The sequence below is a fragment of the Chaetodon auriga genome, chromosome 21 (assembly GCF_051107435.1).
Source record: "Chaetodon auriga isolate fChaAug3 chromosome 21, fChaAug3.hap1, whole genome shotgun sequence".
NCBI classification, from domain to species: domain Eukaryota; kingdom Metazoa; phylum Chordata; class Actinopteri; order Chaetodontiformes; family Chaetodontidae; genus Chaetodon; species Chaetodon auriga.
The window spans coordinates 15,391,083-15,634,406 of NC_135094.1; the positions used below are offsets into that span (position 1 = coordinate 15,391,083).

Here is a 243,324-nt window from a genome sequence, read left to right on the forward strand (position 1 = left end):
AAAAACAACACAAATGAGAAAGCGTGCTTTGAACACTGACTTACGACTCACAAGTATCTCATTATACTTTTCGACTGGTGGTTTGCTCTCAGCCAAGTGTAGCGACTGTGCAATGAAGCAACGTTTCTACATAATGTGGAATGATTTTGATCGTCTTAAGTTGAAGCATTTAAATGGAGCAGATATAAGGCATGTAAGGCATGGTATTATGTCAATATCAGACCCTCAGAGCTCTGTGTCGGCCTATTAATGTCTGCGTAACAGGAATTCGATGTCCACTACAGCCTTCAGTGCTAATGTTGGTTTAATTTGCAGGTCTGTATCACCAGAAGTATTATGAGGACCATTATGTCTTCCAAAAAGACAGCATCTGTCTCCTCTGAATTTTCTGCATGGTGAGCACATGAATACAGCAAATCAATACAGAGAATAGCAATCATGAGAAACTGCTCGAGCGTTGGTGAAAAGTGCGACACGGCAAGCGGCACTCGCTGTTTAACGGAACATACACGGGCCTGCTTAGGCCTTGCTCAATTTATCGACTGCTGCAAGAAATCAACAGTGGCAAGCAGCTTAGCGGCTCTCTCTTCCCATAATAGACTCCATTCATACAGGCCTTTTATTCTGTGCATGGCGCGAGGTGACAAATGGACATAATGTCTGCCAGCCTGCCTCTGAATTTATTTGATTTTTTCCTTCCTCCTTCCCCTCCCGTCCTCCTTTCACTTGTGATCCTCACTGATATATCTTGACGCTCTGAAGTATCCAGAGTAAATTCACTCTGCCTCTATTGCTGTTTGTAACCTTCAGCCTGCCAGGAACGATCTGTGTATGCACACCACAAACGGTCATTGTCATCCCTGAATAACTTGAGAACACGGAAGGAGGCAGAAAAGGAATAGAAGCAGGATTGAAGTATGGTAAAACAATGAAAAAGCTTTTAGCACACACACAGGATGTTAAAAAAGTGACTTATTTTCTCTAAATGCCTTATAAATAATTAGAATTTCCTTAATAGTAATAAAGTAGAAGTGTGGGTGTGGGTGATGAAAAGCAGTCGATGCACTGCATCATAATTTCCACAACCACAGATGGTAAACTGAAAATTGTTAATATAAATCAGATGGCAAGTTGTTTATAGCGACAACAACAAGTAAATATATCTTCTCTGACTGACAATCTTATTATATATAAACAAATATGTTTGCTGCTTTTCAAAAGTTTAGCAAAAGCACCCAGTTCTTATGTACTCCTTATAAAAAAAGGGAATCAAGTTGGAATGATCGTAATTCCACATGAAGATGCAGAGCATTAATAATGAGAGCGTTTTACTACGGGTGTAAATAAATGTTTCAGCCTCAGAAGGCTCACGTCGGTAATCTATCACCCCACTCCCAAAGATGGGATGCTCCCTGCAGGATGATAATTCACCAGTTGTGGATCCTGAGCAGCAGATGATCTATACAGTCCTAGAAAAGGTTATTTATCGCTTTCATAATTAAATTTGGTATCTTGGTGGAGGGGCTGTCATGGTATGATTAATCAAGTCCCACTGGCCGAAGCTGGAAGGGGCCAAGTAGCAGGTGTTGTTCACTCCGGCCTGAAATGCTGCTGCTCTCCACGATGGGAACATGCAAACATGGCGCTCAGGCTTTTACAGGTTCAGCTTTGAAAAATACCAAACCAAAGGTCAGCTGCATAACAGTGTTTACGTTCACTATGGAAACTTTGAGTGTTTAGATGGAAAGATGCACATGCATTCTTTTTGCCAGATATACAAGGCCAAGTATAAGTCAATTAATCTAATTTCTGACATTTTGTAGACCAAACAATTAATCCTGAAAGTAGTACTTAATATAGATTAATTGATTATGAAAATTAGCGTTTGTTGCAGCCCTATTGTGGAAGCATTGTTGTTTTGTATGAGTTTCCTTTATTGTGAACAAGCCAGATTTCCACTCCCTGAGTTAGCCTTCAAACAATGTAGAATGTAGCTCTTTATCATGTGTTTTCATAGCATTACCTCTTTCTGTTCCACCAGTCTTTAGAGCTGCAAAAAAAAAAAAAAAAAAAAAACAGCAAACAGCACAATTTCTATTGTCGTATCAGGGTGGCAGCTGTCATGAAGCACTTGTGTTATCATCACATGCACCTGTAAACCATCATCTCAGTTATCATCTTCTTCAGAAGTGATTAAGCTTTTAAGACTTTTACTTCCACTTCTCTGTATCACGCTAGGCTTCCTCCACAAAATCCTGTGTATGTATCATCTAAGGTGGCTGAGCATTTTCTGTTTTATAAATAGTGCTTTATGTGTGGGAATGACATATGGTATACATAAAAAAAAATCTGCTTGAACAAAATCACATTATTAGAATATTCAAAATTATGTAGACACTGGCAGCACTGAGCTGTTTGGTTACACAAATGCCACTATTGGTTGAAAACCTGCATTTTAACTTCATTTTGTTTATGCTGAAGAGACAGCTTGAATCTTTGGCAAACATTCCTGCCACAACAGATCAACACAGAAATAATGCTGTAAGACATTATACAAAGTATTATAGGAAAGCATCTGGAAATCTTGCTCTGCTTGAAGTAACTAAAACATTAGATATCACATGTTATAAGCACTGAGCGTTTGGTTGTAACACAACAGAAAAAACATCTTGCAACAATACAGATATAGCTCAAGCCCCTCAGCATGCTGATCTACTGTTTACTGTTATGTGGGCAGCAACTTACTATTATTTTCATTATTGTTTAAAATCAGTTATTTCGTGATGTCCATTATAGGTTCCTAGTGGCTCAAATTGTGTGTTTTGTCCAATCGGCAGTCCAAAACCCAAAGACATTCAATTCACAATGATGTAAAACAGACAAAATCATGGAGACATTACTGACTAATTGTTTTAGTGTTAATGTACTGTGTATCAGATGCATCCCTCTGCAAGAGAAAAACCATATTGCCCTCTAAGAACTCTACAATACACAAATACCTGACAAACGTTTTTTCTTCGAAGATGGATGAGTGCTAGAATAATAGACATTTCCATTTATTGATTAAATGTTACCAACTCAACAATACAAGACACAAAGTGAAGGATGATGGCATTCTCGTTGTCATCAAAGAGCCTTTTAACCACAATAATGTGGCTAATGAATATGAATAGGAGTGAGTGGCGAATTAAGCAATTAGACTGGTCGCACATCGAAAGGTGGCAGAGATGCTACATTAGTGTCACTGTAATGCTTAAAGCCCCCGAGTTGCCATCTCAACAGAGGAGAGGGGATGAACTGGCTATAGGACAACAGAAAGTCAATATCTGTGTTGAGCACAAAATGAACATGGTGTCTAATCCTATGTCCACAACAATAGTCTGCTCCATCACATTGCTTCACTCGAGCCGCTGTTCAGTTTACCTTCCACTGCCAGCCTCGAGGCACAGGCAGAAGGTGTGTGGGGTTTATTACACTCAGCTTTGTGTGTGTTTCTGTGTGTGTGTGTGTGAGAGAGAGAGAGAGCACATGTGATCAGAAGCTATATGGATTACACTCTTCAAAAGCTGTTCCTAGACTTGTTTTGAAAGGGCTGAAATTGGCAGAAGTAGTGGAAAATGTGACAGCTCTTGTGATGAGTCGGTCTGATGATCATCGTCTCACTTCCCTGACAAATGCGATTAAAAAGGAGCCGTTATGTAAAGTTGGGATTAGCAAGGTTTTGACAATCTCTGGTAAAAACAGGACAAATTGAGTCCTAGAGCTATATCCTGAGTGTATGTTAATTGACGGCGGTACAGTATGGGACCTGAGCTAAGCAGGGTACTTTTAGATCTTTCATCTTTACATGGGTGCTGCAGTTTGAGCCTTGACCAGAATGTTCAAAGCGAACAGGCAGAGATGAGGAAAAGATTAGATTTTTCATTTCTCCAATAATGGCATGCAGGTTCGGTGCATGGTTCATCAGCATAGAGTACAGCAGGTTAATAACTGGCTGTCATCTGGATTTTGACAAGTTGTTCGCTTTTACTTTGTGGTTGTAGATGGAAAATTGATAGAAAAGCAGTTATATGATTTAGTTATATTGTAGACATGAATTTCAAATATTAACTGTTTGAGGTAATCCTCTGAGTATGGCAAAGTTTTGCAAACTTAAGCAATTTACAGTACATCAGAAAATATGCTGTTTCTGATAAAAACGCTGAAGGTAAAAAAAAAAAAAAGTGCTATTTTTTTAATTGATATGTCATACCGATTAATTTTTTTTGTGTACTGTAGTGCACGGTGAAAAAGTAAAAGTACAGAAGTGTTAGTGACAACATGTAGTTTATCAAAAGGTAGTCATAATGCTGAAATGGCAGAAATGTTTTTTAAGTTTATCGTATATATAGTGTGTAAAATCTGAATCTGGAATGTGGCTAGTAAATAAGGCTATGAAATAAATGAAGTACAGTCAAAAGTACAATGATACTAGATTTGAATGGTACAATAAGATTCTCAGTAAATGTTTATCTTTAAGAAAAGTTAAGAAAATAAGGACAAAATTAGTGATATAATTATGACTTTTGGTGTCATTAATTGATAAATTATTTTAGCTTTACCTCTTACATTGCAGTCCTCATTGCCTCTATATCTAAATTTTTTATAGCTCTTATATTTTGACTAAAAAATCCTCCAAAACAGCATGCATCACTGTAAAAGTTTCTGCTAGGACAACTGTTGTGTTTACACTTTCAGCATCATTACCTGTTCCTCGTCATGGTTTAATGTATTTCTCTGTTCTTTGTGCTCTGGTGTATGGGTTTGATAACTCTTATTTTCCTTTGCTGTATCCTGTTACTATTTGCAGTTAAAATTGTTACTGTGTATATTAGAGGACTATATTTATTTGCTGCTGCAACAGCTCAGTTTCCCCACAGGCCTCGTTACAGTTTCATCCTGTATTATCCTGTCTGATGCCTATATACAGTCAGTCTCTATTCCAGCCTGACGTCCACCAACTGCCTGCATGGTGTTAGTACACCAGAGGGTTGCTTTCCTCTCTGTGTTGTCCTGTGGTTTTATCCCTCTCACCTCCTCACCTGCCCGCTGGCCTGTGGGCTGCCAGCCTCAGATGGTTAATTATCTCTTGTCTGAGCCGTGATCACCTCCCCTTGGACCCAGCAGCATAGCGCTGTATCAGAGGCAGCCTATTGAACTTCCTCCCAGCCCACCGGGGTGTCCAACCACCTGGCTAATAACGATTCATGCAGCTGCCAATCCAGCTGAGCCGTGCCATCAATATTCCTGTCTGCAGAATAACATCAATTAAGAGACAGGGATCTGAACATTGATACGCAGGACAAATATCAGCTGCTGGGTTGATGTCTTAAATGGCAAGAATAGACAGCTGATTGTGGAGGGGCTTCCTGTTGGAGAGTTAGATAAGAAAATTGATAATACTACTCTCATACAGTCATTTTGTGTATGAACTGTCTTTTTCTAATATACATACAGACACACACACACTCACACTTACACATATACCAGAAAGCGAATAAGCGTATTTCCAAAAAACGATTGATTCCTTCCCTCAAGGGTACAAGTTGGTGCTTCTGTAGTTGATGGATTACTAGATTTGAAGTAATCTAGTAAACTACTCAGCAAGCAGAGAAATCCAAATGTTAGCTAAGCGTGATGGATAAGTTAAAATAGTTAACCTAAAGTTGTGGATAAATGGTTTAAATAAATAGCTCAAAGTAATGGTGAAATGGTTGAAGGACTTAGGTCAAATAAATGGCTGACATTCAGCTTTTACCACTCATGGTAGTAGTATGGTTAAAACTGGACCAAACCAACCTGAAGGCTGATGATATTGCATGAAATGAAACCATTATAGCAATAGCTACTTTAATATAATAAGTAGCATTATTGATATTACCATCCAGTTTAATATCAGCTCAAAGGGACACATTTGGAACACGACGGGCGTTAGATGAAGGGTAGCCTATTTAGGTTGACAGGACTCTGGGGGTACAACAGACAAAAGAGTTTGGGACCGTTGTGGCGTTCAGTAAAATATCTTAAAATCTTTAAAATATCTGCAAACAGTTAAAATCTTTTTTGTTACTTTTTGGAGAACTTGTGCTGTTAAAATTCATGGCACAGACTAACATGCCTCCCTGTGTGGCACGTTCAGAGTCAGAGGCTGTCTTAATCATGCTGAACAGTGGGGAATGCCTCAGAGCCCCTCTCTGTTAATGGCAACAGCAGTGAGAACAGGGGATGTGACGGGAGGGGCAGGCTGAACACCCTAGGCCTTACAGTGTAGGCCGGGGTTATTATCTGCAATTACCCTGATTACTGAGCCCTTCATTTGAATGACTAAGGTGAAATTCATTTTTCTCTGGTATTACCAGTATTAACAACTGAGTTGGAGATGTTCATTAAACAGTCAATGAACAAGGCCTAAATTTGATGTGTTTGGCAGGAGACACATGGATATGATCATAGATGCTCAAGTACTTGTGTTTGGCAGCAAAACTCATCCATTTTACTGTATTTAATGACTGAGTGTTACTTCCTCTGTGCTCCGCTTCTCCTTCCTCTTCTAAAACTATTTACTAAAACACAGCAAAGCCTCATTGCATTTAATAAAAGCACTTTCATCGCCCTAGTTATGCCATCTGTGAAAGTCAAATTCCCAAATACATAGTTATTGCTAATTCTCCTTGCGTCCTCAGACAAATATTGCTGCTAGGGAGCACCATATCTAGTGATCAATCATATCACCTCTCTGAACCTGCTATGCAATTTATTAAGTGCTGAACAAATGGGCCGGAGCAGGCGAGCGGCTGTTCCCAGGGCCAGGGAATGTAAATCTAAGCAGAGTAACAAATTAGTCAGACTTCGCTCTTTTTTCCTGCTTGCATACTAAAATTGCTGGTGGCAATGCAAAGCAACCCAAGGTAGACATTAAACTTGCAAAGGTTATAAGAGAAATTTGTATTTGTAGGCAGACAGCCAGAAGTTGTTGCTACCAATGCAGTGTGGCACTATGAGAAAAATGGAGCTCAACAATAATTGTTTTCTTCTAGTTTCCATTTTCTCATCTAATTATCATTAATTTATGACAAAGCTCATTTGTGCTCACTAACTCACTAATATTCTTATTTACTGGTATGCATATATGTCTATGTATAAGAAGAAGCAGTGTGTGGAATGACACCACTGTCCAACATATTAGAATTTTCTGAGACATGAGAGAACCAGGAAGAAGAAACAAATCTGGAGTGATCTTCTGGATAACAATCTATCACATAGTGCGACCCTGTTTCGGTCTGGTGATGTGTGTTCAAATGTTGTGGTCCTGTTCAGTTTCCGGTCACACCTGCTGAGAACATGTGTCGTAGAATCTATCGCAAATGATCGGATGACACTGAGCTTCTCATGTCCAGTGAGAATGCAAATAAATCAACCCTGTCAGCACAGAGATTGTTGTATGTCCAGTGACATCATTCCATGGCAACGCATTTTGTAGTCCTGCAGCATGGCTGTAGGGATGGCAATATCGCTGGGTCGATTGGACAGTTGGTTAGTTGATTGTACTGTTCCTCTCGCACCACCAGGAGGTTGACGTTTTTGGTCTTTAGTGAAATGTCTCAACAACTAGCTACCACTGGCCAGTGGATCAGCAAAGTCAGCAGGATTCAATGAAATATTTCAGTCAGGACCAAGGTGGTGGACAGGCTGACTGACAGACGGATATTGCCATCCCTACAGCCATGCTGCTAGAATGGCCAAAAGTGAACATTAACTCTTGGATTGTTTCCACGTACTTTTCGCTTTGCTACTTAAAGGACACACTTCTTCCTGCGCTGGCACTAAATGTTGGCACTTGATGTTAATTGTGTCCTGCAGAATCACCCAATCAGAATGTATTTCCTGAGGATGCTGAGCTGAAACAAACCTGGACTTCAATTCTGCTGTCTTCATACAACTGACAGTTTGACAACCATTCTCACTCAAACACTTACAGTAATTTAGTTGCACTGCTGTATGGTATATAGTTTCCAATCGTGCAGATGTTTCTTGCGGTCCAGTGTGGGCAGGTAATGCAAATATGTTCACACTACCACTCCCTGAGCACATCTGCCGGTGGTCTTTGCGATAATTTTTCTCAAGCTGTCTTGGAAATCTTCAAACCATGATTTTTCGCTGTCATAAATGGGATAGGCTGAATTCCGATGCAAAAAATGGCTTATGAGAAGCATAGCAAGTTAGCAACCTGAGCATACAAGTTCAAGTTTAGCTTTAGCTGTGGCTCAGGGAAAGTTTTGTGTGATACCTCCAAACAACAGCATTAAATAAACTAATATTTGGTATGCCTATAGATAAGCATGTCCATGTATTTACTTCCATGAATTACCAGCCTCAGTTACTTTCCTAACACGATGATACCTCACTTCAGTTTTAGATATGGTAGATGTGTTCCTTCCAGGAGAGCAACATACAGTACCGTGATTCAGTAAAATGAAATGGACTGCATTACTTCTGCTACAGGCCCAAATATTCCAGATATTATTAACTCACCATTTTGAGTTTAAAAATAATTTGAGTTGACTTTATCAATCCGGACACATTACACCAACTGCATCTGCCATTATTATTTTCAGTTTGAGACATAATTCAGGAACAAACACAGCAGTGTAAATTGCGGAAAGACTGAGGGTGGTGGGTGTTGCAAATCAGGAAAGCGGGCGGCTCATCAGTATTTTTTTTTTCCCCGTAGTCCTCGTCATGGATGGAAATGGCATCACAAGGCTCTTTTAAGATGAATACCAGCCTCATACCGACACTCCGACCCGGTCATGAACTTCCCGGTATCTTTTGCAAACAGACGTCCCCCTGAAAATGGCAAAATATTTGAAATCCCTCTGCTAGATTTTCTCTGTGCCATATGAGAAGAGCAGATTTTTTTTCTACTCCCCTCAGTGTTAACACTCCCCAAACCTCACCTTTTATCTGGTCACTTAAAATTCATAAAATGTGACTCGATGATTACTTTTACACATACTGCCTTTGACCTCCTGTCGCTTAATTATCATAAAGCTGCGCAGAGGAGAACGAGCCATTGCCTTCCCTTTTGTACCATTGTAATTGCATTCTTAATTTTGGGAGGTGAGGAATACTGATACGGCAGCTCAGACCTGATATCACAAGAGCTACATTGTTGTGGTGGGAGGAGGGAAGGGATGAGCACTGCTAAGAAACAATGACAGAGCAAGCAGTGAGAATTCACCCGAAACAGCCTTAAGTTGGCAAATACATCTTGAATAATTTGTCATAAGGAGGAAAAAGTGTAGCCATGGAAAATTGAATCTTTGGAAAAACCGGAATGATTGAATTCTAAATGTGAACCTGAAAATCTGCCAGTTTCCTTCTAAGTTCTGTCACTCTTAGTATACCTTGTCGCTGATTATATGTGTTCCAATAGACATTTCGATTTGATTTAACCAAACAGCTTCTCCTGCCCCCAAGTGGCCAAAAAAAAAAAAAAAAAAAAATCAGCTATTCCAGGTTAAGCAAAATTCTTACATTAGCATGCTAACTCACAATAACAATGCTAACATGCTGTCTCAAGGAGGTACAATGTTTGCCACATTTACTGTCTTAGTTTAGCACTTAGCAGCATTTGCTAAGTAGCACTTAACACAAAGTACAGCTGAGGCTGTTTGTATTTCCGTTTTGCAGGTATTTGGTCATGAGTGACCTCACCAGATGTCATGGCAAAACATACAATAACTGTTATTAACTTCATGGTGGTGTGAGAGGAAAATTCAGGGTATTGTGACTGTGACTGCCCGCACAAAATTTCATGGCAATCCATCCAAGAGTTGCTGAGATATTTCAGTTTCAACCAAAGTGAGAGACTGACCAACAGACTGATATTGACATCCCAAGAGCTGCTCCGCTACAATGGCTAAAAATATATCTAGACATTTCAAGACAGCCTGCCTGTTGAAATGAAGAAAATCATAACAGATTCTGTCTCACAGCCCAAACCGCGTAGCCACTCTTTAAAGCCTCTCATTGACCGTTGTGTCCAGAGCAGTTAGTAGGCCTGAGCAGAGTACATCATACTACTAAATCCAGAAGCTAAGCCACAGAACTCAGCATCACTGTTGGACCTTCTCTTCCCCCTAAAGAAACAACCTTTATCCACACCCGTTATTGTCTATTTTTGCAGGTACTCTTCCTTGACTGTACCCAAAACCAGTCAGATGTCAGGCTCATGGGAGAAAGGAGTAAAGGAGTTTCATTTTTTCCCATGTTGAAGTGTTTTCCATAGCCCTCTCTGGTTGGCTGCTGGTCAGGTTCCATGGAACACTAACAGCTGTAGTGCCTTGCCCAAGGACTCTTTACTTGTTTAATGTGTAGCCATTTTCATTTCACTTTCTACTCTCAGATTTCTCAGCATATCCTTGGTCTAAAACCTGGTGCCACTCAAACAGTACAGCTTGCAGCAACCATCAGTAAATCCCATATAACCTTCTCAAGGTCGAGCTTTTGAAGATAACAAGATTCTGGTGATAGTAACAACATAGATAAGAAATATACATTTTATAATCAAATATTGATTTTTTTTTTCTGGCTTGTTTTCAAGTGTGTGACATCAAATTGACTTTGCAGGATGGCAAAGACTCATATTTTTCTGACAGCTGGAGAACGAGGTATTGTGGGAAATACTAGAATAATTGACCGTATTTGATAGATAATAATGAATGCTGATAATTTTTACTCATCACATTTAAACTTTGCCGCACCCAGCAGGCAGCCAGTGTTTGTTCACTCACTGAATCAATGTGCTGTTCAATCTGTGATGTGCATATTAATCGACCAGGGCATTAGCTTAATGTCAAAATGTATTTAGTAAAGGTCTTTGGGGAGGAATTAACAAATGTATGCGATAGTATTCAACATAAATGAATTTATCATGATCACCAAGATACATTTCACAATTACTGGATGTCTCTTTGGGTCTTCTGGTCCTTTTTTAATCAAATTGACATTTTTGGCATTTTGAATGTTGTAAATTGCAGTTGGATGTTGGATCAATGAAACTGGTCTGTATTAATTTATTCACGGTTCAACCAGCCACTCTCACGAGGCGACGCCCATCTTTAACTCAACCTGCAGCCGTGCACCCTTTACTAATTCTTTTCATCCCAGTCTAACCTGTCGAACATACAACTTTCCCTCCTATCCACTTTTACAACCTCCAAAGTGCTGTTGCATAAGAAATTAGAGGTAATTTAGAAAAATACCTTTTTACACAAAGAAAGTTTTATAGAAAAGGAAAACTTTAGAAATAATGGATAAATTGCTGCTGTGTCACACTGATTTCTCTTTCCTTCAACAGAACATAAAAAAAGAATCTGAATATTAGGGCTGTCACAATCATGCAATTTTAGTTGGCAGTTAATTGTTGTGCATTGTCTTTTGTGTTGATTTTATGCTGCTCATCGAAATGATGTGCACGGCAAAGGAATGACAATCTTCAAATAGTTTGCACACGTGTGTGTTCTGGAACAGCTTCACAGCTCGCTCTGCTGCACATTGATGTACTTTAAATGGTTTGTTCAACAGTTGTTGTGTAGGCCGACCTCATGTGAGAAAAAAAGTAGTTCAGATCAGTTAATGAATGGAGAAAGGAGCTGGATTTTATTTTCAAAAGTTAATATGCAACAGGGAGACACCATCCAAGCAATTTCGTGCAGATTATCGAAGAAAAACTGGATTCACAAAAGTCAACTTCCACAACATTGTTAAAACATGATTTTACACTCATCTGAGGTAAAGAGTTCATGCAAAAAATAGACAAATCAATTCACATTGGACAACAATTCTAAACTGGTTTTAAGCACACTGAAGTTAAGTAACAAAGGACAGTTTGTAAATGATCTCCAACATAACTTTCATCAGAGCTGCCAAATGCACTGCTTGTACCCAAAAGGGAGACTTTCCAGGCCTGTTTTTGGCACCTCTTTGCCATCATCTTGCATCAGAAAGCAAGAAATGGGGTCTTATATGAGCTGAAACAAAAGAATCTGCCCAATATCAGTAAGGTCCAGAAAACCAACCTGTTTTTGTGTGCTTTTTTTCTGATATTGGAAGTTTGTGCTCAGGTAAGCAACCTGCCTACTTCAATCCAGCTGATGGAAATACACCTCAATCATTTTCCGTTTTTTTTTTTTTATGTTTACTTATATTTCTGTTTATTGATCTATTTCTTACATTAGCCATTTTTGCATCCACGTCGCGCAAATTTTTAGGAGAAGTTGAACGTATTGAGCTTGTTCAGCCTGGTGGTTGCTGCTTGCAAAAGTAAATAAGCTGGAGGGACACGGACAATGATACCATTTCGATGGTGGTGTTATAGTAGTAGTAAGTCATAACGCAAGGTCAGAACGAACTGTGCTATAAGATGAATTTACAGTGTGTAATACTGATCAACATCAACCTAAAACGTAAATTCTCTAATGCAAATAAAAGAGCAGGTAAACTGACTGTAGGTGATTTCACACTCTGTTTACCTCAATGTCCATGCTTAAACTTCTTCCCAAAACTTCCACTCTAAAATAAGTACTCAGATGAGAGCAGTTTTTCTAAGTACATGATGAGTGTGAACATGTGAAGATTGAATAGGTACACACATGTTGATATCTTTGGAGTGTTTTAACTGTCAGCAGAGTGAAGAGAGGGGGGAAAAAAGAACTTGTGCTCCAAGCGCTTTGCTAACATAACCAGGCAACACTGGGGAAATGGTAATGTAGCCTCCCTGGGTAGATGTGGTTTATGTAGAAACAAGACTGTAATCAAGCATGAGGACAGGGTCTAATTACTCATCTCCCCCCTGTCTCTCAGAGATCACATCACTGCTCATGAATTACAGGCTTCATGGTGACCCGTCTCTGTCAGGGGCAGTCCTCACTCTGACAGCACCTTGGCTACACACACACACACACACACACACACACACATACACACACATGCACACGGTAAATACAATTACACTCTTAAATTGTATGAACGATATATTCTGAAATAGAGCAGAAAAACAGGAGGCTGCAGTGCTTGATACTCGTGCAGTGGAGGGTAAACATGTCAAAATTCAGTGTTTTTCCCCAACATGTGAATTTGATCTGTAGTACAAGATACATGTCATCAAACTGATACAAATGATGTGAAAAGAAGGGTGGTTTAACGGGAAAACAGTTGAAATTTGGGTGGCTGTACCAGGCAGCCATATTTGTGGTCTGTCAGAGAATCTGGGAAACAAGTTCCAGTTTTACACCACTCAGCTTCTGAACCTTATTTTTCATTTACAAAGGATAAAGGGATAAAGTTTTCCAGAGTGAACCGCTCGCTTGGTTAAATTTAGGGAAAGATTGTGGTCTTGGTTTAATGTTGAATTATTAAGTCAATACAGGCTTAAAGAACGTGATGGGGCATGCCGCTTTTCTTTCTTTGTGTTGCCAAGCAAAACAGCAGTGAACCAGCAAAGGCAATGAAGAGATCAATTAGCAGGCAAACATAGAAGTAAACAGCACAAAATTAAAAGGGCACCTTTATCAACACATGAAATGCAAGATACAAGCCATTGTCTTCAGTGTCAAGGTCCTGTGCTTCGTACAACGCTAGTGAGACTTCATGTATTCAGTCTTTTTTTTTCTTTCAAAGCACATTGCAACAGCAGATGCAGCAATTCAGCATATTGGTGGTTATGGAACACCATAAAAATTCACATGCCAGATGTCACTTTGGAGACATTTGTTTTCCATTTTATCCAAATGAAATTTTACTTAAAGACCGTTTTAAACAATTGATTATAAGAGTGGAAATGTCATCCAGAATAGCTGCAGTGCGGCGACTTGAACGATCCACTTAGCAAAGCAGCCCTTTGCAAGAATACTTTATCTGGCCAGAAAAATCAAAGACGCTGGAGAGAAGTCCCCTGCACAGACACATCTTTCCCTGACTCAGAAATACAAGTGTGTGTGTTTTACCCATCACACCATACATACAGTATGTGCACAGCAATGTCAAACTATACAGTATACAGTACAGTCAGTACAGATGCCATCCTCTCTCTCACTCCCCTGCCTTTCCTGTCTCTCTCCAGCTGTCACCATCATAAGAATAGTCTTAAAAATTTCTCAACAATATAATACAGAACAGTATATTTTACATTCAGTCAGACATAAATACTACTGTGTTGTTATAGGGTTTAATATCTAGACAAATATCTCATGACATGTAAATGTTTGTGCAGACATGTCTGTTGCGAACATCTCTGCGTCAGCTGTTGACAAAAATAAATATACAGATGTGCACGCACACATGCATGCACACAGCGAGCCACCCCACCACTTTCCTTGCTGAGATTGATTTACCTTTGTGTCCCAGGCCTGTCGTTATCGTGGGCCTCTCAGACAGGCCTGCTATGATAGCTCAGGGAAAGTGGGACGGAGGTGGCAGCAGGCGCATGATGGAGAAGAGCTTCTTATCACCGATGGAGAGATCAATCATTCTCACACACAGAGAGAGGGAGAGAGAAACAGGGAGAGAGGAGAGTTGCTTTGGTCTCTTTCCTACTGTAGGCAAACAGTTCTATTCACTGTAAGATGGTTTATAGCTTCATGTATTTTAGCAAAAATTGACTAAGGGCTTGTGTTTAAAGGGATCTGTGGACATACTCTGTGAAAACTCTCTTTAACACTTTTACTGGATGTCAGATCTCTAATAATTTCCAGGAATGCTGTAGGAAGATAATCTATGTCATGTTGAACCGGACATATGAAGTAATACAAGAGGTCATCTTCACACATCTGGATGCACCCAGGTGCTGAGGGATTAGTGAAAGTGGCAAGAAGCAGCACCCATGCACTGCTAACACACAGCATGGTACATTTATTTTGGGGCATTTTTCACCTTTCTTGGACAGCTTGAGAGTGAAGAGGCGAGCATATCCTGGAGAGTCTTTTAGTCAGTGCACAGCAGGTGATTTCAACATTTTTCTTTCCTACAGGCAAGCATACAGTTCAACATTTAGCAAGTATATATAGTATGTATGAAGTTTCCAAAAACAAAAAAATAATTTGGTATCCCGAGTTGATCTAAGGATCGGTATCAGGGCAGTTGCAGGCATATTTTAATGCATTGCTTCTGGCGAAAACAGAGTTGATCAGTATCCTTGTACTCTGCTTTTCTGCCTACCTCAGTCTGCTAGTGTTGTTGATAGGCCAAAATTAAACCGATCTGTTGTCAAATTGCAGTGCTCTCTGCGGCCAGCCTCTGTACTCAGCCAAAGATCTTGTGACGGAAGACGCATCACTCTGTAACACCACTGTACAACACAGTCGCAGGTGTTTTTGTGATAAGTCTTCTCTCAGCTTGTTGTGTCACGTCAAATTTCAGGAGTCTCATTGTCCAACAATAATTTTGAATGAGGACCGTCAGTAGTTCGATCACGTAGCTCATGACAAATAACGTGTGTCAGATTAAGTAGGCTACAGCTGTTATTTCAATGTGTCAGATACATATTCAGGCCAGGAGTTCTACCACGGCCAGACGGCCAGTGCCGTGGGTACCCCAGAGTGTGGCCATAAAGCCCCTTCTACCACACGGCCAGTTTGGCATGCCCTGTTTTGAACTGGCCGTTGTGCCCTTAAAAGCAAGTCGTAGATTCCCTCATTTAAAACTACATGTGACACAGCGAATAAACAAACTCATGTTTCCCAGCGTCTCTGACATCACACTGGACATCAACAGTAGTGCAAGATTTCTGTCACACATTTCTCTTAATAGAAATATTTTGGGCTGTTGCAGCGTGTTTGCCGTTGCTGGTCACCATAGATTACAGTCTAATAATGTGCTTTAATGTGCTTCTTTTGGCCTTGGTGCCCTACATTTTTGTCCCAATTTCAATGAATTGGAATTTATCAAAGCCCTAATTGGCCTTTCACTAAAAATGACTTAATTCCAGACCTGCATATGAAAGGACTTGGATGAGCCTTGGAGTCTTGAAGGGGACATCCCTATTAATAATGATTTTTTTTTTTCCACTTGGTTTTAAAAAGAGCATTTCTGTCGATGATTTCTTTCAATAACTGCTTGTAAAAGCAACACAAGCAGCTAAATTTTAAAGTCCTGTAATTAGTTTGGTACTATTGCATCCTGTCTTGGAAATTAGTAGGGAATTAGCAAAATACAGCTTTACCAAGCTTTACCGCATACATTTAAGAACACATTAAGGGGAAAGAGTCTGGAAAGTGTGGAAAACACACTGCAGGTTTAACAGAGTCTCCTGCTTTGTTTGTGTAAAGGCTACAAGCACAAGGCAGCAAAGACAACTGCCAGCAGGATACAAAAAAATCTTACTTTACTTGTGCTTTCAGGAAATGATCTAAAGCACTCATACAGTACAGCAGATATAGTGAGGTAAATGTTAAGCAAATGATCACTACTTACCCACAGCCAGCAATTGGCCAGCAGACCTTACAGCAGCAGAATCGCAACCCATCAGCACTATAGAGTGCGGGACACTGATCAGCACCCTGGACAGTGCTCTTTACTTTACAGTATTCATCATTATTTGCAGCAGTCTGTACAGTGTAATAGGTCTAGGACAAGTCATATATGCATAGGGGAGTGATACTGCTGAAGATGAGGAGCTCCCAGTGGGATAACATGGAGCAGTGATAGAATGTGAATGTTCCTGCTAAGTGCTACCCTCTGAAACAGGTGTTGACTTTGTTTAGACAGATTTAAAGCTTTTATACAATGGACATATTTAAATCGGGAGTCCTCTCCAGCACATGTCTCCAGTTTACGCATTTTGCACAATTTACTGGACTCTTCTATCATGAATTGTAACATGTCAAGCACTAGCCTCATATAGTAATATCTTCTTTCTGTACTGTATGTTAGAATGTGATCAAAGTACCACTCCAGTCCGGTGGGTCTATGGACATGATTTGTGACATCACTGATAGTCTAGAAGCCCTTCCTGGTCCAGTATTTATCTTATACAAGTGGAATGTAGACACAAGAAGCCTCCAATGCAAAAAACACTGAGAATGGACTTTTCAGTAAGGTAGGAGACATCTGTGAAGCGGTAAAGTTTTCCAATGATACATATTTGTTTTAAGATAGCATTTCTCCCACTCCTAACCTGTCATGTGCAATGCTTTGCCCAACCAGAGATACAGCTGTCAGATAATTGAGTGTTTGACCATTACATCAGAAGATGACAAGCCATATTGGTTTCAAATAACTGATCTGAGAGCTCTTGGAGCTTAGAGCTACTGTGCTATGGTGAGACGAGCATCTTCATTCAGCCTAATGACCATTTAATCTACATTGAGGTGCCCGCACTTTAGCCAAATCAAACCTAACTTTGTCCTGCGGGGTCCCACTTTGGGAAGCACTGATCTATACCATATGTGGACTTTCACTGATTCACTGTGTCATATTATATAATGCCACATGAAATCCAAGCTTTGTTGTAATTATTCAAGGCTCAAGTGAAAGTGTTATTGATCCAACAATTTATGGACAGTGAATATAGCAGATTGCTCTGTATTTGACTGTAATTATGGGTCTGGATTGCAAGGAGGTTCGATGACTTTTGAGTGTTTTGAGTAGTGTTTTATTTCCTATCATATTTTCTACAGTGTATGAGAGCGATATGCAGTAACAGCCACAGCCTTTCACTGAAGTTTAAATTACTTTTTGTTAGTAGTAATGTGTTAGTACAGAGCGCTTTGTTATTTGTTGCCGACACACTTTGTTAGTTTGGTGCAGTTGACTCATTTCCACCTACCTAATGCTGGCAAACTGTGAAAGCCCACTAGTGACACATTTGGAAATACATAATGAAGAGGCAGATGGCCTCTGCTGATGACCATGATGTTTGTATGATATCTCATCTGCAGCCTTTCTCACAAGCTATTGCAAATTGTTATCAGAGGAAGGCTTTCGAGATTGAGAAGCTGGTAGTAAAGAGTCTCCCACTCTTTGACTACCATAAACAATAGTCAAGATCATTTGTTGCATGTATCTTACACCTGTCCCTATTTAAGGGATGATTCTGGATAATTCCAGTTTCCTTCTTATTTCCATTGTTAACTCCATAATAAAAAACAAGTTATCAGTGAAACGAGTTATTAATAAAACAAGTCATATTATCTATATATTGCTGAGATTTGGGAACGTGGTGACATTACTCCAACATAGTCCAATGGGCCAAGAAACACAAGGTGTCAGATGATTGTACAATTCAATTTTATTGATATTTATTGATACAATCAGGAATCACACACTTGCCTCAAAGGCTTTGATAATCTACACAGTATGCCATGCACCATCCTGAGACACTTCGTTTGGATAAGGAGCAATGTTGCCACGTTCCTGGATCTGAGCAAGTAACTTGGTGAGTGCAATGTTTGTATTGCAGATGAAAATGAAGCCAAAACCTGCCTGAATTTTATTTCAATCTGTAATATTAACCTTATAATAATCAAGTTTGTGACAGCCTTCATGAATAAGAAAGAACACATTTCAACTCATCAGTGTTGTTCACTATTGAGAATAGCTTGAGCGCTCTCTTGTTGCCTCTGCACATTTTCATACAGATGAATAAGACCAGCTTATTGTCCAATATTGTTTCTCACTTTCTGTGCCACCCAGCTGTTTATGCAGTCTACAAACATTACTGTGCTCCGAGAGTTGGAGCCAAATGTGGAAGGACACAACGCCCAAGGGTGATTTGTTTAACTTTGAAAGGTTCTTTGGTTTGTGTTAGATTTGCTGGGAGCTACGCAACAGCGGATCAACTAGCCCGTTCTCCCAAGTGGGTAGCAGCCAACAGAGCCTGGGCGATGCACGTGGGTAGAGAGGAAAAAGATAACCCCACCAGGGACTAAACGACAGTCTTCATTTAGACAGCGCTAGGCAGGCCAGCCATTTAACAACACAGAAACAAAAAAACTCCATTAGATAATCTTTTTTTCCTCCAAGTCTCTCTCTTCAACTCTCTCGGGAGTGAAATGTTGTTCTCTAACTGGCAGAGAATGAGTTAGATGTATCTCATGAATCACATTATAGCGCCTTTAATCCTCTAAAGTGAAGGTCTCGGGAGGGTGAGGGTGCAGATGAGGAAGCACAAACTAAAGAGGTAGATGACAGAGGAAACAGATTTGAGGGGGGTGGCCCCCACACTGAACCAGGTAGAAGACAAGATAAGTCTGCTACCGTGTGAGCTGTCAATCTACACAGCTGGATGTTGCCTTTCCCCAATGGGGTTATGAGTAAAGAGAGGGTAGATCGGGCTGCTTCCTTCCTTTCCTCATCCATCCCTCCTAATCCAGCCTAAGCACTTACCCAAAGAGGTGCGGTGGAGATCACCTTGGTCTATGGGGGATCAAAGCCGCTTCAGCGAAAATACGAGAAGACTTGAGGAGGGAAAAGCTGATGTAACAAGAAGAGTTAGATTAGCATTAAAGACTTGACAGATGCAAAAAAAAAAAAAAAAAAAAAACTTTCCCGCGCCTCAGCAGTAATCTTCGCCGTGAATCATAGCACTTCTGGTCTGCAGGTATACCAGTGTAAGTACCCATCAAAGAAGCACTGTTTCACCAAATGAAAAGTGCGGTTATTTCATTTACCTCTCTGAAAAGCAAGCTGGGCAAAGAGCGATCCAGTTGAAAGGATTCAGAGTAACCTTAAAAGAAAGAATGTGAGATGTGCTGTTTTTGTGTGTCACTTTGAAATATAGCCTCCTATCCATAACTAAGCAGACGGCTCCTGCCTGTTCTCCGCTCGCACCAGGCCAGAGCTCCCCTCAGTCATATTTCAAAGCACACATACTAATGTATTTTGACAAATAAATTGCTTGCCTCTTTGCTGATAGCTACTTACTTAAATAATGAATTCTTAGTAATAGCTGCAGAAATAATGCATACCACAGAGTGACATGGAGGAATGAGTTATTACCGATAGAGGACACACATTAGGGATCTTTCCTGAAACAGTGGTGGATCTGCTGCGGATCAATTGATGACCACACTGAAAGCATTATGACTGTAAAACAAGACTAGTTTACAGCCATGCACTCAAATTACAGCTTTGACCTGATGATAGATGAAAAGTTAGATGATTACCATTACAATTTGATCGCCGTTCATCCAGTAGCTGTTGAGATTTTTCACCGAAAACCGAAAATGTCAACCTCATGATAGTGTCAGAGGAAAAGACAGGGAATGTCTTGACAAATCTGTGTGGTAATCAATCCAGTAAATGTTAAGATATCCGACTGGATATGGGAGAAGTTTGAGCGGCTGGTGGCCGCAGGATCACCAAAGTCACTAGATTCATCCACTGGGAACCATGAATGTCTGTACAAGATTTCATGGCAGTCTTTTTAATAGTTGTTGAGGTAATTCAGTCTGCATCTAATTAGTTGATGGATTTACAGGCCAATCAACAGTGCCGTCCCTGGAGCCTCACAGCGCTAGAATGGCTAAAACAAATATTAATTGTATTCAATTAGATTTAAAGGTTAATGACTGCAGCAGATCTGCTGTTATAATGTCCACCCAATTAAATGTGCACAAAGAAGAGTGAAGTGAAAAAGAATGCCAAGAAACCAGACAGGAAAGGACCTTTATTCACAAGTGTCTGGCACATCATAGCAAGTCTGTTCGTCTACCATTGAGTTGTGCACCAGAGACACGTTTGACTGGACAGCCTGAGGTGTTGGCTGATCAGATAGGGAAGGGCATACTGATAATGCAGCTGATTAGACTTTGATCACTATCTACAGTACAGCTTATGGTGGTCAATGGCTGGAAAGCAAAGAGCTGGGCCTGCAAAAAAGATTAAATGCCTCACATTGTATGATAAAGTCTAACTCATCAGACGCTTTTTTTGAACTTTGAGAGATGCCTTTTGAAGGTATAATGTAGGAATTGTATTCACAAAATGCAGTCAGATACAACTTTTCTCTCTCCCAGCACCCCATCAGGTTGAAAATCGAGCCAGGCGCACATTGTTTTGAGAGCTGATGAAACATGCAACCTTGCATCAGCATCCTCCTCCATCAATGTCCTCTCTCTTTGGCAAGTTCGTAACAGGGCCCGCAGCGTATGGATGCAACCAATTTTGGTACCTTGGTTCCTTGAACACTTTGAAGAGGGAGACATTTGACACAGCATCAAAGAATCCTCAGGAAGAAAGAGAGGAGTGAGGTGGCAAATTGCTGGATATTAGCCGACATGAAACAAGAGGGCAGATCCTGGATCATATTATGTGGATGATGACGCTGTTTTGTTGTACCTCAGAACTCGTTAAATAGTCACCCCAAACGTGAAGGACACACTTGAACAACTTTTTGGTACTTTGATCTCCTCTTTGCGCTGGCATGTTGTCAGGAGAACACAGTGCTTTCAGAGTGTGAAAGGACTTCTAACTGTAGCAGGGTTCCTCTTTCAAGACAGTCCTTTCTGTGTTTAGGAAATGTATCAGAAGTGGTGGAGTTTAGGTCAGTGTTATCCACTCTGGGCCCACGTTTACATGATTTAACTCGAGGTGAGTAAAATGAAAGGAAAGAGCAATTAGTGAGTAGAACAGCCATCATTTGTGAGAGGCATGATTATGAAAACATTACCTCTAATCTTCAGTTGAATATTAATGATTTTCACAATGGCATAATTTGCACAATATCACCTTCTCTATATTGTGTTTTTACTTTTTTTATTAACTAAGTATGCACCCTATAGTTTGTTTGGTGTTCAATAGATGACAAATGCCGAAAGTCAGTGCAACACAACTCAACAGGACTGATGGAAGTGATATAAATCTTTGGTTTAAACAAAACAGCTTTCCGCTCCTTCCTAGAACAAGGGCACTGTGGTGGGTCACTTAAGTTTACAGCTTAAGAGAATGAAATTTCTGCTCTGAAGTATATAATATTGTTGGGTGGCACAGTCTGTACACTTGTTCAATTTCCCTGTGTAAGCATTACAGAAGAGGCTAAAAGGCTCAAAGATCTGGAGCATGCTGACGCCATAAATTCTGTCAGTAAGATTCTTAGTGGGAGAGCGGAAATGGGAATAAACCAGGGCACCGTCGGTGGCGGGCCAGATTTATCTATCTTCTTAAATTGACAACACAAACCATTTACTACGAGGAGCTGTTGAGTTACACATACAGGATACGGGTGAAAAAAGCAAAAACCTGAAGGATCCCGTAGAGGTCACACTGAAGTATGTGGAAGTTTATATTGAACAAGGGCATTTATGATTATCCCTGTACCTTAACTAAGAACACATTGTCGTCATACTCTTGTGGATATTCCAGGTTGGGTCTATGTAGTCATTTGTTAATGTCTTGTTATATATCTCTTTTTTTATTTGCAATTAGCCTAAATAATTCTGCAACAAATCTTTAATTCATGATTTTCTAACGACTGTAATTTAAATAGCTACGTTCCTCTGCTTTCACACTGGTGCATTTTGGTGGTGCAAGAGAATCAAAATCACTTATTATTCATTTTTTATTCCTTATGCACCTGTTCCATGATGAATGAGCGTACAATTACTTAGAAATCAGAGGATGACTCATGAGAGAGTTGCTGCAATGACCTGCAAAATGCTGTAGGTCATGCGCAGGTGTACAGTGAAGCTGTAAGTACATGTTGTACAATATTCAGTGATCTGCTGAGGGCTCCTGCTGCACCCAGTTATGAAAGAAAGTTGGAGTATTGTTAGTTGGAATGAACCTCAGCTGATGCTCCTCTTCCTCCCACTAGGCTGAACATCAGTCTTTATCCCAGTGGCCTGGAAGGAAGCCTTCAGACGGAGCTGCCTGGTCAGTGGGAACAGAGAAAGACTCATTAAAAGTGATCCTCTTGTCCAGTGCAGCCTGATCACTTTCAGCCCCGCTATCCACCAGAGTTCCCTTTGAAGAGGTGGGTCTAATCTCAGGCCTGTAACCTTGTCATGGTCAACCTGGGTTACCCTGCTAATGAGTGAGAGGCCGGAGGAAGTTCACACTTCTGAGCTGGGAAAAGTGGCAGCAGTCGGAGTAGTTGTAGTAGTAGACTTTTTTCATGTTGCCATGCTCATCAGTGACCTGGTGTTTATCAGTAATTAAATGAAACTTCCAGTCATGGGCGACAATGGAGGAGAATAGTACGAGAACGCAGCCTCCTGTTTCTTTTGGTTATCTGGCCTTCATATACGTTTATCTTTTAAACCAAGGCACCTGTTTTAATGTTTCACGCTGACTTGTTTTAAAATGAGAACCCAGCACCCTCAGTGATCCATGTAGAACATGTGGAAATACAGAAACAGCAGATAGTCAGTTTCATATTGATGAGGAAAAATGTAATGTCGACGTAAACCACCTCAGGTAACATTGGCTGGAGTGGCCGGACTGTAAAATTCCACAAATGCAATAAAGATCAGTAGTGAGCTGCCAGCTCCCAGATACTAGAGGGGGGGGATTAGATTTTAACACATCTGTCATGGGAGTTTAGTGACTGCTCAATTATGAGCAAAAGATTGAAAAATAGTGGCACTATTGCCATATTAAAAAAGAAACAAACACTTCCACCCTGATATTCAATGCTTATTTTACAGTTTAGAAATAGGGACAGATCCAGAAAGTGATTTGTAACTAAACCTTTCCACACCCATTAATTTTCACTTCAGGTTTCATGAGCGTTGTTCCTGCCCCGCTGCCTGCACGCACTCCTCTGTTCAGTAATCCATATTTACCTTTTTCTCGGCTGGTTTTTTGTACCTGTGAGACAGCTTCAGGGCTTCCCTTTGTCTTGCCACATTCCCTGAAGAACCAAGACAGACATTGCCTTCTGTCCTCAGCGTTACCTATGCTGTATGTACAAAGAGGCGGTGTAGCGTAAGTCACATCCCCAGAGGAAAACGTGGGTAAAAACAGGGGAACCAGAGAGGCAGGAAGGGATTAAAAGCACAGTGTAATGATGGGGGGTAAGGAGGAGTGGAGTATGATATGAAGTGAAAACACATGCACTCTCTGCTGTAGCGGGAACAGCCATATGCATAAATACACTGCGTTTCATTGTTTCATAGAGAACAAGCCTACACGCACACCCTTCTATATGGAGATCACACACACACACAGGCAGCTCTCCAGGATAACAAGGCAATGTCAGAAAGACTTTAAACAAATCCACGCAAAACATGAGCTTGGAAAACTGAGGGTGGAGATGATCAGATGAGAGTATTCTCGCCTGCCCTCATTTCAAATACAAAAGATGCACAAGGGAAGCGGATGGAAAGAGGGGAATATTTTGAGAAATGTGCAAGAAAACAAACAGCAAGTAGTGTGAGCTAAAATATATCTGAGGGAGATGTTTCCGTTGCTGAAGTAAAAAAGTAATTGCTCCCCATTCTGATTAACTCAGTGTTACAGCACTGCTTCCACCCAGCTCCTTCCTTGCTTAAATGTCTAACAAGGACGACACTAGCCTGCACAGCTTTGCACTTTGATTAAAGCTAAGTGAGCGCTCGCTGTAATCCTTGAATCCTTTTTAGTCTCGGTGGGATTTAGGTGAGAATGATTTCCTCTCAGCAGTGAGATTTGTGGCTTGCTCGCGCTTTGTTTGGGATGACATCTCAATGTTTATTCAATCATTCTTCACATGCGTCGCAGCTGGCATTTTGGGTATATCAAAGTGCCTGAAAATCTGCCCAGATGCCTGAAGTTAAATACCGAGCTAACACCGGCGGAGCTAGATTCTACGCAGCATGATACAGTTGTCTTAGCACTCGCAGCAAAATCAAAAAAAAAAAAAAAAAGCAAGTGAAACCTGCACAGTGTTGTAACCCTTGTTGACTCACTCTCCAGATATGAGCGTCACCATGGAAATACACTCACTAACACTCCAGTGATATGTGTATTAGTGGCTCCTTTTTTTTTTTTTTTTTCCCCTGCAGAAACATCCTGTTAATTACTCCGTAGCGCTAACATGACAGGAAGGCTAACAGTGCCTTTGGAAGGTTCAGAGATGGCCAGGCAGAGCTGTTTATTGGCTCAGAAGCGTAATTTATGATGCCTCATTGGGAGGACTAAATCATCTGCGTGTGTGTGCGCACGTCTCTCCATGGGAGACCAGCTGAGGGGACAGTTGATTGAAGTCTTAAAATCTTTGCCGGGCTTGACTCTTTTACATTATTCTAAACTCCAGCCATTTAGCCGTGCGCCGAGAGGGCCTTGATTAATTGGAATGTGCGCTGCTAACAAACGAGGGATTAATTTCCCAACAGATTTAACAGCGTGAGCGGTTACATAGCGCTGTCATGTCTGTCCCCCACACCCAAAACCCTGCGGTGTCTCGCTGCGCCTTCTCAAAGGAACAGGTCAACGATGAGAGATTTGCACCAGTGAAAACATCAGACGAGAAGAGTGGGACTCAGTTTGCTTCACTGTGAATTGAAGCCGGCTAAAATGAATCCCTTATGGTCACTTTCTTAACTCTTGCATGACAGGAGAGAAAAGTAAATGGAAATAATTGGCAGCACCTTACGTCTCCAGAGTGTGAAATTCACTTGTGTATGTGTAGAAATGCCTAAGTTTATTGACTCTTTACCTAAAATGAACGTTAAAACGTGTCATACTTAATCATTTTGAAACAAGCTGTGAATACAACACCTTTTATGTTGATATCGCAGTGTCCTGTTTACGCATCCAGCAGATCCGGAGCAACATAAGCATTCATTTGGAGTTGTATTTCTGATCACCCGATGCTATAAGTTTAATATCCTCCCTCCTTTTAACTCGGTACTTGGTCTCCACTAAGTCCAGTGGGAAAGACCTGGCTCTTTAGCTGCTAAATGCTCTGTTGCTGGCTGTGTCTATGCTTGGTGCTGGACAGCTACATTGTCAGTTTTTAGAGCTTTTTCACTGAAAGCTGCTGCCTGCTGCTGCCAGAACAAGGCTATGAGAGCAGTGAGAGTGAACCTAAACAGTGAAGTTGAGCTAAAAGAGGCTGCAAAGCTCTGTAGTCCAGAGGGGAGCTGCAGTCAGGTTGTAATTGTCAGTGGATTTGTCACTACAAGCGACTGCTTTCACATCCAGGTAGTCATGTGATCCATTGTTAATATAAAAGCATTGATTAAACTTTAATAATGCATTTAATTTGTTATTGACTAGTTTTATGCCTCTGGCCACAGCTGCATCACCACTGCAGAGGCATTATGTTTTCATGCGTACGTCCCTTTCTTGTGACCATGACATCTTCGGAACACCGTGAAGGAATTTCTTCAAATTTGGCACAAACGTTCACTTGGATTTGAGAATGAGCCGATCAGATTTTGGTGGTCAAAGGTCACCGTGACCACACATTTTTGGCCATCACTCAAGAATTAATGCTCTAATTATGACAAAATTGTACACAAATGTCTCATGAGACAAAATGATGCCATTTTATATCCAAAAAGGGTGGACAGACATGGATGTCAGCTGCAGCTGGACGGGCAGGCTGAGGCATACAAGCACATGGTAATAATTCTAGTTCTTATTTGTTTTTGTCCCTTCTGTAAAAACTGTGACAGGCTAGGCTAAAGTAGCTAGTTAGTCTAATCAACCTACCTGACCTTGGCACATTAACATGGTTCACTTTCAGTTTCTAGCAAAATAACTTGGTCGTCCCTTTTGTCACTGAAATTTAGTCTAATTACTCAGCCTGCTGTTTGAATCAGTCCTTTCGGTTTTAATTCCACCAATGGGATTATTTCTGCCTCAAGAGCACCTAAAAGGAAACATTAAACTGTATCTTGTGAACTGGGTTGGTGTTTGCGTGTATGTGAATTAAGTGCTTACAGTGTGGCTTGCATGTGTGAACCTTGTATTACCTTATTTTGGATAATTAAATAAACTTGCTAAATGCCCGGGAGGAGCTACTATACAGGGATGAGTTGAGCGAGTGGACACCCAAAGCAATGTTATAAGGGGCCATTTTTCTTGGCAAAATTATGGAATTACATTGAGCTGAGGACAGTTCTTCAAGATTGGATAAGGGATGAATAATTTAAGGTCTAATGATTAATCCAGTGGCATAACGCCCTGCTGAAATATAGCGTCTCTGAAGGTAACTTTAGCCCTCAAGAAAGACGGATGTGGAGGTTTGTCATACGATTTTATAAGGAAATTTCATCTCGGGCGCAACATAAATCTTACTGGCAGGGGAAAAGTACAATAAGTTCATCATGAATATGTCTACATCACGCACAATTCTAGCTCAATTGTCCAGGCTCCCAAGAAGCAACATGTAAACTGGGTGCAAATCACTTCCTGAAGTTCGGATTGGTCCAATGTTTAATCCTGTTGTTGATACAGACTTTCAAGCTACTTTGAGGATGAGCTTACAGGGTTTGCTGTGAGTTAAAGACTCTCATACTGTCAGTTATACGTATAGCTTACTGAGAAACTTCCAAAACATTTTGAACAGTTGCTGGATTACAGCATTAAACGGTCTAAACTGTCTGTGTGTTTGTGTGTGCTCGTGGATATGTGTGTGTCGCAGGAATTAGAAAAAGCAAGACAGGCAGAGAGTGCAAGCTGCTTTGCTTTCGCTGATAAATATAGATAGCACTAAGGGCAACAGCATATTGCTTTACACAGTGAAAAACACAACCTGAATCAATTTCACAATTAGCCAGTTCAGTGTTTTAATTAAAAAACAACAGTCGCCTTTGAAGAAATCAATTCCAACTAAAAAGGCAAAAAGAGAGAATTCCCCTGCCAGTTTACCATCCCTCAGCTCTGTCAATTCAAAGACATGCATGGAGATGCTTTTGGGCCTTTCTTTTGTGTACATACTGTACGCCATTAAACAGAAAATTTCAGTCTTAGAAGTGTCTTTTTTTTTTTTCCTCTTTCATATGCAAAACCGACAATGTAGAGAGATTGGGGAGGGAGAGGAACATGACATGCACCAGAGGTCCTGTCTGTGGATGTTGTATGTGTGTGCCCTAACCATTTGGCTGTCAGGGTGCCACAGGACTATTTAAGAGAATAAGAAAGCATCATGAAGATTTTCAGACAGGAAGTCATCTGATAGAGCAGGACTAAGGTTTTGTAATTCCTTTATTTAGTATAGAACACGTCAAAGGAGAATAACTGGTCTTTTATTATGGTTTCTATCAGTCATCCTGGTCAGTATGGGTTCATATGAGGTGGTTTTTGTCATATAATTGACCCATTTGTTTTTGTTCTAGCCGTGATGACCTCAGCCATAACAACCAAAAGATTTCTCTCTTAATGTGTTACATACTTGTCGTCTGTCTCTGAGTGAACTGGGATTCTGGATGCATGTGTTATCCAGCCACTTACTCATATGACTTAAAGTTTCCCTCCAAAAAGGGGGAATTCACTTTTGGATTTTTATCATTTTTCCTACACCACACACTTGTAGCAACTCAATGATGCACGTGTTTATGGCTGTGTTTTGGCAGTTTAAATACTTGTGTAAATGTGCATTAATATACACACAGAACAGTGTAAACAACCTGTAAACACAACATCGTTGTGTCAATAGTCAGCGTCTCTTAGCTCCGTTTTTGGTCTCTACCAACTCCTGAGGGAGATGTCTGGCTCCTTAGCTTCTAAATGCTCCACTATGTTCACCAGCTACTTGCTAACTTTGTCTTTGTGATGTTTGGTGGTGAGCAGGTTATGCACAGTGGGTTTTTGTAGATTTTTCAGCGACCATAGCTTCCTGCTGTGTCTGGAAACAATGATGAGAGCAGCCAGAGTGAACGACAACAGTAAAGTTACAGACTGGAAAAGCAAATAATGAGTTGAAAGACGCTATAAACCTGTGTAGAGCTGAGAGGAACTACAGAGTAAGGTGCTAACTTTCTGTGCTAAGTCACCAACTTGTACATACTCATAGTAATTTGATCGTTTGTGAATTAAAAAAAAGAATATAGCAGCCTTAACATTAGGAAAGATTGTGCTTTGTTGTCTAAATACTAAAAAAGTACAGAGGCAGGATGTGAACCCTGGTCTTTGGTGTTGGAGTCAGACACTTGGTTACAGGTGAACTTAATTCATAGGAGGTGGGGTTGTTGTTGTTGTTAAAGCAGCATCTTTTTTCAAGCAGAATGGATGTTATTCAATTTCATTACTAGTTGTAAATTTAACATGTTCCATTATCAGTCTGGATTACATCGACAGTCTGGTATTTGTACTGTATTGTCTCTGACAGGGCTTTGGTTCCCACAGTTATTGATCTGCCAGCTTTAATTTCCATCGACAGCGCTTTTCCCCCCTGCACTTGAGAAACAGCACACACTCTCTTCATCGCTGTCTGTCTGTGCATTTTGTCGGTCTGTTTTTTCCTGACAGAAAAACAAACCCCACCCATGTTCACGCACGTCTAGCATGTCAAATGACTGAAGGCTCACCGCGTTTCCTCCTGCGAGCGCCTTCACGAGCGCCTTCGTCCATTTTGGGGGGGGGGGATCTAGTCTCGGCTGCTCACCTCGATGTGTGGTTTAGTGAGGAGAAAAGCTCCAAACTTCAAACACTGCTGGTCTCTTACGCAGTGATAAACCCTGCCTGATGAAAGACCGGAGCTTCAGAGAAAAGGAGGTGATGAGCTTAACTTGGGGGATTTAGCAGCTCCGTCTCTCCCTTCCCGCGTTTTGTCGAACACTGTGTTGCCTTCATGCCTGATTGTTATTCTGAGTAACAGCAAAGTAATGACATGTCTTTGATCCCTGAAAAATGTTAACACACAGGTGAATAGAGGTAACAATATATGGAGCAATTGAAACAAAACATCATGCAGATATGTTCAAACTGCAGCAAAAGTAGCATATGGTTCATGAATCATTGCACATTTCACATAGTCTCATTATAATGATAAAATTAAGACTTTTCAAAATAACAAACAACAATCAAATGTGCAGTTTGAGAGAGGCATTGTGTCTGAGTGTGCTGTCCCTGTCCCAGCTACATGTAGAATGTTTACTACCACCATCTACTGTTCACTTGGAGGAGTTGACTTTTCAAAGCAGAAAACAGTTCATTCTGCATCAGAAATAAGGATGGAGGAAAACACCTTGATTTGAGGCAAAAGGCGAGGTACAATTGTGAATGCGCTGAATGAGAAAAATGTGGAGGTTGAGAGATTGATGACAAACAGCAGAGTTTGGGAAAGTAACTCTCCTAAGGTGTCAGCATTGGTATCATCTGTGCACATCTGAAGCACTTAGAGACACATTGCTTCCAAGGTTACGCGCCATCATTGATTTCAGTGTTTACACCATTAAGAAGGAATCATAGAAATGTGTTCAATCCCTTTGATCCAGAAGGCTGAGGTTACAATGTAATTCCTGGCATTGTGCTGTATGCCAGCAATACCAGTTACTGAGCTGCCTGCAAAGAATGAAAGCCATGCTGTTACGAGGGACCTCAAGGTTTTCAGGCTCGTGCTTTCAAAGCGGTTGAATGTGTCCGTCATTTGAACACCACGTTGTCCAAGTACACATTTACAGTAGTCCACTATGGCAGCGTATTCAGCTTTGCAAGCAAATACTTTTCAAACTTTAGATGAATGCAGACACATTTGAACTTATTTCATTCGGACATATAAAGATGCTATTTGTAGTATTTTTAATGCGTATAAATGACTTTGTGCTGCCTCATTGGTCTCTTTGCTGTATTTTTCATCGTGTGCCCTTTCTGTATGTTAAATTTAGAAAGCTGCTGGGTAGCACAAAAGATGGCAAGAGCTGTTCTTTAAGTGCAAACAGGAGTAGCAGCATCTTTGTAGCAGAAGGTAACAGGATTTGTGAGAAAAGTAATGAGAAAAGCTAGTAAATCTCACATTTGGTCTCATTTGTTTCTGTATTCTTGTGTATTTGTTATTAACTTTTAATGTGATACTTTGAGGTGACAACTGCTAATTTCATGCATTAAAATTCTAATTTTAAGTTTAACGTCATGTCGTAAAAACACCTTTTTTCGGCTTACTGAAATGGCCCCATTGACCTAAAGCAGTGACAGACATAAAAGAGGAGATGGACGCTCAGCACCGCTCACTAAATTCATTTCAGTGAGTCACCGCTGTTCAGAGCATCTCTTTGTCATGGCCTCTGGTCCCCTGGGAGCTCTTTAACTCTTGTCTCATAAGAGCCCCACAGAGACCTCTCTGTCAGTCATCCGGACACCGACCTCTGATTGGATCAAAGATTGATTACACCCTATTCATGCGGCACCATCATTGGAGGACAGAAACGCATGCACCGCCGGTCAATGGGGCCTTGTAATCAGTGCCAATGCAGCGGTGACATGGCGCCATGGTGGTAGGAAAATCACTCGGCTGATTTCAGTGCAGACGCATACCGAGTGTCGTAATTTCAGTCCAAATCAAAATCTGCCGTGTCCTCGGCGCATACAAAGTTAATTGCCAAGCGAGGATTCAGTTTGTAAAAGCTTTGAGTGCTTTCCAGTCAGCCTTTCATTCATCTCTGGCAAATGCAGAAAAAAACATCCTGTAACCCTAATCCTTATTAATCTTGAGACACATTATATTTTATGTGCAAACCACAAGCTTGATGCTCATTTGGTCAACATCTCAATAATATCATTTGACTACTTAGTCTTATTTCCATGAAAGTAGAAATTCAAAGTGGCAGCATGGTTAATGTCACCCATGACAAGACTGTGTCAATTTGCTAACTTTCATAATGTGAAAAAAGATTTAGCAGAAGGATATTTTAATGATAAAATCCCTGCAGCCATCTGTTGGTGTAATGAAATGGCTGGCGTTGGCAGAAGATCTGGATGACCTCTCGCTATCCACGGGCAGCATATGCTGCGCCGCAGAGTCGAAGGCACAACCTTTCCAGTGTTGACGACCATCAGCAACCTCATAATCATCAAAACCTCATCTGTTACATTCATAAATCCCACGCTGGTCTGGATTCTTGAGGATTTGCAAAACAGAGCGCACCATATGCTGCCATTCTGCACACGCTTGGTCTTGTGAACAAAGACAGGCAAATTAATTAAATCCACGGCTTGCTGGTTTGATTTTTAAGACCTGCAAATATCACAGGGAACCAACAAACGCAGCCTTTCTGCTCTCTGTTTTATTCTGTGAGGTATTAGAGTTGGAGATGGAGCAGGAATCCACAAGTGCTAAGACTCTCCATACCCAAGCTACCAATTCCCCCTGCATTGTGAGATTAACAAACTCAACTCCTTGCCGAACCAAGCAACATGAGCAGAGCATCATTGTTACTTTCCGTGACTCCGTAATACTTCAAACGCCTGCGAGACTTAAAGTAATTCTGTATGCTGGCTTTAAAGTGCTAATGGGCCGGATATTAGTGATGTAGTAAAGCGTGTTTGTGTGTGCGCCTGCCTGTTTGACTTTATGTGGTGGTATCCTTGGTGTGTGTGAGACGCGTGGAGGCAGGCTGAGATGCTGTTGCACCAAGCAGAGGCAGTTTCAAGGATTACTGTCTGGGCGGAAAAGAGGCAATTAATCTCTGTCTTCAAAATGGGATACAGCTGAGCTTCAAGGCCTTTAGGATCTTTTGGAAAATGATAAGCTTCTGTTTACTAATTTTCCCATGTGGTCATATTGATGGTAGTGTGTGTGAGTATGTGGCAGATATCCAAACATGCATGTGTGAGTGTGCAATTATGGGTTATTTAAAAGCAGGTTTAGTGATGAAACCCATTCATTTTTTTTTTAATCAGACATGCATGAGCGCACCAGAGTTTGTTTGATTTTGTTTTGCTCATTTTCAATTACAGCCAGCTCCCGAGCGGCTGGAGCGTCCGGGGTGCTATCAGTTGGAACAGGATGTTTGATCAGAACTAAGCTCTGCTGACATTTGATTTATTTTATTTTTATTTTTTTTCCTCTGTGTCCTTGTCCCCCGCTCTGTTGTCAGGTCAAAATCAGAACAGCTCATATTGTCTACATGAGGTGTACAACAAACATAGTGCCAGGAAAGATGTGATTTGTCCACAGCAGAGCTTTAGAGAGGCATTTTTAACCGGAAAATGAAATCCGCTATAGGGGAGGTCAGGTAGGTGGAGTTTCCAGCACTGTACCTGCCTGGCACCAATGAGCAAAACAAAAGCCGAACGCACCGCCTCGGCTGCAGGATTCAGCCTGATCAGACCTGGCATCTTTACCTTCAGGAGCTCCACGATGGTTTTCTCCATCTGTCTGCGGAGATATAACTCTCCATTCGCCTGAAAACACAAACTACAAGAGGGACAAACATGAAAATATGTAGAGTTCCATCTGAACTTGCTGGTCTCTTGAATCAAATAAGGCAAAAACAGAACATCAAACGCGTTATTTAATGTACTCATGTGATCCAAATTTCACTCAAATATCAACTGCATTTGATCATTTTTTGTCAGGCGGTATTTAATTGCTCACGTATCTCTTGTTATATGCCGAAAAAGTCTGTTAGTATTTTCTTAAGTGTGCCGGAAGTGTGCTGTGATTGGCTGGTACTCGTGCTGTGATTGGCTGGTTCTCCTGTGCTGTGATTGCTAGTACTCTGGTCATGATTAGGGTTCAGAAGAACCTTTCACGCTCGCATCAAGGCAACACATCCACGAGCCAATCACAGCACGAGTGGGGCAAGACTAGGTGAACTTGGTAGTTAAGAGTTTAGTACACAAGTTAAAGCAAACAGTCTGGATATATGCAGTGACGTCTTTCGCGGCGGTTTTTGATTTCAGTCGTACAAGGTGTCTGAATCCAGCGTCGTGAGGACAAACTATATAGAGAAATCTCTCTTTTGCTAAACAGAGATCGAATTTACTTTAATTCTATTCATTTTCTCCTTTCCTTTCTCCTTTCCTGTCTTTCACTGATAAGCTCCCCTCACCGCGGAGCACAATGGCTCCATTGTACTAAGCCACAGAGCTGATAATGTTACGTGACATTAAGGGCAATGATGTTAGTTCCCATTCAGAGAGACATTTTGATTGGAATGTAGACTCACAAAGAGCGCCATAATATTCTATGCTTTCAGAAATTAAAGAGTCCAGTATTCAACACAATCACCACTGATCTGCACAATCATGGACTCTCTGAGTATTTTATTAGCCTGTATGTCAGGAGATGCTTCCTTTCCAGATAGGCAAACGTGAAGACTCATTAATAAAGCAATAATATTTGGGAGATAGACTTTAATGATGATCTTATTCACTCATACATTTGCATTTGCACATCATGTCGCCGCATGAAGCCTTTTGCTACCAATACGTTAATTTGAAACCTACCCAGGCAATCTGTTCACAGCAGCAGAAGCACTGAGAATTCCCAATGTCATTCAGCTCTTCTGAAGTAAGAACTCAATTGTTTTTCCCATCTTTTTATGTATAATAATATTCATATTCCCCCGAATGCTGACCCGCGAAAAAAGGGGCTATTTCCGAGCTGTCAGTGCAACGTCTTTATCTTCACTCTCCAAATGTTGGGGTCAGCCAAGACTTGACGCACAGCAGACAATTCTCCCAAAGACCTAATGTGATTAATGGGTGTCACTTAAGAGGGGTGGGGTGAGGTTGAAAAAGAAAAGAAAAAGTCATCCAAAGGAGATTGTCGCTGAAGAAAAGGTACGTCGACGACACTTCATCAGCGGCGGCAAGAATTCTGCCCCCCTGGCCGTAGCTGCGTGCTGTAAAATGAAATGTTCAATGTGACTTTCAAAGTTTAGATATGGCTGGGGAATGCAACCTTGAAATTAGATGTGGGCAAGAATTTGCTACTAGCAATTAGTTTGCTTTGTGTTGGTAATGTTTGCAAGATACATGAAGGCATAGCTTGCTCACATTCCTGACATTAACTCGCAAAAAAATGCATTCTCTGCTGCAATTCCAACTTGGCAATATTGCCTCGATTTGCTCTTTGCCAATAGTGGGAAGGCCATGTAAGGTATTTTAAAAAGCTGTGCAGTCAGTTTCCTGTCACAGATGTCCTTGTTTGTCCTCCGCCTTCATTCTGCCGCGCCGTCTGTGCAAGAACAGCCTCTGGAAACTGAAAGTAGAAGATTTCGATACAAGGAGGAAGACAGTCAAAAGCTGGCTTAGCACCTGCTGCTAAACATCTTGTTTCTCAGTGTAGTAAGACTGTATTCACAGCTGGACCCAGAATTCTTATTCATTTGCAAAAACGGCTTATCACAAATGTCACTTCGTCTCCTCGTGTTGACACCACTTGAAACTTGTTTTGATTTTGCTCATTCCAGCACTATCCTGGCAGTCCAATTTTTCAAGCATGTTGCTTATTAAAATGCCTGCCACCTGTTTGATGCATCTGTTTCTCAGTACAATCTGCACACAAAGGCGTCGTTGTGTTGATGTAGATCTTATCTGTGGAGTGTGGAGATGTCGTGTTCAGATGTGTCGTCTTACAGCCGAGTCCACGCAGGCTGCGTGCGAACATCAGGGATGTTTTTATAGGTGAGTCAGGTGGTTTCGACCTGCTGGTGAAACACCAAAGAGGAGGAACTCCTTCACAGTTTTTTTAGAACGCCAGATCTACTTATAGAAGTCAAGCAGAAATACACTCTGCTCTTCCTGGACTTAACACCTGATGCTTTTTGGACAGACTGTGTCGGGGACTTTACTGGGAGCTGACTCTTGCTGTTATGTTATTGGGTGAAAGCACTGGTTCTTAGTTATTTTGTGACCACGTGCCATGTATATACCAGGTTACTTCTTCCTCACAAGCATCATGATATAGACTGTATCTGGTTATGTGCGGGTCCGCCCTCAAGTCATGTGGTAGTCAGTAACTCAAGTAAAAGATACAACAATGAAAGATGATCTACGTCCTAAAATTAGATTGAAAGCAGTGCATGTCCTGAGCAGAAATCATTTTCTCAGTCAGCTTCTTGCTATGAATAATGGGCTAATGTATGAACACACTTTGTTTCTGCCAAAGTTAGAGCAGCAGCAGGTGGGGCTCAGCTGGAAAAACATGATGTCACATACTCTGAAGCGCCAATGTGTTGTTAAACGCTCGATAAATCATGCCTAAGGATGGATGTTTTTTTTTTTTCTTTAAAAATGCTGCTTAGTTAGTCATGATTAGTCATCAGTGTTAAAGAGCAACTTCACATCCTGTTCTAGCTTGAACACGCCCCCGTCACCAATTCAAAACCTGACAAAGGATGTCCCTGTGCTTACTGTGTGTGTGTGTGTGTGTGTGTGTGTGTGTGTGTGTGTCATATAATATGCTTAATTGTGTTTTCATTATTGCAGTCACCTGAAAATTACAATGGTTGTGTTTTTCTTACATCGTAATGACCTCTTTATATGTACAGAGAGAGCGGGTCCTCTTCCACTCAGTCTGTAACGTTGAGCCATGTTCCTACAGTAACCCAGAACGGACCAAAAACACTGGCTCCAGAGAGGACCTTTGGCGTTTTTCACATTCTTAGCGGCCACCGTAGGGGAGGGTGAGCTGATGGGTATTCAGTTGATTGCAATCTGCAACCTTAGCGCTCGATGCCACTGAATCCTACACCCTGCACCGTTACTACTGGCCTACAGTGTGCAGATCACATCACATTTTTTGAGCGCTCCCAGCCAAATTTAACAATAATTCCTAATGATATGAATAATTGCAATAATGTGACTTGGACTCAGACAGACATTGGATGGGTGGACACTTGTCTGTTACTATCTACTATGAGCTAACAAGCTAGCAGCAGTGACAGACATCCTCCCGCAGCACAATCCATTGTCCCAAAAATCCCACTTTTAGTTTGAGTGTGTAACATTTCGCAGCATAAGGGGGAGAAACATATTACATTCCCACCTGACAGCATATTTATATCTGCTCATATGCTCATTACCTGCACAGCGTGCATGCAACATTTCTGTCAAGTACAGAGAACTTTGATTTGTCTGAGTCTACAGGAGAATATTTTGGGTAATTGAACCTTTTTGTTTTTTTTTTTTTTACATTAAAGCAGTTTGAAAGTGAGAGTCTTTGAAGCAAAATGAGACATCTTGTAGGTAAAGCACTGCAAAGCACAGAACAATAGCTTGAGTAGAGCTAATAAAATACAATAGGTGTCACTGACAAAACTACAAATATGTCTAATACAGCCTGACTCATGTTCTCAAGGGGCAGGGCAGCTTTCATTTCAGTCTCCTCAAAAGATGTCCCAAGGCTAAATCCCAGCTGAAGGGTGACACATGCTCTTTCTCAACCATTAGTAATAAAAATAACTGTTAATTACATTATTTTGATTAAAGAGCAACAGATGTATTACCATGGAGACAGTGAGAGCGTTACATTCATTTTTCTAACAATGAAAACAGCCCAAAAAAAACGATCAAAGTTGGCAAATGAAAAGCGCTGTGAGAGGCATGCAGACCAGCAATTTCTTAATTTCTAGAAAGCCACATTCCATCAAATGTAAGACACACACACACACACACACACAAAAAAAGAAAATCAAAAGTGTGCAGAAAATGAACGTGTCTGAACAGCGTGCTGATTGGCCTCCTTATCTTAGATTGCAGGTGTCTGATTTGATGATGGAAAAAAGAGGAGCCGTTGCCACGTGTTTGCCGTAATCTCAATTTAAATCGAACTCTTTAATCCATAGATATGACATCAAACTAACGCCAAGTGTTTGGCTAAATGATTCCAGTCTGTAAACACAGACACAGAGAACATGTGCCGCAGCTCATGGTGTGTTTATTTCACAGATCATTTTCAAGTCACATGACGTCAGCATTCTCTAAGACACAGACAGTATTAGTCCACGGCCAGCTCCTGGATTAACACATACACTCAGCGGCGACAGGAGCGATGCTCTCGGGATGTTTTCCGAAATGAAAGCTAGGGAAGTGCATCTTTGTAGGTGTGTTTATGGACACAAGAACAGCAAACAAACAAAGACAAAGTAAGTAGACAGTGACACGTCGCCCAGTTGTGAGCAAATGCAGTACAGTAAAGATGAAAATGAAAGTAAAAAAAAAACAGCTCAAATCATATAAAACTGGGACAAACCAATGTGCACCAATACCTGTTACAGTACAAGTCTTTGATCACATGCTCTTTGGAATAGACATGCTGTGACTACCTCTCCTATATTTAGACAGATGTGCAGAGGACTATGCAAGAAAGGAATCAGTCTTAAAGGGACACTGCTGGTTTTACACACGAGCAGGTGCTCAGCTTGTGAAAACAGCTTAATGTCTTCTGTGGCTCTGGAGCAGTTTGACAAAACGACCCTGATCCCAGACGACCCCGGTGATGTCATCAGGGTCATCTGGGATTGCGACTGAGACTTCGGGTTTTGAACAGTTGTGAGGGAGGAGCGTCCGAAAAAAAAAAAAGATGCTACTGAGTTATATTTACAAAAAGTGTTTTTTTATTTGATTCATATTATTGGAATCGGCTGTCCTCTGGATCGATATCAGTCGACTGACAGTGAACTAATCTGTGATCGCTGGTAATCTTTTGAGGCACTTTTCAACTGAAGAAATGTCAAACAACAGCAAACTCCTTCCACATGAGAGGATTTTCTGCTTTTCTCTGTTTTTTAATCATTGTAAATGAAACATGAGTTTTGGTCTGACAAAACAAGCTATTTGAAGACCTTTGAAAATCCAATCAACATTTTCCCTGTTTTAATGAAGCACATGTCTTTTTTTTTAGGAACCACTCTTTACACGAACCCCCAAATTGTTTTTTTTACACGTCTAACTCACATCTCCTCCACTGGTCATATACGATGCACGGCCCGAAAGTGAAGAGCCATGGCAGATGTAACATGGAGGTATATGAGTGGTCATAGTAGAGATATCTCCGGTTAGTTCTAAGCTCCACTGACACTTTGCATCCATCCGACAGCGACTGACCTTGCTCTGTGTGTCTGTGTGTGTGTGTGTGTGTTCGTGTATGTGTTGCAGGCCCACACCTCTGACCTGTACCGGCCCACCCAGCCTGTTTGCTGTTATCTATGTACGCTCCAGCCCCCCTGCCAGCACACCTTCATTACTGCCCCAGATAGTGGCATTGGCAACTTGTCACTTGTATTGATTTCTCTTAAACTGCAATTTACATGGATATTTGTGGGCTTCCTGAGGGCAGGCTGCAGCCTGGCGCTCAGCCCCTCACCCTCTCTCTCCCTCTCTCTGCCCCTCGGGCCGGGAGGAAATGTTTCCGCCCGACAACAGAGCCTCAAAGTGACTTTTCAATCTGACATCTGGTTTTTCTGCAAATGCATTGTTTTTTTTTTTTTCCCTTTAACATTAAAATGGCTGAAAGCTGGTGAGGGTGCAATAGATGTTTTTAGGGAGAATAACAGCATTTACACCAATAGACGACCAATTTATGTCATTTATTTTAGATGTCATTATTGCCTTTGTTCAGTAGCTGGTAATGCAAAAACACACATTTAAAGTTAAACAAACCGGTGTTTTTGCAGAGGCTCTAACCTGCATTTCTTTTTTTTTCCTGTTTTTTTTTTTTTTTTACTGCACTGGCCTTGAACGTATAGGCGCCTCCTCCCAACCCACACCTGACCTTCCGCAGTCGAGGCTGGGGGAATAAAACAATAACCTCCAGCTAGGAAAGCCACAAATGCTTTCTGAAAGCCTCGACACTGCACTTTCACACAAAAATGCCAAAATGTCACAATCTTCAAACTTTGTGGCTGCAACACACTGTCAGTAGGAATTGTGCCTACTGCGCTGAAGGTCACCTGCAACCTCCAAACAGGATTTTCAAAATAAAAGAGGACATATTATTTTGTCATTAGGACGCTGGTGAGATTAGAAAGCCGGGGAGCAGAATGTGTCTCAAACAGCACATGAAAGATGGATTTCTTTTAGCGAAGTTATTGAGCGTGTGCTTATTGAACATTATGCATCTTAGAGTAATCTCCCTTTGAGGACTTTATTTTGCTGCATTATTTCGAATCCATAATCCTGCAAGAAAATTAGAAATCCCAAATCTCAGCAGGCAAACAAGGAGAAAGAGGAGGATGGATGTAACAGAGGACTCTGCGCAGAGTGGAGAATTTATGTTTTAGTGTCCAAAACAACGTGCGACCCTGTTCTTTTAGCCTCAAGTTGGTGGTGAGTTTGCAGCAGGGATAACCACATTTGCATCGCAAAGCATTCGACCTCCTGAAGTGCTCTTGAGCAAGAGTATCTACCGGGCTGACCCTTGACCCCACCCTGCGTGGAGAGCGGTCGAGAACAGACTCCCCCTGCAGTGTGGGGGGAAAAAAAAGTGAAGGAAAAAGTGCGAGGAATGAGTCCAAACGTAAGAAACGTTTAAAAAAGCAGCGGGTGAATAAGGGGTGTGAGTTGGTGGGTGTCGCTGGTGATGTCACACCTCCCAGACAGCCACGATTGGACCCTAATTAGAAAGCTCGGCAGCAAATAGATAGGCGTCCTGCATGATTGAATTCAAAGTGGCTGATGCCCAAATTTCTGCAGAGGCGCGGAAAACTGGCGGAGAGGCGCGGAGGAGACAGCGCCGGTATCAGCGCCGCTGAGAGCTGCCACGCTGCGCTGCAAACAGGCTCTCCGTGAGCTGGAGGCGAGCTGGAGTTTCAGAGGTGATACAGGAACAGCAAGACGCGCTCCCCCCTGGTTTGGAGGGATAAAAAAAGAGGGCGAGCTGAAAATATAGTCCGAGACTACGTCAAACCCGAGGACGCTGCGTTATCAGAGAGCAACGGAGGCTGAAGCGAGACAAGTACAAAGGAGAGTCGAGCCGCCGAGTCCAAGTTATTCCTGCGCTCCGCTCCAAAGGCTGCGCCGATGGCATCCGTACTTGGAAACAACAGCCGCGCGTCGGGGGCTCAGAGCGGCCAGGTCAAATGCAAGCTGAAGAGGAGAAGGCGGAGGCGATCGAAGAGAAAAGGTACAACTTTACAGCACTTCTTTCCCTTTTGCGTGTGTTCTCTTCGTAGCGCGAGCAGAGGTCGTGCGCACCTTTGCGGGGCATCGGAGCGCGCGGCAGCCCGGTCGACCCGCGCCGCTCCAGCCTCGCGTGCGGTTACGCTCCGCGGCGGCTTCACTTCGCGGCTTGACACTGTGAAACAAGCAACACGAGCAAATGATTTCTCTTGAGATGCGCCGTCGGCCTGAAGTGACGCATTGTCTTTGCCTGGGAAACTTTAGTTGCTGCTGCGTCTTTTGTCCTTAAAACGCCTCCATCGCCTCTAACGTCGACGAGGACTGTGAGAAAAATCAAACGACCGATTTGCGTCAATAGAAGTTTGAGCGAAGGTTTATAAAGAAAAGCGGCTTGTTTTTCGTATTTTACATTAGATTTTTTTTTTTTTTTTATGCATCCGTAAAGGATTCGACGCTGCCTCCGAACCCCGTTTAACTTCCTCAGAAGACAACAGATTTCTTCCATCATCTAGAGCAGGCGCAGCTTCTTTTAGTGACTTCATATTTAAACTAATGGGCTACAGCCTAAGCCATGCGGCACTGTAATAAAACTGCAGTATTCTTTTTGTTTTTGTAAACAAAACACTTAAATGTCCCTGCTCTCAGCCTCCTGCAGCATACCAACAGCTTCCAATTCACCAGACTTATTCCTAAGAATTTCTTCTTTGTAGAAAACTATTTTTTGCCTCATTAGAGGCGTGAACTTCAGTGCTCTGCTGTGCATAATTCAACTGTACTCAACACTGAAAAGTCTAAAGTTTGAGAAACAGTTCTGAGCCCTCAACAGGGAGAGAAACAGAGAGGGGAAATGCCATTAGTTGTTTATTCCTTTAGAATAATATTTAATTTCATGCCGCTGTTTTTATTTGTGTGTGTTCCTTAATTAAAATCTGTGACACTACTGCATAGTGTGTCCCTAATGAATAAATGAGTGTCAAGTCGGTGTGTGAAACCTCTAAGACATGCTGTAGGACAGTTAATTACATCTGGAATGAACATGGAAATTGCAGATTTTGTGTGACTGAAACATAATAACAATGCAACATTTTCTGTGGCGCGGTACTGAAATGGATGCTGGCCGGAGCTCATGGTAAACAAATCCCCAGCGTGGTTTTATGCCCTGCAAACTGCAAGGAGATGTACACTTTCTCTGCCAACAACAGCTGCACATTAATGCCATTTATGCTTTTACTGGAAAAAAAAAAAACAAAAAAAAAAACGACAGCACTTTGACTGATCGCACATTTCCATCTCACCACCTCTCACTTTGGCATTCTGTGTTTTTTTTTTTTGTTTTTTTTTTTTGTCTGTTTCAAAATGGTCACAATTTACCACAGTGTTGTTCACCGTTAAAATTCATCAGTGGTTGCTGAGTAATTTTAACTTATTTCATATTGTGCCTCACAGTGACAAAATGGGAAAATGACATTTAACAAAAGCCTAAGAGAGGAGTTATTTCCATATGTCAGTGAAAGCGTCGATGCTCAAAAGCTTAACTGCCTCTTCAAAGATTCTCCCTGATTTAGTTTTCCTGATTATTTCCAGAGGTATTTTCACTAATTAGCAGTAAGTTACCCAAACTCGAGCATCAAACACTTACTTGCTCTGGCAGAGGCCACAAACACTCACAGAAATATGTTTGTTTTTTTTCCCCCCGCTTTCACATTTTGTGCCTCCTCCATAAGAAAGCAGAGAAGATCTAAATAAAATAGCAGTGACACATTTATTTTTATTTATTCATACATATAACAGATGATAACACTACTGTTAGTGTTGTTTATGCTTGGAGAAACTGACGTGCCACCCCATTGCATTGTGGAATATGGATGAACGCTCGGAGCGTGTTGACGTATCCGACTGCAATTGAATGCATAACGAGCTTTCATAAACACTTTGCACTTGTCATCAAACTACAAACAGACAACTGCACCTCATTTCCATAACCTCTTGATTTTTAATAGCCCAAGTAATTGAGACAAGAGAGACAATACATAAAATATAGTGCTGAGGCAAATGTATTTACATAATGGAAACGACAGAATTGGTTCCACAACATTAAGCATTGCATATGAGTAGCACACAAACGCGCGCACATTAGCTGACAGGCCTTCGCAGCGTGTTTCCGAACGGCTAATTTATCAGCGCTGCTGATTCATTCTGATAACACGGGACATTAGGGGCCAGTTCAGGGACCGGGTGTAAATGAACTGTGTCTTTGGGAAGTGCTGATGGCCGCTGACTCCTCCAGAGCTGCAGGAGGTGGGATCACTGTGCTCCAGCAGCTGAAACATTCAGTCAGAGCTCTACTTTCCTGCTTGAATGTTTCCCTCTCTTTTCTTTTTCTGTCTTTTTTCGGGGTGTGTGGCCGAGGAAAGACTCGAGGAGCTCCCAGGAATCCAGAATTTGTAAATGTTTCGCTGTTTATGACCAAAAGATTTTTTTTCCCTGATTCAAACTTGACCACGAATGACGCAAAAGCCGGATTGAGTGCTTTTTTTTTTTTTCCCATCATCATCCCTCAGCTCAAATGCCAGCTGATCATCATCTTGAGATTCCACACAATTAATTTCTAGACCTTAAGGCAAAAAGTCACAGAGGGATTATTGCATGGCATTTGGGTGTTAATCCTCAGAAAAGGCTACATATTATTTGTGCACGGACTGACTAAAAACTGTGTGTGTGTATTCAAAAGGTTGCAAGCAGATCCCCCCCCCACCCCCACCCCCTCGACTATTATTAATTTCTTTCCCACCAAAACTCATCTTTTGCAATTGTTCGTTTTTTTGGGCGGCTGCAGAGTGCAAAAACAAATAAGTGCAGAATGAAGATTAAAGATGAGAGATTTATTTTTACTCATGTTTCTCGTCACCCAGGCTCGTCTCTGCTCAGAGCATTCGCAGAAATCACACACTTTCCTAAATTTGTGGCCGGCGTTTTTCGCTCTCTGCTGCTCTTCCCTCGCACTTTGCCAGCCGCTGCCTCCCCGTATTGTTCAGGTTACGGTGGTCCTGTCAGCTCGGCGCTGTGCGGACGTACACCTCGCTCTGCATTTGCTTGCCCTCCCTCAGGCGCAGTGTTTGACCGCTGTCGCTGCTCCTGGAAGGATTCATGGACATGCTGTGTGTCCGTCTCTTAATTAATCCCCGTCTTGTGATTTAAAGTTATGTCCCTGTGGAATGTCAGTGTCACAAATAAAAGCCTTTTGGAGCTGTGGATATAGCTGCTGTCTGTAAAAGCAAACCTGACAATCATCAGCATAACATGCCCTTTTTTTTTTTTTTTCCTCTCTCCTGCCTTAAACTGTGGCATACGTGCAACATATTCCTTGTCTTTTATCCACATTGTGTTTTTTTTTTTGGGAATAAAAATAAGCACAGCAGAGATTTATAGGCCAACATTATTTTTTACAACCACACTTATCACCCTGTACTCTCAGCATACAGTATATCAGCGTATCATCAAGAGCGCCGAGGGGGAAATGTGAAAAACACAGAGTGTAGCATAATTTATGTAGCAATTACTGTTTACGCTGTCGTCCCTCGCGAGGTGGCGGCAGGCGGAGGGGTCGAGCGTGGATTGTCGGGATGGTGATGAAAGTTGAGGCAGAGGCAGGAGGAGCTGGGGGGCGGCGGTGCAGGGCAGGGGATGATGGTCATCGCCTGCTCGACGCTCTCTGAGGGCTGCTCCGGCTGTCTGACGCGCAGCTCAGCAGAGGAGGGAAGAGTGAGAGGAAACTGACTGCGCAGTGTCGCCGGCGTCCCTCTTAAGGCTGATGACAGCGATACAGGCTGTGTCAAGGCGAGGGCAGAGGTCAGGGTGGAGAGCGGAGGCCGGGGAACACAGAACCTCCATTAGGATTTCGATGTTTTTGACAAATCCAAAGTTTGTGCTGGCTCAACCAGACAGGTATGTTTCTGCATCCAGTTATTTTGAATTAACGGCTGCTGCGCCTGACACGAAACTCTCGCTGCTGGATGACAACCTTGCATCTCCAAAATGTCATATATTGTAATGAGCAACAGCAGCTTTGCTTCAGTTTCACGATATACAGTCATGATTGTGTCAGTTTTTCTTTTTTCGGCCTTTACAGGAGCATGAAATGTAAAGTTTGTCTTTGCCTTGCAAACGTCTTGATTTCCGTTTCATTTGTAACTCCTCATCGTAGGATAGTGTATTTTAGTATTCATATGTTAGTGGGTAAAGGGTGGGATTGGCATGCAAGGAAGGCTTTCATCCAGAATGGAACTGGGTACATTATGGTTGCATGGTATCAATCATAGGCTGCTAGACTACCAGGAAGGCCCCTCCCCGCCACCTCCCCAGAAAAAGGGTTTTTAAGTGATAATTTGGTCTCTTGCAGGTTTCTTTGTCGGCTGGTACAAATTTTAAACCTCTTACATTTTCCAAATGTTGCTGAATTTGTCATTCGCGATACACCTTTTAAGCTGACTTTGTAATTGTAATGAAGTTACTTTAAAGTCCCTTTTTATGCGGCTTTAATACCATTTTCTCATCTTCCTAAAAGTGAGAGCAAAATTGCAGTTGCAGGGTTTTTGAGCAACAACAGAATTACAAAGAAAAAAAAAATGAACACAATTTGTGAAAATAGGTCTCTTTTATATGTAGCACAATTTCCACATGGCGTCTGATAGAGGCTGACTGATAGCATCAATAAAAAGCTATCTGTGAATAATAAAAGGAAGTAAAAAGTAGTCGGGGATCTGCTCAGTGGCAGATAATACTGCACCCAGCTCTCTTTGAAAAACAGTTCGACTGGTTACACTCAAGCTGCAATGGTATAAACAGTCCAAATAGTGTATGTGGGCTCTGTGGTGGGGTGCAGTTGTTCTGCCGTGCAGTTCAGATGAAAATGTGTGAGCTGCAGAGAGGAAGAGGCTGATCCGTGTCAGGCGAGACTACTTTTAATCTGACCTGATCAGTTATGTTTTTGTGGGCTTGGTGCAACACCGGTGTAACAGTACCTGTACACATGCATTGCAACAGTACATTATATATTCTGCAATGGCCTAGATTTACATTCAGAATCCATTTGTAAATAAATCCTAGTGCAGCAAGACGCAGACAGGAAGAGGACTTAAATAAACGCACATCTTGCAAATTGTCAATGCCACCGGTATCCTAATGTGGGTTTATTCACACCACAGGAGGCTGCGTGTGTGTGTGTGTGTGTGTGTGTGCGTGTGTGTGTTACTGTAGTCACTGGTGCTGGTTTTCCATGTTGGGACAGCCCAATGTCACACAGCCTGTGAGTCGAGGGAGGGAGAAAGAGATGTATTTCACAGATGCAAAGCTCTAGTTTTAGCCCTGAAACACTTCTGTCACATTTGTTTGTGTTTGTGCTGATAACCGCATTAAGAGCTGCGACAAAAACACCGCTGGCATTTATGAGGTTAATGAAGGTCAGTGCCGATGGAAACGGCGCGGCGCTCCTCTGTGTGCGCATGCATGGCTTTGTGAATTTACAGCCACTTCCTGATTAAGAGTAGCGGCGGCGGAGTCGGCGGTTTAGGACACGGCGTCCTCTAACTGACTGAGTGTTTAGCTGAGAGAAAAAAAAGGTTATTACTACTGACTGTGGTCTCTTGAGGACAGCTGATAAAATGACCAAGGAAAAGGAATAGCACAACTTTAGCACATTAGCATAATTAGTAATTATCTCGTAATAGTCCCTCTTGGCTTTTTGGAGCTCGGCAGTGAGAAATTGTACTTAAAGTTCAGGCGCAGAAAACAAATTCCGTGCCAAATCGTCTCAATAACGCACGCATCCGACGCTGAGAGGTGCCTCAGTCAGGTTGTGGAGAAAATGAATCACAAGTATCAAAAGCACAGATGCAGACTTAAAAAATTCAGAAGGTGACACTTAAGTTAATTAGTCTGCTGTTTGATGACTCCCACAGTTGAAGAGATAAGCGTATTACTCACATCAGAAGCAACTTGTTGCACTTGTTGCCATGACAACAAAACATAGACATTTAACTTAGTTAGTCATGTGTTGCGCCCCATCAGTCTGTCCACAACAGCTTTAAAAACAATAACTACTCTTTGGGAGACGTTTGAGAACTGTTATGCGGCAGCATAGTTTAGCAGCGCTAATGTACGACTTGCTGTGATGGGAATTGTGCTGCAGAGCGAATCAGATGATGCGTCTCTCTCTCTGTTAATTTGCTTGCGTGCATGTGTGGTCTGTATTAGCGTAGATTTGTCTGCTGTGTGTGTGTGTGTGTTTTCCCTGTGTGTGTACAGTACGAGCTGGTGTGCTGCCGTTCGCAGCAAACTGTCAGTCCTCATAAACAGAGATGCAGCACAGCAAGTCAGCAGCATTATCGCTCCCTGTCAGTGTTTGTGTGTCTGCAGTCCACTAGACAACACAACATGAGAGAGTCGACGGCGTAAAAAGAGGGAGTGGAGCTGCCTAGTAGCGACTGTCAAGAGATTTTGAGGTGGCGTTGGATGTGGAGGAACAAAGTCACGTCAGAGCGCAGCCCTTTCGCTGCTGTTTGAACCTCAGCTCTCATAATGTAGAACTTTGTATTACATCTCATGTCAAGCGTTCAGTGAACGCATCGCGGCAGCTTTAGCAGGAAGGTAAACTGTTATGTGATCTTTCTATCCGAGTGTAACCTTTTTCATCATTGACAGTTACGAACTATTATTTTGATTTTGCCTTCTTGTTGCTTGTATGTCTGCATAGACAGCGACTCAGCCAAAACCCATTTTCCCCTGACATAATGAAGTGAGGAGTCCACTGACCCTATGGAAAACCATGTTCGGTTTCCTCATCCCTGATGATAGATAATGTATTTGAATCTTTACCGCCACCTTTCCTTTCATGTTCAATTCTTTTTTTAGAGAAAAATCAACTGTAAAATATGTATTGTGGATTGATTCCTTTATGGGAAACACATGCAAAGCTTTTCTCAGCCCTGAGCAGCGTCTGCAGTCTTCATCTCAGGCTGCAAAAGTCCCAACAACCAATCCACTGAGGAGGCAGGGCACCGCGCATGCAGCCTGGGAGTTGGAACGCGGGGCAGAAAAAGTCAGCCAAACAGTCCTCGAAGCTGCTGGTAAAGCTAAGTGCTCATAATGCATTTGGATTTTGACAGCTGGACTAGTTTCTTTTTTTTTTTTTTTATTGGAGTATGAAGATCAAACTGAAAGTGTAACAGTGAGAGGGACACGTCCTCCCATCCTCAGTTGAAATTACATCCTTGATTTGGTCCAAAAGTGAAAGAAGAATCTCCTTTTTCACGCCAGCTTCAAACAAAAAGGGAATTGTTCAGTGTGGGCTTTAACTTCATATTTCACAAAATCTGAGCTGTTGATGGAAGGCAGCTGATTCTTTCCCTTTTTTTTTTTTTTTTCATTTCACTGTTTGTACTGTTGTCCAGACAAGCTCTCACATCTAATCTGAAGTTCTGCCAATAGTGTGGAAGTGCCCCACACATCGTGGTGGCAAAACATTTCTCCAGTTTATGATCCTAATTAGCTCTAACTGTGCCATCATCCCTGAGTCATCATGCCTGGAGAGAGGCCAGATCATTCGACGGTCCGCAGTTTCACACTTTCTTCATCCTCTCTCTTTCGCTCTCTCCTCTTTCATTTTTCTCTCTTTCCACTTTCTCATTTCAGCAGCACGCTCTGTTATTGTTGTCTTCGGGCTTGCTTGTGCATATTCACAGCACGCTAGCTGCTACTGTGAAAAGGGACATATTTCGTGAGCAGAAAATAGCTGAAGAAGGTGTTAGAACTTGTGCACCAAAAAAAGCTTCTTTTTTTTTTTTGCTGTTTCATAAACTCGGGCCAAAATGCAGAGAGTCAGCCGTGAAATGTGTTTGGCTGTCATTTGACCGAGTTTCAAAATAAAAGTCACAAACGAGCGCTGTGAACGAATGCCCTTTGACAGCGTCAGATCCGCAGGCAGACTCTGCACTGTTGACTCTCGGTGACTGATGTCCCGCTTCAGCCACATGACAGCACAACTACCTCGTCCGCTGTGCTGACACAGCAAAGTTAACACTGATACCCCGCCTCATATGGAATAATGAAATTGGATGAAGCAGCTTAAGCGAGCGCCGTCCCTTCTCTCACCATCAGACTGGGTGCCTATTTGAGATAACGTTAATGAAGGGGACTTTAGCCAAGAATAGACACGTCTTATTGCTGGAGGGGGCGGTGGGCGGCGAGGAGGGGGTGGGGCGTTAACAGCATTTATTTCCATTAATAAGATGGAGCATTTTACAAGAGGGCCTCTCCTGAGGGCTCTCTCCAGAGGTCGGAGAAAATCCTACACCTGAACAACCTGCAAATGAGTTGATTTCACCAAACCTGCGCGTGGGGACACACTGCTGCGTGTCTTCTCCCAGCGAAACTTGTCTTTACCTTGCTGAGGCTGCACAGAACTTGGGCTGAAGTGGACACTCAATCACCATAATCACCTCTGTCCATCCTTGATAGGTCTTTTTGAGGTCATTAATTTGAATCTGAGCAGCTTGAGAGGTTGGTAGCTTTCTGTCGACACTGTGGCAAGTTTGTTCTTGGAAGGCATGGTATTAATATGAGTTAGCTTCGAGCTCTTTAGCGCAATTGACCGATCACTAAGCCCACTTACTGATGCTACGCCAGTAAAGGCTTATGTTCTTGTACGGCTCATGGTTACAATGTTAACAGTGGAAGATTTGCTACTCCAAATTCTTAATACTGTTTGAAACAGCGAGTCCTTGACTTCAGACAGAAATAGACAAAAGCAAACTTGCCATACCTCAACAGATCTAAAATCACAAACGTTGCCGGTGGATTTTATCCACTGCAGGGCGCCACCATTGGCTGAGAAAACTGTCTCCAGTGGACTTCCTAATGTTTCCCTTTTTTTGAACATGAGCACTGTAAAACATGTTCTCGACAGCTGCACAGATGATTCGGTGTTCAAAGACAGAGGCTGAAGGTACGTGGAGATGTCAGCATTCTCACCAGTTGTTGATCCATGTAGAAGACATCTCTTAATCAAATTAAGGCTGCGCTGCTAACGTTAGCTTGCACCCAGGACCAGCTCTAGGAGAAATACTAACATTTCACTGTAGATGTGCAAACCTGCAGACTGAGGGCAATTGTAAGAAGCGCAGATTGCAACATCTCAAATTGCATCAATCAGAGACGAGACAGAACCATTAAACTCGTTATACACATGGTCTGTGATGACTCCTCTCTGCCTGCAAGACGACAAACTCATCATCATCTCATACTCATCAAAGTTTTCCTGCAAGACATTTCCATTTTTGAGGTTTGAAAGCAGTTTGTTTGACCTACAATATTGTCCTCATCCGTCTTCACCTTCAGTTTCCATTCATTGAAATCTAATTTTGATGACCATTCTGTTGTCTAACATTTGATATCTTCATCTAATGTCAGCTTCATTGTTTCTAGCAAATATTTCTTTTAATTCTAGCATATATGCTGTTACAGTCGTGCCTACAAGTTACCTACATAACAATGTTTCCCCCAGTTCATCACTGTGCTCCCTGGCCTTGGTAGTCCAGAGCTTGGCAGGCGAGACGTGCCTTGTTACAGATACTAAGCTATGATTGGCCAATAACTGGGTGCGAGGCGTTGAGCAAATGGTTTCTTATGCCTTTATCTATTTGGTAATAAGCCTATGAAGATGCAATATATCTACTAAGGATTACAGCATTATATGATAAGTGGGAAGCATTATGGGCAGCAATGCATTATCTCTGTACAGTAAAGAGGCCTGTGTCATTAGCTAAGTTGCTCTGCCCGTATACAGAATGTGATATTTGATGATATTCTCACCTCACTCTGTACGAGGGGTCGAGAGCAGCCTCCCACTTCTTCAATATGTAAATATATCTGATGGCAGTTGACTCGTAGTAAGTGGTAAATAAATGTTTCATCCAGTGCACATTAGATCCATGTAGCTGATGGAACTGCTTAATGGCAGATTAGTGCATTGATAATGATGAGCGCACACATGTGAGCTTCCTGGCTGCTTCATTATTCTGTTCACACACGAGCATTAAATAACAGTTTTTCCCCTCTTCGCCCTACAGTAAATCCTCTCTCATCCATCGATTCTAGCATCCTTTAGGGGCTCCTTCTAGGAGAGACCGACAGGCTTATCTTGCAAATCCTTTAAAAGGTATTTAAAAAAAATCTTTGCCTGCATTAACTCCGTCTGATGTTGCGCGTATCACCGCAGAGTCGGCCGGTGATGGGCGAGTTGGAGTTTTATATACCTCTGGGCCGATCCGCGTGATATGTGAAGTCCTGTTTTCCAAGTTTCTTAACAGTCTCACAGCATGGTGTTTATTTTTCCTCCTTGCTGCCCTGATTTTGATTTGTACAGCTTGAGGTGGTGGAGCGTAATAGATGTGTTTGCATTGCCGAAAAACTGAGAGTTCCAATCGCTCATCCATTTCCTTTGATAGCTCAGGGTGTATTTGGCTTCGCCCAGATAAGGCCTGAGTATACATTGAAGCGGATTCAGTTGAATTGTTTGTACACACATGGTGCTTTGGCACGGGTCTGCTTGGATGGGCTTTGGCATGATGGAGAATTCCAAACTCACCTCCCCCTCCCTTACAATCCCACAGTGGTGCTTCATGGGGCCAGAGCTGTTGGTGAAGGGTGCGTAGGACTTGGGGCTACGAATGTTGCCTTGCGTAAAGGACAAAGAGAAAGGAGTCCCTGAAATGCTTGCACAGATGAACCCGCATGACCACCATTTCAAATTTAGACACGAGTTATATCGTTTAAGTCCTCATGAGCGGTACGCCTCCAGTAAAAACATCCTATATTTCAGTGTTTGGTGTAGAAAGCCCCTGCTTTACATCTGAAGAGATGTATCAGAGGATACCCACAGGGTTTGGATTTTGAACTGCTGAGTAGCATATAAGGTTCTGTATGTCTATAACGCCAAGTGAAACATATTAAGTTCAAATTAGGGTTAGTGCTCTCCAGAATGCACCTAATTTCCTAAATGTCCATTAGCGATTGAGATCAAATGACTTATCTGTTGCACTGTAGGCAGCACACCGGGCCTCGCTCTCGCTGGAACAACAGCTCGCCTCTGAGCTCAACTCAAACTTGTGCTGCGGTAAACTCGGTGTGGCCCGTCGGTTTGCAGCGGAAGGGGACGGTGGCGACTGGGCTTAATGATAATAACCCTGACGATAGCAATGAAAATCCTCCTGCTATTCCTGCTGACTGCAGAGAGCTCACGCTTTGTTCTCCGCTCCCTCTATTAGGGTGATGGAGGTTCATTTTAATTTGAAAGGACCATCAGTTGGATAAGGAGAAGTGCTCGGCCGTGTACGTGTGCAGACTTGTGTGGAAGAGAAATCGAGCATGGAGGGAAAAAATGTGCGCATGAAAGGGTGCAGGCACATGCATGTATACACACACACACATACACACACACACACACACACACACACACACACACACCGTCTGGTCTGTTCTCTCAAACAAAGACACCACAATAGAGAAGCGCTCGCAGGTCAGTGTATTGACCCCTCTGGGCTGCATGTGCTATTATCTTCTTGGCACCTGTTTCAGGAGAGTTTCCTCTAACTGTCAGCCGCAGATGAGGCTTAAGACACCAGGATGGCAGACAAAGAAGTCTTGGAGCAACACAGGCAGCCATTGCACACAGGGACAGGGAGCCTTGTTGCTCTTAAGGTGCTGTTTGTTGCAGGAAGAGAGGTGAGGTGGAAGAGAAACATCACATGTACGCAACTTGAAACAACTAGCCAGGATGTGACATTAATATGTGGGATTGTCTTTTGGAAGTGACAAGGGAAATTCAATACTTTTCTGCATCATTTTGTGGTTCATTTGACCTAAAAATAGAGTTTGGGCCAATGAGAGTCTTCCATGGACTCAGTTTTGACCTTTTCTGTTGTTGCTTGTGTCACTTTGCACCGTCATCGTTTTACCAAAGATCTGACACCATCAAACATACGATATGATCGATCATCTTGATGATCGATCTTGCCTCTTTATCAATTCAGTTAGCAGATGATCATTTGGATAATGTCAGGAATCAATACGTTTATGGCCTGCTTGTTTTCCTCAAAGTTGAAACTTATCAACATCAGTGAATGTAAGCCTCAGTATGGTGAAGTAGCCTCATTCTACATTCATGTACACATTGAATGTACTCTGTATACTGTATCCATGTATTATGAAACTCTGTAAGTTAGTGTGCTCACTGAGACAGATATCTGTTCTTAGTTTGTACTAGTTCCCTGTGGCACACTTAGAGTTTGCACAGTCCTGGGCTGGTATTGAATGGGCAGACAGTATAAACAAGGCTCAGCCCTGGCTCTGTCTGTGTGGGTAGTTTGTCATAGCTGTGACTTCAGGGCTATCTAAATAGCAGCAAGCGGGTGCGTTCATCATCACATTCATCCTTACCGGGGTGAGAGATGGATGCCCTACCAGTCCAGCAGGTCATGAGTTATCACCCACCAGGGGCTGCTGGTTCATACAAAGGTCAAAGGACTATTTGTCTTCAGGCAAGTATGCCTGTCTGTTTAAGCCCTCTGCTGCACATGCACGTACGCACAAACACACACACACACACACACACGCTCCCACTCATAGCCGCAATCACTAACGTGGGGACTGCAATTCCTGCATGCATTCATAGTTTTGCTTTATTTTTCATACTGCCATGTCTTATTTTCTATGTCCCATAATGCCACGTTCGCACATCCTGTAGCGTGATCATCTTTCAGTGATGCTCCACTTAATTTACTCCATGTCATCATAATATAATAGTTTTTTTTTAATATATACCATTATTTTTTGCTTTATGATACTCAATCTAGTGGATGTGTCTTAAAGGAATTCTTCAAACTTGTAGGAAATAGATTTTTCTAACGTGTTAGTGAGCTTTACAGGTGGGGGTAGGTGGATTTTTGGCACCTTTTGGACACTTTTCCCGTTTTTTAAGCCGTCATGCTAAACTAAGATGATCTGCTTGCTTTAGCTGTATATTTCCTGGACGATCTTTTCATCCAAGTCTCTGCAAGAAAGCCCATAATGGCATTTCTTTAAATCTTGAACAAATGCTTCAAGTGGATAAACTAGCTGCCAAATGTGCCATTAGTAACAATAAAGCAGTCAGTTCAATCATGGTTCTCCATAGCTGTTTTATGCCTTATTAGCTTAGCCTTTATGCCGTGTCATTTCAACCACAGGAGATCACGATAATATTTTAACTATCAGTAGCAAATTTGCTTGCATAACACTGAAAACAGAGTGCACAGCTGTAATGTGTAATACCGAGAACGACAACAGTGTTGTTACAAAGTGCTTTACAACGATACGCTGAATGCTGTAATGAAAATATGAACTCCAACCAAAATGGGCAAAACATCAACACAAAAACAGATTAGCTTGAACCATCACGCACAGACCTCCTGGCTGTGAGTCAGAGGGCATATGGATTGGCTCTTTGTTAAAACCAGAGAATGCATTATCATTAGTCTGGCTACAGTAAAGAGCCAGCCATCCCTGAATGGTGAATAGATTCATTGTCTTTCATTTCCACTCATTAGATTCCTAAAATGAAGAACGGTTTGCTCCTAGCGAGAATTTACCTTCTTAACAGGCGACACTTGACTCATCCACTAACATCACCTGTTCAGATAAGATAAAATAACATGAAACTTTATTGATCCCTGTGGGGAAATTTGAGTGTTGCAGCTGCAGCTTATAATAATAGATATACTGAAAAAAAAAAAAAAAATCAGATTATCATATGAATAATGCAGAAGGGGGAGTATTAAATGAGTGCAGACCAGCAATTTCAACATTCAACATGTTGAATGGGGATGGATAAATACAATTACAAAACATTGTTAATTATGGCATTATCATGGTAAGCAACACCTGGAGACCATAAACCCCCAAATAAAAGAAATCTGCTGTGCGCCATGACAAGACTTGGCGAAAAATAAAATACATGAAGGTGAATAAAGTTACAAAGCAACTTAGTAACACTTTTTTGGTGACAGGTAAACTGTATAGGACACAAAATAATAAATGGATTCTAACACACAAATTAATAGTCGATGTAAGTCCTTATTAGTGCCTTTATTAGCATCCATAACTTCCCCTGAAACATTCAGAATGGGTGTATTAACAACACACAGTACAACAGACTTCCAGTCATATGTAATCATGTATGTTTTGTATTTTCAGACCAATTTATGTACATATTTAAAGTTATATAAACATATTGAAACTTGCTTGTAAGGGATTTGTACATATGTATGCACGGTGAAGGACTATACATCAATATCTGATATTTGTTATTCAGAAATGGAGTTTAAAAACATGCTTTACTTAAATGCTTGATCCTTTTCAGGGTAATAAATGATTAACAAGACTATGTTAAGTTCATGCATATTAGCTGGGGAATATACTATGAGGATTACACTTGCATCAGTTTCATCATGATTCATAGTGTTCTGTGTAGCATTCACATTCACGCTCAGCAAGTTTTAACAGCATAAGCATATAAGTCCATGTTCCAGTGTTGCAGAGGTTCCGTGTTTTAATCTGGAAACTAATCTAAATGAAATATTACATCTTGGAACAGGTCCCTGAAATAGTTGTTTAAATAATCAGTGTCCAAAAGCTCGCTCTGAGAAGAATAAGTAACTAGTATTTGCTGGAGGTAGACAAAAATAGTACTCACGCTTGGTTTCAGTTTAAGCAACAAGAATGATACAACACAGAGTTTATGTCAGATCGGATCACATTCATATGGTGTCATGCACTTGTCAGGATTCGTGTACTAAATGAGAAATCACTGCAGTTGGATTTTAAGTTACTGTGTGCGGGAGCAGTCCCTGGAAATAAACTGAAATAATCAGACTTTTCTGCTGTCATGCTCCCTCTCCGCCCTCCATCAAAACAGCTCAAGCTTCCAGGCTTCAAGTCCTTCACACACCTGCTTGTCGTCGACCAGCTTTCTTGCCAAGATGGTAATCTGATCCTTATTGGCTGCACACTTGGCCAAACTGCAGCGATGCCCATTATCGTGCTCTAAGCAGGTGCTGAGACGTATCGCTCCTTGATCACAATGCAGATTTGCGCCGAGCGCACGACGAGCAATCCATTTTTCAATTTGGTCTCCTGCCTGGGATAAATTAACAGATGTCGATTGATTTTCCTTCCTGTGCAACTGTGAGCCTTGTTTACACCTGACAGCCAGGGCGTTATACCTGAATGGCTGTTTGAGATGAACGCACATTATAATTAGCGTTTTTTAATTAGACTGACAATTGGCAGGAGACGTAGTAGGCAGTTACTTTGACATGTTTTACTTTTCTTACCTCTTTGTTAAGCTAATCAACAGATTGCTTTGTGGAAGATGAGGTGTTTCTGTTAAAAGGCAGACCTGTGTCACAATCACACTTACGCACACACACACAGGTGCCTGCGTACACACATCTCTAAATGACGCCCCACTCTCTCATTATATATTATCAATGGTATATCATTTGAATTAAGGACCTTTCATTGTATGTCTTAATCACACAATGAACAGCACAGCAAAGACTTCATTGTCACTCACCGTTCCCTGGAGCGTCAGACTCTACTTGACACGATCGTAAGGCCCCCCAGCATTTTCACAGCCATCTATGTTCACCAGCTGGTTATTATTGCTAAAAATAAGCTTATAAAACTGGTGTAGCCTGGCACCATCACACCCTAATGACGGGAGTCAAGTGGCGCGCAGCAGATATGCCCTCGCATGCGCGCTGTCACAAGCCATTTAATTGAACTTGAGAAAATGGGAGCCGGCATTGTTTTGCTCTGAGCCCCTCCTCCACCTCACCCTCCCTGCCCCACGCACTCACACACACACACACATGCACACACTGGCACACACACCCCTTCTCCCCCCTGCAAGTCGTTATGCACTAATATGCCATCATCTCAGTGATCATGATAGTTTTCACATAGTGATGATCTTATATTATCTCCCCTACATTCCCTGTTCAGGCATGCTGAGCTGTATTCACTGTTATGTGGGGAAGGAAAACACTTATAATATAATCTAATGCTCGTAGAAGGTTAACGAGGGGTATTGTTCTGATGTTAGCGACTGTCAGTCAAACTTTAATCTAAAAAATTTGGTTTTAAATCCCTTTAACATGACATATTTACTATCAGTAAACAACAATCAACGTTAAAGTTCAGATAAAATACCTTCAATTATCATGTATTAAGTCATTAACTCAAAAACAATGGCCTGGCAACATAAGCACATAACACAACACAACTAGTGTATTAGCAGAATGCTCTGATCCTTTGGCTCAGTATCAGCCCTGATACTGACATTAATGAGTGGATCATATCTGCAAGATGTGACAGATCCACATTAGCCTAAATACAGTTTAAGTCTGTGAGGAAAAAGATGGAGCCACACACAGATAATACTGATTAAAGAGATATTTAACATCCAAAAAAGATGTTGGTTTTGGCTCCAGGGTCAGTCGGCCCATCGCTGTAGTCCAGACTGAAATATCTCAACAACTATTGGATGGATTGTTATCACATTTTCTATGATCATTAACAGTCCACAGAGGATGTATCCTAATAAATCTGATGATGCCCTGACGTTTCCTCTGGTGCTACCAGCAGGTCAGAGTTTTTACTTTCATGACGTGAAATATGTCAATGTGCACTTTAATGCTCTGAGTTTGACTGTCAGAATCAATATGAAGGCGGTAAAGGTTGGATTGTTGCGCCCTTAATTAGCATTGTAATTTTTGGCCATATTTCGCTGTAGTTTTGGGCCAGATTTCCCATAAACCCTGTCACTCAGGACAGCACCTTCTTTTTGTTTCATACTACACAGCATTTTTACCATTTTACCGTCCAGATCTTAGCAATATCTCGTAGTTCTTGCTTACTTGCAGTAGTTATTACAATGCATCATAATAATGGTGATATCATTTACTTAAGATTCTTAGTAAAGCTCCTTTTAAGCACGAGCCAAGGGCGGTTAACAAACTTGATAAGGTGCAGGTTTGCAACATGTCAACAACACTGCATCCTGCTATAAGTTTTAATAACACTGCACTTCCATAACGAATGTGTTCCATTCCATCTTCTCCAGAAGGGAAGTCAGAGGTCAGTGCTGGCTGTACCACAACAGCTCCAGACCTGGTAGCAATTCAGTGTGTCTTGTTCAAGGACGCTTGCCAACACAGAGGGGAGCTTGGATTTCTCTACTCTCTAGCAGACCAGCCAGAAAGCCCACAAATGTCCCATAAAGCCAAGCCATTGTCTTCATAATCCCACCTGCCTTTCAAGTGTTTAGCCATCCATGTCTGTGAGCATGTACCCTGCACCACCTCTCTGGGTACCTGGGTGTGCTGCCTTCGTGTTGAGGGCTCCTGCAAAGAGGCACAAAAAGAGTCCAGAGGGTCTGCCGGGAGGCAGGAGGAAAGTGGAACAGGGTCGCACATGGTGTGTACGTGGGGGGTTGGCGGGGAGGGGAGACTGGATGATAGATGGAAAATGAGGGAGATTCCCAGGGAACTGTGTGTGTCCGTGTTCATGTGTAGAAGACTGTGAGATAGAGGAGAGGAAATGAGCACATGGCAGTTTGTGTGTGTTTCCACCAGTGTCTGGCAGCCGGGACAGCTGCCAGGGCTGGTGTCCCCCAACTCAGAGGTCAGCAGCAGGTATCGCGTCTGAGCAGCCTGAGGGTAAACGCAGCAAACACATGCAAACGATCCGGGGCAGATGTGAGGGAAAGAGGGTTGCGGGGTGGATGATTGAGCAGAGGAAGAGAAGAGGGGTTAAGCACCAGGGTGACGAGCTCTACCAGTTTAGAGAGCGACAGTTTGATGGATGGAGACGAGGGCTGGAGGGGAGGAACTGAAGGGAAGGAAAAGAGTCGGGCAAAGTTGCATTGATTGAGCGCGCCGGTGTCTGAAAGGCCAGCGGATAGTTTTTCTGTTTTGTTTTGTAAGGCAGCTCGGATGTGGTTTGCTTTCGATGTGCTCACCTTTTCAGTGTCCATAAAGACAGCAGTCATAAGAGAGGAAAAGCATCTATGTGCTTCTCAAGGTCCATTGAGTGCAATTACAGAGAACAATAGAGACAGCATGGTGCTAGCTGACTGTGCTAAACACTGCTCCTCTCTGACACAAGAGGAGGCAGAGTGGCTGAGCCGAATCAAGACACGAAACCTCTACCAGCTCCTTTGTTCTTCGCTGTTGTCTCTCCCGTACAAGTCGACCAGGAAATAAGGAGGATGGCGGGATTATGTTTGGCTGATTTGAGGCCAATTGCTGGTTTCGCCGGAGCGTCAGGCGAGAGAGGAGGAGGGGATGTCAAAGAGATGTGAGTGTCAGTGTTTATTAGAGGGTTGGGAGGGCAATGGAGGGAGAAGACTAAAGCTTCTCTTTGCTGGGTCTCAGCTTGAACATGACAGACACAATCTACCCCTCACGTGCTCTTCTTGGCCGGTGGTTGGCCTTCAGAGTGGGTGGTCTGGGTCTTTGACGATGCCTGTGGACCGCTTGTGAAAATCCTCTGTGGCTGCTGTTGTGACAGTGTGTCAAAATTAACACTCAGCCACAACTGTACATGAGACAAAACACCTGCTGGCGTTCTGGGTGATCCAAGATGTGTGGGTTTAACATTTAAAAAATGAAGAAATAAAACGTCATTGCCATCTTTCCCATTCTGTTCATCATCTTTTGACCCCTCAGATTCATCGCGTGAACCCAGGTCAACCCCAGGTTGGGATCCCATGATTCAGAGTCCATTGTTTTACTGTCAGAAGAACAAACAACGAGATAAGGCCCAGTTTCCAGCATCTCTCATTTGTCAGTCCTTCTTTAGGGTGCAGTCACACCTGCAGATGGGTTTGCTGCCTTTTAGCCCTGGTCCAGTTTGTGTTTACGTTGGCTTTTTTACAAACAAACCAAGAGCTGTAAACACGACATCATATGGACTGACAAGTAACTCGATCATGTGACACTTTGTTGATATCCTCCTGCATCATCAGGTTTCCGTGGTTCCCGCTTGGGAAAATCTATTGCCGGCTACTGACAGCAGGACATGCCGCTCATACATAAACCTTCATTTGTCTTGTCTCCTGTTTGCAGAGAGCTTTTTGTTCTTCTCTCACTTTCTGTTGAGGCACTGCAAAAAATACCCCGAGTCAAACACACGCACAACATGCTGTTTTACTGTGTCAGTTTCTGATTGATTGGGGAAAATCCCTGCACTCATGCAGTGATTCGCATACCTGTCACCATGGTTACCAAATGATCTTGCTGCTTTATACAGATTGCCTCCTTGACGGTTTATGATTAGCAGATGAATTGAATAATAGTTTTACCTTTAAATTCAAACTAAAATCAGCATCCATAACATCCCGGGGTTGGTTCATTTTACTTTCACACAACAAACAAGTTTGATGGACAGCTTTCACACCAGCCTAAACAAACCAAACCAAATGAGTCAATGCACCAGTTTGTTTTAACCAAAGTGAACAGGTTAGGTGTTCACAGTATATCATTTATGTGTTTCAACATGGTTACATGCCAAATTAGTTGATCATAGTGCCTTACATACCTTCTGTGACTTGGTGAAGAAAGAATAGGTGTTGAACCTGCATGATATGCAAAGATGATCAGGAAGAACGGCCAGGAAGAGTCAGACTTCCTGTATTTGAACTGAATTTCAACAACTCTGCAGTCTGAAGCATCACAGAGCCTACTGTGGACATTGTGAAAGTAGGCAAGAAAAGAGGAAAAAAGTTTGATATAGCAGTCTTCCACTTCAGGCATCCAGGACACAGAATACATCGTCTTTCATGATCTTCCATTCATGATCAACTAAACTGGATGAAAGGACAAATTGTCATGCCAGACTTTCATACAGGTATGTTGGATCAGGTAGTCATGGAAGTTATGTTGTGTAGTCTGATCCTGGCATCGTGTAAAATGTTACACTTAATCCCTGCTCCAAAGATCGTTGATGTCAACCTGTAGCCCCCCAGGCATCAATATGGAATCACTGCCTTCATTATAATTTAAAGCAGAATACCGTCATGCCCCCCGTGTAATGACTTGACACTGCCTTGCCTGTCTGTCACTATCTGAGTAAGTTCTAATATCAGTAAACACCTTGCTGTTCATGTCAGGTGTGTGCTCCACTTCCTAAAGAGAGGGTATGTCTGCTCTTTGTAACATCACAAAGCGCTGTCTGCAGCATATGCTACATTTTTAATTCAACAAGGGCGTTTTGGAAGCCTCGTAGCATGCCATACGCTAGCAGCTCGAAGTGGTGTTCCCCTGACGCTGACAGAGAAATCAAACGTAAAATGGAGCACCAGAGCGAGCAAGCGAGCGGCGATACAGAACAGATGTTCACAGGAATGTTGACTTTGTTTGGCCCTTATCTTTGACGCTGCCATCCTCCGGTAAAGTGAGTGACGGAAGAGGAGAGAATAAAGAGAGAGGGAGGAGGAGATGAGTGAAAGGAAGCAACGAGGAGGAAAAGGAAAAGCGGCGCTGTTGGTAGAACTAAGTGGAAGTGTTGGCAGGCGGGGTGTTCGATGGCAGGAAAGTGGGACAGCCACACAGCTGTGTTTTGGCGTCAAGGGACCCCCGAGATTGGTGTCACTTTCAGTATTTCATTGTCAAGGAGAAGAAAGGGAGAGAAACACTAGAGACGTTGTGATGTACACAGAGAGAGGAGAAGGATTGGGGTGAGACAGAAAAAAATGAAAGTAAAAAGACAGACAGACCCTGGAGCAGCTGCCTCTATATTACCTGGGAGTGTAGAAGAGAGAGAAGAAAAAAGGGTCTTGTGTTGGCAGTTGGGGGCAGGTAAACATAAGCACAGGAGAACTGATGCCTGCTTCAATTGCAGGGTGACCTGGCGAGTGTGCCCTGTCATTTAGACTGGAAGAGAGGAAAACAACATATCCCATGATTCAGCTGCTACTGTGCGTAAGGCGATGCTGACATCTTTAAGATCAGCTTGATAGTTTTGCTTGCCACCTCACAATAAATAGCCCTTTCGAGTTACATCGCATTAGCTGTGATCCGGAAGAATTTACGATCAGCCATTATTTCATCCTTCCAGGGTGATAAATCGGGTGATAAATTCCTGTGGCCCAAGTCACTGAGGGGTCAGGTTCTTTTCATGTTGGCTATTTCATGTTTATTTTGCACAGAGTTATCTGTCAAGGTGACGTCTAAGAGTAATGCCCCTGAAGTTGGGTAGTAAGGATAGCAAAGGAGAGTGCAACAACTCAGGTCAGCACTTCGACAAAACTGACTCTCCTTGCAGCCATTGAAGGAAAAACTCACCTTTGCTGTCTTTGCCAAATCATGTTCTTCAGTTGGAAAAAAACACCCGCTACAGATCGATGTCTTATCACTCAAACAGCTGCGAAAAGTAGCAGATAGAGGGAGTAAATGTGGGGCCATTGTGGCCATGATTGCTTGCCGCAGCACTTGTGGAGGTAGTCACAGAGACTCTAAGAGACTTGGACAGAGTGAATGATGGCAGTCCTGATTCACACCACCAGCCTGTCTGTGCGTAGATATATGGGACAGCTGAGGTGAAGACAGATAAACTAGACCCAAGAGGGAGGGAGAAAGCCTGTTCAGATCTCATCCCTGAATGTTTCATCTTATATCATTACCCTCGTTTAGGATCCTACAGCAGGATCACCTGCAAGACGCTTTAACAGCCTGCTTAAGTGCTGCTTAAGTTCCTCAGAGATAAAAAGTCCCTCTGTCATCGAATAAAAAAGAAAAGTAGGCATGAAAAGCAAAACAACAACAGATGAATATGGAAAAACAGCCCACTCCTTCTTTTTTCCCTTTGGTTTCGAGCACACTGCTGGTAAACAGCGCGTGAACAAGCGGGCTGCAATTTTGAACGCAGCTTTATTTTCCACCGTTTATTTAAGCCCAAAATGGGTCCTGATGGAGTCATCAGCCCCCACTCGCCGGCTAATGGTTTAATTATGTCCATCTGGAGGAGGCTGGGAGTGGGAAGCTCGCCTTACTCTCCAGTCATTCCTCTGGTAATTTGTCTTCCCCCGCGCCCACTGACTGGCGCACTGATGGCGCGGCGACGCGGTGAAGCATTCTGGTGGTGGATCGGCCTCCTGCCTCCCACCCAAAACACCCACCCTTCCTCACTTCTGATACTGCTTCTACCTCTGGCACATAGTGAGATGCCACAAGCTGTGCTCTGCTATGTGATCCCTGACCTTACCAAAGCCAAGCCGGACTTCCTAAGAGCAAGTTAGCACTCTGATGATCTCTTATGTGAATGCAGATAAAATCCTCTTTGACTTAGCCGTGGAGATTCCACAGAAGGCTTAAATGTGATTATTGCTATCTGTTGCATAATAAAGTAATAATCCCCAACATTACCATATAGATGAATGAACCTTTTGCCACTCTCTGTGGCCAGCTAATGCAGCACAACGGTGATCCCGCCCATGGCAAATTTCAAATTTGCCGGTCATGACGACACTATCAAATGGGACTTTATCAGGAAGACAAATCCTGATTTCCAGTGATAACAGCAGTGACCTCTCTTGAGCCCTCAAGGGATGGATGGTTCATGGACCCAAAACAAAAACTAATCTCAAATAAAAGACCATCTGTATGATATTTTTTTATGCATCAGTGTTTCCAGTATAACAGAACAAGAACAAAAGTGACTGATGTGGAAGTAGTTTGCTTAAAGTAACATTTTTTGCATTCTTGTCAAGAGTTAGATAAGAAAATTAATACCGCACTTATATCTGTTGGTTACATCCAGGAGATGGTTAACCTAGCTTAGCTTAGCTTAGCTTAGCTTCTTTCTTACCCAGGCCCATGAAACTGGACCAGTCTGTGCATATAAATGCCAGCCCAAATGCAGGGTGTTGGTTTAGTGGTTGGTGGGCTGATGGTCTATTCGTGTTCTGGGTTCAGTGCACCAGCAAGGCGCAAAATTAGTGATGTTAGTGAGTGTGAGTGAGAGTCTTGATCTTGCTCACTAATAGGTGTGTATAGTGTGTGTAAACACTCGGGGGGTTGTGTAAACCCTATTTCGGAATTTGAGAGATGAGTAAATGGCGTTAATGTGCTTTTCCACTCCACAACAGGCCTTAGTGTGAATCAGTAGAAGAAGCAGCAATAGCCGTCATTTTCATTCTTCTACCTACCTGCACAGCACAAAACAGACCCGGAACATGAAAAACAATAGCTGAACTGGCAACGAGAGTACAAATACTCAGCCTTTTATCAACAGAATATGCAAAACAAGAGACGTCAGTATTTCCCCCACATTAATTGGCACCTCCAAAGACTGATATACCACAACATGTAACACCAATGACGGCCTCAGAAACAAAAATACAGATTATCCCTTTAAAATACGGTGAAAATACTAAAAACTTCTGCTAATATCCCGTGTTCCTCTTCCTGCGAACTTAATCACTGACCCTGAACTCTATTCGCTCATATCGCTGTCATATATCCATATGGATCAAGTGCTGTTAGATCACATTTCATGGCTGATTTGTACATAATGATGCTGTCTCATCTAAGAAGTCTGAATGGCTTTGTTAGTTTGCAGGGCGAACATCATTACTTAGTCTGGGTATTGTTATGAGCAGACTAAGCTGTATTCCCCTGCCAGGAAGATGACATTGAATTACTTGTTGAGGAATTGGGTCAATAATGAGCATCAGTGCCAAAAGTGCGCTTGTGTCTTGTGAGTCAGTCTGTCTGAATGTGTATTGGTTCAACTCGTAAGATTTACCTGACAATTTGTTGTTCTTTGCTTGTAGATATGTTACGTAAAAATATGTATAAAAGAGGAGAGTCACTGTTGCAATTATGCAGGGCTGTGATGGTTCTGGTTTTGTCTTTGTTGGTGTGTCATCTTGCCTGCAAATTCTGGGTCACAGAGTCTTGTTCGGATGGTTCATTTTAACCGCCAGGTATTATTGCTGCCATCATTTCCGCAATACGTGCAGAAATGGCTCATTCCTTTTGCAAGGTAATTTAACATTTGAATAGAGGTCTGTTCTGCACAGATGACCTAGTTACCTTTTTACTCCTGAAAGCACACAGTTTTGAATCTGAAGGTCGCAATGACGCATGGACATAATATGCTGTTAGGGCATAAAACTAAAACGCTATGGTTATGGGCTCATGCTTTATCAGCCCCCCTTTGAAGGAAATGAAAGTGAATGCTTTTACTTCACTGCCCTTATCTGTTGTTCCCACCGAAAAGCCTTTTTCGTTCAGATCTTCTGTTCTGTTTGTTGACTTCGCGGAGGTAGCCAAAAACCAAAGCAGTTTCCATCTCGTGTCGCCTGTGTGGAGGATTTATCGTTAGCGGATAGGTTTTCGCTAATAGGCGAGAGCAAGGACGTTGTTCCAGCTCGTCAGCTGTTCTCACCTTCACTGGCACCTCAAAGAGCGAGGCTCCTGTCTGACATCGCCGCCGATCAAAGGAGGAAAAACACTGTCAACCTGCAGTCTGAGCCTTTGAACGTTCAACTCACTGCCTTCCTCTCTCTGACAGAGGAAGATTACTTTGATTTCTGGTAAAGGAGAGGGGGTCAAACATTTTTACAGTGCCTCAACTGAAAAGTTGCTAATTTGATAACATTGCCAAACACATTAAATGGGTGTGTAAAAGAATTAGACCAATGGGCCATGCCTGGCCACAGTTCCATGAAAAGTAACCTGAAATGGAATTTTTTCTCCACATGTTTACATCAATTTTAGCAGTTGCTAACTCCTAGTTACTCTGTGGTTTCATTAGAGAGCTTTGGTGTCCTCTGGTGGTCTAAATACCGTTTCAAAGCTCAAATATTAGCTATGATTGACTTTAGTCAAGCAATAATGATATTGGTATTGACCTTCAAAGCCTTCAGTGATCATTAAACCCCTTATAAGGCTGTAGGTCAAAAAGGAAACCACAAACTGGCCCCTAAACCCACGTCTGTCTGGTGCTCTCTCCTAGCCTGGCCCGAGGAGAAGGTTTTTGGGGAGCGATAAGGCACACAGAGGAAGGCGGAGGGATGTGAGGTGGGAGGAGGAGGTCAGTGGTAGCAGAAGCAATGTAAGATGGCAGCCATAGGGGAACGGTATCGACCTCAATTATGACGGGCAGTGGAGCGCTGCTTAGGAGCAGATGAGTTGAGAGCCGGCCCCAGCGGAAAAGTCAGCGGCTGATAGCTGATAATCCCTTGAATGAACCGGGACAAACCGGTCACAGATGGAGCTGTCCCATGGTCAGGTGTGACGCCAAATGCTGCTTAGGGATGTGCAGCATGGAAATGCGGCAGATGATGGAGTTAGTGTAAGATTTCTGTGGGATGAAGTTGAAGGTGATTGGAAATGGATAATATTGTGATATGGCTGTTGAGTTTAGCAGTGAGTAGGAAACCAGCCAGAGCGGCTGCGTGGAGCTACCGTGTGAGCAAACACCCACCTTGTTTGGAAAGTATACTTACCAAGCTAGTCTATGTATATAAAACTGCATATGAGGATCAAGGAGACCCTGTAGGATTTTAACTTTAACAGCTCTGTGTTATTTCACAGAAAACGGCGACATCACTTATTAAGTTTGAATGCCTGAACAGGTTTTGAAATTATTACTGAAAAGTTAAATGAATTTATAGAACAGATGAGGAGAATGGACAAACTCATTGAATCACTGCTCCATGGCACTAGTAGAAAAAAACACAATACTGACTTCCTAAATCGAAAATGTGTATACTTCATTGCATGGAACTCACTGAGATCATGTAAGCTAACACGGGGCCAGGGATTGCTGTGGCAGTGAGAATGATCAACAATCAGCCTTGTCCTCATTTGCAACATCCCGTACGCCTCGGTTTAGACACTTTCCCAGGCTCAAATCTATTCAGAGGTCACAGGATAATTTCTATGAAATGAATGACTGTTTGTCATTGGAGAGTCTTATTTCGTCCTTCCGTCGCAACAGAATGTAAAACTGAATAAATGTTTTTGAAAAGCCGTGGCAGAGGAAAGCAAAACTTGGTTAAACTCAGACATCTGTTTTTTTCTGCTTCTGCAGTCGTGACTGACATTGCACTGTGTTACCACCCTCTGTCAGTGAAAATGGAACTGATATCCAGGTCATAGCTAACAGTCTGCCACCCAGGAAAGGCGGGTAAAGAGAGAGAAGACGGCATCAGAAACTGGCTTGCCGGTCTCGTTGAGGCATGTAGGAGACAATTCCGGACGGACTAACACACAACCTCATGTTTCCATTAACAGAAATCAGATTGCTGTTTGGCCTTTCTGTTACCTTTGAATAGCACAGGTCCCAGCGTTATTGCACCAGATACACTTCTGATAAATCAGCGGTGCCGTGTGCAAATGTGAAAGAAGCAACAAGCTTTAGTCAGAATAAATTCTGTGTCACACCGCCTGCAGATACAAAATAAAAGATGTGTTCATTGATGTTTCTTTTTTTGCCAGACATGAATCACAAAGCTGTACTTCAGAGAAAAGTCAAGTACCAAACATCAATAGAAAATGTCGTTTGGGAGAGGTACTTGTGATAAAGAACTGTTTCAACACCTCTTCAAACAGCTATACCCTGATGAAGTGAAAAAGACTTGTTTTGAGTTGCTGAGGGATGTCCCAAACTACAGTATGAGGGGAATTTTGGAGGCGATAAAGGCCAGAATATTCACGTCTCTACCTATCAGTGAATAAAACCTCTCCTTAAAAGGTCTTAACTAAACCACATTAGGGACTGTTTGAGGATTATTGGGGGGCTGTGTCAGAGAAGTGGGCGAGGTGTGTATTTTCGTTTTTGCTGGTGGGGGTGATGATTTTGGGAAAGCAATGGACAGTTTTTCATATTTTATTTCTACATTTTCTTCAAAGGTTCACTCTAAAAAGATGAATAAGTACATTGAAAGAGTCATCTTAATGTAGTCTATGGGCACTGTGGATCATACAGGTGCATTTTGCTGTATGCAGAGTACAGCAATCTTGTCTCCATAACAGATCTTTATTTCCTGCTTGCCTAGTAAGGCCAATTTCCCAGTTCTGTGCTTTTTTCTGTGCCCTGTTCACATATTCATCTAAACTGTTCATTTTAGCCTGTGGTTCAAAAAGCAGCTGGTAAGCTCTGCAAACAGGACACATCATTTGTTACCTTTACCATAATTTTGGCAATTGCCGAGTCCACTTCTCATGTGTGATTTGGGCTACGTGAAATGATTGTTCCATTGACATTTTAAGCTTGAAATCAGGTTGAGTTGAAGACACTGGCAAGGGCCTTGTTTTTTTTAAATCCAAACACGAGGGTCAGCCTTCCTCCCCGCCTGCCATAATAATCAGTCCTTTAGTTTGACACTTTAATAATGAAATCTACTGTAAATGTAAGCCATGAAATGCCAGTTTGCTGAACAGCCTGATTATTCAGCTGACAGACATTAGAAACATTAACTCCGTCCTGCAATATTGTTATGGTTACCGTTTGAAATACCATTTTCTTCAGAATAACTTAACCAGCTTTTACCTCAAGACAGCCACAGCGAGAGCAACTGTTTCTGTCTACTGTTTCTCTTGTGTGGTTTGAATACTTCATTCCCTCTGCCCCCTCAGCATTAGCTGTAACAGCACTGTGTGCAGGTAAATCACAATGGCATCTGAACTCCAGCAAGCATACACACGTCCAACTGTGATCCTCCATTAGAGGACATGGAGCATCAGAAACCTGCATGACAACAACCTAAATCTGTCAGTCGCACTGATCTGCTTCCTACATACAGCAGAGTCCAATGCAAACATTATGTTTCTGGGGACTTCCTCTACTCGTGTTTGTGTGTGTATTATCATCATAGAGAACCGAGGCGCCTCATCAGAACACAGATGCGCCCTGATTAAGGGCGAGCGCAGCAATGACAGAACTGCATTAGTGTGATGTATGTGTTGTTAGCCAGCAAGCAGCTAATTCCAAATTTAACACCTGATTCGCACAATGCAGTCACACCTGAGTGCAAGCCAAGATTTACTACCCTTGTCAGACCACTGATGGCTTTTATAAGTAATTTTTCGGAGTCCCCGATTCATTCTCTCTCGGCGTCGCTGATAATGAATTATGATTCTGGGTCAGGATTCAGCTTAAAAGCAAAATTATAGTCATTTGGAAACTGGGTTGGCGTCAAATAGTCACTTCGCTGGAGGGAAAGCCCCCTCCCCACCCGCACCCGTGAGGTTTCTTGAAAGGCAGAAACCACTGTTTTAAAAGACAAATTCATCTTCATTTCGGGACATGCAGAAAGAAGTGGGCCTGACTTTGCTCGGGCTTTTGTACGTGGCACAGTTTGCCCTAAACAGGAATTTGCAGAGGTGACATTTGGCAGTGAGCTACGCTTTGCACAGTTTTGTCACATAATCAGCCTGGATAGAACATCTGATACTGCGCTAACGGGCATCACAGAGACTTCCCTGTTTAATGCTCATTTCCAGTGATTCATAATGACAGTGTGTGCGGTCCTCATGATGGAAAACAAGGGTGCTATTCATGTCGGGCACCGCAGGCTTTTGTCTGCCGACAGGTTGTGTGATTTTGAACAGGTGTATGTGCTGCCTTGTCCCATCTGGCCTTGGTATATTTCCCAACCTGCTATTTGTCCCGTTTTATACCTCTCACAGTGAAACAGCCATGTGCTGGTGTGTGTGTGACTCTGTGTGTGTGTGTGTGTGACTCTGTGTGTGTGTGTGTGTGTCTGTTGTTGTTAGCGGTGGTGTTCCAGGTCAAGCTGCTCCTGTATAATCATGGTTGTGTCAGCAGCCCGCCCGCTCATCACTGCACAAGGATACCAGCCTCTGACATTGACCCCCGCTCCCACCCTCCGTCTCAACATACACACAGATACAAACACTTACACGCTCCCAGGGTTATTACACTGTTAAATGTATGTTTTCTAATGGACCTGAGTGCGTTGGAATTAAAGCAGCAGCCTTATTACCATAAGTGTCTCTCAGATTAGCAAAGGTGACTTGGTTCAAGGATCGTGGAGGCAGGCGCCGCCTCAAAGAAGCGCCATGTGATCGCATGTATGATGTTTGCATTCTTCTGCCTTTAACTAGAAGAACTGATTTCTGTCAGGTATTGTAAGGGCTGCAGTCATATTGGTTCAGATAAAGTCGCTTTCTTCTTCATCTGATGGGATGATGATGATGGGATGACTGCTCTAAGTCGTTAGCTACAAGTTTGAATAATCAGATAAATTAATGGGGTATATGCGCTCATCTGAGTGGTGGTACGTCAGACAAACCACCGGTGGGAACTGCTGGTGCGCAGGACTCCACTCTGTGCATTTCAGGGAATGGGAAGTGTTCGTTTTCTGCTGTGTATGTGTGCTTGTTTGGGTGCGTCTGCGTGTTTGTGTGGGTGGGTTCCAATCGAGGCTGGTCTGATTGAGTGTGCAGCTGCATGTCACTTGATTACCCCACGCACGCACAAACAGAAACACACTTGCACACATTTCCCTAAAAGTTAGCGTATTTGTCTGTGCCTTTTTTTTCTTTTTTTTTGTTACATTTTTTTGGTAATGGATTTGTTTGCCTGTTTTTGTGTGTGTAAAGTGAATGTGTCTGCATGTGTGTTTGCATTTGTGGGTGTGAGTGTGCATGTGAGTGTGAGGATCTGCCTGAGGACAGCAGTCATGCTCCATTAATTAGCACAGCAACCTGCTGACTTTCAAGTGTCAGTGTCAAAATTAACCCCACATCTCCGAAAGACCCCAGAAAACGCTCTGCTATTCCAGTCTTGATTACCGCTCTTATTACCGTCATTGCGTGGACGTGGGTGTATTTCTACATGCATACTATGTGCTATGTGTGTGTGTGTGTGTGTCTCTGTGGACTTGGACATCTGTGTGTGCGTTGTGCCATCAGATACCATCAGTTGGAGATCCCCCGCTGAGTGCCTGAAAACATCTGAATAAAAACCCCAACTGGCTTTCCTTTCGTTAAGAATCCCATCAGATTGCAGAATGCAATCACAACAAAGTGGCGTCTAAATTGTATTTTTTTTTTTTTTTCTCTTGAGAGGAGGAGGGGTGGGGGTGTGACTGAGAAGTGGATATGAAATAAACAGATTTCTGGTGCATGTAGACACGGGAGACTGTTAAATACTTGCCGCATTAACATTTCAAATTCTGTGGAGGATTGCCAGGGAGGGAAGTGAATGTCTTCTCCATGGTAATGCCTACAGTTTGCTCCAGTGTCTCACAGACCCTCCCCAAACTCATGACTGAAGCTGAAACATAAGGGTCAGCTCTCATGTCGTAGGTTTTCACATCTGTCAGTGGTGTTTTGAAGTGCCGCTCTCTGTTCTCTCCCTCTCCTCCCTCCCAGCATTTGGCTGCCTAAAAGTCTTGCGAGATGTCACCCTGCATTATGGTGCCCTCCCACACCTCCCTCTGGTACAATTACTGACTGTCAGGATGTGTATTGACCTCGCAGTGCACAGCTAGACCCGGCGGCTGGCTCCCGTACAACACACATACAGTGCCGTGCGGGGGGTGGTGGCGGTGTTGCTCCTGGCTCTCGCGCCTCCAGTGAGAGAGAGAGCGAGGGAAGGAGGATGCCGACGGCAGCAAAGGTGGAAATACAAAGAGAGAAGGCTCATGTGAAACAGCTTCTGTCAGAAAATTTTGACTAGTTTTATTGTTTGGCCTCTAAGGTGAGTGATGCTCTGTCGGTGACCCAAGTGGCTTAATGCTGATTTTCAGCTGGGTTGTGAGAATAAGACATTCTTGCTTTTAGAAAAATGAAGAGTTGAATTCACAAGAAATAAAACACACCCTAGGTTAATTTGTACACTCACGGGTTCTGCTGCTGCTACAGCCTGACTTGGTCTGGTATGACCAGGAGCTTATGATAGCTAAAATCAGCTAGTGTTAGCAACGTTGTTTAGAATGGGCACTGCTTAGCTTAGAGTCAGTTTGCTGACTCTCTCTCTCTGTCTCTCTCTCTATGGTCAAGGCAGATGACCTTCCACCCAGTTCCTTGTTCTGTGGTTCTGCTGGAGGTCTCTTACTGTTATAAGTTTTTCCTTGCCACTGCCACCACGTGCTTGCTTGTCAATCTAGCAGTGCTAGCAGTGTATTTCCTGTTGACGTTAAAGAGTCTGCTGATTTCTTTGTCTTTTCAGCCACAGTGGCTATCACTTGCCCTGCCATCCTCCTGTTTATGCTAAACAATGCACATCGGTGCTGCAGGCTCTGTTCGGCGCGCTCCTGTGAGAGGATGTGTCTCGGGAAGGTGCTACCTGAGCGACAGCATATTGGAAAGCTTTAAAACTGGCTGCGGTTTGAAGCGCAGACAGAAGTGGCAGGCAGCAGCGAACGGACGTTTGGTCTTCATAAATAACAGATTATTACTTCAAGCGTTCTGATGGGAGGCTGTAAATACAAAGACATAAAGGCTGTGCGTGTGTGTAGTGGTTCCATGAGAGGTGGTGTTTGTCCGCTGTCTGCTGTCATCAATGTGGCTCTTCAGTGAGTAGCGCTGACAGTTGAGCTGGCCTGGATGCTGTCACATGTCCTTGTCAGGCCACTCAGAGTTAGGGGACGCACCTCGCTATTGTCAGCTTCTATTACCTCTTCACACACACACACACACACACACACACACACACTCTGTCCAGACCATGCACAATAGAGGATATGCTCCACATATGCACACAGAGAAATCTTAGCCTCTGTCCTCTGGCTTACATGCCAATGGCGCTCTTTCTAGCTTTGCTTCACTCACAACAGCATAGACATGCATACATACACACACAGACATCCAGAGGGACCTTGTGACCTTCCCTGTCTGCCCCATCCTGCCCCTGTCCATGTTAAGTGTCAGCTCTCCCATGCCATCCTGCCTTGAGCTGCCGCTCCCTCAGGGCCGAACCGCCATACTGGGCCAGCAAGAAATCCTTGCCAGCACTCCCAGCAGCACCGCCATGCATTTACCACCTTCCTCACAAAGCAGCGCCACTAGCCTTCATGTAAATCGTCTTTATTTTCAAACACAGAGGAAGAAGAGGCCCTGGGAGAGAGGAGACAGTGCCTGGAACTGTGATTGAAACAACCAGGGGGTGTGCTCGCTTGTCGCCTGAGCTCATTTCAAGACATTTGGCATCCAGCGTTAGCAGCACAGATCAGGCTCGCCTCTGGTGGAATATAAAATGTTGCCTTGTCTCGCACTGACAGCAGCGTTGTCACATGCAGACTCAGGAGAAGTCAATAAGGCTGTCGAGTGTTTCACAGGTCCTGCCAGTCATCAGATTTGAGCATTGAGTCTTTGCAGCTTTAAATCCAAAATCATTTTTCTGTTTTTGGCGGGTTTGTTTTGGTCTGAGTTAGAGTTCAGTGTTTTCTCATTTTGAACTGTCACAACTTGTGAGCATGTGTTTATGACGTGTGGATGGGGTGTGCGTTATCATGGTATGGGGATCTACAAAGCCTGGCATCCAATTTCCACGCGCTTATACCTAACACACAAACGCACACACACACTTCACTTGTCTATTTCTGTCTGCTTTTCCAATTCAGTAACTTTTCTGGTGTATCTGCTTATATGAGCACTGATCCAGAGCTTTGTATGAATGATGTTAGTCCATGTTCACAGTGGAAACTATTTGAGTTATTACGCAGTATTCTGATGTGATTTAATGATTTGGTGATGCAGTCTTTTTATACCACATGCTTAAATACAAAATAATTCATTATGTTATGGAGTGAAGCATGTGTTGGAGTGGTGTGTGTGGGGCTACAGTAAGAGCAATCCTTATAGTCTAGCCAAAAATAGATATAAATAAATAGATTTAACCAACTACCTGCTCATTCAAATGTCGTTCTACTCTAGAAAACACATGAAAGCGAACAAAAGTATGTTAGCGGTTGGGTCCACGACCTCGGTACCAAAGTGCTAAGGGATGACTTTTGTTTCGTTTTCGGTGCGGAGCGTTTATTTTCCTGTGGATTAAACCAGCAACAAACGTTAAGTGCCGCGGTGCTGAATGTTGACGATTATGTTACGGTTGTTTGCTCGTTTAACCGCTTGCAAAGGTCTGCTGAAATGCCACTAAAGATGTGGATAGTTGCAAAATTACAAATTACAGAGTACGTGACGGCGATTTAAGAAGTGTTAGTCGTGTTACTTGTAGCACTTCAGTCAATTTCTTGCATTTTTCGCCCTTATGAAGAGCAACATTTGGTACTCAATAAAAGCTCTCTGTGGTGTCTTGATTTGATCGATCTGAGCCACCGTAAACGATGGAGAACATTGGCATTTTGACTGTGTTATAGTGCTTACTATGCAGAAATTCATTTCTGGCTCTCCCTCTGCAGTTTGCGCCACAAAAAAAGTGACGCGACGTCATCTGCAAACAACCTATTGTATCGCTCCTATAATGTTAGCTTAATTACCTAGCAAGCTACGGCTGATCAAACAGAATTAGATATTGGGATTCCATTAAGTATTTTAAAGGGACTCATTTAAAATGGCTTGTTGGAAGTCAGTCTCCCAATATTACAAAGATATTTTTGCATGGCTGATGGACATGTATGGAAAAATCAGTTTGGAATTTTTTTGCCATGCTTAGATTCTGATGAAGCAATGTTTGTGGAACATCTGCCCATTACAACCATCACACGGATGCCCTTCATGCTGCTTGTGTAATCAACCTGTCATGGCTCTGTTGCCATTAGTTGTGGTGACAGAATGTTGCCAGACACGTTTCTGTGTATTGCTCCAATGAGACAACATGAAATGTGGATGACATTAGCTGCAACAAAAGATCCTAAAGTCTATTGGGATATTGAAGATTTGTTATACATTCAAGAATTTTCAGTATCACCATGAGTTTTTTAATAAGACTACTGTACTTCCTAGCAGGTCTACCACCTGTTTGATCAGCTCTCCTTTGGCCATTTCACATATGTAAGGCGAAGCAAGTCCAATTAATCATTGGATTTGTCATTCTGATGGAAAGATCAAGCAGAAATCACCAGAGATCTGTTTGCAGGAAATATCGAAACAAAGATTTATGGCTAATAATATCTTCCTCTTGTAGTATCTTGTCATTCATCAGCCATTGCTTCACTTAATCATCAGTGATTTAGCTGATAAAAGCGAGTTTTGATGATTTGATAACAAGTGATATCAGATGCAGGGAAAGAGAAACGCGTGTCGAAGAGAGATGTTAGGAAAAAAGAAAAAGAAAAAAAAAAAGATACCCCCTCAGAGCGACACCACAATAATTAGCATAGCGGGAGAGAGAGGCACAGTACGGGAGAGATAATCATAGCGCCTTAATGTCTGCTGAATGCTATTAATCAGCAGCATTACCCATAGTGCCCTGGCTTTTCTTCACAGTTATCTTACGGTGCGGGGTGATGATGAGCCTCCCCTCTTGATCCACAGCCATGTCAGCATGATGTGTGGTCTCTTTGGTTCTTATGTGACGTGATATTTAACATGCTTCATTTTCTTCCTGTGCTTTCTCCTCCATATGTGTATTCTCTGTGTTCTCTAAGACACGTCGGCCTCAGGGATGCCAAGTATGTTTGAGTAACAGGCATTACTTCCTAATCTGGTTAAGTAGCCCAGCGCTGCTGCTTGTGTTGATCTGTTATCCCACAATGCATGTCTCTGGATGGGTTTAATGGGCCGGTGGTTGCCTGGTGGTTAGAGCAACAAGGCAGGTTTGTGACCTGAAGGGGCTCTAAACTGAAACAATGACAGTGGAGACTGTGTGATTCCAATCTCTCAGTGTGCCTTGTTTACTTCATTTAGTGTTTTCCTACACTTCCCAGAGTGCATTTCGGCAACCTCAGAGGACTCTTGTGGGCAGGTTCCGTTCGAATGTCAGTTTTCAAAAATAAGAGGGAAAGTGTAATGACACGATGAGTCTCTTTTTTTTTTTCCAAAAGAAAAAAATAACTTGCCAACTGTCTAACTCAAAACACAACCCGTCTTCTTGCTGCACTGAATTCTGGTCTCAGGAGGCCACTGTCACTGGAAAATTTAACATCCTTCCTGTTCCATAATAGATTCCTCCCACTGTCATTGTTTGTCAGTGCTAAACAGCATAAAGTGGAGAGGAGCCCTTGTTCTTTGATTTCAGATGACTGACACTGACTCCATTGTGGCTTCGTTGGAAGTGTCTCAATAACATGTCATGTTCTCTATGTTTAACCAAATATCTACAAAGAAAATTGCCACTGTTTGAAAGTAGCTTTGGTAAAGCTCTTAATGGGGCAAACAGGTTAAAGGGTGTCGGGCTCTGCATATTAAGGTGTAATAGAGGATGATTGGAAAAGATTTTTAATGCACATTGACAATACAGAGACTGCTCCTGCCTCTTCTGTGGTTGCTAAAGCTTCCACTTCATGCGTCGACTCCACCAGAAAGTTTGAAAAATAAGGAATAAGCATAGCAAGGATGTCTGGGATGTGCGTCATGTTGCATGTCGGCCCCCCCTCTGTATCACCAGAGCAGCTGATAAGAAACACAGGCGGGTACACATGGATCATCACATCACCATGTTAGCATAATAATGTTAGCATTTAGCTCACAGCATTGTCTAAATACAGCCTTACAACACCAGTTGCTGGAGCTGTAGATTCTGAATTCACACTATTACTGAACCTCCTTCCACTTCTTCAACTATAGATAAAGCTTTCCCTTCATGCTAACACACATCGTTATGTCACCACTCCACCAGAAAGCCCCAAAAAATGCCCCAAAAAATAAATACAAAAAACTGGCGTGTACATAAATGCAACATCCTCGGTTCAAATGCAAAATCAACCGCCATAGCAGCTGAGGAAAACACCACAGCGTACGCATGGATCAGAGGAGGCACAGTCGTTCATTAACAACCAGAAATGCAATCTTAGGTGGGAAGTAGCAATAAAATGCCACGAGGTATCAGAGCCACTGGTGCTCGATTAATTGTTATATTATCTTGTCACACTCTCGTGAATGCATTCACAAAAATCGTAGCTTTTGGAAACACTCGCTGATTCATATTTATTTTGCCGAAATATTACAAATTTGCTCCAATCATCACATTGTACCTCTGTACCATTCAGTGTTTTGTCTTTTTCATTACCTGTTTTACCACTCACTGTCTTCTTTCATTAGCTGTCCTCCGTTTCCCCTCATCTCTGTTTCCTGCAGTCAGGGATTCCTGCAGTGCATCTAGGCGGATCCACCTCTACACATCATTTATCACTATAAACATTGCTCATTGCTCCCACTGCAAATATGTTTATTGTTGTCATTCACTCATAGGCCATTTATTTAATGTGTTTTCTCTCTCTCTCCTCTCACTCTCCACGTCTCTGTTCATTGTGAGGAGTGAGTGTATTGTGAGGAAATCAAACACGTATTTAATGATAATGGACTGATGTGCAAGTGAATGGAGGGAGATTGGAACAGAACAGCGTGCTGGAAAATCAGATCCCAACATCTCCAAGGTACAAACATAATAGGAAGTCAAAAAGAATGCCTTCGCGCCTCAGCTGTTGTGAATTCTCCTTTTGTCAGCCAGGGCCCGGCCATCTCTGCCATTGTTCCGCTTTTTAGAGAAGGAATTGGAATTTTTTTTTTCTTTCCGGTGGTTTTCTCCCCGTGTCGGCGGCTGACGTCCCTCGCTCACCAATGGGCAGACTTAATTAGGACATTTCTGAGTGATTTATGAACAAAAGGACACTGGCTGTACCTCTGACCGACTCATATTGAATAGAAGAGGACAATGCCTTCCAGAAATTGCTAATGGCATGTCAGGAAAAATAAGCAATCAAGCCGCTGGGCAATGATTTATCAAAATGAATTCAGGCTTTAGATGAACTGCAACCTGTTGGTTTGCATCTTATTGGTTTTCCAATATGCTTTGATCACTCTAATGAAGTCTGAGGTTTGTGGGAAAATTACAAATGACTGAACTGGCAACAGGGACAAAGAAAAGGTTGCTGAGATTTCAGACACGTCTCATTCCTCTATAAGGTTCACATAATAAACACTGTGAAAGGACTGAGAGCGAGTAGGTGTGTGTGCACATACACTTCTACTCATTCCCTAAAATGACATATTGGCCTTTACCTCACCACACTGCAGATACTCGATCATGCTAACCAAGTTAATGCAAGTTATTATGGCGTTTTGCCAACACACACACACACACACACACACACACACACGCACAGCTATCCTGACAAAGGGAAAAGGTCAGCGTTTTAATGGCTTTGCTCCCCGTGGTAATCGTCTTTTTGGTTAGCCGTGCAAACTAAATGAAAAGATGTCGGCCCACGTGTGAGGTTAACCTATGCTGCTCCATTTCAATAAGTGACGTGCCATTAGCCTTGCCCTCCACTGTGAGCTCTGTGAAATCGGGTAATCCACTGACTCACTTTGCTGCCCATCAGTGAGCGCTGGGGGAGGAGATTTCCCCGTTAAACTCTCATTTCATCACCATTATCTCAACATGACTCTTTTCCGCCATATGTTTGAAGAGCTTAGAGAATTTGGGCAGGATCAAATTTGTCTATGGATATGGAGTCAGCCCATTATATTTTGCTTCTGTCATTATGTACACTTTGGTACAAATGTGCCCAAGCGGCAAGGTTAACTCATTGTTGTGGGCAGAAGCAACAGAAAGCATTTCATGTTATGCTCAGTCACCCGGTCCTTGGGTAGAAGACAAAACTAATGAATCTATAATTTAAAGGAATAGTTTGGAGAATACTCTTATTCGCTGTCTTGTCGAGAGTTCAATGAGAGCATCTGTGTGAATGTGTGAAGCTACTGCCCGCAGATAACTGTCTTAGCTTAGCATTAAGACTAGAAAAAGGGGCAACAGCTATCTTGGCACTGTCTAAAACTTAAAAAAGACATCCTGCCAGCACCTCTAAAGCTCAGTAAATAGCACATTGTGTCCACACACAAACAGAAATGCACAGTCAGGCTAGTCTTTATGCTCTGTCAATGTTCATTAGCATAGAATGTGTTAAGTAATGTTTGGGAACTTTAATATAAGTAAAAATTAGACAGCAGAACCTTAAACGAAATCTAGTCCTGGGCGTTGCTTTGTTTAATGGCTGAAAACTGGACCACAGATACTCAGATAATGGTTGCAGTTGGCGTTTCTCCCTTCCTTCACTCGGGGTGTTGCCAGACAAACAAGACAAGATTAATTCCCCAAATCTGCATTCAAGTCTCAGGACGTGGGAAAAATAGCCTAACTAATAAGAGTAAATAGACTAAAACGAGTCCTCTGAATGTAGCAAAGCGCTCCACTGCTCCCCTCCTGCTGCAGCTCGAACCCTCCTGATTGGTTTAAGAATGCACGCTTGCGCTGATAATCAGCATAAATCCATGTGGAGAATTTCACAAAGTCCACAAGTGTGCCCTTCAGGGAGGAGAGAGGAGTGACAGAGGGCTCCGTAGTCAATGTTGTTTCCACACTAGCCTGCGCGCGTCACGTCCTAATCCTTCCCCCTGGAACCCAGGCAGCGTTAAACTAGCTGGAATGAGTGCCATGCAGGGAGTAAATGGAGGGAGACGACTGTCCACAATGGCCCTGGAAAGTGGCTGCTCCTGTAAACGGGAGGATTAGAGGGAAAGAAATCCTCCTGTCCTTGTGTAGGCGTGCCCACAGAGACAAAACACGGTGTTCCTGTATGCCTCCAGCCCCAAGCCCACTGCCTGATCATCCGAATGCCACGTGAGTTACAACTATGACACGAACCATTCATTTAGAGCTCCTACGATTAATGATTAGTTGTCAACTTTTTTATTAGTCGCCCACTATTTTGATTTATTCATTCCAGCTTCTTCAACGGGAATACTTTCTGGATTCTTCACTCCAGTAAACTGAATATCTTTGGGTTGTGGACAAAACAATGTGAGGACGTCATCTTGGGCTTTGGGAAACACTGATTTCTGGCATTTTATTGACTAAACATCAAATTGATAAATCAATAAAATAATCGACAGATTAATCAGCAGTGAGTATAATCATTAGTTTCAGCCTTACATTCATTCCAACCCATTCTGTTGATCTGTTACTTTCCAACAAGGCTCTGTTATTTTGTCTTTTAACTTCCTGCCTACACGGGAAGTTGTCGTGTGTCGGGTTGTGTAGATTGACATTTGCTGCTAGTGATCACCCGACATGTTAGCAAATGTCTGAAAAGTGTAGGTAAAATTATCTGAGGTTAGGGAAATGCAGTGTTAATCAGTTTTCATTATGCAGAACCACTTCTTTCATCCAGCGATATAATTAGTCAGCATTATAATAGTAATAGATCTCTTTAAGATCATGTTAGCATTGTCACTGTGTGCATGTTAGCGGACTCACATTAGCAGAGCCGCTAGCTTGGCTGCAGATCTTTAGTCTTGTTTAGTACTTTTATGCCATCCTGCAAGGTTTTTTTCCCCCACACTTTTTTTTGCTCCTACATCATACTGTTTTTAGATTTCTATTTATTAAATCCACAATTTGCTATTAAGTCAATAGCAATTTGTTTGCAGTCGTTAAGACTCTGCTCTCTTTCTTTGTTTTCTTCTGTCCTGCCCTTGTGCTGACTCTTCCTCCCACCTTTCCGAGCATTTTATTTTCAGTGCACCCAGTAAATTCTGCCTCTTCTCCTTTTCTCTGGCCAGCACACATCAAGCAGGTTGTGGCTAATCATGCAACTGCCGTCTTTCTCTGCCATATTAACGCTTTAAAGCGAGCTCATTAAGTGGTGGCCCTCGAGGTCTCTGCGCTGTTCAGAGTACATGCAAGCAGCCACGGCTGCCATTTGCATTCCACACCTGACGCCCTGATAAATGGGAAAAAGGCTCTCCAGGTACCGTGGACAGGCATGACTGGAGAGAACAGCAGCCCATCACCTCCACTACCCACAACCCCCCCTCCCTTTCTCTAGCCAACACTTTACTGATGCTCCACTCCTTTCTGCTCTGCCCTGTTGCACTTTCCCTCTCTCTTTGCTCTTTCTCACCTTCTTTGCTGCTCCCATTTGTCCAACTCCCATCCTTCCTTTTCATGTCTCTTTCCCACTCTTGTCAGTATTTTCATTATCGTATATCCTGCCACTGCTTCTTCCCTGCTCTCGTGTTACTCGCCAATATTAGCATATGCAAATAATCCTGTACTAGAATCACATGCATGCTTGCATGCAAACTGTGAATGGTTGCATCATATTTTCTTCAAATGCAAGGCATTTAAGTGATGATCTGTTTAAATGGCTATAAAGCTATAAAGCTATCACGCACTTCATTTTCAGATCCTGCAGAGTCTGGTGGCTAATCTCTCTGCTCTGTGCAGGATTGTGCATTGTGTTTTGTGTGTGTCAAATCAAATCAGGTTTTATTGTCACATACATGATACACACAACTTGGTGGGGGAAATCAGAACGCACACACTCCACACAGAGAGGCCCAGGAATCGAGCTGTGGACCTTCTGGCTGTGAGGCGACAGTGCTAACCGCTGATCCACCGTGCTGCTCACACATTCGTGCACATTGTGTGGGAGTGTCTGTGAATGTGTGTCAGACAGCAGACTGTGTTTGGTTGATGGAGCCATTCAGTCTTGTAGACATGCCCCCCAGAAATACCGTCTGGTAATGTCTGTGCTCTTCCAAGGTGTCAGCGATGGGATGCCAGGCGCCCTCTTTCCTCCCTCTTTTTCACTTTACATTTCCTGCACAACAAACAGCCATAAAGCCTCATTCTCAAATTGAAAATTATACACATGCAGAAAACAGTTTTTCCAATCAAAACAGGCCTTGGTATTTTGAATGTGGCGTCTAATCAGTGATGCTCCTCAAACATTGTGAAAGATTGCCTTCCAAATGTTCAGAGAGTTACAAAGTATAGTGGAGCGAAACGTCGAACACATGTTCATTAATAACAAGTCTTTGGTGTAAATATGGAAGCTAATCAGACAAACCTTGCCTTATGAGGTAATCAGGAGAGATGTGTGTGTGTGTGTGTGTGTGTGTGTGTGTGTGTGTGTGTGTGTGTGTGTGTGTGTATGGATGCCTTTGTGTGTGTGATCGGGCTCCCAGGTAATTATAGGAGACAGCTGCCATGGCATCCTGGATCAGTCCCACGTCAACAAGCCACAAACACACACACTTTAATGTACATACACATACACACAAACACAAAATAGACCCCACATCAACATGGCATCATTATTAGCGGGCTGATGCCCAGATTTGTGTCATTTTATTCAGCGCCTCAGACAAGCCCGGGCAAATTGTGTCTGCGATGCATCCAGAGTGGCTTGTACGAAGATGAGATGCACCTGCCGTGGAGCAAAGCAGAAGGAGCTGTCGAGATAACGGGGAGACAATGATTTCAAAGCTCTCCGTGAAGGTGTGCAGGATGCAGACGCTGTTATGCTAAACATCCCCTGCCTTGTGTACAATACCGGAGATAGGGACGCCGGTCGGTCTCACCCGGCCGACAGAGGCTGGAAACTGAAATGTGGATCTTTATCCCCTCTTCTTTCTCTTGATGCGCCCCGATCTGTCAAAACACTCCCCTGTCTTTCCTCCCTCCTTCCTCTCTGCTGTCTGTCTCTCTCTCTTTCTAGTCTGTGTTCGCCAGGCTTGGTGTGGTATCATGCCTGCATGCATCATGGACCCGCTAACAAATTACATAGAGTAGCCACACCGTTTCCCCTCTCACTCAGCTGTCAAGTGGAGCCACTGAAGCATTCTCCCTCCTCTCCTCTCCACTTCCATCCATCCCTCCATCTACCCATCCAGTCTTCCTCTTCCTGCCACGCTTCTCCGCCTGCTCACTGTCATGCCCCCATCCCCCCCGTTTTCTATACCTGTACACCCATCAGGGCTACAGAAGTGATCTCCCTCCCGTTCATCATTCCCTTCATTTATCCATCCGTCCATCTATCCATTGCTCTCCCATTACTTCATCTTTATCTCTTCTCAGCTTTCCATCCTCCCACACAGGCACAGAAAATATCTAGCAAGGTGGCATCTCTGCGTTTTCAGCCATTTACAGTCCATCTGAGTTTGGGTATAGCAGGTCCTTCAACTGTTTGCTCGCAAAAGGCTACTAAATGTAATGTGCGATGTCCAGGACAAAAGACATAAAATACTGCATCTTCTAAAAGAGTGGAATCAGTTTAACACAATGGACAGAAGGCAAACTGTTGTTCTGTCTCAATAATAACCTTTTTCGTGCCCTGGTGGCAGCAGGAGTTGAGTAAGCACCTTAGTCATCAAGCACTCACTCACAATTCATATCTCTTAACAAAACTTGTGATTTATTTATATGTGATGATTAAGACAGGAATGTCTTGAGGTCATAAGAGAAATGTAGTAAACACAGTGGTATACTGAAATAATACATACTGTACTCAAAGCTTATAGTGCCGTTTGTCATGGTGTGCTGTTTTTGGCAGAAGCATGGGTAGTTTTTGTCTACCCAAGCTTTTTAGATCATCAGAAAAACATTCCTGAAGAAGTACACAGGCACCTGAAAGGGTCAGTGTGCTCCGGACCGAGCGCTTATCAAATCTAAATCTGTCTAAAAGCCCTCTCCCCTTACCTGTTTTCTGATGTTGGAATCTGACAAGCATAGCCATTTTATGCAGCGATTGGCCAGGTGTGTGGAGCTAACAAGGTATGCAGGGTTTGAACTTCCCTCTCAGGCTCTCTCTGTCATTCTTCACATTCCTCACCCTACCCTATGACAGTAGGCCTTCGCCCAGCTTTTGCATTTAGATAGCTGGTTAGCTAATGAAGGTGGTCCATCAACTATCACAAACACATTAATGACTTGAATGTATAGACTCTGAGTCAGTCATGAGTGGTCTGAAATCTTGGTTGCATTCACACTTGCTCTGACACTTAATACTATATCACTATATATATGCCTGATTAGCCCAAGATGCATTCATTATGCAGTATGTCCAGCCTAATAATAGGCTACTCAGCAGCTGATGTTTCATTTTATTACCTGTTTGGGGATTTGTTCTTTGATGGAGCGGACATGTGGGCAGCGAGCCTGAGTGCTGGATGTCTAACCTGACACTCAGACATCAGCACTAAACACGGTGAGCTCTGCCAGTCTGTCTTCATGGCAGCAGAGGACCAGGACACGGCTGTGATTAATAGGCTGACGGTGGAGCTCTGACCTCTGAAGGTCGCCAGGTTGTTTCCTGTTTGACTAGCCACATGAGCACACACAGCACACTTATTCATAACCATATACAAGAGTGCACACAGAAGCAGTCTAACGCACCAGTGCCTCTGCACCAACTCCACCAAGACAGTATTCTGTGTATTTACTGGCCACTGAAGAGCTTTGAATATCTGAGTCTCAGGTTTACTGGTGTGATAAGACACCCTGCCTTTTATTAGCATGTCACACAGTCATAATACTGCCCCTGCCAAATGACAAGTGACCAATTCAACATCATAAGCAACCCCCACGGTGTACTTGAAACTGAAGCTTGTAGTGTATTTCACAGACAGACATTAATTGGTGCATTTCCATCTTCTCTCCTATTTGGAGAAGATGAGGAAGAGAAAGATGAAGGCCAGACTCTCTTTCCCATAAGTCATACCAGTGGAGACATCTGGTCTGAGTCATCACACCGAATGCTCTCCTTAACCTTCACTGACCTTGATGACAGTCAAATAGAACCTGTCCTACTTCCTGGTGATCCTCTCCCTTACCACCACCTTGATATAGCTGCCATATTGATTTGCATTGCTTTCCGCCAGAGAGCAAGTCTTCCTCTCCAAGTGCTGGTGGGTGGGTGTGGGTTGTGGCCCCCAGAGCCCGGAACAGAATCTCAGAGATGTGTTACATGAGCTGGATACTCAGATAACTGTACTCAGATTGAGTCAAGTCCAGTATTTGCTTTTGAGTATTTGGCGTATTGGTACCTCTTTAGTTTATCATGGTCCCAACCAGAAACACTTCCCCTCAGCCCACACGTCTTGAATTACCACTCAGTAAAATTTTGTTTCACAGAAACTGGGAAAATTTGCCTTTATAGCTGCTGTAGAGTAATTTTAGATTATATACAGTGACTTTGGAAATGGCACTTAGGTGTGAGGAATGCAGTGGTATGTTAACCAGTGAATAATCAGAGGCAGATTATAGTTTCTCCTAGGGATATAGGCATGAAGATGGCAGCCAAATACAGCCTGAGGGGCTTCACCCAGAGGGATCATGTTGTTGATGCACTGTTGGTGCAAAATGGCAGAGATGTACTCCTTTTTTTTTTACTACTACTTTGCATCATTATCTCTACTGCTGAACAACCAGTAACTATGCCAGTGTGTGATGTATAACGGTTAATATTTGTATTTATCAGAGAATTTTTATTTTTATTTTTTCAAACTTAATGCCTGAATTTTGCACATAGAATTGCTGAAACCTTCCATTTCAGCTTGTGTGAAAGAGCATGTGAGAAGGGCAGAGGGAGGAGAGAGAGTAAGAAGACAAGACGACGGACATGGCCACGTCAGTGGTTACGTCATGTGAGGTTTCAAGACTGCAAAGCTTGACAAAGATATGAGAAGCACAATAAAGGATGTGTTTACATGTCTCTGACAACAAGATGGCGGTGAGCAAAGCTGAGTTATACTACCATTATCTGTGAATTTTAGGTGTGCATGTGTGTGAATACCTGTTCAGACGCGTCAATGTATAGGTGTGTGGATTAATAAAAGAGACAGAGAGAAAGGCAGCGATAGCCACAACAGGACTCAGCTGGCCATTAATTTCACAACAATACAGTGAAGCCTATACAACAATGAAGCTTAGTAACACACGATCATTAGCTGTTTCTCCACAGACAGTAGCCTCTTACTTTCGATCACTTCGTGAGTGGCCGGGCTGGCTGTCATAGGCAGCAAAGCAGAGTCAGCTTAAGTTAGCTTGAAGTAAGTGTGAATCTGAAACTTCCCTCTGCAGACAAAGTGAGATCACTGGATACACAAACAGCTGATCTTTTTGAGGATCCAAACTAGTTTGGTGAACACAACCTGTTACTCATCCAGTGAGTTAAAAAACATTTGATTGTAAATAACAAACCTCCTGTAGCAACTTCATGTGCAACCTCACCTAGAAAGGTGAGGTGGAGCGGGGAACGTTGATTCTTATGTCACTGATGACATCATGGCCTTGTCACAGTGATTCCCCTGAGTTCCAGTGGATCTTGTCCAATGGTAAAGCAGGATTTGGATTCAAGCTGAGTCTCTGGTGTGATTTGCAAGACCTTACAGGATTTGGGCAGTATGTCTTTGTTCTTGAGTTCTTTATCGGGCTTTAGTTAAAATGTGGGCCTTTGTTCAGGCTTTTGGTTTCACACGTGGCGAGGTCCCAACACTAGACCCTAGTGTCATTGTCAACTGACCACAAGTTATGAGCGAAACAGCCCAAAACTTATTGGATTCACAAGATCACTGTAGTCCAGATCAGAAAAATAGTCAGAAACTAGATTGCAGGAAACCTGAATTTATCCTAGATTCCTACACAATAAATGTTGTTCTATACGTAATTAAACTCGTCTCTAAAGCAGGCACAGTAACTTTGGCTTACTAATGGTGATAGTTTTTGCTAGCAATTGATTACATGAGCTACATGAACAAATTAGCAAGCTAGATGTCTAGCATGGTAGCTAACAGTAAGAACTCAGTTGTTCATCAAGTTCAAACAAGTTAAAAAATGACTAAACTAAGTTGTCATTTGTAACATTCTTTCAATGTAAGATACCTTTAATTCATCATGAACACGATTCATGATCTTTTCAGCTCGTTTAGTCAGAGTTACAGAGCACTCTAGACAACACGCTAAAGAGGCAGGCCTTGACTTAACAGACAGAACCATATGAAACCAAGTTAGGCAATGACTTTATAATACAACCATTTCTTTTTTCTTTATTTTATGGCTATGAAAGTGACCGTATGCTAAATGTTAATTAGTTGTCAAAGAGACTGAAATGCACATTCTGATGCACACAGTGTAAAATGCCTTTGAGACACGTGGAGGCTCCCAGTTCTCTTGTAGATGGTGGTCTCATTTTGTTGCAGTAGTCAATTTAGCTGCCAAATTAACAACAGTAATGATTAAAATGTTACACGAACCACTGTTAAAGGACACTGAGAGGTGTGAAAATGAGAGCTGCTGAGTGACTCATGAGCAATTCATTGAACTCCCAGAAGACCTGATTTCTCCAGTAACACACTCCTACTGAGTGAACTAAATATGTACGCCGCTGACAGGCCCCAAATCGCTCAAATTGCCCAGTGTTCCCTGTTGTCCCAAGATGGCCGAGCCTGTTCTGTACTGAGCTGCAGCTGCAGGTAGTAATTACTGATTAGGCTGTGGAAAGTGGGGACAAATGCACTGTATAATCAGAGAGCCCGTCGACAGTGGGAGCCCTTCACAATGGCTTGTAATTAACAAGATAATTGGTGAGAGATGGCAAAGATTCCTTGAGTTCTTCCTTATTTGCATGTCATTTTGCACAGAGTTCTTTATGACTTCTTTTTTCATCTGTGAAGGTTGAGTCGCTAATGACACTGTGTCCAACAGTGCGACTTCCTTGTTTTGTAGATTCAAACTGAGAGCGTGCAGCCGAAGAGGGAAGTGAAGCAGCATGTGTTGTGTGCACCTGTAAACTTGCGATATCAAATATTTGTTTTGTGGAGTAATCCAGTCATTTTGAATACAAGTGCTTTTTCCACTGCTGCTCATCACATTTGTATGCGTGAATAGGCAACAAGCCTTTTTAAGCATTGTTTTATCCTGTAAGAAAGCCCTAGAAGGCTGTCTCTAGATCTGTCTTTTAGCCCCTGAGGACATTTCTCCATATGTATTCATTAGTGTTATTCTTACAATAACTCCAGTAATGAGTGCTCAGGCGGCTTCCTTACGAATACTGTTCAGTACATCACACACTCAGATGGGAAGATGTTTATCAGTCCTTTTCCAATTATATTTCTCCAGATTAAGGTGTCGCCGTGGCACTTGTTTCCTTGACAACGCCTTCGTTATTTCACCCTTCTTCCAAGTACCCTTAATCTGAGCGGATATGAAAACTCTTCATGTGTATTTTTTCCCAGTTAGCCACACTAGTGCTGTCTGTCCAACCTCTTCAGCCCACATCATGGGGTCCTTTTTTGAGTGACTTAAATGGAAAGTGTGGCTGATGCTTGATTTTTCTCTTGCTCTCTCTTCCTCTTGTTCTGATTCTCTTCCTCCCACCCACTGGGAGTTTGAAGGGGCACCCTGTTGAATTTCATATGTCGCATTGGCTCATACTCTGTTGGATTAAGGAGAGCATAGATGCCACGAACAAACACCGTGTTTATTAGATTTGGGCTCATCGAAACAGAAGAGAAAGGCGGCAAAAAAAAAAGGAGTCTACCTGGGTAAATTGATGAAGCATGAAGGGTGTTAATAATGTATAAGGTTTTCAAAATTCAATTTCGAAAATGTGCGCCGTTGGAAGGAAAAAAAACGGCGACATAGAACAGAGTGTATATTTGACAGGTGACATGATTCTTTTTCGTGTAATTGATTTGGTTTGCCATTTGTTTCCCCCTTTTTTCATCTTTTGTGGAGCATAGGAGGCAGCTAGTGTGATAGATGAATCTGGTGGAGTTCATTTTTCCCTCCACACTGCTGGGTAGCCTCCAGTGCAATGAACAGTGGCGCTTTCCTGTGCAGGTTATGGCAGAATAATAATGTTCCTCACTTACTAAACATGTGTGTCCCACTATATGTGGATATTAAGTCTGCATGGTGTTTTGTTTTTTTCTAAAAAGAGAGCAAGACAATGTGAGCAGGAAAAATGAGAAGTATTTTTTTTTTCCCAGTAGGGTGACCTTTTAGACGATTTCAGTTCTGTTGTCATCAATGAAATGATGTATACTTACAAGTTGTATTTATTGCTATGTCAAAAACACAAGAAATACTAATTATTCCCTTTTTTCTTTCTTTTTTCATGCCTGTCTTGATGTTATCCCCGTCAGGTAAGTGCTCTCTTCCCCTCAGTGCAGTTGTTAAGGTGCGTGTGTGTACTGTACACATTTCATTGCATGTGTTTCGTCATGTCTGACGGTTGAGTCACTGACCTCTCACTAACAGGCCAAGGGGCCTGTGTGCATCTCCCTGACATAAACCTCTCTGCAGTCTGAAGCACAGGTCAGCTGCATGTTGTCATGTATCATAGGTATCCTGGTGTGTTTGTCAGCTGGTGAGAATTATACACCCATAAAGTACACAGTGTATGGGGGATGTATCACCGTCTGCAAGTAGTGTATAATGCACAGTTAGCTTGTGCTTTTCAACTCGGGCGTTATCCTCAAGGTTGGTCTCAGCATAGGTGCAGTACTGCTGCATCGGAGTATGGAAATAGAATATTTGCAGTTTGCATAATCCGGTTGAAATTCATATACATTTTAGCCAATAAAAACTAATGGATTGATTGAAGTTCAATCAATCAGCACACCTTAAATGTCAATATTGATATTTAAGGTGTGCTCATTGATTCGTGACATCAGCTTTTGTAATTTCTTGCATTTGAGGTGAAATGCAAGGAAACATTTAAAAGATGTCAGAACCTGCAGGCGGCCTTTGAGCAGCGCAGTGAATTGTATTTTTCTCCAGCCTATAGCTTGCAAACGTAAACTAAAGATGAAAAGGCAGACAAGCATCATCATTCACTCTCTGAGGATTTGTGTTGCGAAATATTACTGCTTAGCCACATTTTCATAGCCTAGCTTAACAGGTGAGCTTGACCTCTGCCTGCACTGCAGCTTTTCCTCAGAATAAATGTTTTGAGTGCGATTTTTAACTGCTCGGCACAACTAAATGAAGTTGTTCAAAACACAAACTAATTGTGCTCATTCTCTCTCATTACTTATATGTATTTCTCCACGCTAATTACGTCGTTGGCATCACCTAATAAGACTTAGCTATGATGAAACTATTCATAGAATCAGTCTAACATTTGATCGTGTGGTCAGTGATAAGTCAACTAATGCAAACTTACAGTAGGAACAGCTTTTGCACAACCTTCAAAACCAGCCACAGCTTAACCCTGCACATGCACACATGTGCACATCGTAGGTGCACTGAGGTGCTTACGCAAGTACCTCTACACCTGTGCCACTCAGTCATTGGTGCCTGTTATTACACGCCCATCCTCACTTTCTGAGGAAAAGTTTGTGCCTACTGTAGCAGCCACAGCTGCAGCGCACACCCGGAGCTTTGAACAGATGGAGCACTTTGACAATTAAGGCTGAAATAGCACAATGGCAATTGTTCACGCCCATTGTAATTCTGTTTTGTCAAACCGCACGCCTGTAGGTGATAGCCTTGCTGTCTTTGATTTCTCCCTTTCAGTCAATGTTTTTTCTTCCCTCTCTTCCCTTCGTCTGCCTTTTTCCTCCAGAATACTCATTCAATTTTTACTGCTGTATGAGACTGTGAACAGCTTGCAGGGCGGGAGCGCAGTAATTACCACGGTTATGTCAGGCGGAGCTGAGGAACGTAGCCTGGGGAGGAGAAAGGCCACTGTGCAGTGATGGCCCCCCAAAATTAATGGAGAATTGGAAATGAATCAATAGCTAATGAAAATGTGTGTTCTCTCTATTACTGCTTTTATGACGGCTGTAGCCTGAGGCGGGGCGCTTTGTCACCCGACTACACAGCGAGTGGTGGCACCCGTCTATGTCTCTCTCGCTCTCTCTCATCATATTTATTCATCTCTCCTCCACTCGTTTCTCCGTGATGCGTTCTGTTTCTCAGCGCCTCCTCCTGCCTCTTCCCGCTTTCAGTCCCCGTTTCTCTCTGGTCACAAATTAATTGAGGTTTGAAAAAGGCTTCATTTCATGTTTAGAGAGAACAAATGATTGCGAGGTAAATGCTAAATGTTAAAGATGTTTGACTTGTGTTGTGAAAAGCCACGTCACTATCTCCTCAGCATTCTTTTTGTGCAGAAAGGGTAATTGGCTGTTTGCTAAGCTCTGCCTCCCTAGTTACTGTCTTTACCTGCCCGTGATAACAGTGAATTTTTGTGACTTTTGGAAAGGACTTTTGTTAAGAAAATCTTCTCAACTCTGACTGGTAACTGTCTATTCGGCTGGCAGAAATAGCAACTGTTGCAAGCATATTTATCATGGATATCTATTTATCATTGCCTCCAGGAATTGTTTGCAAACTCTGGTCAACTTGTTTTAATGGGACACCTGTAAAACAGTCTTCCATATGCACTTGATTGTTACTTACATGATATGAAGCAAAAAGACTGAGGCTAAAGCGAAGAGGTCAGTATCGTCACCAGTGGATGATCCACAGCAGAAGACATGGAAGTGAAGGAGCAGCATTGTTTTTGTGCTGCTAGCTAACCAATGCTAGCTAAACCGATGTGTTTGGCAAATGTAATGATGCCTTGGGCAATGACTGGAGTTGCTGGAGTGTAAACTTAAGGTCAGGTCAGAACCACTAATGTTGCACCGATATAGTTACATTTAGGACCAGCTCTGATACAATGGATGAAAACTGCACAGTGGGTATCTCTGTCCTGAGGGGGGACTGCTTCTAACTTCACCCGTAGCCCTAGTTTATTTATTCACTTAGAGGAAACTAGATCAAATGCTGCTTGGAATTGGAAGTAATACAATGTTAAAACTGCTCGTCATAGCAGACAAACACACACTTTAATGCATTCTTGATTCACCCTCCAAACTCTTGAGTTACAGAATAACGCTGTTATTAGAGCCCCATGATCACCGCTTTGACTGGTGGAGAAGTCCAAAGCAGGCCTGCCAAGGTACGGTTGCTAAGCTATGATTGGACAATCGTGGTTTGGGAGTGAACAGTCAATTACCAAAGTGACTTTCAGACAAAGCCAGGGTTTAAACTCCCGTGAGGAACAACAATATCGTCTCTTAACATTCCAACCGTTTTTAAGGCATCACCTGAAGAAAACCATCACACCTCTGATCTCATTGGCCAGTGAGACTGTTGAGGAAGAAAGAGATATGTGAACAGAGGAGGGAACCTTTTATGTCACTTATCCAGGTTGTACAGGGACACTGAGCTCAGTGCACATTAGTTGACTGCTCCCCCAGGATTCACAGATCATTTCTTTTCCCTGACATGGTACAAGCCGCACTGCCCTGGGGTGCCTGACAGAGCATGACATCGCCTCTGTTTATGTGTGTGTTGCAAAGGGGCCCAAACCTCAACCCATCAGCACCTCCTGCAGACTGCAAACCCTCAGGGACCCCTGCCATTAAAGTTAGCTGCCTCACTTTGTTAACATGCTGTATGATACTGTAGATAAAGGCGAGGCGGACTACATTGTCACAAGGTTGCCATGGACACAATCAGATGTATCAGTGCTGTAAACTCTGCCTTAAGTCTTAATTTGATCCTGTTATCCTACAGCTGTAGATTGTCAGTGTAACACAGGGTTGACTCTTTGTTGGCCGTTCAGCCAATTAAATGTGTTTTATTGGCGTGGGGAGTTGTGAGTTCTTTGAATCACAGGTAATTCATCGCATCAAGAGTCAGCTCACATTCAGAACCCTGTGTGGTGTTCATTTAAATTCATTTAAAAGTAATCAATCTATTGACAAATTGCTGGAAATCAATTTCTGTTTTCTTTGCAGTTCCATTCAGCTCCCTGTTTCTGCTGCCTGCTGAAAATCTCATTTTTCGAAATAGTCAAGCTGTCAGCCACACGTTCTGTTGTTTGGTTGGAGTGAGTTTTTATCAGCCTTAAAGTCTAACCTAATCTGTAATAAATAGCTGCTTTGCTCTTCGCTTTCTTTGATTTATAGAATACAATGGTGATTCATGAAAGCCTTCATATTTGATGTTCTATGTTGTGTCCTGTGGCTGTTAAATGAAGGAAAAGCCATCGGCTGCACAGGAAATGATCCATTTTAGTGTCTCTGTAATAATGAAATGGCAGGTTCATTGCATGCGAATTGGTTCTGATAGTTTCATTAATTGAAAATTTGTTTGGAAATTAGCACTAAAGTACAATATGAACAAAGGCTGGTTCTTCATTACTAGCTAATTCTGTAGCCATGTCTAGTAGAAAAACCCCTTTTCAGAATCAAGTTTTAATAGCTTATTATGATAATGATGTACATTTCGAATAAATTTGTGTTTAATGAAACTAGCACAATCTTACACAAATGAAGCATTGTTCCAGAATGGGAGTAGTGAACTGGGTATATACACATAACACACATATACACTCTTCCAAGTAAATTTCTCCAACTGGCCCAAAATAGAAAATGTACCTGATGTACCAATTGCATACCTCGTGGTCTGAGAATCTTCTCAGATCTCGGTATATTGACGCACACACCCCAGACCTGCACCTCAACTTTGAAGGATTAGTCAAGCAACCCAGTTTGAAGGTTTCCATATCTCCTTTGCATGTTTAATGCTTGGTGTGGCGTGGTCCACAGTCTCAGCTGACACATCTGCTTTAGCATTAGCAGGTCGGCCTGCTACCCCAGAGGAGTCAAAGCACCTCAGGGTTCAGGAGTCCCTCAGGTGATGAAATTAACCATTCACTGATATTCCTGGAGAGTGAGAGGAAGGGTGGAGAAGGGGTGATGGGTTAGTCGCCTTATCATGCCACAGGAACCTGCAGTCATCCTTGGAGGAAGATTAGTGAGCGGACCGGTGAGCCTGTGAATACCCTTCACTGCCTGAGCAGGTGGCCTCCCATACCAAGTACAGCACATTAATCCAGTCTGTTAACAAATAAGCAGCCCGGCTAATAGAGCACTGCCAGAGGCTTATGTTTCCACCATTACGGGGAGACTTGTTTAATTTGTCTCTACTTTGGACAGAGAGAGGGAGGACGGAAGGAAGGAAGGAAGGAAGGAAGAGGGGGGAAAGAAGAGGGATACAAAGTGGGATCCAGTGAGGTGGGGTGACAGGGAGTGAGGGAGAAAGAGAAGAGGGAGGAAGGGGGAAGGAGGGGAGCGAAGGAAAGCTGAAAGGACAAAAGTAGCTGAAAAAGCGCCCAGCTTGGCGAGCGAGAGCAGGACTTAAACGGCGGGTTTGTGTAGTCAGCAGTATCACACACAGCCTGCTGTTCCCTATGAATGTTTGCCTGGCTTGTTGTCAATCAAAAATGGTGTTAAGTGAACTGCACATAATGTGTTTGGAGAGAGCCCAAGAGACTCGTGCTCCAAATATTACAAATGGTCCCATGGTGTTTATATTTTGGAAGACAGATGATCACTGCAGACACATACAGTATTCATGCACACACTATATGAAACTGTTTTAAAGCGTTTGTGTCATACTTATGGGTAAAACTAGGGACTGTATGAAAATTCTCAGAGTGGACGAGAGCAACAAGGCAAGACCTAGCTTCATTTGGAGCCTAGCCCATGTGTATTCTGTGTTTCTTATAGCTGATATGTCGGTCTTAGTAGCTAGTTGACTAGAAAAATTAAGCCCTCTTTTTTTTTTTTTTTACCTTTAGGACCCACTGTGTGCATTAAGGCTGTTATTTGCAGCTGCTTTTTTTGTTTAAACCAAAGCCTGACATATGAGTTTGGGGGTGAGTAAAAATCTGGCCAGACTATCCTCCCTTCAGTAAAAATAGAAAATATATCACCCTCTTGCGTTTTTGACCTCTCCTTCCCACCTTGTAATTGTGACTCGGTCCCTGAGTGGACTGTAGTATATCTGATCTATAAAGATGCTCGGTAATGGAAGCAGTCAGTGATTTATTTGTGGACGTGTGCTGTGCTGTGTTGTTTGTAAGAGGGTCAACGAGAACAGGGTCTTACCCCTCTGCTTCCCTTTAGTCCTGAGGCAGCCATGTTCCCTAAAGGGCCTGCTGACATGCGTTCAGCGGTAACGATCACCTCCGGGGATTTCCCCTCCCCACGAGGACAAACAGGCAGCCCACTGTCGTCAGCCAGGTGACTGTTCTCATCTCAGATTTCCTCTTTGCTCTGGATGAACGCTTCCAACCTGCCGCTCAGGGCCACTTTTCCTCTCATCTGGCTTCTCTCTCCTGCTCTTGCCTTTCTCTCTCCGACAAAATGAAACAAACTGGAGTTTCATTGAAGATGTTCTTCATGCGTTGTATTTGTAGTATGTAAAGACTGTCTGAGTGAACAGCTAAATGTCAGCGTGAATAGAACCGAACGCACTGCAGCAAATGCTCATATTACCAATCGTGCCAGGGGGTCCTTTTGGCTTATGAGGGTGCAATATTCCTCTTTTAATCACTTTTGCTCAATAGTGATATTGTTTTAATTCATTATACACTTTCTAAAGGCAATTGAAACTAATTTGCTTAAATGACTTGTATTCTATTACAGTAAACCTCTTTAGCAAAGACTGCAACTGCATATTAATTCACAACTGAATCGTCTGACAAGAGTAGACATGAACACTGAACGTTGCATTATCACGAACTTTCAAAGAAATTTAGTGCTGCATCTGTGCATTTACCTTCAGTTTCCAGTTGGAAAGAAAGGTTTCAGGAGTTGGTTGAGGGCTGGTCGTTGATTTGTAATTTCTTCAGGACCAAAGCATGTTAGCAGTTAGTTGGCCTTTCGTAAATCCCCTCATCCTCATTGAGCCTTATTTCCTATTTCTGAGCTTTGTTAGATTACAGCTGCACCTTGCACGTTTACAAAAGATCAAATTGGTAGAATCTGCAGAGAACATGTTTTTATAATACTCCCATAATGAGTGAAAGTTGAGGAAACGTGAAGTGCTAAGCAGGAATAAGTCATTGGACATGGTGAACTAGGCCGGGAGGGCCAGAACGTTCAAAGAGGCGCATAATGCTGTCGGATAGCTCCTAACCGAAAGTGACGAGACAGCGCTAATGAGACGCCTTCACATTACGTGTGACTCCTGCCTGAGGGACACATTATAGCTGACTTAATGAGAGGAGATATTGTACACAGGCACTTTTGCAGTTGAGCGATGAGACCGCCGGTCTTGCTGCTGAGGTACACGCCACCACAGCAAGCAAGTGGTTTGTTAAAGTGGCTGACAGGTTGAGCAACAGGGAGTGCAGCGGCTAAATGCTCATCGCTGTGACCGAGGCGTCAGGGTGAGAGCAGGTCAATGGTTTAAATGGTTTTCTTTGTTTATAGTCTGATTCACATGGATCCAGAAAAGACTGAAGTCACTGGGCTTAAACATAGAAATCCTGTGTGTCTCCCTGGAGAGGAACAATATCTGTGACATCACTGCTGACAAAACAATACAACCACTGTCTGTCAACAGAAGAGTCCCGCACACCGTCCTTTCAATCAGAGATATTTTCTAACAGTACACACACCTTCATCCGGCTATTTCAAAATGAAGTGGACATTGTGCGGGCGTCTTTTGTTCTGTTAAGTCTGCGATGTTGTCAGAACTTGTTAAAGGTTCCTCAATAATGGTCGCAGACATGAACATAAACGTGTACAGCTGAGAGACACTGTAGTGTGAAATCCCAGCGAGAGCGGTTTCTTCCACAATGAAAAAGTCCTCATTCTCAGGGGGTCACTGTGAACACACTCACTTCTTAACTGCTTTGTGCTCTGCATCATATGAATCCAAGCTACTTCGGTGGTTTAACATCAACTGACACTTCAACTTTCGGTGCCTCTGCAACTGCAACAGGCATTGACATCGTAAGACTGCATCTGCATGTGCATTTTCAGCCTTTCAGCAGGTGAGCACACTTCATTTTCCACTTCTAACTGTAACTTTGTATAACTCAAACAAGTAGGCATGCTGATATTCTTTTGACTTAATACTAGGAAGGTTCCTGGCATCATTAACTTATTATAAATATATCCTGTATGGCTGGTGCAGCTGCTCATCCAGTAAAGCCTGTCTTTACAGAAAGTATTGATACATTTAGCAATGACTCTGGGGACAGTGTGTTAGCTGCTGTTGATGCAGCCATGTGCAATGTGTTGACGCCCTGCTCGGTGTACTCTGCTCTGGGTGACTGATGGATCCCCGGCATCTATTAACTGGAAAAGAAGAGGGGAGAAGAGAAAAGAGAGGGTCACTGGGAGGTGTGTGTGGGGGGGGAGGGAGGGAGGCTATGATTGTCTGTCCAACTCTCCACAAGACACAAGTCACACCTCATTAGTAGGTAGTGGAAAAGAGAATGGCAGTTATGTCTGCCGTGAAAGCACCAACTCACACAAACACACACACACCCTCACACACCCACACACATTGACACACACACACACACACACAGAGTTCTACCCCAATTACCCCTATCCTGTCCCTTGAGCTGACGGGTTGAGTTATGCTGACAGGCACCCCTCTAGAAAGTAGGGGGAGAAAGTCAAAAGAGAGGGAGGGAGGGAGGGCAGGAGAGGAGAGGGAGAAAAGTGATGGAAGGGTGAAAGCTGGGGGAGTTCAGAGGGGGAGGAGAACAGAAGACGGAGAAGAGACAGAGAGGGGAAAGGGGGAACCACATCACGCGGCACGAGGCAGAATGAAACATGTCTCCCTGTCATCTGCCACACACTGTAAATGGATGGCCCCCGCAATCTTGCCATCAGCGACTTATCTCTGCGGCCCGAAAGTGGAAAAAAGGGTGAGCAGAAAGAGGGGAAGGAAACTAGAAAATGGTAGAGAAGAGTTTCTTCCACTGAAAAACTCACGGTAATTTGTTACAATTTCTAAAGACAAATATGACAGGATGGAATTACTCTGCCACCACTGAGGCAGTCATTTGCAAATGCCATAAAGTGCAGGTATAAATCTCCTTCCCAGATTCACTTAATCTGAGGCTTCTGGCTCCTCAGCAACAGCCGTCTTGTCGAGCATGTGTTTATAGTGAAAGGCTTATTCAGTTCTTTGTATAAAAAAAAAAAAAAAAGAAAGAGGAGAAGCATTTTACAGTGGTGAGTGGTGATGGAAGTTTGTGGTACCCAGTGGTGACTGATACTTTCTTTTGATGCCAAAGAAAACAGGTAGAAACTTTCAAAGGCCTCAAGATGATTTTGACATATGTCTTGCATTCATGACAAGACTTTTCACAGGGCTAAACATGAATTCCTGAAAGCTGAGACACTGCGTAAAACATAAATACAACATAATGTGATGGTTTGCTCAACCTTTTTGACATATTCTCAACAGAAGACAATGCAAAGGCAATATATTTCGTGTTTTATCTCATTAACGTCATTGATTTTTGTAAATATCTGCTTATTCTGAATTTGATGTAGCAAATAATTTTGGACAGGAGCAACTAAAGACTGGGAAAGTTGTGGAAAAAACACCTGTTTGGAACATTCCACAGGTAAACAGGCTCATTGGTAACAGGTGAGAGTATCATGATTGGGTATGAAAGGGGCATCCTGGAAAGGCTCAGTCATCCACAAGCAAGGATGGAGGGAGGTTCACCACTTTGTGAACACATGACTGTATGAAGGATATTACCTTGGGGGCTCATGAACAACAACATTTGCTAATTGTTGCGTTCTGTTTCACAGTGTCCAAATTGTTTTGGAATCGGGGTTGTACAGCAGGCAAGCTAACAGACGCTCACCATGCTTTTATTCAGATTCAGTACATGGCTTCAATTTAGGCGCATCTGGCATTTGGGAGAAAGTTATGGAAAGAAGTTCTTATTTTGTATAAATGACTTGAGCCAGACTTGCCCTACGTTACAAAAATGAGCACTTTAAAAGATTTGAAAACCTCCTAAAGATTTACCGTGAGTTGTGAATGTAAAGTTGAAAACACTCTCAATGTAATGTCATTTTAAGGTTGTTCTAGAGCTGTTCTGGAGCCTTCAGTCCTACCAGCAGATAGTTTGCTCGGTGAGATGAAATTGTGGATGTTGATTTCTCCTTTTTTTCCGGATAACATGGACTTCTCATCCATATTGGATGAAAAGTTGAATGTCAAGTTAAATCTTGACCTCATGAACAAATTGTCAAAACAAAGACTGGAGACTTGACATTGACATGTTTCGAGTGGTTTGACATTGAGCTTGGTGATTCCAAAATAGACTTAGACCGTGACCGTGCTGCTGAAATCCTCACTTATCATTGAGTATTCTTAGTTTTTCTCGTGCTTGCTGTACGCATCGCCTCAATTGAGAAAGACACCTGCATTCAGCTTCCATTCGTCAGCGAGCTTCTTTTTTCTCGCCCGCAGTGAAGTAATTAGCAGCACTCCTGTTGAGATTGTTAGCCGTCTGCGGTCACGTCATAGTTAACATTTCACATGCACTGCTGCTAGACAAAACACAACAGTGCAGGTGCTCGCATTCAAGGCATTAACAACAGCGATGAAAGATGATCACACAGGACACAGTATTATCAGCGCATCAGACAGTGATTGATGAGTGCAGTCACTGCCTTAATTTATGCATTGCTACTCCGTCTTGTCACTGCTGTTCAGCTCGAAGGATTTTACTTCCACCACGAGGAAGGCAGGATGGAGAGAGCGAGGGAGGGAGAGAGAAAAATAACAGTGGCAAGCGTGGATTTTCTACTTCCTCTCTGACCAAATCCCACCATTTCAGGAGATTAACCTCGGTATGCGATAAATGTTCGACTTCTTCTTCCCTTCCAATTTCCTTGGAGCTAGAAACTCCAGAAGCCAGCGCGGCATGTAAGATAAAAAATGATCACCTAATTCACTCAAGCACAAAATACATTTCTGGAGAGAGGAGGAAAAGCGGGCAGAAGAGAGAGAGGAAGAGAGGGAGTGTGTCACCAGTGCACTACCTCTTTCCACCGTTCAGAATTCTCCTCAATTATTATTATTAAATGAAGTACTTATTCAAACGGACCTGTGTATAGCAAATAGGTCGTGGCACTGTGATTGTCTGTAGAATTTCCTCTTTTTCTCTTATCCTGTGGGATTAATCGCATTGTTCAGCTTTCTCCGCTACCCATAGTGCACCTCACATGGCAGCTGTGCTCAAACGCTGTTGATTGCTGAAGGTGCCCTCTGCAGATTGCTGCTGCCACTAAGCCATTTAAATGGAGTTGTTAATAAAACGTAGCCATGATTGCCTTCTACTTTCCTCTCGTCTCTGGTTTGGCAGATGGTTGTCGCAGGACTAATGTGGAATTTGGGCTAACCATCAAACTGCACTTAAATGTCAAAGTCGGAACTGAAATGAAAATAAATTTTTGTGTCGAGTTCTGTTTATACATATGTACTTGTTTGTTTCGACTTGTGTGCTTATTAGGTGATTAGGTGTAGTTTTTTCTGCCATGACAGCCCCCTCATGAATTATTGTCCTACAGGGGACATGAATTTTTGGTTCTGTCTAACAATGTTGGTAATGGTAATTTGATTGGTGCTGTATCTGTGTGGGTGGACATGCATGGATAACTGAACAGGTCTAGTTTTTTAACTAACAGTGTGACCCCTAATAGTTCTGTGTCATTTGCAGAACATCACTGAAAGATATGCTGAACGACAACAAAGAGACACACAACTACTACAAAAGATATGCAATACAACTACAAAGAGACACCAAATGACTACAAATAGATGCAAAGCAACCATAAATAGATTCAAATGACCTCAAAGAGACACAGAATGGCTATAAAGAGACAGAGAGAGACCACACAAAGAACTACAAATATTGCAGCCACATCCTTGTAGAGTGTCTCACTGTTATATATGAGGGGTGAGAGGCCTTGATGTGTTTGTGTCGGGGGGGGGGGGGGCATTATCACATAATCTGTCCATGTGGCACTGAAAGTGGTGTGTAATATCACTTTAAATCAAACACATACAAGCAGTTCACCATTATCTGTGACATCAGCACTTCCTACCTCTATTGTGTTTAAAAAAAAAAAAAAAGTCCTCCATCAATGTTAGTAGACAAGAGACATTAATTCTGAGCATTGCCACTAATATTTGCTTGGACTGCCAGCATTCCTGCCTTACTCACTAACTTGTTGAGTTAACATTTGAGTCACTGCCACATGCCTAATGGTGTACTTTGAACTGGTCTTTTAAATATTCTCGTCTAGCTTGAATGTGCCAGCGTTCTATCACTGTTGGCAGTCGGCCTCAAAGCTTCATCTAAAACCTCGCTGGGGCAGTTTATTACATCGAGATGTCATCCAAGACATTTTTATCAGCCAAAAGTTGCCTCTAATGATCCATTAAAGCTTGGATGTGTTTCTTCGCCAACTCTCGCCTTTCTCTTAGTGTTGATCAGTGTTTAATTTTGAGTCAGTGGCAAAACAAGTTGTATTTACCTCAATGATCCCACAATAAAAAGAAACCAACAGTTGTTAATACAGTAACTGTAGTCAAGAACTTGGTGCTTTTCACACAAAGGAACAGAGCTTTCAGATGTGAATATGTAAATGATATGATTAGCTGCAAATCACTTCATATGGAGGCGAAAAGTGAAGCAATCACATTTTTCTTTCTGACTTTCCTTAGCCAAAATACCTCCTACACAATTGAATAATGCATATGGACAATTGTTGGACTAATTAATGTCCACCAACCTACCTCCACCATAAAATAGGCTTCCCTTGACACAACAAGTTAATGAGCCCATTGGTGATGCAGCCACCAGCGGTCTGTTATGAAGGACGCGGGCGATAGTGAGTGGGTGGATTATGATGGTGATTAGAACCAGTGGGTCAGGAGGGCCCATTGAATTGTCACCAATACCGGCGAGATAGGATATCATGCTAAAGCAGTACTTTATGTACCTCAGGCACACACACAGTGCCAGTGGGCAGAGGTATTTGAATATTAACTGAGAGGTGGGAAATACATAAACACTCCATCTTGTTGGCAGAGCCTGTTTGTCTATCCCTGCAGAGTGTTGAATGTATGCCATGGCTGTGTCGGCCTGCATCCTTGTGATAAAAGGAGGGAAAAATTACACCGGCTCTCTTTGGCCAGACACTAACATATTCATTAGTGAGGAATGACTGACTGAGCTGGTTGAAATGTCACTGGGCCAAACCATCTCCCTGGACTAATGACCTCCATGTCTCTGTTAGATGGAGTCATAATATTTTGGAGGTGTCGGCTCTTCCTGACCAAGTGACCAGTAGGTATAAGGTGCTGGTACCCGATAGGCCAATCAGCATCAACTGACAATATCAGTTATTAAAGAACTGCATTTGAATTTGTTTGTATTAGTGTGCGTGTGTGTGTGTGCAGTTGTTATTTGTCAAGCGGCAAGACTAAGAGTCGACAGCCATGTTAGCAGCCCTGTGAGACTGAATGCTAAATGCTAACGTCAGCATGCTAACATGTTCACAGTGGCAAAGCGAACATGCTGATGTTTAACAGACATAATGTTTACCATTTTAGCCATCATAATTTGCATATTAGCGTGAAACGGTGCACATATTATGGGTGGGCGATATACCAGTTTCGTCACTGTCACCGGTGTCACGTTCAGCCACAACATGAATTTTGCAGTACTGTTATTACGGTGACAAATGTTTTTGCTTTATTATCGCTGAGATAACATGCAGGTAGAGGGCTACACACTTACTCATAGAACTGGAGTTACATCCAATGACTACTATTTTACTGAAAACTTAAGCTCAAGGAGGGATCGCTGCCGACCTCAAACTAGAACCTGTAAGTTTTGCCATTTTTATGTTGTGTTTGTTGCCGGTTAGCCTGTTGAATTTGGCGTTAGCACATTCCACAGCTCACGTGGCTAATAGCATTTACTGTGTAAACTGTGCGAACATTAAGCCTCATTTGAAGTAGTAGGAGGATGGGTGGGGATAACTGTTTTGCATGTTGCTTTTTGTGTCGTCTTATATAGTCAGAGCTAACATTATCTTTACGCTTAATACTTAATACAAGCTCAGCTGGTTTTGTTGTTAGAGGAAAGCCCCTTCTGCTGCATTCTACGTCACTATGTGTGTGTGTTGCTGCTGTATGTAAATACACTTGATAGACATGCCTCGTGGTACACTGACTGTTGTACTTATATAGTATACTTTGGGTTTTCTGGCAAATAAATGCTGTTGAGATGCCTAATGCTGCCCCTTGTCTAACTCTGAAAGTGAATCACATTACATTTACTCCATTAATAGAATAAATGAAAGAAAAAATACTCAAAATATACCCACATATTCCCACTTGTGACTGCAACATGAAGGTTGACCTGAATGTTTTCCCAGGTAGCAGCTGGTTCATTGTAAAAAAAACAGCCATGTACAGCCTGATTTAAACTCCTAGAGTGCATTTGTTTGTTAACTGTATAAAAGTGTTGAATATGAACCAAATGGTTTCATGCAAAATTGCATCTTTTGAGATTAGCGTGAATTTCTGAAGTCAGAGCTGGAGATCGGAGGTTGTTCTCCAAGAGTCTCCCTGCGCCATGGAAACAGCTTGTGCAAATAGTCCAGGTTATGAAGTGTCAGGAGCCGTGATGAATAACTCTAATGATCAAGTGTGTGTTCTGGGTCACAGCAGTTAAAAGCGGTCATGGTGGAACAAAATGCAACATGGCAACAACTTGTCCTTGCTGAAACCACTGCAGCGAAGTAAAAGCCACACAGGCCTTACGTGTTAATACACCTGACAAAACACTCCCTCGCTGATTGAACGCTAAAAGCCCTTCTGAGCAAAGCCAGACGAGGCTTTTTCTCCCGCGCAGGTGACTGCCGGCTGCCGCTGTCAGCTCCAATCACGTTGCCTTCTGTACCACGCTGTTCCTCAAACGCTCAAACTGAGCGAGGCTTTTCTCTCACCCTCTCCCTCCTCTCCTGTTGTTTTATTCATAGGGCTCAGGGTTCATTTGCCAAGTCCTCTGTTGTAGATTTAAGAAGACAAACAGCGCTGCAAATCCACCAGAACAGTGTTAGACTAAATGACATTTTGCTCTGCCGCCTGGCTAATCGTAAAGAAAACAGTGGCGGATCAGCGCTTAAACCTCGTGTCTTCAGGCAGATATCATGCTCAGTATCGCGGAGGGATCCTTTGAAGTGTTTGTTGTCTTCCAGAAGGCCCCCGGAGGAAATGCTCCGCTCTTTCACACACACACACACACACGCACACACACACACACATAATCAGACACACATGTGCATGCTTTTACACACAACCACACACCCTGAGAGGTAATGTTAGGGAAGACATTAAACAACACGCACCTGCTTGTATTACCAGTCGCATATTGGTGGCACTGATGGTGAGGATCCCTCTGCCGCTTTAGCACTACTATGCTTGTGACTCAGCAGCAGGATCACCAAGAGGGCCAGTAAAAACATATTAGGCAAGCGCTAACACACACTGTCTTGCACATGCATACACAGCAAGTAAAAGTACATTTAACAGGTTACATACACGTACTTTGTGCGGAATACTGGACTCAACACAGACACACATATATGTTGTGTAGCTTCAGGCACGAGCCTGTAAAAATATATTTGAAAGAAGCATGCCAGGAAGAAAGCTAACAATGGTGGGGGGGGGGAGAGAGAACTGTGGGATGGCCCGCTTATCTTTGGGTGAGACTCAACTCTGCAGATTTAGAACGAGGTATCGCTCCAAGAAGCGATATTAAAAATTGTTTTTAGTCATGGTCGGCCAATTAGTTGTTATTTCTTGAGTCACATCTGAATGACTGCCATGCGCCTACTCTTAGTTGCATATTTAGCTTAAAGACAGATCATGTGCAAAAAAAAAAAAGAAGTCTGAAAATATTCTGTGAAAGCCTACCTGTGCCAACATTGTGTGAGTGCTGGCAGGCACTGGCAGCCACACTTAATGCTGCCATACACTCAAATAAATTGATGATAAGCTCAAGAGTATGGTTTTATTACTTTCTCAACAATGCATTGAATTACAGGTGCATTTACTGGACTGCTATTAACAGGTCTGCTAAGTCGTGACAGCATAGTCGCACTAATGACGGGGGGTATGGGTTTGGTCGAGTTTCTTCACCAAACTGGCAGCTATCTCTTCGTAACAGACAGCAGTGGCCGTCTCAGCCCTGTCTCATTCTGTCAGCCTCTGACTCACTGACAGAAACAACTTTCTTTCCCCTGTTGTTTGTCTGTGGGCGCTCCAAACTTAGCGGCATCACGACGGTCACGCATGAAGTGTCCAATAAAGAGATACGACGCTGGGCAGGTTGGCACTCCTGTCAGTAGCCAGCTGTTTGCTAGACTGCCTGTGTCTATGTGTCTGTATTTTCATTCGTGTCCGTCTCAGGTTTGTTTTGACAGCGACATCGAGCGCTTGCGTGTGTGCTCTGTTTATGCCTCCGTCCGTCCATCCGAGCAGTCATCTATCTATCCATCCATCTATTCATCACTGTTATTTAATGAGATGGCATCGCACATCAAGGTTCATTGGCTGTGCGCAGACAAACCCAGATTTAATTAGGCCCCGCCACTGAAATGCTTGCCCTCGCTGGCGAATGCACTGGCTTCACAAAATAATGACACATTTACATTTAACCATGTAACCTATTTCTAATTAGTCAGTTGGGTTTTGCTTTTTTTATGGTGGCAGAAAGTTCAGCAAAATGACAAACAGATGTATTGCCAATTATCATGCATTCTGAACAGCTCATTATTCCTTCATTTGTTTTCACCGTCATCTATCTAGTTTTTGGCTCTCCATTTTGTACAAGTGAGCTTGTGTAACCGAGCTGAGAGTCAGAGCTGGCAGGACCTGAATGCTCCTCCTTGTGTCTTGACTGGCTCAGCAGTTGCACCTCCAGCCAGTTGAAATCAATGGGGGCAGTGGGCAACTGTGGCTCTGTGTGGAGCAGATGGCAGAAGAATGGCCCTTCCTCCTACTGTGGCACGCTCAGCCACATACAAATGGGTCAGCTCTCATCACTGCTCGCATAATATAAAGCCAGGGCTCTGGTATAGTGGGGTTGTGCAACAAGGGAAATGGGGTCTCTTCAAACATATTTTCCTCAGATCTTGATTTGGATAACTAATCGGTTGATGGATACTTGAAGTACAAACATTGGCAGCTGATGTGCCACTTACCGTATCAAGGGGAGTGTCGTAGCCAACAAGACCGGCAAACAAAAACCCACAACTACTCAGAAGAGGAGTCAGTGCAAAATCACAGTAACACACACTAGTTGTGTTCTGTTCAGGAATAATTTGACATTTTGGGACATACTTTCTTGCTCTCTTTGCTTAAAGTTAGACGAGAAAATACCACTAAGCTAATCGACTTCTAGCTCCAGCTACATGAAAGGGAAAACAGCCAGTCTGGCAAATGTGTTAAGTACTTGTATGATGATTTTTTTTTTTTTTTTTTTTTTTTACAGTTTTGAAAGAGCAGATTAAAAAATGCTGCCAAAGTGCAGCAGGCGTGCCATGAAAGACATCACTACAGTGAAGTTATTCCTATAGATTAGCCTTGGTTTAGGGACTTGCTAAATGTGCCTTATTCAGGTGTATTTCCTCAGCCTGCATAAAATTCAAATGTCATTTTTTTCTGTGGACTGTTTCGTAAATCCCTATCAATATTTACAAGTACATAATGAAGTAGAAGAGTCTTTCGTTTGCCTGCTGATGATTTATGGCTTTTCCACCATGTCTGGGTCTTACTTGCTTGACACACGTGTTAGTGTCAGCCTCACTGCGGTGGATGGATGGCTGCCAGCATGACTCTGTCACACATTCACCCTCATGTGTTTTACTCTGTTTGGATGTATATTACTAATTCACTCCTCCTCCTCCTCCTCCTCCTCTTTGACTCCCAGTTTCTCTGCCGTCAGTCATCTCACTGTCCTTGTGTTTCCCTGTCTGTCTCTCTTTTTTTTGGAGTTTCTCCCAGTGCTTTCCTTTCTCATCACATCTCTGTGCCTCTCTTAGTTTCCTCTCGTCGCTTTCTTCCCCTCTTCTGTGCAGGCGATTGTCTGCCAGAGCAACATGTGGCAGGTGGTGAGAGGAAAAAGCAAAGAGTGAGGAGGAAAAAAAGCGTACTGACAAAAGCTCCTTCCCCCGAGCTTGCTTGTAGCTGCAAAAAAAAAATACATCAATTACCTCCATGATTGAATGATGTTAGCACAACTCTGAGGATGTTGCTTCTGTTGAGATGAATGGCGCAGCTCGACTCGACGTAGATTTCTGTGTCGACTTGTGTTTGTTTTGCGCGTACAGCCTCACCATCAGTAATTATAGCACCGTGTCGCTGTCTGGCTTGGCCTGCCAATCAAATCATGAGAGAGTCATGCACGACAACAGTGCAACATCTGTGTGGTAATGGTCTTTGTATATGATTCCAACTCCTGGAGCTCCAGTTTCACCACAGAAATAAGCTGGCAACTATGTCAACGGAATGAGGACAATAGCATCAGACGCTGTTTTTCTGTTACTCTTTTTGACAATGTGCAGTCGAGGGGACAACAAAATCAGGTTATTAAAGGTCAGTACCGATATTTTGTGAATGGACACCACCAACAATTATATATTGTGCTGAGCAGAATATCTTTAGTCTGATTTTGATGCTGAAAATCCAAAAAATAGTATTCATATTTGGTATTTCCTATTCAATCTTTAATCTTTTTAGGATGGAAAACCCTCTGAAATAGGATTTGGAACCTCAATCTCTTTAAAACCCAGCATACTGCTGCCTCTGTGACTTACACTGCTACATACGAAGAAGAAAACTTTCAGTGCTAATAAAAATCTTGATTGAAAAGGAAGATGTCTACTTAACTTTATTTGCACGTCAGAGATTCTGGTTGACAAGAAATATTGTAACTGTTTTAGTTGAACTGTGTAGTGAATGCAGTGTCAGCACACACATTATTATAAAGTTTGGTGGGTATAAGAGGCAGTAAAAGCAAATTCTTGGCCTGTTTTTCATACTAGGGTATATCACTTTGGCACCACACACTATCACCGAACATACAGCATCCAGAAGCACATGTTAGCACAGATGTAATCCACATCTGGCTAGAGCTGGATGATCCATGTGACAGGACAAGAAAGAAGCCTGCCAGCAACGCTGTTCATCTTTACGACACACACCGCTGTTTCTGTGTGAGCTTGTGCGGCCTCAGCCAAGAAACCTACTTAATCTCCCAGTGTCTTATGGCATGTTCTTGTCTTTTCTCGCTCTGTCTCTCCTTTTGCCTCCCCTCTTCATTCCATTTCCCTCTCATCTCTTTTGCATATCTGAAGGTATACATCCTTAGATCATCTCGGAGCCTGGTATCTTTTCATCCATTTGTATTTTCAAGTTGCTTGAATAACGTACTTGGTGAGGTTGAATGATAAGTAGCTCTCTCTGCCAAGAGGCTGGGAGGCTTGGCAGAGATGTCATCTGGAGATATAATGAAAGTTCAGGTCTGGTTAGTATTGTGGAATGCAGGCGGTTGCTTAAAGTGGCACTCAACCAGAAGTATCCTAATGACTTTGGTGACCCCTGACCTTTCATCCGGTTTCCAGAGGTTCCAGAGGTGTCTCAACAGTGATTGGATCATTTGCTATGAAATTTGGATCTTAATAACTTTGAAATTTTGACCAGATAATGGCGCTAAACAAAGCCGCAGCTACATTTTGGATTGTACAACAGCGCAAATGTTAGCATTTCTTTAACATCTGTTAAACATCAGCATGTTAGCATCGTTACTGTTCACATGTTAGCATGCTGACATTAGTTCAAACCAACTCAGAGTCATTAGCAAAGCTGCAGACTTTCAATATCAAGTGCCAAGCAGTATGTCTTGGGTGTAGAGACTGTGTGGGCGCCTCCAAACTCACCGGCTATGTAAGTGTAAGGGCTGGATGAAGGTGGCTATAGATCAGAGGGGGTGAGCGGTGATTCATAAATATGCTCTCAGCCAGTTACATCACTGGTTTCATTGCTCTGAAACAGCTGTGCCAATCACAGTGACATGTGACGACAAGAGCTCAACAAATGAACCATATTGATGTCTGGATAGTGCAGAGCAGCATGATGTGAACACACAGCACCACAGATCTGCAGCCAGATACAGATGGTGTGTTTTTATGCCTCCACGCCAGCGATAACCGTGGCCCGAGGCGTTATGTTCATGGCTTCGTCCGTTCATCCATCCTGTACTCTTGAATGCAATGTCTCTGGAACACCTTGAGGCAATTCCTTCAAATTTGGCATAAACGTTCATTTGGACTTAAGGATTGGTGGTCAGAGGTCAAAGGTCAAGGTCACTGTGAGCTCAACCAGTGGTGGTTGGTAGAAGCGTACAACCGCAAATCTGTAATTCTAGTTTTAACATTGAGGATAGAAATGAGTAATATCAAATAGTTTGGTGAAGCACTTTATATGATTTATTCTTCTGTATCTCACATTGCAAATGGTTCCATCACATCTTGAAATGAAACACAGCAGCATTGTGTGCTTCGTAGTGCGTTTCAAGAATGAAACATGAACTGCCAAAATTTTCTTTTAAAGTTAGTAACGAGGCTGTGACACAAGGTTAATCAGATCTGGAAATCTGATGTCTCCCACATAAATTTGCAGAATACCATGTTTCTACTAAGTCGTCTGATGTGTGTGGTGGTGTGTGCGGTTATTTTGCAGCAACCTTGTGTGTTGTTTGCATGTGATTTAATGAAGGTAAACAGCGGACAGCAGTTCACAATGGCACAGTGACATGGTGCTTCCTCAACATGTGTGTTCTGCTGCATTCTGACGGCTGCAGGTGTTAAACTGACTCATGGAGAAGCTTTTCATACAATGTCAAGCAGCTGTGAGCAGATTCTTTAAGAATCACTCATGTTCATTTATGGATATATATCAACACAATAAGCTCTTGCTTTTATTCCAATTTAATATGTATCTTACGTTCAAAGGCTGTTTAACTGAAATAGTATTTATTTGAGTTGTAGTATTTAGTTTACATTTTGACCTCATTGCTGTGATTTTACTACAGGAATTTAGTTTGCTGCTGTTGAGAAAGTCACTAAAATGGCTTCTGAGTGACGCTGAGTCAGAAACAGACGTGGTTCGGAGATGTCTGTTCTCTGCGCAAATTCTGATACCCAATTTCCACTAAATTATCAACAACTCGCTTTGTGCTGCTTTCATTTGAATGAACCTCCCACCTCTGCACCTTGTGCTTTGCACTGGGTACCAAAATACCACACAAACAGGCAAAGCGAATTGGGTCAGACACTCAGTACTGGTTGTTGTGCCACCACGAAAACAGGGCTCTGAGTCTTGGTAAAATCTAAGTGACAACTAGAACTGGAAGAAACCCCAAACCCACTAAATGAATGGGTCCAAACTGAATGTTTGATGATCAGTTTGGTCCATAAAATGTTCTCAATCTTAAACAATTAGCCTTGAATGCCAGTTTGGAACATCAAACTGTGGAAAGTAAGCATAGATGCTGCAGAAGTTTTGAAATCCTTCAACAAAAGACTGAAGGATTGCTTTAATGTTTCAGAAAGCTGCTCAGACGCACCTATAAATTAATGAATAAGTGCAGTGATTCATGGTTTAGGATGCGGTGCATGACATACGAGGATATCGATCAATTTAGAAAGAAAAAGAAATTTCATTGGATTCAATCATTTGCAAAGCTGTGCTTGACATTAATGTTTTACATTACAAAAATATTGTTGACATGGTCTGGCACTGAATCTAAGCTTGTGCTTTGGCAGGTACAGTGTTGTTTGCAAGGAGGAAATTGGTGAAATTACCTCAATATTCACCCAAGTCGACGCTCAAAATATGTCCCCACAAGATAAACCTGATTATTTCAAAGACAGCTGCATTGTTTGCCAGAGACATAGAGGCCTGCCTTTAGCCGGAGAATGACATTTTGCTGTTCTCTGGTGTTATCAATGTGCTAAACGTCGATAAGGGAAACATGCATTAGGATGCCGACACACAAGGTAATGATAACCTATGCCAATCCTAATAGACTGTCAGAAATCTTGATTGAAATCTCTCGGTTTTTGCTCGCTCTAAAAAGCCAATCAGCATGCCTGCTTTTTCCTAACGTCTTCCCTCCCTTTACTCCATTCCTAATGCTTGCTTTTCAGGGTATGAATATTTGTTTTGGAATATGTATATGGCAGGTTTGCAACTATGTGTTTACCTTAACGCCTGAGGGGAGGGATGTATAGCTGTATCCTGTGCAGCCCACTGGGATGTTGTCTCGGTGAAAGGATCCTGTCCTGTCGAGCCATATTGATACCTTTGATTTTAATGAAGTGCTGCTCCAGATGGATCCTAAACAGATCACTCAGGTGAGCACCAGGAGATGCTGTTTGGTAACCACCCCATGTATAGTGTGGTCTTAATAAGCACAATCTTCCCCACTGTCCTCCTCGATGTTGTCCTCACTGTCCTTTCCTTCAGCTTCCTGCATGGTAGATGATGAAGATGCGCCTCCCAGTCCCTGGTTCAGTCTTAGATTGGTTGTGTCCATCCTCAGGTCAACAGCTGGCTTTGGGTTGAACGCCTCTGTGGTCATCAAAGGTGCATCAGGGCTGAGAGATGAGAATGTGATAACGAGATCTGGGCTTGGTTTTTATAATGTTGAGATGTGAGAATCCCCTCTGACATGCTGCACCACTTAAAGAAAAGAGAGAATTTAACCACTTTGTTGATGTCGGAGTAACAGTCTGGTTTGCTTGTTTTTACTATTTGGACCAAGTCGTAGTCAGAATATGAAGCCAGGCGTTTTCCTGGTTCCCTTAAGTGCAACCGTTCTACACAGTTGGGTCTCTGTCAAGTTCCAAGGTGTTTTTTGTGATGTCCTCTGATCCATCAAAGAGCAGCCCCCAAAATTCAGCAGACTGCAACTTTGCTGTTAACTCCCCACTGACAGTTTGTGCAATGGTCCGCGTTATCTGTGTTCCCCCTTCACATCAAAATGCACCTCTGACGTTCAGTCCTAGCTGCTTCAATAAAGCTAAATCCTCAGCATGTTATGTGACCCTTTAGCAAGTGAGCGACCGGAGTTTTCAGTTTGACTACCTTGTTTGTTAGCAATAGCTTGTGCCACATTTGTGTCCCCTTTACTCTTTTCACGTCTAACAGATAATGAATTAAATCTTTGAGCCTGTATTAAACACATCTGTTCTGTCTGCCAGATGTTGATGTGAATAACTTTTCGTTGTGCCCATTGTTAGGTTCAAGTCTTGAGACATGTTGGAGCCACTTTTCTTCTGCTCAGGTTTGGTTTCACATTTATTTGTGGGTGACAGAACGCCAGAGTAACCGCTTAGTGTGTGTTGTTGTTTTGGACATTTCTCACAGTAGGTTAGTGCTGCAATGCCCCAAAACATTTGTATTTATCAAAGGCTAAAGTGGCCTTGCCCTAAAATGACTTAATTCCAGGCCTGCGTTGATAACCAGTTGCAGCTGCCGTTTTCTTCTCTGTTGAATTTTATGGTGGTTGGCATGAAGTGTTGCATTACCGCCATCTACTGGATTGTAACAGCTTCACGGTGCAAACTGTTCACAGTGTCGACCCAAAGTGATCCCATCCTCGACAATCCAAAACCCCAAACCAGTGCAGTTGTTGCCATGAGTGCGTTTTGAAGCAACTGGACATTATGCATTTCTGATTTTACCTACTTACCAGTTTTGTGCAACCCCGATCATAAACAGCATTATAAGCACGTTATTAGCAAACAGTTAGCTTAGCATAAAGACTTGAAATGGGAAATGGCTAGCTTTGCTCTGACCAAAGCTAACATCCCCCTTCCATCACCTCTGAAGCTCAAGGTTTCGTGCTCTTTCCAGTCTTTATGCTATGCTAATGTAATCTAATCACCTCCTAACTCTAATCACTCCTTTATACTTAACAGACAGATATGAAAGTGATATCAACGAACGAAACGCGTGCAACTTGTACTGAGAAATATTTTGCAAGATGAGCAAAGAAATGAGGAAAATAAAGAAATAAATAATCAGCTCCATCATTTTTATTTTCTAAACAAAAATCTTTGACAAAGTTGAAGATCCTCTGCAACAGAGCTTGTTGTTAATGTGCTCTTAATTTGGATACAGTGGTGCTAACAATACCACTAGCATTAGATAAAGGCGATATTCATCTCAGCCGTGGTTTCATGTGTTTACACTAATTAAACCATGTTAATTGGGTAGTGATTGATTACACATACATTTAACAATGTTTAAAAAGGCTACGTGAAGTTCATTTAGTGCGTGTAATTTCATGATGGTTATATACAGACACATGTATCTATTCTTCTCCTGTTTTCTAATCTATCACAATACTCATTTTTTCATGCTGCCTTTCACATCAACTTCCTTTGTTTCTCTCCTGTCTCGCTCTGTTTGCTGTTGCTGACTCGGTGAAGCAGGTAAGACAGTTATTAGCTCTCTCCTTTCAGCTTGTGTGCTTTTTCACAGTATACATTCATGTGCCTGCCTGTGCATGTGTGTGTTTGTGTGTGTTTGTGTGTGTGTGTGTGTGTGTGTGTGTGTGTGTGTCAGAGGTGGGTTTAGCTGAGATGAGTAAAGCTGGGTCACATGCTGTCTCTGGTGCTGCTGATATTGCTCCGGCTATGGGGGGCTTACAGGGGGCACTGCTGAAAGTGAAAGAATTATGACACATGCTCATTCGCGCACACACACACACACACACACACAAAGAGACACACATCCAATAACAGACAGTGGCCAGTACACTTTACACCCACTATTGTCAGTTGGATGATACCTGAATAACATACTGTAGATCAGTACAATTATAGCGTATGTTTGAGGGCTTCCACATATATATATACACACACACACACACACACACACACACTACCTGTACAAATAAAATCAAGGGCAGGATCATTTTTACATCCCACAAGCTGTCAGCATGAACTTTGTCAGTTAGCCAAATCTCTGCCAAAGATGTTTTTAAGGGGGTGCTGTGTGTTTTTGCTGTTCACAGACCAGCAGAGAGATGAGTCTGTCGCTCAATAAAAACCTTCAGTTCGCTGTCTGCATGTATCATTTTCCAGCCCTGCACAATGTAGCTCGATCGCAGTCGAGTGCTGCCAACAGCTAATGCTAGCAGATAGCAACAATAATCTGAATTCTACTTTTAATATCATATTGATACTTAGATTTAAAAAAAGCAGCAGTCTGGTCTGCTCGCCTGTGTACTAAGTAAACCAATAGCTAACAATAGCTAAAGAACTCGCCAACAGCTAATAATGACTCAGCGTTCAAAGGGGAGACTAAGAGCTGTCAGCAGGATACAATGAGATGCTATCTGCAGCTTTGCTTTGTCATTTTTAGTGTTATTGAAAAAATACTTTGCAGTCATGTTTATTATATTATATATATTCTTGTATTATTTTACTGTGTCTTTGTGTCACTCACCACATGTACAGATTTCACAGTATGGACCAGTGACAATCTTGAAACTAATGGACTCTTTTCATATAGTACATGCTGTTTGTGTTGGCTGGTCTAATTCTCTGCTCTTTACCAATAAAGAATGAAAACTGGAATAATGTTAATGACATGAGAAAAATCAGGAGAGTAAATTCCGCTGAAGCAAACCGCCAACAATCATCTGTTTCACATAAAAAGTGGAAAAAGGAGGAAAGAGCATGAGAGCTGCTCTGTGAATATGCGATATTGACTCTCCTCCCCCCCCCCACGTCCTTGTGTGGTAGAGCTGTCAAATTTCAATTTAAAAACCGGTGCTGTGCATTGTAACATTATTTCCCACCATAATAGAAAAGGCAACCTGAGGTTACAATCAAATTCCAAATGCAGGCAAAGGTTTGAAGAGTTTTCAACGAGCGGCTGTTATTTCCTAAATGTTATATGGCGGGAAAAAAAAAGGCTTTCTTTTCTATTTTTTCTCCCCATTTGTTTCAGCGGTGGCGTCTGAAGGTTGCGCATTGGGAAGGACCTTAATTAAGATTTTTGTGCCTGGGGCTCTGTTTGCAAGCTGTAGTACATCGAGAATGAGCGAGAGCCAGATACAGATCATTGACTACCGGGTCAAGTCATGTGATTAGGAGAGAATATTAACATTTTCACCATGGCGACCCTTCTGACTTAACAATCAAATGGGTTTCTCAAATATGTTTTTTCTTTTTTTAAGACAGATGGAGGCGGGTAAACTCACTCCCCACCTGCCATGGCATCACCAGTTTTAATGTTTTAGGTGAAAGTGACCTTTAATTTGAGAAATGTGAAGAGGTCGCTCTGATGTGAGCGTATTGTTGTTATGTATAAGGCACACTGTGAAGGCAGGGTGAGGGTCTCTACCACAGAAAAATAACACCTCTCACGGATTTATTGATTGAAACAACTTCTTGGTGAAATATTTGTTCTTGCTGCGATCAGAACTTGACCGCAGCCAAATAGCACATTTGGCTTCGTTTCCTGTGCTGCCTCATTTCCATGCTGTAAAGACAGACGCGCTGGTTGCGGCGGTTGCTGATGCGTCCGGGACAGATAAAACATTCATACCCTCCAACCGCAGGTTAATATAGCCAGTGATTGACAGCTGGATCACAGTATTGATTGAATCCAGAGTCTCTTTATTTTGCAGTACTGGTCTCTCTCTCTCTCTCTCTCTCTCCTGCCTCCTCCTCCTCCTCCTCCTCCTCCCTCGCTCTCCTTCCTGTTTGTTTGGTTTAGTTTTGAAATTCAGGCTGGTTATTACACGGAGAGGAGAGAAGGTTATTGCCTGGTGCGAGGGGGCATTGACTTATAGTGGCCACCTTCGGAGCAGCTCATCTATCTTCCCCAGATTCTTGCATCCTCGGCCGTCTGCTAGCAGGCCGGCCTCCCTGCACATGCATGAAGGTGGGCTTGATTTAGCGAGGATCCCACTGTGGAGACCGTCAGCTGTTCATAATGAGCACAACATCAACGTTTCTCGCAGAGAGGAGTGAGTGCATTGGTGTGTTTGGCTGCTAAAATGCAGCTCATGAATCTTTGTTTTTTCATTAGTTTTTGATCATAATGTCTTCTTTCAGTTGCTTTGACAAACAGTCAACGCAGTGAGAAATATCCATTGTAGATTATAACAATGCTATTAGATTCAATAAGCAAGGGCCAAGTGGTGGAATTAGCCTATAATTCATCACCAGGCTGCCTTCTTGGGTATGAATGTAATTTAATCCAACGTGATTTTTTTGCTATATTGTCTAAAGCTTCTGCAAATACAGGCGTAATGGAATGAGAGCTGCTGGGAAAAAAAATAGAAGTGAGTATACTGAGGGAGGGAGCTGGCATGAGCCTAGAAGAGACTGCTATTAGCTGTTAATTCTGAAACAAATTATGCAATTAGCTGTGGCATCAGGATGTAGGCCATGAGAGAGGACAGCGTAACCTTCATTTGATCTGTTCTGCGGCAAGCCGGGCCAGAGAGAGCGAGCGAGAGAGAGAGAGAGAGAGACATTTAATAGGAGAATTTCTTTTGCCCGAGCAAAACGCTAACAGTATCCATAAGTGCCACTTTAGTTTCCCTTTGAGTGCTTTCTTTTTCCTATTTATGGAGGGATTTTCATAATGAGTGAGTGTGTTTTTTTATTTTTTTTTTCCCCCCTTTTTGAGAAATACTCATGTCCTTAAAACAAAGAGGTAATTTGTCTGTGCATATGAGATAATATTGTCTGGGGAGCCGTGCGATTTGCTGCCCCTGCTTGACTGTGAAACAGAGGGAAGGTGTTGATTTCAAGGTGTGTGTGCGTGGGCGTGCGCACGTGTGCTCCCCATTCGTGAGCTCTTCTGTGTGTGTGTGTCTGTGTGGGTGCGTGCGTGCGTGCATGCGGCGCCATCAATGAAGGTCTCAAGCAGCGGCAGAACAAATCGTAGCTCTGCCTAAATTTCGGCCTGGTTCTCACTGAGGGTTGGTCGTTAGCCTAACACAATCAAATTTGTCCAGAGTGAGGAAGTCATTAATTCTAAGTGGACCATTCATTTAATGTTGTTAGGAAGCAGAGAGGCGAGAGTCCCTCGGCAGTCCAGCGACGTGTGTAACTCCACTACAAACAACCACGACATCACCATTCACTTTAACAAGGTTACACAGTGTGAAAAAACCTGTTTGTTCTAGGGAAAACTTCAGACAATCACACTTCTTGCAGTGTGTGTCAGATGATCTGTGAGTGTGTGTGTGTGTGTGTGTGTGTGTGTGTGTGTGTGTGTGTGGCATACGCTGATGTATACATTTTGCCAGGATTAGCAGATGATACTGCACTAATAAGCAGATCGCTCTCTTCACATCTACAGTCAGCAGATGGAATTAGAAGTTTTCACTTTTGTATTAATGCTTACATGACTTTTGCATTACAAAACACTGCGGATGGTCTGCACCGGAGTTTGATTGACTGTTTTCACAGCAGCCCAAATGAACCAAACCAAAACTGAGAAGTGAAAGCACTAGATGTTTACAATGCCTAACGTGGAACTTGTTCAGTTTAACAATATGCTATACAGACGTGCAATTTGGCACATGCAGATGCTTAATTTTCCCTGATGATCAAATCAAAACCAACCTGCCTCTCTCTGAGTTTCCAACCAGATGTGCGAAAATGATCGGCATCTTTTTGTTTTCTCTCTTAAACACGAGTGTAGTGCCAATTTATCGTGGCTGGCTTCTAAAATCTCAGTGTGACACAGGTTTCGGGTAATGATTTGGGATATTATCAGTGCAGAGCAGGAAAGTAAACAGCGGCGCTATCTCCAAAAGGTTAGCCATATGTTAAATCAGTGGCAGGGGACGGGAGGGAGAACAGCTGCTTCCCCCACTGCTATCTGACAACTCGCACACACACGCACGCACACACACACACGCCTGCATGTGCACACTCAATGCTCACTGCTGCTGGAATCATATTGATTATTCTGTGTGTGTGTGTGTGTGTGTGTGTGTGTGTGTGTGTGTGTGTGTTAAAGAAATATGCCCTAAAAACATTACACGTTCAGATGTACTGCTTTCCAGACAGACAGACAGACACTTCCACTCATCACTGTGGTTTCAGCGTTCAGCAATGGCAGACACACATGTGGGCAAGACATCTGGAAAGCTGAGCAGACCAGTGATCAAAATCAAGCCAATGTGTAAACAAAACAAGGCAGCTATGCAGTATTAGCTTGCCAGCTGTCAGGATGAAACTTGTGTAAATTAGTCCCTTTCTAACAGTTTCCATTTATTTATCTATTTCTTTATTTATTTCTTCGTAAGACGGGGAAAAAACATATTAACAATACAGTAAACAGAAAGCAAATTTAATGGACGTTTTTATGCTCTCTGTTTGTGTTGGGACACAATGCTTGGACCAACGGTGTATTTTTGTGCAATGATACTATAATAATCGCACAGACTTTGCACAAAATGAATGACATGCATAATTACTGTGATGGTGCATTTGTGTATAATCATGCTGTTATCATGGAATTGTCTTTCATGTCCAACGTTTTCACAGATGATTATCTAATTGGCATACAATTTCACACAGTGGAAAGCTCAAAGACTTCTATTATGCACCACTGTTTAATTAAAGTCGCTTTTCGCACTCATGAAATCCTGTCACAAAACCCTTTTCACAATTCCTACATGCAGTCCTCTCACGCATAATTGTATTATGGACTGCATTACATTGTCTCGCTTTAATTCACAGCCCGCGGCTTACACATTGTGAAACAAAGACTGAAGCGTATGTGGGATTCACTGGTTTCTCAGACTGTCTTTGTGACGGCGCACACTCAGCGATTATTCCCTCGATAGGCTGAAAGCCATCCCATCACCTTGCATAGCCAAAGTCAGGAAACAACTGGAGCCTTGAACTTTAAATCTGGTTGCCATGTCTGAGTATTTAGCATTTATACAGCACAAATGATATTGAAATTAAAATGTGCGTCACATATGAATGAATGAATAAATGTGTAACCGTAAATCCCTTTGAGGGGTCGAAACAAATGAGACAGATCAAAATTTTAAAGCTTCTGGAGAGTCCCTCATCCTTATTAGGCTCTTCAGTGTGGCAGTGGCGGACCCCGCCACTAACACAATGACAATGAAAACACATATACAGAGAGGTAATAATTAATGCATTTAATGACTATTTGGAAAATAAATGCTGATCATCAACAGGATGGATTAAGTCTTAAGGAATCTAAATTTAAGGTGGTATTTTTCAGTGGTATTTTTTTTACTGCAGCTGCAGTAAAGCCCCAGTGTGGGAGGATCAGATTATACGTATAACATCTACTGTAACTGAAGTATTAAATTGCTGTATGTGATACTTTTAATGCATTTAATATTAAATCACTGTTACATCCTCCAAGTTATCTCTAGTCATTCTTGGATGCTGACAAAAAAAAAAAAAAAACCTAAGCGAAGACTCGGCCCCTCAGCAAACCAGACTCCACCTCTGCCAATTATCAGATCCGGTCCCCAGCAGTCCAACGAGCAGCAGATAACGCCACAGCTTTGCCTCTGTGTGACTGCGCCGTCACTGCTGCCGACGCCATCCGCTGCAAAACACGCATCTGGCAGCTCCGCATTCACCACTTAGCTAAATTACATTACTTCTAGCCTAGCGCCTCTAACAAGGTGCTCTGTGCATTCCGCTCACTGGAAAAATAGAGAAGAGAACATGGCATGAGACAAAAGAAGTGGAGTAGCTAACACGGTGTTAACAATTGCTCAGTGAGTTCCTCTGCCTCCCATTACACACACTTTGCACCTTTTAACCTTGTTAGCAGGCCACGGCAGCGCACGCCCCAGAATGCTTGTTCCGTAATTAAGGGTGGCTCAGGTGCTCGATTTATGGAGATTTTCAGGCCTGTGATTAAAATTGAAATTTAATTCTGGTAATCTGGTGGAGGTGAGGGAAGAGGAATATTGAATGTGAAAGGGGAGGGAAGGATGGTTTGGGTGGTTGGCTAGCCACATATCAGTGGGAGATACTTCACACAGGCTGTTCAAACATGGACTTAAAACAGGCTTATCTCTCAAAAGGTTAATGAGGAGCGGCTGGCTGCGCCTGTTACAAACGCACAACAGAGGTCTCATCTTCTGCTGCACGGCGGAGTGTCAGTCATAGAAATACACACACACACACACACACACATGCGGGATAAGCTGCAGGCATCACAAGCCCACAGCCTCACTGATAGAATTCTCGTTTCCAATAACATCCTCAGACGACTTAATTACTTTTCCTTTTGATGCGACTCACAAGAATAAGCGGACTCTAGATGGAATCTCTCTTTTCTCCATCTCTGTGCGTCTCTCTCTCTCTCTCTGTTTCTCCCTCCTCAGTGATAGCTGATAATTTAGTTGTGGCATTTCAGATGGCCGGGCACGACTCTGAAGTCCATTTCCCTGAGTTGTCACACGGCTTATGGAGTGCACAGTTCACAGCGGAGGCTCGGAGGCGACGCGCGTCGGTTTGCTCAGAGCGCAGATGACATGTAGGCAGCTTTGTTGTCCGATGTATGGTGGACACCTGTGGTAAAAGTGGAGCCAAAGGAAGTCAGAGGATGCGCTCTGTTGTGCTGCTGGACCTCCATGGTTAGTGTCAAAAACAAGCATGAAAGAAAAACAGTAAAGACTCTGTATGGAGGCACACACACACACACACACACTCAAAAGATATGCACCCTTTTCCTGTTGTTCCCTTCTTTCTTTATCTAACTCCTGACCAATGTAAAAGTGTGCCACGACAAAACGGAGAAACGTTCTACTTTACCTCGAGGTGCCCCATTTACCATTTTGAACTAACCCTTTTATTCCCTCTGTGCATACGCGTCTCACTCCATTGTTGCCCCTAAAATGAATAGAGGCTCTGACATTCACTCCAGGGCTGTAAATCATGCGTATCCTGGATGAGCGCATACTGCAGATTTATGTTGATGCCACAGAGGTGTATTGTAAACGCAGCACACTGTGTGAGGCACAGTATGTGGATGTCCACATTGTTTTTCACCTGCAGGGAAGCAAGTGGTTCCCTTCCTGTCTTATCAACATGTAGTGGTGTTTAGGCCTCGCAGGGGGTGGAGGTGTTTGTTTGTGTGTGTGTGTGTGTGTGTGTGTGTGTGTGTGTGTGTGTGTGTGTGTGTGTGTGTGTGTGTGTGTGTGTGTGTGCGTGTGTGTGTGTGTGGAGTCAGGGATCCCCGCTTAATTCCATACAGAGCTGTATTTTCAGTGTTGTATATTTGTGTGTTTGATCTTAAATATATATCATATATATCTTGTACAACCGGATGAAGACTAGAACACAGTTCATCACTCACTAATTAACACTTTGTGCTCTGTCTAATTCGTACAGAATAAAATGCTATTTTCTTGACTGTTGAGGTAACTTCCTGGCGTTATCGCTGGTTGCCTGGCAACTGCTCAGACACTTAACCTCACATCACGCCCTGTAAAACAGTGAATTATAGTTTTACGCTTTGGTTTTTGTATTGATTTTGAACAAGATATAGTGTTTTTATTAGTTAAAGTAAAAGCTATATTGTAAGTAAAAGCTAGCTTTTTCCTCGTTTCCGGTCTTTGTGCTAAGCTAAGAGAACCAGCTGCTGGCTGTGGCCTTATGTTTAGCAGACGAGTATGTGAGTGGTATCAATGTTCTCATTTCACTCTTCACCAGAGAGCGAATGAACAGATTTCCCAAAATGTCAAAGTCTTCCTTAAAGTATGTACATACATGTTAAACATGGCGACCTTTGACACCACTTACACAAGTGTAGTAGATCAAAACCGTAATGTTAAGTCTGTTTCTCCACCCAAGTGACAATTTCACATTTCCACATACATCTGTGACGGAGAGTGTTTGCGTGCATGTGAGTGTGTTTCTAGCACTTAGTCTTCCAGCAGCTGCATCAGCAGCAGTGGTAGCGCTGGCAGCGCGGCGTCTCTCTGGCCGGGGGTTGTGTCAGCTACAGAGATGAATAGCCCTCTGCTCTCGGCCCACTAAGTAATCCAGCCAATGATGAATCGCTGCTCTCACTGACACCCAAATTGGAATCATTGGGTCCTGGAGCCAAAACTGGGAAAAAAACAAACAAAAAAACAGAGGGCCTCTGGCAGTGGCATCTAGTCATCTGTTACTGTGTCGCTTTCCGAGGCTGCACAAGGTATTCCCCCTCTGTGTGCTCAAGGCCTCTGATAAATAGAAAAACAAAGGGCCTTTCAGGAAGGTGTCACATTGATATCCTTCCCCATCAAAATGATGCTACTATGATAATCCCCATTTGGAGGTGCTAGACCGATAGCTGCAGCCAAGGCCCCCTGTAAGAGAAGAAATGGTCCTGATAGGAAAGCACATCCATTAGAATTTAGCTTTTTTGAGGTGTTCACAATCATTTACGGGTATTCTTTATGCTTTTTCATGATCCCAAATGCTTCCCACACTGTATTTCATTTACCCAGTCCTGCATCAGTTAGCCCACATCCTGCTAGCGGTGGCCTGAGTCTGTTGGCGGCGCATGTAAAACAAATCCCCTAACACAAGGAATGACTTAATGAACTTAATGAGGTTTTCTAATTACAGAGGGAAGTTAGCCCATGTCAAATGGGCCTTTTCTGCCTTCCTTGACATGGATTAACAGCCGGACTATTAAATCCAGCCCTTCATTACAACAGAGGAGAGACTGAAACACAATCAGTCATATCTGCTGTAATTCTGGCCTACATACAGCCGCACATTGCTTCATTTGAAGTGAACGAAGCTTGTATTTTTTACAGTAGACTGAACGAGCCCTAGGCTCCATCTGAACCTCCACTTGAAGCCTTCTCAGGGATGGTGAATGGGGAATAAGAACAGGAACAGAAATGTTTTAGTGTCTGAACCATGAAGGCCGTAACCTTCATATTAAAGGGTATCAGATAAAGCAGACATTATCTCCTGAGTTTGGACTGTTACTTTCTACCGTTTCTTCCTTTACACGTTCTCTTTCTTTGTTTTTCTACTCATTGGTGCTCTTTCCTCTTTTCTCATTCGGCGTCTGTCTCTTCCCCTGTCTCTCTAACTCCTCCATGGCAGGGAGGATGATTTACTTTGTCATCATTAACACATCAAAGGAGCCAAGTGTGTATTTCAAAGTCATCTGATAACTGATACTCTTTAATGGCGCACTGGAACAGTAATTAATTTCAAAAACATCCCATTTATTTGTTCTGGAAGTGAATGCTCCCGCCAAAGCGGCATAAATCCTGTCTGTTGCTGCAGCTCAAATTAATTTACGTGTTGCGTCTCCTCGCATCCTTTGAGAATTTAATTATCTTGGCAAACAGGCTCTGGGTGTGTTGAATATACATTCTATCAACAGAGTTGTACTGGAGCCAAAACAGCACAGAGACATGTTGTTTCATTCTGACTCGCCTGTGTCATTCCAGGCAGTCGCTCGCCACAAACATGGACAAAACTTTAAGAGCAAAATGGAAGATGAAGTCGAGATGGTATCACTGAGTGCTGAATAACAGCCTGTGAATGCCACCCAGTAGGTCCATCCATCCCTTAACTAGAGTCTGCTCTTCCCTTCCCTGTTAGCACACTTGAGCCGAGTCAATCCGGAAGCCTAAGTGCTCTGGATTTCTGAGAGTAGCTTTTGGCGAAGTGGAGCAGATGTGATAAATGACAGATAAATACAGCGGAGTTCACATCAGGCCGGCAGAGGTGGATTGAGGACTTCCCTCGACCATTAATAGTCAGTGGCGTTTAAAAGGCAGAAAACTCTCATTGTCATCTTTACTGATGTGAAGCTTTGAAGTTCTATTTAAGTGAATGGTGAACTGCTAGAGACCTGACCTTTCTACAGGTCAGCTCTTACATGGTTATCCATGGAGGTGCCTGCTATCCTGCTGACTTTCACCAGTGTCGTACACAAGACGCAACAAAAAACAAAAGGAATGGTTGAGAAACTAACAAAAAAGTAGAAAAATACAGCATATATTAGAAACTTGTGGGCAGTGCAAGTGCAAATCAATTCATCAAAAGGCTTAGTTACATAGACTGAAATACATTTTCAGGTAGGCTAAGCGAGGTATTGTCCACCACACCATATCAAATAAGTGTATTCAGTTCAAGTTCAAATGAAACAAAAATACATGTAACTAGCAAATTTAGGATTGTAGCAAAAGGTCAAAAGGTATAGAGGACTGAGCCGTGGAACATTATTCAGGTTTCCATCCAAACGAAGCAAAGATTTTAATCAAACGTTTAGAAAATCTGCGAAAGAAAGAGCTAATCTATCTCCATCTGCTGCTGTTATGTGAATATTAGGGGATGGAAGCATTGAGAGAAACAATCAGTGGCACCAATTCTCCAGTCAGATGTCGTGAAACCACTACAGAAGAAGAGGGCAGCGCAACAAGACAGCATGATTGAAAGAGCACCACTCAAACCTCAAACAGTGGGCAACCAGGGCATTTCATGTGCATTCATGTGACAAAGGCTGCAGTCTCGGCATCATTTTTTTGTCTGTACATCTGCTTTTCCACCTCAGAGAAACTTTTTTTTGCAAAATTTCAACAATAATCATTGTCTCGACTCTATTTATTTTCATGCACACGTTGAAGAGTTGCATATAAACAGGTTATAGTCTGCCGTCGTAGCAGAAAGTCAAATTGTTGGAGGCCTGGCTGGTTTGTGAAAGATCCACTGTCAGGTTTGCAAGCTTTATTAGATTTCTGTTGTATGTATTTTTAATGTTACAGTACTTTAAGTCAGCTTTAAAAGGTTTCTGGATTCGCAGCGAATGGCTAAAGCTTGACAAGAATCATCTAAATTGATTAAATAACATAAAATATGAAGATGCAAACTCCCACACACTGAGAAGCAGATTTCAGGCTGTTTCTCACATCAATTTTTAACCTCAAATCAAACAGCCCTTTAAGGTGGATCAGCATATTGCTAACTCAACTTTTAAGTAAGGGCTATTGCGCATTCATCTTTTATTGCGTATTGATTGCACCCATGTGGCGGGTGGAGGAGACTCGGACATGATTCTGTAAATTGACACCTTTCCGTTACGTTGTTTTTGACTGGGCAATTCAACTATTAAATCAGGTTTGAGTGATGTACAGGGGTTGAAATGTGGCAATAAAAGAGTTACAGCTCCCTGTCATCTTTGTTTTGACAGACGATCGTGGCACAGCACACACACGCACATGCAAACAGCCAGACAAACAGAAACACACTCACGCACACAAAGTCAGCATGATTCGTTGGGGATTTTCTCACAAATCGGCCCCCTAAAGGGAAAGAGGCCGGCATAAATCAGTTGGTGTCAGGGCTACAGACACCCACGGCTCCTTATCACCACACACAGGCGGACACACTCACAGATTGATAGGTAGATAGTTGGTCTGACAGGCAGGGCGACAGGCAGCCAGGTAGAGGGGCTTACAGAGGCATGCACACACAGTGGAGGCAGACAGAGGGAGGCAAAGGCAAAGATACACAGGAAGAGGCAATAAGGCAGAGGATAACGACGACACTGGTCACAAATCTCACACTTGATATTGACTTGATGGTCCTCGTTATTAAAATTGTAATTAGAACCTTTTTCCATTTATTCCTCAGATTGAACACAATCTGAAATAAAGCCATTTGTGTGCTGTTCTGACAACGGAACTGGATGTCCGCTAAACCCTGCCCACAAGCATGCACTTTACAAAGACTACAGTGGCAGATTTACCACTGCAAATTCGTATTAATGTTTGAAACAATGGATCCTTGACCAACAATTTTGCTGGCTGTATCTAGCGAGCTAGTTAAGCTAGCGTTAGCTCGGTGAGTTGGATGAAAAGACCACATCGGGCTGACTTGCTGTTTCCACAGGACTTTCACAGAACGTCTACAAATGGGGAAATACAACACAGTGCACCCTCCAAACTCTTCAAACAGAGAAAATTGCTTTTACTGCAACCTCATGCACACCACCTCAGCATGTGGCCAAACTTAAAGGCCTGCTGTACCTGTTCTAGTTGCCAGACTATAATTGCTGGAGAGGGAGGGATTTAGCAAACGAGTCAACTGCAATGCAAAAAATCTTCTGTTACTTTGGATGGAGACAAAATTTTCAAAACAGGATTGTGTGCAACAAATGCACAGAGAGCAGAAGGCCTCACCGCACTTGCAGTCCAGGCCATCAGGACGTAGCGCTCTCCTCCCTCCCATCTGTATTGCTGTATGGATCCAAACAGACAAAGGCTTGTATTACTGTCAGACAGCATTTAGGACACACTGTATCATGCGCAGCTATGTTGGGTCGCAGTGCCAAACTCAATTTTTTTCCACCCATCAGAGTCTACTAGAGCAATACTAAGCTGGTGTTCCATTTCATGGGCTTGTCTGTTTTGAGTCATGCACCAGAAGCAAAATGCTTTGCCTACACAGACAGCGGATAACATCTCTGATCCCATTATTTACTCTGTGGAAGACTTAAACATTCCCTGTGGTGTTTTTTTTTTTTTTTTTTTTTCTTTGGTGGGGGGGTGGGAGAGTTTTTCTTTTCTAAAATCTGTTTTCACCTGCTTGCTGTGGAGCAGGTACCACGCCATTCTCTGTATTGTGGTTCACAAACAAGCACAACCTTTAAAGGACTAAACATGCACCACCGTATAAATAGCAGCTATCCACTTGAGATCAAAGAAAGTGAAACAGTGATTCAGAGTCGACATTTCAGGGAGGAAACAGAAGGAGACACTCATAGTTCTGCCAAGTGAAGTTGATGTCTCCTCGCACAAAATAACCCACCTCTGTTGGAAATAAGAATAATGTGATATTTTTTTTTAGATGCTTTGCAGTTGCGTCACAGGTCTCCAAGCAACAATGCCTTGGTGTCATGCAGGTCCGCTTGAGATTAAGCTGTACGCAAATAGTGAGTAATAAGCAGAGAAGTTAAAGACAGGTCCATAAATATTCAGTGTGGATTCAGGTCAGTTGATTGAGACTCAATAGAGGCTGAATTACAAGTCAACTATACTTATATTAACATATTTTAAACTGAAGCTCACTTTATTTAGAACAGCAATGAATGCTAATGAGTAGTAACAGCTTGTGGATGTTGAAATACTAACTAGCCTCTGCTGATGGCATTAAAGGTATTTTTTGTTTTTGTTTTTGTTTTGTTTTTTGGCCATATGGGACCAGCAGAAGAACCTGTGAACACAGAATTGCCTATTATCACCTATCATCATATAATTGTCAACTTTGTCATTTGGGCCTGGGCACACAGCTGGTTTATAAGACCTTTTTGTTTGTTTGTTTGTTTGTTTTTCTGAAAACAGCTGTCTGCTGCTGGAAAAGAGGCTGATGTGACCCTAAATCAGATCTGTAAAGTTGCAGGCCAGAAAACCAAAACAGTGAGCTGAAAGATGCTAAAACACTCTCCGTTCGTCAGCTTTAATACGGCAGGCTAGTTAAGAACAGCAGTGAATGTAACTGCTAGTGGATGCTAAACTAACTCTGGCTTCTATATTCTGTTATGGTCAGCTAGCTAAGAAGCACCTTTGAAACACTGAATCAAAACTAAACTTAAGATTATGTGTAGTTACACTGAGATCTGTTCAGTTTTGACTAAGTGAAACATCGGACGATATGCTACTGTTCACTTTCCATCCTACCAAAACACTCACTGCATGCGAACTGCACACAACACACACACTTTTATCCCTCTTGCTCTCTCTCACATGCCTGCAATGAGAAACACTGTGGGCAAGAAATCTCGACACACACACACACACACAGACAAAAGAACATTACACTTTACTGCAGCTTCCCACATTGCTTCAATCCAGCATTCAGGGAAGCATTGTAGAGGCCCTTCTCAAAATAGACCAGCCTGCTTTAGCTTCAAAAAGATGGAGCGGAAATGAGTAGAAACACCAGTCTCCCCACTAAGAGTCAGGTGTGATGCACACTTCAAAGTCAAAAGGAGTCGTGAATGCAGCGCAAATGAAGGCTCCGGTGTGCCGATTCAAACTTCCACATCTCGATAATGACCTCACTCTCCTACACGATTACTCATCATTCATTCAGCCACTGCTGTGGTGGGAAGCTAGTGCTGGGTTGTGCATTGGAGGCTCGCAGAAGGTGTTAGGGGGGCGGGAGGCTTGCGTGAATGAAAGCGATTTGGAGTAGTTTGGATAAGACTTTCTGATGCCCCCTCGGAAGAATAGTCAGTTTTACTTCCATGTGACGTTTGCCTCGCCACGTACGGCTTCATTAGCTCTTTTTTTATCTTTGGTTCAAATACGGTGTGATTGCTGCTCAGTACTCTTCTGTCTATGGCTTGCTTCAGTTTGGAGCTACCTATTATAACACAGTGAATGTCACTCCTTTGTGTCAGCCTGAAAGGGTGATAAACTCTATTTATGCAGCTGAATTTGGGCGTGTTTACCCTGTTTGGCCTCCACTCCATCCCTGCATAGCACCAGTTTTTATATATGAATGGACATATAAACACACTCACACATACATATATGAACATCCCCTCCAGTTCCACAAAACTGATGGACACAAGATGCCTCCTGCTTGACTCTCAAGTCATGTCTTACACTGAGACTTAAGGTGACCAAAGAGGAACTTTCCTCTTTCGGATGCAGGTGAAAACAGCCTTTTAGTGTCGAGCTGCACAGAACATCTTTCTTCACAGTGACACTCAGACATCCAAATGAAGCAGCAACAAACAAAACACATTCCTGAGTGGAGGACGACTTTAGAAAAGCAGTCTAGTGGACCCCATTTGAGACATTTTTCAAGCAAAAATGCCAGAAATCATTAGTTGGACTCAGCTTTTCAATGTTTCTGCGTTTCTTTGTAATGCCATTGTTTTTATTTGACAGTAAACAGAATAACTTTGTTTTGGCTGTTGGCCATTTTCTGACATTTTTCACAATTTCATTACATTTTGTAGACTAAATTGTTGTTAATCAGGGAAATTACGTAACGGATAATGCCTGAGCTGCAGCGGAGTCCATTAATTCCTGATTAAGGACTCCTCGAAGGACATCATGGTCACTTGCCAAAGAAAAATATTATCATCTCTTATTTAATATTTTCATGTGTTTTGCCATCAGAATCAGGTTTTACACAAGCCATAACTCAGTTTCCCTGGTAACACCTGAGGGTTTGACTAATATCTGGAACAACCATCAACATCCCATAAGGTCCTTATGCAATGGAAATGTTGTTTTCTACCCCAGTAAAAGAAGCGAGCCTTAGATATGGCTTTTTATTTCTAGTCCAGTCAGCTCATAGAACCCTTTGGCTCAGCTGTGAGCCAGTGTTGCAAACTGAGAGGGGCAGGTTTGGTTAATAACAAATGTCTGAGATAGTCATCAACCAGACAACTGCTCTGAGTTTATTTAACTTTAACAGCACCGACCATCAATCAGTAATACTTCAGTCAGTCCAACCACAACTACAACTGCAAGAGCAAGCAGCTATGGGCACAAACAACTACAATACAAGCATACGACAGCAAGCAAGCATGTGGCATCTATAACTGTGTCTGTGAGGGAGAGAGAGAGAAGGCAAGAAGGCAGACGCAACGATGTGAGTGGCTACGTCACACAAGAATTCAATATGGCGACAGGACCACGAGAGTTATACAGAGAAATGAAAAGCATAATGGGGGATGTGATATACATATCTCTGAAAAGAAGATAGTGTGGATCCAAGCATTAAGTTTCCACACTCTGTGCATTTCAGGTGTGTGTGAGTGCCTGTAAAGACACGTGGATGTGTGTGCATGTGTGGGTTAGTAAAAGAGAGAGAGGGAAAAGCACTCGAAGCGAAGCAGAGGAGATCCTAACTGCCGTAGAAAGATACAATTACCAGCCCTTTATCACTCAGGAACCTGGCATGTGAACTCGGGTTCGTCAGCCATGGCGCTGACCTTTTAACTGATAAAGTGCGCCTTACTGGCTTTACACACAGAGGCAGAAACTAACACAAGCACAGCCCAACAGCAACAACACAATCAATGTGACCTGTTAGGCCCACAGAAGCAAGCACAGCGATTGAGGTATCTCAAACAGCAACAAGACTCGGCTGTCTGTTAATTGCACAATACAGAGAACCTTATACAGCAATGAAGGTTACAGTAGCGCTCTATCATTAACTGTCTCTGTCCAGAGTCCTAATTGACATCACTTCAGGGAGCGATGAATTTTTTTTGAGCTTGGACAATGACAGGGTCGTCACGTCACTTCGTTGGCGGGTTTTACGGCAGCCTGGTTATCGTATGGCAGGAGGGAAAACCGTGAGAGTGGACTTAATTGAATTGTCAACTTAATCTCTGTCTTGAAGAAAATCTATAATCCACGTCTTTATTGTGCAGACAAGGTGAGACAGCTGGTTGCACAGTGATCTTTCTCAGGATCCAAACATGTTCAGTGAACTGAACGCAGTCTGTTACTCGTCCAGCAAGTTGGGGGACTGATGCCTCGGCCACTTAAAGCACAAACATTTGATTAGGAACAAGACGCCTCTTTTAGCAACTTGATGTCGCAGTGCAAAGACGAGGTGGTGTGGGGCCTTTTGTTGATTATTATATCCTTGGTGACATCATGGCGGTGCCACAGGAACCCCCCTGTGTTCCAGTGGGTCTCGTCTAACAAGAAACCAAGATTTCAAACTGAATCTCGTACTCAGCGTGTTGAAGTCACTCAGAGTTGATGTTAGCTTATTAACGTGTTGCATTAAATTGTAAATGGAGATTTTGACTGCGTCTTTGTTGCCATGGTTACTCATTTTAGATACAGGCTTATGCTCTTTAGCCAACACATTAATTTAGAACAGTGAACAGTTTCATTGCAACTACTTTGTAGGTGTCCATTATCAGAAATTAATGGACACCCTGCAGCCAATTAGAATCAAGTATTCACCCATGACATAGTTAGTTGGTTGCAGGCCTAATGTTTTCTTAGCTTTTATTAATTTATTGATATTGATATCTTGCGTTGCAGTCATTTCTCCCTCACTCTGAAAATGTAAATCAAAGACAATCTGCTGACTGACTCAGGACCTTTGTTTCAGATCAGTCGGATAAAACATGGTGATAGAGAAGAGATGAGCTTCAGCACATGGGGACAGAGAGCATTAAAGACTGTTGTGTGATAACACAACATATGCCATCATCTCAGTGGCACCAAATCAGAGAAATACAGCAAAAACCTTTTACTGTGTCTGCATGCCCACATTTTACCTCTCCATTATTCAGCACACTACCGGCAGTGTGAGAATTAAATATACCTTCTCTTTTTGTCTCCTGCTCTTCATTTCTGCTTGACTGTACATTTGTTTTATGTGATGGCTCTGATTTTTTTTTTTATTTTTATTTTTTTTTTTAAACCAGATGTACAGCGATGTGCTCCTGAATGCAGCACGCAAGCGGAGCTGTGTGTGAGGAGGCCACAGGTTTCTCAGTGGGGACTCTAAATGCACAATTATTCACTGAGTCAAAACAGTGACCACTGTGTTTTTGTACATGGGAGATTTGAGCCTTTTTCTTTTCTTAAAGTTTGAATTTTGATTAAATATGAATGTGAATAATCAGTAAGCTTCCTCCTTGTTCAGAAAACATACTCTCTCTAATTCATAAAAACCCTCCATTTCGGACTTCGCAAATTCAGTCTATTGAATGACAGGAAATTACATTTTCTTGCTCTAGCCTCTTATGCAATTTTCAGCATTTTCTATGTGAATTTGTGCAAATTTGAAGATATGTTACGTAGGTAAAGTAATCTAGATTGGGCTAAAACAAGCCTTAAGAAAATTGCAGAAGCTTTTCCCATTTCAATTTAAGTAAACATAAAGCTGATATTTCTAAGATATTGAGTGCCCTGAAACTTTCTAAGTCCCTTTGCAGCCAGTATTACCGCAGCATCGTCCTCCCCTGCAACATTAATGTCATTCTTAAGTAGCCAAGGAAAGTGCTTCTCGTCAGATAAGTGTTTCTTCTCCCTGAAAAATAGATTGCTGTGCCAGCACCAAGCCATTTACATTTCACTGAAAAAGCCCACTTTTTCCGTCCCCCTTCCAGTCTTCTGTTCCCTGATTTATTGTATTTTGGCTATAAATATATCACCAAAAGTGTGAATCTCATCTGTTGTTTATCCAAAGCTAGGTTTACAAAATATACAGATATAGATACCCCCAGCAAAGCTATATGGCCTGTAGGAGACTGTAAAAATAGACGTGAAGACCAACGCTGTCAGCTAACAAACTACCAGCCCGGTGCTTAATTTCCAAGTCTGAATGCATCAACATCAAACAGTTCTTTAATTGACTTAGAATCACACTAAATGTAGAGCATAGAATGGGAAAGGGGATATTATGAGCTGTCAGATTGCATTCATCACGTTCGTCTTTCTTTTTTCCCACCCTGGGACTGTATGGAAAATTGGGGCTTGAAAAACCTGCGAGGTGGAGCTCCACATGTTCCCACAACTCTTCATGTCAGTGTGTGAAGTGTTTTTTGCGAATGAAACTGACCATTAGCTAAACCCCTCCCCTGATCAGCGATCGTCCAACCGCAGCTAAGCCACTGCAACAGTCATGGCAGGTCTGTCAAGATTTGGACGTTGCTTGGACGATGGTATCTGTCTTTTTTAGTGGCTTTTCCAAAACCAATAAAGGCAGAGCTAAAGAGCAAGGAGTGGATTTAAGTCCATGTTTGTCTGCTCCAATGTAAAGCTGCAATCATTTCAGGCTGACTAGAGTGTTGCAGTGCTTTTAGGTTTAGTGCAGTTTAGGCTAATGTTAGCACAATATCATGTATGATGCCATGAAGTGTATATTTAAGGCATCTTTACAGGGGGCTGACTTTAAACCAGTCAGCTTGAAACATTAAAAAGTCAGCCATGCACAGCACTTTCAACCAACTCATTGAACTGATGTTAGCTTTTTTAGCTACCTAGCTACAGTTGCTAAAGTCTTCTTGTGACAGTTGTCATTTCAGCCCCAAAAATCAAAGCCTGCATTTGGCCTCTATCTGTTTCAAGTTGAAAACCCAACTCCCGCCATCCTTTAATTTGAAATTTGTGTGAGCTTTGCGAAAACATGGGAGTGAAAATAATTTATCTCCTCACCTCTCCTTGGATATTGAGGGTTAAGGAGTAGAATTTACTGACTCCCATCTCTCTATTTCCCATTCCTCCTCTGCATCCCATTCCTTCCCTCCCTCCCTCCCCTTCGTTCCCACAGTCAGGTGGCTCGTGTGAGTGAGTCCCAAGCGGCCAGCCAGCCGGGCTGCTGAAACTTATGACTAGCCATGTTCTTCAAACATCATGCCGCAACCAAAGCATGGCAGGATGACAGATAGTCCCTTCAATGTATAGTGACAAACAAATTAGTGCAAAGATGCTTCTCGCTGCATACCAGATGTGTTGGGCTCTGTGGTACGGAACAGCCGATGAAAAACTGTCCACGTTCCATCTGTGCTTCGCCGTGACCATCGGTGCAGCAATTTGTGCTGAACAAAATAGTGCAAACAGCCAGGCTGATTATATGTGTCACACTGTGTGGCATAAAACAGTGCTGGGGAAGATCACACAGGAGCTGGCGGGTTTATTTGACGAGAGGAGAGGGAGCAGAAAAGGACAGGATGCAGGTGAAATAATGAATGGAGAGGGAAAGACGAGGAGGCTTATATTAGAGGAAGAAGGAAGAATTGGGAAAATAAAAGTAGGAAATACAAATTTCTTTCAGCCTTCCAAGCACATAAATTATTGTTTAATATAAAGTTGCACCAAAAAAAGTCACACTCCGCTCTGCTATTTTTCTCCCTCACACCTTCCCTTTCCTCAGAGTGTTGCTTTCCAGCGCCAGCCGCCGTCCAGGCTTGAGCTGGTGACTGCAGGGCTGTGACACGAACGGGCCAATTTGTATCTAACCTCACACCTACCTATTGACTCCCACACACTCGGAGATTGGAGACTACATGCGGGGTCACATCACCATCTGAGTGCCATGTCAGCACGGTTGTGCACTTACTGCCGTGACAGGCAGTAAGCAACACAATGTTTTCTCTGTTCTGAGTGCACCGGCAGGACAGGATTTCAGCGCTAAGCACACAAATGTGATGAAAGTTGAGAGAGCAGTAAAAAGCCTTCACTAGAGAATGGCAGCATTTGATATTCATGCTTTGCATCGGCGCAGATGACAGCGCTGCGCGGCGTCAGGCTGCACGGGGAAGTATAGCTCTCTGACAGAAAGAGGGATAACCGCAGGAGGGAGATGAGCAACAACACACTGAGAGGCAGAGACATTCCTGACCTGCTTAGTGTCATTACACCGCAGACTTATCTCGCTCGCTCTGCCTTGTAAATACTCTCGAGTGCTTGTTATCGAACGAGCGAGGCGACAAACCTCATCCAGGTTTGAGTCCTCAGCTTCCTCTGCATGCTTGTAAATGAGTCATTCTCATGGATGACAGCCTACATTAATATTCTGTTAAGGAGGGAAGCGAGTGCGCATTAAATCCGCCACTTATCAGGTGCCGATCGTGATCTGTGTCGAACTTTGAGAAAAAAAAATAAAGTCATGCCTGTTTGCTTTTAATTGCCAAAAGGTATTCGGGGGAAGGATGGCAACAGCATATGGGATTCATTTGGCTTGTTTCTTTTCCAAATCCATCTTCAGGCCGCGCTGAAATTACAACCGAGGCGAAGTTCATTTTTAGGATGCCTGTGTGTTTCTTCTCCTTCAGTCTTTTCATAAATGCCTTTTCATCACTCTAAGGTACATTGTTCAGATGCTGCTATTTTAGCTCTAAAAGCTTTTGCAGTCAAACGCAAAGCCGTCTAAAGGCAACATACTTTCTATTCAAGATGCATGATGAAAAAAAAAAACATGCTGTGAAAAATTGATGTTTTTTTGTTTCTTGAAAAACCACACTTTTGTACAGTTCAGGCATGAGATGTGACATTAAAAAGCTTTTATTATGGCAGTAGTCTCAAGTTTTATCCCCGCATTGAAAGCAAGCGCGTCTCTCAGAGGTGAGTGCTTGAACGGTGTTCGGCGGCGGTGTGGTCGGCGAGGCAGAGCCTCGGCGTGATCATAAGCCCCGCTGTACCATCTCACCGTCTGCTGGGCCTCTGTGACAATCCACAGCCGTCACACACTCTGAGCAGGTTCCTCAGTGACACTCAACCATGGCAAGTTGCCTCTCAGGAGCATACGAGTGTACTCTGTGTCTCGCTGTCAAAATGGAATAGCAGGAGAGGGAAAAAAAAGTGAGAAAGTTGCATCAAATTTTCCCCCTGTGCCACAATATGATTAAGCAATTCAATGTCCACTGCAGTTCTTCTGCTTATAGGCTCCACGTGGAATACATTGTTGTATTTCTGCGGCCACCTCAGTTTCACTCAGTGAAGTATCCCTCGCCGCCGGCACTGCCTATGAATTCAAAAAGGCTCTGCTAAATCTTATCTTTGATTGTATTATATAGTGCAGGACAGCAGGGCCCAGCTGTAGTATTTGCAGCAGTAAACAGTAATAGAATAAGGCAAGCAGTACAGCAAAATGAAAAGATGTATGAAATAGAAAAAAGAACCAAAATGAATAGAGCAACAGAGAATAATCGAGTGAAACAGTTTTCAAATCGAGGTGCTTCACATACGCTGTACAGCATGTTAGAATATAGTGTGTGTTCACGCTGTGGTGTGTGATCTACAGGACAGTGTTTCACTGTTATTCTGTCAGATCGTGAGAGATGGTGCTGCTTGATTACATCTTGGCAACGCAAGTGTTGTAAGATGAACCAATTTAGAAAAACAAATGTTTTTGGCCTCTTTAGCCGGCACCAGAGCCAGGCGTCATTGTTATTTAGATTTCTTAACTATGGAATCCTCTAAAGAGAGAGCAAGTTTGACAAAGCTGGAGCTGAGAAGACTGACTCCACTCTCATGTCTGTGCACTGAATATGAGGCTACAGCCTGCTAAGCTAACCCACTCCTGGCTGCACAGATAAGTATGAAAGTTGCATCAATCTTCTCATCTGGCTCTCGGCAAGAGAGCGAATAAGCATATTATCTAAAATGTCAAACTATTGCTTTAAAGGTGCCAAAAATGTTTTGGTATACTCTCTGATAATGTGTTTAGGTGTATAACACCAAGCATACCTATTTAGATGAATGTTACACACCTGATCCCTGTAAAGAGTTTGGCATGGGCTGCAGTGCATTTCTCATTCTGTCTGTTTAATTGTTTTTATTTGAAATTTGAGATTTCTTTGTTATAATTATTTTTTGTATCTTATTATCCCTTGTAACTTTTTGTTTTAGAAAGTTAAATAAGATGTTATTTGCAAACAAATTAAATGAGAAAAAAAAATGTCCTTATAAAGCAGATGGATGTGTGAATTTCAAAGTGTAATCAGTCTCAGTCTCCAAAGGTGTCATGCACATAGCTTTTAACGTGATTAAATGAAAAGTAATATCTGCCAGCCTCAGTCTCCAGATGCGAGAGCAAGAAATTACAGCAAGTTAACTGAAAGTGAGACATTTGCCAAAAGGCATCGACATAAATACCTCATGTCACAACATACACAGATGTGAGTAAACGGCGCAAACTGCAGCTACTGTATTTTCATGTGCATTGACTGCATTTATATGAAAAGCTTAAGCTCATACAGTATTCCTCTGCACACAACATAACTGTTTGTCCTTGGCATTCATGGGCAGGGGAGCAAATATAAAGCAGATGGCGTGGCTACTTTGTCCTCACTGCTGCTAATCAGGTGCTAAATATCCATCAGTCTGTGCTAATACATCCCCCTACCTCTATTTTACACCCTCTGTCCTCTATTATCCTCGTTGTTTCATAGCATACATAGCCTCAGTATATCTGGAGCAACACTCGCCAAGCAGCAACCTAAAGGTGATTAAACCAGCACAGAAACTCCCCCACACTTGTGAGATACCTGAGCCTGGAGAAGAAAAGCCATATCCTGTTAGCAATTATCACTGGGTGGTTGATGTGAACAGGTCTTTCCCCAGCTGACAGTTTGTTTTCACACAGCCGTCAATATGTATTGAGCCCAACATCAGAGAACCTGAGGATTCACACATTTAACCACATTATAGCCGTGTTTGAATGTGCAGAAATCCAGTGTAAATGGGTCCCATGGCAGCGCGAGTGTTATTTATGGTTTCGCTGCTGGAGCTAACTTGAGCTGAGCTTTGCAGTTAAAGCTCTACAGCGACACAGGAGATGAGATTTAAAAGCTCAATACTTGTTACCTTTACAGTGAAGTTACTGTCCTGCACCACCAAGTGTCCTGACATTAAACGCACCTCAGTTCCCTTGACTGCATACATGATTCTCTGACTGTCTTTCAACGCTTTGGAGTTTGTAACAATAAGGATGCGCGTTACTGCAGTTATTTAGTATGTCATTTCACGTGCCAGCACAAGGACGATTCAGTCTCTACATGTTTTTTGGTTGTTTTTTTTTTGCTTAAAATCAACTCTCAAAAACTGTTACAGATCAATCAAACCGCTGTGTGTATATTAACTTCTCTGCTCAGTCAGTTAATGCATACAAGCCATTTTTTTCCTTGCAGAAACACATCTGTTATAAATGAAATTATTTCAAGGTTCATTTATTTGTCATTCTTTAACACAGGGTTGTACAATGAAATGCAAGTTTATGCTTCGCACCCCAAAAAAAAAACTATTATTTCTGGTGGAGTGCGCAGGATGAATTGAGTCTCACAGCCTGAGGAAAGAAGCTGCTCTGCAGTCTGGTGCTACAGCAGCGGGTACTTCTGTATCGCTTGCCAGACGGCTGCAGGGTGAACAGGCTGCAGCCTGCATTTACCTGCATTCTGTTTACTTAATGATGTAGGTTATGATGAGAATCATCAGAACGAGGGGAATTGGAAATAATCAAATCTAAACACTGGGAGAAATTGCTTATTATGCTGGAGTTGTGCTTGTATAAATCCAGAATATTGTGGCGATGTGGTTTCAAAGTCTTCCGATCACCCGCTGCTTCAAGTCGCCAACTGATTTCAGGCACAGGGGCGTTTCTGTCAAGTAAAAGACTTACACAGACATCTACATATGGAGATGTCAAAGTTTTGTTACACAGGCATTCTGCACCTGCATAATTACACTTGTCTTCATCGTGACATTAAGACATTTACAGCACAAAAACAAACGAAAAGGAGACACATTGACATGTTTGTTATAGTGTACTGCAACTTTGGTTGTGAACATGTCATGGCAACATGGAACTATAGCATGCATGGACTTTGAATGTAAGCCCTGGAGTTATGTATAATGCATACAGACAAAAGTTTGAGAGGACACTTAACCCAGTGTCTATTTTTACACTGCTTTTTGCTCACAGATCAGATGCGAGGAGTGACAGGAATCCGGTTTTAAGTGCTGTGGAGAAACAATGGAGCCTCTCATTTAGTGGCTCAGTGGCTTTCAATCTGAGGCTTGCAGGAAGACATTGAGAGAAAGATTGAGATGGGAGAGAGAGAAAGGCAGGTGGTAAACGGAGGAGGACAGAGCGAGAGAGTCAATGATTTCCCCCAGCGCCTGTTTCAATAGTGTCTCCCGTCGCTCATCTGACCCATTCGTTATGCTGAGCCATGGGGAAATCTGATTGGGCTCATTACCCTCTCCTCAGAACTGATACAGGAAGTGCAAGGAGAGCGAGAGAGAGAGAGACTCTTCTCCAGCTCATTGTGAATGGACACCATCACCGGTGTTGTCACTATCAGGAGTGCATGGCCATCTGCCAAGGCTCTCCCTATCTAACCTGGCTCTCCTCCGCCTCCCTGCCTTTGTGCGGTGGAAACAAATGAGCGTCATCTCCTCTCACCGTGTCCTGGTGCAGTGGGGGATGGACGTAGCGAGCTGAAACTATTGGCATGCATTGTGTCATCCACTCGGCCCGGCTGGTGAATAAGAAGGGATGGATGACAGATACCGTGAAGGGCATGTAAGGTAACAATGTCCAAATCGGCGGCGGCGATTGGTGCTACATTTGATGAACTTTGCGCCAGGCTGGGTTTTTCCACTCTTTGAAGTGAGGCTTCGATAGAGGAGAAGAGATTCACCTTATTAGCCCAAATCAAACGCGGATATCATGTAAGGTCACTGGGAGGATATTGCTGTATGCAGGAGGTGACATATATGGAAACACAAAGCCGGCCTTACTGCAGGCAGTTTAACCTCTTTATTGCCACAAAGTAACACACACAAAGAAGAAATGGAGGCCTGAGAGATGTGCATTTACAACATACTCATGATTCCTGTGTAAAAGAGCTTTCAGGTGCTCTAACAGTCTGGCGGCCATATGGACTTCCTCAGCAGCACGACAGTCGCTCTGTTAGCAGCTGACTGTGTTTGGGCAGGACTGTACCAGAGCAGTGCGATTTGACAAATGTACCAGATTACTCACATTTACTCAGCCACAGTAAACAACCCTCAACCATTTGAGACTTAAACTCTTGGCACAAACATTCTGGCCTCATTATTTTTCCGTGTGGATCCCGGCCTCATTATTATCATACTATCCTGCCTCTTAAAGGTTCAAGATAAGCACTTTAACGGGTGGGATTTATTGTACTCACAGCCTGTAATACATCTCCCCATATGGCTTCAAATGAGGTTAGTTTATTATTTTCTGTGCCTATTGTCTTTTTGGTAACATTGTATTTTAAAGGGTCCATATTTCACAGATAATTTCCCAATCATTTATTCAGAAGTTTTCCGGAAAGAGCTGTGTAATTTGGTACCAATCATAGGGAAAACAGAGGCACTTTTCAATTGGTACATTTCCATTTAATTAATGCCAATTAGTTGCTAGTGTTACCTACAGAGACTTCTAGGCGGTACATCGTAGGTCAGCTGTCATGCCAGAATGTTTCTCTGTTTCTCTACAGCCAAGAGGGAACGGAGTAAATTAAAGATAAATAATAAATACAGTTTCCAATAATAAATTAATGAATATTTGCTTGGGTTTACGTGGAGCTGCTCTTTCAAGGGAATTTCTATTTTACATGTAATTGGTATGAAATTAAATAATTATTTCCAGGAAGCCTCCTTATTAAACTAAAGCCATCACATTTCCAACAAGTCGTTAGCATCATTTACAACTGTAGATATGCACGACCGTCAAGAACAACTTTAACAACATAACGAACATTTCAACAATACAACAAACCGCTTATGTTATTGTCCTCACGCATCAGACCGCATGAGCTCTCTGCAGGGTGTTTTAATTTACAAGGCCGAAAATATGCTGCATCTCTCTTGGAAAATCAATCACACTACCTACTGTAAAACACAAACAAAAACTGCCTCTGACGTTGCACACAGCTCACTCATAAATCAGGCTGAAGTATGTTTTTTGCCGGCACTTCATAAAGCTATCAAAAAACGATAAGAGGTGGCATTTCGAGGATGACCTCTAAACTGCACTGCTTACCACTGCGCATTTGATTCAGCATCAGAGTTATTGAAAACATGATGATATTTTCTTCTCAATAGCTACTTCCTGAGACATTTGAAATGAACTGTGGTCCATTGAAAGTGACAAGAATTGTTTTTGAGGGTTACTTTGAAATTATACAGGCCTGAAGAGCTCTATATAGAAAAGCTCTTTTCTCACTGTGAACTTTGTCATCCAAATAAAAAATCCTCTGAATGCAGAATAAAAGGGTCTATTCAGGCTTTTATGCAGCCCGACACAGCAGCAAGCATTGAGGATAGTGCATGGAATTAATTTCCTCTTTACAAGGATTGAAAGAGTACTAGAATATTATACTCTCTAAAGTTAATGTGTAAAAATGTACTCAGAGAAAGCTTTAATTTATATATATGTGTGTATACATATATATATATATTCACACAACATTGTGGGTGTGTTTGACTCTCACCTTTCACAGTGGTGCATTAAATAAGTGGTCAGTTTGGGTTTGATGCGTTTTTTTTAAGAGTTCAGCCGTCATGCCCGACCAGGCCTTTTGCCAGGTTTGCTTAGCTATCGCAGGTGGAGGTGAAGTTAGCAGACCTTTCACCTTGCAGTTGACTGGCAGTTTTCCTTCGTGGGTCCGTTGTGGTAGCATTGGAGCCAACATAACATGCTTACAACTAATTAACAGAACACTTTTCATCATAGCCAAAATGATGAACCGTCTCTGGTCAGGTTTGGCAACCAGATGTAAAAACCTGTTGCTTATTGTGTTTGGAAGGGAAGGATAAAGAGGCCTTTGTAGCTTTTACCTGGATGAGCAGGATTTCTGTTGCTTCCACAGATCTTTATTCATAAGAAAGCAGTGAAGGAGATCAATAAAATATCAAACCGCTCTCTCCTGCCTGTGTGCTGTAAACCTGTAGATTTGAGTGTTACCAGCATCAGTTTATTCTCCAAGGAGAATACATTTGCTTATGCTGTAAAGCTCACGGCCTTTTGTACATACGTGTTCATCTGGTTCTTCTAAACTTTGGTATCTCATTGCCCGGTGGGCCCTTTGACTTGGCAGAAGCTGCTGAGTGGGTTGTTTAGACCCTTTGACAGAACAGGATTATCAAATATACATGACAGGAATTTCAGGCCACTGTGTGAAAGCCTAGGCTCCTGTGTGTTAATTGCCTGTAATTTCATGCTTGATGTGAACATTTGTCTTTCACGCTACAGAGGAACTGGATACATTTTGTGTGCAAATGCAAGACTGAGCTAAGATATGCTGTACCAGCCAGTAGCCCCTTAAACGCCCCTAATTTTGCCACTTTTGTAAACGCACCAGACAGCCATGTTTTTACTGTAAATAGGGCTTCAGGGGTTTTAAAAACAATATAGGCTGATTTGAAAACGGTCTAGATAATGACCCTGTTGGCCGAGGGAGTCATTTATGGCCAAATTGCTGCTTGTGTTGGGCTTTAGTCCGTAATTAGGTCAGAATGCAAATGCTTGTATTGTGATGTTGGCCCATGAGGACCAGCACAGCTCCAGTCTCAGTGTTTAGAGTGTATCCATGTGTGTCAGAGTGACTCATTGAGCCCCTCTAGTGCTGCAAGGACAGAGAGAGAGAGAGAGAGAGAGAGCACCGGGGGCCGAGCTCATTCACAACCTTGCGCTCTTATCGAAACATGTTTATTGCACTGTAATGTGGCGCCCCGTTTATGCAGCATTTAGCTCTCTGAAGTTGTTGCTGCTGCAGGTCTGAATGCTGCTCCAGGACCGCAGCAGCCAGAGCCTGACCTCAAGCTCCCCCTCTCTAACCTCCCACACCCACATGAACTCATTCTACCTCGTTTTCTTCCTCCTGCTTTTTCCGACTTCATCACCTCCCCCTACCTCTGTCCACCTCCGGTTCCTCTCTCGTGTTGCCTCTCCCTTACCTTTCTCTTTATTGATCATTAGCTGATGTTGGGAAGAGAGAGGGGGTGTAATTAAGGAGCCAGACTGGTCTGTCAATTCTGCTCAGCGCTGCATGGAGTGCACCAGACCAAGCGATGGCCCTAATAGGGCTTCATACTGTAAACAACACGCACACCTGGACAGCGGCAGACCCCAGAGAGGAGCAGGAGGAAGTCACTGTCAAAGTTAGCACTGATAGAGAAAGGAGTTTATCAGAAAAGATGTAGCACCAGGATTTAAAATGCCTAAATCCAAACCAGTCCAAGTGTGTATCCATTTACTGTGTCATAATTAAATAATGATTCAATTACTATTTAGTTTTTTTGTATTGACTAATAAAATCTTTTTTCTCATTGCAGTATGAATTTTACATGACAGATAAAAAAAAAAAATCAATCGTGAACAGTCAATTGTCCAGTCATGGTTCAGGCGTGGACGCATGGGCGAGGCTTAGTGTTGCTGTCACAAGCTGCCATCAGCTTAACAAAAGCAAACTAATTGTCCTTTTTTCATTTAATTCTGACAATGAATTCATACATAAAGAGTCAAATACATATAACAATGGGCCTCATGCAACAACCACTCATCTAAGATTCATTCTTAACGCAAATTTATTTAAGAGAACTCGTGAGTGGTGCAGACATGAAATCAGAATGCCTTAATCCAAATGAATGGAGTTGAAAATGATACACAAGTAAAATAAATAGATTTAGTCTATAGATAGACTAAAATTAAAGGTGGGGTGAGACTCTCTGGAGAGAGCTTTACCGTCCCTCTCGCTCCCCCATCTTGGCCTCCTGTTGCTGATTGGCTACAACACTTTGTTTCCCATTTACAGAGCCAGGGCTGTGTGCAAAAGTGGGAGTTTTTGGTTTTTGGTTTTTTTTTTAGCGCACACACAAAACGGACAGCTAGCAGACGGTGAGGAGATGTTTGCTGAATTTCAAATTCAGCGAAAAAATATCAACAGTCTTTCTCCAGAATGACTCACACCATCTTTAATATTCTGTTCACCATGTCATCTTCGCCATGGACTGCCAGTTTGAGAAGTTTTTTGGAGTTTCTAATTTTATTGACATAATAAAATATACAGCTACTTATACAGCTCATAACAGTAGTTTCCAGAAAAGTTCTCTTAGTCTGCACTGAGCTGCTCAGCTCAGGGTCTTTCTGCAGGTCACTGTTGGGTATTATCTTCTGTTGCTCCAACAGTGTAACATCACCTATCTCTGACTGTCACATGGCCACTTTGTTTTACCTTATATGGCAGTTTTAGTGGCATTGATGATGTGAATGATGTCAGGAGCACACACCTCCACATGAAGAGTTGACATCCATCATGCTGAAACAAGTCCAGTTAAGAGAGTTTGGTGAATCTGACTTGGTCTTTCATGCACAAATCTGACAGAAAAAATTCAGAGAGGATTAGGATAAGAATACCAAAGTGTCCTTGCACAAGGCCCAGTGTGTGTTTCCTTTAATTTCTTTGTTTTGTGTGTATATTTTGTGTTTGCAGCCTTAAGTGGGCATGTATGCACTGTGGTCCATGTAGGGGTGATGGGTGAACCACCTTGTGTTCATGCTCCTGCTCACTTACACTTTGTCTCTGTCTCTGTGTTTGGTCGATGCTGATCTGCAGCTTTAATCGATAAAACTATGAAAACATCTCCGCCGTTGCCCTCTTGTTGACTCTGCATGTCTCTTGTCTCTCCTCCAGAGAAAGTCAGTATGCTGTCAGCATTGATCGCCCCTTTCAAGTACATAAGCCCTGGGACCAGCAGCACAGAGGACGAGGACAGTTTAAGTAAGCTGCTGCCTCTTTTCTTTCTCCCTGTCAGCATGCTGCGCTAACTCCCTCAGTGTCAGCCCTAATATGGAAATGATCTCTCTGTCACCCACATAATTAATTATTTGGGAAATGGGCTATTTGATTACGCACGGGTGTCAGCTTGTGTGTTAAAATCTGTATTATCTTATAAAAGTGAGCTATAAAATATTAAATTTGAGTGTTCATGATAAATAAGTCATTAGATCGTGCACGCAGGCGTGCATGTACCTATCATCTCGAGCTACAATCTGCTTCAGCCCACCAGTGAATGTCACCACTTGATCCCAGCCTCCCACTCCACCATTAACATTCTTGTGGCAAGATCTGAACACCCTATTTTTGTTCGTTTCCCATCAGAAATGCAATACGCCACCACTTCCCCATAACTAGGTTTGAAGAGCGTATCACAGCTGTTCAGACTTTGCTCTCACAGAGGATAGAAGTGTGAAATAAAGTGGGCTACAGACATTTCATCCTTTCTTGGAATGTCTGCCACTCCATGTGATCCCCACCCCCATTACAAATAGGATTGATGCTTTACATTGGCCACAGGGACCAATGTTTCCCACTTACGACACAGATTCAGAACCAATTTGAGGCAGATTACAGAATGATTTGGCAGATAACATCGCCATTTTTAGGGGATTTGGATTTGGATTTTAAAACACTTAAATATGACAGAGGCCTGTGGTACGAAGTGGGCTCGGCTCAGGGAGATGATTGTAGATTTGTTCATTACCGTTTCATTGTGTATCAAGTGGCTCAATCTGTCTTGGGAGGTTTTCCGTTTTGTTCAGCCAGGATAAATGTGTCACACAGTCATGACTGCTTTTTTTGCTCTTGTGTTGGAAGTAATTTTTTTTTTATCACATTCAGTTACATTGTTTCTGTTTTTGCTGTTTTCATTGCAGGCACCAGCAGTGCAGAGGTAAAGGAAAACCGGAATATTGGTAACTTAGAGGATCGCTCCATCGGGTCTGCAGAGTGCCAGTCGCTTTTCTGCTCCGACTCTGCAAGAAGTGGGAGCTCTGGTCTGAAGAGGAAAAGGCCACTGGAGGAAGACAACAATGGGCACTTGTGTCAACTCCGCCTGATCTATAAGAAACTGTCCTGGTCTGAGGCACCAAAGAACGCCTTGGTGCAGCTTAATGAGCTGCGGCCGGGCCTGCAGTACCGCATGGTGTCTCAGACCGGTCCGGTCCATGCTCCTGTCTTCTCCATCGCTGTGGAGGTCAACGGGCTGACCTTCGAGGGCACAGGCCCCACAAAGAAGAAAGCTAAGATGAGGGCTGCCGAGCTGGCCCTCAAGTCCTTCATCCAGTTCCCCAATGCTCCTCAGGCCCACCTGGCCATGGGAAACATCTCAAACCCTTCGGCTGACTTCACCTCAGATCAAGCAGACTTCCCTGACACACTCTTCAAGGAATTCGAGACTTCACCGTGCTCTGATGGCCTCTCGCTCTGCAACTCAGCAGCGGAGAGTGAGCTGCTATCGAGTGAGCTACTGAGACATGGACGCTTGCTTCGCCATACCTTGGATCTGATGGTTCAGGCTCAGCAAAGGCTGGGTGGGATTGTTCCAGAGCCAGAGGCCCCCAAGAGCCCCGTGGCGTTACTCAATGAGCTCCGGCCGGGCTTGCGCTATGCCTGCCTGTCAGAGCGAGCAGAAGGCCGACGGCTGCGTAGCTTTGTGATGGTGGTGCGCGTGGATGGGCGGATATTTGAGGGCTGCGGTCGCAGTAAGAAGCTGGCCAAGAACCAGGCGGCCCAGTGTGCTCTTCAGGCCCTCTTCAACATCAGGACAGCCCCTGAGGGGAGAACAGGCCTCAAAGCCAGCAGGAAGAGCTGTCCTCATTTACCCCAGGTGAGTACAGTCACCTCCCCTTCGCCTGTCTTCCGCTAAGCTTCTTTGGCAGCTACTCCACTTCCTACAGGGGCCTGTAATGACCAAAACAGCAGGCGTGCAGCGCAAAGCCAAACACCTCCCAATAAGTAATTAAGGAGGAAAGGAGATAGGAGCTAAAAAGGCCAGGGATGGAAGGAAAAGTGGTGGCAGCGCAGATACAGATATGTGTAAGCAAGCTGGTATTTACCTTGTGTCAGAAAAATAGTGCATATAGTTAAAATACACATCATAAGTTTGTGTGTTTGTGTTTTTGGGTGCATGTGTGTGTTCTACAAAGCCTGTGTCTTGAGTAAACAATATATGTTTGTTGGTCTATTTAAATAGAAAAGCATGTAAATGAAGCTAATTATTGTCCTTGTGCCTGTGACACAAGAGAAATCTGCATCACAACCCAAATGACTTTTTTTTTTTCAGAGTCTTATGTGTTTGTAGAGCTGTAATTGGGAGAGTTTTGCAATTTTGCAAGATCTCCTGTTTCCTCATGTGTGGCATCACAGTGTCTACAAACATTAATTCAATCTGCTGCCCAAAGGAGATAGAAAAGCAAAGAGCAAATCGACAAACAAACCACCGAGCCCAATCCCATGCTCATTTACCCAAATATGTAAATGGAAATCAGAGCGAGGAAACTAGTTTTTTAGAAACTTGAGGAAATTGGAGAGCCTAAAGACATAGTGGCTGGATTGGCTGGCACTTGTTGACAGCCATTTAAAACTTCATTTCCGCTGAAGAATTTCATCTAAAGTAAAACTGCCCTGAGTAGATAGTCACACTGATTTTACTTGTTTACTATTGTTTGCGTAGAGAAAAACCTTATATACAAGCTGTCCAGGTCTGGCATGTCGGCAGCTGAAAGTGAAATCTGAAATGTTCCCCCTACTGTCTTAATACAACACAAAGGAATGTGCAAAGCACCTCACTCATAAAGTCTTGAATTGAAAAATTAAGCCATACACATCCAAAGCGTCCTTTCCCTAGAGTCTTTCCTTGAAACCTTATGCCGACACACATGCCACCATATTGTGCTTCTGCGCATCCTGTAGGGTATGTGTCGTATTAACATTCTTTTCCAGCCTTGAAGAAATAAACTGGCGAGAGTGTCCTTCCCCAGAGCACGACATCAACCTAACAAACCTGCACATGTTTGCCTGGGAGAAACTTTTTCTTTCTCTCCCTGCTGCCACGGTGTCTAAAAGGATTTTAAGAGGATTTGCCGCACCCGTTTAGTTCCAGAAAGCACTCGCTTGTGGAATTTCTTGAAAGTCAGCCGTGCTGTCTGCCAGGCTCAAGAGGCATTTTATTTTCATTGGTAAAGGACAAAAGCGCACATACAATATGTATGCATGAACAAACATGTGAGCATGCATGTGTTTACGGGTATGATGTGTTACATGTCTGAACTGTTATGTAACGTTAATGCAAAACCCTCTGGCTCACATACACGCTATCCGTGTTCACATGTGAGTCAATCTTCTTACCGAGCACTGATTGCACGGGCTGTGGTTGGCTGCACTGCAGATGTGACGGGTAATGTGGGGGTGGTTGCCAGCTGTAGCCCGGGGGTAATGCTAATGTTATGGTGGTATGCCAAGTTATGTATACCAGCTTGGTCCGTTTTCTTTTCCCAGAATTAACTCTGGTTGTATGCTACCTGTTGCAGTATAAAGCTTTATTGAGCAGGTGTTAATGATCCTACACAGAATTATTATTATTGTGGACATTTTTGTCAAAAGTCCTTCACATTTCACTATTCTTTGAGAAGGTACTATTTTGTATTGGTTATCTCTAATGCAGAACACTAACACTAGTTAGTGTTCTGCATTAATGATCCTATAATGTGGCAAAACAAAAGGTTATATCTCCAAAGTCATTCTTTAACCTTATTTTAAGGTTCCACCTGTGAAGCCAGTATTGTTCCATCTTTTTACCATGTTGCTGCAGTGCTCTGTAACTGGTTTTAGGAGATAAAAAGGTCATGAAGAAAAGCAATGAAGCAATTTTCACCCCGTTTGAACTTGAAAAGCTGACTTTCACCATTAGTACTGTAACCCAGAGTCACTGTGAGGTGACAGCAAATAATATACCAAAATATCGTAAGAGAGAAAGAGATAACTAATTACGGATTACGTTAATTACGTTACGAGCTAGCTAGGTTAGCAACTCAGGCCAGTTGCTGGACATTACTGCTCACATTTCCTCAATGTTACCATATTCCTATATATCAAAATGAACTTGGTGATTATCATGGATGATAAGAATGATGGCTAAAATCTATGAAAGTAGCACCCATGTTGTAATTAACCAAATTTTCTATTTTAAAATTAAACAATGTGACCTGGACTGGTTGCATTTGAGATGTGAAAAATTCCACCGAAGAGTTATTTTTCCCCAAAAAACATCTCAGATAGTTTTTTTAGTCTGACTTCTTTTTAACAGATCACATCCTGGTGGTCATCAGTTCAAAAAATCTAATATCGTCACTGTAGATAAACTTAATACAAGCCAAGTGTTGAAGACACTGGAAAATAGTCCTGACCAAACGTAGCTGCTGTAATAACCTGAACCCATGTACATACCCTCTGTTTACACAATATAGTTCTTCCTGACAAAGGAGGCAGTGGGTCATTGTAATCATTCCCAATGGTGATGGAGAGCTTTCACATGCATCTGGTTTACATAAATATAGACCCACAAGGTAGACCACCAGCTAATGTCTAGCACAGGGTCAGAGGGTTAGGACAACACTGCTACTTCCCTCTTGTATAAGGAAGTGGGGACACATAGAAGAAGAAAGAGATTCAACACTTGAATGTATTGAGAGAGATCAATGAAAGTAAGTAGGGGGAGAAAGGACAGTAACATCAGGATATAGCATTAACTCAACAGAGTGAAACATAAGTATGAGGAGCAGCATTAGTCTCTCAAACTGGAAGACTGGTAGCTCCAGAATTCATCCCCCCGATGAAATATTAAAACTCAGCGGAACTGCATGGTGCTGTACTCTTCACAAACATACTAAGGAATAATACGGCAAGAGCGACAAGACAAGCATACTAGTGCACATCCACACACCCGATAGAGTCTGCAGTAATACATCCTGTGCTTTTCTCTATCCCACCTACGCTCATTACTGTGGGGATTGACTTAAACAATCATTCCAGAAATGAGGCACTGGGCCACAGTCTGCTTGACATTAAAGGTCTGTTTGTCTTCCCGCAAGGACTTTAATTTCTTATTCCTCCATTTAACCTTTATTTATCCAGGGAAATCAAATGGGAATGTATTCTGAGATATTTTGCCTGAAGTTGACTTCACTCTGTTTATTCCTAGCTGAGAGACTACAACCACATTCGTCCACATTTAGCAGCTCTCGTAGAGGTATTGGGAGTTAACTGCCTTGCTCAACAGTGGATAGTGGGTGTACAAAGCTGCTCTGTGGTTAGCTTTGGAAGCAAAAGCACGTAAAGGTCCAATGTGTAGGATTGAGTGGCACCTAGAGGTGAGGTTGCAGATTGCAACCAGTTGAATACCCCTCGCCTCACCCCTCTCTTTCCAAACATGTGGGAGCGCCTAGGGGGGCTGCAAAGCTTACAGAAAACAGAAATTGCTCTCTATTGTTCACTGAAAGTGTATTTGCTGTTGCAGAGGAGTACTATGTAAAGTTTTTAATTTCTAGGCAACAGGTTGCCATCCCATATCCTCTGTGTATGGCAAAAAGGACCTCTGTGACACACATGAAAAAAACATCTGTTTGATCCCTCTCTTTATAATCATCTTCATTAATATATAATACATAGAATAAAATGTACTTTACTGACCCCCCCCACCCCCCCCTTCCCCTAATGCTTTGTACAGTCTCTAACCTCAAGGTTACATTTGCCTCTAATCATAACTTTTAGTCTTCATTATTAACCAGTCAGCTGGAGGCTGTTCTTTAATCCAACCCACAACATTATAGTTACCAGAAAATGTCTTTGCCCTATTAAAGCCTGCACAGTGAAGTGAGAAAATGCTAGAGTAATCCTGACACCCATTTCACCAAGTGGAATGATTACCCCACTGCTCAGGCCTTGATTGGCCACTTAATCTCCCCTCGCCATCACAATGTACCGCGGTGTTGCCAAGTCAACTGAGCTTGTGTGCAGTCGTGGGAAGGCACAGACTCAGCAGGCCCACATGGAAGGGCAGTACTGAGGTCAGTGGTCAGGGCGCTGGGCTCTGCACCCTGGATTAAGGTCCACTTGAATAGGGAAATGTGCTTGGTGGCAGAGCAGAATGAAAATTAGGGTCATTGGAGGAGGGAGTGAGGGACTAAAGCATGGAAATAGCTGCAGATGAAACAGCCATCGTGTTTGCCTTTAGGCTATTACAAACATAATATCTTAATTTTTCATCACGTCAGATGAGATCAAACACAACTGAATATTGTCCTTTAGTTTATTGTGGTTCAAGATGATTTGAGTTCGTTATCTCTTAATGTGAGCCATCACAGATAGAGAAGGATACAGACTGGTCAAGTGGAGTAATTCCCCTGCCTCTGCCACGGCAAATTGAATATGATTTCAGACACGTGAAGGTGACCCCTGTCAGCCGCTCAGCCTCTCGCAGATTGTTTTCTTTGTCTAATCTCTCCCACTTCTAATCTGTCTCAATATAAACAGCTGTGACAGGCTGATCATTAATTAATATTGCCACAACAAATTAGCAACAGAGATCGCCCAGCCAAGCGCCCTGTCTAAGATAGAAATCCACCAAGTCGGAGAGAGAGAGAGAGAAGGTGTGAACAACACATTAGAGAGGAGTTGATTAACAGCTTCGGAGACCTTGCAGACAGTGTTACAGCCTCAGCATGTGGACAGCGACGGCGACAGATACTCGCAAAGTGACAGCTACCTCAGCAGACTGTACTCACAGGATCAGCTGCGATTATCACCGTAAGTGGTGCAGTGCAAATAGACTGAGAAAACATCTGCATTCATCAGTGTCTGCAGATTCTACTGATGCCTCTTGCTGCTGAGCGTTTCTGCAGGCAGGTTGATGTAAATGCAGAGAAATTCACCATGTGTCATCAAGTGTCACACAGTGCCTGCATGTTACGCTACGTCTGACATTGAACTGAAAGCTACGTCCATCCTCAGGTTATGACTCGTGCACCGCTTAGACTTACGCCTTGTATGTGTTGCAAGTGGGTCTAACTCACAGGCGTGAGTATCAAAGTCCGACTAGTGTCCATAGTGAAAAATAACGATCACAACCAGAAAGGAAAAGCAACAATTTAAAGGATGGTGTGTTGTCTACAGAATAAATAACAAAAAGGCATTAAGACGAGAAAGAGTCACCCACTGGACGTCTGTTCAGACAGTGAACGTCACAGAGTGCAATCCTAAGCCTCTGAACTGTTGCTCTCTTGAAGACAAAGTATCCCACAGATAACGTTAGCTTATGTTAGCAGCAGAGTCAGATCTTTCCTGCTCCCTCCCTTCCTGAAGTTGTGACATTAATGAAACATTGACATTAAGAGCTATTCAGTTTCTCCAGTCCACTAATTCTGTCCTGATGTATCCATGTAATCTATCAGCAGGTTTTTTTTATTATTATACCCTAAAGCCATGAAAGAGTAGGGCTTTTCTCTCTCTCTCTCATTTTCTTACTCCGTCAGTCAGTTGTAGGCCTTGATATCATCCCCAAATCAAAACATACTCCAACTTATCATAATAATCCAATTAATTTTGCTGTTCTTGTTTAATGTGTCGCACACTTTTTGTGCAAGGTCTTGCAAACTTATTTCATTATAGCAGTAGTAGAGCTCTCATGAGGTCAACTTATTATTATTGTTATTATTGTTATTATCACAAATACTTGCACAGGTTTAGAGCAGGTCAGAGCATTATTTATTAGAACAAAGAAAAATCATATTCACGCTAACTCTGTAATGATGCATGTTACTTATCCACTCACTTCATGCCTGTGTCCTCAGATTACGACAAGGCAGTTAATTGTTTTTATGTTGGTGTACCGTGGCAGGGATTGCCTAACACCTTGCACTTTGGTGTATAATGTATGGTATACTGTATAATTCAGATTAATGTGGAGGAGGCTGAACCCAGGGTTTGCACTATGCTCTTTTGTTTGGTGGTTTGCTTCGAGGATTTGATGAGTGAACAGCCTCAACGTTTGGAAATGAGCTCAGAAAAAGATCCTATTTATTTGTTGCTAATGTTCGTCCACTTGACTACAAAGGTTGCAAACTAGAGACTGACCATCATCAGCTATGTGTATGTATACATGTAGCCTATTAATTTATGTTTTAGCTTATTATTAGTGGAATATTAATGCACATAAAAAGGCTCTATGCGCCATGCACATCCCTACGCCACCCCTGGGTCACCCCAGTTAAAAATTCTCAGAAGCGCCTCTGATGCTAATCTGTAAATAAGCACGAGACGGGAATTTCTTATGTGCATCCGCGAAGTCTCATTACAATTTGTCACTTAGCGTACAATAATAATTTGAGCAAAAATCCACTGTTTGCACCTGGACTGTCAGTCTGCCCTTTAAGCAGCCATTACCCCATCATGTGGTATTTAAAGAAAAAGCAGCATGGGAGAGTGGAGATTTGTGTGTGAAATTACTGAACAATAATGTTTCCCCGTCTGAATGGGAGCACCCTGTACACGGAAAGGTTAGAATCATCCTCAACTGTCTAATATGTATGCAAAATGTGACCTATGAGGCTGCAGGCTGTTGAATCTAATGTACCACGTCAGCATGCAGCTTTGAGGGAAAATCCCTCAGCGGGGAGGAATTGAAATGGGGTTGGTCGGGTCAAGTCAGCTGGAATATACAGTAGAACGGCCCTGTAATCTATTCCAAAGAAGCGTGCCGCTCCTGTCTGCACCTCTGCTCGTCCTACAGTATCCTGAGTCGCTGCTACAAAGTCGTCGTTGTTTGCGAAAGTCCTCCATTCCTCCCTTTCCCTCTTTCTCCCTCCTCCTTTCCTCACCACAGCCCCTAGCTGTGAGCCAGAGCATGGCTATAATCATTTCTGAAGAACCTCTCACACTTCATTAAAAGCATAATCAAGTTCATTACAATTTCATAGGCGTTCAGGTACCAAATGGCTTCCGATAAATCACAGCTATTGGTCCTGTGTGGCTGGCATGTGTAGGTTTATCTCTGGCTCTCAGGCAGGAGAGGAGAGGAGAGGAGGGGAGGCAAGGCGAGGAGAGGTCTGGATGTCTGGCCTTTAAATGACCTTCCAGCCTGAAGCAATGGACCGTTCTGTCATCGGCGCTGAATGGAGACGTGCACACGCCCAAATCAGCACACATCACAGCTGGGACATCAGATTGTTCATGAGGCCAACACGGTGACGTACAGTAAGCAGATCAACAGCTGTGGCACCAGCGTATTGTTTTCGAACTTAACACACAACCAGCGCAGCACCCCACCATTTACCGTCTTATCTTCAGCTGTTTCAGATGACTCTGTGTTATCTTTATTATTGTCTGTTCTTATTAGGGAGAAGAAAGCTGTCAAAACAATATGTGTACCCAGGGATATTAAAACTGAAATTTTACACTCAAAGAAGAAAAAAAGATTAGGTTTGCACTGACAGTGTCATATTGAGCAGTTCTGCTGTAAATATCCAATCGACCTGCGTGATATTGATCATATTAGGAACAGCTGACACTGAGTGGATGATATGACATTTTCTACCACAGTTTCAAGGAACAAAACCTTCATTTCAACCGAAGGAACCAGCGAGTAAATTCAGTTCCTGTTGGACTGTAGGTGGCAAAACAGTCCCTGCTCCGGGGTCACTATTTTCTGATGATGTGGCAGCTGTCAGGAGTAACGATTGCTGGTTGGTCAAACACAACCATCATAGCTGTACAGTGCTAAAGCAGGAATAAATAACCATCAAACACTCACATCACATCACAGGTGGTCTCTTGTCTCTTTTTCCAGCTCTGCTTAATCTCCTTTCATTCATTAATTAGGTTCTTTTGTCCAGATTACTTTGTTATGCATTTTCCTTGTGAAGTTTTTATAACCGTGAGTGGATTGTTACTGATTTTATCTACAGCACCCTTGTTTTTTTTGTGGGCCGTGGATTGTTTTCCATAGTTTTTTCTGAAGTCCCCATTCTTCTGTTGCTTACAGTATGTAATGAGTTTGGAAATGCTGTGCAAGGAAAGTCTGGATTGATGCATGCCGCAGTACATATTGGAAATAACCACTGTTAACTTTAAATTTTACCATTTCCAACAATGTTAAAACCTGTTGATAGGGTGAGAGTCAGAGGAAGGGAAAGAGGGAAAAAATCTGGATCTGCAGAGAAGCAATGAGCTCTAATTTATACAGGCAGATATTTATCTATTATAGCAGCTTGCCTTCTGACCACAAATGAGTTCATCTAGCTGTCGTTTTTTTCATGGCTTCCTGAATTTATTACAGACATCTTGGCTGCTGATTGTTGATTTGAGTTTTTACAAAATAACAATCAGTCATGAGAGCATATTATATCAAAACAAAATGTCCAGAATATCAGTTTCTGCTAGACAAACACACAGAAACAGACACATGTCCCTTGACAGTGACTGTCCCTCTCCACCTACTCACATGCCTGACTGATCACTTGGACCCACTGGCCCTCCCAAACCTCTGTAGATGTTTTCCCAAGGGTGTCCTCCCCTCGCTTCCATAGCTGTGGGAACATGGCGTGTGCTGTTGATATGCTCTGGTTAGATGAGACCATTGATACCACTCTCATGCCTGTACAATATGAAGCTGCAGTCAGGGGGACGTTAGCTTAGCTTAGCATAGAGACTGGAAACAGAGGGAAACAGCTAGCCTGGCCCTGTTAAAAAGTAACAAAAATAAACAGTGGGCAATATGACTTAAACTTTATATCACAGAATTTTCTGTTTCTTTCTTTTTTGTGATGCCATTAATTTTATTACAAAAATCAAAGGGATTCTCTGCTCAAATCAGATGACGGGAGGAGATGAAGACTTTTGTGTTCTTGAAGTCAACAACTGAGAAATTGTTGCTTGTTGCTCGTAATGTAACCATCACATCTTTGTGTTACTGGAGTTGGCTTCATTGTGTGGAAAACAGTAGTTACTGGATATAACTCCAGTTCTATGAGTATGTATGTAGCCCTCTACCTGCATGTCATTGCATCCACAGTAAATCACGTTGTTTGTAACACCCAAAAACATTTATCACAGTAATGACGGTATTGCAAAATCTGCCTGTGCGTGGCTCAAAAGGAGGGGGAGAGGGATTGCATTGCGTATTTCAGTTGTCCATCGAGACTTCCTCATACTGCTGTGTTGATTTCAAAGGACTACGTAAAAGCATGTCATCGACTGAATAAGACGTTAAGAAGATTGACTTTTTGTGGTTCTTAACTTCATACTGTACAGTCACACAGCATTTATAGCCTAGGTTACACTGTCACCTGATGGAGATCCCAATACACTACAAATTGATCTACAATACTGCTATGCTAGCTGCTATAATGAAACAAAACAGCGATGGGTATCAGCCATGTATAGTCAGATATGGCTCATAGACTGAAATTGGTGAAAAAAAAAATTTTTTTGGTTATGTAGTTCAAACAAAGCCAGGCTAGCTGCTACACCTGTTTCCAGCTTATATGCTAAGCTAAGCTGAGTAACTGCTGGTTGGAGGTTGATACTCGGTGTACTGACGGAATAGTGGTATCAATCTTCTCATTTAAGTCATCTAAGAACCATATTTCCTAAAATATTCAATATTCCTTTCAAGACGTGAAGACTGAACTCTTTACGGTTGCTGTTGTGAAAGTAGACATCTTGGCAGCTGCTATCTGTCTCCACTGTATCCACATTGCTGCATACCTGCGTACCATGAAAATGTCTCATATGAGTATAATTAGTAGAATACTGGGAATAAATGTAACAACAGTCATACATTTTTATGCCTAAAAAAAAGGAAAAGCAAAACATCTGTTCCCTCTGTCCTGCTCTTTGGGACTGCACCGTGCCTCCCCTGGGGGGAGACAAAATGGGAGAGACTGGAATAAGGTGTGTGTATGAGTGTGTGTGTGTGTGTGTGTGTGTGTGTGTGTGTGTGTGTGTATGTGTATATGTAGGTGTGTGGAGGAGGAGGGGTAGGTTGGCAAGGGGAGGGATGAGAGGCAGGCTGTGTGGGGGGGTGTGTGGGGGGGGGGGGGGGGGGGGTGACGATGGATGGAGTGCAGTGGGGGGAAAGAGGAAAACCTCAGCGGAACAAAAGACCTTCAGGATTAATTAGGCGTCAGATTGGTTGCAGGGCACAGCGGGGGAGAGAGAAAAAGAGAGAGAGAGAGAGTGGGAGATATAGAGGGGGAGAGAGAGTTTAGCATTCTGGGAAGACCTCATATCCCCAGCCCTCATATTTCAGCCTGCCTGCCCATGAGTATACAACAGCCAGCTAGTTAAGGCCTGCACTGTGCCTGGAACCAGTGTCCACTGGGTTATGGATGGAGCCCCTTCTACATCTTCATGTATTTTTATGTTATCCCACTGGGCAATAAGAGGAAACACAGAGGTCATGTGTGTCCCGCATAATGTTTACATGATGCCGTTCACAACCTGTGCTAGGTTCCCCACACATACTTTCATGTGATCAGACGTTCATGCACACATGTGCGTGCGTGCGTGCGTGCGTGCGTGCGTGCGTGCGTGCGTGCGTGTAAAATCGGAGGGAAATAGGTGCCATATTTCATAGTATTGAGTCTGTATAGCAGCATTTCTCCATGCTCTCTTCCCCTTCAAGAAAGCAGAGCCCTGCCAAATTAGAGGAGCATGAATGCACAAAATAAATGCAGCTGAACTCTTACTGAACTTTTACTTTCTCTGCTCTTATCAGCTGATTTTTATTTTATTTTATTTTATTTTTTTTGTAACAATTGCTTCCAGAACAGCTGAATTGCTGATTCGGGTCACAGGCGTCACCTTTAAATTTAAGAGGCGGACCCGAAGCTGCCTGTTAATACCGTCTCCGTTGTCATTGTCACAGAGGGATGTTTCGAGGGCGACCTTTGATGCCACTTCTTCCCCTCCAATACAGGAAGTGCTGAACTCTGCATACAGATGACAGCCAGGGTTGCCATGAGTCATAATATCTTTGCCCGTCGCCGTCTCCTTGCAAAGCACTTAGCAGATCAAATAAGCCATTCTGGAGGCTAGGGCAAATCATGCCCTTAGAACATTTGTACCAATCATTCGCACTATCACAGAGGTGGCTCATATGTACAGCTTCAAGATATCTCAGCAGCGTGAACTTTAGAACAAAGTCTTCTGGGTAGATGAGCTGATTAGCCATTCGATTGGCTTCACAGAGCAGTGATAAAGCTTTGACAGATTGTGTTATATGAAAAAAAAAAATCCACGGCTCACAGCATGAATAGTTATCATATCCTTTAGTCAGAGGCTGAAAGGAAAAGTTTTCAGTCCTGGTGACTTTTAAGCTTTTAGACTAAAAACTGTTTGACCCAGCTTGCTGCACTTATTCACCACATTTGGTAAAAACATAATGAATTACTAATAGTGCTGGCAGAGTTGTCCTCACAGTTGTATATAACAGCACAGAAGGCACACACTCTGACTTTTAATACATTTCTACCGTTGCTTTAGCACCTGCTTGTACGTCGGCAGGTACATAACAAATCCATTCCCGGTGCCCTGCTTCCTGTCTCTGCGTCGCGGCTGAATTTCAGGGGCTGTATTGCGCTCTCCTGTGCAAGATGATGAACTGGCAACATTCCTGCTGATGGAGAAATGAAACGCCACAGTTGCACAGACGCATATAGGTTGAGAAGGAGAGTTTTATGCACTGAAGGCATAAACAGAAGTCAACTTAGCTTAAAACATGCCAGTGGTGTGTGAACATTGTTCTGTGTGAGGATGTTTTCAGCTTTTCAGTGTCACTTTACACCCACTGGAACAGGTTCTCATGCACTGAAGAGTGATATGAAACATAGGATACACATACGGTTGTGTCATTTGAAAACCATGTAGTGATCCTTGTGGAAAATTCTGCTGTTTCTTGTTAAGTTGTAGTCTTTAAAATTTCAGCTGGTTGATCTAGCAACACCGGTGGCTACCATGGTTAACACTCCCTGAGCATCTGCTGTGTCAGAATTACCACAGAAACGGGTGTATCTGTTCACAGTGCAGCCAAAAAACTCATCTTATTTTGATGAAGAATTCAGTCAATAATTTGCTTTTTCCCATCATTCTGGGGGCAACCACAGTCTGATCTCATGCTGTGCACGGTGCCAGTCCCTTCTTATTCTATTACTCCCTGCAAAATTTTAATCTGACCTGCTGTTAAAACATGCACATACAGAGTGTTTCCTGTTCCTACTTCACAATAAAAGCCAGATTGTGTTTTGTTTTGTTTTGTTTTGTTTTGTTTTGTTTTTTAATGTAACATAGCAGCAGTAGCAATGTTGGTTTAACTTTGGCAGTAAGTTAATACAGCTCTGGTACAAGATGATATCAGTGAGATGAAATTAGAAACACTAACGCTTGACTAAACACGTGCATTGTTCCTGTGAAACTTGTGTGTGTAGGTGGACAATTTGAATCCAGCGAAGAAATGGTGGGCTCCACCACTAACAATGAAGCTATAGAGAGAGGTAATTACAGAATGCTGACCCTAAATTGTATCGGAACTGGCTTTGATTTCATGAAGATCATCAACCTTTATTTTACATTGAGGAGGTGTCCTCATTTACAGCGGGCCCAGATGTAAAACAATGCTTCCAATCAAAACCTTAAGGAAAAATCTCACTAGTTGTACTGTATCTTCAAGCTAAATAAACCATTTGGAAACCAAGCGCATCGTCTGGAGAAAGCTTTGTCACGAGGCTGAAAGCAGCTGTTGGTCTTTACACATGAAAAGTTGACATTTCGGAGATACATGATTGATTTTCGATTTTCTTTACAATACTGAAATAATTAAATGCGTGCAGAGTTATTTGTTAGGGCTTAGTCTACCTGCTGTTTTGTTTTTTTTAATTGCTGCGTGAAATGTCAGTGTTGAACATTGTTACACTGCATGCTGCTTTGCCTCATTTCAGTCCTCTCAATCTCCCCCACTCTCGCTCATAATCAGGTTGCACTAATAATTAGGTGGAGTTATGCATGAGCACATGCACACTTACAGCACACACAGCCTGTGCTGTCGTAGACTAGCTTTTGCTTGCTTCGCTAAGGTCGAGCATCTTCCCCTCTGAATTACTTTATGGAAACACATTTACAGCTTGTTTAAATGTGGCAGCTACTTCACAAAAACCAGCAGGTGCTCCAGCGTAGCTGACATTCTGTGCTTTCCCTCAGCGCTGTTATTAAAACTTAACCTAACCAGTGGCGAGGAAGACGCGTCCACAGATTGGGGAGGTGGAGAGACGATGATCTCCCGGTATTAAGGTGAACGTCTCATTTGTCTCAGTTTCCTTTTCTGACCACTCTTCACCTCGCTCGCCAACATAGCAACAGCATGCATTATGAGCTGCAAGGAAGGACAAAAAACATGAAAAAGGAATAGAGAAAGAAGATTGTCGAATCTCCTTAAATCTCCTGAACAGCGCTTAGTAGCTTGACACTCATTCATTAGAGAAACACATCAGACAGCACTGAGCAGTGATGTGCAATTTTAAAAGGGAGGCATAGACTTAGAAGCACAATATGCACGCACACACACGCACAATAGGTATAGACCTTCAGTGTTCTTTGCCTTTTTCTCCTCCTCAGTTTAATATTGACTCTCCTTTCAGTCTATTGTCATGCCTCTCCTGCTCTCTCTGCTGGCCTCCTGCAGGAGCTTATGAAGTATGTGTATGCACTTGAAAGGTTTGGCAGAAAGGAAAGAAAAGGTGACAAAAGAGAGCATGAGCATTTGTTACAGTCTATCTGCCGTTCTGCTTACTCTGCAAACGGCACGTGATGGATTTTTAGTAAATGTTAAAAGAGCAGGGGCCACAGACTGATTTCTCTGGTGCACTCAATAGGCTTTCTCACGCGGTTATTTGCATTCATTTCATCCGCGGGCTGTGAAGTGCATATTATATTATGTCGCGCAAACTGTGTGTGTGTGTGCGCACAGCGGTTGGTGGTGAGAGGGATCATGCACTGTTTAAGCCTCTTCTGTCAGGGAATGTTTGTTAGAGGCCACATTCATCAGTGCAGAAAAGAGCAGTGCTGTTTTCTCCAAAGGGCAGGTGTAAACTTATAGCCACTGTCTGCAGGATCAACATATCACCGTTGTTGGGAGAAAACCTCAAAGAAAAGCTCCGCTTGGAGTTCGACATGCATGCATTCAGTTTGTCCGGGGGGATTTTTAAAGGTTGTCGTAAGCCGACAAAGGTTAACTTCCTCACCTCACAGAGGAGCATGACATCTTTCAGTCGCAGCTGTAACGTGGTGATGGGTAAAATTTGAAGCTATGGGGTCAGCATTCGTTTAACCTCAGGCTGCCTGACAACAATGCACAGGGCCAGAATCTAAACAAATATGAATATGTTTTGGGATATGAATAGATAATGTACTCTCAGCATTTTGCAGTAATATTCACCATCAATAGCTTTTCGACAGTTCTCAACAGATTGGCTGGACGCTGCAGGATAAAGCTTAATTCATGTCTGTCAGCTGTTATTCTTTCCTCTTGATACATCACTGACAACAGACTTGAAACTCCCAACCTGAAGTTAGGGACCTCCTCAATGGTGCATGCACAATGGCCAAAAGAACTTTTCACATTTTGTCACTGAGCTATGCTAAAAAGACTAACTGAAATCAAACTTGCTAAGCAGACTGAACTCTGAATAAGAAGCGATTCAAACGGTCACGCACCATAGGGCCATTAGCTGGATACAAAGTTAGCTACCTGTCCGGACTGCCTCCATTGTTTCCAGCAGCCTCCCTCATGTCACTGGTGCGCCCCAAACCAACACAACATTGACATTTCCCCATGATCCCTTGTTGACTGTTAGGAATTCAAAAAGAGCACCCAGGGCTATGAATCAAATGTCAGCCATGGCGCTGTGGTGGAACCATATCAATATCTGATGATATATGGCTGGCTGTAGGGCCTTTTGGCCACAGCGGCACCCACAGACATGACACAGAGTCTGGTCCACACTTAGTCACCAGCAGAGGGAAGGCCGCTGGATAAATGACTCCTTCAGAAGCAAATGGACTCACCACACTGCAAGAAATCCAGCTGAAAAGCCATAAAAGGCTTTTTTTTTTTTTTTTAACACAACTAAGTCAGCCAGGACATTTACGATACTGTTCTTTTTTAACTATTAAACATTATTATTATTATTAGGGTAAACTTAATGTTGGCAGCACTTGAACTAGGCGTCATGTCGTCATCATGAACAGTCAGTTTGTTGTATTTCCGCTGGTATTAGCAGCACATTGTACCCTTGACAGTACATTATGTTACAGGCATTGCTTGACGAGGAGACAGAAAAGCATCTGAAAGCGCCAGTGTTTCCCCTCGTCTGCGTCTCTAATCTCCACGCCGAGGGGAAAGCGGTGCTTGGCAACAGACGTTCACGGGCACCATTCAAAGGGTGGCGCTCGGGTTTGAAGTCTCGCTGATTGCCAGGGTCGAGCCCGCCAAAAGAGCCACAGCGGTATCTTCAAGAGCAGCAGAGATGGAGGTGCAGCCGCTGCGTCTGGGCAGAGGCCGACACAATCGCCCACCCTTTGGAGGGAACCATCGCAGTGCTTCAGAGGAGCCATTTGAATGGCTGGGCTCTTTCAAGACATGAAAGGCGATGCTAGATCCTGCCGTCCTCCCAAATGTTTTAAAGCCGTCGCTGCAGCCTCTCCACATGTCGAAACACAAACACCGTTCAGTTGTTGTTATTATTGCTGTGGCTCTGCTCCGGTGTAAAATATTACAGATTCCAGACAGAAATTCTCCGTTGAGAGATTGAAAATAGAGTCGGACTGATAAATCTTTGAGCACACACATCATGCCAATATGTGACTTTTATTAAAAACTCAATGTCTCACACCTCTGTTGTGATAGACGTCTGTCTCTGACCACAGCTAGTGAATATTATGTCTTTCTGATTATTATTTTATAGCACATATATGACTGGAAAAACCATACTAGTGTGGTGTCAGGGTACTGTATTTACTGACTGTATAAACTCTGAAGTGAAACCTGCATCACCCTGCCTAAAGGGAGGGGCCACACCAGTCCATAATACGACTTGGAGACGGGTGCCATCTGGCCTGCAAGGTCAAAGCACATCCAAATGAAAATGCTGTTGCTTCAAACCAAAAAAAAAAATCTGTAAACCAGGTTCTTCATGAAAATAATCGGTGATTTAGCTTCTGTGCACACTCTCCAAGCACATAGCTGAAAGCTTCATTTTGAATTATCATTTGAAAACCTACAGATGTAACAATCCATCAACGAAGAACAAATGTTTTATTTTAGTTTGTTTTTTTGTTTGTTTGTTTTTCATGTAGAAAATGTATTTCCTCAAAATGAATGAGCTGAAAAGAGATTCAGTTAACAGGAAGCCTGTGTTATGTCCGTTAAAACGCTGACTGGTGCACACACACGAGCCTGCTAACTATGGCCCAGATGTAATCTGTGCTTGTCCATTAAAGCTGGATTCAGACTGCAGCCGTTTTGGGATGATTTATCTCTGATCAAGCAGCAACCTCTGGGCCTGAAAAATTAAGTCAAAGCAGAGGTGCCAAAATCTGCAGTTCCTCGAATGGCCACTTGAAGTTGGCTCCAAAAACGACTCAATCCCCATAGACCACCACATTAAGGCTTAAAGTTGTTGCATAATCATAACACGGCCACTCTGAGTGACAGCTAGCTGCTAGGATCCACAACCAGGCTTCATTCAGCCCACCTCGGCTCCACCCACACTCTGCCTATTTTTGGTTTAGCCAGCAGTTAGGTGGAGTCAGGCACTAACAAAAATCTGGTCTGGGGCCTTGGTTCCTATCGTTGTTTGGTGCAGATTGTCTTTGTGAGGAGTTTATGGGACTTTTGCTCTCTCTGGCGAAGCAGTAATATTGTAGTGTGTGCAGCTTTTAGGATTTTTAAACTCCTCTAACTCGAGCCTGATTTAACGAGGATGCTTCTTTGTGTTTTGTTTTTCAATACATTTCTGTTAACATGTTGGCTCCTATACGTTGGCAAAAACTGGCTTATTTAACAGGAAGTCTAATGACATACTGCGCCTCTGACGTGTTCTTATATTGTAATAAACTTGTTTGACATGTTTTTCTAAGCAGAAATGAACATTTCCCCGACCAGCATCTGAATATGTGTTGGCACCTGACAACGTGACGCATTTCTAATGTGCGCCTGCAATGCACACTGCTTACGTTCTCTTTGTTTTTCCCCTTTATTGTTCAACCATGCAAATCAAAGATCTTGAAAATCTCCATATATTCATTTCTGGCAGCTGTTATCTGAAAAATGTCAGTATGTTCAAACACATTATTCCAGTGTTAATAGACAGGTATGCGCTTGGTTTCAGCATTAAATTAAGGAAAGTAATCAACTCAGAAGTCACTTAAGACAGGAAATTCTTCAGGATTCATAACTGTTGACAATTAGTTGCAGTTGATAAGTGCTTATTGGAGAGCTTGTCTCTTCAAAGTGGCTAATAAATCTCTTAGACAGCTGTTCAATATCACGACAAGTCCAAAATTATTACTGATATGTGAGAATTTCATACTACAGAATATGATCTCTGTATATCTCCTGAATGATACAGCAGACCACCGAGGCTGGTCTTACTCTCTCTCTCTGTCTCTCTGCTGAATCATGTGCAGATTAATGGGAGTTGTGTGAACAGCCCTCAGGGGCCTTTGGAGTGGCCTCCTCCTCCTCCTCCTCCTCCTCCTCCATCCTCCCTTAGTCACCAAAGTACTGTAGATGATAGACTCTTGTTAAATCCTCATTGCTGACCCTCTCATTTCTTCCTCTGTCTCCATTCAGCTTCCTTCCCTCTCCTAAGTGGCTGCCTGTTCGTCTCCCCTCTCTCCCTCTTTCCCCCTCTCCCTCTCTCTCTCCTCCCTTCTCTCCATCTCTCTCGGGGGTAGGTCATGTTATCTTTTCGCAGGAGTCCCTCTGCTGGCCTTTGGTGCATAATGTAAAAAGCCGCTGGTGTGTGTTTTACACCGTGCCTGACATTATTAAGTCGTTTCAGGCATATCACTGCTTTTATCTCCACCATGGAGGTTAATCAGAGGGGATTTATACCAAAACGACTTAGACGCGCTTCAACCGTTCTCACCCTCAACCTTTTTTTTTTTTTCCCCCTCTTGTCATTTTGCCTGCCCTGTACATATTTTAAAGGCAGATTCAGGGACAGGATGTTAATGGTCTATCCAGTCACTTTAAACTGTGAACTGTCTAGTAAAGCAGAAACGAGTAAGGCAGTTCCTTGGGAAGTCGAGGAGCGGCCCTGTGGAGCATCATCACACGGATTTACTTAAAAAAAGAACAACTGATGGTGCGAGTAGTGGCTTTTATGTACATCCCCTTGGAGGAAATGCGACATAATTGCATTTCTAATTTCTTAGTTATGTTAATTACAGTACTTATTGCGTAATATAATTCAATCTAAAAATTACAAGTATGAATGGGAAACTTTTACCCTTCTGTCGCCTTCATACAGTATCAGTATTACAGCCATTATTTTGAATATATAATCACTGACTAAAAGTTCAACTTTGACCCATAAGTGTTAAGGAGGTACTTTCAAGTAACTTATGCGCAAAATCTAAGATAAATTGTACACCAAACAGCAGAAGAAAGAAAAGAAATGCTTGAAGCCTAGAGGGCTTTTTTCCCTCATCTCCCAGGCTTTCTTTAAAGGCTCTTAAAATGTATTAGTGCAATCAGCTTCTTATTGTGCTGTGAGTGATGGGATGTTACATGAACACGCTCTTTCCTGTCAAAGTTAGAACATGAGATATTTTTTTCTCTGTGCTCTTCTCGCTGGTTTGTAGTGGCCGAGGCGCCGATTGAAGAAAGCAGCTTCTATTCTATTCTATTCAGAATCTAATGAAAGAGTCTGATGATTAAAATACCAAATCTGAGCAGTGCATATAAAGATACACTTCCTCCATAAATTACACATACAGCAGTCTACATTTTGCGAGCCTACTATCTTTACTCTCAGCAAACACAGTTTCTCTTCACTTATTATAACGACAACCCAGGACCTTTTTTATTTAAGCAATCAATTTTCATATGAGCTTATTGGGCCCAACGTTATATTCTTTACAAACGAGATGTAGATGAACCAGAGAGCCAAAGTGCTGATTAATGCAGCATTACCTGTGAATATATCTCATGTGTGACATCTACAAATAAACATTTGCCCCTCTGGCAAATGTCTGTTTTTATAACCTGCTGCACAATCAGTGATGGCTCAGTGGAATTAACGCTGTAGAGATGTTTTTTTTTTTCTTTTTGAAGCAGAGAACATGGGCGAACCACAAAAAAACCATGCTGAGGGGGGCCGGTGAAGGTTGTTTGGGAACCTGGCAAGCACAATTTCCAGGTTACAACCACACCAAACATGGCGCCACACATGGACCAGGCCCTGATAGCTTCTATGTTGTCATAACTGACTGTGCTTGTTTGATCAGATGAGGAGAATTTAGATTGATAATGAGTTTTAGAGTCAGTCGCGCTTAACATCTGCGGTTGGTGGTCATGATTCAGTGGCTTCCGTTCATTTTGGCTTGAATGTTGGGTTTCATTTCCCAAATTAATGTTTGGATTTAGGCTTAAGAGCATTAGTGGCTTTGAGCAGATGTAACCAGTCCGGGGATATATGAAGTTAGCTGTGACCAAAGTTTGGGTTAGACAATTTCCTTTTAGTTTTATGTTATCCATGAATTACTATACATGTTCTCTGTTCTGCATGGACAAAACATGTGATGCTGTCATTTATTGTCATAAAACGTCTGACTGAGCCTCTAAGCATCTTAATAACAAGACTAGGAGTCGCACCATCAGCATATTAACATGCTGATGTGTGGCTGGTGTAAAGTTTACCACATTGACTACAGAATAGCTTGTTTTTAGCTAACAATTTGCACTAAACAGAGTAGGAGCTAAGGCTGATGGGATCATTAGTCTTTCATTTTTATTTTTTTATTTATTTTTTTTTTTTGGTATAAACCAAATTTCGGCCTGTTGATGGCACTTGATGAAAGGTCAGGGGAAGTGGGCGTAAATGTCTGTAACAAATTTTTTTTTCCAGTCCTTCAAATTGGATTGGAACAGTTCAGTGAAGCTCACTGGAAAAATTGAATTGCTTGTGGCGTCAGAGGAAAAGTCAGGGGATCAAGTCAGACAGATTCATCCTCTGGGGACCGTGCATGTCAAAATTTAATGGACATCAATCATGCTTCACCATTGGGCCATGCTGCTAGCACGGCTAAAAGCTCATTGTATATTCCAGGCTCTCTGTGGCCTTTGTGTTTTGCTTTGCAGTTGATTCCGTACAGAAAACTGGGCCAAAGGGATTGATAGTAACCCCAAGTGGAGAACAGGAAAGAAATAATGATCTACTTCTATGTTTAGCATCACCACTAGGAAGTAGTGTCCTTGGTTTTTGGGTGAGGCCATCATTCCTCGACTCTGATCCTTACCATATGCACCAGGCTCATCGTCTTGGTTTCCACCTTTTCAGCCCTAATGATGAATCTCTGCTTGAGCTCTGCTTTGCTGTCGGAAACCTGTGGTGTAGCGTCCCATCTCCCCCTGCTCTTGTGCACCAGGGAAAGAAGGTCAGGCGAGCTGTGGCAGAGACAGATCAATTGCACAATCTCTGTCACTTGCTCTGTCTCTCTTGTGCTCCTTCGTTTTCCTTTGTTCTCGCTCGCTAACATCAAGCTTGTGGTTTGAAAGGGAAAAAAAAACCTCTTCTTATGATGACGACGGCCGCATGGTGCAGCCTGGCTGTCTGATCGGACTGACAAGACCCCGCTGTTCAGGCAAAAAGTTTGACACACAAATACACACACACACACTGAGAGAAATCTGTTCCACAGGCTGCAGGGCCATCTGGCCATCACACAAGAAAAGGTTGGATGTAGTTAGAGGCGAGGTGCCGGAGTGTTTCACAGCACTCTCCAAATTTGTACACAGTTCAGCTTCTCTGGGTTGCACTTTGTTGTCATCACATGACACAACGGCATCTTTTACTGTCAATAAAAGACGAGACAACAGAAGAACCACTGAAAGGAGATCTGAGCACCAGCACTGACATATCTTGGTTTTTTTTTTGTTTTTTTTTTGTTTTTTTCATTTTTTCCTCTTGTGATTCAGATCTGGGGGACAGAGAGAATGAGCAAAAGATTTAGGAGTGAGAGTGATGCTATGTGTCATATGGAGAACAAACAAGAGGGAAATCTGTCTTGCCGCAAGGAGTCTGGCTTTTTGAGAATCTAAAAAGCCTCCAGAGGCAACGTTTCCACCAAATGAATAGATATCCATTTTCAAAAGCCTCATGCTTGGCGGCAGGCGAGGGATGGGGAGAGGGAAGGGTGGGCTGATGGTGGTGTTGGGGGGGAGATATCTAGGCAGAGGGCAGACACTATTAAAACTCGGGAGAATGAATTGTTAAATACCTCTATAAAGAAATATAAGACATGGCCCCGTTTTTATGCTGCCTGGGCCGCTCTGCAGGCGGGCGATAAGGTGGTGAGGGTGGTGGGTTGAAGCGCGCGTGCATGTGTGTTTTCCTGAGGGTGGGGTAAAATCAAGCGCACATCCACCCCCTGCTACCCTGAACAGAGTGACACACGTGTACACACACAATCAATGTGGCTCCCTCAGTTTTACACTCACCAAATTAAGGGAGGTACTACATGGAAGCATATGGAGAACGTTATGGAAGGCCTTCAACTGTAACCACTGACGAATCTTCAGTCATCGTCTCCCTTTGGGGCCGTTGTGCTAAACAAGAAATGTACAGTTGAGCATTTTTCTTCCTCACAACACACACACACACTCATATCATCACCCCTACCAGCATGCACACACTTCTAGGTCAGACAGCAGCGGAGAAAATTTTCCCCGCTGACATTTAGTGTTTCTGGCACAATATTGACTTCAGAGGGAAGGCGGCAGGAGGATTGTTGGTGACATTCCACATTACCTTGGAGATAGATGCCGAACTGTCTACATGCACAAACAGCTGGGGAGGTGGAGGCGCGAGGAAGAGGAGGCAGGGAGGGAGGGGTGAATGGATGGATGGACAGATAAAAAAAAAATGAAGGAAAGTTGAGCAAAATAGGCCAGCAATGAATTCAAGATCCTTATCGTTTTTTGAAACTTTGTTCTGTGGGTTTCTGAAAAATGTTATTACTGGCAGAACCCGACAGCACACCCATGCTTAATGCAGCTGCAATGTCCTTACCAGTGAATCACATGACTGCATTTGTTTAAAAGAAGTCGCTCGTGGTGATGAAGCCACAGAGATTTCTCACCTGACTCCTCCCCTCAGCTTGACGGACGGGGCTGCCGACTTTTCTGTTTAGTTTGGGCTGTCTGGAAAGTCGGTGCATTTTATTGGCGAGGCAGTCTTAAACAAGACGCAGATCCAGATATGTCGTCAGCGTGCGATTGGTTCGCTTGCTCCACGCGTCTTCTGTCAGACGTACGTAAACCTTTACGTGCTTGTCCCTGCAATGTTAGTGCTTTCATTGTCAACACAGCCATGCCAGCATTTTCCCTCAGGTGGGAAACTGGTAATACAGATATCCCTGAATATCATCCCCTGCTCATATTCACACATGACCACATGCAGGAAATGTGCCTGAACATTTCAAGGACAGGCTGCATGTGTGAGAGGAGCTGATGTCAGAGGTGCTTTCACTATATTTACTGATAAGACTACAAAGGCGCTATTAACCAAAGGTACTGTCTGATGAAAAAGAGCTGGGATAAATACCAACGCATGATGATTTCATGGTTCCAGGGTCACATTATTGGTGAGAACTACCTGTCTTAATAGTATTAAAGGTTGTATTTTTTTATGAGCAATTCAATTTGTCAAAGGTGTGAAACTGAAGAACACAGTGAGCAAAACTCTGCACGCACGAAAGGTGTTTTTAGATGTTCGAGCGGTATGTGTGTGGGCCTCTGTCAGCCAAAGCCACACAAACTGTGTGCTCTGGGCTCATAAAAAAGCTTCATGTTTGTCCTGTGTGCGCAGAAAGCATATTTACAATATGTAATTATATTTTTCACGAGGAAGTGGTATTCAGGCTTTCTCTTATTTGAGATGAGATTTGATCAGGCAGCATGAGAGCGTGCAGGAAACCCCGGATGCATATTATGTTCATGATTTTGCATTCTGCTGACCTAAGACCCTGTAATTGGGAATCATGAGAAAGCTTCAGAGGGACAGAGGGACAGCATCCCTGTTACAATAAAGTCACTCTCATTTGTGCCTGTGTGAGCCCGGTGTGAGAGGAGAGGGAGAGACGCTGTGCTGCTGCCAGAAGCAGACTGAGATACTCTGAGCAGCATGCATGGGAATAGATTACAATGGGCTATAATAGATTTGTGTATAGTCCGCACGTTCTGCCTGATGGTCTGCAGTACTGTATGTGTGCTATACTGCTCTTGTCTTGTCTGTCCTTTGTCAGTGTCCTCTTTTCATTCAATTATTATCAATTTGTTTTTCATTGTGTGAGGAAAATGGTCATGTGGCATGAGAGCGTGCGAGAAGTGTCAGTTGCGTGAGTCCAGACTGAACTGTATGCTACTTGTTCAGCACCACTGGATCTAAAGGTAGCTACTAAGCTAGGTGGTGAACACAGTGGAGCATTTAGCAGCTAAAAAGCCAAAAATTTCCCTCAAAAGCTAGTGGAGACCAAAAACAGAGCTAAAAGGAGTGTGAATATTGGACTTATAGTCATCAGGTGACCATCAGGACTCCAATTGAATGTTCATGTCACTTCATATTTGCTTTTCAGTTGTTTGCTAGCAAGTTCACCGTATCAGTAACAAACACTTGACAGTCATCTTGGACCACTTTGCGACTGAGGTCATGAATCAAACTGCTAAAAAAAAAGTTGTATGCTTCCATACTTTTATATGCTTTCATTTGGTTTCTCGCTCGTCTTCATTACATAAAGGTCACATCCAACATATGATCTGAGTTTCTCTTTTTATTTTTCTCGTAATTTCATCTAAACTAGCACAGTAAGAACTTTCCTCCATCGCGTCCATTGTGGTTTTCACTTCCTGCCCTCCATCTGAATTTAACATCATGTGACTGCGAACAACCCATTGAATTAAAGTGTTTTCATAAAATAGTTTATGGCCAAGTTTGGCTCAGGAATTGTCTTGGTGAAGCCATTATCACTGTAGTACAAATCAGCATGCTGTCCGTCCTGGTAGCATTGACACTTAGCTTCTTTGACATCAAATAACTGCCTAAGATGCAGAAAAGTCAAAGGTCAGTGCATCAGTTCTGATGTTGCTCTGTACTTCAACAACTCTTCTTCATTAAGACTGATTGGGGTATGGCTGCAGTAAATCTCATCCTCTGCAGCCATATCAGTCACCAAATAACTACTGCTGCTTGTTTTCTCCACTCTGAGGAGGCCCAGGGGAATATCTAAGTAAATTGGTCAGAACTAATGCAGAAAAGACACCAGGTGGGGTGAGGAACACAACAGCCACGACAGCAGTTTCTGCTCTGAGCTGGTTCTGCCCGAGATGTTTTCCGAGTGGAGCTTACATCAGTTACCTGAAACAGATTTTGAGCACCGAATTCCCAAATGTAGCTATACGGATCGGGGTTAACCTTGATGCTCATCCAAGAGGAAGCCAGCCAGCCACACGCCGGCCTTCCTCTCGCTGTGTGGCAGGTCGCACTGATGTTCTGTCTGACTGAGGAGCGAGATCCTTGGCCCCGTTTTTCTGCCACATTAGGCCCACACTGAAAGTGGCAGTCAACTCCCCCGCTGAGGAAAGAGAGTGTGTGCGCGACTGTGTGTGTGAGACTGTGTGTGTAGGTTAAGAAAAATGATGGGGTAAAGTGTGAGAAATGCAGGAACAGGCAGATGTGTGTATTTAGATATTAGCTCATATAAACAGACAAAGTGGAAGAGGTTTATTTGTTAAGAAGGGGACCACAGCTGTAATTCACAGCCTGTTTTCCTTTTTTTGTCAGGTGATGTAGATTATGTTGTTTGCACACTCTGGCTCACAGGATGAGGAAATTATAGGCTCTGACTCACTGTTGGCTTCGTAGTCTGGCACATCACTGCCCTCTATCACACACCAGCATGAGAGAGGGAGAGAAACCTGACGACGAAGAGGAGGAGGAGGCAGGCTGGTTAAAGGGAGAAGAGAAGGGGAGGAAGGAAAGGCGGGACCACAATCTGAAGAGTTGGACTTAAAAAGATGGGAAGAGAAGAAGAGGAAATGTGAATTGACAGAGAGAGGTGAAGGGGGAGAGAGGGGAGAGAACAAAGGGAGAGGGGGAGAGGGAAACAGGAGGAAGGGACACAAAGCTGGGCCGCGTGCCAGGGTCTATTCCACCTTTGCTCTCCAGGCCTTTCTGAGCTGCCACCTCTTCTCACCTCTGTAATGTCATCAATGAAAAGGCCTTTAGGAGGGATGGAGGACTTGACTCAGGGTTCACACTGTGACCGACACCAGCTGACGCTGCCAAGCCACGCAGGATTCTGTTAGAATTAATTGGATGTCACTTTCAGGTACAAGGAACAAGGTTTTTTGGTTTTTTGTTTTTTTTTCCCACATTTTTGTAGCACATGCTCCTGCAGAATCTGAAGATTCTGCAACATTTGGGTTGATGAAATCTGGGAAATAATTCCTCCTGAAAAGATGACCATCAGGCGATACAGGTTTTTCACTTCACAGGTGCACATCTTTTAACCAGTCTACACACTATAAAAAGTCAAAAAATTGAAAATACTGCAAAATGCCTATGGCAGTTTCTGAGGTGATGTGTTCAGATGTCTTGTTTTACCCCATCAACAGTCCGTAACCCAAAGAGGAACCATTTAAAATGACATAAAAGAGACATTTTAGCTTGATAAACAGCTGAAATGATCAATTGATTATCAGCGCTGTTGCCGATTATTGAAATATTGTTTGAATGTAGGAAGGCTCTTCGTAAAATTTTGGATAAAAAAAAATTCTTCCTCAGTGTAACACTGGTATATAAGGTTTTAAGAATATTACCTTTGAAGAGCTTGACACACACCTTCCATGATAATATCAGGAGATTTTTGAAGATATGGTAACCAGTTATAGATGCAGTTCTACATATACATAACTAACAGTCCTTGAGCACTGAATTGAGTGCATGATGTCAGCAGTCACTCTTGCAAAAGGGGAATGTCTTTGTGAAATAAATTGACTTCTGCACTGAATGTGTGTGGAAAATCTATCCGTCCACTCGATTTTTCTGTTTATTTTATCCCACTGCAACAAGGGCTGCACTGAGCTAGAGCTCAACAAGCATGCTCAGAGACAGCCTTGATTATTCAAGCATAAAGTAAACAGCATGAGATGAAAAGTTTAGAGGAAAACGATCTCTTCCTCTTGTCCTTCTTGCCAGTTAAAGAGAGCGGCATTCATCTCAGAGGTGACCTGTCATGTCACTGTTACAGAGCTTGATAAAGCATCATTGCAACTCTTGAAACAAAGTGCTAAAAGTATTCACTGTTGACTTCTCACAACACCTCCCTGTTGCTCCTCTGTTTTAGGCTGACACCAGTGTGAGAGCAGCAATATGTGCATGTGCGCACACACACACATGAACACACACCACCCACAGCACCACAAGCTGTGAGCACCTCGACCGCCAGTTCCAACTGTGAGAATATTTCACAGCCCTGATGAGGGCTATAATGTGCAATATGCTCACTAATTCAGTCACTCTCTCCCTCTCGCTGCCTTTTTTCACCCTTAATCTCTCTCCTCCTCTCTCACTCTATGCGTCCGTCAGCATGACATCTGTTGATGTCCTTTTAGCTACTGGGGGCTCAATCTGTCCAAAAGGCCCACTCTGCTGCCACTCTGTTGCCATCTCCCGGTGATCCATTTATGCTCTACAGTTGGCATGAAGGCCGCTCAGAAACCAAGCACTTAATTACCACTAGAGTAATGAGCATTAAAGGTTCAGAGAGGCGTGGATATGATCCATATGTCTTTGCAACATCTGTTCAGCAGCGTAGATTTAGTAGATATCCGGTGAGAAGTGTTGGTAAGTGAGATGGGAAGGACAGAGGTCTGCTCATACTTAGTGTTATCGTCAGTAAATCCTTAGCTGTCTGCATTGTCTATTGTGAAAGACCTGGTCAAATTGGTGGTAAATCTTCTGGGTTGCCTCACAGCGCAAAGAGAGGTTGTTTTTTACAGCACAACACTGGAACACTGTACTGTTCAGCACAAAGGAGCTGAAGCTTTGTGTGTGCAAAGTTACACAGTTTCTTCATTGTACAATCTAATCATGGTGTAACCATTGTTATTTCGGTGTACTCTGTACCGGCAGTAGGACATGTGTTACATGAGGGATCGTTCCTCTGTTGCTCTTCTCGAGGTTTCTTCCTTTTTCCTTTCTGGTTTTTCTTGGTACACAGACTGAAGTGCATGTTCCCCGCCCTCTTGGGTTGAAGGTTTTGAGGATTTTCACCTATGACCACAGAGCAAAACCTTATTCAACTTCCTGTTTTGTTTGTGTGTTTTTTTATGACTTCTGCAGAGATTTACTATTGCACTTTAACAAAGTTAAGACTCACAAGAGACAGAATAAAGAAAGAATGGTCAGAATGTAAGCATCAGTGGTCGAGTCATCCTCACTTTTAGTCTCCAGCATGGGTCATGCTCCAAAATATGCTGGTTTCTACATTTCACATAATGCAACTCAATAGAATCTTTCTTTAGACCCTCCTGAATACTCATCCTTCAAACATCACACCTGAAAAGAAACATGCAGTATACATAAATTACAGTTTAAGCCCCTTTTGTCAACTTAACCTTTCCATGATGAGAGTGTCAACACTAAATCCACTGTTTCTGTCCCCATAGACCCTTTAGTATACGCTGTGTTGAGTGATAGTGGGATACTGGCAGTTGTGCGCTGGATGAATATCAGGGGTGTACTTGCCCTGTACATGTGCAAGTAAAAAGTGTTTCCCAATGGCGGACTGTGTGCAGACTGTAAGCACTCCACAATAGAGGAGAACACACGTTTCTCACCCCAAATGGTTCCTAGAGTAATCTTGGTCATATGAGCAAAAACAAAGTGTCATGATAAACATAAAACCATATTCTGTTGGTCATGCTACTGTAGCTCAGCATGTTGTATGGTAGAGTCACTATAACCATGCACAGAGAATATTTGGGGGGATTTCTGTATGTACTCATAGCAAAACAGGTAAGTTGACAATTGAGCCAAGCTCCCCAAAAACTCACTGTATTACCTGAACAGATTAGGGAAGTGATAATATTATACAGTGAAATGAAACCTGTGAAGTCAGTCTCTGTAGATTGTGTCCAGTAGAAATTAAGGGAGCGATTGTGTTTTTCAGGACTTTGCCGATTCAATATTCCACTTGGTGAGGGAGAAGTACCGGTCGCTGGTGGGCGGCTGCAATCCTGCGCACGCTCGACACAAATCCCTGGCAGGCATCGTAATGACCCGAGGTATGGCAAATTTCATTGACTTTTATATATCACTTTGAATTATTGAAGTGGTGCAATATAGAGAGAGTGAGGGAGGGAGGTAAAGAAAGAGAGTGAGAGGAAGGACAAGAAATGGGAAGGGAAAGAAATTCTTGAGAGAAAATGATAAACTGGGTGGGAAGAAAGAGAGAGAGAGAGAGAGAGAGAGAGAGAGAGAGAGAGAGAGAGAGTTTCCACTCCGTCCTGTACCTTGCATTCGTGCAGGAGAGTATACCTTCCTGATGAATTATTGACTATTCAGAGTCTCTGAGGAGAATGAGACATGGTAGTGAGTGTCAGTCATCCCCGCTGCATGCTGGACTCGCTGCGCTCAGGCAGCTTTGACAGGAGTTCCAGATGCCACAGTGGAAATCTTAACTAGATCATCTTAAAACTTAATCTGAAACCCAACTGAGTGACACACTGAGGGAACACTGAGGAGGAGGAAGCTCACACTGCCTTTCTCCTGCAGCATGAAACAATGACTTATTACCAGACATGTGTTTTGTTTGTTGCATATTACATCGGGGCCTCCCACACATACACGCACAAACACACACAGATCCACACGCTGCACATCTATCATAATGAGCGCACTGATGCAGGCATAAACCCCAGGATGATCTCACGTGAAATCTGTACAAAATGAGCTCTTGTGTTTTTTTTAACCTGCTATTTATGAAGAGTGTGTGAGAAGTGTGTTATTAATTGTTGTTGTTTTTTTGTTTTTGTTGTTAGCTGTTGGTGTTAGCCAGCTTAACATTAGTTGTTGTTAGCTGTGTTAGTCGCTGGTGTTACCTGCATAGACTGTACAAAACATGGACATAGTGTCTATGATGTCACCCATCGGTTGCTGAAGCGCCATTATGAAGCTCAGTGACAGTGGCTCCAGCTGTCTCCACCTTGGCAGTGCTTGAGGTGGAGCGTGGGTGGAACTGAGGCAGGCTGAATGAAGCCTGGTTGTTGAAACCTAGCAGTTAGCTGTCACTCAAACGGCCATGCCCGTAATTATGCATAACTTTAATGTACCTTAATGTAATTTAAACAAGTGACTTCTATAAAAAATTCACCCGAACAGTTGGCGTGAACAGGGAAATTAGCCATAGAGACCAGGCTGTAAACATATTCTGCTTTAAAATGGACACCCATGGGGGTTGACTCACTTTTGGAGCAAGCCTCAAGTGGCCATTTGAGGAACTGCGGTTTACGCCACTTCAGCAGTGGCTTCATTGTTAATACTGTCACAAATTAATTTCAAGTCAGACAGTCTGCAGGTCCACAGAACTACAGGACACACCCTCCAAATGGCTGCAGCTTGGTTAGGTTTAGGCCCAAAAACTACTTGGTTAGGTTTAGGTGAAGATCACGGTTTGGGTTAAAATAAATATGTCAATACAGGAAGTTATCTCAGGGGGTGTGTCAACAGGTTAAACAGCAATATTAGATCGAGAGACAGTGGAAATAATGTTCCAAAACTGTCTGTGGGATATAATACAAAAAGGACAATACACACACAAATGTCTGCACATGTGGAGTGCCGACACACAAACACACGCAGGCACACATGTACACAAATCCATGCACGCACACACACAGAGGAGTGTTATCTCCCTGTGTGGCTGCAGGCTTTGGGGGTGCAGGGGTCAGTGAGGAGGGATTGGTATCTCTGCTGTCTTTGGAGTGCTGCAGCTCATCAGTTTAGACTTCAGTGAGACCGCTGCTCATCCTGACCTAATCCAATCTCTCTCTTTTCCTCTGCCTCCCAGTAATTGCTTCTGTTTGTTTATTAATAGCACACGTTATCTTCAGAGATCCAGACGTAGGGCTGCCAAGCATTCGCAGCGAGGCGGCAGCAGCAGCGGTGTGGCGGCCAGAGTCCGTACAGTCAGACTCCAAACGTGACAGGAACGCGAGGGAGTCCTGTTCTGTTTCTCCTCCCGCCACCCCCTCGCTCTCTCTCTCTGACTCTCCGTGTGTCTCATGCCTCTGCTTTTGCCTCAGGAATATTAATCAGGGTCCGTCTTTGAACTGTAGACGGACAGCGAACCCCCCGCCCTTGCCGAAGTCCCACCGAGACAGTTGAGCTGCAACCTGAGTGAGATTAGCCTCGCCACCAGGCTGAGAGTAGCGAGACGGCCGCTAAAGTAAACCACCGGTACACACTGTCAAATGGTGTGGAAAATCTCATTTGAATCTATCGGAGATAGCATTGGGTGCCTGGAGATGGTAAACAGTGTTCAGATGTGCTCAGAGACATGAAAAATCAGGAACGTCCACATGGAAAATGCTCAGAAGACCCCCCCCCCTTCTTTTTCTTTTTTAACTTGTTTGTTGGATGGGATGAGAGAAGCTTCTTCTGACGCTTTTTTTTATTCAGCAGGGTGATGAGACTCCGAGTGGGGAAAAATACCACAGGGAGTCAAAGAAAGAGATGAGAGCAAAGGGTTTCAAACAAGTTGATTACAAATGACGGTTAAGCTATGGTTCTTAGTCTGCATATCCATTTTCAAATAGGGATTTTTCTCTACTCTTTATCTGGTTTTCCGGCTGCCGCAAATTTTAACGTTCAATAATCACATCCGGCAACAAAACAGCTCACTAAAAGGCAAAAAAATTACCAGAGATGTGCCCAGGGTGTGTTGCAACAGAGAGAGATTTGACAGCTTCAGCAGCATTTCACAAAGGCACCCTTACATGTTCAGAGCGGTTGCCTGTTAAAGCTAATAAAGATTCAAAAGGGTACATTCTCCACTCTCTGCAAGTCGGCCTGTTTTTTTTTTTTCTTTGTAACTGCTGCTTTTTCTGTGTTTGAAACAACATGCGATGAATGACATTCAGTGCAATTGCCCAACATCTTGAAATGAAAGAACACATGAAAGATAGGATTTATGGAGCTCAACCTAAATGGCATATAAATGAGTTTACTAAAAGTTGACCTTGAGAGCTCGTTCTGCTGGAGAAGAAAATGTTTTAATGTCTACTTTATGGTGCTCAGAGATAATGGGGGGCTTATTAGGAAACATTTTTCCCAGCTTTCTAACCATAGAGAATAAAGATAATAACTTTGCAGTGTGTGTTGATTGCAGTTGCCTGGTGCAGTAATGGATCACTGTAAAGTTCACGGTCAGTCTTTTATTTGGATTTTTCTGTTTCATGATCATGATTGCCACTTAATGATTCTTAGCAATTTGTCCTCACTTTTCTATTTCTAAAGTGTGTTCTTGTATATTACATTTTACACTGCAAAAAATGTCACTTTTGCAAAGTAATTTTTAATTGACTCTTAAATAATAAACTTGTTTTTTATAGAAATCAACTTGTTTCAAGGCTTTAAAAATAAGTTTGACAATCTTGAAATAAGACATAATAAGGGCATTGTTGTAATGGCCTAATTCTATAAAATGTTAAAACAGGTTGAAGTTATTTATCCACTTCTTTGAAAAATAGACTTTTAGGACTCAAAAGGAAAAGGTAAGATGGAGAAATTTACCCTGTATGCAGTATGTTATACATTAACCTACTGAGAAACCAGTAGCTGTCAAATAATGAAATAAAAAAATGCAACGTCAACTATGAACTGTAGTAGAATAGATGTACGAAGTAACTAAAATGGAAATACTCAAGAAAAGTGCTGCCACTGCTCCTAAATGGTGATGATGGGTCAAATGTAAAGTGCTCATGAGAAATAATGACATACAACTTGACAAAGGAAGACTTTTTATTATTAATGGATTTGGATTCCTGCATATTTTTAGTGGATCTCCACAAGTGTGGATAATTAATGTCCTTATTAGCATTTATTAGCATTCCTTTGGTCGACTATTTGTTACAGTGTGTTAGATGCCTTTAACACACCCTGAAATGTAAGAATGCATCTAAAGCGAACAGAGTTTTCTCTCCCATGGAGGACGGAGGGGAATTAGAAATAAATAAATAATTAAATCAGTAATTAAATCAATTTCTTTTGGGTATTTCACATCTTTTCTGAGTGACTGATAGTGGCACTGTAACAACATGCTGATTTGATCGCAGCATTATAACTAAAGAACAGGCTCCACTGTGACAAATTAAAGTTCAGTTTGCACAACATGAAGAGTTCAGCCTGTGAAAACAGTTTTTCAGTGTCTCCCGTTGCCCTCCAGGGACCTTTCCAGGTCTGATGTCAGGGGAGCTTGATTGGAACATGTCACTGAGTTGCATCCAGTGTTTTTGGAGCCTGACACTTATTAGAGACTAAAAGTCTCCACATATGGAGCGTAAGCGTTGATTTTAATGTTCCTTTTTCCCTTGTGTGTCCCTGGTTGGTCATCAATGACCTCGCTGCGCCATGCTTTGTTTTCCCAGAACAGCCATTCCCCTTCAATCTGAAGCCTAACCTCTTAAATCAAAATATAAATTTAGGTGAGCTTGTGTGGTGTAACAGCCTAAACGACTAGCTTGCAGTCTGCTACAGCGCTGTGTAATGTAGTGTGATGCAGTCTGGTTGGGAGAGGCCATTTTGCCAACATGCAGACAGAGCAAATCGAGAACCAGTGTTGTCGGGTGGAAGTAATGCAACATTAAGCAGAAACGCAGAGGTGATACATATGCTGTGGCTGTTTGATAAATATGATAAATACGATGAGTTAAAGAAAAAAACGGGTTCAGCAAAAATATCTCCAGATTTTACGTGTGAGATTTATACCCCCGATGCAGTTTTACTTCAGTCTTTAGTCCTCAGAGCAGAGACCAAGGTATGGTCATAATGTCCTGCTTTGTGAAAGGAGGACACCGGGCCCTATTTTTGTGACTCAGAGGCACATAGATTTGTGGCACAGTTGAAAGCAGGGGGGCATTAGGAAGAATACATTCAGTCACGTGTTGACATCAGTCATGACCAATAAAATTACCCGACTTCCTCATTTTGAAAGCAGTATGTCACAGCACTCCAGCCATTTTTCTGATGGATGGAGTTGTGTGCACTGGATCTGCCACAAAGGCTTCTCCCAGGAGGAAACCAGAATCCCCATGGCTGAATGTAATGTTGATTCAAATAAGCTGAATTGGCCAACTTAACCTCACAAAAGGCTGGCAATATTACTTCAGTTGAATATAAGTGCAATTTTGTCACATTTGCAGATGTGGTTCGCGGGCATCGCCTGCACAAATTCCCTTTAATTCTTAATGGGAAAAATTGAACCACTTTGCTTGACTCATAGCATACCCCCTACCTCACTTTCCCCCCACTTAAGTGAAGCCTCAAAATACCATGTTAAATAAGTACCTATGTTCACCTGACAATGAAAGTCAGTTCAATGTAGTGTCACACAGTGTGTTTACCTGCCGAGTTACAGTGGTGAGGCGGCGTGTGCCGTGTCTTCACGCTAAAGGCCGTTGACAGCGTTGTGCACTGAGCGCCATAGTGCAGTTGCCGTAGTGAGAAGTTCCAGGTCTGATTCTGTGATGTACATGCTTTTTGACAGTGCCGTTATCCTGGGGTGTGACATCTTTGAATCACCAGTAACAGATGTATTTGTGTGTGAAGAGTGCCTCAGGCCTTTGACTCTACTCTACCTTGTTCCTTTTGACCCTCTCTTTTTGTACTTCTGTGATGCAGCTGATTATTCCTGGTTTAAAAACAGCGCACTGCCTGTGGGGCTCCCTATCTCCTCTGTGTCTCTCTCTCTTTCTACCTCTCTCACTGTCTCTCTCTCATTCATCTCTCCTCCTCCTCCTCTCCTCTCTCCTGCAAACTGAAGGCAACCTCACTGCCAATTTCATGCCAGGGTAGTGAGCAGCGCAGCAGAAATTATCCACTGCAAAATTGATCTAAACAATCGCAAAGTGGAACGGCGAGGAAAAGCAGGAGAATGAAATTGCGAGAGTCTGTTACCTTTTTGAACTTGCTTTATCACCGAGGAGGAACTGGGGTGCATTGCTTACAGGGAATGCCAGTAGTTGAAGTCATGATATAGAAATCTTTACGGGCTGTTCAGTCATAAATATTGTATGTTTTCTGTGCAGCGGTACAGTAGATTTAAGCAGCTCTTTTCTCTTGAATTTACTGTTGCTTCATGAGTGATAATAACAGCAAAAGGTGCTAAAAGATGCTTTAATGGTTTGAACTGTTGACATGTTTGATTAATTACTGCACACAGCTGTATGCACAGGATGACGTGTTTCTGAAGCCGTGTATACACTGTATGCGTAATTGTGTTAATGACCCATTTACACCCAAACAAAGATGTGATTCTCATTTAGACATGTGAGTGACAAATGTGTAGGATGACTCGATGGAAGAGCATTGAACGTGAACCATTATTGTTTACCTCAGCCTCAGCTCTGCGGAGCGTTTTAGCCTCTTTCAGCTCAGTGTCTTGGTTTTAAGGCCCACGACTTTTCTGTTTTTATTCTCATCACTGTCATTTTCAGATGGCTGCAACCTTTTTTCTGCAAAAAAAAAACTCTAAAAACTCTCTGTGCACTAACAAAAGCCATCCAAAGCTAGCAACACATTAGCAGAGCATTCAGCAGCCAAAGATTCAGACATTTCTCTCAGGACCTAACGAAGGCCACAAACAGAGCTAAAAGGAGAAGGAATATTGGACTTACATCGAGCAGGTGGTCGAAATATGAATGCTAATGTTGCTCTGTATCTGCTGGATGTTCAGAGAAGCAGCTCTTTGTGAACAACTTTGCCATATCAGCCTAAAAGCGTTCTGTTTAAAGCTTGGTTCCGCTGTCTTCAAGCACCAAAAAACATACAAACATAATAGTTTGTCAATGTGCTGAAGCCGGCAGTTTGTTTTTAAAAAAAAAATATCTATTTTAGGTCCATCATCCATACAACATTTGATTTTTTTAAAGACAAATAATACTTGTTTGCAGCCACAGTTTCTAGAGTAAAAGTTGAACTTGCTCCACACTACTTTAGACTTTCCTTTCTTCTCTCTGCTCTTTCTTTCATCAGCTGCCCACACACACACACACACACACACACACACCACACCACACCACACACACTCCCTTCTCCCTCAACGTTTTCCTCCCTTGCCCTCCTTCCCATTCCTCATCAGTGGAGGTGTCAGGACTCCACCGCCGCAGTGCCATCTGGGCCGAGGCTGATAAAAGCTCATGTGCCGGGCCGGCGATGCCTGCAGGTCTGCCAGAAGCCAGCGAAGCCTGACTTTCAGAGGCGATGGGAGAGATTTGTGGCAGCCAAGGAAGGAATGGCATGCCGTTAACGCGCTGATCCAGCCTCCACCCCTCTGCACCACCTCTGTATATCTGTCAGTCAGTCGGGCTCTCACATGGCCCTGCACTGGCCTGAATCCTCACTGAGAAAAGTGTCTCTTTGTCAAACGAAACCAACATGAGACAGGATGACTTTGTGATCTGTGATCTCTCTCGTCGCATTTGCTTCATGTTTCACATTGAGAATGTCGCCTGGGTGAGATGAGAGGGTTACAAGCCTCTTGCTCGAGCCACCCTTGAGTTCTTGAAGATCCTGCTGTGCCTCGTTCTTCCTTGAAATGCTTCATTACTGACTGGCACGACAAACTGACATTTTCCTGCAGCGATCTGATGCCTTCCACAGCTCTTACCCAGGAGCTGAAAATCCGCTCTCTGGTACGGAAGCTGGGCCAAGAAACGTGACTGCTGCTGCCCCTCTGTCCCAGGAATTAGAAATATGCCTCCTCAAGGTCAGTCAGCGATTGTCCTGCAGGAGAATGAGGACCTCTTCTTTAATAACATCCCAGGACCTTAATCTTTGTTTGCAGCTGTCACAAATATGCAAAACAGCAGAAAAAGAGGGAAGATAAAACTGTGAAGTTTACTCAGGAAGGTGCATGCCATCACTCCTGTGGTTAAATGCGAGACATTTGCTCCAGGCTGTGCTAGACCGAGTAGAGTGCAAACAGTCCGTCATGCCCCTTTTTAGGACACTGACTCCCAAGGGTCCGTGGTACACAAAGAAAATGTTTTTTCCTGCAGGAATGCCCTCGGAGTGTCTAACCTGCCTCCAGTTCCAGTCAGGTGGACAAAGCAGCATGCCTGATAGCCTGCTTGGATGCAGAGACCGTCTGGTTCTCTGTTGTGTTTTCTAAGCCTTGGTGATTGGCTCATTTGATGTAATGGATGCCCTCTCAGTATACAGAGAGACCACTCAATTGGCTTTAGATTGTGGCCACATATGTCAATAACGAGCTCATTGCAGGACAATTAAAGCAAGCACAGAGTCACACAGAGCGCTGTTAAACTTGGGGTTCGAAGCAAATGTGGAGAAAAGTGTGTTTCCTTTTCTGGGTGGAGACTCAGCCCACTCCACTGTCCACTGAACGTGAAGAGCTGAACGTATTGAATGAGAAGGAGTGGTGTCAGCCCATTTTATAGGTGGAGGGTCTCTTCCCTCCCTCACTCTTTGGATCCAGCTAATCCTGGCTGGTGTGGTGTGATAGGAGCTTCTGAAGAGACGCTCACTCATGCTACTCAGAGAACAGTGGTTATGGAAATAACCCAAAGTTATCTGTCAGAGTGACCTTTTTACCCTGTTCTCCTCTTATGTTTTCTTTTTCGTTTCACTGCGCGAGCAGAGGAAACTCTTGTTTGATCGAGTTAGAAACACAACCAAGTTCAGTCTGAGGTCTGTTGTTACAGCCTTCCATCACTGTTTATGTTTGCATTTTATTGGCTTTATTTGATTTCAGTTTGTCTTATATTTTTCAAAGATACTGCCAACAAAATAGTTTGGGCTTTTATTTTATGCCGCTTTAAAAATACTTGCATGACATGACAGTGTTTTATGTTTTATACAAAGCAGTGTCAGGACATTTTTTGGCACATTTGTAAATGTATTTTCTCTACATCCTTAGGCCAAGTTGGCAATGTCTAAAACTGTTGAAATGTGCAGAGGTGCAGAGCATGACTGATCATGACCTTATTGACAGAAAATGCATTCCTTATCAGCATTTATTCTCGAAAAGGCCTTGTGGCAACTGTAGGTCTATTTTCTAAAATTTTTCAGATATGACACCTCCACCCGTACAAATTAGTCTAGTAATGTAGTAAAAAAAATACCAAAAATGAACCAGGTTCAGGGCTTCTACTGGCTTCTTCTATATGTTTTTTTGAAGCCAATATGTGCTTGAAATTCAACATATTATTGCATATTATGCAAAACAAGTCTTTATCAATTATGCACAAATACAAACAGAGAAATCTAAGTCACATCTATTGTCTGAGCATCGTGCCTTTTCTCTCTTGGCCACTTTACTGTGGATCTCTTGTCGTTACTTTTTCCAGTCTAGGAATTAAGTCTGTTTTTTTATTTCTTTGTGAATGTGTGTGTGTTCTTGGACTTCTTTCTTATTAATGTCAAAATGCCTCAAAGGTGAGGAAGGACGTACAGGTGTTAAACACAGGGTTACTCTGAAGGTCAAAGGTTAAGGACTCAATGTGGTCAATGGAACATATGACGAGCACAACAAGTGAATATTTATCTGTGTGTAATTGTTCAACAGGTCTGGACCTGAGGCACGCCCAGGTGGTGGCGCTATCCACAGGCACCAAGTGTATAAACGGGGAGTATCTGAGTGACCAGGGACAAGTGGTCAATGACTGTCACGCTGAAGTCACGGCCCGCAGAGCCCTACTACGCTTCCTCTACTCTCAACTTGAACACTTCTTGAGGTAATAAATCTGTGACTCCTTCTTGGGATTCTGTACATTGTCTGTGATATTTACATTAATCTCCTGAAATAGCCAGATAATGCCTGCTATAACGAGTCGATCGGTAGTCTGGAAGGCTGGCTTATTACTGCAGGATCGATCGCTTTCATCTCATGCTTCTTTACTGACCATATAACTTGTGAACTGACTTACGACTGAATTTCAAGTTCCCGTCAGTTTCCTAAAGCCTGAATTGACATTTTCAAGTTGCTTATGTCTTTTATTTATTTTGCTGTCATATAGTGCTCATTTTGTCAGCTATTTTTTTTTTTGTCTTAGTCTAAGTCCTGTGTCAGATGATCAAGGGCCTGGTCTAGTGGACTCACCAGATTCATTTTGATGCCATATCAAACTCATTTTGATGGTAATGTCAAAGACCAATAAACCTTTTTATGTCACCAAATACATCAGTTAGTTAGTTAGCTGCTCAGGTGTTCGCTGCATGCTAGACTGCTGTTTATGATTTCAAGGCATGCGGCTTTTAGTTAGTTAGCTCGTTAGTTTTAGCTCCTACTGCTGCTTTAAACAAATTTGCGATCTAACAGAAACATCAGCGTGCCCCGTACACTACATACTTGTTCTGCTACAGTTTCATGTCGGCAACTCACCCCATATAACCAACACCTGCAGCACCGACCAATACAAAAGAAGTGTAAAAGTGTACTTGAGGCCAGACTATGTAACTTTTCAAAGAATTAACAGATTATTCCTTTTTCAGATTAAAAGTTGAAATCAATAGTGATAAAACACACCTTTGATCAGTTCAGTACACTTTCTGCTTACCTTGAAGACTAATTAAAAACTAAATGCGCTCTCCTTTGAGAAAAAAATCAGAAACCAAAAGGGAGAAATTTATATTTGATATTTTCTGGTTTCATGATGAGGCTCCGTAGTTCTGCATTAAGTCGACAGAATATCCAGAAGCAGACCTTATTTTCTTACAGCCAATCAAATCTTCCTTAAAGCAGTAACATTAGTGTTCATAGGCAGAGCAGACGGTCACACAGAGCCAGACAGCAGCTAAGAGCCACAGACGCTGAACATCAACCCATATTAATGCTCCTGCTGAAGTCTCCTTCTCATCTAACTTACAAACATGACCGCAACCAAACAAACATTCAGCGGTGAAAAGTGCACTGCTGACATCAGTTTGCAGACGAGAGAGCTAATTATCTGCTCAGCTGCAGGACATTAAACAGCAGGTAAACATACCTGCAAATGTCACCTCTGTGTGGGTAGGTGCTGATGTGCTCCGTACTCTTAACACACTGTCTGCTCATGACATGTTGGCTACAGCACCAGTTTGTTTACTCTGACTCTCGCACCTGACGGTGTGACACCGGCACTCTGCTGTCAGTCAAACACAGACAGGGACACGCCTCTCCAGACTTTGATATTTCCCTAAGACCTTTTTTCTTCCTTTTAATGATAAAAAACAGTAGTAACAACACATAAAAAAAATGCCGACATTCTTTTTGACTGCACAAAGTATGACTAAATGTGATTTCAGTTGAACTTCAAAGCGGCTAAATGTCAGCCAGTTTGAGCAAACTTTGGTTCAATATGGCAGTGTTACTGACATTACTGAGTCAGATCACTTTAATGGCGCCTCTCTAGTTGTTTGTATGTTTTGGTATGACTCATTATGCTATAATTGTTGACTTATGACCACAGTGGCCAAATATTACATAATCTCTAGCATTTAAACTACTCATAATGCATAAGAATTGCCTGTTTGTGTTACATCAATAGGTTAGACTGCAGCCAACACGCTGCACAGGCTTTAAAGAGTTTAGTTTCCAAGGTGCCTCCGAAAATCTTATCATGCATTACATTACAGTATGCTTAATATCATTAAATATCTTGTTGGTTATGACCTCCCACCGCGGTGCCAAACAATGCTCTCTCCTCTGCAATAAGCTCCATGGAAACAGCACCGGAGACTTTTCAATAATCAACGAGCCATATGTGTGCTGTTCTCTCCAGCTAACTAAGCATACTATCACAAACTCAACCCGTTCAGCTCGGGGTCTCAACGGCCTATTTGTTTTTAGCACTTTTCTAAATGTATCTGCTTTGTGTGCCTTTGCAACCTGTAAAGCACGCTCCAGTGCGCACAAAGTCCCACCAAGATTTTTACCAGCATCAAGAGACAGTGTTGATGAGTTTTGACTCCAAGCTGCCTCCAGTGCATAAGCATATATTATGTTTTTGAGCTCCCTGAGGAGCTCGATAGCAAGGCTGATTCATCAGATTAGTGGCTAGAACTCTAGATCGTTGAATGTCATATTTGCATACACAGCACTGACTTTTTGTCTTAGCACAATGCTGGATGGCAGGTACAGAGACTTTTCAGCTGAGTAAAATGGCTAATGGGGAAGATAACTCATAATGAAATGACCAAACAAAATGCCAGAACTGCCATATTTACACTCACTGAAAGGACATCGGAGACAGAGGAGAGGTTATATAAAGAGTGCAGCCGTGCTTTGCATTGGGATGCATAGTTTAAATATACTATGTGTACCATACATACTGATGTGTGTGTGAGTGATGAAAGTATTATTCCTGCTCACAGCTGAAGCAACGACCCATTTTTTCTAGGTGGATTATGTATGACCTGGTCGGCCACGCTGCAAGGGTGGGGGAGAGATTTTTAAACTTCTGACTTAGCTGTCTTAAGTGTAGTAACGGTAGATTCATGAAGCAAGATTTTGTTCGAGTTGAAACATTTTTAACTGCCTTTGCCTCAGTACACACCACCTCAGACACGTTTTCATCTTTCCGCTGACTTTCTTTCCAGCTGCAGCTCATCTAGACACACCACAGTGGCTTTGAAACAGTTTAGTTACAGCGCTTCTTCTACAGTGGCATGTTTGTTTTATATTGAATCATTTTTTTTAACAGTCAAATCTTTAGTCGACCTTCATGTTGCCACTATGATGACTCAAATGCAAAGCATGTATAGGCCACAGGTTAAACTCTCCCTGAGACAGCCTGAGTAATGTCCAGGAGTCTGTGTGACAGCAGGAGAATGGTCTGCGGTCAGACAGGGGGCCAGTGTCCATCTCTCCTCATCACTGGAAACAAAAAAGTGAAAATCCATTTCTTATGCTGTGATGAATGGTGCCACCTCCTCATCAGTCTCCCTCGCATTTGTTGTTTGCCTTTTCTCTCTTTTTCGCCACTGAAGCAAAAGGCCAGAGGACTGGGAGGAGTCGATATTCGTGCGGCACAAGGAGTGCGGCTACAGGTTGAGAGACAACGTCCATTTCCACATGTACATCAGCACGTCGCCGTGTGGGGACGGGAGGCTCAACTCGCCCTATGAAATCTCCACTGACCGTAAGACAGCAGGCCTTTGTGTTTCTGTTGTTTGACATAGGTGGGCGATGCTGAAAGCAGGGCAAAGAAAGCTACTGTTTCTATTTAATGCAATCACTTCCATTTTCTCTATCATGTCATTCTCTCAGTCTCTTATTTTACACAGAGATATCTGGCAGATATTCTGAAAGCTCTGCTCTGCCCCCCCCCCGACACAGTCAAGAAGCTGGCATCCTTTTCATGTCACATTCCATCTTTGGCCTCTTTCAGCCACGCCGTGCTGACTGGATGACATTTTATTGCTTACCCGCTGAAAATAAATTGTATATTCATTTAGACGGTTTGCCCAGCATTTTTCTGGTGGCCTGCGAGTTGAGAAATGTAATCTGGACTGCCGTTTCCATCAGTAGAATGTATATGTTCTCCCCTTCCTTTCATCACAGACTGGAGCTGCTATTCAGCTCTATGAATATACACTACAGTGGAGCGCATGGTGAGATTTTCATGAAACCAGTAAGGATGGAATGAGAGAGGGAGAAAAGACGGTGCTGTCACTGGAGAAGCCTTTGAACCCGACGTTTTTGGTCATTAAACCTTTTTAAATGTTCTGCAGTGCGCTCTCAGAGATTAGAAAATTACTGAGTACCTTTTCCTGACTGTTCTTAAACACTTCTGAGCCGGAAGACGGGGCTTAATTCTTAGCTGCTGTCACATCAGCCGACGCAACAGCCGTGGAGGAAGAGAGGGAGAGGAAGAGAGAAGAGTTTAAGCCTAAAGAAGTGAGACTGAAATAAAAACAGCGATTATCAACATACACGCATTCAGCCTTTCAGGGAGATATCCATATTGTAATTTCACTGAAAGCAAGAAAACTTGACAATTTATCCAGTGCCTCTGTTTCCTGCTTTCTTCTGCCTGAAAGTGGAGATTTTGTTTCCATGCTCTGCAGACTACGAATACTGTATATTTACAGATATTAGCACCTGTAGAGGTCTTGCTGCTCTGTACACCCACATGAAACTACATGGAAGTGGTTTAAATGAATCAAGGTCCTGTGCTCTCATAAATGAGCTTCAAAAGCAGAGGGTTGTACTGTGCCTAATATGTACTGTATCAAGGGTGCATGAAGACTTCTTAATCCAGGGGAATGGTTCCTTCTTCTTCCTTCCCAACTGCAGACTGCTTCATACATCCAGAGTCCAGACAAATGCTTCCTTCATCAACAGTTAGACAGTCAACAGTCCCAAAATGATCAATTAAATTCCCTAAAATAAGCCTTTAACCTCATTCAAACTAATGCTTATGCAGGAATTGCAACATTTGTCCTTCCTGTCATCTTACTGAAACATATGATAATGGTTTATTGTTTATTGGCTAACTTAAGCTTTTTTCCAATTACATGCAGCTAGTTAAACATGAACACCAATAATAAAAAGCCGAGAACACCTCAAATTATACAGAGAATGTAACATGTAAGTGCTACTTAATGTGCACTAGATAATGGATTTTATATATTAGAACAATATTGGAAAGTGTGACTGTTTCCTGCATGGTTTAGCTGACGTCTGTCTGAATGGTGCCTTTTGAGTTACTTTGGTCTGAAATGTACAAAATAAATCTTGCTGCTGACTGACATGATTACATGTGAAGCAGCTTTGTGTTGTTTAGAAATAACAGACTTCACTATCAGCTCATTAAATTGAGCATCTGCAATAAGAAATGCCATACTGTGGAGCGATGAAGCTCAGGCTGTGACTGTATGTGTTGTGTTGGCAGTACACAGCAGCAGACACCTCATGAGGAAGCAGCGCAGCCACCTGCGGACCAAAATCGAGTCCGGCGAGGGGACGGTACCGGTGCGATGCCGGGGGCCCGTCCAGACGTGGGACGGCGTCTTACAGGGCGAGCAGCTCATCACCATGTCCTGCACTGACAAAATGAGCAGGTCAGTGGAGGAAGATGTTACCTCTGGCTTTGAAACCTTCTTAGTTTCTGGCTCTAAGGTTGTGTTTTTTCTTTGTTGCTACTTTTCCTGCTCAAAATCAAACTCTCTGTTTATACAGTATTTTGCCTCATTTCACTTGTTGATTTTGCTGTCTGTCGAGTGGGTCACAGCTAAATTGGACAAAAGCCTCTTTCTGTCGTGCGGCCATTCTGAACATCCTGATTTATACCTGAAAGAGCCCAGGCTCTTTTGGCGAGTTTACACTGGAAATCCAATCAGTTTACTTGTCAGATAAAGTGCCGTCCTCGCTGTCTTTGGTTGAGATTGTGTAGATCTGGCCTGTAGGTTTGATATTGGACTACACAGAAAATGCTTCCTTCTTCACTATTTTGACTTTATACATTTTTTTCTTAATGCTGCTTTGTTGACATCATCAACATCAAACAGATGAAAGAAACAGAAAAAAGGGCTTCAATGCCAAAGCCATTAAATATAACTTCCTAATTTCTCTAATCACAGCTATTAGTGCATGGACTGCCTTGATTTTATTGTAAAGGTCGACACAACATCAAAACATAAACTCCATCCTTTCACCACGGAGGTCTCTGGCCAACGTAAGAGATGAGCTGTCAAAGGATTGTTTGGAGGTTTAACTTTATGAGAAGATTAACTTCCTTATGAGAAGGAGTGATCGCTGTTTAAATAAAGCATTTTAAAATACACTATGTGAGCCGTGCTGAGGTTTATCTGATATTTACCTGAGGGCGTGTGTGTGTAGGTGTGTGTTTGTCTTGACATGAGCCATGCTGTATGTGAGATCTTTTATAGTGCGGGTGGTGACTATTGATTTCCCATATGTGACTTGAATGGCTAATCCTGTTGTAATGAATTAGCGTATTAATCACATCATTGTTTTAATCTCCAGATCTGCAGGGCTGACTCTCCTTGAGCTTGCATATTAGTCATACAACCCTGTACCCACTGTGGGCTTTTTATTTGTACTTCATCAAGTACATGCCAAAATGTAATGTCCTGGTTTCTTTACTAGAATTTTAGTGGACCCAAAATTACTGTAGGCTTGCTAGCCAGTTTAGTTAGTGAAATGATTTCAGTATTCCAGTCCAGTGTCATCTATTTCCCATTTATTTATTTGCCAGTTTACTACTGGTAACGCTCGTCAAGCAAAAACACAATGGAGCTTGTGTAAATTTTTAATGCATGTTGGCAAGCCTGCGCAGGACAGACGGCAACGCTAAATCAGGACAGCTTTGCACTTCTGCCTCCGTTTTCACACTGTCCTTGTGTGTGAGGAATGAAGGCATCGGTGTGTACACACTGGAGCATCTTTACAGGCAGAGGGAGACGTCTACACACACACACCCACCTACACACACACAAATATTGCATGCATGATGTTATTCACTAACTGGATATTCAATCGTTTGGTGACAATATGTTCTAATTTTGAAAAGATTTTAAAATAGGCTATTTGTTCCTTGTCCAGATGCAGAACATCTGCTCCTATAGGGACTGTGATTGTCAGTGAGCAGCAGGGACTTTATTTGGAGAAAGAAAAATGTTTTACGATGAATTCAAACTTGAATACAGTATATCCAAGTATGACACCAGTCAAATTCAACGTAACTTTTGCTCAACTGTGACGACAGGGACAATGTGAAAGCTGAAACACAGTGTAACAGTAGCATGACTGAAGTGAAATGTCAGTTACACAGCAATGTCTTTCTGAGGTTTGCTAACATTAGCCACTGTAAGCTACATACCAGACCAAGTGTATCAAATTGAGCAACAGTATGTTTTGTGGCTTTTACTTTGATTGAAATAATGTGTTGTTTTGTCTTTTAAAGGTAAAATAGTAACTAAGCATGAAGTAATTTAGAATAATTATGAGTACCAGTCATTGCAGTAGTAGTAATGCTACTGTAGCCATGCTAGCATCTCTGTGAGGCTGTACATGGGACAGCACAGCACTGCTTTTAGCAAATGCTAACATTAGCATGCTAAAATTCTCACAGTTGCGAAGCCAACATGCTGATATTTACCACATTTACTATCTTAGTTTAGCATATTAGCCTGGTAATACTTGCTAATTCTCACCAAACTCAGCTGAGGCTTAAACCAAACTACTGGACAGTTGATGGTGTGTCTGGGACCATGAATGTTCAGTCTGGAGACCGCCGTTACCATCCCTAGAACCATGACGATAGCTTGGCTAAAAACACTCAAAATTGTGCCAGTTCACAATGAAGGTACTCAACAATAGTGATTCTTTACCTCAACCCTTGACGTGGTACTTTCTAACATATCTGAAATCAATTTTTAATATAGTGTCAGTTTTTTTCTGCCAGGACTGGGCCTCAACGGGAACTGAACCCATGAATTTAGCTTAGTAAGCACCGCACTGTGCCAACTGAGCCATACAGGAGTACAGCTGAGCCACTGTTGTGTGTGTGTGTGAAAGGATTGGCACAAACACACTCATCGAGAACGAGAGGAAGCGAGGGACAGCCAAAGAGAGAGGGAGAGAGGTGAACCCTTCTCCTGTGGAGCCGCTGTTAATTTGACCAATTTGATTCAGTTGGCCAGGGCTGGAGATGGTGTGATTAAATCTACCCAGGTCACCAACGGGGGTGAAAGCAATTACTTTACAAAAAAATAGAGTGACGGGGGAGGGAGAAGGGACACCCTGCTTTTCTTCCCTCCCACCACCCCCTCCCCTCCACCCTGCCAGGCCAGACGGCAGACGCACTCTCTTTGCTCCACAGCCTCCCCTTTCCTTTTTTTTTTTTTTTTTTTATATTGCTGTAAATGATGGGTGGCCGTCGTTAAAGTGAGTGGGTCACCAAGGGCCAGTTTATCAAGGTCAGGGTGGAGGGTGGAACTGAGAGGAGCTTAGGACCGCAGACACACACACACACACACACACACACACACGCACTGCTGCAGTCTTAAAGTGATCCCCTGGATACTCCTCTTGTCCTCTGTCACACTCATTTTGCAACCTCCCATTACTTTTTTATTTCCCCACTTCCTTCAGGTCCTGCACTTTATTATAGTTAGTTCAGCTTTGACCGTCGGGGATTTTAGGATCTTTGCTCTTATCATAAACATTTTTAATAATGGCCAGTGTCTCACCCGATCATTGCTTCACCTGATAATCATCATTTTGTTTTCTCAAGGCAGGCCCGATGAAGCTCCTTCGCTAATATTTGATTTGAAGTCGACAGCTGGATTTAATTGAGGGGCCTAAATGGCTTTCATATAACGATGATGTTCTCAATTCCACTGCAGTTTTATGCAGATGAACACATTACTTTAATGGTCGGCGTTTACCGGAGGAGGGAAGAAAGGATAGATGTAGAGAGACAGAGAGAGAGCGAGAGAGAGAGAGAGAAGAGGTCTCTCCCCTCTCCTCTCTTTAAATTCACACACCCAAGCCAGATGGCTGTCTTTTCTTGCATGAGATTAGAAGATGTTTCTGATTCACGGTGTCGCTTTCTGGGTAAATTAATATTTCAGGCTAAACTATTTCTGTTATGGCGGAGCACTGAGGTTGTGTGCCAGTGTGTGTGTGTGTGTGTGTGTGTGTGTGTGTGTGTGTGTGTGTGTGTGTGTGTGTGTGTGTGTGTGTGTGTGTGTGTGCTTTTTTCTGAACAAAGCTCCTCCTCTCTGTGTGAGAGGGAAGGACAGATCTCGCTGACAGATTGCAGGTAAAGCGTAGGCGGGCGGCCGCCGCTTCACACGCGCCTTTAGTGATTCCCAGAAAGCCGTTGATGTTAATTGACTGCTCGGGAAGCAAAAGAAGCCGTAATGAGTGATTATTAAGTGATGGAGAAAAAAAACCAAACAAGCAGCCGTTTTAATTGCATCCATGATAAAGAGACATTGATTAACAAAAGAGCAATGATATAAAAATTAGCAGCATGATGTCTCGCCTTTGATTGGGCCTCGCCAGTCCGGAGCACCGGAGAGGCCGCGGCTCAGCCATACAGCAGGCTTTACTCTCCATAGGAAGGGCAGGAATGGTAATCAACGCTGTAATTATCATTTTCCATAAATTAGCATCTGCTGGCTAAATAGAGAGGATTTCGACAGTAGGTGGCACACAACCAGCTGGTTATAGTATCAGGCGTCCGAGCGTGTGCCAGTGATTACGTGTCACCCGTGGATCCCCCTCAACAAATCCCGAGGTTATCACTGAGCAATCGCCGCAAGCTTTCCTGCAGCCCCGTGCGGTGCATTAACCCCAGTGGCGCTGACGAATGCACGCATGGTAATGTGTTGTTCCATGTAATGAATGCTGATGCTCTGACCCTTGGCAGTGTTGTCGTTGGTGGAGGTGGTGATGGTTTGCGTCTGTGATCCAGGGAAAGTGGGAGAAGAGTGTGAGTGTGTGTGTGTGTGAGTGTGTGTCTGTCAGATTATGTGTGTGCATCTGTTTGTGTCAGTCCAGTGGCTGTTATTCATCACGTCCCACATCAAGATAATGATCAAATTGTCTCTACCTGTCATTGAAGCTCTCACTTCTGTCTCTCCCTCTTTTTCTCCTTTCCTCTCTCAACTCGTCTCTCCCCTTTCTCCTCCTTTCCCCCCCCCTTCATTGTCCTTTCTCCTCGTCACCTACATTTTTATAAATGCCCCTTCTCCCTCCTTCTCCTCACCTCTCCCTCCTTATCTTCTTTTCAAACTCTCTTTACTTCCTCTATTCTCTCCTATCGCCCCCTCCCCTCAGATGGAACATCCTGGGCCTGCAGGGGGCGTTGCTGAGCCACTTTCTGGAGCCGGTGTACCTGCACAGCGTGACCGTCGGCAGTGTTCGCCACACGGGCCATCTGGGCAGAGTTCTGAACCAGCGGCTGGAGCGCCTGGGCCCACTGCCCGCCACGCATAGACGCAACCAGCCCCTGCTCAGCGGTACGACTATGACACTGACAGTCAGACAGTGTGATAATTACATTAGGAATACATTGACTTTGGGATGTCTTCTTACCAGAAAGTAGCACAATGAAATTCAATCACGAGTCCTTTCAATATAGCCGCTGCAGGAAGCTTGGTGACATATTGACTACTTGAGGGTCGTGCAACAGGTAATGAGATTTTTCTCTTTTTTTGGATTGGTTTCCGGTTTTCTCCGTTCCCTCAAAGGTCAGAACTGTCAAGATGGTGAAATAGTGCAAATTTACTTCTGTGAGAAAATCAACTGATCGCAGTGATTTCATTGAAACGTACGACTTTTTGTCTGAAATATCACTGCTTTGGTCGTGAGTGACGAGAATATGGACTCCCACATTGTTCATGTGACACTGCTGCAGTAGATCATTGGCTCTAAAGTTAGATTCACAGTAATTTCAGTCTTTTGAGTGGTTTCAGGACACTAGCTTTATCTCACATGTGATACAGTTTGATTTGAGTAGTGATTGTTTATCTGTGCTGATATTTTTAAAATATATGCTGTGTTGAACCACAATCAATTTTCCCATTGCATAGAAGGTTAAGGGGGCTTACAACTCCCCTAAAACAAGTCAACCTTATTAAATCAGCTCTATTTAGTCAATTTAATCCTTTATCTTCTGAATCTGAAATTGGGACCACAAGTTACAGTACGATGACAATTACCAACATTTTTTAAACCTGCAGTATTTTTTTCTAACTGGGGGCAGCAGAAACAAGCTGTGATGCATTATTACTTTTAAAGTTGATATGGCAGACCATAGAGCCATATTGCCATGTTACAGTTGCCAAGTTACACATCTGTCCAACACAGAGACACATTAGCATCCATTTGACCCAAATGTATGCCCAATGTTCACTCTTGTTTTGTCTCCATGTTGGTCTCCACCAACGTCTGAGGGGCTTATTTTGCTCTTTAGCCACTAAATGCTCCGCTATGTTCACCAGTTAGCTCCCAACTAGCTGTTGTTTGCTGCTGGGCAGGCTGTACCTAAAAGGTTTTCCAGTTTTTTGATGAAAAACGGCCTGCTGTGGCTGACAATGAGGATATGAGAGGGAACAAAAACAGACAAATTGCAGGCTGGAAAACCAAAATAATGAGTTAAAACATGCTCTCAAGCTCTTCACTGCTTGGGGGGTTCGGATGGTAACTCTGGGCTTTTAACTGCAGGAGACCCCTTCTGCATTAAACATTGTCATTTAATCCATTGTTATGATTGGAATATTGGTTATAGCTACTTTGAAGATTAGTCTTCTCAACTTCACATGAAGGTCGTTCTGTGAACTGCAGAACATCACAGTCAGAAATCTACGGGGAGCACGTGGACATCTGTTTGTGTTCATTTTGAATGATTTTAAAGTTTTTATTCCTGACGTTAAGGTGCAGAAAAAGGAGGATTTATGTTATTTAACTCTTCTGAAGTATGATGGGAATGCACCAGGAATAGCCTGTAGCCCATCCAGTTAATTAAACTCACTAAACCAGGATTTCGGCAAGTTGGTTGTCTTCTAGTCAAAGCTTGTTTCTCTAGTTTTCACTTTCTCCAGCTAAATGACAGCCTGTGCTTTCTGTTTTTTAAACAGTGACATACCTTTCCCTGCTAAATGAAAGCATCTCTGTGTTTTCAGATGGGGCCATCCCATACACAGATCCTGGGCCATATGTATACAGTATTTATTTCCCGAGGTTCCTTTCAATAAATATGTCAGCTCCAGACCAAATGAATCACAACGGATCACACATACAACAGCTACACACGCACACACGCTTAGCAAACTCATGTACCCCGCTTCTCTACAGTTACATTGTGCCAGTCAGACAAGCAACAGCGAAGAAGTTGCCTGGCATGTCTGCCTCCAGGGCTCCACTGAGACCTGAGGCTTTCGTTTGTAGCGAAGATGAATGCTGGAAGAGGATCTGAATGACACCCCACTTGTACAAACTGCATCAGCCATCACTTCAGATCTAGGCCAGTCGGAGTGGCTGAGCGACAGAGACGCGCAGCGATGTAGGGCACATTTTGTAGCGAGCGTCATTGATAAGAACAAAGACGGTGACAATCACATACTATACAGTGCATACTGCATTCTCCATATCCACCATACTTTTATCAGGTTTCAAGTGTACTTCTTGAAGGGCATAGGAGCTCTTCGCGTTGCGGGCCTCTGCTCCGGGTAATTGGTTGCCATGAGGATGAATATTTTGTGAGGCCTATCCTCATCAAGATTGATAATTGTACTGAATTGTCCTCTGGAGATGATAGCTGGGACGAATTTATCATTGAATCCTCCAACCACGGCCTTCACCGAGCATTCCTCATCATTTGTTCAACGGCTTTTTCAACGGGCTCGTTTGACTTGTGTGAAATGGAGTTTTTTGGTTTCAGGTATTACAAGCTGCAGTTAACATTTGTGGTCACGTATGATCCATTTGTTCATCATTCATACTTACTTACAATATTAAGTTATTCACTCTAACTGTAGTAAATCTCACAGTAAGTACATAGTTTGTTTAACGCCCATATAGGCTTTTCTCCTTATCTGCGGACACAACAATGATGCTGCACAATGTCCTTTACGCTATTTCTTAATGCTGTTCCTTGTGCTGATGAATGATACAGACGTGCCCTTTACCTTCTGACATCCTCTTTACTCAAACTCCCCCCCAACACATCATGTGTGTTTCCTATATGTGTCCACACATCCCCAACTGTCAGATCTTTGCACTTGTAGTACCTCGAGCAGCTAAAGTCTATTGAAGGGTAGAAGGGTGAGGGAAGGGAAGGGAGAGGAAGGAAGATGGACAGACAGCGGAGATGGCCCTACACCAAATCAATGTAATCACGGCCCTTATCAGACAGCCATTCAATCTGAGGGGAGCTCGGACAGAGAGGGAGAGAGAGACAGGCTGAGGGGAGGAGAGGGAGACAGCCAGGCAGGGAGGGAGGAAAGAAAAAGAGAGCTTCAGTTGCATTCAGATGTCTGTGTGTGCACCTCCTCTCATCTCCTCCTCCAGCCTTTCATTGGCTCTGATGAGCTCCCCGGCTATTGTGTGTCCAGGGTTATTTAAAAGCAACACCCCGAGAGGAAATTCCTGGCGATCGCAGGGCCCGCACTTATCGCACACAGCCAAAGCAGCTCCACCTGAACCCCGAGGGCCAAACACATCGATGGGCTGACTTGTCCTTCACTCTCGTCCCGCTGTTCACTTCCACCGCAGCGTGAACACAAACTGTGGCTTTGTCGGTTCGGGATAAGAGGAGTCAGAACAACAGGAGATAAAGGAAACAGTAATAATGGCTGCTCAGTTTTGCAGCTGATTGTGCCATCATGCTCGTGGTACAGCTACGCCCTGCTTTGTTCACATTTCACAAATGCATTTTTTCCCATTTCAGAGTCATTTTGCTGTGCGGTGCTAAATGTGTGTGTATGGAAGTTTGAGCTTACCATCAGAGGAGACTTGATTTGATTTCAAGGGTAAACTTCCATTACTTGTTACTTTACAAAGGATCCTTTAAACAACAACAAATCCTCTGCATCCATGTAGTCTGTGCTTAACGAGCGTAACAAAGCAGCCAGGCGACATTTCGGAGATATTTACCAACCATCAACAGCTAGCTTAAAGTTAGCCAGGAGAGAGAGCCTGCGGGTTTTGTATGATCGGTGGTTGCTTCAAAATGTTAGATCGCATCTTATATGATGAAATATTCATATACATCCCCAAACTCAGAGCAGACCAGATCTTCTCAGTCTAGTCCTGTAAGAACTGGCTGTTTGTTAAAGTATCCATTGGCCTCATACAGTTGGAGCTGCACACCTGTTGGCACACACACACACACACACACACACACACACACACACACACACACACACGCACATATATAATTAAGTGTTTGCTTGAAGCAGTTGGGGGTAAAGTGGCACATGCCTGCCTTTTACCTGTTGCTCCATTACTCCTCTGTTGCTCCACCCCCATGAGGAACACATTAGGAAACCCTGCAGCACCACAGTAATGCAGGATAGATGCAATGTGTACACATAAACACTCAGGCTATGCTTTATTGTGGCTCCACAGCATTCTCAGATATTAAGCCGCGGGTATGTGTACTGTACAGTTCTAAATCCCATAACCAAAGGCTCTAATTCTGCCGCTTTCATGTCTGCCAAACACTTCCCAGAAGAGAAATTGATCAAGTCTTCAATGAGGGAAAAATCAAATTGGCTATTACAGAAACAGAGGAGTCAAGTCCATTGAAGGGATGAAATGAGCCATGAATGGAGCGAGAGAAAGGAAAAAGGCAGGATGGATAGGAGGGTCTTTTGTTCAAAGAGGTGCGTCTCCACAAGAGAAAAGAGATGGGTAATAAGAGACTTGGAGGATTGTTACTGTGGCAGGCAATTCATTCCAGCTCCAAGGAGCTACAGAATAGACGAGCAGAGATTGGTGGATGGAACAGTGAAGACGGGAGTGTGGAAAGGAGGGAGATGATCTGCAGGCATGTATTGTGGTATTGTACATCAGGTATTGTACTATAACAAGCTGTCTGTCATACGGTGAGATCAGAGGCAACTGTTGTTCACCCTTCACACAGAATCTGTCTGCTGATTTTCTACCGAGGTACCTTTAACATTGCATGATATAATAAATAACTGGGTTTGAAGCCAAGGTGGAATCCAAGACAGCGATTCCTTTCTGAAGACAGTTTTACAGATTTAGAGTGGATATAATGTTCAAGCAGCACTTAACTGTCAGATTTGGTTTGCCTTGAGATGCTACATGTAGAGTTTGGCTCTGCCACTATGACACATACTGCACCCAAGTTTTCCTCTGTTGAAGTATTGTCAGCAATAAGTAGAAAAGCATGTCTGTGATAAAACACAGTGCAACGCATTGTACTGTAAATCACAGTAAACACTTCACATCAGACAGGTTCAGCTTTGATGGTGTAGAGAGGAAGCGGCTCAGTCAGCAGAGTAAAATGTTGGCATTTCTGCAAACCATGAATACATTAAATATGTATGTTTCGCATGTATCGTATCAACGTTTCTACAACAGGACTCAGAGTACAGGTACATGTATATGAGCTTATGTTTCTCATCAGCTGGTGGAGGCGATGGTGGAGGCACGACAGCAAGGCAAGATAACTGCTAGCAGCAGACCACTGCAATGAGGCGCAAAGGGTTTTTATGACGAAACCTAACCAGACCTTAACTGACATTAAATTGAAGTGTAAAGTTTGAATCTATATAACCGTGGTTTGCAGAGATGTACATCCTGGCGATTGGTTTGGAGGGAGACACAGAGGGCAGCTCTGAGCTAACCTGGCAAACAGATGCACACTTTTCTCCTTTCTGTAAATCGTTTTATTATTATTTATTAGTATATCGGTATAACATTTTGTGAAACACTTGGCATTTTGGCAAATACACGTGTCTTTTACAGCAAGCTCACCATCTGGGGCAGCCGTTGAAAATTAGCCTCCTGGCTCGCACTGGCAACTTGCATTGACCCTGTAAAGATAAGTAAAAAGATATGCCTCTTTCCAGCTGCCTGAAACGTCTGGCAGATCTGCTTCTCACTCTGTCCCCGAGCAGTGCGTGGTTCAGCATTTTCTGCCGCTCCAGGCTGTACAGCTCCAACACTCAGTCAAAACTTCTCCATTTTCCTAACGCAGAATATACTGGCTCCTATGAAACACTCAGGGTGGCCTCTCGAGGACATTTTGGCCCCGAGCCCTCGTTCGTTTCTCGCCCCTCTGTCAGCTCCGTTTCCACCACCGCCTTTGCCAACACCCGAGTGCTCGATGCAGAACCTCTCTACGTGGAACCCAGTGTGACTGCCGCTCACCTCCACCTTCCCTCTGCCTCTCTGTTCTCCTTCCTCCACTGATCCCTTTGTGTGCTTTGCTGGCGAGGCTAATTATTTCAGAGAGAGAAGGTGGAGGGCGGGACAGAGAGACAGACAGAGATAATATTTACAGCATTCATCAAAGCTGGCAACACTCAAACACTGTTAACGGCAGGAACTCAAGAGCAGACAAGCACTCGTACAAAGGCAGGAACACGTTGCTTGTATGCTCAATGGCCCTCCTGTTCTCACCTCCCTGCCTCTCTCGCTGAGGGTATATCAAAGCTGCAGTTTCAGGCCCAGGTTGACTTGGCTTTTTGCAGCGCTGCAAAACTTCATGTCTGCCGTTAGCCTCGGGGAGAGAGCGAGGGGAGGGCGACGGAAGGTTAAACGAAAAACAACAAAGTGGAGGTTTGAAAGGAAAATTGCAGATTTCTTCTTGTCTAGGTTTTGCTCACGAGTGCATTATGTTTTGTAACACTTAAAATGAAATGTTTTGTTTTACACAGTGAAGATCACTTGGATCACTTGTGAGTGAGTACCTTGAACGTAATGAATCCTAAAGTCACTCTCTCTCTCTCTGGTGTCTTCCCTGTAGGCCTGAGCAGTGCCGAGTATCAGCCGCCGGGGAAGGCCTCGTGCGTGAGTGTCAACTGGACACTGGGTGACGCGCAGTTGGAGGTGGTCAACACGGCGACCGGACGGAGACGGGAGTCAGGGACCCCATCGCGCCTCTGCAAGCACGCCCTGTTCACCCGCTGGAGCAGACTTTACCGCAAGGTGAGGCCACAGGCAAGAAAAGTCAGGCTCAGTTAAATGTATCAGTGCAGCTGTGAAGCACACAGACAGTGTGAGGCATTTGGAGCACTTCCAAGACGTCGATCATTTGAATCGAACATGCAATAGAAAATTATACTGGATGAGAAGAAATCATGTGTGCTCATTAAACAACCTTCATTTTGTGGAGAAACATGTAATCATGAGCTTAAAATTCTGTTATGTGCACAAACTAAAGCAACATTTTGCTTTGTAGAAACTTGATAAAGCATTCAGTGATTTGAATAAGTTCAGATTCAGATTCAGGGTCAGTTTTGGATTAATTTACCAACTGTGATGTGGGGTTTCGTTCCCAGTCGCAGCAAAAGAATTCTGAATTTGCTGCAGCTCTGAAGACTTCTTGTCTTGAAATGACGTCCAGGGTTCATGGGTGTTGTAGTATTTAGAGCCGTGTGGCAAACCAAACTTGCAGGATTTCTCATAAACAAAGTTTTTGCCTTTATTGCATTGTCTGGGCTTGAACCAGGGAAGTTCATGTCATGATATTGTTACAAGAAATGTGACTTAACAGTGGGAAGAACACTGCTCCTCCCACTCTACTTTCTCACAGCAGACATTTTGGTAGAAACAGCACAGGTGTAACATCAAGGATAGCTCTGTTCAATATACAAACACCAGTGTACATAACACCAAAGCACTGGCACAACAAAATGGAACACAGCCATCGCTGATATTACTAATTACTCTGTGCTTTGCTTGTTATGACATGTCGAAATATCTGCCATGAAAAAGTCCCACTAATTTAAATGTTAATTTACAAACCGCCCTCCGCAGTGTATCTTTTACTCGTTGGCAAAATATTCCGATGTACTATTTAATTAATAAGAGCCTGAACAATAGTCCCATTTTGATATGAATAAATGTGTGTTTCACCGCTCTGCTCCAGTCGCGCTCCCTGCAAATGCTCCTCTGCTGGAAAGCAGGAGGCATTACTCAGATGTTGTCACAAACAATGTGCAGGAATCACATGCAAGCACCAACGTACACGCAGTAATTGCTGCAGAGATCCATGCCAGCATCCGCCCAGTCAGAGAGCAGGTGTGTTCAGGTGAGCTCTCCAGGTGAACTCTGTAGAGGACGTGGAATTTCCTCTCTGCCGTAGATAAATTTGTTGGCCGGTAACGTCTGCTGTCTATGCGGCTTATCAGAAAGTGGCAGCTCGGATCTTTAATGTCAGCACGCAGAGCCGCTGCACTTTCATTTCCATTCTGAAACTTTATGTAACAGACACTGCCTGCATCGCCAAATGGCGGCCGTTAAAGCATAATGACTATGAAACCATAATTATTTGGAGGAGTACTCGAGGAGGCCCCCACCCTAAGTGCTCCCTGCACGCCGTATATAAGGGCCACGCAAGAGCAGTCGCACTAATCTCCAAAAGAAACTTTTACTCTCTCCCTCTCTCTCTCCCCACTTGTCTCTCCGCCGATCTTCATTGTTTCCCCTCGCGACAATAGGAATGCGCAAAAAGCACAGAGAATGTTCAATTGCTTGTGAAATTTAAATGGGGAGATTACACAGCTGTTGAAGCCCCCCCACCACCCCACCACCTCCCAACCCCACCCAAATGCATTTGTGCCGGCTCATTCGTTTTGTTTGGTCGCTCTCCCCCCCCCCCCCCGTTGAAACCTTTAGCCTCTCTGCCCCAGCTTTATTCCTCTCTTTGTTTTCCCTTCCTATCTTCATGTCTGTCTCTGTGTCGCTTTTATCTGACTCCCAATCGCTTTCTGTCTCTCTGTCTTTCCTCTTTTCTCTCTCTCTCTTTCGCTCGCTCGTCGTCTCCAGCTGGGGATCCACGTGTCCGGCTCGGCGGACCGCCAGCTCATGTACTGCGAGGCCAAGATGGCGGCGCGTCCCTACCAGACAGTGAAGCAGCAGTGGTTCAGATCTCTGCAGGAAACGGGCCTCGGCACCTGGGTCAAGAAACCGCCCGAGCAGGAACAGTTCCTGCTGTCAGTCTGAGGAAGAGTGTATGTGTGTGTGAGTGTGACAGAGAGTGTGTGTGTTTGTTTAACCTTTATTTTTTTAGGGTAAGACGACTCCATGCTCTTTACCAACATCCTGCTTCACGCCTTCATACCTGGAAGTTTCCCACTGCAACCTCTAAACTCTAGGCTATCACCACTGTGTGTGTGTGTGTGTGTGTGTGTGTGTGTGTGTGTGTGTGTGTGTGTTCTGGAGGTGGAGGAAGGTCAACGGGACGGCCTAAAAAGAAAACAGACAGAAAAAGACGGACTCTTTCTTCGACTTGCCCTCTTTTAAACGCACAAACACACACGTTTAAGCAAACACACACCTAAATACCCCCCCGCCCCCCCCGGCTGTCAAGGAAGGGTGGGGTAACCTTGAGCAGAATGAAAGGCAGCCGCTATCTTGTCATCAGCTATTTCTGGGCCCCAAGGCTCCCGCTGAGGAGCAGAGCCACGGGGGAGAGCGAGCGAGAGAGACAGAGAAAGAGAGAGAGAGAGAGAGAGAGAGAGAGAGAGAGAGGTCCACGTCCAATTACCAGCCCTGTCAGGGTGACGGGTGATAGAGGAAGAGGAAGGGAAGCGAGAGTGAGAAAAAGAGAAGGACAGAGCGCTGCCCGCCTCACCTTCCCTCTCCCATTTCTGTCTTTGTCCTCCGTCTCTGACTCACCCTTTGACTCCTGACTTCCTTCTCCTTTTGTCTCCACCTTTCCCTCCTTGCCCTCTCTCCATTTCCTTCCCTCCTCCGCCTATTCTCCTCTTTGTCACTTTCTCCTCTCTGCGCACGTCTGCCCCTCCGCCCCTCCGCCCCTCCTCCAACACCCACCCACCCACCTTTCAAGCGCGGCGGAGGTTAACACGACACGACGACAGGTTAATACACCCTCTTTTTTTTTTTTTTTTTCTCCCATCCTCACTCCAGTGGTTAGAGAGGAGGAGAGGAACAGAGGTGAGGTACATGCATGCAGCTGTTACAGCCTGCCTAAATGCAGGTGGAGGTGATGATGGAGGAACAGGAGGTGTTGCCTGTCTTTCTCTCTCTCTCTCTCTCTCTCTCTCTCTCTCTCTCTCATAATCAATGAATCCCCTTCCTCTCTCTGTCCTTTCACATGGAGGACCTCAGTTCCCGCACATGTGAATTCAAGCCTGCTGCCACCAATAGGAGCGAGTGTCAGATATGACTCATTAGCGAGGCCTCGTTGACCTGATCGACTCGCGCTGGCTCTCTGTGGTCGTCCCCGCCTCGGACAGATAATAGTCGAGGTGGAGAAAAGTTTTCTTGTGGTCGATTTGTGGGCTTTTCGTCTTCATTTGATGCACCTAAACTCACCACCTTCACGTCCAAATCACAGGTTAAAAATCAGCGAGGTAAATGTGGACGTCCCCGATCACGACCGTGTACATTCGTACGTCTCACTACTTCCATGTCTCACGTGAGCATTCACACTGTGTGATTTGTGTTATGCAGCTTAAGTGTTGACTCATTATGATCACGACTGTGTTGTTCTGTCATTGTTCTCTTCAAGGATTTTAGCCGAGGCATCCCAACCGCCACCAGCATGGCTCAGTCAGCAGTAAAATCGAAGTAGTGAGAGTGACATCTAGTGGTGTTTTCCTGTTGTTGTCTCCCTGTCCTGCTCCTGCTGAGCCCCCCGTCCAAGCAGCATCGTGTCCTCCCGTCAGGATACAGTGTCAAGTCAAACTGTCCCCTGCCTGGCACACTGAAGCGTAGAATAAGACCTTCGGTGTGTGAGGAAGATGGTCTGAGGCAGATTTACACAGCTTGACCCTCACGTGAACTGCGGCTGGCTTCACATTCATGAGGCCATTTTTGACTAATTTAGCAGTTTTAATAGTTCTTAACTGGTTTTTAATAGGTCCACGTTATTGGGCAAATGAAGTCCAAGCTGCTGTAAAGCAGTGAGAAAAGCACAAATCCAGAAATACCATATGAAACAGCTTGACTACCTTCAGCTCTTCTTGTTAGACCTCATTCACAGGAAGAAGCTGAGTGGGAAAACAAGGCCTTTAAATTAAGTGTGATGGGTCTGTCTCTCAGAGATGACAGCAGTAAAAACATGTTTTTTTATGTCCCATGATAGTCTGCGTTACATTTTAAAGGCTTCTTCGTCATGAGGCGGTACAATTCTGGAAGACATTTACTTTTAAAGATGACAAAATCTAAAGATATTTATAAAGATGTTCATCTCTTAGGGGCCTCTCATTGGACCCCTGCCACCTCTGCATCAGCAGCCTTATGATGCACCCAGAGACCCACTGCTTCTATGTTGGACTAATATCTGGCTCCAGAATTTGATTGGATGCAGCTATATTTTGGAAAATGCCCCATACAAACACAACATGAACTAAAAAAAAGGTCTTAAAGACACACGGCCACAGGTGACAGCATGACAGGGCAGCAACACGAGTTCATAAAGCAAGACTGTTAATTAGTTAATACTGAACTTCTGATACGTCTGTCAAATTACCAAAACCAACATTGATCCTTGGGGCTCCTGAGGGTCCGGGGCCTTGGCGCTGGAGGTCAGTTTTCAGGATTTGAGTGTTCTGGCTATCATCTGATTCTTTGTTTACACTTGAACCAAGCACTGGAAATCCTGAATCTGCTCTCCTGTGCCGACAAAGTTTGTGTAAAATCTCGTCTGTGTGGATCAGAACAGACTCTGCATTTGTCTTTCATCAACACGTGGTGCAGTTTTGTTCATTGTTCCAGCGTTCATCATCAGCCTACACTCTCTCATGTCAGACTTGACATGGTTTGTGGCCACAGGGAACGACATTCCTCACTGCTCCACTCCCATGTTTCACAGCGTGTTATGTATCAGCCATGAAAACAGATTTGCAGATTTATTTTGAGAGATAATAAATATAAGGCATGTCTGAATGGCAATATTGTATCTAAGAGTGTACATATGTAAACAAGTGTATAAAAGATGTTGACAAAGATGTGACAGAGATCCTAAAATGTCTAATTATCATGTAAATTAAAGTATATGAAGAATTGCTGCTAAGGTCTGTACATTGCACTTCAGTAACAAATAAAAAGTGAATGTTTGTACTGTATATGTGAATAAAACCACAAAATCTTGTAATTTTACCTTGTTTTGATAGTTTTTTTTTGATTAATCACGTTTTGATGGCACCTGAGAGGGAACGTTAAATGAATAATATTGTACCTGTCTCATAATACATGAACAGAAATCTCATAATGAGCGCTGATACTGGGCCGTCTCCACTTTGTCAGCATCGTGATCACCTCTCAGCGCGGGCCCTGAGGAGGGAGGCCCCTTTAATATCTGTCTGGACGCTCCCAGGGGAAATCCACGGGGAAATGGTTATCTCTGTTAGGCTCGGTGGCAGGTGTCATACTGACCAGACACCAAATTAGCCCGGAGGAAGAATGAAGCGAGGAAGAAGAGCAGAGGAGAAGTGGGGGGGTGGGGGGGTGAGGGGACTCCCCTAAGGCCATGGAGTCGACTGTGGGCTCTACAATAAACATCATAATTGACAATTTGCTCCAGTGGCTGGTCACGGCCAGCCAGCTATAATCTAATGGACGAGGACAGCGAGGTAAAACTCCACAGGATATTCTCTCTCCCACCGTCCTGCTGCTTCTCAATGAAGTCCAAGAGCCGAGTAAGACACTATTTCAACATGTCAGCTCAGACCAGCGTACAGCACTCAGGCACGTTACCTGCTTGTCAGAGCAGCCATCAAAATACATTTTGAAAACAATCCAAGAATGCACCAAATGGCTTTCTTCAGTCTGCAAATGACAGTTCATCACAGTAGTGGTGTCTGTTTGTTGTGCATAAAGTAGCTATATTTTTTTTATTGAGCATAAAGTAGCTGTAATAATATTTTACATGAAAAAAATGCACATTGAATTCAACGCGTTGATGCTTTACATGTCTGTGATTCGTTCCGTCAAAGCGCGACTTCACCTCTAAACCGCATACGATTTTATTCAAACCTGCAATAAGCAGAACAGGAGACAGATTGCGAACACAACATTAACATCTCATCACCTTTTAAGTTGTTATGTTGAACTCACTGAGCAGTTAGAGAGCGCGATCATTCATTTGGAGTGTTTTTGTGTCCGCCTGATGAATTTAAGTCCAATATTGCCTCTCTTTCAGATCCTGAGGGGAACATCTGACTGCCAGCTTGTCTCTAACTGTGTCTGTCTGCTGTTTGCTGCTGAGCAGGTAGTGGGGGGGGGGGGACAAAGTTGTGGACAGGTGAGCTGAAACTCACTCTGGAGCTCTGTAAAGGCGAGGGGGGCCGCAGACTCAGCTGATAATTCTCTGTATTTTCATCACTGCGAGTGACCCCTCTCACACTGTCATGTGATACGCTATTATAAATACACTGATAACAGATTAATCTTGTGACCCTTGTGGAGGCGGCTGTTCCCAACCCACTGGACGACACTTCCTAACTGCACTTAAATCTACTTCCACTAAGATGCCACCTCACCAAAGCGTCAGCATATGCAGTCTAACAAAAGAACATCAGTCACAGAGGTCATTTTTCTGCAGAACCAGTACAGTTTTTATACTCCAGTACATTTTGCTGATATTACTCATGTACTTCAGTAGAAGGCCAGGCAGCATGCATTATTTACTGGACTAAATAATGAGGTGACAAACAAAGCCAGACATGCAGCGTGTCGCCGCTGCAGTGAACAAGTTGGACACGAACACAGAACTGTGGCTGATTTAAAGAGAAATGGTCTGACTTTGAAGGGGGAAAAAAGAATCAATGAATTGATGCGGTGTGTCCAAACATATCGACTGCGTGTCTGCCAGTCCTTCACACCTTTAACTGATCATTCCTATCACACTGTTCCTGAAGCTCACGCAAAGTTCACCACAGGCTTGGACTTACTTCACGTCCAGACTTTGCTGAGAGATAAGATCTTTTCCACGTCAAAATAAGCTTTTATACACAACTGCTTAGATGTGGTGTTGTGCTTGAGTCACACACACACACGCACACAGCTCATAAGGACAACTTAGCAAACAAACTTTACACAAACTAAAAATATTAAGTGTCACATCACCCTGTGATCTCTGCGAAGTTCCTGTTTGCACTCTACAAACATTCATACACCTTATGGTTCCTCGCTCATTAACACTCAACGTCATCATTCCGAGCTACCGGCTTTATATCCAGACAGATAGAGTGTGATTTTCCAAATGACACATCTTATTGAACTGAATAAAAAGGGTGAGAGGGGCTTGTGTTAAGTAAGATGAAGAAGTGACAGGCGAGACTGGAAAAGGAAATCACACATTTTTATTGGAAAGTGTCAGAGAGCACATACCCGTCACAATAAAGTATGCAAAGTAGCTCACATAATGAAGTTTGAGTTGAATACGACTCCGCACAATGAAACGAAGCCTATCCGCTTTTTTTTTTTTTTTCTTTTACCCCTCCAATCTGGCACGCAGTAATTTAATGTATCAATCCAAAATCATATTTCCTCCGAGTCAGAACTCGTGGGGTGCGAATTGGACTTGCTTTTCTACCTGTGGATTAAAATGACATTGATTTCAGTGGGTGCGAGATTGAGTTCCCTGAATGAAACAGGAATAAAAATCCTATCTGCGCTGTGCGGCGGAACACAAATAGTTATTTAACAAGCAATTGGAAAAGTGCATCGATGCTCAGATGGATAAGGCTAATGCACCATTTTCAATGCAATGGTAAGGCATTTAAATAAGTTAATTACATTTTTTTTTGGGTTCATGCTACTTCAAAATCCATCCTGACTATTGTTGGTAGAGACAGCGGTACAGTGTGTCGCAGGAAGCCGAGTTACGCATACCTATGTACACCGAGCTACAGCAGTCACACGAGTACGTCAGGCCATTTTATGGGATTTACAGCACTGAAATAAGTTAAACATCTGAGCTCAAAAACTACAGCATGACTTCATGTTTAGGATATTGCACAAGTGTAACATGTAAGAGTTTCCTGGATTACGCTCGAGCCCAATTCTAGTTGTAAGTCTCAAACTGAGATTCAGTGCACATTTCAAGTCATATTCACTGATTTCCGAGACAGAGCTGGGCTTGCACCAGAGACGTGGAGGAGCTGGGTTATTGCTTCTGTGTTTGGGAGGAAGAGTGCCTCTCACAGACTGAAATCTACAACGGAAAGGTGCAAGAGGTCATACAAGGCTGAGGGGTCCAATGCAAAGTGTAAACACTACAACTTCATACTGACAGGCTGTTACTGAAGCACGGAAATAACCAGTAACCAAGTTCACTTGGGGATGACACATTACAGCAACACAGGGCTCTGAGTTGGCAACAGGCTGAAGAGGATGGCTCTATAATTCACTGACACGAGGAAATATGGACGCTTATTATGGCTAAAAGCAGTGACAGCTAAACCTGTAACATGTAGGGAATATTAGATTATGATAAGGCTGCGCGCATCCCATTCACAGACTTGTGAACAGCAGAGGTGCAGCCATTATCCCATTATTGCTATGCTCTTGACACTTAGCTTTCTGGCAGAGAGGCAGAACAGAGCAACACTTAAAAAAAAAAAAAAGAAGAAAGAAAGAAATCCTACTGTAAACATGGAACAAGGCAGAGTTACAGCATCGTAAGTTTGAAATATCAACGACGAAATCTGGAAACACGGAGGCCGACTGTGAACTGAAAGCATCAAAGGGTCCTTTTTGAAACACTTTAAGACATCTGCGCGCGCTGCACAGGCGATCCGGCAGGCCTCCACATGATATGTTTTGTTCTATGATAAGAAATATTCAAAGACTGACTAAAAGGATAAAAACATTTCACAGAACCACGTTATCTCTGCCAAACCGCACGCTCATAAGGTAGATAACTGTAAAGACACTTAATCCATGAACTAGCAACAACCTGCCACAGGTCACTTCATGAGGCCACGACATCATATATACAGTACGACTTTACATCATATTCTACAAACGCTCCTGGCCTTATCGTTGTTCTCTCACAGCTTTGCAAGAAACATTCGCACGACGGGTTTATCTACATGCGGGAGCAACCATTCAGCAGTAACTAAACAACAGTGATGTGAACAGCAGCCTGTGACTGTGGAGTCAAACGCACGCTTTGATACTTTAAAACAGAAAAGGCGAGGGGTGAAGGGATCAGTCCGGCCACGTCACGAGTCACGATTCATGCGGAATAAGCAAAAGGGTCGAATGCAGGAGATCGGCCGAGTGGCCTCGCACACGCTGTGAATGTTGGAGCCGCGTCGGTCACAGCTGCAGATGAGAATAAACGACGGTAGAATCCATCTGGATGCGCTCCCATCAATCAGTGTTAATAGCTGCGTCCTCAAAGCAACACTAACTGTTTTTCACACATCCCAGCAGCTGGAAATCAGTGACAACTAAAACGCTTCGCACTTCCAACATCGTAGCGTGTGCGAAGCCACGCGTGACCGTGTTTATGTGCGCCGCCTCCTACTCTACTGCGTGTGTCTGTCTGTGTGCGCGTGCCAGCGGCGTCACTTCTCCTGCAGCAGCGCGGGGATGTTGATGTTCCAGCCGATGGCCTGCCGGTCGAAGCCGCAGGTGAACAGGTTGCACGACTGGTTCTCTTCGTTCCAGGCTGTGCAACACACCATTCGCCTGTGACCCTGCGCACACACACACACGTTAAAATGTTAGTTTTGGTGACGCTGGCTAAGTGACCGAGCACACGCCAGGTCCCGTCCTTACCATTCTGTTGCTGCGTGGAAGCCGGGCCAGCCTCACGCCGCTCATGTCAAACAGGCGGACCTGACGATTGTCGTGCGGCAGAGCGATGATCCTCTGGTTGGCGGAGACGCTGATCCTGAAACATCAGATCGAGATCGCTTTGAACGTGGGCCAGATTTGATTGATACTCCTCAGCAAGTTCTCCTGTGAAACAGCAGTGTGGACAGTTAACGCCCCTCCTTTCACCCACCTGTTCACAGCTGAGTCAGTGCGGATGGTTGCGATGGGCGACCTCATGTTCTTCAAATCCCACACCTTGACGGTGCGGTCGTCGCTCCCTGAGACCACGTTGTCACCCACCGTGAACACTGCCGACGTCACCGTGCTACGAAAGATGGACACACACACACACACACACACACACACACACACACAGATGGCAGTTATTACAGAGAGTGTAATCCTCTGCCTGGTGTGTTCACACTGGAATTAAAGGCGATTCACACTGAACTCCACAATCCAATTTCTAGGAAGTGTACTGGAGAGAGTTGATAGGGAAGTCCAGCAAAAGCGCTCCCAGTCCATCCAATTCAGGAAAAGGAAGAAAGTATATACTATATGAACTGTCAGCTAACTTTTATTTAAGCTTTCGATTTATCCCCCCGGCAACTGCAAGACTAACCCTGATTGGAAAATGACCGTGTTGTCCTGCTGCAACCGAAAGCTGAGAACTGCACTGGTGCAGGAGACACCTGACAGGATGCAAAGATAAATGACGCCAAATGCACAACATATCCTGCTGTATCTTCAGCGGTGTTGGGCACGTCGGAGGCAGAAATGTTCTTTACACGCGCACAGCATCCCCCTCCTCCCACGGCCTTTGTCCACCCAGCCGTGGTGCGCTGCTCCACATGATAGCACTGAGGTCAGGCCTAGCCATTCATTTAATAGACCTTTAATATTTCCAATCTATTACTGGATGTCAGTCGCTCCTGCGAGGGGTTTTTTCCCCTTTTCTCCTCCCTTTTGTTCCTGTTCATTCATGGAGGGAAGTTAAAAAAAAAAAGCTCACTGATTCTTGATTAAGATTAGCGTTGAGTAATGTCCCTTCACACACACACACACACACACACACACACACACACACACACACACACACTCAAGCATCATCTAGAGTTGCACTTCCAGGTTTTCTTCTTAAAACTGGCTTCCCTCTTAATTCAAATTGACACAGCATTAAGGGCTAATTAGGGGACTAAACTTTGTCCTATTAGAGAGGCCGAGGCTCAAGGAAACTGCTGCATCGTTACAGGCACCTTCTGACATTGCGGGGTACAGCCCACCTGGGAATACAAGAGGTAGGGAGAGAGGAGGAGATAGGTGGGAGGTGTGCGGGGAGCGTAATCAGGCAAGGTAATTGATTAAAAGGTTGATTAAGGTTAAAGGGTTTTCAGAATGGGTGGTGAGGAGGGAGGAGAGTGTTCAGTGTTACTTAATAGCATCCCTGCAGTGTGTCTGACAGCCAAGGTCAAGACTCCCCGCGATCGGAGACCTGGGGAGTTGGGAGGGAAGAGGGAATCATGGGACATCTCTGCAGTCAGAGGAGTTACTGTGAGCTGAATTGCCCCTTAACCATAAAGCCCAGAGGTCCTTTAGACCTGTGAAGGAGGCGCAGAAGAGGTCAGGTGTGTTTTTTTCTGCAATCGCGGCGCAATTTCATGAACACTCAGAGAGATGAAGCAAGTGCGGAGGAGACATCCTCCTTCTCTGTTTCCAAGTTCTCATCCCCAACAATGAGGTTACATAAGAATGTGAGTGTTACAGCCTGTCAGTCACAACCCAGGTCCCACCTACAGCCTCAGCCGCTGCAATGAAACCAATGTTATATTTAACCGACTGTATAGATTTTGCTCAATTATGGCTTCAAATTGCCCCCTTCGTCTTTACTGAGACGAAAGCTCTTACAGTCAGTTCTACACCCTTCAAATGAAAATAATTGCTCTCACATCCAGAGCGCACTGCCTCGCAGCACTGTGGGCTTTTCAGGCTGCTTTCACACACAAATCCAATGAATGAATGCAACCATCTTTAGTTATCTCAGCGATGATGTCTGATCTTTGGATTGTTTGTGGTTTGCAGATGACAGACGGGGGCCAGACAGCAGTTTCTTTTTATAATAGTTCCTTCTTAAATGAATACTCTGTGTTGATACATTTGTCCGAACTGAATTTAACGCGACAAAAGTGTGACATCAACGGTCGGACATGAAGGAATATGACAGAGAAAGAAGCAGAAAAAGATGTAGACACAGTAGGGGAAAACAGCTGCTGTGACATGGAGGATCTCATTGATATGACATCTGTCTGCGTGCTACTTTTAAAATGAGTAAAAGCTCTGAGGATGTCACTCTCTCGGGCCGCAGCTGGAGGCTCTGCAGCACATCCCATCTCATGTGAACTAGACCTCACATGAAGCAGGCTGATCATCGTGGGTTGTGGATTTTTTTGTTGTTGTTGTGGAAGCTTTTCTTTCACCGTTTCAAAGACACAAGGGCTGCTACTGCTGTCTACTTTACTATGTTACATCACTGTATCTGTAAGCTAGTCGCTGTGGAAGGTGCACACCAGCAGTGAGAAACCTGTGAATGCATATAGTGCTAAAACTGGTGACTGTATGACATCAGTCTTCATGGACACTTCTCAGCTGGCTCTCGGGGATGTCTGACTTTACTCTTTGGATTACTGTAAGCACACAGCACTAAATAATGAACTGCACAGACGTAACATCACTGGACTCTTGAGGGATAATGGAGTGCTGTTCTGCACGATGGGATGATTGCACAGTGTTCTGAGACCTTTAAGATTTCTGTACAAATATCCCATAAGGGAATACAGCACACCTCAGTATGTTTGACATGTCTTTAAGCCACATTTTTTTAACCTACAGGCATATTTCCATATACTTAAATCTGCTAAGGAAACTAGAATACTTGTTCTGGCTGGTGTGTGTGACCCTTATCTTCCTTTAATGAGCGCATCATGATTGATGTATGAATTTATGAAAATCTCAAGGAAAATCACGACGCACTCACTGTAAGTGGATGACAGCCTATGACAAATACCTAAACAGTAAAGTGTGAATGAAACAACTGAGGAAACAGCCGAGTGACAGATGACTGAGAGGTTTTAGAGGACTGACAGTCGCTGAGGAAGTCGCTGGTAAGTGCTGGTGTATTCCTTCAGAGACAGGATGTCAAATCTGCATACAGACACCCCCCCACAGACAAACACACACACAAACAAACACACACACACACACATTTCTATCAACCACAATCAAATATCTGTGAAAGCCGTCGATGGCAGGAGAGACAAACGAAACATGGCATTTGGTTTGTAGAGCACGTCTGCTGTCACTTCTTGTTTGCTCTCTGCCTTTTTGTTAGCTCATGTGCAGTTGTCATTACTCTGCAATTATGGCGGGCTGGTGGGATAGAGGGTGTATGCTGCACTTTTAGCTGCCGCGGCTCACTGTCAGGAGGCGTTAGCTGTAATTGCCGGTGAAGGCGGTGGAGACGAGAGACTGTCTCCCCTCCAGCTCTCAACCTCTTCTGCCTATTAGACCATTCACACTCTCCTCTCCTCTGCTGTTTCCACAGGAGGGATGTGCAGATTATGCCATTTATGTCACGTCGTTATGCCATAATGGAGACTCTAGAAAATTAGCCGGAGAAATGGCAAGGAGATAGCAACCAGCTACTGTTTGAGGGTCCAGTTAAACAATAATTGCTCACAAGCTGGAGGGTGGAAAAAGCAGACAAGTAAACTGGATGCATTCAGGCGATTGCCCAAACAAATACACGAGCACATGCATACACACCGCCTTCATATGGCTTAAGCTCAGCCCCTACATGTTCTTGTGCTGTGCTGAAGGTGTATGAATTCAAAATGAACAGACTATCAGCACGACAGAGCATTTTGACCTGAGGTCCAGCAGAGGGCGCTCTTAAAATTCTCTATTAGTTTGACCTACTGCATCTCTAATTAATCTATCAGTAAACTAAGCTAATCAATAAAAATGGAGGAACACACACGTGAGGCAAGTTGTGAGAATTGGACCATCACAAATCTTTAAATCACGCACAAAACCTCCAGAGCTCTGAGATTCTGTCACACCATCAGAATCCCCTTCAGCATTTCTACGTCTGAAGCTCATTAGACAACATGAGAAAGCTGAATCACTGCTAAATTAAAGCACATTGAAAAGACTGTCATGGCACAGCAGACGAGTGTCAGCTATGAGGACCACATTCAGGACAAAGTGGCAGAAGAAGTGCTGCTGAGGGAAATCAAGGAGCTGAAAAGAGAGCTGCAGAGCGAACACGCCTCACAAGCAAAGGAAAAACCGAGGGCGAGGGCGAGTGGAGAGGAGCTGAGTGAGGAACTGACGAAGCTAAAAGAAACGCTCATCACCTTCAATGAAATGTTCAGCCAGATGTTCAAACCAGGAAGAAAGACGACATTACAGCGGAGCGCAAAGGAGCTGAGGAGGCTGCCAAAAAAAGCAAGGACCTGCCATGCCAGCATGCAGGCATCACAGCTGGAGCAGCAGGAGGCTCTGGAAAAAGAACATGAGGAGCTCAGTTTGTTGCTGAAACAGCAGAAGACTTTCAGCACCAAGCTTTAGCTTGAGGCCTCTGATCAGTGCTCTATTAGCTGCAGCAGCAGCAGTGTAGAACAGAACTGGCAGTAATCAGGACCAAGCGTAGAAGCATAATCCTAAGTGGTAGTAGTAGTTGAAATATCACATAAAAAAAGAAACCATTTAACCATGTAGTCACCTTACTCATGGCAGAAACACACAAAATCAAGGAAAAACCATCTAAAAACCACAAAATCTGAGCAAGTCGACTAAATTTTCAGCCCTTATCCAAACAGTTTCTCTCTGTGTTTCAGCTGGGCAGCAGTCTGTGTCAATGTGCTGCTTTAAAGGCACCACAGAAGGAGAAGTAAGGAAGTTTTCATGTTAAGGACCATCGATGGCCTTTTGGGAAGGCGAGAAGAATGAAGGGAAGGAAAGGAGGAGGGCTGTCGTTAACTGGGAAACACTGGTGCTTAATCTCATTACACCAATTGTCTATGGGAGAGAATTAGAGTGGGATCTGCAGGAATTACACATGTTAGGGTCGTGCATAATGAGCTCTATGTAATCCCCCACTTGCAATCAAAGGCAGCCAGAGAGCACCAGCCAGCCAGCACACACATGTAGACATGCACATAAACACACACTTGCGCACACACACACACTCTTCTTAGGCCTTTTAAAGTGCGCTGCCATTGAAAGCCACAGACAAGCCTGACAGTCATCGGTTTGAAATGAGTGTCTGCAATTGAGTGTTAACAGCGAGCAAAGTGCCAAATTACACAGAGTGGGGGATTAACGCAGAAACGGACAGATAAATGAACAGGAGAGTGAGGGAGGGAGAGAGAGAGAGAGAGGTAGGGAGAGAAGGAGAGGGGAGAAAGAGGAGCAAAGCGTGGAAGTGAGGAGAAGTGCTCGGTAATGAATGAGAGGCAAGTGGAGGATTTGGCTTAGAGCGAAAGGGTCTGTAATTGAAGGTGGCACTGTAAAAGGATGGAGGGATTCACAGAGCAAAGAGATGCTGCAGCACCACCCTGTGGGCAAAATGGACACTACAGCAGCTAGCCTTCACTCCAACTGTTGAAACTTTAAGGTACCTGTCTCAACCTGGGTTGAGCTCTGTGTGTGTGTGTGTGTGTGTGTGTGTGTGTGTGAGAGAGAGAGAGAGAGACAGAGACAGACTTACTCAGTGTGTCCCTGGAAGACGTTGACAGAGTGGATGGACGGGTCTCTGAAGTCCCACAGTCTAAAGGTGGTGTCTCTGGATGAAGTGACCACCAGGCGCTGGGTGGGGTGGGTACAGCAGTGAGTCAGCTCCTGGTCATGTCCTGCACATATACACACACACACACACACACACACACACACACACACACACACACAAGATTGAGAAGACTGACACCACTCTTAACGCCTGTATGCTTAAACTGAAGCGACCACTCACGGCTGGTTAGCCTAGCTTAGCACAAATCATAGCAACGAGAAAACAGCTAGCCTGTAACAAAATCAAGATAATCGGGACAAAGTCTGGCATCTTAGCACCTCTAACATCGTAACATTATGACACTTGAGTTTTTATACAGATCAAACAAATAACCTGCAACATGTTCATTATTGAGCAGAGCCCGGTTAGCTTTTTTCCAGTCTTTGTGCTAAGCTAAGCTAACTGGCTGCTGACTTTCAGTTCTCACTATATTAACATGTATGATTCCAGTGGATAATTTCCAGTGACAAACATGCTGTCTTCACTTAGAGACTATTTTTACAGAGGACTACGGAGGACTGATAGAGAGCTTCATCACACGGTGCAACGACGATCACAGAAGATCTATACAATCAGAAACAATTTCAAGGTGGACACCCAAGATTAGTGTCACCAATTCAGTATCTGACCAAATGTGAAATGGTCACAGTGTCCCCTTCTGTTTTTATCGTGTTCAGGAGAATCGGATGAACAGATGGGCTGCTGCCAGCACAGAGGCATAAAAACAAACAAATTCCAAAACATATGCTGCTTTGCAAAATTACAGTGGAATAACATAATGATAACAATCAATGCACAATATGAACAATAAAAAATGAAAATGAAAATAAACTCCACATGTATACATACCAGAAGAAGAAGATGACAGACAGCGTTTCATGTCGTACTACAATATAACACAGTTTACATACCTGTGAGTGCGTGAACCAGCTCGGACGTCTCCACCTCATACAGGTTGGCAGCACGATCCCAGGAAGCTGTCACCACTTGTCGGCCTCCTACCAGCCAATCAGCTGCGATCACTACACCCTGGTGGCTCTTCAGGGTCGCCGTAGCGACCCGGACGGTGGGGACCTCGGATGGGCCCTCGCCATCCACCTCCCCTTCTTCTCTGTCTGACGAGTCCTGGTCGTCATCACATGGAGCCTATGGGCGCACAAAGAAAAGCCAATTGACCGATATGCAGTGTACTTAATGTTCATTGAGCTGGTAAATGCAATAAATCCTTTGACAGGAACACACCTTCATGATATTCCAGCAGAAACTCTAGAGAGCAGTGCTAAGCTACTTACACTGACATCTGGTGGTGGCTGGGGGGCAGGAAGCTGCACCATGTAGCGCCAGATGTGAGCCGTCTGGTCCCCGGAGGCTGTGGAAACGTAAGCACACATCAGCTGACACGCAGCACATTCAGATTTACAGCAAACTAACTGCTGGAGACGACGGAGGCAGGGAGAGAGTCATGACGAGAGTAACATGTTAAACAAAACACACATGCGTTCACACACATACCTGTGAGGGCCATCTGCTCTGTGGGGTGGAACTTGATGGAGTTGACTGTGTGTGAGAGAACAAGCATTCATGTTTTCAGCATAGACAGCCAGTGTTTAATAAAAAGACGTATGACATGGCCAAACTTGCTGCATAAGTTGTCATTACAGCCATTTAAACCAATTCCTACTGATTTACTGATAATATGAACACATTTGAAGCTTGATATCCAAAGTATGAATGGTGTACAGACTAGTCTCATCATGCATGGTTGCAGACAAAGCTGTTAGATTTCTGATGAACTATTACCTGATCCTGCATGGCCGGCATACCTCAGCAGACATTTCCCAGTCTCTATACTCCACAGCAGAGCTGAGTGGTCTGTGACGGGAGAGCAAGGTTGGACAACAGGAAGCTATTCAGTTTTTGATAATTGCACCAAGGCATCACAGTGAGTTTGACAATGATATAAAGACGGAAATGTGGAATGTAGGCTGCGTATAGAACAATGACGAGCATAATTAAACAGTAAAGGTGTACCTGCAGATGCAGTGCCCAGGACCACTGGCTGAGTCCGGGTGACGCTGAGGTCCCAGATCCCGTCCCGGTGGCCCACATACTCCTTGAGCAGCTGGCACAAAGCCCGGGAGCCTGTGGTGGCTTTAAAACTGGACACAATCTGAGCAGGGAGGGAAGAGAGGAGAGCATGAGTGAAGTCATGAAAAGCAATAAAGACATTTTTATAGAGCAGAGGAGTCATCTTGCTTTCCATGTTAATGATGACAGAAATACAAGAAATATGTTTTGGGCAAATGAATGTCAATTATCGCTGCATATAAACTGTGCTCGCTGTTTATTAGTTCAGTTCATTATAAATGCAACATTTTCCTCTGACTACTGGTACTTTACCTGTCTGTACTGGGAAAAGCTCCTTTACTTTTAACTGTTTCTAAATGTATCTCATATTCATAATAGTTTGTTCAGAAAAAAACATTGAAGGATAATTAATGTACATTTCGGTGATTTTTTTTGTCCATATTTGCTCTAAATGACTGAAAGTCCATCCATCTTCTGATGTTTATCTGAGCCAAGGTCACGGTGGCAGCAAGCGCTGCAAGGCAGTCCAGACGTCATTACCCAAGTAACGTTTTTCAGCTCCTCCTGGGGGATCCTAAGGCTTTCCCAGGCCAGATAAGATACATAATGTCTGCAATGTGCTCTGGGTCTTTCCTGGGGTCTCCTACCAGTTGGATATGCCTGGAAAACCTCTAAGGGGAGGCGCACAGGAGGATCCTGATCAGGTGCCCAAACTGCCTCAACTGGCTCTCTTTGACATAACAGAGCAGCGTCTCTGCTCCGGATGTCTGAGCTCCTCACCCTATCTTTAAGGCTGAGTCCAGCCACCCCGCAGAGGAAACTCACTACGGCCACTTGTATCTATGATCTCTGACTGTTTTGACCACTACCCAAAGCTTATGTCCATACGTGAGGGTTGGATTATACATTGACTGATAAACCAAACACTTCGCCTTCCGGCTCAGCTCTCTCTTCGCCTGCACCTGCACTGGTGCTGACACCGTTCCAATCCGCCCATCCATCTCACGCTCCATTTTGCCTTCATTCATGAACAAGACCCCGAGATACCTGAACTCCTTTGCTTGGGGCAGCAACACAATCCCAATCCAGAGAGAGCAATCCACCGTTTTCCAGCAGCGGACCACGGCCTCATACTTGGAGGTGCTGATTTTCATCACAACCTCTTCACACTCGGCTGCAAACCGACACAGTGCACGCTAAACATCAAGGTCTGATGAAGCCAACAGAACCACATCATCTGCAAAAAGCAGAGATGCAATTCTGAGGTCTCCAAAACGGACACTCGCATGCCCCAGCTATGCCTTGACATCCTGTCCATGAATAACACAAACAGAATGATGAACCCTAGACTGAAAGTGAACATTCTTCAAAAGTCCTACATAATAGTTCTAACTCTTATTTATAGTCTTAGCATTATGTTTAATATTTTAATATTCTTATCCTAGTGTTTCTACAGATTCTTACTCTATTCTTCTTGCATCATTAACTTGCCTACAAGAGAATTTCCCCAGCGTGGGATGAAAAAAGTCTTATCTATGTTTTATCTCTCTGTAAGTCGTCAGTGTTAAGCTTACTGAAACCAGTAACCCAAAGAAAGCCAGACTAAGTTAAACTGGCTTTATGATCCAGACCCAAAAAATTGCAGCTTGCAAGATCCAAGTGTGCACATAGAGGACGATCTGCAACTGCCAAAAGGTTTTCAGTTTCAGATTATACCAAACTGTGTGTCACCGGAGCCTTCATATCAAGACGAACTCATGTGACTGCGCTGATACGAGTGGTGCGCCTCTAAAAATACCTAGCGGCCTGGTTGGCCTTCAGTCCCAGCAGGCTTTCAGGTAAACAAATGAAAGGGTGAGGTGTATTTTCAATTGTCACAGAACGGTCACAACCTGCACCGAGCATGCTGCTGCAAGCAGACGGCTGACCACAGCAATAAGCTTGGATCATTGGCAGTCATTAGATGCAGCAGCGAAGCATCTGGTTCCCTCGTGTCAGACTGTGTTAATGTATGCTCTCATTATGTCCGCCGGCTTTACATTCACATTACACTAACAATACAATCTTATTTGTTTCATGTCACTGAAACACAATGAGCGAGCATGAAGAAGAGGAGCCCATTCCAGTCAAGGTAAAGTGAAGATGTAGTTAGTGCAGGTCATTAGTTTCAAGTCCCATCAGTGTCAACAAAATTAGTTTTCGGTCATGTTTCTTAGCCAGCTGGTAGGTTAGCTGTATATTATATAGCAGCTACTTCTGTCAGGTGGTTAATCTAAGAAGTCCTCCCTTGATCCTGTGCATCCTCTCATCTAACATTCACGTCAGAAGAGGATCGAGTCCCACTCTTCATCATGCTCAGACTGTGGCTGCATTCAGATTGCTTGCTTTAAGCAAAGCAAATGAAGAGGAAGTTAAAGACGTGTTTGACAGACATGTTACTCACCGGAGCACATTTGTACTGCTCACGCTGTGGAGCCCTGCATCATAATTGCACATTTTTGGAAAAGATTTAGTCGCTTTCTTGCCAAGAGACAGATTAGAGGATACTACTCTCACGTCTGTACTGTAAATGTGACGCTAATGCCAGCAGCTGGTTAGCTTAGCTTGGCATAAAGACTGGATATTACAACGATTTGTTTCAGAGGTTTCATGCGGCAACCGGCGGTGAATCCAAGTTGCTGGTTCTAGCCGAGAAATATCCCAGCATGCTTCAGTTTTTGTATGGATTAAACAAGTCAGATTTGGTTTTAAGAGGTCTTGGTCGGCAGATTTGTTTCTCAGCTGTAACAGATTCCAGTCTTTGTGTTAAGTTCAGCCCAGTGACCGCTGGCGTTAGCCTCATGTGTAGCATGCAGAGTAGAATCAGCAAATAAGTGTATTTCCAAAAATGATGGACTACTCCTTTAAGAGCAATTCAAAGACTAAATTGTACTGAATGTTGCAGAGTTTGAGGCCAGTCTGTCGACTTGTGATGTGGGAAAACAGTTTGACTTTTATAATTCCACATCAGTCATTTGTTTTCACTTTATGAAAGCTGACATATTTTGACGTGATGGAAAAGGACTCAAGCCTTCGCCACAGTACTTGAGCTTCTACTCTACTGGCAGTCGATTTATTGTAAAGAATAAGTTAACCATCATGGCAGTTCCAAAAAATACAGTTTATTCTTATAGGACACGTTTGTTTTTGTTTACAAATGCAGCCGTTGACCCAAATGACTTGCGGCAGGGCGCAGAGCAGAGAAGAGATGAGGAGTCAAGGTCAGACTGTAGTTAAAAACAGACTCAGAGCCACAGCTGTCCCCCACTATGCTTAGTGACAAACAGAGCATTCAGGAAGTTACCCATGAATCTCCTCCCCACAACTCCCATGTGGCCACACTGAAGTTGCGAGGTCCACCTATTTTGCCGTGGAAAGTGTACAAGCGCTACATCGGCAAGAGATTAAAAAAAGGGAAAAGTCAAAGGAGATGTCATTTTGTGATAAACGCTTAGCAATATCAACGCTAATCAAGCCTCCTTATCCCCTGCCACTCCAAAAATCTTTGTATTAATGGATCAGCACGTCAGAAACATGAGCTCGTTAGAACAGGCTAACAAAGATGGAAGCACGTACCTTGCTGGTAGAGGCTTTGTAGGTTGTCTTCAGCTTCTGTGACAGCTGACTGGTGCTGTGGCTAGCTGTGTTATGCAGAGACAAAGAACACTGTATGAAACTCAGCACTGAGGGACCGAGTCATTGGTTGGTTTCACTGCTGCACTAATGGCCTAATAAAGTGCCGTGGCAAATGCGCTCAGCAGCACAAAGCCTTGTGTGTTTCTAGTTATGAGTTGTCTGCATGGCGACTAATGACTCTGAGCACATGTGCAGTGGAACTGGCGCCATGTGGCCAGCAGGGGTGGATCTGTGTAATTCATGTTCAGAGGGCTGTTTCATACCAGTTAAACCAGGCCTTTCCAGGACTTAAAGGACATTTAAATAAATCTGACCTGTTACCAGGAAAACTTGTGCCTCCAGACCAGCCTGTTCATGGTCAGGTTAGTGTTCAGGCTTAGCTTCACGTCAGTGTTACCGTACAGTCTCATCTGAAGGTTCCTCTTTACTGCTGCATGATGAACAGCAGTCAGTTTGTGGCACATGTCAAATTTAGCATATTTTGTGAATATATGTGCTTTAATTAAAATATTCTGAAATTAAAATTGGGCTAACTGTTGGCACCTGAACATCATCGATTAAAAATATAAGAGAATGGTGAAGGTTGATGGGACAGTTCTATGGAAGCTTTTATTACAGCTATCACTTGTGCAAACCAGGTAGTAAAATCCAATTAAACTTTATGGAAAATGGTAACCTTAATTTTATGTTTATCATGCAAATAAACTTCAAATGACTCACGATGCCACGATTACACCCAGAGCACTGGTCAGCTAACAGAGAGGTTTTGTGTGGCTCTGTGGCTGCTGACATCCCAGTTTCGTCTTTAAATGGCACTTGTTTTCACTGTGAATAGATCTGTGTTTGATGTTTTAAAGTCACAAACAAGCAGTTCTTAACCCTGACTCGAGTTGGTCTGACATCATTAGCTCTGAGTTGGCTTTATAAAACTGTTTAATGCTGGTTCACCTTGTAAGGCTGATTCAAGACGAACTTGTCACAATAACCAACGTTTACCAGAGCCAACTTGATGAAACACCCGTCTGGTACAATCTGGTTCAAACCATTTACATCAACGTCTGTTCAAAGTACGGAGACCTCCAGCAGACTGTGCAGGAAATACTGTACCTTTTGTTTTCAGAGCTCCCTTGGTGGGGTCTCCTCCCTCAATAGTCTGTCCATCCCCGGTCAGACGCTCATTCAGAGAGTCGATTTCGCGGCGTACTGTAATGTTAGCACAGGGAAAGGGCACCAGTGAGCAAACACCGGTTAGTCAGTCAAGACCTGAGGATCAATACAGTCAGGTATGTGCCCAAGAAATCTAAATCCATTTCCGTGACTCTTTCAATGAGTTACTCACATTCAATGTTCTCAATGTAGAGATTTTCAAACTCGCGCTCAATCTGGCCAAAAAGGTCAAGAAGATTGTTCCGTAGGGAGAGGGGCAGCTTGGAGTCCTGGACAGAGAGACAGACAAGAAAAGCACCGTGTTTGAGCAGACCTGTTGGTAAGCTGATATATAGGCCTAGAAATTAGGAATCAAGCTGCCGTCGGAAGCAGGAGTCACCACTTTTATTCCCTCCAGATCTGTGCGAGCCTGGCATTCTCTATTAATTCTAAAGTGAAAATATACTGTATGTTGTGCTTAAAAATGTGAATGTCACGAGCATTTTAAGAGATGTTCACAAACGAATCTGCTCAAATGTTAAAACATCAAAACAGTAAACCAGTGCTGACAGGCACAAATACAAGTTTACAATGACAAACAAGTATCTTATGGACACAGCATACCATATATCACAGAGACGTTCGCGTGACTCATAAAATACACACCACAGAAACAAATCAAAAGCAACCCACTTATCTCATGTCAAACACAGCCTGTGTGTTTATCTGATTTAATCAACCAGCAGCAAAGATTACATGGAAACTCTGCTGCATTTCAGGCTGCATATCATCTACAATCTACAAACAACTGACTAACTACACAACAGCCAGCATCCACCCAGTCAAACCCATTTCAACTGACTTACCTCCATGGTGAACTCCTAGGAGTACCCAGTTACCAGCTGACCACCAGGCTACACCAGACTAGCATGCAAAGAGACGTGAAAAGCTGCCATGAAAACAATGGATTCAAAAGGCTGCGTCTGACAGCTCGCCTCGAGGGCTGCTGCTTATTTGTCTCGCCATCTGAACGACCAGGAAACCAAATACTTGACAGTCACTCTTTCTTCTGGCACGCATTCAAAACCAACAGTTTGCCACAGTGACGTTTACCGCCTGACCGTTCTGTCAGCGCCGCATGTCAACACACTTTGTAAATTAGCAAACAACAGGCAGCCCTTATGAATTCAAAGCTGCTAAGCCGTGGCACTAAAGCCAGCAGCGTACTCTGGCTAATAATGACAGCTTTGAAAGTGCGGAAGAAAATGCATTCTGTGTGCTATATATGGGTGTATAAAGCTGTCTGTGTGTGTGTGTGTGTGTGTGTGTGTGGAACGTGTGCTAGTGGGGGGTAGACTGGGTACATAAACAGAGCCAGCATGTCTTGGCAATAGACAAAAAGACCTGGTGAAAAGACTAATCAGACCTGGACAAGCAGCCCATATTAAAACTTGATGAGACAACAGGTCAGTGCAAGCTGAGCTCTCGTTTTAGTGGCTGATAATTCAAGGACAATGTCAAGCAGAGAAAGTAAACGCTAAAGAACTTCCATGACCAAAAGTAGGACTGGGCAATACTGACAAAACCAAGCATCAATACTTTGATCCAAAATGATCTGGACCATGAAAAAGGCACAGGTGAGAGATGAGTAAAGTCACTTTACAGGCAACTCCCGGAATGCTAACAGTGATGACGGTCTTGATCAAACAGGAAAAAAGCTTTTATTATCTCAGCAGTGAATAACCTTGACAGCTGGTTTGCATCAGGAAATACCTGCTCATGTAAACTGTAGCTCCAATTTAAATAACCTGTTTGGACATAGTTAATCTCTAACTCGACGGTGGTGATCACAGTAGCTTTATTTTGACAAAATGAAATCAGTAACCAGCATGAACATCCACACCAGACAGTTGTGAAGGTAAAAAAAAAAAAAAAAAAAAAAAAAAAGATGATCCTGTAGCAACGTAAAAAGCACATTTTCCATGTGGGAGAAACCATGTCTGGCAGCGTGGAGCTGCTAATGTCGTGACATCAGGGAAAAACTAAAAAACAATGCTGCTCAACCGGCTGGTACTGTACTGTCACGAGTGACAAAAAAACAGCCTCGTGCCACCACAAACTCACAATCAAAAAGCTCATTAATAAAGAATAACTTAATTACCCAAACCCTATATATATCTATTTTATCAGATCCAGGAGAACCTCTGTGGGTGATGTCTACAAAATATGTTATTACATGTCTCACAAGCTGCATCTATAGCTTTTGTGTGCAGCTGTCAGAGTGTGCATGTGTGTGAGAGAGCAAAGGGCTGGATGGTGATCTCACCTGACCCTCCAGCATGTCTCCTCTCTGGATGCCCGGTGGCCTCTCCTCTGTGCTGTTGGTGCGCCGAATAGATAAACTGTGAGCCTTGCGCTTTTGCTTGGGGTGACGGGCAGCCGAAGCAGAGCCGCTGCTGCTTCCGCCCTCCACAGGCATCCCTCCTACCTCGTGGGTGGCCCTGCCCCCTGCTCACCTCTTACCTGAGAAATCAGGTAAACAAAGGCCTGGCTCACTAGTTGGCTTGTGGTTGGATCAGGAAGGTCTGTTATCACCTCCTGCCTGCAGGTAAAAAAAAAAAAGGAAGTGGAGTTCAGGTTCAGAGCCATTGCAGGAAGTGCTCAAGGTGAAAGGCAGCCATCCATGCAGAGATCCAAATGAGTACAAATAGACAGACTCATATTTATGAGGCTCTGAAACATAATTCCAGACTCCATTAAAAATCGAGCTATTTAATGGTGTACAGTGTTGTTTGTAGGACTGACGTTAGACAACTGATAAACAATGATCGACCACGCACTTCACATGGATACGTCTTTACACGTGACTCACTTTACTGATTATCACCCACTGCTGCTGGAGGACGACTGTATGAATCACAGGTAAAACCTGTGGAATTTGACAGATAAATAAGCGTAGTAAATGGTATGTCATCTGAATTTACTATTGACATACCTTAAGTCATCTCCTATAATAGCTGCCACTGTCAACAGGCATCACGACGTTAAATCGCAGTATTTGAATGAAGCGTCCCGGCCTTCACATGCTAACAGGACGACACATTTTGGGACTGTGCAGGTTCGTGCTTGTCGGTGTAATGGCGCAGCGCCATAGTTATCGTTATGGGCAGCTGGACAATGAAAATCTCGAGTCACACGGTTATAATCTTATGACTGAAACATGCCTGAATCTGGAGGAATGACACGCGCCAGAGCACGCGAGTTTATTTTACCGTTATGCCCAACAACTACCTTTACCAAATTCACATGGTAAATTACGCTTGCAAAATAAATATCCGACGTTACTTTCATGACTTGTGACCCATCATTGATATGATGCTGACAAATACGACACAGGAAGGTCACTCACCGCTGTCAATGCCTCACTGAATTCATACTTGGTTAGCATGGAGGTCTAGAAACGGAATTAGCTACAGGCTAGCGCCGCGCAAGGAGACTGCCACATATCACCATTGCGGCATCAGCAGCTAAGCTAAGCTAAGCCTTCCTAACTCGACATGAACGGAAACCTGTCAATTTGTAATTTCCAACATGCTGTCAACGCATGATTCTGACAGTACATGGTAATGGCACGTTATAGTTTTGTAAGTATCAGAATTTTAATCCAAATTTAGACACATTACGTATTTTATTGGTGCACTGACTTCCATATCACGTGGTTTGTGTTTGCACTTTGTTAGCCAATAGGCTGTCACACCAACACTAGTGTATCCAATGAAAAACCGTGACCTCAGAAGGAGGAAGTGAAGGCTAGGTCGTTCGACCACCGTATTAAGCTCTAATATATCGCCGTAAACAAACTCAAAATACGTTAACATACGTGGCTTATCTACGCGAAACAGGAAAGTTATTTTGTAAGTAACTGAAAGTTTTATCTGTTTCTCTATAGGTTGTATATATAGCAGACAATGCATACTTATATCCAGCTGTCAGAGGCCTAGGTGGTGCGGGCTGTGCTGTGTAATGGTCTGATGGCGTGTTGACAATCGTTGTTTAGAGGAAAAGACGTAGTGGATCAAACTGGAACGGATCAATAATACCCTGCCATTTCGCACTGTCGTGTCAATGCGTCAGTGACAGCTAACACTAAAATATTCATTAGTAAAACGGTCTTTTGAGCCATTTTACTGCATTGCATGCTTTACATTTCACACTTGAAGTACACTTTGCTGATAACACATACTTCTACTGGAGTAACACGTTGAATGCAGACGTTCATTAGTAATGGAGTATTGATAGAAATTAATCTAGCGCTTGAGAAATTGACAAAATGTTTACTGACGGCAATTTTTATTTTAATTTTATCAATTTACTGCATCCCATTAATCAAGCGAAAATTCAATTTGCATGACATGTACCTGTCCCGTATGCCCAGTCTATGTACAAAACTTTCAAAAACTCTACTTTTATGGCCATTCGTGTTAATGTTCAGCCACACTTCAGCCCCCAGGTGCTATCAGCAGCCGTCTTACGATCCAGACCGCATCGATTCTTCTCCGGTTTTTCCCGACAGCCACACCTTCAGTCCTTGTGATTGGTTTTCTGTTTTGGTCAGGCGATGGTGCGGGGTGTGTGGGCGGTGCTTCGGATGGTGTCCTGCGAGGGAGCTGCTGCGCTGAAACCAAACGCACCTGGAAGAGCTGCCGCAGTGTGGTACAGACCTACCCGCTCACTGATCACATCCTACCGCAGAGCTGTGTTCAGGTAGGCCGGGACTGTGCAGGTCCCTGAAACCGCTTCATGTCATGGTCTGAGGTTCAAGGAAGCAAAGCCAGCGATAATCCTACTGACCGTGAGCTTAGTCAGTAAACGGTGATCGTCTGTACTATTGATAGCTGAGCTGTACTGGAGCCTGTCTCATATACGGAAAGATCATCACGCCAAATTCTACTAAGAAATTGTCTTGCACTTGACGTGGCTTTGAGTACTGGTTAAAGTCCACACTTTGAAAGGAGCAGCTCAAAGCCTGAGTGTGTTGTCTTCAATTCGGCATACATGAGCTAAAGCAAGCTGCACCTCTGCTGTTATTACAGCACGTTATGTGAAGTTTGCAGCAAAGCCTTTAACATACAGGCTGCTATCAGCTGGAGTACTTGATCAACACGAGCAATGAAATGGATGAGCAGATGTCAAAATAATGATGATAGTTAAGCATTTATGTCTGTCATGAAGCAAATATACCAGCTGTTTGTGTTTTATGTCATTGAACGTAGTAATGTTGTCACCATACCAGACTCTGATACAATTCTTAAGGAGATCATATGATTTTAAACATGTGGTATAAAAATAGTATTAAGATACTGATACTTAGTAGACAACCTTAGTACATTGATATCTCTGGGTTTGGGACTTTTGCCCAGACAGAACCAGCAATTTGAAGACGTCCCCTTGGCCACTGGGAAGTTGTTTTTGGCATTTTGAGGTTTTTATTGTGGTAGAAATGAATTGAATGTGAAGGAATGGTTCATTTGTACATTAACAACAAGGTTAAAATAAACTGCAGATGGTGTAGATGCTCCAGACTTCCCTGATAATACTCAACAAGAAACAACACTGACCAGCACATTGTTTAGCGTCCTCCCTGATGGCTTGTTTATACATGACTCTGTATGAAGAAGGTAGGATATATTGTATTACATATTCAAGTCAGGACAGCTGAGGCCCGTCAGGTTTATTCTTTCATTCATCCAAATGAAGATTGACCAGAAGTACAACCTTTTCCACGTTTTGCTCAGATACTACCTAAAAGTGCGCAGCTCCTGTTCTGCCGTGAATACGCACTAAGCTGTCAGCTGTTGTCTGCCTGCTCCTCGTCCTGTGCGCTGCAGTGAGGCCAAACGCCCACAGCCTGCCGCCAGAATGCCCGAGATAACCACAGATCACCTGGACGAGAAGCAGGTGCAGCTGCTGTCCGAGATGTGCATCCTGATCGACGAGAACGACCGCAAGGTTGGAGCGGACACCAAGAAGAACTGCCACCTCAACTCCAACATCGACAAAGGTTACCCGTCTGCCGTGTTAACCTGCACACGCCTGTCTTGAGTGCACCTGTTTTTTTTTAATTTCAGGGTTTGTACTGATGATAAACTGTTTGTTTTACCAGGTTTATTGCACAGAGCCTTCAGCGTCTTCATTTTCAACAGTGAGGAGAAGCTGCTCTTGCAGCAGAGGTCTGACGCCAAAATCACTTTTCCAGGTCGGCGGCAAATCCTTAAACCTCACAGCTTAACCACTGTCTAAAATAAAAAGAGATCCACTGGCATATAAGTAGTGTCAGGTGGCGCATAAAGAGAACGAAGCTCTATTAGTAGCATGCATATTTGTGTGTGTACAGGCTGTTTCACCAACACGTGCTGCAGTCATCCGTTACACACAGACAGTGAGTTGGAGGAGAAGGATGCCATAGGAGTGAGGAGAGCTGCTCAGAGGAGACTGGAGGCCGAGCTGGGTATCCCCATGGAACAGGTATACTTTGTGTGTGTGTTGTCGTGGCTTCTGCATGTCATGGAAGAGGATTATTGAGGCCTGTGGAGAATCTTCTTTCGCGTCTGAGCTCCTCTTCCTTCCTGTTGCCCGGCAGGTGACACCAGATGAAATGACGTACCTGACAAGGATCCACTACAAAGCCCAGTCAGACGGTGTGTGGGGAGAGCATGAGATCGACTACATCCTCTTCATGCAGAAGGTAAAGTTAGCTGGCACTTAACTGAGAAGATACTGTTTCAGTGTTACTGGTAGTGTATCCACTACTGATGAACATTATGGGCAATAACATTGTCTTTCTCATGCCTCTCTAAAGAACGTGGATCTGAGTCCAGACCCCAACGAGATCAAGAGTCACTGTTACGTTAGCAAGGAGGAGCTGAAGGAGATGTTAGAGAAGGCCAAGCGCAAGGAGGTGGAGATCACCCCCTGGTTCAGCCTCATCGCTGAGACCTTCCTCTTCAAGTGGTGGGACAACCTGCAGAACCTGAAGCAGTTCATGGATCACAACACCATCCACCGCATGTAACCACAGAGCGCGATCAGGCTCTGCCTCCAGTCATTTCAAACCTTTGGTTGCACATGGCACACAAGCACAGCCAGCCGAGCTGCTGGAGGCCCCTGACCTCTGATGTCGTGTAATTAGCATCACTGGCTACTTTTATTAAGGTAGTAGTAAGCGTTGGACCTCCACACCGAAAGAGGAAGCAGAGAAAGAGGTGGTGAGGTTCATGGTAGGGTTGTAGCTCTGAAGTGCATTCATCTACATACAAGAGGCGATGCAACGAGGGCTGCTAGGCTGACTCATAGTCTTAAGTATGAAAAAATGTATGTCTGCTAGTCAGTTCTGAGAAGCTGCATGCTGGATTTACAGATCGAACAGAAGGAAAGACATTTCACATTTTATAGGTAGAAAAATGCAACACGATCACTGACGACTCCATGAAGAAAATAGCCTATTTTTCTATAAAAACTTCAAGTGCCTGAGTACAGGTCACTACGGTGAGATGAATAGTGTCTCCAAGTGCTGATGTGATGCAACAACACCCACCATCACTCTGTATTTTGTTGATGATTTCAGTGAACAAGCTGTATCTTTGTACCCTTTTACACAATAAAGTGTTTGTTTGTGGTCATTGGCAGCAGATGGATGCATTTTGCACTGAAGGGCTGGAAGGTTTGGGCAAAATCCAAAATGTTAAAAGAACACCTTGATAGTTACAAGATAATATTTTCAGGGTCATGGTTGGTGACCCCATGAACCATTTAAACAAGTCAATCATTAGTAAGGGGTTAGAGCTATATACGTAATGGTAAAATGGGAACAGACATACATGGTGGTGAAACATGATAGACATCCAAGTTATATCAATGGATAGTGCCATAAATAACATCCCAGATAATGTGTATTTTCATCATATTAATATCACCTCAGTCAGTACTAATTTGGTTAAATAGATGGCACAAAATGCTGTTTTTGGCTTGGTCTTCCAGTAGATGGCAGCAAAAGCCTGCGTTTCATCTTTGACTTGAGTACATGAGACAAACATTAAAACGCTCATCATTCACAAAAATAACTTCCATAATCCAAAGTTTTAAATGCACTTAAACTCACAGCCAGCAGAACAAGGAGTGCCGACATCTTTCTACAACTTCCCACTGTCCTACAATACTGTGACATTTTAAAACAAGTACCACTCAAACGTCGACGGGGCTGTCGAACTGCTAAACGTGTTAAAAAAATGTTCAATTTGTATTGAATTAGAGGTACTTTATTGGCAAGATTGATGCACTTTGTGTACGTTCACACTAAGGCACATTCCCCATTTCTGTTGGAGTACTAAAGCTAGAACACTACATGATAGATGCTTTATAGCTCTCATCGTACAACCATATAAAAACAATTAATACATCACAACAGAAACAGACATACATGAAATAAACATGCATAGATTTTGATAAGCAAAATTGTATCTAGTTTCTACTGAGCCAGCATGTTTAATACTGATATATATTATCACTACACGAGCCAGTTTCCCAGACAGCAATGAAACCTAGACTAAATAAAAAGCCAATGCCCATATCACTGGAAAAAAAAAAGAATAAAAACAAAATCATTACCATCTAGGGAACTCCCTGATGTCTTTGTTATCTATATGCGGAGGCAAAGCAACCCAAAGGAACTGCCACAATGGTGGACCACAGTGAACTTCCAAACACAGTGAGAGTGACAGGATTGGCACAGCACAACCAAATCTATGAGGAGACCACATTCTGATTTCAGATTCAACCTTAAAGGTACAAACAGCGCTGGGTTTACACGGTTTTGTCACCCACACACAAAATAAGTAAATCCCTGGCCTTTGTAGTGCATGACGTTATTTTTGGAAAGTGCATGGGGGACGCATGGGCAACAATAAACATGAATGCAAATATATGTGCCAGAATAGCAGCAGCTGCAAAGCCACTAGGTTATAAATACATAATTATGCTACTAGTCGTACTGCAGCTTGTTCTCTGAGGCTATCAAGACATATCTGAGGACATCGTATATTTGGGAGGCGGTGGAAGGGGAATGGAAATTGCACTCTTCTGATGCAGGCTAGTTTAAATCAAGTGCAGTGCTTCTGTAATGAGAATGATGTTTTGCATGAGGTAGCCAGGTATCCTGGAGCTGTTTAAGAGCGCAAGAGTGCCGAACAACTTATTCTTTCAAAATAATGGAATGACTATGAATACACATGGATACTAATCTAACAACAGCTGGCTCTATTTTGACACTGCTAATGTGTGATGAGAGTGGCTGGGGCGTTTATAGTTGGCAAAGCTGTATGCTGGTATAAAAGGGTCGAGTTAGGCAAGAGTAGGAAGGACATTTGTCTGATTGCGTGATGAGATGAAGCTGTGTGTCTGGTTTCTTCATTGCAGTATCAAATGGTCCCTGAAGGGTTTGGTGTAGGATTGTTGGAGTTGGGTGGACTCAGCTTCATGGTATTGAAAAACTGCACCAGCTGACCTGGAACTTCTGCCAACACGCTCTTAGCCAGCGCTTCTCGAGGAGCCTGGAGTACAAAAGGGATCAGTTTAAGTATGAAACAGTAAAGAGGAGAAACAAATGTCCATTTTGTATTGTAAATGATATGTGATCATCATCACTGTGGATTGAAAATGAATGGGATGTGAATGAGATGAAGAAGGTTAATGGAGATGAAGAAGGTTAAAAAGGAAAATTCCACCCTTTTAAATTTCATTGATCTTTGCTTTTCACTTCATTTTGTCACAATGCGACTTTTTCTGGCAAACTCTAGAGGAGCTGCGTGTGCTTTACAGATGGAGCGAGCGGTGACAGCGACAGAGTGCAGCAGTAATGAGCCCTGAAACCTGGAAATCAGGAAGCATTGTTGCACTTCCGGTTCCCTTGTCTCGAGGTCAGTGTGTGTTTGGCTACATGCCTGAACTGAGGTCTGTGATTGACACAAGCTTAAGAGGTTTTTACATTTTTGTGGTACAACACAACAATACATCAGTAAATAGAATTTTGAATCTTTTTCGTGTCCTAAATAAGGTGGGTGCTAAATTATATTGAAACTTTCCAACTTGTACATTTATCAGTTTATATTAAAGCGCGTGACGTTTAGCGTAGCAGGAAGCTTGGTGGTGGTGATGTTGAAGTCATGCAGCCGTAGTGTAGTTAGCTTTTCTGGCGACTGCATTTAAGCTTCAAAATCAAATGGAAAAATCCTATTGGCTTTAGTCAAGGGAACCAGGATGATGCCTCCTTTCCTCTTTTTGTCTAGCTTCAAAACAATTCACAATTCATTGAAGTGGTGATGACAGACTGTTGACACTAGGTGACTACAGAACAAAACATGACCCTACACAAAGACTTTTCTCATGAGCTTGTGCTCATTGTGGCATGCAACATTTTGTTTACCAACCAGCCATACCAACTGAGTTTGGATTGTGTAATGAGTCTAGAAAGAGGGCAGGTGACTCACACCATACTGTTGTAAATATATAAAAATATCATGCGTTTACTGAAGCTATGTTCAAAATATCTTGCGGTCTGCATTTGGCTAAGTAGCAATTAGAATTTGTGAAATACCAAACGAAACAATAACATCAGTATAAAGGGAAAATCAGATCACAGAGTTGGAAAAGTTAGAAGGAAGACAGAGTTAAAAAATGATGATAGCAGTCACTACATGCGAGGCAGTTATTCATACAGGCCAAGGAAAGGCTAGGATGGTGGTGGTGGGGTTTATGAAATATCTGGGGTACCCCTATGAAGGATTGGGATCGTGTGGAGGCTTCAGTTTGAATAAATTGAAGAAGGAGGCCACTTGCTGCGGTAACTCGGCCAATACGCTTTGGGCAAGAGCCTGGCTGGGCGCCTGAAAAGAGATAAATACACAAGTGCGCTAAGTGAGATCTCTGTCCGGGACTGGGACTTCCTGTGTTTGGGCACGCATTCTGGCATTGGATGGGGACAAGGCTACGTTTGGATTTGAGACGCTGAAGCCTGTTAACATGAAAACTACCTAGTGAACGTTTAAAGAAAAGCTTGAAATGTGTGAAGTTTTTATGGCAATGAGTTGCCTTCTTGAGGAAAATCAGCTGAAATAACAGCAAACATGATTAGCATGCACCTAAAGCAGTGAGTAATAGAAAAAGGTGTCTAATGTTCTAACTGTGACTTACATTTTGAAACTTCCTGAATGGCACAAACTGGACTATGTCCCGCGTGGCAGCCTCGCCAGTCCGAGAACGCAGGCATCCATCGTCTCCATCCAGGAACTCCATGGCACTGAAGTCCGCCCCGCCTACCCCGACAATGATGATTGACATAGGCAGACGGGAGGCATTGACGATGGCATTGCGTGTCTCATCCATGTCCGTGATCACTCCGTCAGTGATGATGAGCAGCACATAGTATTGCTGCAGATGGAGAGAGATATGAAGCATACCAGCCCAACACGGTCTGTGGTATTATCCTAGACCTCCTGCCGCTTTGGATCAAGCTATGATCAAATCCTGCTCCATTATGAAAATTATGTAGAAAGAATTAGGAAATGAGTACTGACATGCATGGAAATGACACGCACGCACCAAATGAACTGCAAACCAGATTCCTTTGTCTGACATTCATGGGTGGAGATCTGCTTGATCTGTTAAACATGAGTCTCTCTGTGCATGTAGTGCTGTGAGCCTGGCTCTGAACAGGTCGATACTCACTGCTGCAGTGGTCTGCTGGAGGGCCTGTTTAGCAAAGCAGGCTACATGGTTGATGATAGGGGAGAAGTTGGTGGGACCATAGAGTTTGACCTGGGGCAGACACGTCCTGTAGGCCTCCACCACACCTTCAACGCCTAGTACACACACACACACACACACACAAAAAAAAAAAAAAAAAAATCTGTTTCAGCCTGTCTGAAAATCTGCATGTCTCAGTTCACCTACAGTGCGACTAACTGAAAACATACCTGCACAAAATGGATTTGCTGGGTTGAAATTGAGAGGAAACTCGTGGGAAACCTGTTAAGAGTAAAGCACAATTCCATCAGATATCAGGTCTTGTGCCAAACCACCATAAAACATTTCCATCGGATTCAAACTCCATGAAAACAACAGTCTTATGTGTTGCATGTGTTTGTGGTCTTACCTGCCATGTGGGGGGAATTTGGGCTCCAAAGCCAAAGGCGGGAAACATCTTGTCGCTACACAGGAGGAACAAGCAACAAGCACATAAGTGACAGATTTTGTCATTTTGACGCAAACCATTCCAGCTAGTGTCACCACAAAGTTCATGCTTTCACCATCACAGCTGGATGGGGGTTATGATCATACTACTTCTATCATCAGGACATCTCTGACAGTGAGAAAAAGGTTGGCACTCATTTTCACAAATGACAAATCTCAATATGAAGTTTTGAATGTACTAGACTGTGTTTTGTGCGTCACACACACCTGTCATAGTCCTGGATGACATTGCCGACGGACCAGATAGCAGAGAGGTACTCGTTAACACCCTGAGGACTGATGTAATGCAGAGACTGAGGAGACCTGGGATCCCCGTTGGAGCCTGTGAAGTCAACGGCCACCTGCCACAACATTCAGGGTGCCAGCAGACATGCAGGTCATGCATGGAAATAACAGATACACGTATCATTGGGCTCATTAGTGACCCAATAATACAAATGAATAAAAACAGGCAGTACTAAAGAAGCCAGAGCTTACAGTGAAGTTGATCTGACAGCCTCCCATAACATAATCCAGGAAGGTATATTCTTTCACCACCTACAAGAGAGTATTGGAGAACGTCTAATCTGAATCCATGCTTTAATCAAACCGGTGAACACATTCAAGATACAAAAAACGAACGGTACATCACCTGGCACTGCTTCACGCTCACAACACCAGAGTTCTTGTAGCCCTTCTTCTTCTGTTTCTTTTTACTGTTGACACATTCAAACTCAGCCTGAGGACAAAACACAACAGCATGGGTGTCCATGTCAGTGCCAGAGGACCAGAAAAACTAAAGTAGTGTGTTGGAATTTTACATTTTACTAATTCAAAGTGATTTGACCACCACCAAAACCCCCTTTAGTTACAGAAACACAACACTTAAGTAGCATGAGCAGCCTCAAGCTGGTCGAGGCTCTTTGTTGTTACATCCAAACAATGTAAACACATACCGGAGATGTTCGTGATGCCTCTTTGAGGCGTGTCATTGTAGTCTCAAAGATTCCAATGAGATCGTGGGAGCCATCGTTGTCATGGTCGTAACACTCAACCTGGCAACAGGTAAAAACACAAAGTGATGTGAGAAGCAAAAAAAAACCTAAACAAAAACAAGTTAATCCTTCATACACAGAACATAAATACAACTAAAGGATGAGTTCACCCAAACTACATTTTTAAAAAATGTTGCAGATGTCACTGTGAACCGCTTTTAAAGCAACGTCCCAATGTAATATGATCTGTACATTATCTAAAGTACCCCCCCCCCCCCTCTTTCCCACTGTATTCAGCCGGAGACAGATTACAGAAATCTGGGCAAATAAAACCAAAACTATCTTCAAGACAAGTGGTAAGTGAGAGAGGTTTTGTTGTATTTGAGTGAACTGGCCCTTTAAGTTTATTGGAAAACTGGAGGTGTAGAACCCAGAAGAAACAAAAACGTGCAAAAGTGAGATTCAAAACACAACTACTTGTCTTACTAGCGTATGAAACAGAGGCTAACAGTAAAACCACTAAAACAGGAGTATGAGTAGTTTCAGATGAATGCGTTTTTATGGCAGGAACAAGCTGGATGAAGGAATCCTGGACGTCTAGAGACCCTGCTGAGGTGAGGTCTTGTATTTTTCCCCAATCTACTCCACTCACACACTTCACCCATAAAGTGACGGGAAGATGAAAAAAAGACACACAACGTAATGCGCTGGGTAACTCACTTGTACTGTACAGTCGGAAACTGCTTCCTTCCTGACATGTTCGCTTCAGAAGTTGAAAAAATATATATCATCAAGCTAGCACTACATACAGTCTAATCGGTTAATATCTTTTGAAATAGCAGCGAGCCCACAAAATTTTGCTCTGAAAACCATTTACACCTTCAGAAAAGGTTGTATTATGCCATGACCGGGAATATACATAATGCCACTGACATCAAACTAAAACAAGCAGTGCCAGTGCAGGTGAGGCAGCAGTTTAAACAGACACATTTCAGATTTGCAAATAAAAAATGATGAAAGTATTACGAGTACCTTTATAGGTTTATCCATGTCGCCTCCACAGAGAGACTGCAGGGGGATTCGAAAGGGTCTCCATGTTGGATTCAGGTTGTTCTTCACCACCTGAGGACACAATTAAAGAAGATTATACAAGAGCAAAACACTCATGAACAAATTTATATCAAAGCAAAGCTTAAAGTCTAATGTCAACTTCTTTTTCAAAGTATTGTTATTAGCTTGCATTATTAAGAAGGAAAAAAAGGGTTATTGAGAAATATCAGAAATGCTTCTTCTCATCTCAGTCGGCTGAAGTCATGTCTGTATTTGACTGGCAGCCGCTGTCAGGCTGAGACCCGGCAGGGAAACCAAAGTCAAAGTAAACAAAATGGTGCTGTAGCCAGCATGTCATGAGCAGACAGCGTGTTCAGAGTAAGGAGCACCAGCACTTACCCACACAGAGGTGACATTTGCAGGTATGTTTACCTGCTGTTTAATGTCCTGCAGCTGAGCAGATAATTTGCTCTCAAGCCTGCAAACTGATGTCAGCAGTGCACTTTTCACTGGTTAATGTTTGTTTGGTCGCTATGGTGCAGGAAAAGACGTGTGTCTATGTTTGTAAGTGAGATGATAAGGAGACTTTAGCAAGGATGTTAATGCGGGCTGATATTCAGAGTCAGTGTGCTGTGTAGCAGCTGTCTGGCTCAGTGTGACCGTGTGCTCAGGATATGGCTCAAGTTACTGCTTAGGTGATTTCTGTGATCACTGTCACCACATCCGTTTTTGAGGTTTTGTTTTTATTCTGTATCAGTTGCTGATGAGACACCACTCTCAGGGGAGTACAGGAAGAGCTTTACAGAATCTACTGCTGGGTGGGAAACATATTCTAACTTTATTATGACTTTGATTGGACAGAAGGGAGTATAGCCCAACACACGTTATCTCAAAGGCTGTGATGAAACACAGCTGAGATATCTGTTTTTCTCCTTTCACAGATGGTTGAGTGAAAATTAAACTGTTCATCTACCAACAGTTTTCTTAACTCCTTCTAGGAAAGGGACCATTTTGTTATGAGAGGACAGAAATTACAGGTTAATATTACAATACTTAACGTAAATTGTAGCTTTCTTTCCAGTTTATAAACAGCCAGTAGCAGCACTGTCATTTGCATGAGTATATTTACCTCCGTCCTGTGAGCCAGCTGCCATCCAGTTTCTGTCTGCTTGTAGAACTCCAGGTAAGGGTCGGACTTCCCGAAGAAATCCTGTGAATGAAGAAAGGAATGAATCCCACCAATACGTAAAATGCACCCGCATATCTAAAAATGAACCTGACTAGAATCGCTTGTACCTTGTTGTCCAGTTTCCTTGCTTCAACTTCAAAATTCACCGCCCTGTTATCTTTGATTTCTTCTGCACTGATCTACAGGAGAACAGAGGAAAAATAAATAAACAAAGGAAAAACATGAATGTAGTCAAACAGCACTGCAACATTTCTGTCCAGCTCTCTCAGCCACTCACTGTGATGGTCCCTTTGCCCGCAGGGGATTTGTTCTTCAAGACAAGTGGTCGGGTCAGTTTTTTGCTGGACACAACCTAAAAGACAAGTAAAAAAACATAAAGAAGAAGCAGCCACAGTAAAAGCACCAGAACAAATCAACTCATGCTGCAGAGCAGTGGGTGAGTACAATACAACAGGCTTCAGACTGCAAGATAAAAAAAAACATGCAAAACAATCCGGCAGCATAAACATCTGGGGTCAGATTACACCGAGAGAGTCTACACAGCAACTGTTTATCAGGGATGTTCACTCCTCATCTCCAACATAGTAAAACAGTGGTATGATATTACACCACAGCACGTGTCCTTTGTGAAACAGCGGGGAAGTGTAGACCAAAGCTTTAAAAACTGCTCGGTGAAATTAAAAGAAAGGCATTGAAACTTTAAGCACACACCTTGAAGTCAAACACTGACGGGGGGATTTATGAATTATCGGCTTAAGGACGGCCTTGTCCGAACAAGTGTTGTGAATGCTGTGTCGTATCCTTCCGGGAGAAGAGAGGAATGCCTTACCTGGCCCATGGTGCACTCCAGTTGCCCCAGGAAGTCATCGTCACTCAGGTCAACAGTTTTGTTGTCGATGTCATAAATCCCAAACCTCAACTTCTGCACTATCTCAAAGTAGTAGTCGAGGACAAACTTTTTTGCAAACTTCGGGCAGAGGCAATTCTGGACTTTCTCTGTGCGTGCGACCTGTTGGGAAAGATTAGACTGTTTGAGTTTCATGCACACATTTCAAGAGATCCCCAAGTCTCAGAAGCAGTATTGCTGTAGACTGTCACAACCTTATAGGAAGCTATGCATTGGCACACTTGCGCTGATGAAAGAGGAAATGGAGATGATGTGATTGCTGGTTTACACAACACTGACATTTCCATCAGGGGGTTAATGATTAATAAGGCTGCTCTGACATTTTCTCTAGAAAGAGTGTCTGTGACATGACTCACCACACCTCTATTATTCTTATTATCCCCCATAAGTTTCTCAGAGCACAGAAGGATTTTGCCTTTCAAAATAAATGTACTTCAGGAACAATGACTGACATTCAGACCAAATTAAATCAACCAGCTTTGCCATCAACCGTAAACCTATAGGTGCTCTGACATTAAATGACCCAGCCACCCTACTGACCTCATACCACTGGGAATCAGAGCTGCTCATTAACAGGACACACAGAGGATCAGATTTGGAGCCGATATCTTTGTCCAGGAGATTCTCACAGGACACAGTCAGCTCCACCTTGGTCACACACTGAGCAGCCATGGCTGACTGGTAAGAAGCTGGAGAAACAAAACACAGGGGCATCACTGTGAGAGCAAAACGTGTTTAAATGCAGTACTTGGTACAGTACAGACCTGACATGAACTACAGCTAACTGACTGTGGTGGCTAAATTGCGGAGATGCTAGTCAAGATTCATTAATCCTAAAAGGTGGACCTGGGTTTTTACCTTATGGGCAAGCTCTACCTACTGACGTTAGCCAACACCTAGCATCAGATGTAGAGTTTAGCTAGTTTTGGTGCAGCTGTAGAAAAGTGAGGAGCTTCGCTGAGACAAGGCCTGCTGAACCAGAAACCGAGTCTCATGGAAAATGTGACACAATAACATGAGCACTAATGAGGTCGAGCTGGTGGGAAGGATAAAAACCCGACGTCTCTACGTTACAGCAGGCGAAAGTAAAACAGCTAACGCTAGGGTAGATAGACGGAGACTCCCAACTGAGTTCGCTCACGGACGCGTAGCCCCAGGTGGTTTAGACGATCTATCCCGCCGGATTATATTTCACGTATTATCATATATATACACTGCCCCCTGATTATATTTCACGTATTCGTGTCATTTATAGCATATATTATGTATTGGCACACGTATTATTTCTTAACACCACTCCAGTAAGAATAACACTACTGGATAAAACGACGGCGGAGTATGCCATTGCCTGATTACTAGGCCTACAACAACAACAACAACAACTACTACTACTACTACTACTACAACTACTACCACAGATACTGAACGAAGGATACAGTACATCGTACTACCAAACCAGAGGCATGGCGAACTCAAGAGTATCTGTGATGTGACGTTAACTGACCGGAAACGGAAAGAGGATTTATCCACCACTTGTTAAAACGTAACGACAAAGTCAATTCATAGGCTAATGGTCATACTGTAGGTGTATTTGAAACAATATGTCACTAATTATATGTCAAATACACTTGTACGTAACAAAAAACTAACATAAAAAAAGATAACTAGCTCCGTTATATGTCGGTGGGCTCGATAGTCTGGCTAGCGGGAGAGTGCCGACCGGGGATAGTCCCGCGTTGGGGTAGACAATCAGGGAATCAACGCTAGCAGGCTAACAGCTAATAAAACTGCTAAGTTAATAAACTGGCAACTAGCAGGTTTGTCGTGTTACCGTTCGCAGATAACCGGCTGCTAATTAAAATACAAACTTACAGTCTGAAGTGTCTGATACGGTACAGGACTCACAGGAAAACACTGAGGAGATGTTTGTGGCGTTAAATTATTCGAAACAGCAACTCCGCTGGGTTGGAAGGTTAACGCCCTTTTTACTCTGAAACTATCGCGATGAAATAAAGACTCCGCTCTTTGAACCCTGCCTTCAAGATGCGGAGAAGACGCCCAGTTGAAACGAGGCACCGTTAGGTGTGCTGACATCCCAGTTTGTAAAAGCCACGGAATATACTTTCACACGGAGGTCTTTGCAAAATATTGCAAATCTGAGTTTCTTCTCTGCCTTGAAGTGCTTGGAATTGATTGTTATGTACAGTCATGATGGTTTAGCGTGCGGAGACGACCATGCACCATCCTCAGGGGTCACAGTGTGTAACTGCACCAAAGTCTACTGGGTTTACATACGCGCTGTCACTGTCGGCCTCAGGTCTTCTTCAGTGCAGCACAATGTTCATTTTGTAAATTATGGTCGCATTTATAATAAAATGGATGACTCTGCAGGGTATGCTTTAGGATGCGGCTACCTTGTGATTGACAAATGGCTAACACGGCATGTCCTCGGGTTCTCAGGCAAATCTAATCAGCACAGAGGCGTAGCAATGCGTAGCCTCCCCAGCTCCACCCTTTCGTCCCGTCCATGGTTCAAGCCACAGGTTCCCCATATTATAATCCTGAGAGTGACTGCGTCCGGTGGGCACAATGAGTAACTACAACTGCATGTTACTAATATCAAGCCAAAGGTAATAACACAGGAAGACCTGCAGTTTGAACATTCAGCAAAACTTTTTGAGCAGATATAGGTGCAGTTATACACTATGGCCACTGTACAATAATAATTCTAAATGTTCTTATCCCAACCATCAACTCAGCCGTGTTAAGTCAGAATATAACTGCACGCCAAATCTAGAAACTGGCGACTCTCATA

The 243,324-nt window shown here is 43.1% G+C and overlaps 4 protein-coding genes across 10 annotated transcripts; 2 read left to right on the top strand and 2 right to left on the bottom strand.

Moving 5' to 3' along the window:
* Positions 1-40,542: 40,542 nt before the first annotated feature.
* Positions 40,543-206,648, top strand: adarb2 (adenosine deaminase RNA specific B2 (inactive)). Its single transcript, XM_076721448.1, has 10 exons — positions 40,543-40,978; positions 144,163-144,249; positions 145,185-146,137; positions 174,814-174,928; positions 184,447-184,615; positions 187,848-187,999; positions 189,755-189,923; positions 194,674-194,855; positions 201,338-201,519; positions 203,362-206,648. Exons 1-10 carry the CDS (start codon positions 40,876-40,878, stop codon positions 203,536-203,538), a joined length of 2,289 nt encoding a protein of 762 aa, XP_076577563.1. The 5' UTR covers positions 40,543-40,875; the 3' UTR covers positions 203,539-206,648.
* Positions 206,649-208,843: 2,195 nt separating this feature from the next.
* Positions 208,844-228,134, bottom strand: LOC143339838 (WD repeat-containing protein 37-like). Of its 4 annotated transcripts, none has more exons than XM_076761337.1 (15): positions 228,063-228,134; positions 226,959-227,015; positions 226,413-226,688; positions 224,280-224,376; positions 224,048-224,143; positions 222,881-222,945; positions 219,209-219,347; positions 218,978-219,049; positions 218,690-218,734; positions 218,470-218,546; positions 218,089-218,323; positions 217,100-217,241; positions 211,523-211,657; positions 211,294-211,408; positions 208,844-211,211 (listed from the first exon to the last, which is right to left on the bottom strand). In XM_076761337.1, the coding sequence occupies exons 3-15, from the start codon at positions 226,563-226,565 to the stop codon at positions 211,080-211,082; spliced, it is 1,503 nt and encodes a 500-aa protein (XP_076617452.1). In that variant the 5' UTR covers positions 226,566-226,688; positions 226,959-227,015; positions 228,063-228,134; the 3' UTR covers positions 208,844-211,079. The 4 variants fall into 4 exon arrangements, with proteins under 4 accessions (XP_076617452.1, XP_076617453.1, XP_076617451.1 ...); XM_076761338.1 differs by lacking the exon at positions 228,063-228,134 and adding an exon at positions 227,496-227,794; XM_076761336.1 differs by lacking the exon at positions 226,959-227,015.
* On the top strand, positions 227,879-231,765 carry idi1 (isopentenyl-diphosphate delta isomerase 1). 2 transcript variants are annotated; one of them, XM_076761339.1, is made up of 7 exons: positions 227,879-228,000; positions 228,702-228,850; positions 229,975-230,147; positions 230,250-230,342; positions 230,481-230,611; positions 230,727-230,831; positions 230,946-231,765. In XM_076761339.1, exons 2-7 carry the CDS (start codon positions 228,705-228,707, stop codon positions 231,156-231,158), a joined length of 861 nt encoding a protein of 286 aa, XP_076617454.1. In that variant the 5' UTR covers positions 227,879-228,000; positions 228,702-228,704; the 3' UTR covers positions 231,159-231,765. The 2 variants fall into 2 exon arrangements, with proteins under 2 accessions (XP_076617454.1, XP_076617455.1); XM_076761340.1 differs by lacking the exon at positions 227,879-228,000 and having other exon boundaries at positions 228,740-228,850; positions 229,882-230,147.
* A 617-nt stretch (positions 231,766-232,382) lies between these two features.
* LOC143339836 (copine-3-like) lies at positions 232,383-242,512 on the bottom strand. Of its 3 annotated transcripts, XM_076761334.1 has the most exons (17): positions 242,382-242,512; positions 241,050-241,198; positions 240,432-240,611; positions 239,880-239,954; positions 239,710-239,781; positions 239,543-239,623; positions 238,396-238,485; positions 237,325-237,423; positions 237,021-237,107; positions 236,867-236,926; positions 236,597-236,730; positions 236,292-236,346; positions 236,113-236,164; positions 235,865-235,998; positions 235,331-235,567; positions 234,911-235,023; positions 232,383-233,691 (listed from the first exon to the last, which is right to left on the bottom strand). In XM_076761334.1, exons 2-16 carry the CDS (start codon positions 241,179-241,181, stop codon positions 234,913-234,915), a joined length of 1,599 nt encoding a protein of 532 aa, XP_076617449.1. In that variant the 5' UTR covers positions 241,182-241,198; positions 242,382-242,512; the 3' UTR covers positions 232,383-233,691; positions 234,911-234,912. The 3 variants fall into 3 exon arrangements, with proteins under 3 accessions (XP_076617449.1, XP_076617447.1, XP_076617448.1); XM_076761332.1 differs by lacking the exon at positions 234,911-235,023 and having other exon boundaries at positions 242,382-242,500; XM_076761333.1 differs by lacking the exon at positions 234,911-235,023 and having other exon boundaries at positions 242,415-242,480.
* Positions 242,513-243,324: the final 812 nt, after the last annotated feature.

What these genes read in the sequence shown, in the direction of transcription:
- idi1 (XM_076761339.1), top strand. Translation starts at nt 228,705, where the DNA reads ATGGTGCGGGGTGTGTGGGCGGTGCTTCGGATGGTGTCCTGCGAGGGA. An exon ending in TACCGCAGAGCTGTGTTCAG is followed by an intron (nt 228,851 to 229,974) that starts GTAGGCCGGGAC and finishes TGTGCGCTGCAG; the next exon opens with TGAGGCCAAACGCCCACAGC. An exon ending in CAACTCCAACATCGACAAAG is followed by an intron (nt 230,148 to 230,249) that starts GTTACCCGTCTG and finishes TTGTTTTACCAG; the next exon opens with GTTTATTGCACAGAGCCTTC.
- LOC143339838 (XM_076761336.1), bottom strand. Translation starts at nt 226,565, where the DNA reads ATGCCTGTGGAGGGCGGAAGCAGCAGCGGCTCTGCTTCGGCTGCCCGT. An exon ending in CCTGGGCACTGCATCTGCAG is followed by an intron (nt 219,050 to 219,208) that starts GTACACCTTTAC and finishes CTCCCGTCACAG; the next exon opens with ACCACTCAGCTCTGCTGTGG. An exon ending in GCTGGTTCACGCACTCACAG is followed by an intron (nt 217,242 to 218,088) that starts GTATGTAAACTG and finishes GTATATGTGCAG; the next exon opens with GACATGACCAGGAGCTGACT.
- adarb2 (XM_076721448.1), top strand. Translation starts at nt 40,876, where the DNA reads ATGGCATCCGTACTTGGAAACAACAGCCGCGCGTCGGGGGCTCAGAGC. An exon ending in AGGCATCGTAATGACCCGAG is followed by an intron (nt 174,929 to 184,446) that starts GTATGGCAAATT and finishes ATTGTTCAACAG; the next exon opens with GTCTGGACCTGAGGCACGCC. An exon ending in CAACTTGAACACTTCTTGAG is followed by an intron (nt 184,616 to 187,847) that starts GTAATAAATCTG and finishes TCGCCACTGAAG; the next exon opens with CAAAAGGCCAGAGGACTGGG.
- LOC143339836 (XM_076761332.1), bottom strand. Translation starts at nt 241,181, where the DNA reads ATGGCTGCTCAGTGTGTGACCAAGGTGGAGCTGACTGTGTCCTGTGAG. An exon ending in CGGGCAAAGGGACCATCACA is followed by an intron (nt 239,782 to 239,879) that starts GTGAGTGGCTGA and finishes GTTCTCCTGTAG; the next exon opens with ATCAGTGCAGAAGAAATCAA. An exon ending in GCTGTCAGATCAACTTCACT is followed by an intron (nt 236,731 to 236,866) that starts GTAAGCTCTGGC and finishes ATGTTGTGGCAG; the next exon opens with GTGGCCGTTGACTTCACAGG.